Here is a 258,120-nt window from a genome sequence, read left to right as displayed (position 1 = left end):
CTTATAGCTCCACAGCCCGTTTGTGGGGCAAAGCACTTGCACATTCATTCAATCCTAAAATCCAAGGCAGGGAGGCAAGGCGTGATCGGAAAACTGAGGCTCACCAGGTCACACGGTTGTCAAAAGTAGCAGGATGAGCAACAAGAGCAGGATCCGAGGGGCAGCCCCAGGTGTCTGCAGTTCTGAGGGGCTCCTGGGCTCCTCTGCCAGCTCCTCCTTCCTGTCTTGGGGATCCCCACCCCTCCTTCTCCCCCTGCGAGGACCTGCTGTGGGTGAGGAAGGGTGAGGTGTGCCTTGCCCAAAAGATAACTCTCGAGAACCCTGCCAAGGAACCTAAACTTGGGGCAGGAAGAGCCCCAGGAATTGCAAGAGAGCCGCTGGCTGGCAAGGGAGCAGCCGAGAAGGTGCCTGGCCAACAGCCTTGCTCAACCCCACCCGCTCCTCCATCCCACTTCCTGTTCCCGCACCTCTGGGCCTACAGCAGCCCATAAACCACCCACATGCCTGCCCCGTCCTGGCTCACATCGTGGATGGGCCAGGCTCTGTAAACTCCGAGTTCCCTGCAAACGCCAGGCTGGGTTATTAATTTAGACCACACACCCCCAGGTCTCCTTCCACCCCCACCCCCAGGCAGCCCCAAGCCCCCAACCCCCATCAGCCTCAGGATCTGCATGCCCAGTCTATACCAGGGTGCTGGGATGGCTAGATCCTGGGACTTCGCTCTGGGCTGCAGGGCAAGCAGGGGCAGGGCAGGAATGTGGGGGACCCCCTCAGAAACCAAGAAGGGAATTTTCCCCCCTCAGACATGAATTCCAGGTCCTGCTGAATGGGTGGAGGGTCTCCCCGTGGGGATGCCTGTTGGCGTAGGAAGCTTGAAGGAGGTGGCTAGTGGCATGGGATGGGAGGGCCTGGGGAGCCTGCATGTCAGATGGATACCGAGTTTAGACTTAATACTGCTACTGATGGCAGCACTTGCCAAAAGGCAGGCACTGCTCTGGTGTGTTACACACACTGACTCATGTAATTCTCACAATAACCTCTGAGATAGATACTATTATTGCTCCCACTTTACATATGAGGAAACCAATGAACAGAGAGGTTAAGCAACCTGCCCAAGGACACACAGCTAGTAAGTGCTAGAGCAGGTTCTGAACCCAGGCAATCTGGCTTCAGTCTCTTAACCAAGGAGATGGGGCTGAGAACTCCAGCACCTGTGCTAGAGAGGAAGCCAAGTTGTCATGGCAACCATGCTGAGTGTGCCCGGTGGGGTCCAGACCAGGGGCACCCCTCAGCCCAAGTGGCTGGGGCACCTTCAAGGACCCCGGCACTGCTTAGCCCTCTCGGCGAGGGCTCCCAGAGCAGCAGGAACAGCGCTGCTCGGTGCCAGGCAGCCAGGCAGAGGCAGCCACACACTGTATCTCAGGTCTCCACCCAGGACCGTACCCCCATCACAGCCTCACCTCACCCCCAGACCGAGTTCTTGGAATAAAAATATGGGGGAGCAGGGACTCTGGGGACACAGCGACTCCTATACTAAAGAAGTTGGGGCCCAGGGCTCTCCCCAGGTTGATGCTGTCACAGCTGTCAGCGGGAGGCAGGAGGGGGGCTGCAGTGAGCTAAGACCCTCCCACCCGAGTCCTCAACCCATCTCCCCCCAAATCCTTCCTGCGGCCTCGCTCAGAGCAGTGGAGGCCCGGGGCATGGGGGCCCCTGGCAGCCAACTTTTCAAAGCAACTTTCCTGCCTCCCCCAATTCTGTCCGCCTCCCCCCACCCAGGCGTTGGCCCCCCTCCTCGGGTGATGTCAGCCCCGCCCCGCCCCCCGCAGGAGCACTGTGGCCAAATATGGCGAACACAGCAGCTCGGGAGCTGGGACAGACGGGGGTGGGGCGGCCCTGGCTGGGACCGCTGGCAGCTGGTGAGGGGGAGGGGGTGGCCGCAAGGACAGTCAAGGAGAGGAGAAGGACCCCCGTGGGTCCCTTCCGCAGGCCCCCTGGCACATGCCAGTCTCCTTTTCCAGGAACACTGGTGTGGCAGAGGCACCAACACGCGCACAGGTGACCCCCGCCACAGCCATGCACAGCAGCACGTGTGTCAGGTGTGCTGTGTGGAGCCACCCACACGAGAATATGTGTCCCCCAGGCTGAGCATGCTCATGGGCAGTGGTGGGCAGGCAGCTGCTCCGGGCTGGGCACTGAACTGGGTCTCTCCCATGGCACACCCAGGAGGGCCAGCCTGGAGTCTGGACGGCTGCTCTGGTCTTCCAGGTACTGCTGTGGGATGAGGCCAGAGGCCAGTGTGTGCTGCCCCGCTCTGCTTAGACCCCAGACACGGGACCCAGCGGGGGCTGAGGGAGGCTCTTGGCAGCTGCAGGGCTGGACGGAGGCAAATGTGGGGCTCAGTGTGTGTGTTGGGGGGGAGAGAGCAGGCCCCCTGGGTGGCAGCCCCAGCCCAGACTTGGGTCTCTTCTCCCTGGACAGGCAGGGTTGGGGGTGGCGGTTCCCCACCCCACCCCACGCCAGCCCAGCCCAGCCCCAGCTCCCTGTCCTTGCCCAGGTGGCTAGAACGGCTGCCTTGCTGGGCTTTGCCACCAAGAGGGGAGAGGAAGAAAGACCTAAGTGAGGGACAAGGTGGGTGGAGCTTGAGATGGACTGGAGGGGAAGGGAGTCTAGGGGAGTATGGAGGTGGGAACAGAGAGGAGGGGGATTAGAGGGTCCCGAAGGGGAAAGATCAATAAACTCAGATACAGGAGTGGGCAAGCTAGGAGACAGAGAACAGAGGAGAAGACAGGACAGGAGAAGAGAGGGGAGGAGGGGAGGGGAGGAGGACAGAGGAGAGGACAGGACAGGAGAGGAGAGGAGAGGAGAGGGGAGGAGAGGAGAGGGGAGAAGGGGAGGGGAGGGGGACAAGAGAGGGGAGGAGAGGGGAGGGGAGGGAAGGGAAGGGGAAGAGGACAGAGGAGAGGATAAGACAGGAGAGGAGAGGGGAGGAGAGGAGAGGGGAGGGGAAAGAAGGGGAGGAGGACAAAGGAGAGGAGGACAGAGGAGGGGAGGGGGTGGAGGGGAGGAGAGAGGAGGGGGGTGGAGGGGAGGGGTGAGGAGAGAAGAGGAGAGGAGGGGAGAGGAGGGGAGGGCGCGGAGTGAAGGGGAGAGGTGAGGAGAAAGAGAGGAGGGGAGGCGAGGAGAAAAGAAAGAAAAACAAATGACAGAAAGACCCAGAGGCCAGGGCAAACTTAGAAAGAAGGGAAGGCTGTACTGAGGGCTGGGGTCAGCCACAATGCCATGTCCAGGACATCCCCACTCCTGTCCCATCTGCTTCTCCCGCTTCCTCCCATCCTCACAGACGACCCCCTCAGCAAAGGCCCTCCTGCCCTCCCAGCAATAGGCCTCCTGTGGTCCCATCTACCTTTACCCTCAGTCTGACCAGCCGGGCCCTCAGGCTGCAGAGGTCAGAAGGTGCGCTGGGTGGTGCAGGGATGGGAGCTAGGAGGCTGGGTGAGCCGGCTCTGGGGCCCTGGGGAGATAAGGGGCACCTTGCGGCCCACTCCCTGTCCTGGGGCCAGGCCTGCTGGAATAACTGGCTGGACAGCTCCAGGGACGGAGGCCAGAGCTGGGGCTGCGGCAGAGGCGCCAGGCCCCCCCCCTATGGCCCCCTCAGCCTCCAGACCTAGGCTTGGGTTCCCCTCTGCCCTGGTGGACGTGGCAGGCAGACAAGGCAAGTCCAGGCAGGTGTCCCCCACATGTATTCCTCCCCTTGCACCAGCCCCACTGGGCGGACACACGGAGCCTGGTGGCCCTGCCGGGTCTGGCAGCTGGCAGCTGTCCACTCTTGCAGGGCCCAGCCCCTCAAAGTGTGGAAAGATGACTGAAATCAGCAGTTCCATCCTGAATCCCACCCCAAACCTGGGCTGGGCTGGCCGGCCAGGGGGTGAGGAAGGAGAGGCAGTGGATGAGAGCTAAGGGAGCCTCCCCAAGCTCCCCCTCCTCCCCACCCAGCCCACAGCGAGGCCAGCTGTTCTCCAGCTGCCAGAGCCTCCCACCCTCAAAGCTCTAGCTGGGACCCGAGAGTGGGGAGGGATGGGGTGATGGTGCCTCCCCAGCTCCGGTCCAAGGACCCCCAGGGACCCTGCCAAGTGGCCACACCCTCCAGGCTGGGGAGGAAGCACCCTCCCCCTGGAGTAGGGTCGGGTTTTTACAGGAGGAAGCAATTTGCAGAGTCAACTAGGAGGGGGATGGCGGCCTCCTCCCCTCTCCCCCGCTTATTAATGTGCTTCCAATTTGGGAATCAAGACTCTGCACCCCCCCACTACGCAGGGCACGGAGTCTCAGGGAGCAGAGGAACCCCAGGCTCCCTTCTCCAAAGCTGGCCCACAGTCAGCACCCTGCCCCCCACCCACAGTGTAGGAGGGTGGGAGGGTAGAGACCTCACCCTCCTGCAGAGAGAGGGGGCCAGTTCCCACTCCTCCCTTCACCCCCACCCTGAGATTCTGTCCTGTCTCCTCATCTTGTCCATCTCCAGCCAAGGCCTGTGTCTGAGTTTAGGGGGAACAGAGATACAGCTAATGGGTAACTTGGGAAACTGGGTCCCACAGTTCTCAATTCACATGTGGTGTCCCCCACTCAGGCTGCCTGCACCGCGGCCAAGTCACCCACTAGTTGCCAGCAGTCAATCAATCACTCCCTACCACGAGAGTCGCGATGTGATGTCTTCCAGAGACACGGGGCCTCTCTGGCCCGCTCCCACTTACACACACTGCCTGCACGTGCGCTGCCACCAGCATCGCTCTCCTGTTTTTCATTTTATTGTGATAAAAATATATAATATAAAATTTATTATTTTTAACACTTTTTTAAAATCTTCACCCGAGGATATGTTTTTATTGATTTGTTTTTGTTTTGTTAATCCTCACTGGAGGATACTTTTCCATTGCTTTTTAGAGAGAGCGGAAGGGAGAGGGAGAAACAGAGAGAGAAACATCGATGTGAGAGAGACACATTGACTGGTTGCCTCCCACACTCGCCCTGACCTGGGGACTGAGCCTATAACCGAGGTACTTGAATGGAACCCGGAACCCTTCAGTCTGAGGGCCAATGCTCTAACCACTGCGACACCCAGCCAGGGCCAATTTTAGTCATTTTTTAAAAACATACACTTTTATTGATTTCAGAGAGGAAGGAAGAGGGAGAGATAGAAACATCAATGATGAAAGAGAATCACTGACTGGCTGCTTCCAGCACACCCCACACTGGTGATCAAGCCCGTAACCAGAGTATATGGCCTGACTGGGAATCGAACTATGACCTCCTGGTTCATAGGTCGACACTCAACCACTGAGCCACAGCGGCCAGCCTTAGCCATTTTTAAGTGCACAGTTCAGTGGCATTAAGTGCGTTCCTTCTTGTTTTTAACAGGTATCTTTTTGATGGTCCCCCACACAGACACCACATGCATTGAGATCAGGCCCCCAAATTTGTCACACTGGCACAGCACTGAAGGATGTCGCCCACACTGTCCTACAGTCTCAAACAATCCCAGATAGTGACCACCCACAGAGGCGTCTCAGTCACACCCGGTTCCCTCACTCGCAGCGCCAAGCAGTTTCCTTGGTGCTGTTCCTGCACACCTTCCTTCACACGCAGCCTCACGGCACTGAGCAGCCCTCCAGGCCTGGTGTCTCTCACACACTCACACTCACTCGCACACACCCCATACCATCAGTTTTTCTCATACAGAGTGTCATATACACCTGGGTTCCTTCCCCAGATCTCCACCAAAAGCCCTACACAAAAACAAAACAAAGGTCACATACATCACACACACAGACCATGAGAGTTTCTATAAACTGAGACCATCTCATATGCTGTTCGCACACATACAGCATCATAAGTAGCCATGCCACAGCGCCCTAGGTCACACAGAATGTTACTCATTCTCCTTCTGACATGCACAGCATTACACAATCGCTGTGTCCCTCACACACGTAGAGCATCAAAATCCCACCTAGGGCCAGACACAGGCTCCCCGGATAGTCCGGAGCCAGAGTCTCTCATAAACACACCCGGTGAGGGCACTCAGTCACACTCAACATCATTCACACTGTTTCTCTCATGTACATGCAGTAGCCGTTACACAGACCTGTCACATACAGTCTCTCGTGCATCTGTCCAGCCTCGCACGCAGTCGCACAAACTGGTTGTACCTGGTTCTCTCATGCCCGCACCCACCCCAGAGACTCCCCCACAGTGTCCCCTGGGTTTCTCTCGCACGCCTCCAGCGGCACCCACAGTTGCACTCTCCTTTCCCTCTATCACTTCCTGTCCTCTCAGGCCTGGCAGGGAGCACAGGAAGCAATCAGCTCTCTAGGAAACCTCCAGGCTGGGGCTGCGGGAATCCCAGGGAGAGAGGATTCTCCCCGCCCACAGCCTCCTGAGGGACCCTCTCCCATCCCGTGTCCTTCCGAGGCACAACCCCTCTCCTGCAGGCAGCCCTAGGCTGGCACCACACCAGGAGGAAGGGAAGGTCAGGGCAAGGCCATGGGGACAGAGTGGAGGTCACATGCTGACCTCTGCTCCAGCTCTGACCGGGGAAGCTCCTGCCATGGCCCCAGGGCTGCCCCGAGGAGGTCCGAGGAGACCTGGGTCCTCAAGGCCACCCCTGGGACTTTCCAGCTTCTGCGGCCTCCATGTGGGAAGAAGAGGGGGTGACCTCCAAGCCACCTCCACAGAAAGCTGCAATATTTAGAGCCATCATGGACCCCAGCTCCCCGGCCTGGCGCTACCAGCACCCTTCCCCACCCTCCTCACTGAGCTGAAGCCTCTGTCCCCTCCTCCTCCCGAGCCAGAACTGATACTCTTAGGGCTAATACACTGAGCCCTAAGGGGTTGGGGGCCCACCACCCAAGTGGCCTCTGATGCCACTCATCCCATCCCACTTGCCAGACCCCATGGCCACTTTAGCGGGCAAGTTCCCCACTCCACCTGGTTTCTCTGTCCCTTGACCCCTGCTGCCTGCAACTATTGTGGCATGCTTACCTGGTTTAGCTTCTCCTCAGTCACCCCTGGTTTGTCCTCGCCTTCTTCCTAAGACCACTGGGTCACCCACTGACCTCTCCAGACCACAGAGGTTCAGATTCCATAATGGGAGGGGAAGGAAGTCTGGCTAGGAGACAGAGCTCCCGGGAGGGGCTCAGAGAAAAGGGACCTGGGAAGTCATTATTCCAAGCAGGGAAACTGAGGCCTGAGAGGCCCACCAAGATGACACTGCTGGCTCAAGTCCAGCTGGGACCAGATATCTAATTTCTAGACTTCCTCAGCTGAGATGTTTCATTCTAGTTTTAATATTTCCTCAACGGGTAGAATGTACCAGGTTCTGAGGGTGAGGGCAGGAACAGGGCCCAGGACACACACACACACAGCTCGGTCCTGCCAATCACTGACCATCCTACTCAGTGTTCCCCAGCCCAAATGCACTAATTAACATGAATGACTGTCCTGTCTCTAGGGGGCTAGGGGAAGGCCCCAGAGGTCAGACTCCCATTGGCTCCAGTCTCTCTCTGAGGGGGGCATCCCAGGCCCACCAAGTCACCCTCAACACAACCCTATTTCCTAGAAGATACATCTGCCTACTCCCTGCCCATTGAGTGCGCGGGGGGCCAGCGTTCCACAGAAACATGTCCTGGGTTGACACCCCTTGGAAAAGGAACTACAAATACCTGGAAGGGAGGAGGACATAATTCTCCCAAATCTCCAACTTTTGAGGACTTGGGTTTCCTTTCTTGCCCCAGGCTGCCCCCAACACTCTGGTCAAGGAGGCCTCACTCTGGGGTGGGTGCACCTCCATAGAACCAGGCCACAGAAGACAGGACACAGAGCGCCATGGGCTGCCCAGCCCCCAGCCCTATCCCCTGATCTCCCGGCTGCAAGTCCAGGCCTGATCTGCTTCTGCCTCTACCTGGAGAGGGAAGACACAGAGAAGCCTCCCCTAGGCCCCATTCGCACTTGTCGGGAAAGAATCTCCCAGCCCTGGGTCTGGGCCGCTCTCCTAGAAAGGAGAAGAGGGGGGTCTCCAGGACAGGGTCTGGCTGGGCTGGAGCCGGGTGCAGACCGGCAGTCCCGCCTTCCCTCCCCAGGCAGGAATAAAGGGCACGGCAGACGTTGTGATGGCAGGACAAGCCGCCTTCAACCCTAAAGCCTAGACCAGGGCTCTGAGGAAGTGTGGCGAAGAGAAGGCCCCAAATCCAGCCACCTTCGGAACGGGGCGCACAGTGCTCAGGGCAGGACTCGAACCTCCCCGGACACAGGCGCAGAGCATGAGGGAACGCAGGCCCCTGCGTCCCAGGGGCACAGCCGAGCGCAGTCTTGCCCCGACACCCCCTATACCCCAGCGCAGCCGCGGGCAGCGCGCGGGAGCCGGGCGCCGAGGCCGGCGGCCTGTGCGGCTGGGCCGGGCGGGCTCCGGGAGCGCGAGCCTGAGTCCAAAGGGCGGCGGGGCCCCGGGATGGGCGCCCTGGGTACGAGCGCCTCCGTGGCAGCCCCCACAACCGTGCCGTTCCCAGGCCTCTGTTCTGACACCCCAGAGACAGACGCTGGGACAGCTGATGGCAGCGGGACAATCTCCTGGCTTCCCTACCTCCCTGACCAACTAGTCCCGGTCGCGGCGGGGTGCTGGTGGGCGGGGCTTCCCGGAGAGCTCCCCCCCTTCCCTCTAAACTTCCCGGCACCCAAATCCGGGGCTCCGGCTCGGGATGGACAATAGTTCAGGGACCCAGCCTCCGTGAGTACCCACCATTCCCAAATCACAACCGACCAACCAACCCGCCACCTCTCCCCGCGGGGCCTCCTCGGTGCCCGCGGCTTACCTGGTCCGAGCTGGCGGGGGCGCTCCGCCTGGCGCTGCCGGGCCGCGGGCCGCGGGGCCGGAGGGGGTCACGGGGAGGGGGTCGCGGGGAGGGTTGCGGGGAGGGGGCCGGCCGGAATGTGCGGAATGAGCCGGACGCGAGCGGGAGGCGCCGGGCGCGGAGGAGGGAGCGAGCGGGACGGAAAGTTTGTGTTGAAGAGCCCGGCTGGGGGTGGGGGCTGCGGGAGGGGGCGGGGCGCGCGGGGCGGGGCGCGCGGGGGGCGGTGCCGGCGGGAGGGGCGTGGCCGCCCGCACCGGGGCTCCAGCCGTCGGTCCACCCGGGCTTCGCTGCCGCGACTCCAGCCAGCTGCCTGCGCCCGGGCCGCGGGTAGCGTTCCCAACCTCTCCCCCAGCCGGGCCTAAGCCAGCTCCACCGGCTTGTGGGGCGTCGGCCTGGGCGGGACCGAGGGCGGCGCTCCCGCTGGAGAACGAACTCCCGTCGGTGTCGGGGTCCTGTGCCGCGTCACGAGGCGCCCCGCGGAGCCCGGCGCTCAACCTCCGGGATCCCTACCCCCCACCCCGCGCGAGCCGAGGCGGGGCTCCCCTCCCGCCGGAGAGCCCGCCCCCCACTCCCGGCCAGCCCCGCCCGGCCCTGGCGGCTGCGCCCGCCCTGCCCGAACCCGGTTTGTCTGGTTCTCCCCGAGAGGCTTGTTTCTCGAATTTCTCCCTTTCCCCCTCTTCCCGGACCTCCGCGCCCTCCCTCTCGCCCGGCTCCCAGGGCCCGCGGGGGGCGTCTGGCCACGGCGGGCTCGCCGAGTTTCGGTAGGACCGGCGCCGGGCCGGGGAGGGACACGGGGGCGCCCGGGGCCTGGGCGGAGTGGAGCGGGGAGGGAGGCCTCCCGCCGCCCTCGGACCCTCCCACCACCCGTCCTCTGCGCCGCAGCACCACTGCTCCGCCGGCCGAGACGCAGCTTTATTGGGGATGTGCGTACCGGTCCTCGCCCCCATCACCCGCCGCCCCCGAACGCGCGGTCCCAGAGGGGTTAAAGCCACACTGGCTACCGATCCTGGACAGGAAGTGGCTGACGCGGGCGGGGGCGGGGTGTGTGTGTGTGTGTGTGTGTGTGTGTGTGTGGAGCGTGCAGGCTAGCCCTGCGACCAGATGTGCGGCTCCAGCTCCAGATGTTCTTCATCTGCTTCGGACCTGCCGTCTGAGCTCCTCCCCCCGCTCGGCCTGTGCCAGGCCCGGGAGTGGATGGAGGTCACCTGGAGACAGCAGGGGTCAGCTCCCGACAAAGGACTGGGGGCTTTGGTGAAGGGACCCTGGAGCCTCCACGGAGTCCTTTCCGACCCTGGCGGCTCTGGGACTTGGGGTACCGCTGCAGTCACTCGCAAGCTAGCTTCCCGTCGAAGCTGGAGAGGGCGATGGCGAAGGCCTGCAGGGCGCACAGCGGGTACCGGTAGTCTAGGGTGAAGGCGTCCTCGGCCACGCGGCCGAACTGCAGCACGATGTAGTCAGCTGTGGACAGGCAAGGGCGGGCGTCTCAGACCTGGTCCCTGCCAGGCAGTCAATGCCCCCCACAGCGGGGAAGTTCCCTCCCTTGCATCGGGACCTCAATACTCGGCCACCTTTCTGTTTTTCACCCTCTTATCTCACCCCACCTGCCCCACCTGCAGCTTTACATCCCTCGGGCTATAAGCCCCTGAGGACAGGGACCCTGCCTTATCTCCTGCCACCCGGGGCTATGCACGGAAAGGCCACTTAAGTATAGGAACCTGTCAAACTTCCCCAAACCTAGATTCCTCCCTTGCCAACTTTTCTGCTGTATTCTGACCCCATTTTCCTCCCCTTCTTCCTCCCCCCCAACCCACCCCAGTCCCATCGTAGAGCAGCAGGCTCAATCCTTGACTAACCCCCTGGTTCCCTCTTCATCCAGTGGCTTCACTCAGCCCCCAACACCTCCCCCAGCATCCATAGGGACAGGAAGTTGCTAAAAATACCCCCAACCTCATCAGACTAGGCTCCACCAGAAATGTGATCTGGAGAGCAGTTATCCAAGGCCTGGGGACAGGTGACACTGGGAGCGGAGCACATCTCTAGGATTGAGTGGGGGATGGGGACATTGCTCAGTGTGAGCTGCCCTGGGAACCTGAATCCCTGGGGAGACACCTTTCCATTCCCAACTTCCTTAACCTAGTGCAGATCTCTCCCCACGCTTGTAACGGGGCCACTCTTAATTATTTTGTGGATGCATCTTGTTGTCCTAAATCTTCAAGGGCAGGCCTTTCACCTCCTTTGAGAGAAGACAGTAGAGTAGGCGCTCAGAAATGCTTGATTAAGAGTTCCTACTCCTAAAGGTCTAAAGGGGTTCCAATTCCAGCGTGACCTCTTACTAGCTGTATGATCTTGGGCAAGTTACCGAACCTCTCTGTTCCTCAGTTTTCTCATCTGCCAAGTAGGGATAATAATACTGAGTACCTTTCTCACAGGGTTGTTGAAAAGATCTAAGGATTCCATCTCTGTAAAACCCTGAGAACAGTGCCTGCCACATAGAATAGACTGTGTACGTGTCTGTGAAGTAGAATCTGAGGAGCCTGGGTAAGGGCTGCCCGCTCTGGGCCCAGCACCCTCTATGACCTGGGTTGGGCTGTCAGTGGTTTTCAAACACCAGCAGCTTAACTCTCCCTTCGACACAGTCTTACCCAGAATATCCCAGTTTCTGCCCAGGACTCTGGTAAATGCTAGAACGAGAGCCTGGAAGAACGAGCCCAAGACACCTGCTTGGAATCCCTGAAGCTCCTGAGGGCACAGTGTCAATGCCCCTGGAAAAAACAGCCACCTTCCTAGATATTCTGGCTCCAGGGAGAGAAAGATGGTGGGCAGAGGCCTGAGCCAGGGCCGGTCCTGCAGGTGGTGGGTGCAGCCTGGTCTAGGCCCTCACACTCACGGTCATCAGCGTGCACAATCTGGAAGTTCTTCACTGAGGCCTGCGTGACTCTGCCTTGGAAGTTGAGGGTGTAGGAGCCAGTGGCTTCGTTCCAGAATGGTGGTTTGTTGTGCAGCTCAATGAGGCTCTCCAGAGTCTTGTTCTGCCAGCGCACCAGCAGCCCATCGCTGGCCTGGGGGGCCGGGAGGTATTGGGGGAGGATGGTTAGGGGGTGGGATATCTCAGGACTGACAGGGGAAGGGGCCTGGGGACCTACGTGTGCCCTTGCACAGCCTGGAAATCAGCATCCATTTGGGGTATCCTTGAGAACATGCTTGGCTTCTGGTGCCCTTGTGGGCAGGGTGTGCATCTGTGGGAATGGGGCTTTGCTGTGGGATGCCAAAGTGGAGGGTGGAGAATGGAAAGTAGCCCAGCTGGCATGGCTCAATGGTTGAGCATTGACCTATGAACCAGGGAGGGCCTGGGTTGCGGGCTCGATCCCCAGTGTGTGGCATGGCAGCCAATCAATGAATCTCTCTCATCATTGATGTTTCTATCTCTCCTCACTTCCTCTCTGAAATCAATAAAAAGATATTTTTAAAAAACATTTTAAAAAGAAAGAAAATGGAAAGTAGCATCTGGCACACAGTAGGTGCTCTGTGCCATCGGTATCCGAGGGTCCTTCCATGCTGGCACCTGATTACAAGGATGAACCAGACATTCTGGGACCTACACGGAGCGCACAGTTGCGCTTGGGGAGATATACAGGTAAACAGCGATTACAATAAAATGTCCTGGAAGAGAGTTTCAGGAAGGAAGGCGTGGCCTCTGTATGGGTGCTCTTGAGATATTTCTTTACTGAGTTTCCTTGGCACCTGTCACGTTCATGGCTTGAAGTGAGTCTGCTCAAGATGGTGTTCTCCTGGCCTGTGGGGCTTGGTTGGGCGTCGTCTCTGGCAGTGAGGGGCTGCCGGTCAGGGCACATGGCGGGGTCTCGAGCTCAGTCCCCAGTGAAGAGCATGCAGGAGGCAGCTGATTGACATACCACTCTCACATTAATGTGTCTCTGTCTCTCTTCCTCTGTCTCAAAATCAATTTAAAAAATTTTTTTAAATCGTATTCTCCAAGAAGCCTTCCTGACCCCATGTCTGATTTAGATGTTTTAGCTCTGAGCTTCCACGACACCTCGCTCTTTTCTCCCACTGCGTGTAATGGACAGAGACACTCTAAGGCAGGCACAGTATTTGAGTCATATCTCTGTGCCTCAGCTTCCCCCTGTTGTGAGGATTTAATAAGTTAACAGCGCATGAAGTGTTATTTAAATCAGCTCCTAGACCAGAGCAGACGTTCCGTGAAGATCAGAGACTGTTTTGACAGTAACTGTTGTGTTGACTTTGGATCTCGGTACCCGATTTTAACAAATGGTTGTGTAATGAATGACCTGAGATGTGAAGAGAGACCCATAGCAGCACTGGCTCGTTCTCACTGAGCCAGGTGTGCGGAGACACTGCCTCTGGAGGGTGTGTGTTTACTCCAGGCGTGGAGGGAGCACGCGTGGAACCCACAGGGTCCTCCAGACCAGGCCCTTCCGTGGCCGGTGCCCCCTGGGCCTGCTGGGCCTGATTATCTGTGACTTTCCAGCAGAAAAGGATGTGTGATCAGCCAACAGGGATATTATTTTTTCAGTGTAAATGACTCCAGTGGCACCACTGTGAGTATGGGGCATGCCAGTCATCCTGCATCGTTTTTTAAAAATATATTTTTATTGATTTCAGAGAGGAAGGGAGAGAGAGATAGAAACATCAATGATGAGAGAGAATCATTGATTGGCTGCTTCCTGCACACCTCCTACTGGGGATAGAGCCTGCAACCTGGGCATGTGCCCCTGGCTGGAATTGAACCAGGGACCCTTCATGCCGTAGGCTGATGCTCTATCCACTGAGGCAACCAGCTAGGGCTCATCCTGCGTCTTTAATCCCGGGCTCAACCGACCCACAGTGCTAAGGAGCAGGGCGAGAGAATGACTGAAGGAGGCCACCTTCCTGTAGGACAGTGGTTCTCAACCTTCCTAATGCCGCGACCCTTTAATACAGTTCCTCATGTTGTGGTGACCCCCAACCATAACTTTATTTTCGTTGCTACTTCATAAGTGTAATTTTGCTGCTGTTAATGAATCGTAATGTAAATATCTGTGCTTTCCGGTGGTCTTAGGTGACCCTGCTAGTGGTTCTCAACCTGCGACCCACAGGTTGAGAACCACTGCTGTAGAGCCTAAGACCACCGGAAAGCACAGATATTTACATTACGATTCATTAACAGCAGCAAAATTACACTTATGAAGTAGCAACGAAAATAATGTTATGGTTGGGGGTCACCACAACATGAGGAACTGTATTAAAGGGTCGCGGCATTAGAAAGGTTGAGAACCACTGCTGTAGGACATCTCTCCATCTTACCCTACACACACACCCTTTGCTTTTAAAATATAAGTCAAATCATGCCACTCCTTTGCTCAAAACCCTTCTCTGGCTTCCTGTTTCTCTCATATAAAAACCAGTTAGACAGGCCATATCTGCCCCTCACTCTCACCTCTTACCTTATCTCCCTCCAGCCACACCGGCCACCTGCTGCTCCTCAGGCCCACCAGGCACCGCCCTGCCTCCGGCCAGCACTGGCTCTTCCCTCTGCCTGGATGATCTTTCTTCAGATATCTGCAGGCCGCTCCCTCACCTCCTTCCAGACTTTGCTCAAATGTCACTTCTCACTGAGGCCCACTCTGACCACTGTATTTAATAGTGGACTCCCCCCCACACACACTTCTCACCTCTCTAATGCCATTCGACTCCCCCCCCCAGCCCTTACCATTTTCTAACATACTACATAATCTACTTATTTCTCACAGTTATTATCTACTGTCTTGCTCCCCTCGAATGCCAGCTTCATGAGGGCAGACCTGCGTTTTGTCCACTGATGTCTTCTCAGTGCCTAAATACCTGGCACTCAGTGTATGTGTATTGAATGAATATGTAAATGGTGATTTGGTATAAACTTAAAACACACACATAGCATTGTGTTTGTTTCAGTGAATTCAACGACAAAAAACCTCGAATTCATTCCCCAAGTTGCCAGAATAAACTTGCACCAGAGGGTGGAGTGTGCTCAAGAGGTGGGGTATTGGGCAAGCTGACTCCCAGCTACTGCCCCGCCCCAGCTCCCCCAGAGCGAGTCCCATTGCGAGTGGGACCTTCAGGGAGAGGGGTCAGGGAGGTGCAGGGCTCACATTTCGGGGCCGGATGGGGACCCTCTCGTTGTCCGAATTCATGCCCGGAATGATGACCGTCATGCGCCGGGGACCTCGGAAGCCCAGCACGTTGGTTTCCTGGGAGGGAGGTGCGCCTTAGGCCAGCCCTGCAAGGAGAGGGCCAGCCCTGCAAGGGGCGGGGCCTGCCGGGGGTGGGGCGGGGGGGGGGGAGAGACACAGGTGGAGACTCACATAAATCACAGCTGCCAGCTCCTGCCGGAGGCTCCCCACATCGGCGCCGCCCCCTCCGCGGTGCGGGTTCTGCCCATTGTCAAAGACAGTAAAGCGGTTCCCCAGGAGGTTGGACCTGCAAGCAGGGTGGAGCTGGGGCGGGGCTAAGGGGGTCCACGCCGCGACTCCAAGACCAACGTTGAGCGCTACTGGATCACCAAGGGTGAAGGTGTCTTAGGACCAGCAATTCATGTCCCCTGCCCCAGCCTTCCAGCATGAAGTCTTAAAAAGATGGATCTAGGGGACTGGGCAGCATTCAAATTTCAGTTTCATTTCTTACTAGCTGTGTGACCTTTGGCATGTTACTTAACTGATCTGAGCCTCAACTTCCCCATCTGCAAAATGGGTATAAGAATAGCAAAATGGGCCCTAACCGGTTTGGCTCAGTGGATAGAGCATCCGCCTGTGGACTGAGGGGTCCCAGGTGTGATTCTGGTCAAGGGCATGTACCTTGGTTGCAGGCACATCCCCAGTGTGTGTGGGGGGGGGGGGGGTGTAGGAGGCAGCTGATTGATGCTTCTCTCTCATCTCTCTCTCATTGATGTTTCTAACTCTCTGTCCCTCTCCCTTCCTCTCTGTAAAAAAACAATAAAATATATTTTTTAAAAAAGAATAGCAAAATGGTTGATAAGAGGATTCAATGGGTTCATATCCGGAAGTTACTTCCGTATATAAGTGTTTGTTAAATACATAAATAAAAGAAATAAGGCTTGACTCAGGGGTCCAGCCCCCACCTCTCAGATTTGTGGGGAGGATTAGGTGAGATATATGGGAGACATAGCACAGGGTAGGTGCCAACTATTTGTTCATTCATTCACTTAGTAAATATTTGCTGAGAAGCTATTCTGCCAGGTGCCGGGAACTCAACTTGAACACAACCCTGGACCCTGGAATCAGCCTCTACGCCTGTGAGGTCCCTGGACGAGCAGGTGGGCACCACCTGGGTGGCTGTTAGAACTACAGAGGCTCCCCCTCCCTCCCCCCACGGAACCATTTAACAAGAGCCCCAGGTGGTCTACGCAGGGCATGAGAGGCCCTGGGCCGGAGCAGCCGCTGTGGTGGGCACTGGGTGGGCTCAGGGGTCAGGGAAGACCGCATGGCCTCTTGCTGCCCTGAGCCTCCCGGCCCACCTCAGCTTCCCGACAAAGTTCTCCCCTCCTCGGGACAGATTGGTGGGGTCGCTGGACATGAGGTAGTTGGCTGTCTTGCTCCGTTTCCGCTTCCTGCCAGCCAAGAGGAACACCTGTGGGGACGGTGAGAGAGGGCAGAGGCGGTGGGTGAGGGGAGAAGCCTTTAGCCTGGCACCCCTCCCCACATCGTGGCCCAGACCCTCTCTCCACCCGGTCCTGGCACCTCCGCCTCCCTCTCCCTTCACCTCCTCCTGACCCACCTTTTTCTCCGAGTCCAGGTGCAGGAAGTAGGAGGGATACAGGCCCCGGTCCATGCCCCGCTTGTCCCGCGTCAGCCGGCAGCGCACTGTCCTGCCCTGCGGGGCCGGCCGCAGCACGAACTCCCGGGGCTCGCCCACTCCCACGGGTGGGGACGTGGCCCGCGCCTCCTTCTGGGGGCGCAGAGTGGGCATCAGCCCCAGACACCGGCTCCCCTGCCCTCAGCAGGGGCCCAGGCTGGGACTGGGGGGCAGCAGGCCACTCACCGCTTTCTGCGGGGAGAGGAGGGCGCAGCCAGGGGGCTCTGGGAGGCTGGCGCTCACCGCTATTCCCTGAGGCTGCGGCTAAGAGCCCAGACTCCGGAGCCAGAGGGCCTGGTGCAAATCCGGATCCCACCACTATGGTCAGGTGTGCTAAGCGCCCTAACTCCGCTTCTCCATCTAAGAAGTAGGCAGGCTGGAGTGAGCTCCTGTTTAACTTACACGTTTAGCAAACACTCATATAAACTCTGCCCACCTGTTGGGTATAGTTCTCAGCACTTCTCAAACCCGAACTCATTTAATCCCTTATCACTGTCCCCGGAGGTAACTGGCTGTTCTGTCAAGGAGGAGGCAGCCGAGGGCAAAGAGACTGAGGAGCTTGCCCGAGTTCAGGGAGTAGAGGTGGAGCTGGGATTTAACCTGCCCAGTTTCCTGTTAGGTCCAGAGCCTTTAGCAAGACCTTCCCTCATGCAAATTCGCTCTCAGGGGGTGAAGGGAGGTGAGGCTGAAGGTACCGGTTGCTGTGTTCTAAGCCAGTGATTTTCAACTGTCAGCCGCAGGAATTTTTAAAGCACACGATACCTGACTGTTTAGTCAGGGGCACTAACAAACAGTTAGATTGTCCGGTAAAAAAAATGACAACAGCCCTAGCCAGTTTGGTTCAATGGATAGAGCATCGGCTTGCGGACTGAAGGGTCCCAGGTTCGATTCCTGTCAAGGGCATATGCCTGGGTTGCAGGCTCGGTCCAATGTGCAGGAGGCAGCCAATCAATGATTCCCTCTCATCATTAATGTTTCTCTCTCTCTCTTCCTCTCCCTTCCTCTCTGAAATCAATAAAAATATATTTTAAAAAATGACAACAGCCAGCACAACAATAGGCGTCTGGTATGAATTCATCAAAATTATATCTAACTTTTTTTATCAGATCGGTAAAAAATACATTTTTTGGTGTGCCACAGAATTTTAGTAATTAGTTTTTGTGCCAGGAGATGAAAAGGGTTGAAAATTGCTGTTCTAACCACACAACACAGAGGAAGTGTCACTCACTGCTATTATCATGAGCACGTAGTAAATATTCAGTGTAGTGGCCAACCTCCAAGGTGGCCCCCAACGGTCCCTGCCCTGGCATTGACCCCTGGGGTAGTCCCCCCTCCCCCACTGTATTGGGTTCTGGGGAAGTTGCTGCCATGTCATAAGAACACCCCAGCAGCCCTGGGGGAGGCCTCCAGCCAACAGCCAGGACAGGGAGCCATTGCAGAAGTGAGTCTTGCATTTCCAGCCAAGCTTTCAGATGCCGCCCTGACAGCAACTCAGAGGCCCCTGAGCCAGAACTACCCGGCTAAGCTATTCCCAGACTCTGACTCCATGAAGAAATGAAGAAAAGGAGTGTTTGTTTCCTAAGACACTAATCTTTGGGGTGGTTGTTATACGGTGACACATGGTCAATACAATGAATAGAGAAGCTCATGGAAAAAGAACAGCTGGGTTGCACTGTCCCCTCTGTTCTCACAAACTTGGTGCCCTTTGCCCTCAGGTTCTATCCCTCACAAGCTGGGGAGCGGAGACCCTAAGCCTCTGGCGGAGGAGAGAAGGAACCAGCAGCGTGGGAGGGTGCACGGAAGAGCCAAGCGTCTGAGCTGACGTGCTGTGGTTGGGCATTTTTGCTGAGGGCAGGTTTGCAGTGTGTGAGGCCAGGCCTGTGGCCTGCGGGCAAGGAGCCTCTCCTCTGCACTCTAGGTTGCTCCAGAAGAAACTTGTGAAACACAAGAGTATGTTTGGAATGCGATCTGGAGAAAGCCAGAGCTGATTGAAACATTTCTATCGCTGCGAATTCCCAGGGCCTCCTGCGCTGCAGGCTGCGCTGCCTCCATTTCGGTTCCTCCCGAGACAGAATAAACTGCCTTCCAGTTTATACATCAGTATCTGGTGATCTGGGAAATGTGAATCAGCCCTCACCATCTGACCACACCTGGCCCTGCACCGAAGGGTCTTGGGTTTGATTCCCAGTCAAGGGCAGGTACCTTGGTTGCAGGTTTGATCCCCATCCAGGTTGGGGCAAGTGCAGGAGGCAACCAATCGATGTGTCTCTCTCACATTGATGTTTCTCTCCCCCTTCCAACCCCCCCTACTCTTCCTAAAAATATGAATGGAAAAAGTATCCTAGGGTGAGGATTAATAAACAAACAAAGATCTGACTATGCCTGAACAAATTAACAGACCACACAGCAAAGAGCCAGGCCCTGCTCGCATGGTGACCTCCACACCTGGAGACGAGTTTCTCAAAGACTCCCATCACTTTCTCTGTCCAGTTGGACCTTTCTGTCCTGCTCACTTGAGTTTGTGCATGCTGGTGCCTGAGTTTGTGAGAGAACATGCAAACCATTTAACGACCTGTCTGCCCTGGAGGATTCCCAGTCAGAATGGACACTGGGAGGCCTGGAGGAGGGTCCTGAAGGTCCCAGACACCGTTTAGTTGCTGGAAGGTTGGGAGGTCCTGCTTGGGGTAGCAGAAAGCACTTGGGGGGCCCAGAGGGGTCCGGTGGAAATATTTTAGCACCTTGCACAGCTGGCTATCAGGCCGTTGGTGTGCCCAAGGGTGTATACACGTGTGCCTGCCAGCCACTTCCCTGGGCCAGGAAATGTGTGTCTGCCTGTGGGGCAGCTCTGGCTGCGGGTGGGGGGGTGGTGGTGTTAGAGACCAGAGGACACAAGGCCTCTGGGTGCCCAGTCCCAACCTGGTGACCCCACAACTGCCTCTTCTGCTCTCACAAGTCTGGTGCCCTTTGTCCACATATCCCAGCACCAGAGGGGGAGCTGAGATTCTATTCCCCAGGGACGCCATGGCCCCAGCCCACAAAGACACACACTCTAATCCCCAAAGCCAGGCCCCTGCCACTGCTCCCTGTAGGGATCTGAGCCGCCTTCCCCTCTGGGACCCAACCTTTTTGCCTTTTCCTTTCGCTTTGCCCTTCTGATTGCTGTTCTTGGTCGCCACAGCTGCCACATCTTCCTCCTCCCCCTCTTCCTCCTTTTGCTCCTCCTCTGAGTCTTTGGGAGTACCTGGAACAGAGCAGCAACAAGCCTCTTAACCCTGGCGGAGCACTTTCAGTTTGCAAAGTGCTTCCAACAGCCATGTCTCATTCGGACCCTTCCCACAACCACAAGAGAGTAACCCCAGATTACTTCTAGGGGCCTGATGCACGAAAATTCATGCAAGAGTAGGCCTTCCTTCCCCCGGCTGCCAGCACTGGCTTCCCTCCGGCACCCGGGACCTGGGCTGCTTCCCTCCGGCCCGGCTTCGTCAGGAAGGACGTCCGGAATGACGTCCAGTCTAATTAGCATACTACCCTTTTATTATTATAGATTATCGAAGCCTCAGAAAGTCAGACACCTGCCTAAGGCCACACAGCTATTAAAATGGAGGTCAAGACGCCCCCCAAGTTTCTGACTCCAGGACCCACTGTGCCAGCTCCCACCGCCAGGCCTGCCTCTCCATGTCTTGGGACCAGAGCCACTGCCACCCACCTTTCTTCTTCAGAGCTTTCCCCGCTAGGCCATCGTCCCCAACCAGAAACAGGGCCTCCGGGGCCTTCTGCGCTCCCACCAAGCTCGCCCGGGGCTCCGGGCGGTCCTTGTCAGCTGCCCCAGACCCTGTGTGTGCACGTGAAGGGGTCACACCCCACCACAACCAGAGCCCCCCTCCTCCAGATGCCAGGCCCACCTTTCTTCTTTGTTTTTCCCATCTTGGTCCCTTCCCCCGCTGGCACCTTCTTCTTCACCCGAAGAGGCTTTGGTGGGGGGACAGGGCTTCCTGGGTCCCCTGGAAATGAAGGGTCGGGGTGAGACAGTCCGCAGGGAGGCACCGTGTCTGCCCTCTAACCCTGAGCACAAGGGGCACATTTAGACCAGGCGGCACCTGGAGGACATTCAGGCCCGGATCCACCACAGCATATTTCTGTTGATTGATTTTTACTGTAACCACTTTGATGCTTTTATAACAATCCTATCTAATAAAGAGGGAATATGCTAATTGACCTTCACTCTGTCACAAAGATGGCTGCACCCACAGCTGAAGCCAAGTTCCGGTAAGGAGCCTTAACGAGCAAGCAGCAGGGACCTGAGGCTATGCCCTCCCCCGCCCCTGTAGGGCTTGACAGGGGACCTCAGGCTGGGGGACCTCAGGCCACACACGCCGCTCTGGTGCCAGGCCAGGGGACCTGAGGCCAGGCCAGGGGACCTGAGGCCATGCCCCCCGCCCAGAGGGGCTTGATGGGGGACCTCAAGGTGCCTTCGTGTCCTGGTACTGGGCTAGGGGACCTCAGGCTGCTCCCCTCGCCCCAGCTTCAGGCTGGGGGACCTCAGACCGCACCCCCTACCAAGCGGGGCTTGACGGGGGACCTAAGGCTGCGCCCCCCCACCCAGCTCCGGGCCAGGGGACCTGAGGCTTCACCCCCCTGCCTAGCTGGGCTTGACAGGGGAACTCAGGCCGAGCCCCCTACCCAGCAGGGCTTGACAGGGGACCTCAAGGTGTATCCCCAGTGCTGGGTCGGGGGAACTCAGGCTGTACCCCACACCCAGCGGGGCTTGATGGGGGACCTGAGGCTGCACCCTCCTGCTGGTGGGGCTTGATGGGGGACCTCAAGCCGCACCCCCCGCCCTAGCACCGGGCCAGGGGACCTGAGGCTGTGCCCTTTGCCTGGCTGGGCTTGACATTGGACCTCAGACTGCACCTCCCACTTTGGCACCAGGCCAGGGGACCTCAGGCCACGACCCCTGCCCAGCGGGGCTTGATGGGGGACCTCAAGGTGCACTCCCCGTCCTGGTGCTGGGCTAGGGGGCCTCAGGCTTCTCCCCCCGCCCCAGCACCGGGCCAGGGGACCTGAGGCTGCATGCCCCCGCCTGGCGAGGCTTGACGGGGGACCTCAGGCCATGCCCCCCACTCAGCGGGGCTTGACAGGGGATCTCAGGCCATGTCCCCCACCAGGCAGGGCTTGACAGGGGATCTCAAGGCATGCCTCCACCCCGGTCTGGGGTGGGGGATCTCAGGCCATGCCCCCCGTCCTGGCGCCGGGCCAGGGGACCTGAGGTTACGTCCCCTGCCTGGCAGGGCTTGACAAGGGTAGGACTGGCCAGGTCTGGATCTAGCCCAATGGGGGCAGGGGCCGGCTGGGTCTGGGTCTCACGTGATTTTGAGATGCATGTGGGTGGGCGGGGACTTGACTCTGGGTCTCGTGGTGCACCCCAGACTCTGACAGGAGGAAGGTTTTCACATACATTTTACTAATTTTCTTTCATCTCTGACACTTCTATTATAGAGAAAGGGCAAATAGCAATATTAAGTTATTTCCTCTAATTAATCCCCTTTTAATGTGCACAAATTTCGTGCACTGGGCCACTAATTATAACAATAATTCATATTGGGTTTTAAAAAGAATTAAATAAAAGTCTCAAAGAAAAGCCCCTTCTCTGCCCTCCCCAGCTCAAGTGTCCTGGGCAGGGGTAGGGGTGTGGGGCTCTGTCCCTGAGGGCCTTCTTGGGAAGAGACCAGGGCAGGGACTCAGGTGGGGCCCTGGGTGACTGCAGGCCTCAGGCCTGTGCAGCGAGGGGACGCCCTGGGCAGGGCGGCTGCACCTGTGCTGGGCACCCACCAGGCGCCCCAGCCCTCCTCGCCCCCGGGTCTGCCGGAGCCTTCTCCTTAGGGGGCTTCCTGGGAGGCAGGGGGACTCGCTCTTTCTTCTTCTCCTCCTCCTCCTCCTCCTCTTCATCTTCATGGCCCTCCTCTTCCTCCTGCTCCTCCTCCTCTGTGGGTAGAAACTCCTTATAATGGGGTCCGGCCACCCCAGATTGTGGAAGGGGGGGGGCCTTCCCTCTGGAACAGGACCGGGAGAAAGGAGTTCCAGCACCTTCCTCAGAAAATCGGGTGACGCGGAGTCTCCGAGAGTGGGCTGCAGGTGGGGTGCTGGGTTTTCTGGGGTTTGCTGTCCTGTTCTGGGTCCTCCCTCCCTCTCCCTGGGGCCCTCACCTCCCCCGCCCCCTGCCCCATCTCAGCAGCCCCCACTGCACCTGCGCAGCTACTGGCCGGGCTACCCACTCGCTACCTCTGGCCCAGCTGAAGTCTAAGGCACAACGCTTCAGCTCTGTGCCTCAGTTTCCCCACCCCGAAAAGGGGGGAAGAACAAGAGAATAAAGTTTTTTTCCGGCTCTAAGGCCAACGCAGAGAAGTGGAGGCTGTTTTCCGAGTTTTCTGCTTCTCTGCCCGCAGTTCCCTCCAGCCCCTCCCGCTCCCACCCGCCCGCCCCGCCGCCTCTCACCCGCCCCGCCACGGGCTCGGGCCACCAGGAAGGTGTCTCGGGGGTCGCGCTTGGCCTCTGGGTCCCGGAGGAACTTGGTGTAGACGGGCTGGGGGGCGGGCGACTCCCGCGGCCTCCGCCTCCGCGCGGCTGAGCCGAGACGTGGGTCAGGCAGCCGGGACCCTCCTCTGAAGGCTCCCCCTCCTCCGACAGTGCCTCCTTCTCCGACAGCCCCCCTCCTCCGAGAGCACCCCACCCCTCCTCCCACGGGGTCCCCGCCTCTCTTCCGATGGCGCACTGGCTTGGGACATGCGGGGGGAGGGAGTTGTCCCCCTTCCCCCCGCCGCTCTGTTCCCACCGTCTTCACCCCTCCCCCGCTCTCATTCACCCTCCACACCCCGCCCCACCTCTGCCCCGCCCCGTCCCCCTCCCTCCCCGCCTCACCCTGGCGGGCGCCCCCGGACTCGGCCCCCCGCCCGCCTCCGGGTCTCCTGGGCACGGGTCCCGTGGGAGCGGGGGACTCAGGGGCCTCCGTCCTCTTCTTCAACTTTGGTCTCCGGGCGGGTCGCTGCGGAGGGGGTTCAAGAGGAAGAAGAGGGGAGGGGGAGCTGCCTGTCACCCTCTAATCCCTGAGCCGCCAGAAATAACCCGGATTATCGGGAGGGAACTACAGCCTTCTCCTGGGGTTGAGCAAGGATGGCCACCCCCAATGCTCCCAACCCCAACCCCCCCACCCCCCCACACACACCTCTGTCCCCAACACCTCTTTCCTCCAAATACACTCCAGGGGAGCGCCCCCGCCCCCCGGCTGCTGAGTGGTCTCCCCTCTCAGACCCCCTACCCCGCGTGGGCTGACAGCGGGGGCATCTGTCTGTCTCCTTGCAAGAGGGGTGACATACCTGCTTGGGGGGCCGCTGGCCCTCGGGGCTCCCGCTTTCCTCATGTCCGCTGAGGGTAGCGAAGGAATCAGTCCGTCTGCCTCCCTTTTCCTGCCCCTCCCAACCCCTCCATCTGGGCCCCCAGGGTTCGGATGCGCTGGGGACCCGCGCACCTGTCCGAGGCCCACACCTCCCGGAGGGCTTCGTCCTGCAGCGGCATCGCGCCTCCGCCTCCCGCACCCTCTGTGGCTCCTGCAGCTCTGAGCCTGGGCTGCCCAGCTAATCCGCTCACCTCCGCCCCGCCCTGGCGGCCGCTGAAAAAGGTGGGGGCTAAGCACTGTGAGGGTGCTCCGCAGAGACCCCTGCCCCCAGGGGGTCCAAGCTAATGGGAAGGAGGCTGAACTCCTAGTTCTTCTCAGAACCCCAACAGCCAGAGGATGGCATCACTGTGGAGTTACAGATTTGTAATTTGTCAGTGGTCAAAGGGGTGTGGGAAGAAAATATTAGATCAAATCCTGTATCTTTATTTTTCATAAAAAACTAAGAACTAGAATTTACTAGTATTTAATACATATGGAGTGACAGAAGTAGGTGTATGTATATACTTTATAGAGAAATATGCCTGACCTCACAGAAATACAAAGGATCGGGACAAAAATACTATGAACAACTTTATTCCAACAAACTGGACAGCCTGAACGAAATGGACTCATTCCTAGAAAAATACAACCTTCCAAAACTCAATCAGGAAGAATTAGAAAACCTGAATAGGCCGATAACCACTGATAATTACTGAAATGGAAGCAGTAATAAAAAGGCTTCCAGCAAACAAAGGTCCTGGTCCGGACGGCTTCACAGGGGAGTTTTACCAAATATTCAAAGAAGAACTAACTCCTGTCCTCCTCAGACTATTCCAAAAAATTCAAGAGGAAGGAACACTTCCAAGCTCTTTCTATGAGGCCAGCATTACCCTAATTCCAAAACCAGATAAAGACACTACAAAGAAAGAGAACTACAGGCCAATATCCCTGATGAACATAGATGCTAAAATCCTCAACAAAATATTAGCAAATCGGATCCAGCAACATATTAATAAGATTATACACCATGATCAAGTGGTATTTATTCCAGGGATGCAAGGCTGGTACAATATTCACAAATCAATTTACATCGCATAAACAGATTGCAAGACAAAAATCACATGATCATATTAATTGATGCAGGAAAAGCATTCAACAAAATCCAACCCCTTTTTAAAAAATATATCTTTATTGATTTCAGAGAGGAAGGGAGAGGGAGATAGAAAGAGAGAAATGTCAATGATGAGAGAGAATCATTGTACGGCTGCCTTTGTCTGATCGAGCCCGCAACCAGAATCAAACGTGACCTCCTGGATCATAGCCATTGCTCAACCACTGAGCCACCGAGGCCAGGCCAACACCCTTTTTTGATAAAACCTCTCAGCAAAATGGGAATAGAGGGAGCATACCTCAACATAATAAAAGCCATATATGACAAGCCTACAGCTAACATCATACACAATGGGTAAGAACTAAAACTATTTCCCCTAAGAACAGGAATAAGACAGGGATGCCCTCTTTCACCACCCTTGTTCAGCATAGTACCTGAAGTCCCAGCAATAGCAATCAGATAAGAAGAAGAAATAAAAGGCATCCAAATTGGAAAGGAGGAAGTAAAACTCTCACTATTTGCAGATTACATGATATTGTACATAAAAACTCCTCAAGACTCCATAAAAAACTACTAGATTTAATAAATGAACTCAGCAATGTAGCTGGATACCAAATTAACACCCAGAAATCTATGGCATTTTTATACACCAATAATGAACTCTCAGAAAGAAAAACTCAATTCCATTTACCATTGCAACAAAAAAATTAAGATACTTAGGAATAAACTTAACCAAGGAGGTAAAAGACCTGTACTAGGAAAACTACAGGACGTTGAAAAAAAGAGATAGAGGAAGATATAAACAAGTGGAAGAATATACTATGTTCATGGATTGGTAGAATCAATATCATTAAAATGTTCATACTACCTAAAGCAATCTATAGATTCAATGCAATCCCTATTAAAATACCAATGGCATATTTCATAGACCTAGAACAAACACTCCAAAAATTTTATATGGAACCAAAAAAGATCTCGAATAGCCACAGTAATCTTGAGAAAGAACAAAGTTGGAGGAATCACAATACCAGATATCAACTACTACAAAGCCATTGTACTCAAAACAGCCTGGTATTGGTACAAGAACAGGCATATAGATCAATGGAACAGAACAGAGACCCCAGGAATTAACCCAAGCCATTATGCTCAATTAATATTTGACAAAGGAGGCAAGAGCATACAATGGAGTCATGACAGTCTCTTAAATAAATGTTGTTAGACAGGTACATGCAAAAAAAAAAAAAAAAAAAAAAAGAAAGAAAGAAACTGGACCATCAACTTACATCATACACAAGAATAAACTCAAAATGGATAAAAAATTTGAAAGTAAGACATGAAACCATAAAAATCTTAGAAGAAATCATAGGCAGCAAAATCTCAGACATCTCTCTTGGCAATATGTTTACAGGTACATCTCCTAGGGCAGTGGTCAGCAAACTCATTAGTCAACAGAGCCAAATATCAACAGTACAACGACTGAAATTTCTTTTGAGGGCCGAAAACGGACTTCTGTGCATGGGCCACGAAGTTTCAATCGCACTGTACGTGCCTGCCCACACATGGTATTTTGTGGAAGAGCCACACTCAAGGGGCCAAAGAGCCGTATGTGGCTCACGAGCCGCAATTTGCCTACCACTGTCCTAGGGTGAAGGAAATTAAGGAGAAAATAAACAAATGGGACTACATAAAAATAAAAAGCTTCTGCACAGCAAAAGAAACCATCAACAAAACGAAAAGGGAGCCCACTGAATGGGAGAACATATTTGGCAATGATACATCTGATAAAGGGTTAATATCCAAAATATATAAGGAACTCATACAACTTAACAGAAGGAAGACAAACAATCCAATTAAAAAATGGGCCCAGCGGCGTGGCACAGTGGTTGAGCATCAACCTATGAACCAGGAGGTCAGGGTTCTAGTCCCGGTCAGGGCTTGGGTTGCAGGCTCCATCCCCAGTGTGGGGTGTGTAGGAGGCAGCTGATCAGGGATTCTCTCATCATTGATGTTTCTAGCTCTCTCTCCCTCTCCCTTCCTCTCTGAAATCAATAAAAATATATTTTAAAAAATGGGCAAAGGACCTAAATAGACACTTCTCCAAAGGGGACATACAGATGGCCATGAGACATATGGAAAAATGCTCAAAGTCACTGATCATCTGAGAGATGCAAATTAAAAGGACAATGAAGTATCACCTCACACCTGTCAGAATGGCTACCATCAACAAATCAACAAATGACAAGTGCTGGCGAGGATATGGAGAAAAGGGAACCCTCGTGCACTGCTGGTGGGAATGCAGACTGGTGCAGCCACTGTGGGAAACAGTATGGAGCTTCCTCAAAAAATTAAATATGGAACTGCCATTTGACCCAGTGATCCCACTTCTAGGAATATATCCTAAGAAACCTGAAACACCAATCAGAAAGGATATATGCACCCCTATGTTCAAAGCAGCACAATTTACAATAGCTAAGATCTGGAAACAGCCTAAGTGCCCATCAGCAGATGAGTGGATGAAAAATCCGTGCTACATTTACACAATAGCTGTAAAAAAAAAAAAAAAAAAAAAAAGAACTCTTATTATTTGCAACAGCATGGATGGACCTGGAGAGTATTATGCTAAGTGAAATAAGCCAGTCGGAGAAAGATAAACATCACATAATCTCACTTATATGTAGAATCTAATGAACAAAATAAACTGATGAACAAAAATAGATCCAATGACATAGAAGCATGAATAGACTTTCGAACCTCAGAGGAAAGGCAGGGGTGGGGAGTGGGAAGAGATCAACCAATGAACTCGTATGCATATATGCATAACCCCTGGACACAGACAATAGGGTGATGAAGGCCTGGGGGAAGGTGGGAGGGCCAATGGAGGGAAAAAGGGGACATTTGTAATATTTTCAACAATAAAGATGAAAAAAAAAGAAGTATGCCTGTATGGGAGCGTACACTTAAATGTACTTTACTGATAGGGGACATGCTTTTTAAAAAGTTTAGCAACTAGAGACCCAGTGTTGGTGTGACTACTGTCTGGGAGAGGTTTAGGTAAGTGCTGAGGTGCCCAGAGGTCTGCCCAGAGGCTCCCTGAGTCGCAGTTCCACAGGCCAGAAAACGGGCGGGGGGGTGGGGGGGTGGCGGGGTGCTACCTGGGGAAAGAACAGGGAGGTAAGGGCTCAGAGGTTGGAAATAGCCAGATGTATGCAAAGGTCTGTCATCTCTGGCACGGCCACCCTGGACTGCCACTTGGTGGCTGACCATCCCTGAGTGACAGCCTCGGTTTGTCGTTTATAAATGGGTTTGATGATGGCACCAACGTGGCAGGAGTGCTGTGCCGACTGAAGGAGGTGGCAGGTGGGAAACTGCACGCCGTGAGCACTCATGCTTGGTCTTCTGTGCTCCTTTTCAGAGTTGCCACTCAAGCTGCCTCCCGGCATTCCCAGCACAACTCGGCACAAGGTTGGGGTCATTTTTTGAGGGAATTAATGAGTGCGTCTTTATTTCAATTGTTTCTCACAAGCATCCAGTGAGATAGGGTCGAGGTTGCCTCCAGTTTACAGGTGGAGAAACCGAGGCTCGGGGAGGTGAGCTAACTTGCTCAGTGTCACCAGATCATAATGTTGCTTGAATCCAGATCTGTCTGGTGTCACAGCTTTGCCCCAACCGCTGTGTGTCTTATACTCACAGGATTAGAGATGGGGACTGAACAAAAGGCTCAGGCTTTTTGTCTCTCTTCACTTCTTTGGTCCACCTGACCCAGATTTGCCACAAGTAATCTTTCTAAAATGCTACTTCCTCAGTTGACACCTTTGCTCAGAAACATTCATGCCTCCATACTGCCCAAGGTTCAAGTTTAAATGTGCTGGGTTGACGTTCAAGGCTCTCCCTGTTCTGGCCTCCGTCAGCCGTTCTAACTACAGGGCTGTGTCAGACCCTGCTGTGAGTGTGTGTGGTCAAGGGGTAGATGCTGCAGGCGGGTCAGTGAGGGCATCTAGGCCAGCTCTGGAAGTCGGACTTTAGGAAGGCTGTGAAGTCCATGCGAGGCTTAGTAAGCAATTTAGCAGCTTCATTATGGTTAGAGTCGGGTTGGGTGAGGTTTGAGGCTGAAGTTTATGCCAGGGTTGGATTTCCCATCAAAAATAGGAAGAGTGCATGGCAGGCTTTGGTGTCCCTGGAGGGTCTGACTTAGGAAGGGACATTGAGGGTTCTCGGAGAAGCCTGGTGCTGGGATTGGTGCTTAACACAGGGCCTGACAGGCAGAGCACCTGCAAGTGTGGGGGGTGTTTGGAATTGTCACATGACTGGGGTTGCTGGCGGCATTCAGAGAGAGGAGCTCTGGCTCCAGGTGCCTGCAATGCAGCAAACAGACGCCATGGTCCTGCCCCACATGCCGCCACTCCTAGGAAACACTGAGGCAGAGTGTGTGTGTGAGGGGGGAGCTGGATAGCATTAGGCTTGAATTCCAGCTCTGTGGCTCTCTCCTCTGGGTAACCATAGCCCTCAGTTTCTCCATCTATAAAATGGGATGAAGATAGTGACCTTGCAGGGCTGTGAGAAAATTGATAACCAAGTTTGCAGATGGCCCAGCCCAGGACTGGCCCACGGGCTGCAGCTGGGAGAGGCGGGTACCCTCAGGCCTCTGGGCCAAGCCGAGGCAAATATGGGGAAAGCTGAGGTTCCGTCTGGCTAGTTTGGGGCCCTGGTGTCCAACCACGCTGGGCATTAGAATCGTTCTGTGGGGTGGGGGTGCGGTTTTAAAAAATGCTGATGCTAGTCTGACTTCCCAGCAATTCTGAGTTAATTAGTAGGAAGTGGGGTTGGGGCAGTAGGAGTTTTAAAGGCTCCTTGGATGACTGGAGCCTTCTCTGGGGCTTGAAACTCTTTAACCTGTTCCTCTCAGTAAGGCAGTGGTTCTCAAAGTGGGGTTCCGGGACCAGCAGCAGCAGCGTCACTTGGGAACATGTTAGAAGTGCAAATTCTCAGATCTCACCATTGACCTTTGAAGCTCTGGGTGGGCCCAGCAAGCAGCATTCCAGCACCTTCGGGGGCCTTTGTGCCCCTCAGCTCCGAGCTCCTGCAGCTCAGCACTGAACTGAAGCCTGCATGAAGAGATTGACGGTATTTCCCCGGAAGTGTGGGTAATTCTCCACACGTCTCAGAGTGATGGGGTGGCCACGTGGCTGTGGGTGCTGCCGATGGCAGCTCCACAAGGTCAGGACTTTTCCATCCTGCTCCCAGCTGTCTCTCCAGTGACTGGCCCAGGGTGTGTGCTGAACAAGTGAATGAGGAGAGAGACAGAGAAAACTATGTGACCTGGGAGAGGAGATGCACCTTTCGCTTACTGTCCTGGTCCCACAACATGTGAGGCTAGCGTTTCTAGTGCCTAAGATACAGATTTCAGGCAGCAAGGGGCCCTGACCGCCTGCCTCTTCACTGGCGCTTTCAACGTCTGGGCTCGTCTCCGATGTGGTGCGTGAATGTAGCACGGGTGCACCACCTGACAGGCCATCTACAAGACTGTTTTCTTTCCTCAGCTGAGGAAGTTTTTCCATTGATTTTTTTGAGAGCGTGGAAGGGAATAAGGGAGAGGGAGAAGGAGGGAGAGAGGGAGAGAGAAACATTGATGTGAAAAGAGACACATCGACTGGTTGCCTCCCACATGCACCCGGACTGGGACTGGGGATTGAACCTGAGTCCCTTCTGTGCGAGGGCCGATGAGTCACACCGACCAGGGCTACTTTTTGTTTTAAAACAATTCAAATTTACACATAAGCTGCAAGGATAGCATAATGAACTCTGGAATACCCTTGGCCAAAGGCCACTCATGTTTTGCTAATTGTCCCAATAATGGCTTTTCTGGGGCCACACTTTGCATTGGTTGTGTCTCCAGTCCTCTTTAATCGATGGGGGATTGTCAAGGGCAAGTTTCCTGTATGCGATGTTCACTTGTGGGCAATTAACATGACTAGAGAGTTGCCTTTAAGTCCCAACCTCCATGTAAAAAGCCATTCCCTGGGATGTCTCAGCTGAGTCTCCAGGGGCCCTGGGCGGCAGGGAGTATGAATCAACCGAAAGCCAGGCAGGACTCTCCATGGCAGGCGACAGAAGTCCAGTGTGAACTAGCATAAGCTCAAAAGCTGATGACCCCTTACCTGGGCCAGCTGGGAGCATTCTCACCTCAGGCGTGGCTGTGCCCAGGGCTCACTGTTTCCCCTGCGTTGGTGGGAAAGGTGACCACTGGCGCCTCCCTGACCACACCAATTCCCCCAAGGGCGGGAGGGGGAGGGGAGAGGAGAGACTGGCTCTACTGGAGTCACTTGCTAACCCCTGAATTAGTCGTAGGGCCCAAGAAGATGGAGGCACTCTGATTGGCCAACTCCAGTCATGTGCCCGCCTCTGGGCGGGGCTCTCTTGATGGATAGCCCTACCCTTTAGGAGTGGGGAATAAGGCCCGGGAAATCACTTGGTCTGGCTCTGCCAAGGCATTAGGGTGAGTTAATTAAATGTTGATTAAATATAGCAGGCTACCTTTAAAGTTGATAATTTTGTATGGCCCGCTAATGGTGTTATAAATATCCAATGGCCGTTGGCAGAAAAAAGGTTCCCCAGGGTTCTAAACAGGAAAAGGGTGTTCTGCTTCTCCCGATGACCTGGCGAGTCGTCCAGGTGGGGAGCTCTGGTCAGAGTCAGGAGTCATAATAGTGGCCGCGGGAGCAGTTGTAAGGTTCACTGAGAGCTTGCTGGGTTCCAGGCACCAGAATGGGTGCTTTATCTGTTTTACCTCGTTGAATGCAACCGTTTTATGCGCTAGATGCTTTCACACATGTTTCCCGTGCGAGGCAGTTTCACAGAGCAGTGCAGTCACCTGCCCAAAACCACACAGCCAGCCCTCGCAGACTGCGGCCACGGCGGCCGGCTCCGGAGCACGCCCTGCGCCCTCCTAAGTGCAGGAAAGCCAGGTCTCTCGCTGCAGGCGGAGGTGGAGGGGGTGCGGGCTGCCCCACGCCCTTCCTTGAGCGCACCTGTGGGCCGGGGGTGGGGGCGGGGGCGGGGGCGGACATCTGGGGCAGATCGCTTATCGGAAGTTGCTATTACTCCCAGAGCAAGGAGCAGAGCCTCGAGGTACAGAAAACAGAATGGGTGAGTTTAGAGCAGCCGCTAAAGTACTTATCTGAGCTTCACAAAGCCCCAGAGCTCAAGCCCCAGCCCAGGCCGCTGACCCCAGGCTGGTACCCTAACCCGCCCCAGGTGAGCTGAGTGTCCAGCCCACGTGGCGAACCACTAGTGTAGAGGCCTCGTGATTTACTGGAAACGGTCCTAGGTTAAGATCCACCTGGGTCTGAGACGTGACTCTGTCATTGCAAACTGTGCCTGTGCCAGCCACTTACTTCTCTGGCCTCCATTTCCTCATCTGTGGGAAGGCGTGATTAAGTCCCTGTACCGTGTGCAGGGTCGTGAGGGCCCAGGAGAGGATGTCTGTAAGGCCTTAGCATAGACCTGGCAACTGCAGCATTGCCGGGAGGGGCAAAACAGAAGCCTGGTCACCGGAAGGGTCAGGACTGCGCAGGACCACCCAGGCAGGCAGGGTCGCCAACGACTCAGCATCACTGGGCGGAGGCTGTGGAATGGACTTTCGCAACTGCCGAGACCCTCGGCCCCTGGACCTCCCACCTTGGGCATCTGAATGGAGTGAGCTTGGAATGGGACCCGGATAGGAGAGTGGTGGTGGGTGGGCGCTGGGGCTGAGTGGGGTGGGGGAAAGGGGAATGGCTGTGAGTGCACTGGCTTAGTCCCACCACCAGGTGGAGACAGGAACCCACCCACTGGGCGAGGCCACCAGCCAGGCTGAAGGACAACTGGGAATAACAAAGGTATTAGAGGACCTTTGTGTGTGTGTTTGTTTGAGTACTAGGTAGTATAGGCTAAAACTTTCTTTTCTCTCATTTCCATTTACTTCGTGCAACAGTCCTGTGGTAGGCGCCATTACTCTCCCTTAGGCTGTGAATAAGTTGGTGTTGATAACTGGCAACTAGAAACTGAAGCCAGTCAGTCTGACTCCAGATTAATCTCTTAACCCCTGAGGTCATGGACGATTAGAACTGCAAGGGACTTTGGAAATCCTCAGGTCCTGTGATTTCTAAACCTGTTCCATGACAAAAATCCCCTGAGGCTCTTTTAAAAAATACTCCAAATTCCTGGGCCCAGGCCACGCACTGAACTAGAATCTCTCAGGAAAAGGGGCCTAGGAACATGTGTCCTTAAGAAGAGTCCCTATTTGGAAATATGGATCTGATCTCAGAGTGGGAAAGTGACCTGCCCAAGGCCACACAGCTAATTCCCTCCAAGTTCCGAATACCCTCTAATCCAGAAGCCAGACCACCCTCCGCTCCGAACAGATGAGATAATATGCCATGTGATCCAGCAATTCCACTTCTGGGTATCTACCCAAAAGAATTGAAAGCAATGTCTTGAAGAGATGCTTGAACACCCATGTTCATAGCAGCATTATTAAAAAAAAAAAAAAAAGGCAGATGCAACCCACGTGTCCATCAAGGGATGCGTGGAACAGATGTAGTGCACGTACAATGGAATGTTATCCAGTCTTAAAAAGGAAGGGGATTTTGACATGGGCTGTAACATGGATGAACCTCAAGGACATTATGCTAATGCTCATCATAAAAAGACAAGTTCTCTATGACTCCATTTACCTGAGGGACCCACAGTAGTCAAATCATGGAGACGGGCGGTAGCTGGTGGCCTCCAGGTCTGAGAGGAACGGGAGGGGGGGAGTTGTGGTTAATTGCAGAGTTTCAGTTTTGCCAGATGAAGAGTCTGGAGGTGGATGGTGGTGATGACTGCACAATGATATGAACGTGCTTAATATCACAGCTCTGTGCTTAAAAAGCTCAAGAATCTTGTTTGTTTTTGTTAATCCTCACCCGAGGACATTTTTCCATTGATTTTTAGAGTGGAAGGGAGTGGGAGAGACACAGAGAGAGAAACATCGATGTGAGCGATTGATTGCCTCCCACATGCACCCCAATTGGGGCTGGAGATCAAGCCTGCAATCGAGGTACATGCCCTTGACCAGAATCGAACCCGAGACCCTTCAGTCTGTAGGCCAACGCTCTGTCTACTGAGCCAAACTGGCCAGGGCAAGACAGTTGGTTTTATATTATGTGTATTTACCACTATAAAAACCATTTTACCACTATAAAGGACAATATGTGCCCAGCCCTGGGAGCGAGGAGTGAGAATGTAAATGTGATTTTCTTCATCTTTTTTTTTTTTTAAATATATATTTTATTGATTTTTTTACAGAGAAGAAGGGAGAGGGATAGAGAGTTAGAAACATCAATGAGAGAGAAACATCGATCAGCTGCCTTCTGCACACTCCCTACTGGGTGTGTGCCTGCAACCAAGGTACATGCCCTTGACTGGAATCGAACCTGGGACCCTTGAGTCTCAGGCCGACGCTCTATCCACTGAGCCAAACCGGTTAGGGCTGATTTTCTTCATCTTTTAAGCGATTTTGTAAATAAGTATTATATGGAATTTGATGAGTATTGTCAAATCGCCTCTCGCTCGAAAAGGATTGTATTAATAACGTACTTTTCCCCTCCAATAATTTCACCAACTTTGGGTTTTCTTATTTCACTTTTTCTTTATTTAATGGGTGAGAGATGGAACTTCTTTATTATTTAAATGTGCATTAAAATTTATTAGATCTAAAGTGGAAGGTCCAGAATTTTATTAATGTCGTTAACAGTTTCAGACTAATATCCCCCTGAATGTTAATTCCCATTTGCTATACTAAATAAAACAAATCCACCGGCCGTTGTAACTCAGCGGTTGAGAGCATTGAGCCAGGAACCAAGAGGTCACCTGTTCGATTCCCGGTCAGAGCATATGCCTGGGTTGCGGGCTCCCTAGGGAGGGGGGCGGGTGCAGGAAGCAGCCGCTAGATGGCGCTTCTCATCGATGTTTCATCTCTCTCTCTCTCTCAAAAAATCAATCAAATATATTTAAAAACAAAACAAAAAAAACACAAATGTTTATTGTTACAGCAAATCAATAAAGCTACTAGGTCTGTGACTGAGGGCAGAAAGCGGCCCTGCAGCCTCTGCCTCGATGGCTCCGGCCTGTGCAGAATAGATTCTGGGTTCTCAGATAGAGGCGCTCAAGGCGGAGGTGGGGCGGGGCAGGCTGCTGCGCCCGCTGGCCTTCCCAGTGGCTGTGCACCTCTCAGGCCACCTCCAGGGACAGGGCAAAGCGACAGTGACAGGCTGGCCCACTTCGGTCCACCGAAAAGAGTCCTGTCACCTCCAGTCCAGTTTCTCCCCATCTCTCCTTCCTTCCTGAGCTGCACGGCTGCTTCCGCCGGGCAGTGGCTGAGCTGAGCTGGGAGTGGAGGAGGAGCGTTTTGGTTTGCTTCTGCTTTTGTTCAGTGGGCGATGCAGATTGAAATGAGCAGCACCACCGAGGAGGGAGGAGAGGGGCGGAGGGGATTGTAAGGAGTGTGGCTTTGAACTGAGTGTATGAGCCCTTTAAAGACCTTGGGGAGTGTGACAGAGAATGACCTTGCTTGTTAACTGCTTCAGGCTATTGGGTTGTATTTCTTGTGTTAGATACCCTTCGGAGACCGGAGACTGAGTACATGCCACTGCACTGTAGTAGGGTTCCACCTCGGTAAGGAATTGGGCACCAGCTCCCCAGCTTCCACCACCCACCACCCACCACCCACCACCAAGGCCGCACCCTGGACCCTGTCATCACCCGAAACTGCTCCACCTCGGCAATTACACGTCAGACGTCCCACTCCGCGATGATAGTCTCCTCCCCGTCCCCACTTTCTGGCACCACACCTCTCCCTTGACCCCATTGGGGACTTCCGGCCCATAGATCCCAGTTCTGATGCCCCAGCATCTTTTCCCCTTTCCCTTGGCATCCACTCTTTCCTTGAAGGAAAATGCACTGTTTCTTCCACGTGGATGATGTGATTCAGCAGGGGCTGCCTACCTCCCCCGCCCCATCCACTGCACATCTGGGCTCATATTTCAGACCCCAGCCACAGCCACGGTCAGCCAGCCCGCCCAGGCCTGTGCTGAGACTCCCGCCAGGGGGCGTGTCCGTGCTGTGCGGGAGGGTGGGGGGCGGGTGCCGCTGGTAGGGCGTCACCGTTAGGGCTTGCAATCAAATAAATAATCTCCAGGAGGGAGAGCTCCAGGGTGGTGAGCGAGGCTGGCAAAGACAGGCGGGGCTTCCAGGTGTGAGAGTCGCTCTCTGGGGTCCGTGCACGAGTCAGGGTGGGTTCTGTCACCTGAAACAGACCTGACTGTGACAGTGTCACTCAGCCAGCTCCAGGCCAGGGGTCCCTGCATGGGCGCATCAGGACCCCATGGGAAGATTTCCTTCATAAAACCTTTGTGTGAAGGATAACATAGATACAGAAAGCGCGCAGTATACAGGCACACGTTAATGCGTCACTTACAGCCCCTCCCTGTGACCTCAGCAAGGTCAAGAAATAGAACATTGTCACCTCCACTCCCAGTCACAGGGAGCCTCCGCCCTGCTTCCCCCGCAGCCTCGCCCTGCTTCCCCCCCCCCCCACCCCCCACCCCCGCCGTCTTCCCTGAGCCTGCTTCCCTGGGCACCAGGGCAGCTTTGCCTGTTCTAGAATGCCGTAGAAATGGAACTGTTATCCATCTTAAGGAGACAGGCTTGTCCCACGTTTCACTTAAGGTTGGTGCTTTTGTGTCATGAAAAGAAATCTGTCCCCACTCTGAGGTTTGCATCCTGAATCTTTCTTTTCACTTTCTGCCATCTTCCAGAGTCTTCATTGTCTGGCCCTGGCTGCCAGCCCTCTGGGATTTCTTTGCTTTGGGTGTGAGGTCAGGGTCCAGTGTCATTTCCCCTGCAAACACTTGCTGTTTCCTGAAAGGTTCATCCTCCCTGTGCTCTTTGGCGCCACGTGACTCAGGGCCCAGGTGTCCATCTCAATGCCAGCTTCTCTCCTCTCCTCTCTGTCTCCTTGCACAGGGCCTCCCTCTCCTCATCCCTGGACTTTACAAAAGGTCCTGATGGTCAGTAGAGCAACATCCCCATATGTTCCTTTTCAGGAAGCTCTTCTTGGCCCTTTCACTTCCTCATTTCCATAGGTATTTTAGAATCAACCTATCACATTCTCACCCCCCCCCCCCCAGAACATAGAGGATGGAGAACCTAAAGTAATTAATTTTTTTCCAGTTTTATCCTATCTAATAAAAGAGTAGTATGCAAATTAACCATCACTCCACTACACCTACAAGCCATGCCCAACAGCCAATCAGGAGCAAGTATGCAAATTAACCCAACCAAGATGGCTGCGGCCACGGAGAGAGCAGGAGGCTTGGGTTTCCCCGGCAATGGAGGAAGCCAAGCTTTCCACACACCCTGGCGGGCACAGGCCTCCACTCAAGGCTAGAAAGTTTCAATTATAGAAGATAAATAAATCCCAACAGAAATGGTGGCAGCCATGGAGCTGGAGAGAGCAGGAGGCTTGAGTTGCCCCCAGCAATGAAGGAAGCCAAGCTTCTGCAACCCTGGCCTGCCTTGGCCTCCTCCGCTGAAGGCTACAAAGTTTCTTTTATAAAAGATAAATAAATCCCAACAAAAATAGCGGCAGCCACGGAGCAAGCAGGAGGCTTGGCTCTGCTCAAGTCTACAAAGTTTCAATTGTAGAAGATAAATAAATCCCAGATACCAGGGCCTCCGCTTGGGTCGCCAGGGGGTGTGGCCGGCCTGCAAACCACCACAGGCCCCTCTCCCAGGCCGCCTCACGCCACAAGGGAACCCCCACGCTGATCTGGGACACCCTTCAGGGCAAACCAGCTGGCCCCCATCTGTGCACCAGGCCTCTATCCTATCTAATAAAAGAGTAATATGCAAATTGACCATCACTCCAACACACAAGATGGCTGCCCCCATGTGGACACAAGATGGCCACCACAAGATGGCCAGCAGGGGAGGGCAGTTGGGAGGGACCAGGCCTGCAAGGGAGGGCAGTTGTAGGCGATCAGGCCAGCAGGAGAGGGCAGTTGGGAGGGACCAGGGCTACAAGGGAGGGCAGTTGGGGTGATCAAGTTGCAGGGGATGGCAGTTAGGGGTGACCAGGCCGGCAGAGGAGGGAAGTTGGAGGCGACTGGGCCTGCAGGGAAGGGCAGTTGAGGGGGACCCAGGCCTACAGGGGAGAGCAGTTAAGGGTGACCAGGCCTGCAGGGGAGGGCAGTTAGGGTGACCAGGCCTGCAGGGTAGGGCAGTTAGGGGCAAACAGGCTGGCAGGGGAACAGTTAGGCATCAATCAGGCTGGCAGAAGAGTGGTTAGGGGGTGATCAGGCTGGCAGGCAGAGCGGTTAGGGGCAATCAGGAAGACAGGCAGGCTAGCAGTTGGGAGCCAGCAGTCCTGGATTGTGAGAGGGATGTCCGACTGCCTGTTTAGGCCCAATCCTACTGGGATCGGGCCTAAACGGGCAGTCGGACATCCCTTGAGGGGTCCCAGATTAGAGAAGGTGCAGGCTGGGCTGAGGGATACACCCCCCATGCACGAATTTCATGCACCGGGCCTCTAGTTATCATTATAAATGGCACTTATTATAAGCTTTTAACACCTACATCAGAGTGTCCTAAATTCATTTCACAAATAACACTCTCCCCTAGGGAAATATTGCGTTCAATAAAGTGTTTAATTAACTGAAATTAAACAGGACTTATCAGATTCTTTACTGCTAATATGCATTACACACATGCAGGAATGGGACATTGTAGCAGGCTTCTGAAGGTTCTTCCCAAGGTTACTTATCCCCAGAACTCTTTGGCCCTTTTAACATCTGAAACTCGTGTTTGGGAAATCCCCTGAAACACAGTCTGGGAGAAAGGGACACAGTGAAATTTAGATTGTGAGCTTGCACAGGACTCTTTTTTCTTTATTTTTACGGTTGACACTATTATGGGTTTCTCCTCTCCCTCCCCCCCGTCACCGCCCAGCCTCCCCTCCCCTTTTCCTGCCTCCTCCCAACCCCTGCCCCCTTCCCTCCTGCTTTTGAATTGAACCTATGTGGGGGCTCAGCATTAGGACCTGATCCCATTCATTACCCTGAGTGAATGAATACACTTTCTCTCTCGCTGTGCTCACCACATTTCTGTCCCTCAACCGCCTCACCTACATTCTTTCATGACGAACACTAAGGAAGTTTCCATGCCAGCCTAAAGCAGTTGTGTTTTGTTTTTTCAACTGAAGGACTTGTATGCATGCAAATAAGCACAACCAATGGACACAAGACACTGGGGGGTGGGATGAGGGCATGCGACAGCGGGTAGGGGAGGCTGGGGGGAAAAAAGGAGATATATGTACTACTGTATGTAATACTTTATTTATTTTTATTTTTATTTTATTTTTTTTAGGGGTGAAGTGTTCTTTTTTTTTAATTTTAATAAATCTTTATTGTTCAGATTATTACAATTGTTTCTCCTTTCCCCCCCCCCCCCATAGCTCCCCTCCACCCGGTTCCCACCCCACCCTCTGCCCTTACCTCCCCTGCACTGTCCTCATTCATAGGTGTACGATTTTTGTCCAGTCTCTTCCTGCACCCCCATAACCTTTCCCCCTGAGAATTATCAGTCCACTCCCTTTCTATGCCCCTAATTCTATTATATTCACCAGTTTATTTTGTTCCTCAGATTTTTAATTCACTTGATTTTTAGGTTCACTTGTTGATAGATATGTATTTGTTGTTCATAATTTTTCTCTTTACTTTTTTCTTCTTCCTCTTCTTAAAGAATACCTTTCAGCATTTCATATAATACTGGTTTGGCAGTGATGAACTCCTTTAGCTTTTTCTTATCTGTGAAGCTCTTTATCTGACCTTCCATTCTGAATGATAGCTTTACTGGGTAGAGTAATCTTGTTGTAGGTTCTTGCTTTTCATCACTTTGAATTTTCTTGCCACTCCCATCTGGCCTGCATAGTTTCTGTTGAGAAATCAGCTGACAATCGTATGGGTGCTCCCTCGTAGGTAACTAACTGTTTTTCTCTTGCTGCTTTTAATATTCTCTCTTTGTCTTTTGCCCTTGGCATTTTAATTATGATGTGTCTTGGTGTGGTCCTCTTTGGATTCCTCTTGTTTGGGGTTCTATGCGCTTCCTGGACTTGTAAGTCTATTTCTTTCACCAGGTAGGGGAAGTTTTCAGTCATTATTTCTTCAAATATGTTTTCAGTATCTTGCTCTCTGTCTTCTTCTGGCACCCCCATAATTCTGATGTTGGTATGCTTGAAGCTGTCCCAGAGGCTTCTTACACTATCTTCAACTTTTTTGGATTCTTTTTTCTTTTTGCTTTTCCGGTTGAGTGTTTTTTTGCTTCTTTGTTTTTCAAATCTTTGACTTGATTCTTGCATTCCTCTAGTCTGCTGTTGGTCTCTGTATAATATTTTTTATTTCAGTCAGTGTATGTTTAATTTCTAGTTGGTCCTTTTCATATCCTCGAGGGTCTCACTAAATTTATCGGCCTTTTCTAGGATATTCTTGAAAAGCCTTATAACTGTGGTTTTGAATTCTAAATCCAGTCCTCCATTTCTTTTGTTTGTGATCTGTTTCTTTGCCTCCACATTTTCGTTGCTTCACTGAGTTGGTAGGGTAGCTTTGTGTGCTAGGTTTCCTATATGGCCCAGTGGGTCGGCCTTCCCAGTTAACCTGAGGTGGACACTCTTGGTGCACCCCTTTGTGGACTGTGTGTACAGCCTTGTTGTAGTTAAGTCTTGATTGTTGTTGGTATCACTGGGAGGAATAGACCTCCAGGCCAGTTGGCTGTGAGGATCAGCTGTGTCTACGTTGGGAGAAGTTCAGTGCTGGAGACAGCCTTATAGGATTAGACTTGCAAAATTGCAAAAGCCTCTGTGCTCAGCTTGGATGGGGCGGAGTCTCAGGGCGGAGCAGACAGTCTTGGCTTCCCGTCAGCCCTGCCCTTGCGCGTGTGCCTCCAGACCTCTGCCTTCCGCGACTCCCCTGAGTTTCCGCCTGACAGTCCAGATTCCCCCTGTAAGAGCGTGGTCCCCAGCGGCTCGCCCGGAACTGGGGTTCAGTGCAGTCAGAACTAGGGTTCAGTGCAGTCAGGAGCTTCTGACTCCCTTCAGCTAGGGAATGCCTGCGGCAACCTCCGCATTCAACTTTCTCTGCGAGCACTCGCGTGCATACACGCGCCTCCAGACCTGCCACGGCTCCCCCGGGTCTCCGAGTCTCTGAGTTTCCGTGTGCCTTTCTCTCTACCTGACAGTCCAGACCCCCCTCTATGAGCCTGGGTCCACGAGGTTTTGCCTGGAACTGGGTTTCAGTGCAGTCGGAACTGGGGTTCAGTGCAGTCAGGGGCTTCCTTCCCCCTCCTGCCAGAGAAAGTCAGCCAGGCACTCAGTCGCCCTTCCCCTCTGTGCATGTCTCCATACCTCAGCCCTTTGCTGCTCCTCTATTCTCCGTGAGCTTTCCTCTTTCCTTCTAGTTGTAGAATTATCACTCAGCCTGCCTTCCTGTGGTTCTGGATGATGTCCGTTCTGTCTTTTAGTTGTAGTTTTGAAATTTTTGTGCGAGGCAGCAGTTTAGGTGCTTACCTATGCTGCCATCTTGGTTTCTCCCTATTTATTTATTTTTTAAAAATAGATTTTATTGATTTTTTACAGAGAGGAAGGGAGAGGGATAGAGAGTTAGAAACATTGATGAGAGAGAAACATCAATCAGCTGCCTCCTGCACACCCACTACTGGGGATGAGCTCGCAACCAAGGTACATGCCCTTGACCGGAATCGAACCTGGGACCCTTGAGTCTGCAGGCCAACGCTCTATTCACTGAGCCAAACCAGTTAGGGCAATATATGCAATACTTTAAACAATAAAAAAAAATAAAATGAAAAAGTACAGGAGCATGCTTTAAATATAATTTCATATAGAAAATGGTACAATCCTATATAATAAGAGGCTAATATGCAAATTGACCAAATGGCGGAACGACCAGTCGCTATGATGTGCACTGACCACCAGGGGGCAGATGCTCAATGCAGGGGGAACCACACTCAGCTAGAAGCCGGGCTCACGGATGGCCAGCACAGTGGTGGTAGCAGGAGCCTCTCCCACCTCCGCTGCAGGCAGGCTGTAAGGAGCGAGGGGTCCTGGACTGCAAGAGGGTGCAGGCCAGGCTGAGGGACCCCCCTAGTGCACGAATGTCGTGCACTGGGCCTCTAGTTGAGATATAATCGACACAACATTGTATAAGTTTAAGGTATAAAACTCCCTGGTTTGACACATGTATATATTGCAAAGTGATGACCACGACACATTAGCTAACACCTCCATCCTGTCGCAGAATCACTTTTCCTTCTTTTTTATTTTTTTTATTTTTATTTTTTTAAAAATATATTTTATTGATTTTTTACAGAGAGGAAGGGAGATGGATAGAGAGTTAGAAACATCGATGAGAGAGAAACATCTGTCAGCTGCCTCCTGCACACTCCCTACTGGGTATGTGCCCACAACCATGGTACATGCCCTTGACTAGAATCGAACCTGGGACCCTTGGGTCCCCAGGCTGACGCTCTATCCACTGAGCCAAACCGGTTAGGGCTTATTTTTAAATTCTTTATTGTTTTTTAAAAAATATATTTTTATTGACTTCTGAGAGGAAGGGAAAGGAAGAGCAAGAGAGAAACATCAATGCTGAGAGGGAATCATTGATCGGCTGCCTCCTGCACGCCCCATACTGGGGACCGAGCCCGCAACCCGGGCATGTGCCCTTGACCAGAATTGAACCCAGGACCCTTGAGTCCGCAGGCCAACGCTCTATTCACTGAGCCAAATGGGCCAAAGTATTACATATGTCTCCTCTCCCCGCGTCGTATGACCTCTCCCCGCCCGCTCCTGCCCCCCAGCAATGCCCTCACCACCCTGCTGTCTGTGTCCACTGATCACCTTCTCTTTTGTGTGTGAGAACATTTAAGGTCTCCTCTGTTAGCAACTTGAAGTATATGATTCAGTATTATTTGCTACCATCACCATGCTGCACATCACATCTCCAGAGCTTGTTGATCTTATACCTGGAAGTTTATCTCCAGTCCTTGAACACGGCATACTTGTGTGCATGTGTGTGTATACTCACACATATGCATTTAGTCAGTTAATTAAACATTCTTTTCTGTATGCTTTTTGCACATCTCTTATTAGATTTATTCCTAGACAATTGCTGTATATTTTAATGCTATGCAAGGAGCTTATTTGAAGTCAGATTTTTGGCTCAATCTTTGGAAAGTCTAAGTAGCTCCAGAGTGGGCCCAGAGGTGGATGTTGAGAAAGCCGTGGAGGATTCTGATGTGCAGCCAGGGTTTGGGGACACGGGCTTCTCTGGGGCTCCCTCTTATCTCTGTTAATCCTATTCAGCCCCTCCCCTCCCCCCTGGGCCAGTCCCATACGCCTAGGGACGTGCTTAAGTCTGTAGGGTAACTCCCAACCCCTCTAGTCCTGCATCGCCTTTTCCTCCCATTCACAGGCGCACTCTCAGAGGGATTGCCCCTGTGACTTCACCCTTTTATGCTGCACACTTCTTCAGGTAAGTGTGAAAACGCATGGCGCCCCTCGCTCGTGTAAACATTGGCTTCTAATTCAAACCATCCTTCCCACCGCCTGCTTCTGGCCCACCGAGTAGCTCTCCCCTCACGCTCTCTTCTGAGGCCTGTGTGCCACTACGTCAGCAGCGTTACTAAGCTGTGGGGACAGTTCCAGTCTTTGTCCCACCAGCCTTCTCTGCAGCTTGTGGGCCCTTGCCATTCCTTCCCCTTTTCTGGCCCCCACCTCTCTAAGGAGCAACTTCTGACTGTGATGAGTGATTGAAGGGAACAGGCCGGGAGAGAAGATGGAGGGCGCCTAGGAAGAGGGTTCCTGGGAGGAGGGTGCCTGGGAGGAGAGTCCCCAGGAGGAGGGTGCCTGAAATGCGGGGTGTCTGGGAGGAGGGTGCCTGAGATGGAGGGTGTCTGGGAGGAGGGTGCCTGAGATGGAGGGTGTCTAGGAGGAGGGTGCCTGAGATGGAGGGTGCCTGAGATGGAGGGTGTCTGGGAGGAGGGTGTCTGGGAGGAGGGTGCCTGAGATGGAGAGTGCCTGGGAGGAGGGTGCCTGAGATGCGGGGTGTCTGGGAGGAGGGTGCCTGAGATGTGGGCTGCCTGAGATGCGGGGTGTCTGGGAGGAGGGTGCCTGAGATAGAGGGTGTCTGGGAGGAGGGTGCCTGAGATGCAGGGTGCCTGAGTGTTCCTGGGCTCCACCCTCTTTCTCTCCCACGATGCCCATCCCAGACCTGCTAATCATCACCCCTAATCATCTTTTCCCAAGAAGGAAGAAATAATGTTGGTCCATGTAAGTATTTAAGTGCACCATAAAGAGAAAGAAAGTGCACTTGCCTGAACCCCCTACCCTGAGAGAACCCACCATTAGAATGTTGGCACTCGTCCCCTCCTTGCCTCTTTTTTTTTTTTTAAATTCCCTCTTGGAACTACTGGAGAAGTTCCTTTTTTTCTTTTTTTAAAAAAATATATTTTATTGATTTTTTACAGAGAGGAAGGGAGAGGGATAGAGAGTCAGAAACATTGATGAGAGAGAAACATCGATCAGCTGCCTCCTGCACACCCCCCACTAGGGATGTGCCCGCAACCAAGGTACATGCCCTTGACTGGAATCGAACCCGGGACCTTTCGATCTGCAGACCAACGCTCCATCCACTGAGCCAAACCGGTCAGGGCGCCTCCTTGCCTCTTTATGCATTTGTACAGGTCTGGAGGTGTTAGCTTCAAAGTTGGTAAAAATGGTTATTATCACAGATGCCCTTTTTCCTTTTAAAAATTTATTTATTTATTTATTTATTTATTTATTTATTTAGACTTTCTTTATCAGAAAAATAGTGTTAACACTTTGGTGTATGGCCTTCCAAACTTCCCACTTCTTGATAGAATAACACACAAAACCCTGGAACATATGTAGGGTTTTTTTTGTTACTGTTTTTATGTAAAAATGTGATCATGTTATATATACATCTATTCTTGCTCATTTAACTTAACCTTTCATAAGAATTAATGTAGCTCTGACTCATCCTTTTTAATGGCTGTATAATATTCCATGGCATTGATGTACCACCATTTATTCACTCGTTGCCCCATTAAGCATTTCAGTTTTGCCTTGTTTTCACCACTGTGACTAATGCTACAGTAAATATTCTTGTGCATGGTACACATCTATTCTTATACACTTCTGCTTTTATTTATTTATTTTTTAAATATATTTTATTGATATTTTACAGAGAGGAAGGGAGAGGGATAGAGAGCTAGAAACATCGATGAGAGAGAAACATCGATCAGCTGCCTCCTGCACACCTCCCACTGGGGATGTGCCCGCAACCAAGGTACATGCCCTTGACCGGAATCGAACCTGGGACCCTTCAGTCCGCAGGCTGACGCTCTATCCACTGAGCCAAACCAGTTTCGGCTCTGTTTTTATTTTTAAGGGGGTTGATTCCCAGGTGTGAATTGCTGGATAAAGAGTGAGTGTATTTCAATTTAAGTAAGTATTTCCATATTGTTTTTCAAAAAGGCTATCATGAAGCACATTTTCACCAGCAATGAATGAGAATAGAGAGGACCATATCTCTACAACCAAAAGTTACCACTTGTGTTTTTATTTTTTGTTGGTCTATGGCTATTAAGTGATAGCACACTATTACTTTATTTTTAAAAAATATGTTTTTATTGCCCGGCCAGTGTAGCTCAGTGGTTGAGCATCAACCTATGAACCAGGAGGTCACAGTTGAATCTCCATCAGAGCACATGCCTGGGTTGCGGGCTCCATCCCCAGTGTGGGCGTGCAGGAGGCAGCCGATCAGTGATTCTCTTATCATTGATGTTTTTATCTCTCTCTCCCTCTCCCTTCCTCTCTGAAATCAATAAAAAATATTTTTAAAATATTTTAAAGAAAGGGAGAGGGATGGAAACATCAATGAGAGAGAAAGATCCATAGATCTTTCTGCACGCCTCCTACTGGGGATTGAGCACGCAACCTGAGCATGTGCCCTGACTGGGACTCGATCTAGTGACCTCTTGGTCCATAGGTTGACGCTCAACCACTGAGCCACACCAGCCAGGCTAAACCATCTGAAATTTCTTTTTTATTTGTTTAAGATGAGAGCTAGGGTTCTATCTTATTTTCTTCCTGGTGAGATAGCCAGTTGAGTTAGCATCACTAATTAAATAAAGTACCATTCTTTTCTCATCCAATTTAAATTCCATTATTACATATTAAATTTACATATTACATATTGATGTAGAAACATCAATGAGAGAGAATCATTGATCAGCTGCCTCCTGCATGCCCCCCACTGGGGATTGAGCTCACAACCTGGGCATGTGCCCTGACTGAGAATGGAATCATGACCTCCTGGTTCATAGGTTGATGTTCAACCACTGAACCATTCTGGCTGGGCTCACTGATATTTTTATTTTTTAATGACATTTTATATTCAATATTATTTTGTATTAGTTTCAGGTGTACAGTATAGTGGTTAGACAATCATATACTTTACAAAATGATCCCCCCGATAGTTCAAGTACCCACCTGGCACCATGCATATTTGTTATAATACTAGTAGCCCTGCGCACGAATCCGTGCAGCTCTCTGCGGGGCCTGGCTGCTCCGCACCCGCTCCCCAGAGGATCTCCACGGCCCAGAGGCCCATCTGCGGCTGGGCGCAGAATGCTTGCCTCGTCCCCGCGGTGACGAAGCAAGCATTCCGCCAGGCTGCTCACGCTGCCCGCTCTCAGCAGCCGCCCCCCTGGGACTGGGAGACTCTGGTGGGGCTGAGAGGACTGGGTGCTGCCATCTTGTGGCTATGTACGCCGCCATCTTTGTGATGGAGTGATGGTTAATTTGCATATCACCCTTTTATTAGATAGGACTAGGGGCCCAGTGCATGAATTCGTGCACCTTGAAAGGAACTGTGGGCCGCGAGGCTGTGGGTCTTGGCCCATCCTCCGTGCTCCTTACCGGCCCATCCTGCTGCGGCCCCCAATCCCCTGTCTGCTGGCAGCCTCACTCCTGCCACCACCGCTCCCACATGCTGATGGCACCAGCCCCACTTGCACCCACTGACTGCGCAGAGCGATTGGGGCTGGCGCCAACAGCAGGTTCAAGCAGGGCTGGTGCCGGCAGTGGGTGTGAAAGGTGGCTGCCAGCCCCAATTGCCCCTCAGGAGCAGGGGAGGTGGAGAAACCCTGAGGGGCAATCAGGGCTGGCAGCCGCCATTTGCACCCGCTGATGGCGCCGAGCAATTGGGGCCAGCACTGGGTGCCAGCAGCAGGTGCGAGCAGTGGCTCTGGCACCAGCAGCAGGTTCGAGCAGGGCTGGCACTGGCAGCAGGTGCGAGTGCTGGGCAGGACCGTGGCACACGGGAACAAAGAATTATCAGTAACCACCTGAGGGTCGCCCCGGTGACAGCAACCGGTGCCCCACCTTGGTCTGGTGTCTCTGCTCACCTGCTCCACCATCCTGCTGTGGCTGACGCCTGCCATGTTCCGTGCTCTGCCACCTGCTGCCCATGCCCACCATATTCCGCACACGCCCCCTGGTGGTCAGTGCATGTCATAGCGACTGGTTGTTCAGTTGTTTGGTTGTTCGGTTTTTCGGTTGTTTCGCCGTTCGGTCTATTTGCTTATTAGCCTTTTGTTATATAGGATTATTGACTATATTCCCTATGTTGTACTTTATATCCCCACGTCTGTTTTGTAACTACCAAACTTGTACTTCTTAATCCCCTCACCTTTTTTATCCAGCCCCTCAAGCCCCATCCCCTCTGGCAACTATCAGTCTGTTCTCTGTAGCTATGAGCCTATTTTTCTTTATTTTTCTTTATTTTTATTGATTTCAGAGAGGTAGGGAGAGGGAGAGAGAGATAGAAACATCAATGATGAGAGAGAACCATTGATTGGCTGCCTCCTGCATGTCCCCTACTGGGGATTGAGCCTGCAACCCAGGCTTGTGCCCTTGACCAGATTTGAACCTGGGACCCTTCAGTCCACAGGCCAATGCTCTATCCACTGAGCCAAACCAGCTAGGGCAGTGGTCGGCAAACTCATTAGTCAACAGAGCCAAATATCAACAGTACAATGATTGAAATTTCTTTTGAGAGCCAAATTTTTTAAACTTAAACTTCTTCTAATGCCACTTCTTCAAAATAGACTCGCCCAGGCCATGGTATTTTGTGGAAGAGCCACACTCAAGGGGCCAAAGAGCCGCATGTGGCTCGCGAGCTGTGGTTTGCCGACCACTGGGCTAAGGGCAATGAGCCTGTTTTTATTTTGTTTGTTCATTTATTTTGCTCTTTAGATTCCATATATAATTGAAATCATACAGTATTTGTCTTTGTCTGACTTATTTTACTTAGCATAATGCCCTCTGGATCCATCCATGCTGTTACAAATAGTAAGATATCATTCCTTTTTATGACTGAGTAATATTCCACTGCATATATGCACTTTATCCACTTGTCTATCAAATGGCACTTGGGTTGCTTCCATAGCTAGCTTGGCTATTATAAATAACTAGAGGCCTGGTGCACGAAATTCATGCATGGGGGCGGGGGGGGCTCCTTAAGTCTGGCCTGCACCCTCTCCAATTGGGATCCCTCTCACAATCCAGGACCGCTGGCTCCTAACCGCTCAACTGCCTGCCTGCCTGATTACCCCTAACCCCTCTGCCTGCCTGCCTGATCGCCCCTAACCACCTCTGCCTGCCTGCTTGATGCCTCTAATTGCTCCCCTGCTGGCCTGATCACCCTAAACCACTCTCCCCTGCCAGCCTGATCACCCCAACTGCCTCTGCCTCAGCTCCCGCCACCGTGGCTTTGTCCGGAAGGATGTCTGGAAGGACATCCGGTCTATCTGGTCTAATTAGCATATTACCCTTTTATTAGTATAGATGCTGTAATGAACATAGGGTTGCATATATATATATATATATATTTTTTTTTTAAATATATTTTATTGATTTTTTACAGAGAGGAAGGAAGAGTGATAGATAGTCAGAAACATCGATGAGAGAGAAACATCGACCAGCTGCCTCCTGCACACCTCCCACTGGGGATGTGCCCGCAACCAAGTTACATGCCCTTGACCGGAATCGAACCTGGGACCTTTCAGTCTGCAGGCCGATGCTCTATCCACTGAGCCAAACCAGTTCTGGCTGCATATATTTTTTTAACTAGTGTTTTGGGTTTCTTCTGATATATACTGAGAAGTGGAATCACTGGGTCATAAGGCAGTTCCATTTAAAATTTTTTGAGGAACCTCCATATTGTTTTCCACAGTGGCTGCACCCCACCAACAGTGCATGAGGGTTCCCTTTTCTCCACATCCTCACCAGCACTTGTTGATTTATTGATGACTGGAGGCCTGTTGCACGATATTCGTGCAAGAATAGGCCTTCTTTCCCCCTGGCTTCACTCCCAGCCACCCGGGAGCCAGCAAGTCCCCGCTCCTGACCCACCCGGGAGCCAGCATGTCCCCGCTCCCTGGCCACCAGGGAGCCAGCATGTCCCCGTTCCCGGCCCTCCTAGAGCCGGCAAGTCCAGGGGAGCCAGCAAGTCCTCGCTTCTGTCCGGAGCACGGCTCCAGTAGTTCCCTCCGCGGCCCCCCTTCCCCTCATAGCAGGCGTCATGCCCCTCCCAGTGGCTCCGTGCCTGCATATGCAAATTAACCTCCATCTTTGTTGGGTTAATTTGCATACTCACTCTGATTGGCTGTGGGCATAGCTGAGTGATGGTTAATTTGCATGTTTCTCTTTTATTAAGTAAGATAGCCATTTTGATAGGTGTGAGGTGATGGCTCACTGTGGTTTTAATTTGCATTTCTCTGATGATTAATGATGTGTTTAGCATATTTTCATATGTCTATTGGCCTTCTATATGTCCTCTTTGAAGAAGTGTCTATTTAGGTCTTCTGCCCGTTTTGGTTTTTTTAAAATATGCTCTTATTGATTGTAGAGAGAAAGGAAGGGAGAGGGAAGAGTGATAGAAACACTGATCGGCTGCCTCCTGCACACCCCTACTGGGGATTGAGTCCAAAACCTGGCATGTGTCCTGACTGGGGATTGACCCAATGACCTCTTGGTTCATGGGTCGATACTCAACCACTGAGCCATGCCATCTGGGCCTCTGCGTGCCTTTTAATTAGATTTTTTTGGTGTTGAGTCACTGACTTTTAAAAAAACCTTGTTCTCACTCAGCCGGTGTGGCTCAGTGGTTGAGCGTCAACCTATGAACCAGGAGGTCCCGGTTTGATTCCCGGTCTGATTCCAAGTCAAGGCACATGCCCGAGTTGCAGGCTTGATCCCCAGTTAGGGGCTTGCAGGAGGCAGCCAATCAACGATTCTCTCTCATCATTGATATTTCTGTTTCTCTCTCTCCCTCTCTGAAATCAATAAAAAATATTTTTTAAAAATCATTCTTGGAAAGGTGTTGGCAGGAGTCAGAGTTCTGGAAAAGCCATTGTCCCATGTCCTTGGCCAGACGTAAAGGGTGAGCAGCCCTTTGATCATTGCTCTGACAAGACCCTTCCCCCATCGTCCCCCCCCCCCCCCCCCCCACACACACAGAGGACTGTTTCTGACTGTAAGTCTACACACTGCTCTGTGCCCGGCTTTTCTCCCGCCAGCTTTGCGGGCCACACAGCCCCACACTGCTCTGCGCAGATGCCAGGACTAAGGGCATTACTTCCTTATCCCTGCGCTCGCTCCTCAGGGCAGCCTTCTCCCTGCACCTAATCCCCTGGCCCTCCCCTCCCTCCCCTCCGCCCATCCCAGCTCATACCCGCCAGCTACTGAAGCTCTGCACCTTGAACTGAGGCGTGGGAAGGGCTCTAGGATCTGTCATGTAGGAGTTCACCCTCAGCTCTCCTGGGAAACTGCCTCTCCCTGAGCACCCCCCGCCCCCCCGCGTTCTCTCCCTCACCCTTCTTGACCCTTCCCTCTTCTCCCCAAACTCACTCCCAACTTTAACCCACGTGCTACTTAGCCACGCTGCCTGCTGCTGCAGACATCCTCCAAGCACTGGCCACTCCTCATTCCTGCAAGCGTTTAGCACCTGACTCCTGCCCTTCCTCCAACACCAGTCCAGCCATGATTTTTGACGTGGTCAGTGTCCACAGTCCCCTGCTTCTCTCCACCTGTGACCGCGCCCTTCACCTGACCTTGACAGTCTCCTCATGGTCACACCCCAGGCTTTGCTGTTACCAATGACAGGCTCTCACCTCGGGACCCCTCTTTGCTGGCTCTGCCTGAGGTCCGAGCTGCAGGCGGCTTCTCTCCTCTAAGCGCCCCACTGTTTCTTCATCTTCACTGCGCTGGGCACCCTCTTCGTCCCTGTTGCAGTTGGGTTTAGCTCTCTCCTGGACTCACCGATACAGGTCACTTCCCAGAGACTCTGGAGGGGACCTGTGCCCCGTTTCCTGCTGTAGAGCTCAGTGGCATAAAACAGCGAGTCCTGATTCTGTGGGTCAGCAACTTGGCTCGGCTCAGCTGCGCAGTTCTGCCTGTCTCCCCGGGATCGCTCCGGTGGCAGTCATCTGGCGCATCTGGCGGCGTGGCTGGGGCCGGATGAATGACCCAAGACAATTGGCCTGTTGGTGAATTTGGGACTGTCTGCACATGGCCTTCACCCTCCAGGAGGCCAGCCAGGCTTGGTTCCCTGACAGTCTCAGGGCCGCAAGGGAGGGAAGGGAAGCTGTGAGGCCTCTGGGGACCCGGCTCAGGACACCCACAGAATCACATCTGCCATGCTCTGCTGGTCCCAGCATGTCACAGGCCAACCTGGACAGAGGGAGTGGAGAAACAGACCCCGCGTCTGGATGGGAATTGCAGGAAAGTCACATCACAAAAGGGTGGAGGGGAGGCGCTTGAGAGCATTTTATTTGCATCCACCACAGCATGTTCGCTTGTGCGGTCTGGAGAGGAGGCAGTGGTGTGCTTGGCTGATTGACTAAAGCTTGGACCCAGGGTGGCCGCCACTGGTGAAGGTGAGGGGCTAGGTCTTCCCTGGAATTACGTAGAAGGAATCCAAAAGCACACGGTGGGAGAGCGTGAAGGGGTTTGTCACATGGGACCTGCACCTCCTGTCCTTATTGCATCCCCCGAGAAGTCCCAGAGGAAACAGCCAACACGAGGGCGGTAGGAATACGGCATCCAGGGGAGAACCGGGGTCCTCCACAAGCTCCGTGCTGGCCGGTTCCCATCCTCAGGAGGAGTGGGAAGACCCCCGGTGCTGGGCGCCCACATTTAGACAGGAAGGTGGAGTCCTGGAGCAGGCGAGGCCAAGTGACTGCATTTTGTCACCAGAGATACAATGGAGAGTGGTGATCAGGCTGCTCGACCTGCGCAGGCCTGGGGGCGGGTAACTGGCGGTGGTGCCTAGGAAAAAAGAGATGGGCAGCCTGCATGCAGGCCAGGGTCCTCTTGAGAGAGAGAGGGTCTTGCAAAATTCCAGAAGCGTGTGATCTAAATCTCCAAAGCTCCTCACAGACAGGCCAGCCTGGACACAAGGGAGTGGAGAAATGCACCTGTTACTAGCTCAGGGGTGGGCAAACTTTTTGACTCGAGGGCCACAATGGGTTCTTAAACTGGACCGGAGGGCCGGAACAGAAGCATGTATGGAGTGTTTGTGTGAACTAATATAAATTCAAAGTAAACATCATTACATAAAAGGGTACGGTCTTTTTTTTTTATTTCAATAGTTTTATTCATTTCAAACATTTTAACAAGAAGAATGTAAACACTAATTATTATAATTTGAAACTTCAAAAAATGGAGGAATCATAGCACAATAACATACCTTATATTGAAGATGGCAAAGGCAAAATAAAATTGCCTAACAAAGGAAAGGTACAAAAGCCTTTCAAATTGAACTTAAATATAATAAAATAATTTAAAACTAAAACAAATAGAAAAGAACAAAATGTGTAAACAGTAAATGTGGTTAGTGGCCACGGTAGCGTTACTGATACCACATCCGTATCAGCAAAAAAATGCAGCCGCAGCATGGTTAGTGTGACATGTCCTCTGTGTGTCTTTTTCCCTGCTGCGCGCGTCCACAGTGGGGAAAAAAAACTGCAGTGGATACAAGCCCTAAAAGCTAAAAGTCTTTGTTGTTTTATTAACAAGTCATTGTGATGTACAGAATGTGGGAACAGGAAAAAATTGTGTTTGAGTAGAGCTCTTTTTTTTTTTTTTTTTTTTTTTTTTTTAAAATATATTTTATTGATTTTTTACAGAGAGAAAGGAAGAGTGATAGATAGTCAGAAACATCGATGAGAGAGAAACATCGATCAGCTGCCTCTTGCACACCTCCTACTGGGGATGTGCCCGCAACCAAGTTACATGCCCTTGACCGGAATCGAACCTGGGACCCTTCAATCCGCAGGCTGACGCTCTATCCACTGAGCCAAACCGGTTTTGGCTTGAGTAGAGCTCTTAATCTTACCTCAGAAAGGCTCTGATACTGTGCTCTCCAGGGGCGTGTCTCCCTGTATCACCACGATAACGTGTCTACGCATTCCCAGGGTGATGTCCGGGGACGCGTCCGCGGGCATTACAAGGAGCCTCTGGAAGATTGAGAGGTTGTTCCTTCTACTGAATGGTATATAAATCCGCCCACTCAGAAGAAGGAGCTGTGGCCGTGTTTCCCGACGTTGCCATGTTAACACTGCTGCTGGTGAAGGAGCGGAGGGGAGAGCAAGAGAACCCTCCGCTCTTTCGGCTCCGAGGGCCGGATAGAACAGCTGAACGGGCCGGATCCGGCCCGCGGGCCGTAGTTTGCCCACAGCTGTCTAGGGTCACTGAGTCCTGAGGAAAGGGTATTCTAGAATGTTTGAAGGTTAGTAGGTTAGTGACAATTCAAGATTAGAAGGCAAAGGGAACACGGGATGGGGAAGGGAAGGAAGAGGTCTTGTAGTGAGTTGCACCTAGCTAGTACATTCTTGTTTGTGTATTTTCTCTCTTGCCTGTTACGTGTGCTTGTGTGCGCGCGCGCACACACACACACACACACACACACACACACACACAATTCGTTTGCTAGTAACGAAGGCACAGGATGGGTGGCTGAAGAAACGACAGAGATTTGTTCTCTCACAGTCTGGGAGGAGGGATCTGAAATCAGGACGTGGGGAGTATCATGCTCCTCCGAAGGCTCTGGGGAAAGGAAGGGTTTTTTGTTCCTTCAGCTTCTGGTGGTCCCTGCAGTCCTTGGTGCTGCTGGGCTTGCAAGACGTAGCACTCCAGTCCCGCTCCCCCAGAACGTGGCCTTCTCTCTGTGTCTGTGGCTTCGTGTGACATTTTTTTTCTTCTTATAAGAACACCAGTCAGATTAGGGCACATCCTAATGACCTCATCTTAATTTGATTTCATTTGCAAATACCCTATTTCTAAATGAGGTCTAAAGCACTGGGGGTTAGGACTTCAATCTATGCTTCTGGGAGATATAGGTATCCACAACACACACCCATATACATATATACATATAAAGAAATATATACAGTTGGCCCTTTGTATCCACAAGCTCTGTATCTACAGATTCAACCCACCACTGGTTGAAACTATAGTCACGCACTGTATAATGATGTTGTGGTCGATGATGGACTGCATATACAACGGTGGTCCCATAAGATAGTAACGGAGCTGGAAACTTCCTCTCACTAGTGATGTTGTTGCCACAGTAAAGTCATGAAGCAAGGCATTACACAGACAGACACGTACCACTGTGTTTCAATTGCCTACAGTGTTGAGTACAGTAACATGCTGTGCAGGTTGTAGCCTAGGAGCTGTAGGGGAACAGAATTTGTCACCCCAAAATATGTCTCTTTGTATGTGTAGGGTTATTTTAGGCTGGTTAATTTTAAGAAATAACAGGCAGGGGAGGGGCTCTGAAAACCAAGTAGAAGTTACCCTGTATAAAAGACACTGATGTTTGAAGAAAAAACACCTTATCCCTGGAAGCTCTCATCACGACAACTTGAAGCTGCTACACAGCAGCACTGGCGCGTCAGCCCAGGCAGGGCAGGTGGCTTCACCTCCAGCTTGCTATGGGAGTCTCAGCTCCAAGGGTATCCCCTGAGGATATTTCCCCCCCATTGACTTTTATACAGAGTGGAAGGGATGGTGAGAGACACACAGAGAGAAACATCAATGTGGGAGAGACACATCCGCTGGTTGCCTCCCACAGCCCCCTGACCAGGGCCAGGGCCAGGGATTGAGTTTGCAACTGAGATACATGCCCTTGACCAGAATCAAACCCAGAACCCTTCAGTCTACAGGCTGATGGTCCAACCACTGAGCAAAATTGGCTAGGGCTGGGGGATAAGTTTAAACCAGTATCTTAGGTTAGAAGGATAGGTTTAACCCACTGCTCTGAGGAGCCTTGGTTAGGGAATAGGTTAACCCACTGCTCTGAGGAGCCTTGGTTAGGGGATAGCCGCTGGAAGCCAAAGATTGCTGGCGGCCCCTGGCGGCTGGAGGAGGCATGGCACAGCTTCTCCCCTAGGGCCTCAGAATGTGAGCTAGCGCATGTCTGTTCTAGGCCATCAAGTTTCTGGTGATTTGTTACAGCAGCCACAGGAAACTAATACATAAATAATGGGTTGGATCAAATTGTTCTTTGGGATCAAAAAGCCACAGCCAAGGCTTTTAAAACAAGAAACAAGGAAGAGGATAAATAACAGAGCCACACAGCAGCACGAGACGGACCCTCCGAAGGTGTCACATCCCTGGGGCTTAACCAGACAGTGTCCTGTCTGTTTTGGTTCCATGGGGGCCCCTCATTTTCAACCCTCTGGTTTATCTCATAACCCACCTGCCACCTAAAGGATTTGAGGTGGTTTAGAGTGGAGACAGCTCTAGGTAAATGCAAAGGGGTGTAGGGGTTCAGAGCGAGTTGCCCCATGATATCATGTATGGTATGTGGGTTACTTTGAGCTAAAGGTAATGGAGGCCTTGCGGGCTCAAGAGAAACTTCTGTTTCCCTCTTAACTACCTAGAAGAATTTAAATTAGGGGCCCTGCTCATAAAATGGGTTGTTAGCAGAGATAACATTTGACACGTCTATATGGCAGGGCAAACATCTAATTACTGAACGTCTGCTCTTCTTACGGACCCACAAATGGCCCTCGTCCCTTCTGACGCCCCAGGAGCCTGACCTCATCCTTAGCGAGGATGTCACACATGCCTCATTTTATCTTTCTCTCCCTGGACTTCTCCTGCATTGACCTCTCGTGCACACAAATTATACTTTCTTCTGTTACTCCGTCTCCTGTCCATTTGATTATTTAACCAGCCTAAGAACCAGATAAGCGGAAGGGGAACACAGTGCAGAGGAAAGAACAAAGGAACATTATAGTGCTCATCGTCCGTTCATTTGTTTGTTCGTGTTCTACTCATTTTAAATATTCTACACACCAAATGGACATACGTGGCACAGTGCTTGATTTGCTAAAGATGACCTCACAATGCAGGGTCAAGATATTAAAAAATTATGAAACTAGTATGCCTGACCCCGTGGCTCAGTAGTTGAGCGTCGACCTATGAACCAGGAGGTCAAGGCAGCCTGTGATATGTGACTTTTATGAAATATGTATTTGATCTTCTTTCTGTTTCTGGCACAGAGATCCTAGAGTCCTTAGAATCCCCTAAGCTTGATAAGAGCAATGGGAGCATCTTTTGGTATAATATTTGTTTGGTCCTTTGTCCTTGGTTCCTGAAACAACTCCAGAGCCATAAAGGCAAAAGGAGTGTCTTGCACACCTGAAACTAATCCTATCTAATAAAAGAGTAATATGCAAATTGACCATCACTCCAACACACAATATGGTCGCCCCCACGTGGTCAAAGATGGTTGCCCCCATGTGGACACAAGATGGCCGCCACAAGATGGCCTGCAGGGGAGGGCAGTTAGGAGTGACCAGGCCAGCAGAAGAGGGAAGTTGGGGGCAACCAGACCTGCAGGGAAGGGCAGTTGGGGGGGACCCAGGCCTGCAGGGTAGAGCAGTTGGGAGGGACCAGGCCTGCAGGGGAGGGCAGTTAGGGGCAAACAGGCTGGCAGGGGAGTGGTTAGGGGGTGATCAGGCTGGCAGGCAGAAGCGGTTAGGGGCAATCAGGAAGGCAGGCAGGTGAGCAGTTGGGAGCCAGCAGTCCTGGATTGTGAGAGGGATGTCCAACTGCCCGTTTAGGCCCAATCCTACTGGGATAGGGCCTAAACGGGCAGTCGGACATCCCTAGAGGGGTCCCAGATTGGAGAGGGTGCAGGCTGGGCTGAGGGACACCCCCCACTGTGCACGAATTTCATGCACCGGGCCTCTAGTATAACATATACGTCAACTATCCTATATAATAAAGAGGTAATATGCAAATCGACCATCACTCCAACACACAAGACGGCTGCCCCATGTAGATACAAGATGGCCACCACAAGATGGCCTGCAGGGGAGGGCAGTTGCAGGGGACCAGGCCTGCAAGGGAGGGCAGTTAGGGGAGACCAGGTCTGCAGGGGAGGGCAATTAGGGGTGATCAGGCCTGCAGGGGAGGGCAGTTGGGGGGGACCAGGTCTGCAGGGGAGGGCAGTTAGGGGGGACCAGGTCTGCAGGAGAGGGCAGTTAGGGGGGACCAGGCCTGCAGGGGAGGGCAGTTGGGGGGGACCAGGCCTGCAGGGGAGGGCAGTTGGGGGCAGGGGAGCAGTTAGGCATCAATCAGGCTGGCAGGGGAGTGGTTAGGAGGTGATCAGGCTGCAGGTAGAAGCAGTTAGGGGCAATCAAGCAGGCAGGTGAGTGGTTGGGAGCCAGTAGTCCTGGATTATGAGAGGGATGTCCCAGATGGAGAGTGTGCAGACTGGGCTGAGGGACACACACACACACACACACACACACACACACACACACGTGCACGAATTTCGTGCACCGGGCCTCTAGTACTTTAAATAAAAAGAGCTTTAAAACTACATTCCAGAATGAAAAATATTATGTTTAAAAAAATATTTTTATTGATTTCAGAGAGGAAGGAAGAGGGAAAGAGAGATGGAAACATCAATGATGAGAGAGAATCATTGATCGGCTGCCTTCTGCACGCCCCACACCAGGGATTGAGCCTGCAACACAGGCATGTGCCTCAACTGGGAATAGAACCGTGACCTCTTGGTTCATAGGTCAATGTTCAACCACTGAGTCATGCTGGTTTGGCAGAATAAAAAATATTTTTAAAAAGGAGTATCTTGTTATTCATAACAACCCCCTTTCAATCACACCAGACTGTGTGAATGAGGTGACTTTTGAAAAGCTCCTAAGGGTGGGGGGCTGGGTGCCAGGGGCGCCAACCCTGATTAGAGGTGCAACTTGCAGTCCCTCTGTCTTCCAGAGAGAGGAGAGGGGCTGAAGTTTGAGTTTAATCACCAATGGCTAAAGGTGTAATCAATCATGCCTAGGTAATGTAACTGCTATACAAACCTCAACGGACTAAATTATGGTTTGCAGTTTTCAGTGTACAAGTCTTGCACTTTTTTGGGGGGTTGAATTTAATCCTAAGTATTTTATCCTATTTTGGTGCTTTTGTGAGTGGAATTGTTTTCTTAACTTTATCTTCATGTTTGGATTGCTCCTTGCTGAGTGTAGAGAAGTGCCACTGGCTTTTGTATATTGAGCTTGTGTCCTGCAACGTTGCCGCACTGGCTTGTTACTCTGCTAGTTGTTTGTAGATGTCTGGTTCTTGGTAGGCACGTGGCTGCTGATGGTGCAGAACACCTGTCGCCTCCCTTGCACCCTGTTCTGGCCCCCGAATGTGAGTGAAAGCGACAGGGTGGGCTGGCCCCTTCTTCCCAACTCCCTTTGGACTGGAATGCACCGGCATCTGGGCCTGTCTTGCAAAGCTCTGCCATCTGTTTTTATTTTTTATTTTTTTAATTCTTTATTGTTTAAAGAATTACAAATATTATTACATATGTCTCTTTTTCCCCCATTGACCTCTACCCGGCCACCCCCACCCTCCAGCACATGTCCTCACCCCCCTAGTGTCTGTGTCCATTGGTTATGCTCATATGCATATATACAAGTCCTTTGGTTGATCTCTTACACCCCACCCCCCGCCTTCCCACTAATGTTTGGCAGACTGTTCGATGCTTCTCTGTCTCTGTATCTATTTTTGTTCATCAGTTTATGTTGTTCATTATATTCCACAAATGAATTGTGTTCTGTTTTATTCCCTCTTATTTCTCTCTGCCATCTGTTTTTGTAGAGAGAGTTTTACTGGAACTTGGGCACACTCGTTTGCTTATGTATGGTCTACGGTGCTTTCAGGTGCTGAGAATTTGCTGCAGAGACCCTGTGGCCTGCACAGCCCAGAATGCTGACCCATCACAGAAAGGGGTGCTGGCCCTGGCTTCGAGAGCCTCTCGATCTTAGGGTTTTATGAGCCTGTATTTCCAGAACTGGTTTTATAGGCACTGGTGTTTAACACATCACTGTCTTCGGTTTTCCTTCTATTAATTTCTGTCGCAGGCCAGCCGCTGTCCTCTCTCCAGCGAGACCTCTTCCGGCTCAGCAGCAGCAGCAGCAGCAGCAGCACCAGAGCGAGCTCTCGTGGCTTCCTGCCCACCGAGTGACTTCGGGTTATTCCACGCTCTCCTTCCTGTAACTCCCCCTCCTCCTGGATTCCCTGCTTAGAGGATCTTTGCTTCCCTGCAGCTAAGAGTTTGCCCTCCTCCCGTTCTCTCTCTGTCTCTGTGCCTCTCTCTCCTGCACAGCTTCCTTCTCTGCTGATGCAGAGGTTAGGGGACTCTGCTCTTATACCTCGAGACTCAGTTTGGATTAGAAATGGTCTCTTTTTAAGTACAGCATTCTTTTAGAACAACTGAGTGTAACTTACAATAAAATACTCTCAGATTGTGTTCAGTTTGATGAATTTTGACAACCGGATATGCTCGGGTAACCACAACTCAAAACAAGGTAGAGAACATTCCACCTGTGGCTCTTTGCAGCTACGTCCTTCTCTACCCCGCAGGGCAACCACTATTCTCATTGCTGTCCCACAGGTTACTTCTGCCTGTTCTTGAACTTCACACAGTTAGAATCACATGGAATGTACTCTTTCCTGTCTGACTTTTTTGAGGCTTACCTTTGGTGCCTGTGTCAGATCATCTGTGTGTGGATGTGTTCCAGGTGGTGGGGTACTTGAGTTCCTCAAGGTAGAACCCGAAGGGAACCCCCAGGGAGATTCCAGCCCCGGGGAGGCAGCCCGGGGATAGGCCGGTCCTCCAGTGGGCCAGGCTGGCTGTGCAGGTGCTTTCATCAGCTGGGGACAAGGAAGGCGGCTTTTTAATTTTTTAAATTTTATTGGTTTGAGAGAAAGGGAGCAAGGGAGGGAGAGCGAGAGAGAAACATTGGTTTGTTGTCCCACTTATTAACGCATTCATTGGGTGACTCCTGCATGTGCCCTGACCAGGGATTGAACCCCCAACCTTGGTGCACACGGAAGATATTCCAACCCATGGAGCTCCCGGGCTAGGCCGCAGGCTGGCTCTTGGACGACGCGGGCTCACAGAATTTTCCATCTTAGGGCGGTGACTTCCTTTGGCAGCTGTAGTGCCTGGTGACTGTGTTTGGGCCTTCACCGTGGGGCAAGGTGGCCCACAGCTCGTTATCGCCCCCGGGAAGGTCCCCCCTGATCAGTGCATGTGGGGGTCGGCAGTTTAAGCAGGAGGTAGGGGGGGAAAATCAGCGACTCTGTGCCTCGGAGCAGGGAGTGGAGGGTGGTGACAGTATTGCATTCCTCTTGGCCACCGGGGCTTACTGTGGCTTTCTGGCCTCCCGTATCTTCCATTCCCGCAAGCCCAGGCTGCCTCACCTGGCTACACTGCATCCACCTCAGTGTGGTGTCCAGTCTGCTACTGACAGGCATTAGTGTTCTTCTGGGTCAAGTACAATTGTTAATTTTGTTCATGGCCTTTTCCAATTTTAAAATTGTGTCATCTGGTCACTGTCAGCTGCTTCATGCAATTATTCAAAACTTGAATTTCTTTCTTCTTTGGAAGTCAGAGCTTCTGGTTGTCTATCCTGGCTGCCCATTAGAATCACTTGGGGAGCTTCTAAAATCCAGCATTAGGCCACACCTGAGACCAAAAATGAGGCTTTCTGGAAGTGGGGCACAGCCTCAGTGGTTTCATAGCTCCCAGGTGACTGCAGTGTGGGGCCAGGTGACTGTAGTGTGCGGTCAGGTGACTGCAGTGTGGAGCCAGGTGACTGTAGTGTGTGGCCAGGTGATACAGTGGGTGGCCAGGTGATGCAGTGTGGCCAGGTGACTGCAGTGTGTGGCCAGGTGATGCAGTGTGGCCAGGTGACTGCAGTGTGTGGCCAGGTGATGCAGTGGGTGGCCAGGTGATGCAGTGTGGCCAGGTGACTGCAGTGTGTGGCCAGGTGATGCAGTGTGTGGCCAGGTAATGCAGTGTGGCCAGGTGACTGCAGTGTGTGGCCAGGTGATGCAGTGTGGCCAGGTGATACAGTGGGTGGCCAGGTGATGCAGTGTGGCCAGGTGACTGCAGTGTGTGGCCAGGTGATGCAGTGTGGCCAGGTGACTGCAGTGTGTGGCCAGGTGATGCAGTGTGGCCAGGTGATACAGTGGGTGGCCAGGTGATGCAGTGGGTGGCCAGGTGATGCAGTGTGTGGCCAGGTGATGCAGTGTGTGGCCAGGTGATGCAGTGTGGCCAGGTGATGCAGTGTGTGGCCAGGTGATGCAGTGTGTGGCCAGGTGATACAGTGGGTGGCCAGGTGATACAGTGGGTGGCCAGGTGATGCAGTGTGTGGCCAGGTGATGCAGTGTGGCCAGGTGATGCAGTGTGTGGCCAGGTGATGCAGTGTGTGGCCAGGTGATGCAGTGTGGCCAGGTGATACAGTGGGTGGCCAGGTGATGCAGTGTGTGGCCAGGTGATGCAGTGTGGCCAGGTGATGCAGTGTGTGGCCAGGTGATGCAGTGTGTGGCCAGGTGATGCAGTGTGTGGCCAGGTGACTGCAGTGTGTGGCCAGGTGATACAGTGGGTGGCCAGGTGATGCAGTGTGTGGCCAGGTAATGCAGTGTGGCCAGGTGATGCAGTGTGTGGCCAGGTGATACAGTGGGTGGCCAGGTGATGCAGTGTGTGGCCAGGTAATGCAGTGTGGCCAGGTGATGCAGTGGGTGGCCAGGTGATGCAGTGTGGCCAGGTGATGCAGTGTGTGGCCAGGTGATGCAGTGTGTGGCCAGGTGATGCAGTGTGGCCAGGTGACTACAGTGTGTGGCCAGGTGACTGCAGTGTGTGGCCAGGTGACTGCAGTGTGTGGCCAGGTGAGGCAGTGTGACCAGGTGACTGCAGTGTGGCTAGGCGGGAGAACAGTTTTCTGAAGATGTTGGGAGGCCAACTCTTGAGTCTTGCTTGCTCATCTTTGCTTCCTGCAGTAACTGCTCTATGCTTTTCTTAAGTCTGATATCTTTCCTTCTCTTGAATTCTTTTTTATTTTTAACTAGAGGCCCAGTGCATGAATTCATGCACGGGTGGGGTCTGGTTGGCCCACCCCCGATCGGGGTGGGAGGAGCCAATTGGGGGCGAGGCTGGTGGGGTAGAGGGGCTGCAGGCAGTTGGCTGGCCGGCCCTGGCCCCTGATCGAACTCTGGGTCGAACTCCCGGTCAAGGGGATAATTTGCATATTAGCCTTTTATTATATAGGATTCTCAACAAAATATATTTTTTCCATTGACTTTTATTGACTTTTATAGAGAATAGAAGGAAGGGAGGGATGCAGGGGGTAGAGGGGGGAGAGAGAGAGAAACATCAATGTGAGAGAGACATATCGATTGGTTGCCTCCCACATGTGCCATGAGCAGGGGCAGGGATTGAACCTTCAACCCAAATAGGTGCTCTTGATGGGGAATCAAACCCGAGACCCTTTGGTGGGCTGGCTGATACACTAACCACTGAGCAACCGGCCAGGACTCTTCTCTTGAATTCGATGACACTCAGACTTCATGTTTCTTTACTTGGTTTTGGTCATTAAGGGCTTTTCTCTTCCTTCCTCAAGTTTTACCAAATTCCTTGTTACAAGCTTTCCATGTGTCCTTTAAAGTCTTCCCTCCTCAGTACCCCCAGATTACAGACTTCCCTTGCATTAGATCCAGACTCTCAAGCCTTGAAAAGATTGCATTTGAAAGCCAGGCACCTCCGCAGGCAACTTCTCCTTTTTGTTCATTGGTTTCATCAAAATGCATCACAGCTGCTTTGCTCCTGTTCACATGTGGACAACTTTAAAGGATTTATTTTATTATTTAAAAGATGATTTCTGCAGAGCCTGTTGTTCAGCCACTTGCTATCTTCTCTTTATGGAAAAGAAAGTTCCCCAGAGGAAAATGGCAAATATACAATCTCCAGTCATTTCCAAGGCTCGTGGGGGGCCGTGAAAAGCAGGGGTCCGGGTGGCGGGCCAACTGGCTGTTCTGTGCTGTTTCTTGGCCCTATCCCTCGGCATCTTGTCCGCCAGCTTGCTGGCCATCACACGGTGGCCTCTTCTCATAGGTGGTGTCTCCTCAGGCTTATCCATCTGAGCTCTTGTCCCGTCTTCCCAGGCAATGTCCTGCCATTTCTCTGTGGGGCCAGGACCCTCACATCCTCATCCTCCTCTTGGCTCTAGCGCTTTTTGGGGTTTCATTTCTTCCTCCTGCGTGGATCAGGGGCATCCAGTGGGACACCTTTCTGCCCCGCAGGTGTCTGTGTGTACTTGACTCAGAAGTTATAACCTCCAAGCTGAGTGCTCTTCCACCTCACCTCTGCCTCGGGCTGTGGGTCTGGAGCAGGTGAGTCCCCAGCCAGGGGCTGGAAGAAGACTGGGGGACTCCAGGGCGGACTGGAGCGGGGCACTGGGCATAAGGGTGCATGGTCTGTGGAGATTCGTTGTACTTCCACATTGTGTTTTAGGGTGTCTAGCTTGAGTATATATGTTAGATTGTTGCCCTTATTCAATGACCTCCACTTTACCCTTCTGCCTGTGACTTAATTCTTAGATCATCACAAGGTTTCGAAATGTAAAATTGATGAGACAGATGTAGAGAATTTAAAAACAATAATAAAATCTATTAGCTTACCTGCTTTTCACTGTAAAACCTTGCACTGGCCATCTAAACAACGGCAGTGATAAAATGCTCCTCCTCCACCCCCACCCCCCAAATCTTACATTTACTTTGGTTGTTGTTGAATTTCAATTAAAAAAACAACTCTGTATGCTTCACACTAGCAATTTTATTATTTAGCCTTTGTTGTCTGTTTGGAAACTAATAGGGAGAACTCCCAATTTATACAGTAGGACCCCTGCCCCCGGCCATCACACATATACACTCAGCCACAGGGTTCATGGGAAAGTAGGTCCCTACTACAAAGGCCTGCCTTTAACTAGTAAATGTGAAATAAACAATGGCAAGTGCTTGTAAAAATGATGAAACAGACTGCAATCATTTCAATTCTGTCCGTCCAGAGCAGCGATTTTCAGCCGCTGTGCCGCGAGAAGTTTTACAATGCGCAGCACCTGACTATTTATTCAGCCAGGGGCACGGACCTCTTTTCCCTTAGATTGTCAAAGAAAAAAATGACAGCAGCCAACACAACAGTAGCTCTTGTCAAGCTTAGGGGTTTCTAAGGATTTTAGGATCTCTGTGCCAGAAACAGAAGGAAGATCAAATACATATTTCATAAAAGTCACATATTATAGTCCATTGATCATCTTGTTTGTCTTTATGCCAGTAATCTACTCTTGATTGTTGTAGCTTTGTAGTATACACTGAGTGGCGAGATTATTATGATCTCTGAACACATAATAATCTGGCCACTCAGTGTATATCCTATATAATAAAAGGCTAATATGCAAATTTTTCCCACGACCAGGAGTTTGACCAGCAGGCAGGCCGGCCAACTGCCCATGTCCCCTCCCCCTGGCCAGGCTGGCCGGACCCCACTCATGCACAAATTCATGCACCGGGCCTCTAATACACACACACACACACACACACACACACACACACATCTCCTATCTAATTAAAGAGTAATATGCAAATTGACCATACCGCTGCTACACCAACAAGCCACGCCCACCAGCCAATCAGGAGTGAGTATGCAAATTAACCCAACCAAGATGGCTGCAGCCACGGAGTGAGCAGGAGGCTTGGGTTTCCCTGGCAATGGAGGAAGCCAAGCTTCCTGCACACCCTGGCCGGCCCAGGCCTCTGCTCAAGGCTGCAAAGTTTCAATTATAGAAGATAAATAAATCCCAACAAAAATGGCTGTGGCCACTGAACAAGCAGGAGGCTTGGGTTTCCCCAGTGATGAAGGAAGCCAAGTTCCTGGCCTGCCCTAGCCTCCGCTGAAGGCTACAAAGTTCAATTATAAAAGATAAATAAATCCCAGATACCAGGGCCTCCGCTTGGGTCGCCGGCCTGAAAACCACCACAGGCCCCTCTCCCAGGCCACCCCACGCCCCAAGGGAACCCCCACTCTGATCCAGGACACCCTTCAGGGCAAACCAGTTGGCCCCCACCCATGTACCAGGCCTCTATCCTATCTAATAAAAGAGTAATATGCAAATTGACCATCACTCCAACACACAAGATGGCTGACCCCATATGGTCAAAGATGGCTGCCCCCATGTGGACACAAGATGGTCGCCACAAGATGGCCAGCAGGGGATGGCAGTTGGGAGGGACCAGGCCTGCAAGGGAGGGCAGTTGGGGTGATCAAGCCTGCAGGGGAGGGCAGTTAGGGGTGACCAGGCCGGCAGAGGAGGGAAGTTGGGGGTGACTGGGCCTGCAGGGGAGAGCAATTGGGGGGGGACCAGGCCTGCAGGGGAGGGCAGTTAGGGGTGACCAGGTCTGCAGGGGAGGGCAGTTAGGGGCAAACCGGCTGGCAGAGGAGCAATTAGGCATCAATCAAGCTGGCAGGGGAGTGGTTAGGGGTGAAGAGGCTGGCAGGCAGAAGCGGTTAGGGGCAATCAGGAAGGCAGGCAGGCGAGCAGTTGGGAGCCAGCAGTCCTGGATTGTGAGAGGGATGTCCGGCTGCCCGTTTAGGCCCGATCCTGGTAGGCATTGGGATATCCCTCAAGGGGCCCCAGATTGGGAAAGGTGCAGGCTGGGCTGAGGGACACACACCCCCGTGCATGAATTTTGTGCACTGGGCCTCTAGTATACACACACACACACACACACACACACACACACACACTGAGTGGCCAGATTATTATGCGTTCAGAGATCATAATAATCTGGCCACTCAGTGTAGTTGAAGTTAGGAGCATGATGCCTCCCACTTTGTTTTTTCTCAAAATTTCTTTTGTTATTTGGAGTCTTTTGAGTTCCATATAACTTTTTAGGTAGTTGTTGTAGTTCTGAGAAGAATGCCATTGGTATTTTTATAGGAATTACATTAAATCTGTATATTGCTTTAGGTAGTAAGGATGTTTAAATATTGTTAATCCTTTTAACCTACAAGCACAGTATATCCTTCCACTTATTTGTACCCTGTTCAATTTCTTTCTTCAATGTCTTATAGTTTTCAGAGTACAGGTCTTTCAACTGTTTGGTTAGATTTATTCCTAGGTATTTTATGCTTTTTGATACAATTATAAATTATAAATGTGGTTGTCTTCTTAATTTCTCCTTCTGATGGTTATTGGTGTATAGAACCACAACATATTTCTGTATGTTGATTTTGTGTTGTGCTAATAGTTTTTTGTGTGTAGAGTCTTTAGGGTTATCTATATATGGTGTGATGTCACCAGCAAATAGTGAAAGTTTTACTTCTTTTCCTATTTTGATGCCTTTTATTCCTTTTTCTTGCCTGATTTCTGTGGCTAGTACTATATTGAATAGAAGTGGTGATAGTGGACATCATTGTCTTTTTCCTGATCTTAGCAGAAAAGTTTTCAGCTTTTCATCATTGAGTATGATATTAACTGTAGGTTTGTCATATAGTCTTTATTTTGTTGAGCTATATTCCTTCTTGTTGAGAGTTATAAGAGAATATTGAATTTTGTCAAATGCTTTTTCTGCATTTATTGAGATGATCATATGATATTTCTCTTTCATTTTGTTAATGTGATGTATCATATTGACTGCTTTATAGATGCTGAACCATCTTGAATCCCTGGGATAAATTGGTCTAGGTGTATCATAGTTTTATATTATTGTTGAATGTGGTTTGCTAAGTTGAGAATTTTGTATCTATGCTCGTTAAAGATATTGGCCTGTAATTGTTTTTTTAAATACATTTTTATTGATTTCAGAGAGGAAGGAAGAGGGAGAGATAGAAACATCAATGATGAGAATCATTGATAGGCTGCCTCCTGCACACCCCTCACTGGGGATTGAGCCTGCAACCCGGGCATGTGCCCTTGACTGGAATCAAATCCAGGACCCTTCAGTCTGCAGGCTGACGCTCTATCCACTGAGCCAAACCAGCTAGGGCAGCCTGTAATTTTTTAAAATAATACTCACCTGAGGATGGATATATATGTATGTATATGGCCTGTAACCCAGGCATGTGCACTGACTGGGAATCAAACTGTGACCTGGTTCATAGGTTGACATTCAACCACTGAGCCCCACAGGCCAGACACCCGAGTATGTATGTATATATGTATATACATATACATATATATATATATATATATATATATATATATATATATATATTTTTAAATATATTTTTATTGATTTCAGGAACCCAGGACTTTCAGTCTGCACATGGACGCTTTATGCACTGAGTCAAACCTGCTAGGGCCATTTTTCTTTTTAATTTATGGATTTTAAGAGAAACATTGATTTGTTGTTCCACTTATTAATGCATTCAGTGGTTGCTTCTTGTATGTACCCTGACAGGAGATCAAACCTGCAACCTTAAGCATATCAAGATGACACTCTGAGTCAGGGCCTTCATTTTCCTTAATAAATTTGGCTAAAGGTTTATCAATTTTATCTTTTCAAAGAACCAGCTCAGGATGTCTGTCCTATTCTACTGTGTATTAACATTTTTCTATTTTGCTTATTTCCATTCTGAATTTAATTATTTCCTCTGTGTTTTCTTTGTTCATCTTTTTCTAGTTTATTTAAGTGTAAAGTTAGATTTTTATTTAAAAAATTTAAAAATATATTTTCGTTAGTTTGAGAATGATAGGAAGGGAGAGGGAGCGAGAGATAGAAACATTGGTTGGCTGCCTCTTGCATGGCCCTACTGGGGACTGAGCCCGCAACCTGGGCATGTGCCCTGACCAGGAATCAAACCAGCTACCTCTTGGTGCATAGGACTATGTGCCAACTGTGCCACACTGGCCAGGCTGTAAAGTTAGATTTTTTTATATCAACTTTTTAAAAAATACATTTTTATTGATTTCAGAGAGGGAGAGAAACATCGATGAGAGAGAATCATAGATTGGCTGCCTCCTGCATGCCCCAAAATGGATCAAGCCCACAACCTAGGCATGTGCCCTTGACTGGAATCGAACCTGGGACCCTTCAGTCCGCAGGCTGACACTCTATCCACTGAGCCAAACTGGCTAGGGCTATATCATTTTGTTTCTTGAGGTAGACCTATATAACTATGACCTTTCCTTTTAAAACTGCTTTTGTTGCATCCCATAAATTTTGAAGTTGTTTTTGTTTTCATTTGTCTCAAGGAAATTTATTTCCTGTTTTACTTCCTCTTTGATAGTTGTTCAGTCTCCACGTATTTGTATTTTTTTCCAGTTTTCTCCCTATAGTTGATTTCCAGTTTCGTGCCATTATAGTTAGTAAAGATTCTTGGTATGATCTCAATCTTCTTGAATTTATTGAGGCTTGTTTTGTGGCCTAATATGTAATTTATCCTGGAGAATGATCCATGTGTACTTGAAAATGTTTATTCTGCAGTTTTTTGATAAAGTGTTCTATCAATTTCTACTAAGTTGGTCTGACCTAATGTGACATTCAAGGCCATTATTTCCTTATTAATTTTGTTTGGATTATTTATCTATGGATGTAAATAGGGTATTTACTGTGATTTTCTCCCTTTATGTAATTACCTGCTACTATTTGGTTGTGTAAATATTTACCATTGTTATACTCGTATTCTTATTGGATTGATCCCTTTATAGTTATGTAATGTCTTTTTTTTGCATTCTTTATTTTAAAGTCTATTTTGTCCAATATGAGCATTGCTACACCAGCTTTCTTTTCTATTTGCATAGAATATTTTTTCCATCCTTTCAGTTTAGTCTGTCTTTCAATTTTATTTTTGTCTTTATTATTAAAAGTATTACAGATGTCACCTCCCTCCCCTCCCCCCCCATTGACTCCCTCCACCAGGCCCCTTTCCCCTCCCCCAAGCCTTCACCACACTATTGTCTGTGCCCAGAGATTATGCATATATACATACTAGAGGCCCAATGCACGAAATTCATGCAAGAGTAGGCCTTCCTTCCCCTGGCTGCCGGCACCGGCTTCCCTCTGGCACCTGGGACCCAGGCTTCCCTCGCAGCCCCGGCTTCGTCTGGAACATCGTCCAGAGGGATGTCTGTTCTAATTAGCATATTATGCCTTTATTATAGACCAGAGGCCCGGTGCATGAAATTCATGCACGGGGGGTAGGGGGAAGTCCCTCAGCCCAACCTGCACCCTCTCCAATCTGGGAGCCCTCAGGGGATGTTCTACTGACAGCTTAGGCCTGCAGGAGGCGACCAGGATGATCAGGGGAAGGTGCCGCCCCCATCACACCACTGCTGCTGCCACTGCTGGCCGCCAAGGTGTTTTCATCAACATGGAATCTAGTCACTGTGAAAAAATGACAACTTTCTTTAGGCATTTTCAAGATGACTCTATCATAGGATATGACCTTTCTTTCTTTTTTTATCCTCACCTGAGGATATGTTTCCATTGATTTTGAGTGTGGAAGAGAGAGGGAGAGACAGAAGAGAAACATCAGTGTGAGATGGACACTTCAATTGGTTGCCTCCTGCATGAGCCCTGACCTGGGCCCCGGCCAGGGAGGACCTCGCCTGCAACCTAGGTACATGACCTTGACCAGAATCGAATCTGGACCCTGTGGTCGGCAGGCCGAGGCTCTATCCACTGAGCCAAACCGGCTAGGGCAGGCTATGATATTTCTTAGCCCGTCCAGCAGCAGACCTTCGTTTTTTCCTCCAGAAGTGAGGTGGAAAAACCCTAGATCACCTTCTTGGATTCTTATAACCCAAGTTACCAAGAACACTGAATGGCATACGGGGAGTTTAACCAATGAGTGGTCAGAAAAGGTGTTTCCTCTGTAGCTCATGCTCAGAGGAGGGGCTGCCGGTGCATGCGGCGGTGGCTGGCAGGCCCTGTTCTCTCCAGGCCTGTGCCATCCATGGCTTGCCTCGCCACGCACACAGTCCCCTCCTGTCCACCTGCATGCACAGCCTCTTCCTGAGCAGTTGTGATGTTATGGTGTCCCGGCTTATTTGCATATTACCTTTTTATATATATAGATAAGTTCTTTGGTTAATCTCCCCCCCACACCCTGCCTTCCCTCTGGGATTCTGCACTCTGTTCCATGCTTCTATGTCTCTGGACCTATTTTGTTCATCAGTTCGTTCATTAGATTCCACATGAGTGAGATCATGTGATACTTTTCTCTGACTGGCTTATTTCGCTTAGCATAATACTCTCCAGGTCCACCCATGCTGTCTCAAAGGGTAAGAGAGCCTTCTTTTTTACTCCACAGTAGAATGTGAGGCCTATGGCTCTGTGCCATTTCAGTTCCATCAAATGCTTAGAAATTTTAAGGGACTACCAACATCTCATTCCATATGCCAAGAAACTCAGGATTCAGACTAGAAAACAACCTACTTTGGGATTGCTTAAGGGCATCAGGTGACCTGGATAACCATGGGATGGCCACTTTACCACAGGGTCTTCCCCCTTCCTGACCTCCAGTCCTCGGGGAAGCCTGCATTAGGGACTCTGCTCCGGCTGTCCATCTATGGATAGCAGTTAGCGCCAGCAGGATGTTTTTTGAGACGCTGCTAGCGGTTCTCAACCCGGGGGTCGCGACCCACAGGTTGAGAACCGCTGCTGTAGAGCCTAAGACCATCGGAAAACACAGATATTTACATTACGATTCATTAACAGTAGCAAAATTAGTTATGAAGTAGCAACGAAAATAATTTTATGGTTGGGAGTCACCACAACATGAGGAATTGTATTAAAGGGCCGCGGCATTAGGAAGGTTGAGAACCACTGTGACCTAAAGCTTTCAGAGTATGTAACCATGAGTATTATGCTCCTTAAGAAGAAATGTGTGCTTAACACAGAGCATCACCTGGCACAGGCTTGCTCTATTTCTCATATTTATTAAAGGGCAAATTAAATCTCTTCATTGCTCAAATTGAACCTAATTTACAATCACTTAAAATGGTGGAATCTCCCCTGGGGTAATGAGAAAACAAAACCCTCTTATTTTTCTGGTTATTTGGTTCATTTGAACGAAGATGCATCCCCACCGCCATTAGCCCAATGCTGGTTTCGAGCTGTGCATCACAGCAAGGAGCAGGTCAGCACTGCCCTGCCAGGGTTCTGTCTCATTTCAATGCGGGCCCCACTGTCGTTTTCCAGCCCAAGCAACCCTTCCTGAAGACTATTCAAGCAACACCAAGAACAATGTGAAATCACTTTTTGTATTTAAGGAACACACAAAATGTGCATCTGAATGGTTTTTAAAAATTTTGTTTTTAATTCATCCCCACTCCATATGCAGTCTAAAATACGGTTCAAAGACATCTGCCGATTTCTAGACCAACTGTTTGAGATTACTGGATTTGACACAAGAATCTGTGAAGTTTCTTTTTCTCAAGTGGTGATGGCCACCTTCTGCTTGTTTGCTCAGATCCACACTCTTGCATGTTTCCCCAGGGGCTCCTTCACACTTGGGACAGTCAGTGGGCTCATCTCATTTTGGACACTTTTATGTTGGCTAACTGCAAAAGCTAACTGGCCTTTTTAGGTCAAATCTCACTCATGGGCTCACTGGAGTCATGCTCTAGTCAACAGAGCTATAAATGCTAAATAGTTAAGAAGCAAATAAGCAAAATCAACTTTTGCTTTTCATATTTCCTAGATAAGATTTGGGGCTTTAAAAAGAAATATCTCATGGAAAAAGAAAAAAGTATAAATGAGAATTTAAAAGGATTTTTGTTAGCATCAACAGAGAAACACCATTTAATTCCATTTGTTCCATGGAGAAGAAAACAGGTATAAAAGGAAGTGACTTTTAACTGGGTCCTACCTAATAATAAAACTTCTGTTAAAACCACCATAAAAATTAAAACTAATCTAAAATATAATTGCAGTGTTCTTTAGGATTTGAGAGAGTGAGATGTTGTAGGTTGAAGTGAATGTTCCCTTGGGTTGCCAAATGCATTCCCAAGAGTGTTTCCTAGACTGTGGGAATAGAAGGCCAGTGTCAATATTGTTTATCCATAAGGACGAACCTTCGACTATATGTCCAGATTTAAGACTTGCCCTATCTCAATGCCCAAGTATTGGAAACTGTAAGCTAGATGTACCTGCATGGGAAGTTTTTTTCACAACTCACACCAGAATAAAGAAGCTCTCAGAAAAGGGGAAAAAAGCCACTGTATGTCAACCTGCAAGGAAAACCCTAATGTAGAAGAGCAACTACTTATTTTTTTCAACCGCAGAGTTTGTTTTTAAAAATTCAGCTACTGCCCTGGCCAGTGTGGCTCAGCTGGTTGAGCGTCATCCCCTGCACCGAAAGGTCGTGGGTTTGATCAATTCCTGGTCCATGCATGTTTGGGAGGCAACTGATCGATGTTTCTCTCAAAAAAAAAAAAAAAAAAAAATCAGTAAAGACATACCCTCAAGTGAGAATAAAAAAAAAAATTCAGCTACCTAATAGTAAAAAGTCAAGGTTTTTGTTTGTTTTACATGAGAAAGGAGTGTAAATAAGTTCATAAACCAGTATACAAATGTTTATGAACCAGTAATTTAAAAAAGACAACAACAACAAAAAAGCTGCATGGATCCTAAAAGGATATGTGATACATCCACTCCAGTCAGAGGTATTGTAAGAACAGTCTGACGTCCTCAGAGTGGGCAGCATGGAATCAGGTGCTGCACCAGCGGCGATGCCGGCAGGCAGCACTGCGCTCAATTATTCCTTAGAAGGAATAGAGGAAGGAAAACAAGCAGTTCTGATTGCTCTTTTCACATTTCAGCCTCTCAGAACTCCATCCCAAACAGAGAAAGACCGTGAAGAAGCCCTCTGCCACGATCCCTGCGGGAGAGTTTTGGGAGTGGCAGGGTTCCTGCTGAGGGCGGGCTGGGCGTGGGAGAAACCCACTGTTGCAGGCGGCTGCTCACAGGGGCTGGGCTACATCAGCAAGCAAGCGGCCCTGAGGTCCTGGCTTTCCAGTCTGTGTCGAGGCTATGGGCCTGTGGGGCACCGACCCCTCTACTGTGGGTTCTGTTGGTTAAAAATACAACAGTTGCATTTGCAGCACTTCAGTTATTTAAAAACAACAACTTCATCCTCCTTTCCCTCATCCAACTGTAAGAAAGGAGAAATTCATTAAGCATTTATTTTTAGGTTTCTGAATTGCTATTAAAACCTAATAGACAGCCCCAAATTGTTAGGATTATATCAAGGGACCCTGAATTGGGCAGTGAAAGTTGACATCAACTGAAATGAGTTGGACTTGCGCAGTTGGCCGTCTCCACGCCAACAGCCATCTGTTGTCCCCCGGAGTGGTCCCACGCCACCCCTCAATGAGAGCGCTGGGCAGCAGCAGGGTGTGGTTTGGGGGAAGCTACTGGGTTTGCCATTTGCTTCCAGAATCACAGACTATGATGAACTTGACATTGAACACTGCTGAGTCCTGAGTTGGGGAAAGCCCGTGGAGGAGGGCCGAGTTCAGAGGCTCTTCCCTCCTTTGCCTGGTGTCATACATGGCCTCTGGCTCTCTCTTCTTCCACTGCTTGACTTCCTGTTTCTCTTTCATTGGCAAGCCCTCCTAAAGTCTTCCGGCCCATTGCTTTACTGGCCTCTTCCTGAGGAAGAAGGAGTGGAATGCTCAGTTAGCTCCTAGCCCGCAGACCATCTGCCGCTCTAACGGGAGAGGGCGGCACAAGGACTGCTTAGGCTTCCCGGCTGGGTAAGCCAGGGCTGTGCTGCCCATAGAGTGGGAGCGGTTACTTTTCTTCAGTTAAAATGACCAGCTTGCCACTGTTTGATAACCAGGTCCACGTGGCAAGCTGGAGGGGAGGGTGAGCTCAGGAGCAGAACGCAGTCTGCGGCCGGGGGACAGGCCTCTCTCGCCCCGTGCCAGGTTGGCTCCCGAGCCTCCAAGTAGAGGGCATGGCGGTGGGCATCCCTACCACAGCCCATTTCCTGGGAAAATAGAGGTGTTACCTGGAAAAAACCTAATGTGCTTGATTTTTAAAAAAAGAATAGAAGCTTTAGGACATGTCTAGGCAATCGCTTGGCCTCAGCTCCTGCATGGACAGGCCAGTGCCTCTACTACAGGCCTTGGTGAGCAAAGCAGCCCCATGCTCCCTCTGGACCAGACCAGCCTCTCAGCTCGGAACCTGTTTCCCTGGGCTGTGCTCTGGGTGTGGAGCTGTCCCCTCTGAGACTATACATCAAAGGGCGAGGTCCGTTCCAACCTACCACCCGACGGCCAGTGCGCGTCCCACACACACCTTGGCATCCTGCTCCGCAAATTTGGTGAACATGTTGGCGTAGATTCTGCGGTCTCGCTCGTTGTGCTCCTTGGCCTTTTTCTGGCACATGGAGATCTGCAGCCGCGCAGCCTTGTTCTGGGGGTTGACTGCCAGCACCTTCTCGAAGTCGCCCTTGGCTGACTCGAACTCGTTCATGAGCAGCTGGGCTTCACCCCTCCGGTACAAGCCCTTCTCATTGGCACTGTCTAGTCCAAGGGCCTAGAACACAAGGTGTATGTTTCAGAAAGAATGAATGTAACTTATGGGACTTTTGAAAGAAACTCAGTATTTAAATAACTTAACTAAAGCTCTCTAGCCAGGGAATTAGAAAAAGTGTATTGAAAAGATGGGCTCAAGGTTATTACAAAGTACTGATCAAAACACAACTAATTACCCAAACTAATTTCTGTGTTTAACACAATTTCTCTAAAGACCCCCAAGGATTTGGAAGGGGATCTTGAGAAGTTCATTTTAAAGTTCAATTGAAAGGAGTAAATGACTAAGAATAGCTGAGAAAATTTTGGAAAAACAAAAATAATAAGAGGAGAATTGCCTTACCTGAGAAAAAGATATACTACCAACTACTGACATTAAAACAGTTTGGTTACTAGTCCATGAACACACAGGTCAGTGGAGCAGAACAAAGCAAGACAGACTATGTAATCAGTAGGGAAAGGGTTAACTTCACAAAAAATGGGGTCAAGACAGTAGCTATCCATGTAGAAAATAAGACTTAATTCTTACCTCACATCATAAACACAAAAATAAGTTCTAAATCAAGTATTTTTACATGCATTGCCCAATAAAAATAATAGATTTTTAAAATTACTTTAAAAAAAAAAAAGTAAACCTAGTTGGAGCAGGTTTTGCTAGTACTGAATGGGGTTATTTTTATACTTTTAGGGTGGGGAAGACTTTTAACCAGAAAGGAAAAGACAGATTTGACTCCGTCAACATTGAAACTTTCTTTATGGAAAAAGATGCCATCCCAAGTTAAAAGACAAATAAGAATGGGGTCCTAGTGACCCTCAGAGTTCAGAGTCATAATGTATAGATTATCTCAATCAACTGAAAACAGACCAATAATGCAGTTGAAGAATGTGAACAGGCAATCACAGAAGTACAAAGAGCAAACAATGAAAATATGTGCAATAAGAAGTGAAAAAAATTTGTCTATTGAGGAAAAAAAACCACTGATAATATTCAATGATAATATATATTTAAATTTAAAATGTTACTGTATTAAAATTATTGTCTTTTGACCCAGTATTTCTACTTCTAGGAATTTATCTTATAGAAACAATCCCACAAGTATGCAAAGAGAGACACCACATAATCTGTAACATTACAACCTGGACATCTACCAAAAGGGATTGGTGAGATAAACCATAGATGGCGTGCAATTGATACTCAACAGATATTTAAAAGAATAAAGAAGCCCTAGCCAGTTTGGCTCAGTGGATAGAGCATCGGCCTGCGGACTCAAGGGTCCCAGGTTCGATTCCGGTCAAGGGCATGTACCCTGGTTGCAGGCACATCCCCAGTAGGGGGTGTGCAAGAGGCAGCTGATCGATGTTTCTCTCTCATCGATGTTTCTAGCTCTCTGTCCCTCTCCCTTCCTCTCTGTAAAAAAAAAAAAAAAAAAAAAAAGAATAAAAGAAGAGTTATATGACAGATTGATAAGATGCAGAAAAATGTCGTTTTATAAAATTATGTCTAAATCTATATATTCTAATTTTTAAAAGAACATATACATATATGTTACTCTATGTGTGGAAAAAACGGAAGGAATATGTGTGAGATCAATGAGTGAGGCGGCCTGGGCAAGGGCCCTGTGGTGGTTTGCAGGCTGGCCACGCCCCCTGGCGACCCAAGCGGAGGCCCTGGTATCTGGGGTTTATTTATCTTCTACAATTGAAACTTTGTAGCCTGGAGTGGAGCCAAGCCTCCTGTTTGCTCAGTGGCGGCAGCCTTTTCTGTTGGGATTTATGTATCTTCTACAATTGAAACTTTGTAGCCTTAAGCGGAGGCCTGGGCCAGCCAGGGCTGCAGAAGATTGGCTTCCTCCATTGCCGCGGGCAACCCTAGCCTCCTGCTCTTTCCAGCTCCAAGGCTGCTGCCATTTCTGTTTGGATTTATGTATCTTCTATCATTGAAACTTTGTGGCCTTGAGTGGAGGCCTAGGCTGGCAAGGGCAGGCGGAAAGCTTGGCTTCCTCCATTGCCAGGGAAACCCAAGCCTCCCTCCTGCTCTCTGTGGCCGTAGCCATTTTGGTTGGGTTTATTTGCATATTCACTCCTGATTGGCTGGAGGGCGTGGCTTGTGGGTGCAGCGGAGATACGGTCAATTTGCATATTACTCTTTTATTAGGACTAGAGGCCCTGTGCATGAATTTGTGCACAGGTGGGGTCCCTCGGCCTAGCTGGTGATGGGGCCGATTGGGGCCATGGGAGATTGGCTAGTGGTGGGGGAAGAGGAGTCGAGGGAGGCTGGCTGACTGGGCGGAGGGACCGCAGGAGGTTGGCCAGCTGCCTGATTGGGGTCGATTTGGGCCGGCCGGCCTGGGGGAGGGACTGCACCAATCAGGGCCATCAGGGGGAAGGACCATGGGAGGTTGGCCGTGGGAGCGCACTGATCACCAGGGGGCAGCTCCTGCATTGAACATCTGCCCCCTGGTGGTCAGTGCGTGTCATAGCGACTGGTAGACCGGTCGCTTAGGCTTTTATATATATAGATAGTCTAGGCCTCAGAAAAGTCTTGAATCAAAACCTTTCTGAATTTCCCAGTTCATACTGAGAAACAACTCTAAACAAACAAACAAAATACATAAAGCCAAATGAAAAACCCTCAACCCTTGGCGAGCAGCAGCGAAGGTGGACCAGGGATGAAGCTGGAGAGATGCGCGGCCTCTGCAGCCCGGCCTCGCAGACGCTACCTTATCGCAGCACTCCACGGCTTTGGTGTATTCTCGGAGCTTCAGGTAGCACATGGCCAGGTTCAGAAAGGCAGCGAGCAGGAACGACTCGGAAGCTTTCGATTCCTTTTCGGACAGACCGTATTCCATCTCGAGCCAGGACACTATCTTCCCGTACTGAATGACTGCCTGCAGGTACTTGCCTCCCTAGGAGAGAAGAGCTGGGCATTACTCTCTACACAGGCTCTAGAGAGGCACACGAGAAGTGTAAACCCAGGCCTCCCTGGGAATACCAAACCCTCAAAATGGAAACCCCCTCATATAAATCCTGGAATTTCATCATTTTTTAAAAAAATATATATTTTATTGATTTTTTTTTTTTTTACAGAGAGGAAGGGAGAGGGATAGAGAGTTAGAAACATCGATGAGAGAGAAACATCGATCAGCTGCCTCCTGCACGTCCCCTACTGGGGATGTGCCCGCAACCAAGGTACATGCCCTTGACCGGGAATTGAACCCGGGACCCTTCAGTCTGCAGGCCGACGCTCTATCCACTGAGCCAAACCCGTCAGGGCCATCATTTGTGTGTTTTTTTTCCTCAGGGGTGGCTAGCCAGGTACTTTTCCATTCTCTCTGAAGTCCCAATGACCAGTGAAGCTGGTCAGGACAGAGACTGCCCCGCACTTACCCTCGTCCTGTTCCAAGGGGGCAGTGCTCTCAGCGAGAGGGCAGCAAGGCATTGGGGTAGCATTCTGTGGTGCTGATATCTATCTATCTGTCTGTCCGTCCGTCCGTCCATCCATCCATCCATTCTTCCGCTTTCCAAAAGGCTGGTGCGTAGTTCCAGACCCTGTCACTAGGTTACTGAAGGGGGAAGTGCCTTCTCCCGGACTCCTGACCGTCAGCACTGTGCAGGAGACACATCCTGGCAAATCCAGTGACCTACACCAGGGCCAGCAAACCTTCTGCGTGCACTCCACCCTCACTCACTGAGAGACTTCACAGAAGTCTACAAGAATATCCCTGCCTCAAGGGACCTCAAGGAGTTGGCCTAAGAAATGAGCTCACCTGGAAGGAAGCCCTGATGTCGATTTTGGGTGAGGATGGAGTAGACCAGTGCCAAGTGAAGTATGGGTCTGAATGAGACCAAAGCTGCACCCCACTGAGCACCCCTCTTCAGAGGGAGCTTAGGAAAGGGACGACAGAGAGAGCTCCTGTTCCACTTGAGAAAGGCAGTGCTGAAGGACTGAGGTTTCTGAAGAAGGCTACTAAATTCAGTCTGTTTCTTCTCCACCTCAGAAATTTGTGATATAGGTGGTTAAGAATATGAAACCAGGCCCTTTAAGAGTAAATGCTGAAATTCTTGAGGAAATCATATTGTACTTGCTATGGGCTGAATTGAACCCCTCTCCCCAATTCATACACTGAAGCACTGACCCCAATGTACTGTTTTTGGAGATGGGACCTTTAGGAGGCAATCAGGTTAGGAGAGCCCACCAGAGAGAATTAGTTCCCTGCTTCCTCTCTCCCCACCCACAGCAGCTAGGGAAAGTCACATGAGGACACAGCAAGAAGGATGCAATCTGTGACCCAAGACCCTGCTGGCACCCTGGCCTTGGACTGCTATCTTCAGACCTGAGGAAGGAATTCCTGTTGTTCAGTCTCGGGCGTTTCGCTGTGGCAGCTGAGGTAACTAAGACACAATTAGTTAGGTGCGCCTTTTGGGCACCACGTGAAGCAGCCCTCCCCCAGTGTCAGGGTCGGCATTTTCTCTCTGTCATCCCCTCCTGCTGAACTGGGAGCTCTTCGAGGACAGGAAGCATGTTCCAACCCTTTTGGAGTATCAAGGGTTTAGCACAAACAGGCCCTTAATGAAGGTTTGCTGACTAATATTAAGGTCAAGGAATATAATTATGGAATTCAAAGATCTTCTATCATTGGGGGCAATGTGGAGGTGGGTAGTAATGAAGGGTGTCATTTCATTTAGATCAGGTAAGGGCATTTTCCCTTATGCCTAGTTTCTTCTTCCTCTTTCCTCCTTCACTTAACGTACCTATTACCTTTCCAATTACCTCCTCATATATTGTTATAGGGAAAGAAAAGGAGAGCCAGGGAGGACAAAGACTGAACCTCACAACTTTGGTAGGGTTTGAATAACAGAATGGTAGAAGGGTACAGTTTCTAAAAAGAAAAACAAGTAATAGACTTCATAGTAGTTCCTTTACATTGAAAGAGCGTTTTAATTTCTTGAAAGCTCTTTCATATATATCATAATCATACATAATTTTATTTAGGTCACTTCCAATGAGCACAGTACAGGTATTTGCTTTGTGGTACTTCTGCTTCTGATGTGCTAACAGTTCTCCACTGGGGTGGACTGTGCCTCCGGGACATTTGGCAATGTTTGGAGATGTTTTTTAGTCGTCATGTACTAGTGGCATCTAGTGGGTAGAGGCAAGGAATGCTGCTAAATATCCTACAATGCCCACGACACAGAATCATCCGGCCCCAAACGTCAACAGTGCCGAGGCTGAGAAGTCCTGCACTATAAGAATGCAGGAGCCCTGGCCGGTGTGGCTCGGTTGTTGGAGCATCGTCCCTTGCACCAAAAGGTGGCAGGTTCAATTCCCAGGCAGGGCACATACCCAGGTTGCGGGTTTGATTTCTGGTTGGGGCGCCTCTGGGAGGCAACTGATCTATGTTTCTCTCTCTCACATCGATGTTTGTTAGTCTCTCTCTCCCCCACTAAAATCAATTTTTAAAAAATGTAGAAGGAGAAAAAAGGCAGGGTTGACTCATAAATGGCTTGTTTTTAAATCATAGCACTGGTTTCTTGGTTCAGCAAAAGCGGTCAAAACATAGTAAAGCCTGTTTGTCTGAAAAGGGTTCCGTGGTTGAAAGATGATCCTCAACTAGCTTGCTTTGGAAATGCCTTTTCCCCATAGAGCACAAGGGGGCGCCAGAGCCCCATGTCACTACTGGGTCCTCAGCCTTGTCGCCACCAAGTGGTCAGAAGAGAGAAACACTAAGCAGGTGTGATAGTGAAGGCCTTGTCCTGCAGATTGCTGCCAGCTAGGGGGAGGAAATGAAAACCATGTTTGTTTCCCTGACCTGTACAGCACCTGGCATGATGTCACGTTGTTATCTAGGCTTAATTATGTTTAGCGCCACGTTAAAAGAGTCCTCTCCTACCTTTCTTCCCTTCGGTGTTCAGAGGCTGATAGGAGGAATGTACAATCTACACAGCAAAATCGCTCCTATTTAGCTGACCAAAATTCAACCCTCTTAAGGAGAGAGATTTATGCACTAAAGTGTAAACCAAATCACAGATCAATGGAAATGGAGCTCCCATGTCCTGATGGCATGAAATGCACATTTTTATGTCACCATCTCTGCTGTCACCCACAGTCTGGATGACTCTGCCTGCATGTACACAACGCTCCAAGTCAGCCCCCAGAAAGACGAGGCCCAGGAGGGCAGGGTGGAGGGCTGAAACTCTGAAAAGGGAACGTGGACAGGAAACGACCCACCGACCAGTTTGAGGCCTTAGAGCTAAAACTAGGCTCACTGCTGGAACCTTTTACCTATAATTCGGAAGGTGCCTCTGGGAAAGTGTTCAGAAGTACAAAATGTTCAGAGACATTCTGGGAGAAAAGGCTTAGGTCAGTGGTTTTGAACCTTTCATTAATTTTCCCCCAATGGCCTAGTGTTTTAAAAGATTTCGTCTGTCAAATTGCATGTTAAAAATAATATGTTCCATATGTGTGACTGCTGATCCAGATTTTATTCAAAGATCAGTAATTTTAAGAGGGTTCATAATATTATGAAAGACACAAATCACTACTGCAGCTGTGGTGCTAAGAAGCAACCAAGTCCAGTAACTGTATAGACACCTAAGCAATGTTTTTTGCTATTGATCACAAATTCTGGCATCTCTCTGTATATATATTCAGGACACAGCCATATGGCATGTGACTTTGCAGCATTACTTCATTATCAGTAATGTTCCCCAAAGTTATGAGCCATCAGCAACCAATAGTTTCTGGTGAATCGTTGAGCTGTTTTGCTACACTGAGTTGATACGATTCTAGCTAAATGCCAAGAGCATCAACCCCCTGCCCGAACTGTTAATGTTCTATTTAGAAGTTTGGGAAATATAAGAAAATACATTTAAAGACTTTAATGGACTCCAGGTATATAGGTAACACCATTCAGGACCTGAGGTCTAAAGGGATTTTTACAGAAAATTTTCTTTTTTATTCTAGTGTACTGTGTATTTGGGTTTATAAAAAGCACACTTGGAATCTTACTTGAATAGTTTAGAAGTATCCAGTATACATAATTGAATTAAAAAATCAAACTTGCTCTTGAGAGTTTGAAAACTTATAGGATTTTAGGGCTGGAAGAAACTTGGGGATCCTCTAATCTAACTCCCTCAACTGAAAAAGTAACCACTTTAGACTTTAAATGACTTTAAATCATTTGGAATCATAAAGCCCAGAGTCTAATTTAGAGCTCATTTCATCACTGTTTTCTGGTGATCCATACAGTATATATAATAAGTAGTTAAAAGTAAATATAAATAATTATATATTATATAAGCCAACAGGTTTCAACTTTATTTAACCAAAACCCATGGTAAAAAATATCTTAAAAAATGTTTTAAATTATGATCCACTACCCATTCATACACAAGTGAACAAAAGACTTATGAAACATTTATCCTTAGTACATAATGTAATATACATTTCCACTATACCAATTTCATGATCTAGTAATGGATTTCCTCTCAAAGTTTGAAAAACAAGAGCCATGCACGCTGCTCCTGGGCTGCGTTCACTCTGCTTACGCAGTCCTACATAATTCTCCAGGCGTTTCATGTCAGCGCACATCGCCGCCACTCCCTCCAGACAAGGCTGTCAACCAACAGCGTGTCTTAGAACTGTGCTCCACAAGGACTTGCCGAAGCACAGTTGTGCATCGCTGCTGTAGACTGTTGAAAACAGCATCTCATTTTTATTCTTGGATTGCAGTGGCAAGAAAAAAAGAAAGAAGGAAGCCTAACAACACTGCCCTTCTTCTCTAACTCTTGTTCTCTAAGCCCTTCGTGGATACGGAGCAGGTACATCTTGGGGCGGGAAGCACTGAGGTGCACTCTGATTAGAACTGAACAGAGTGCTGTTTCTTTTTTGTCTTCAGTCTGGGGGTTTAAGATCTAACTGAGGAAATCTCATCTTCCTAGGTGTTACAAGAAAGGGTTTTCGAGAAGCAATCAATGACAAAGATCATTCACAAAAGTAGGTGTGGCAGGGATCTTTGTGGCCATCAGAAGAAATGAATCTTCTTCTATCAGCCTTCCTTCCTTCCTTCCTTCCTTCCTTCCTTCCTTCCTTCCTTCCTTCCTTCCTTCCTTCCTTCCTTCCTTTCCTTCCTTCCTTCTTCTTTCTTTCCCTCTCTCTCCCCCCTTCCTTCTTCCCTCCATCCCTTCCTTTTCTTTCTTTTTAAAATATTTTTACTGATTTCAGTGAGGAAGGGAAAGGGAGAGATAAAAACATTGATGAGAGAATCATGGTTTGATTGGCTGCTTCCTGTACGCCCCTTACTGGGGATCGACCCCGCAACCGGGCATGTGCCCTTGACCCTTCAGTCTGCAGGCTGGCACTCTATCCACTCAGCCAAACTGGCTAGGGCTCTATCAGTTTCTTTTGAAATCTGTGCCTGTTCTCTTTCCTTCTGTCACATGCCTTAGTGACTTCACTAAGACAGTGGAAAGGAAAATGATGTGAAACTTACCCCTATGAATTCTATTACAGCTAACAATTATTTTATTCTTTCTTTGTTTCATCCCAAACACTGAGTGCCAACTATGAACCAAAGCAAGATGCTTCAGGCCTGCAGTGAGTGATCCAGTAGTGGTGGCGGGGCAAGCCACCCTGGTCTTTCTTCAGAGAAGGTTACAATCCAGAGTAGACAATGCAAAAGGGGTATCTGTGCTCTGGCCACATGGCTCAGTTGGTAGGAGCATCATCCTGTACACCAAAAGGTTGTGGGTTCAATTCCCAGTCAAGACACATACCTAGGTTGTGGGTTCAGTCCCTGGTTGGGGTGCAAACAAGAGGCAACCGATTGATGTTTCTCTCTCACATTGGTGTTTTCTCTCTCTAAAAATTAATAAGCATATCCTTGGTGAGGATTTAAGAAAAGAAAAAAAAGAGGCATTTGTATTCTTTTGTCACATTAATTCATTCTTTCTCACTATTTCTTATACTGTAAATGACAGACCTATAAAAATTCAGGGTTACTCTTATCTAGAAGGGTGTTGATAAAATTCAGAGTAGGGAATACCAGCACAATTCATTAACACCTGAGCAAGTTCTCTGAGCTAGACACTCACATACCTTGAAGTACACAGTTCCCTTCTCCTTGACGATGGCAGCCTGCTCCAATTTTTCTTTGGTATCCATCTCCCAGGATTCTTTGGCCTGTTATGTAAATTTGTGACAATGGTTAGGTGAACAGAGAAGGCAAAAGCATCAGCTGATGCCCATAGAACAAGCAGTAGCTCCTTGTAGAGGCCACTCACACATCAAACACACTGGCTTTTAAAACTGTGCCACCGCCAAAGTGAGTTCTAGTCACTGCCAGGCTAGAACTGGCTTTCCAATGACAGCTGCACGGGACCCCGCTGCTCAGGAGGAAGGAGCAGAGCACATCTGGAGAGGTGTGCAGTGAAGCCACACAGCTGAAGCTAAGTCCCTATTTCCCTCCCATAAACGGCACCACTCAGTTGCCATTATGACTTCGAGCTGTTTCTCTCAGGCCTTGGTTTTCAACTCTAAAATGGGAACACTACTGCAGGCAAGTCACAGATGTATGTTGATGAGAATTTTTAAAATCCAGGTCATGTAGTTGTCTCTTCCACTCTAACGCAACCAGATATATAAAGCTTCCACACTGTATCCATCTGCAGATGTATCCTCGAGGAATTTCAAGCAAAACATAATTGGGAGGGTAAAGCTGATGCAAAAACATAATTTCAAAGCCATAAACATTTTAATGATCATCTGCTCATTTGTATTATGTGTGTCATTATTGTCCCAAATTAAAGGTATGAATCCAGAAACAACTGCACTTCCATTATGAACAACTGGGTTTAGGAGGATCAGAGTCCAAAGAACAATATGGGGTCCTTTAGGGAAAACAACAAGGCTATGTCAGAGCCACTTGCTGTGTAGGAATTATAAGCTTAAGTGGGTACCTCTAAAATTCTCTCTTCAACACACTTGGTGGTGTATTCCTGGTATTCCACTCCCACTCCCCGAAAAGTGAATAATGGGAGTTACTAGTCTTTCTGGCATCCCCATGTTGCTTCCTAACAACTTAGCTCTATCATTTAAAAATCTAGTAACCAGGGTCCTTTGTGTTTTTATATTAGGTTCAGTCTTTATGGAGTATTAAATATCCTTAATACGAGGCAGAGAATTAAATAGTGTTGCCCGAATAGCACACCTCCTTCACATGGTTTCAATTAAGCAAGCGGGGTTCATGGATACACTTGGGCAATGACAGATCCAGCTCACTGTGGGCAAAGGAATGCCAGGAAGCAATGTCCACCGGGCTCCGGTGAGAAGGGGCAGGGAGCTACTTTATTGAAGCGGGAATAGGAAAGTCAAAGGTCCACATAACCATATGCAAGGGATGTTCTCTCTCTAATGATGTGGAGGCAGAGCTGCAGGATCAGTGCTGAGCTAGCAGGCTGTCCAAAGAGGTTCTGTGACAAGAAGCAACGGTCAATGACGAGAGCACGTCTGCTTTGAGGAACATGAGTGTGAGGTTTGATCAGCAGCATCACTACTAGGGGAGAATCCCAAAGCAGGCCTCCTTGCCTTTCTTAGCACAAAGCTCCAGGTCTACTGGACTGACAGTGGTCTCCTTTCGGAATCTGGTGAAAGATCAAGTCTTATGTCCAGTCCAAAGCTTAATGCACAGAAGCTGGAGGGAGCCCTGGGGCGTAAGAAAAGCACACCAAATGCAGGGCTCTAGGGAGAGGTGGGCTCTGGTGACTGATGCACAGGGACTCAGCTGGACTCCACAGAATGCCTAGCTTGGGCACACGCTCTGTGCTTGTCCGGCGAGGCTGCTGCTGGGAGCTTCCAGGGGCGGGCCTGAGATGGAAATATACTCAAGAGGCATGCCGTTTTTGTCCTCAAGGCCGCTGACAAATTCTTTTTTTCTACTTGGACAGGTATGAAAAGAAAAGGCCTGGGGTTAGCAGGTTGTCCTTGTGTTTCTTGTCACAGAGCCTGGTGGCCTACGAAGCCTTGCATTTTTGGACAGTAACTTGGAGCCACGCTGAGGGCCTCTTCACCACTCCTGAGAAGGGTACAATCCGTTAAGCACTGGAAAACGGCGCCCCTCCCCCAAGGAGCCAAGAAGCAGCTTGGCAGAACGTGAACCTTTTTGTCTTCAACCCAGGAAAAAAAGTACAAAAAGAACAAGTCTAGGAACAAATAGGGAACAAGTGTTGGATTCTACCCAAAAAAGTTAAAAAAAAAAAAAAAAAAAAAAAAAAGGGCTGACACATAGGAACAAACTCTGAACACTGCGCTCCGTAGCTGTGGGTCAGCCATGCTGGCTCAGGGGTCCCAGAGACAACATGCAAATAAGACCACTAACCTACTCCACCCAGAAATACATTCTATAGTTCATAGGAAGTGGGCAGAGAAGAAATATACCATGATTTCAGAGAAGTTGGTATTTTCTCACCTTTTCGAAGCTCTTAAGTGTAACTTCATATATAAGCTCAGCATTAGGTTCAATGCCAAATTTAGGCTTCCCTGCCTCTCCAAAACCATATCTGAAATGGAGAGTAGAAAAATAAAACTTTACAAGAATTGGTGTATTTCCAGGCACTTCCTTTGGTACTTTGTGGCATCACATGAGCGCAGAGCTAACGTCTGCAAACTACACAGACCGGAGACCCTGAGGACAAGCCAGATGCTGATCAGAAGACCCTGCCAGGTGCCCCTGAGGCTTCAGAAACCAGGCCAGACTGAGCCTCCTTCCTTCTTCACATCCCTGCACAATTGCGACACCTGTTCTCCTCGGGACAGCTTGCTTAATGTGGCCTTAATGTCACTGCCCTTTTCTCTGCTTGATTTTCTATCGAGTTCTTTTGATAAAACAGCCTTCATTTGGCTATTAGGACCCTCCCCGGGGCCTCATCAGCAGGAGGGTGAGAAGACAGGCACTGTTGTCACAGTGCTGTGCCCACAGCGCTGTGCATTAGAGGCTTAAGAAGCTTTCAACTCTGAAGTGCTGTCTCCGTCAAACAGCACCACTTCCAGTCAGATGAATGGGAGGAAAGGCTCACACAGCAGGGGAAAAAATGCATTTTCACAGTATTTCTTCAATAGTTTTAAAGAGCACACTAAAAAATACAAGTGATATAACAAATATATAACCAAAAAGAACAGCCTTAGCAAGTTCTAACCCTCATAAAAGACATACTTTCCCCCTGGCTGGTGTGGCTCAGTTGGTTCAACGTTGTCTTGTACACTGAGGGGTTGCAGGTTCGATTCCCAATAAGGGCACACATCCTACATTGCGGGTTTGATTCCCAGTCAGGGTGCATGCAGCAGGCAAACAATTGATGTTTCTCTCTCTCTCTCTCTCTCTCTCTCTCTCTCTCTCTAAAAATCAATGAAAACGTATTTGAAAAAAAAGGAAAAGAGAGAAAGCAATATTCTTACAGCTCTGTGGCTCATACACTAAATGCTACAACTTTTAGCCAAAATCTTACTGGACAAAATCACTGCAGACATATAAATTTGATTTTCAGATCATGTAGGATCTTAATAAATACAAGGCGTTCAGGGAGGACACGTCTACCAGAATGAAGTGCTGATGGAGCTTCGTCTGTCTGGTTCAATGGTTTCCCAGCGTTTTGAACAACACCCAGCGTATTAAGAAAGCATGCACTGGAATATATTCTGTTCTCATCTACCAGTATTTCAAGCCAGACTACTCTTTAATATATGGAAGGACATTGCGAAAACCTTAGTAAACCCAAACTTTCAGGCTATGGGTTGAAAGATGCCAAACCAGGTGGATGCCAATGAATTTTCTTTGGGGCAAAAGAACCAGAGTGGGAATATACAAATCCTGCTGCTTGCACTACTCTCTTTACCCCTTGCCTGAATTTTCCCAGAAGAAAATGATTACTCACTCACCTCCACTGTTACACAAGTAAATGGAAGCTGGAGCCAGAGCAAGGCCATGAGAGCTGGTAGGAATGGGGTGTGGTGGTCATAATAGCAGGGCAAAGGGTATCTTCAGCAAAGAAATAAGAGGACGTAATTGCTAGTGGCCAATTATAGGAGGTGGTGACCACTTCTCTACCTGAGCTCCTAGACCTATGTATCTGCTATTTTGTTCCTGCCATCTGGTAAATAAAGAACATTCCGTAACTGCTGGGAACGGGCTGGGGGGGAGAGTCCTTGCTGAGCGTGTTTACCGACAGCATGTTGTATTTGGAGCCCTGTGCTAAACAGGTACAAATCCAACAGATGACCTGGCACGTGCCTCAAACCATTGGCTCTCAATAGGGGTGGATTTAATCCTCCCACCCCAGGGATATTTGGCAATATCTGAAGATGGATTTATCACACAGAGGAAGAGGCTGTTGGCACTAGTGGGTATAGGCCAGGGAAACTGCTGAACATCCTACTACTATGCACATGTCAGCCCCCACAACCAAGAAACTTCCAGCCCAAGATGTCAGTAGTGCTGAGGATGAGAAAAGCTGCCTTAGTGGAACTCACAGAGGTCTCATGGCCGGGGGTGGGCAGGGTGGGGGTAGGGTAAAGGGAGACACCAAATTGTCCTGGTTTTTATCAGTGGGATTAAGGAAGACTGGGGAAGGGCATTATTCCTATAACCTCTCCTGGATTCAGATGAAGAGATTCTGTGGCGATGTGTGTGGAGCACAGTGTCCTGGGAGGAGCATCTAGCTGGACTGCCATGTTACACAGAAAGATGTATGACGCTACACCAGCCTGGCAGGCTAGGACCCCAGGCACAGAAACACTTCTCACTGAAGACAGACACCGCAAGTGGGATTCTGGGACTTAACCAAGAGACAAGCTGGGCTACAGTAACAGAAGGAATGTTATTAATGGGTTTGTTCTTTTTTCTTTTCTTCTTTTTCTTTTATTGTATCTATATGAGAAGATGGATATTAGTGGAACATATTTCACAATATATGTAATTCAAACCATCATACTGTATGCCTTAAATTTGCCGTATGCCAATTATTTTTCAATAGAACTGGAAAAAATATACTTCTATTTGGTGAATTGGAAAGACCACAAAGCAAACTTTAATAAATCCCAAATAAATAAAAATAAATAACAAATATAATATTCTTGGATCACAATTCAATAAAAATACATTTTTTAAAAGTCAGAGGGATGGCTAGAGATGTTAAAATCTTAATCTTAAGAAAACTGTTGATGCAGGGGTACTTCAAATAAATATAAAATTTGTAGAAAAGAATGACAAAGGAAACAGTCTATGTCAGAATCTCTGAGATACACATAAAATGGTACCCAGGGGAGCATTTATAATATATATTTTTAAATATCCAAATTCTAATTTTACTCCTTTTGTATATTATTCATGTAACAATTTGTAGTACTTCTTGATATACCTTTATATGTATTTGCTCCCACATGCATTTACAAGTACATAAATCTATATATATAAAAGCCTAAGCGACCGTCGCAACCGAAACAACTGAACAGTTGACCGAACAGGCTGCGTGGGGCAACCAAGCCAGCAGGGGGGGCAGTTGGGGGCAACTAGGCCAGCAAGGGTTTGAGCAATGAGGGGCGACCAGGCCGGCAGGGGGGCGGGGGGGCAGTTGGGGGCGACCAGGCCAGCAGGGGTGGGAGCAATGAGGGGCGACCAGGTTGGCGGCAGGGGGGCAGTTGGGGGCAACTAGGCAGTCAGGCACGTGAGCAGTTAGGAGCCAGTGGTCCCAGATTGTGAGAGGGGTGTACGATTGCCGGTTTAGGCTTGATCCTGGGGATCGGGCCTAAACCGGCAGTCAGACATCCCCTGAGGTGTCCCGGATTGAAGAGGGTTGCAGGCTGGGCTAAGGGGACACCCGCACTCCTCCCCCCGCCCCCCCCCCCCCCTGTGCACAAATTTAGTGCACCGGGCCGCTAGTATACAAATAAACAGGTATTAATTTGCAGTATTTAACTATAGTTTTAAAATATAATTAAGTTAGTAATAAAGTAAAACAATGTTGATGACATTAATGTTCTTGAATAGTTGCCTACAGACAGCAGAGATACAAATAATGACTATTAATGACCATTAGCCTTTCTGTGCATAAAAGCACTTATGCTATAAGTTCTTACCAATTGCTGCCTTTTTATAGATGAAAAAACTGAGGCTCAGAGAGAAGTGCTTCCTGAGAGTCACACAAAGAGGAGTGTAGAGCCAGGATTTAAATTCAGACTCTGTGTGCTCCCAGAAAATGGTTTAGTTTTTGACCCAGACTGCCTTGTTTCTGTTTGGGGTTGGTGCAGGACAGAAATATAAGGAAAACATCAAAACTAGCCACCCTTAAACTAAAATGAAAAAGGTGAACAGTCACAGTATTTAAAACAATATACAAGATACTGTCCTGATGAGAAGAGAGAAAGTAGGTTCTTTGGAAGTGTTTTATAAACTTCTTATGAAAACATCCCATCAAATAGTCCACCAGAATGCAGGAGAAGGTATGCCCTGGAAATCTTTAGAGAAGGCACTATAGGTGACAGGAAGTAACACAGAGCATGTGTTTGCACAGCCACATTTACAACGCTCAGGTGCAGTGCTGCACAGGCCTTTCTACACACAAGGATGATGCCACACAGTGCTCATGTGGACAGTCTCCTTTTGCACAGCAGGCCTTTACGTAACTCAACATACTAACTGACATCTTGAAGAGAAAAAGAACATATTCCTTTTGAGGGGTTTATATGTGTCAGGCACTTGGCTAAGTTCTTTACATGCATTATCTTATTTAGTTCTCCATAATTTTATGAGATTCCATCTCCCCCACTTGATAGAAGGAGAAACTAAGGCTGAGGAGAAGTGACTTGCAGAAATACACAGAGCTTACTAATGATACAACAAACAATTTAAACTTGCAAGAAACTATTTGCATTAATAAACATAAGGATAATTTGTTTCTCTCTGCCATTAAACTTGAGACATCTGCCTCTACAAGTGCCTTGTCAGCCAGGTTAAAATATAACAAACGGATTCAAAGGATATCATATGCTCACAGTGTATAAAGAACTTATCCTCAAGGAACTGAAACCTGCAAAGATACATGGGACATAAATACCACTCTCTTTATAGAAACCTAGAATTACTGTAATTTTGGAATGCCAGATTAAAAACCATTAGATATTATTTAGATATGGAGGAGAAAGCCTTTTCTATGCATTGCTTGATTGAAAAAAATTCATTATAGAAAGAGAAATAGGTTCACCTGAGGGTGAACTGCAAATATGAAGTAAATATAAATAAGGACACTGAAGTGGGAATCCATTAGTGGAGAAAGGAATATGACAGAGAAAAAGAAGGTATTAAATAAAAGGTGCCCCCAGTGAAGGCTGTAACAAGGTTCAAGGTTCAAGGTGGTGAGCATTTTGGAAGGGTTTTCAAGTGAGTAGTGGCATGGTTAAAACATCACTTGAGAAATAGGATCATGGCCCAAGTGTTAGGGCAAAGGTAAATATGCCACTGATTACTACTGAGGCTGCACAAAGGCAAGTGATTATACAACAGGCGCAATATTACCTATGGGTAAGTCCATTTCATCGAGATTCTTAATTTCTCAAAATCCTACTGACTGAAACCCCAAGAGCCAGAGAGGGAGTAGACATGAGATAAGCAGATGCACTTACAGGCAAACAGAATCAAAATACCCTGGTTTCTCTCAAGGGCCCATTTCTCAAGATAGAAGGGTTGGGTCCATGGTATAATTTTAGATCTAAAAATAATACCAAACATGTTTTCACAAGAGAGACTGTTAGTGTCTGATAGTTCTAAGCTTGGAAGTGCTAATGGGTATCTTTATTATGGGAAAAATTTAGGCAAAAATGAGTCATCTCCGCTGCCTTTAGGTCCAGGAAGAGCACTTGTTTTTTTTCAGGGACTCTGTATAAGAACAGGGGGCACAAATTCAAGTGGTAATAAGTCATCCAAATGCTTCTTCTACTTCCAACCCACCATGTTTTACTGCCTCATTTGGAGAAAAGGGAACAGGAGGCAAGAGGATCACATGAGAAGTCCCAATAGCTTCCTGTCTTGGCAATATGGCAGGCAAAACAAATACACAAAAAAGCAAAATTTGTCTGTCAGTCCTATTCACACACATCAATCAAGTAAACAGGTCCATAAACCCTTGTTATGTAAGGCCCAGTAATTCACTCCATCGCTAACTATAACTTGATTTAATTGTTTCTGTTAGCATTAACTTCACCGAAAATATCAAATGTTGACTGAGCAAGCAAGCATACCCCTGTTCTTTATACAATGTCACTGTGTACTGAAGTGGTATGCTGCTTACCGTGGTCCAAGACATAAAATACATTGTTCTTCCCGCTGCATTTTCTCCAGGGCTTTGTCAATTCCAATTGGAATGTCATGGTCTTCTCCTTCGCCAACAATGAAAACCACATCTCTGCAATCAAACATCCTTTCACCACAGCGGCCTTCCAGGTGGACTGAGGGAAAGGAGACAAGCAGTCAACCAAGCTGCTCCTCAGGACTGGCAAACTTAGGGAAGTGATAAATGAGTGTTTCCCCTTCTCACTTCATCTAGAGACATAATGGTATGTGTTGTGGAAGCTTAGTCTACCCGGTCTGAAATATAAGAGCAATCATGTTTCTTCCTGTTTTAAGCTTAAACTTTGAATTACTGATAACTATATCAATATGATAGCTTAGTGAATAATAAAAGTGTGGAAAATAGGTTTAATTGAAACCTACTAAATGGCAGAGGTTTCCTGAGAGCAGTGGTTCTCAACCTTCCTAATGCCGCGACCCTTTAATACAGTTCCTCACGTTGTGGTGACCCCCAACCATAAAATTATTTTCGTTGCTACTTCATAACTGTAATTTTGCTGCTGTTATGAATCGTAATGTAAATATCTGTGTTTTCCGATGGTCTTAGGCGACCCTGCTAGCGGTTCTCATTGGAAAACACAGATTTTTACATTACGATTCATAACAGCAGCAAAATTACAGTTATATGAAAGTAGCAACGAAAGTAATTTTATGGTTGGGGGTCACCACAACGTGAGGAACTGTATTAAAGGGTCGCGGCATTAGGAAGGTTGAGAACCACTGCCTTAGAGGATCAAGAAATACTATATTAATGAATAGATAATTATCAAAATGCCACCAATTTAATATCAAATATGTAATGGCTTAAACATTTAGAACTGTACTTTGGCTTTGGATGCTAGGATGAAAAACAACTGAATGACCATTTCCCATTGACATACAAAGGTTAACTGAATACAGAAGCTCTTCTTTTCCTTTAAGGGTTTTAATCTCATTCACAAATATCTATATTGTGAAGGTGCACGAAATTCGTGCATGGGGGTGGGGGGGCGGGTGTCCCTCAGCCTGGCCTGCGCCCTCTTGCAATCCAGGACCCTTTAGGTAGGTAGGGTCCCTAGGCCTGGCTGGAGATCAGGGCCTATTGGAGCTTTCCTTCCCCCGGCTGCCAGCAGCTGGCCCCACCTCCGCTACTGCCACTGCTTTCCATCTGTGGGGTGTGATCACTTGGCTGACCTGGGCCTCCCTCTGCGGGGCAATCGCTGGCCAGCCCCACACACCCACCATGGTGTCGCTGGCCCGTGGCCTGGGCCTCCCTCTTTGGGGCAATCAATTGCAGGGCTCCGTTATCAATTGCCCAGCAGAAGGAGGCCCCGCCCACCCGGCCAGGGCTCTGTGATAGATCGCAGTGCAGAGGGTGACCTGGGCCTCCCTCTTTGGGGTGATGGCGAAGCCCCCCTACCCCCATTGATCAACCTGCTGGCCATTAGTCTGGGCCTCCCTCTTTGGGGCAATCAATTGTGGAGCCCCCCCATTGATCGCCCTGCAGTGGGTGGCCTGGGCCTCCTTCTGCAGAGTGATAGCGGGGCACCCTGACCAATCGCATTGTACCCGCCTTAGCATGGCTGTCCGGAAGGTCATCCAGACAGTTGTTCTGCTGTTTGGTCGATTTGCATATTACACTTTTATTATTATAGATCTATTTATATATATACTAGAGGCCCGGTGCACGAAATTCGTGCACGGGGGTGTGTGTGTCCCTCAGCCCAGCCTGCACCCTCTCCAATCTGGGACCTCTCGAGGGATGTCCGACTGCCCGTTTAGGCCAGATCCCACTGGGCCTCACAATCCAGGACTGCTGGCTCCCAACTGCTTGCCTGCATACCTTCCTGATTGCTCCTAACCGCTTCTGCCTGCCAGCCTGGTCACCCCCTAACCACTCCCCTGCCAGCCTGATTGATGCCTAACTGCTCCCCTGCCAGCCTGGTCACCCCTAACTGCCCTCCCCTGCAGGCCTGGTCACCCCTAACTGCTCTCCCCTGCAGGCCTGGGTCCCTCCTAACTGCCTTTCCCTGCAGGCCTGGTTGCCCCCAACTGCTCTCCCCTGCCGGCTTGGTCACCCCTAACTGCCCTCCCCTGCAGGCCTGGTCCCTCTCCTGCTGGCCTGATCGCCCACAACTGCCCTCCCTTTAAGGCCTGGTCCCTCCCAACTGCCCTCCCCTGCTGGCCATCTTGTGGTGGCCATCTTGTGTCCACATGGGGGAAGGATCTTTGACCACATGGGGGCAGCCATCTTGTGTGTTGGAGTGATGGTCAATCTGCATATTATTCTTTTATTAGCTAGGATAGAGGCCTGGTGTACGGGTGGGGGCCAGCTGGTTTGCCCTGAAGGATGTCTCGGATCAGGGTGGGGGTTCCCTTGGGGCATGGGGCAGCCTGGGCGAGGGGCCTGTGGTGGTTTGCAGGAGGGCCACGGCCCCTGGTGACCCAAGCGGAGGCCCTGGTATCTGGGGTATATTTATCTTCTACAATTGAAACTTTGTAGCCTGGAGCGGAGCCAAGCCTTCTGCTTGCTCCATGGCGGCAGCCTTTTTGGGGGGGAATTACGTATCTTCTATAATTGAAACTTTGTAGCCTTAAGTGGAGGCCTGGGCAGGCCAGAGTGTGCGGAAAGCTTGGCTTCCTCCATCACCGGTGGCAACCCTAGCCTCCTGCTCTTTCCAGCTCTGTGGCTGCCGCCATTTCTGTTTGGGTTTATGTATCTTCTATCATTGAAACTTTGTAGCCTTGAGTGGAGGCCTAGGATGGCAAGGGCAGGCAGAAAGCTTGGCTTCCTCCATTGCCAGGGAAACCCAAGCCTCCCTCCTGCTCTCTGTGGCCGTAGCCACCTTGGTTGGGTTTATTTGCATATTCACTGATTGGCTTGTGGGCGTAGCGGAGTGAGGGTTAATTTGCATATTACTCTTTTATTAGATAGGAAAAGCCTAAGCGACCATTCAATCGGTAGCTATGACGTACACTGACCACCAGGGGGAAGACGCTTTGACCAATAGGTTAGCTTGCTACTGGGGTCCGGCTGATAGGGACTGGGTGAGACGGGCTGGACACGCCCTGGAGCCCTCCAGCGGACCCTCCCTAGCTGGCCAACCTCCCAAAGTACCTCCCTGCCCCGATTGTGCACCAGTGAGGTCAATCTGGGACCCTTTGGGGGATGTCTGCAGGCCAGGCTGAGGGACCCCAGAGGTGCACGAATCCATGCACTGGGCCTCTAGTATTTGAATAAAAATGGAAAACCCAATGGCAACATCATTAACAACTAACATAGCCATATTCCTTGGTGTAGAAATAAATGTAAAGTGTGACAATCAATAATTACTCTACTATACCATCACAAACCAAATTACTTAACCATTCCCTCTAAAATGTTAAGTTGAAGAGGTCAATTTCTTGGTGTCCAATTCCACTCCACTCACTCACTCAGCTCGTTTTGAGGGTAATTTCATATTGGACAAGGGGCTTTTGCTTTTATGGTTTTTCAAAACGTAATAAGAAAAATGCATATTTTTTTCTTGATTAGACTCCCCCCCCCCCCAGGATAAGCAATTCTGTCAAACTTTCAACTACTTTTTTTTTTTTAACAGTAAGTGTTATTCATTCCTTACATTTAGATCTTAGACTCAGTAAGAAAAAATCGATTGCTTGTATCATTGCAAAACAATATATTTTGTCTTTCATAAGAAAATTCTTTATTCCTACTTCTGTAATCTAATGGCTTAGATTAAAATGTAACGATTTCCTAAAATGCTTACTTTTTTTTTTTTTACTGGTTGCTCTATTGTATATCAATAACTTGCTTTAGAGACTTAAAAAAATCACTCAGCCCTAGCTGATTTGGCTCAGTGGATAGAGCGTCAGCCTGTGGACTGAAGGGTCCCAGGTTTGATTCCGGCCAAGGGCACATGCCTGGGGTTGCCAGCTCGATCCCCAGTATGGGGCGTGCAGAAGGCAGCCAATCAATGATTCTCTCTCATCATTGAAGTTTCTATCTCTCTCTCCCCTCTCCCTTCCTCTCTGAAATAAATAAAAAAATATTTTTAAAAAATCACTCATTCTGTTATAGTCATTCCATGAGACAATTATTTTCCAAATAAAAATTTAACTCCAACTTACTCTACTTTTGAACTACATGATTTCCAAGGTCCTGTGAAGCTCTAAAATTCTATGATTCTGTGACCCAGTAATATAACTCTCAATATAGGCCACAAATCAGTTTCAAAGGTAATTCCCATAGTTAATCATTTGATCAGTTACTTTTAGCCTGGGCCTGAGAAATGAGAGAAACCCTGAAGATACCAGTTCCATAGACACGAGGAGCCACAATGTCTCATGGACATTTATGCCTTTCTAATTCACTAGGATTAATACCATCCTGATTTGTTCCCACTGCAGACTTAGGATGGAGTCGAAGCTTGACCAAACTAGAAAAGACCTGACTCTCAGGGTACAGTTGGCATATAAGAATTTTGCTCTTTGTCCCATACTCATAAATGCTGATGATTCTATTCCACTCATTTTTGGAATGCTCTAGATAAAACGTAATCAACTTGCAACACATTGAAAGTTCTTCTGAGTTGGAAAATAGCTGCAAAATAAATTCAACTTTATTATTTTCAAATACATACATATACTACAAGTTTAGATATTTTTACTAGAGTAAATGCTGATGTTTCTAAAGTTGAGGATTCTGAAAAGTTTGCATTAAATATTTTTAAATCTGCCCAAGAAATTGAATTTAGATTACTGCGACGACACTTTTCCTGACAGATTTGCTGAGTGAGCAAAGTGAGGTTCAGCCCACGGACTGTGGGATTGAGATTACCTTAGTAGCTCACAACTGAGCTGACAAATCTTTCTGTCTGAGGTTTATTGTTAGAAGTATCTTCCTCCCTAAAGGAGAGTACATTTGTGGGGGAGGAAACTATCAGTACATTCATTGTGGTTTTTGGTTGATCAAGTTTAAATGTGTTTTCAAAACAGGAAATGCAGAGACTGCAAGGACTCCTGCCTGTGTGTCACGTCCCAGGCCTGGTTTGGGGCTCGATGCATGTATTACATATTAAAATTACATAAATAACTCCAGAAGTTCTCCTTACATGTGAATCCCATGATATTAGGAAAAAAAGATTGGCTATTAATAAGTATGTTGGGAAAGGTAAGTGAAGCAAACAAGCAAAAAAAGACAAGTTCAAGTCAAATGATAATGAAGGCATAATTAAGCAAAACAAAAACAAAAAACCCCCCACAAACAACCCCACATTCATTGCAGCTGGCCTAAGACAAGCCTATATAATAAAAGGGCAATATGCAAATTAACCATCACTCTGTCACAAAGATGGTGGCGCCCAGTCCCCTCAGCCTTGCCAGAGTCCCCCAGTCCTGGGGGGGAAGGGGCTGCCACTGAGAGTGGGCAGCGTGAGCAGCCTGGCAGAATGCTTGCTTTGTCACTGTGGCAACTGAGGGCCTCTGGGCAGTGGGCACGGAGTGGCTGGGGCGGGATGCTTACTTCATTGCTGTGGCGACGCCTGGCCGCGGAAGGCCGCTGGGTGACAGGGGGGCTGGCCCCCAGCCTCCGTGGCCAAGCACAGGCCCAGAGAGGAGACGGCAGCCCGCCTCCCACGGAAGCAACGCGGCTCCCAGCAGGGCGCTGCGGTTCCTGCAGAAGCGGCAGGCAGCCTACTGCGTGCGATATCGCGCAAAGGCCTACTAGTAAATGATAGAACCAATGTTTGTTTCTGGTAAATCGCACTCTTCTAAGTTGGACCTGAGCAAGCACTACATACAATACCATAAAATCTGAAAGTGATCTGTGCATGAACCGTCCCCCCCGCCCCACCGCAGTTTGTATGTATATAAAACCATCACCTTTAATACTGATGCTATTGGAATGTTAGACAAGAGGAGGTATTATAGCCTCAGAGTATATAGCCCATTGATTCTTTACATCTACAAGTAGCAAAGGCTATAGTTCCTTAACTGGCTTCTAAACTTGGAACACGGGTGTGACAAGTTCTACAGGACTGCTGACACACACTCACATACCACCTCTGAGCCACAGCAGCCACACAAATGTGTACCTATGGCTACAGTAGGGGCCCCCTTTGTGGTGACAGAGGCAGGCATGCCTATCTCCTACAGAGCCAGTTACTATTTTTTAAATTGTCTCAACAGTTGCTACTAAGGACTACTCTGGCAGCTCTGGCTGTGGAGGACCTGTGGTTGCTTCTGACCTTGCATTTCTTAATGCAAATACTCACTTAATAAATATTTAATAATAACCACCATGACTCACTGGGAGCTTAGCCCCTGGGGCTCAGGAGGTCTGTTGCTAATTCCAACAGTATAATTTATGGGAAGTAAACGATCTATGACATGCCCAAAGAAAAGAAAAGTACATACAGGATGCTTCTACTTAGGGCTTTTTTGGTAGGGAAAGAAATACACAAGTAAAAAAGGGGCATTTTCTTTTGTCTTAAAGTTTATGCAACTTAAAGGGGAGTGGGTGGGGGGGAGGTCCTCCAAACCCCAAAAGTCAAACCAAATCAAATTACTCGAGTTTAGCTATGCAATCCGAGTTGTAACCACACCAAGTGAGCCCCGTCTGCTGCAAAACATCACTTAAGCTGGAGCTCTGACTTATTGTTCTCTGACTGCCCTGGAGCAATTTTGTTTTGAAGAGCACAGAACACCCTGTTCTGAATGTGGCTGGCACATGAACTCAATGTGCTGACAGCAATTTGTACTCGGATTAAACTCGTGTGTGTGTGTGTGTGTGTGTGTGTGTGTGTGTGTGTGTGTGTGTGTGTATACACTGTAGTAACAAAAACTGGAATGCAAAAACTGTATAATTTGTATTTTAGGAAGCAAAAGTGAGAAAGGCTCCACAATCTAAAAATAAAGTGCTGTAAACGCTCCAGCCTAAAGACATAGCTCTGGTGAGTGTCTGTTTTCCCTTTTCTAATTATAGTTGTTGGTGTCTGATAGCTTTGCACGCATTCCCAAAACAATTACTGGGTCATGGGGATCTAAATGGGAATGTTGTAATACCATTACTACTAGACAAGATCGGTCATTTGGCCAGAGAAAACCAGGTTGTGGCAGGTTACTCCCACTTGCCAAGGTTTTTTTCTCTGCTGCCTAATTCATGCCAAATGAGCTTCTCTCTGCCCATGTCTCCTGCCCAGTAGAGCAAGAGCATCCAAGAGACAAGGGGATCTTAACCTGTGAAAAGGTAAACGAGGAAGCAGAGAAGGGATTTCTAAAATCAGAAGCGTATATTTAATCACTGATTAGAAGAGAAACTTCCCACCAGGCATGGTGGTCAATTTGCGGGCAAACTATTCGAGATGAACAAATACCACTGTAAGATTGCTTATGAAACTGAGGGACAGATCTTAACTGACAGCAGGCTTGGAAGCTGGCTACTTGAATAGAATAACATTTATACAGATGACATATATCTTAGTCTAAATAGGAAGCATACTCATAGCAATAAATTCTACACCAACACAAATCCTCACTACTCTACCCGAGTTAGCACTTTAATCAGACCTGGGTTCCAGGCTCAGTTTGCCATTTAACAACTGTGGCTTTGGGCAAGTTATTTAAATTGTCTGACTCAGTTTCTTCATGCATAGCATGGGAGAAATGATATTAGCTAACTCATAATTGTTGTGAGGATTCAATTAAGTACTGAATAAAGCTTCTAGCCCAATACCTGGCATTCATTCATATGTTGGGGTATTTACTGTGTGAAAACACTGTTACATATGGATACACAAAGATGAGCTCAATTAATGTTAGCTGTAATTAGTGGTAAATCACACCAGATAAAACATAATTTAGAAGTTGGTAAAGGAAACTACTTAATGGCTCCACAGAGAGAGCTGTCAAATTGTGAATAAAACTTAAAAGTAGGCAAAGGCAATGTCTTATGCTTCTTTTGTACCTCACAGTGCCCAATACACAGTTCAGGGCCAGAAAGAAAATATTTATTTAATGATTAATCTGAAAACAGAACAGTGTGGAAAATGGTAGTAATTTTCACTCATTTATAGGAATTCTCCTTTTTGATATATTAGTCAGCACTCCTATTTTTAATAAATTCCAAAAGCTATTTAAATTCTTTACTTATATGGAGCTTTTGTCTTTCAATATTATTCTAAAATAAATGATCCATTGGCTGGATGTTTTAGTAACAAAAAAAGACTATTTTCTACTAAGATTTTACTCTACCTTAAAACTTAAAGATGCCTTTTTTAGAAGGAGCTATATAAATCAAAAATATTTGAAAGAATAAATACTGTCCATTTTAGACCAAGTGTCACAGTACATTATTTTGTGAAAACATAAAATAAAATGGTTTCAAGAATTTTCTCTCTTCTGGGCAAAATTTGGCAGGACATTGATACTTGAAAAGTATGTGAAAAACCAAACTAAAAAAGAACTCAGCTTCTTATGAGGTCTCAACATGGGCACATAAAACCATTCCTCTATTTTCAATTTTTGGTGCCATTTTTTTTTTGGTGTTTTATTAGCAAAGAGTACACAGCTAGGTCTTGTCATTTTAACCTTATGAGAATCCTATCCCTATTTTTTATAATCACTGGTGATTTGTTTTATTCCTAACATCTTATTTTAGGCTTTCTATATAAATTATTTTTGTTATTTTTCTTTTATTACTTTTGCTAGATTTATACAATTTTTCTTTTTTTTTTTTTTTTTTTTTTTAAATAAATCTTTATTCAGATTATTACAATTATTTCTCCTTTTTCCCCCCATAGCTCCCCTCCACCCCTTTCCCACCCCACCTTCTGCCCTTACCTCCCCCCCACTGTCCTCATCCATAGGTGTATGATTTTTGTCCATTCTCTTCATGAACCCCCCCATACCCCTTTCCCCCTGAGAATTATCAGCCCACTCCCTTTCTATGCCCCTGATTCTATTATATTCACCAGATTATTCTGCTCCTCAGGTTTTTAATTCACTTGATTTTTAGGTTGGCTTGTTGATAGATATGTATTTGTTGTTCATAATTTTTTCTCTTTACTTTTTTCTTCTTCCTCTTCTTTAAGAATACCTTTCAGCATTTCATATAGTACTGGTTTGGTGGTGATGAACTCCTTCAGCTTTTTCTTATCTGTGAAGCTCTTTATCTGCCCTTCAATTCTGAATGATAGCTTTGCTGGGTAGAGTAATCTTGGTTGTAGGTTCTTGTTATTCATCACATTGAAAATTTCTTGCCACTCCCGTCTGGCCTGCATAGTTTCTGTTGAGAAGTCAGCTGACAGTCGTATGGGTGCTCCCTTGTAGGTAATTAACTGTTTTTCTCTTGCTGCTTTTAATATTCTCTCTTTGTCTTTTGCTCTTGGCATTTTAATTATGATGTGTCTTGGTGTGGTCCTCTTTGGATTCCTTTTGTTTGGGGTTCTGTGGGCTTCCTGGACTTGTAAGTCTATTTCTTTCACCAGGTGGGGGAAGTTTTCGGTCATTATTTCTTCAAATAGGTTTTCAGTGTCTTGCTCTCTCTCTTCTTCTGGCACCCCCATAATTCTGATGTTGGTACGCTTGAAGTTGTCCCAGAGTCTTCTTACATTATCTTCAACTTTTTGGATTTTTTTTTTTGCTTTTTGCTTTTTCGGTTGAGTGTTTTTTGCTTCTTTGTATTTCAATTCTTTGACTTGATTTTTGTGTTCCTCTATTCTGTTTCTGGGTCTCTGTATAATATTTTTTATTTCAGTCAGTGTATGTTTAATTTCTAGTTGGTCCTTTTTCATATCTTCGAGGGTCTCGTTATATTTATCGGCCTTTTCTAGGATATTCTTAAAAAGTCTTATAACGGTGGTTTTGAATTCTATATCCAGTCGTTTGTTTTCCTCCATTTCTTTCGTTTGTGATCTGATTCTTTGACCCCGCATTTTCACTGAATCCCTGAGTTGGTAAGGTAGTTATTTGTGCTAGGTTTCCAATATGGCCCAGTGGGTCTGCTTCCCCAGTTAACCTGAGGTGGACACTCTTGGTGCACCCCTTTGTGGACTGTGTGTACAGCCTTGTTGTAATTAAGTCTTTATTGTTGTTGGTATCACTGGGAAGAATTGACCTCCGGGCCAGTTGGCTGTAAGGATCAGCTGTGTCTATGCTGGGAGAAGCCCGGTGCTGGAGACAGCCTTATAGGATTAGACTTGCCAAATTGCAGTAGCCTCTGTGCTCAGCTTGGATGGGGTGGAGTCTCAGTCTTGGCTTCCTGTCAGCCCCGCCCCTGCACGCATGTGCGCTTTCAGTCCTCCGCCTTCCCCAGCTCGAGTCTCCGCCTGAGAGTCCAGACTCCCCCCACAAGAGCGTGGGTCCCCAGGGGCTCGCCTGGAACTGGGGTTCACTGCAGTCAGAACTGGGGCTCGGTGCAGTCAGAATCCTCTGACTCCCATCCACTAGGGAAAGCCTGTGGCAACCCCCGCAGCCTTTGTGCGCACCGGCGCGGCGCGTGTGCACACTTTCAGTCCTCCGCCTTCCCAGGCTCCTGAGTCTCCGCCCGAGAGTCCAGACTCCCCCTACAAGAGCGTGGGTCCCCAGGGGCTCGCCTGGAACCGGGGTTCACTGCAGTCAGAACTGGGGCTCAGTCAGGATCCTCTGACTCCCTTTCACTAGGGAAAGCCTATGGCTACCTCCGCAGCCTTTGTGCGCACTGGCCCGTGTGCGCCTTCAGACTTCTGCCTTTCCCAGCTCGCGGTCCGAGGCTTCCTTCCCCCTTCCGCCAGAGGAAGTCAGCCAAGCTCTCAGCCGCCCTTCCTCTCTGCGCGCACAAAGCCCCTTTGCCGTACCTCCAATTCTCTGTGAGCTTTTCTCCTTCCTTCTAGTTGTAGAATTTTCACTCAGCCTGCTTTCCTGTGGTTCTGGATGGTGTCCGTTCTGTCTTTTAGTTGTAGTTTTGAAATTGTTGTGCGAGGCAGCAGTTTAGGTGTTTACCTATGCCGCCATCTTGGTTTTTTCTATACAATTTTTCTTGATCCTCTACTTCCCTACTCCCTACTGAGTGTATTTGTAACTTGTACATGCTATTCTTACTACTATCTATCATTAAATTTAAACAAATCATTTCAAGGTATATATAATTTTTATCAATGTTAACAATCAGAATAATATTTCCTGGAATAAGAAAATTGTTTGAGGCAATTTTGCCTCCCCTCTCCATTTCCCACCAGTGCCACATTTTGTTAAAATGACCTAGAACCTAGCTGTTAAACTATTACTATTTTTAACATTAAAGTTCTACCACTTCTGGAATCTTTCAAGATAAATGTATCCAACTTCACCTTTTTTGCTCACTAATGTTTCTTATGCCTGAATTTTCACTTCTTGACTTTGTTTTTGTAGACGTTTTAGTATATTCTATAGTACTAGAGGCCTGGTGCACGAAATTTGTGCATGGGAGGGGGGGGGTCCCTCAGCCCGGCCTGCACCCTCTCCAATCTGGGACCACTGGCTCCTAACCGCTCACCTGCTGGCCTGCCTGCCTGATCACCCCTAACCGCCTCTGCCTTGCCCTGCACACAGGACCCAGGATCCCCTCCCCCGGCTGGTTGCAGGCACCCGGGACCCAGGCTTCCCTCCCTCTGGCAGGCCACAGGCACCCAGGACCGCAGGACGGGCAGCTTGTCCCTCTCCCGGGTTGCAGGCATAGCCGCTAGTGCCTGGGACTGCGGGGACAGCCACTAGTGCCTGGGACTGCGGGGACTGTGGGGTGTGCAGCTTGTCCCTCTCCTGGGCTGCAGTCTGGCTGGTCCCCATTCCTCTCTCACGAGCTCATTTGTGCCTGGCTGGTCCCCAATCCTCTCTCCCCAGTGTTGAGTGTCTGAGCCATTAAGGTGTGACGGCGTGATGACAATTTGCATATTAGCTTTTTATTATATAGGATTTTTATTCTTCAAAGAAGGTATGAGTCTGCATATTCCAAAAGTTAATTATATTCTCAAACTTAAATGATCATTTGGCTGAGTATAGAATTCTCAGTTTGAAATACTCATAGTTAGACAAGTGTTCAAAGCATGGTCTTTTAGTATTTACTGTCACACACAACAAGTCTGATGTCCTTCTGATTCTCATTCCTTGAAAACAGCTTATTCCTCTTTTTTAAGCTATGGAATTAAGATATTTCACCAGGAAGGTATCCTGTATGCCACTATCAACTGAGACTTGCCATTTTGCTTTTCAACCCTTACTGAGTCCTAATGTTGATAATCATATATTTTTAAAAATTTTATTTATTGATGAGAGAGAGAGAGAGAGAGAGAGAGAGAGAGAGAGAGAGAGAGAGAGAGAGAGAGATTGACTTGTTGTTCCACTTATTTATGAACTCATTGGTTTCTTCTTATATGTGCCCAGACTGGGGACTGAATCCACCACCTTAGCCATGGGGATGATGCTCTAACCAAGTGAGCTACCCAGCCAGGGCAATAATCATATTCTTCATTTCCAGAAACTTGATCCTTCCTTTCCTTTTTCAAAGAAGCTGGTTGTTTGACTTATGCATTTAATAACCATTAAATATCTCTGAAGATAGTAATTAGTATTTTAAAAGTTCTGTTTTTTCTTAGCTCATCTTGGTTCTTCTTTTTCTTGGTACTTGATGATTTTTTATTGTCTGATCATAATACAGAAGCAGGATTAAGCAAGATGAAATGATTATAGTTAGGTACCTAGCACAGTATTTTTAAGGAGTACATTTCCACAGTAGGTCTTATTCCAAACAGAGTGGGCTAACTGTAGAGCTCTCTGGTAAGGATCCCACAGGTATTTCCTGGGCATTTACTCTGTGCTGAGCATGATGTGCACAGGAAGGTTGGGGACACTTTTCCATGGTGATGTATGAAAAAGTTTTACTTGAGGAGCAAAACACTCTAGCATGTTTACTGTTGTGTAGACCTACTATTTCACCCCCCTATACATGTTTTAAAAGTTTAAAAATACTTGATGTCCTCATCTATAGTCCAAGTCTTAACATGTGGGGTCTTCTGAGGCAGATCCCTATTTTATTTTAACCTGGCCTTACTGGTTTCAGCCTGAGAGCAAAAGCCACAGCCAGACCCTAGAGTAGGAATTCTCAATCCTTGACTGCAAACTAGAATCACTAGGGGAGTTAAAAAAAACAACACATAACAACCCCAAACAACACACACACACACACACACACACACACACACACACACACACACACACACACACTCTCTTGAGCCTGAGGAGTTCCATCCTTTGAGGTTTGAATCTTTGTTTAACTGGTCTGGGCTGAAGCTTGGGCATCATAATTTTAAAAGCTCCCCAGGTAATTCTAAATTCAGCCAAAGAACTACTCCACTAGAGGTTTACTGGCCCAGCTGTTCCATATTGTTTTATAACAACCCTGAGGATTGCCCCATAGCCTGCTTCGGCTCCCTCACACCAGCTGCCTGTGGGCTTGGAGTTCTGCCCAAGCTTGTTGAGAAGAACGGCATGTACCTCTACAGAGGTCTTCTCTACACCTGTTTTGGGTTGAGTTTCTCAACTCTAGTTTTCATCTAGTTAACATATTCCAGAATTTTTCATAATTTCTGATCCATTTCTTGTATTCTCCCTGGATTCCAGCACTAATGTGGATTTCTTTCTCTTTTTTTGCAGTAATTCCTCATCTCTCACTTCAGTGGGATTTGGAGAGGGAAAAGAGGTGAGCAAAAAGGGTACTCCAACAATCTGAATTCTGAAAACTACTCTTGAAATTTTCACATTTGAATATTACTGCCCATTGTCTGCCTTCTTTGCATGTGAATGTGGTTGAAAGCACTGTGAGGCAACAAGCAAGAGAGCCAGATCCAGCCAGCACCTCGATGTACTACAAGCACTGAATTTAACAAAGCAGAAGATGTGAGAGACCAGGAGTTGGGAGAAGAGGAGCTAGTGGCTATTTAGAGTCTTAGGTCAGTCAGACTGGATTTTCTATGAAAGCAAAGCTTAAAAGTCACAATGTAGCCACTACTGGCAATTAAACTAAAGTGCCATGACTAACAGTCATCATAACAACGTCAATTAGAATACTTTAGGACACAGTGACTGTTTTAAAATGGAAAAAGGACAGCACTGAATAAAAATTACAAGATGCTCATCTTAATTGAGGTAAGAAAACTCATGCTGGAACAGTGATTGTTAATATACTGAAAATGATTTTCTATCATTCCTATAACTTTTATAAACATTTAGAATTCTATCAAAGAATGTTTAGGGCTAGTGGGACCATAAGAACCAAGAGATCTACCTGCCAGCATCACTGTACAGGAAGAAGCTGAAGCTCAAGAGGCGAGGTCCGAGAGAGCCAGCTGAAGCCAGAATCCTATCTCCTGACCCCTGGTCTAGGTATTTCTCCAACATACATCTGAGCTCTTCTTCATTTATTCTAAATCTTATTGTGAATGATAACGATCTAAACACTTCAATTGCAGTAGTACAGTAATACTATTTGTAATATTTCCAATTTTAGGACAACTAATTTGAACTAATTTGCCAGACTCATAAAAATGAAATATGGGTCCAAAGTAATATATAAAAATCAACTATTCCAGTTTACAGTTTTAAATGAACTCTTTATTTTCAAATGGGCCTTTTATAATAGTTCATGTTGCCATCCTTGTTTGGTTATTTTTTTCCTTAATGGAAGCAGTCCTGTTTTCTCACACCTCTTTTTAATGTACTTCAGCTCAATAAATGGCATCTTTCCAACATTTATTCATGCAAAATGCATTTTCTGAGTAAGGCTCTGTTGGTGATGCTGGAAACAAAAGGATGAAGAAGCTTCTAGTCAAGCACTCACTGTGTACTGAGGAAATGGGCAAATGCTGATTGCAATGTTAACTGATAAGCAGTATACACAGTGGTGAACACAATGTGCTCTTGGAGGAAGAATGACCAGTCATCCAAGATCTCAGTAGTATCCTCACTCCCAACTTGGCAAATGAAAAAATAAAATAGCTTCAGGTCACTCAATAAATGGCAAAGCAGACCTTGAACCGAGGTCTCCTGACATAGAACAGAATGAACACTCTCATCTAATTCTGATCAAACTAAAATGATGAACTGTTTATCTTGATGACAGCCAGGGAGATGAGTTGGAGAGGCCTGAAGGGCATTATAATCTACTAGGGGCCCAGTGCACGAATTCGTGCACCTTGAAAGGAACTGTGGGCCACAGTGGGCACAGGGGTGAGTCTCGGCCCATCCTCCATACCCGCACCTGGCCTCTCCCAAAGTGGCCCAGGTTCCCTGTCTGCCAGTAGCCCCACTCCCACTGCCACCATTCTCATGTGCTGACGGTGCCCCCTGTCCCCCGCTTGCACCCACTGATGGCGCAGAGTGATTGGGGCTGGTGTCAGCAGAGGTTGCGAGTAGTGGCTGCTGCCCCAATTACCCCTCAGGAGCAGGGGGAGGTGGAGAAGCCCTCAGGGCAATTGGGGCCGACAGCCATCGCTCACACCCGCTGACAGCGCCAAATGATCGGGACCAGCGCCGGGCAGGACTGCAGCACACGGGAGCAAAGAATTTTCAGTAACCACCAGAAGCTCACCCTGATGACAGTGACTGATGCCCTGCCTTGGTCTGGCACCCCTGCTCAACTGCTCCACCATCCCATCATGGCTGATGCCCACCATGTTCCATGCACGCCCCCTGGTGGTCAGCGCACGTCATAGCAACTGGTTGTTCGGTTGTTCTACCGTTTGGACTATTTGCCTTTTATTATATAGGATTGCTCTGGTTAGTAACTCCGTACAGGCAATTTAGAAAACTTCTCATTTTTTTCTTCTTAGGATAATAAATCTTACAGTATAAGGTTATTGTGAGGAACATGTGAATAAACATATATGGCAACTAATACAGTTGTTAGCACACCAAGGAGTCCACAGAGTAAGAATTCCCTGATGGATAGGATATTTCTTTTGTTCATTTTGTGAGTTTGTAGAGTCTGGAATAGTACCTGGCACATACATGTTGAGTAAATATTTACTAAATGAGACCATTATTAAATAAATGTCAAATTTAAATTATTATTGATATATATTCACTATATTTATTTCTATAAACAGAGTTTTAAAAAGAAATCTCCATTTCACCCACATAGATGGAACCCAACTGTTCAGGACTATTTTGCTTTCACATCTGCTTACTTTCTACTGTGGCTCCCTCGTTTGGGTTTGAATAGCCTTCTCCTTTCTGTTTGATTCTTCGGATAATGCCTCCATCTTCAAATAAATCCTCTCCTTTGAAATCAAGGAGCTCGATCTAGAAAGGAAAAAGAGATTTGGCTGAGAAAAGATCAAACAAAGCCAATTTAATATACTTAAAGGCAAGGACAACCAATTCTCCTTTCATTTTACAAAATAAAACTGTTTTATATTTATCTATGCATCTTAGTTATTGGAAGAGTGGGAAAACAAGAACATTGTACTTTTCAATACCTGGAAAGAACCTTCATGTAATGATAATGTCTGGGACCACATCCTGTGGGGAGTAGAGTAAAGACAGACAGGAAATACTAGGAAAACTGCCTGATGGGCAAAAAGCCAGAACTACAAAGTGCTGGCTGAAAACCATTTTGTCTGACTTGAGACACCACCACTTTTCCATCCCAGATTCATGGAATCTTCTTCTTAAACTGTAAGAATAAATCTTATGAAATCAGGCCTGTAACCACTTAAGGGTGTATTTTACCTAGTTACACTGTTTCAGACATTTATTTCCCCCCCTCAATTTTAAAATCAAGTTTGGTCAAATGCGTGTAACTCAACACACAATCAATAACATGTTATCACCTCTACTGTGTCTAATGAGATCTGTTACATTTATAAACCTTTACAATATGAAAATACCTTAGAATTTGATTTAGTCCCTGGCTGGTGAGCTCAGTGATTAGAGCATCAGCTTGTGCCTTGAAGAGTCACAAGTTTGATTTCTGGATAAGGGCGCATGTGGGTGGCAACCAATCAATGTGTCTCTCTCTCTCTTCCCCCAACTTCCATCCCTCCTTTTCACTCTCTCTAAAAATCAATGGAAAAAAATGATTTTTAGAGAAAGTGAAATCCTTATCCTTGGGTAAGGTTTAAACTAAATAAATACAAAAACCAAAAACTTGATTTAGGCATATGTCAACATTTATTTCCCCATTTCCATCCTGTCTTCTGGTCAATTTTAGTATGTCATACTCACACTACTGACCAGAACCTTTATTGCTAAGCCTGGTCACTTGTTTATTTGGATATGATCTTTTTGTGCCAGAGACACATTTCTAAGAAAGCACTGGCACACACCCCTTGGATTTGTGGGAAACAATTCAAAAAATCAAGCTCCAAAAGAAATAAATTGGATCTCATTCTCAACAGCAAACTTAGCTCCTCGTTCTACTGCCTGTTGCTTTAGAACCAGCACTGTAGCAGAGCAGATGCTAACAAGGCAGCATCACACACATACTTGCCTCAAAAAAGAGAGTTGCATTCGAGGGAATTTTGGGGACACTGCCAGCCGAGCCATATGCATATTCTGGCTTGCACAGTAAATGACACATCTCTCCTTTCTTCATGGTAGCCACTCCAATGTCCCATGCCTTGATAACTTGGCCTAAGAGAAAGAAAAAAGTGAGAGGCTGAAACTGCAATTATGTTAGGTATTAAGTTGGTTTGCTGATGTGAGGCTTAGCACAAGAGACTCCATTTTGGACCAGTTGTCTCCTTTTTAACAAAAGCTATAGGCCATATTTTAAAAAGGTAACTGTCATTAACACAAAAGTTGAATCAAATTTCCAATTCTTTACACTATATACTCAGGTAGGAAGGGTTACAAAAGAACTCAGTAAAAGCTACACACTGAGAAATAAATTCATTTAAAAAAATTTTAGTTTTACTGACTTCAGAGAGGAAGGGGGGGGAAGGAGGGAGGGAGGGAGGGAGAGGGAGAGGGAGGGAGGGAGGGAGAGGGAGAGGGAGGGAGGGAGAGAGGGAGAGAGGGAGAGAGGGAGAGAGAGAGAGCGCGATATGATGAGAGAATCATTGATTGACTGCCTCCAGCATGTCCCACACTGGGGATGAAGCTCAAAACCCAGGGCATGTGCCCTGACCAGGAATTGAACTGTGATCTCCTGGTTCATGGATTGACGCTCAACCACTGAGCCAGGCTGGCCAGGTGTGATTTTTTTTTCAAGCTACCAGAAGATACCCCAATGAGGAGGACAAAAGTATCAATTTCCCAACTGCTCAAAGATTAAGTCTTTGAAAAGTAGCAGTAATATATTCTTTGAAATGTGTCAAGGTTGCAGTTGTTGCTTAATTTATCATTTCAACCATAATAATAAGTGAATATTTTCTATGTAGAAACAAAAATAGTACAGAAAATTGAATTTGCCTTGGCCGGCTATATCAGTTGGTTAAGAATATTGTCCTGATACACCAAAATTGCAGGTTCGATTCCGTCAGGGCACATATAAGACACAGACAATGAATGCATAAATAAGTGGAACAAAATGATGTTTCTCTCAAAATCAACCAATGAAATTTTTAAAAAGAAAGAAAATTGAATTTGTCCTAAGAAAGCTTATAATTTAGTCAGGTAGAGAAAAACAACACACAAAAATAACTGGAAAAGAATAAATTGCATAAAAGAGCCTATGGAACAGACTTTTTCTTCAAATTTATTATGAGGGGAAAAAACTGTTCTTCTTTTTTTTTTTAAAGAAAAACAAAATGGTATGTGTCCTTTTGTCAAATCACAAGAATTATAAGATTCTGATTTTTTTTGCATAATTCGAGGAAACTAAAAGATAATCTTACTGCTCAACTATAGAACTATAATAGGTTATAGAATCATATCTTAAAATACGCAATCTCAAATCCTTTAGGAAACAATAGAAAAATGTAGGTAATTTAAAGGAATAAAATACAAAATTAAGGTGCTGTATCAATAAAAACTTAAATATTTGAAGTGGGGTCAGGTAAACAATGAACCCCAGAGGAAGTGAATTCTGAAGAGAGCTGATATCTTGAACTGAGAGTGGTGGTAGGATATTAGAATAAGGGAAACCCTTTACTAAGGTATGTAAAAGGGAAGGGGATAAAGCATTCGAGACTCATGACGTAGCATTTAACTCTTCAAAATATCAGATACACTTATTTTAGTTAAAAATTTATATAATATATGCCTATTACTAAAACACATGTAAGAGATAAAAGGTCATCCACTTCCTCCTTGTAAGAAACACTGTTATGTTTATTTTGTATCCTTCCACTGTGTGCTGTGGCTTTTTTGAAAACTAAAAACACAAATGACAGCATACTATACTTTCAGTTTTGAACTGCTTTTTTATTTAATATATAATAGATGCTCATCGACTTACGATGGGGTTATGTATGGATAAACCCATTGTAAGCTGAAAATATGTCGAAATGCATGTAATGCACCTAACCTACAAAATATCACAGCCTAGACCAGCCCATTTCTGCTGATTGCGTAATGCCTCTCTACATTGTAAGAAATTGTAAGGCAAACCTGGGTAAGTCAAAGACCATCGTATCTTGATCTTTCTCTGTCAACAGAAAGGAGGATATGCATTTCAGAGGTCCAAGTGCAACCTGCTTGAGCCTCAGACTGCCTGGCTCTCAATACCAAGTCTGCCCCTTACTTGTGCAAGTTATTTAATTTCTGGGCCTCATTTTCCTCATCTGCAAAATAATAATAGATGCTAATACCTGCCATAATAATAGTAATACCTGCCATAAAGCTATTACAAGAATTATCAAATATGTCAAATGCATGGCAAAGTGCATATAATGTGCACTTAATAAAGGGTAACATCATTACCACTGTCGTGAATACAAACAGACCAACCTTGTTCTCAATGACTGCAGTGCTCCAGTCACTCTCCTATTGGGAAACACAGAACCAGCAGTACTCTGATAAGGACATTTGTCCATATGTGTTTGCCTACTTTGTGCAAGTTTATTTAGAGTAAATGCCTAGAAGTACAAAGGTTATGTGTATTTTCAATTTGACAAATATTGCTCAACTGCCCTTCTAAAATGGCTACCTCAATTTATACATGCACACATGGTTCTACTGTGAAAACAGCCCAAACCATCAAAAGTAATGTAAAGGCTGCTGTAACAGGCTGCTTTCCTGTCACTGATGCTTTTCAAAGACTTCTATGTCTTAGCGTGGGCCACTGAGAACACTTTTTTAAAACTATGAATTGGTATTTTAAGACAAATATCTTACAAGGTCCTTCAGAAAATCTTTATATTGTGGGGGTTCTACTGTACATTTGTTCAAGACATTTAGCCAATTACTGAGGAGCAAAGGTCTTTCTAGGCACTAATACAAAGGTGGCCATTCCCTCCTTCCTTCTAAGGAACATGCAATGTCGTGTGGCCAGTGGAGGAGAAAGACACTTGTACTGTTTTTTTCTTCTCCTTTCAAAAACAGAGTGTGGTAAACACTGAAACAGGTGTAAACAAGGGGCATTTGCCTTGGCGTGAGGGTTGTTGTACTCAGCAAAAGCTTAACTCATAGATGGTATGAATGCTAGGCCTTAAGGCTGGAAACAACCTGTCAATTTAACCCACAGGGGCCCCAAGCTAAATAAATCATGCCTGTGCCTTTCTTTCTCATCTGAGAACATTAAAACTTCTTGTACTGAATAAAACACACGGAGGAAAGAGTCAGAATGATATGGACACAGGTGTTTTTAAAATGACCAACACTGGGACTCTTTTCATAAAAAGCATTTCCCCGATATAAAAAAAAATAACACATACTCATTATACAACTCGTGGAAAGTATAAAAAAACATAAATACAATAAAAAAACCTCTGAAACCTCGGCATTTAGGGTAAACTGTCCATTTATTGGTTTATTTCCTTCAAATTGTACAGGGTGGGGCAAGAGTGGGTTTTCAGTTTTGAGCATGCAAAACAAAGCCTATTCTTATATTATTATTGCATTATTTTCCATACAAACAATTATAAACCTACTTTTGCCCCATCCTGTATTTGTAGACTTTGCATAGTAAATATTTTTTAAATGTCTTTATTGATTTGTGAGAGAGCAAGGGAGAGGGAGATAGAAACATCAATGATGAGAGAGAATCATTGATTGCCTCCTGCATGCCCCACACTGGGGATCAAGCTCACAACCCAGGCATGTGCCCTGACTGGGAATTGAACTGTGACCTCCTGGTCCATGGGTGAATGCTCAACCTCACAGAACCACACTGGCCAGGCAATACATTTTTACATTCTTAAAATCCTGGTCATAGTTTATTTCGTTTTGTATTTTGCTCCTTGTATTTCATACTAGAGGCCCGGTGCACAAAATTCATGCACTGGGCAGGGGTGGGGGGGAGTGTCCTTCAGCCCAGCCTGCACCCTCTCTAATCTGGGACCCCTCGGGGGATGTCCGAATGCCGGACATCCATCTCACAATCCAGGACTGCTGGCTCCCAACCGCACACCTGCCTGCCAGCCTGATCACCCCCTAACCACTCCCCTGCCAGCCTGATCGATGCCTAACTGCTCCCCTGCTGGCCTGATTGCCCCCAACTGCCCTCCCCTGCTGGCCTGGTTGCCACCAACTGCCCTCCCTTGTCAGCCCGATTGCCCCCAACTGCCCTCCCCTGCTGGCCCGGTCGCCCTTAACTGCCTTCCTCTGCCGGCCTGGTCGCCCCTAACTGCCCTCCCCTGCCAGCCCAGTCGCCCCCAACTGCTCTCCCCTGTGGTGGCCATCTTGTGCGAAGGCATGATGGTCAATTTGCATATTACCTCTTTATTATATAGGATTATATGAGCTGGTGTTGTTAAGTGGTTACAACGTTGGCCAGTGCACCAAAGGGACTCAGTTTCAATTCCCAGTCAAGGGCATATACCTGGGTTGCAGGTTAGATCCCCGGCCCCAGTCAGAGTGTGTGTATGAGGCAACCAATCGATGTGTCTCTCTCACATCAATTTCTCTCTCTTCCCATCCCTTCAACTTTCTCTAAAAAACAAAAAAAACAAAAAATCAATGGAAAAATATCCTCAGTTGAGGATTAACAAAAAATAAAAAATAAAAAAGATAGCATCAAAAAACACTTTTATTTTTTTTAAATTTTAGTTTTTTCCATCATCATTTTCTCCTTTGTTGCTCAATCCCACCATGTCCCCTGCCTTCCCACACCCTACTGCCCAGAGCTGTCAGCCTGTTCTTTATCTATGAGTATGTCTCTATTTTGATTGTTAGTTCATGAAAACATGATTTTTAATAACTATATACTATTTTACCTTTTGGATATACCATAATTTCATTATTCCCACTAATAAACATATAGGTTGTTTGTATTTATTTATTTTTTACTATTATGAAGTTTTAGTGAACAATTTTTGACCTAAATCTTCACATGACTTTTTTTGCATTGGTAAACATTCTTACCTGACATAATCAGGACTATGATGAGTAGGTTAATTAATTTTTAAAATAATCTTTTAATTTTTCAGTTACAGTTGACATAGGTTAGTCTCACGTGTACAACTTAGTGATTAGACATTTAAAATATATTTTTTAATTGATTTCAGAGAGGAAGAGAGAGGGCAAGAGAGATAGAAATATCAATGATGAGAATCATTGATTGGCTGCCTCCTGCATGCCCCCCACTGGGCCCAACATGGGCCCTGACAGAGAATTGAACCGTGACCTTCTGGTTCATAGGTTGATGCTCAACCATTGAGCTACGCCAGCTGGGCTGGTTAAACACTTATATAACTTAAAAAGTGATCCCCGATAAGTCTAGTACCTATCAGACACCAAACATAGTTATTATATTAACTATATTCCCTATGCTGTACTTTACATCCCTGAGACTGTTTTTATAGCTGGCAACGCTAATCCTAACTCTAAGCTTGCCCCCTTTTCACCCATCTCCCCAAACCTGTCTTCCATCTGGCAACCATCAAAATGTTCTCTGTATCTATGAGTTTGTTTCTCTTTTGTTTGTTCACTTGTTTTTAAAGTTCCACTTATATAAGTGAAATCATATGGCATTTGCCTTTCTCTGACTTTTAACATAATACTTTCTAGGTCCATTCATGTTACAGATGGCAAGATTTCATTCTTTTTATGGCTGAGTCATATTCTGTTTTATATATGTACCATCTCTTTATCCATTCATCTATTGATGGATATTTAGTTTGCTTCCATATCTTGGATATTTAAGTGATGTTGCAATGAACACAGGGATGCATATGTCTTTTCAAATTAGTGTTTTGGGAAATACCTAGAAGTGGAATTGCTGGGTCCTTCTTTGTCTCTTGATATATAGCCTTTGTTTGCTTTAAAGACTATTTTGTCTGGTATAAGTATTGCTACCCCACATTTTTTGTTTTGTTTCCATTTTCATAAAATATGTTTTTCCATCCCTTTAATTCCAGTCTAAGTGTGTCTTTTGATCTGAAGAAAGGCTCTTGTAGGCAACATGTTGATGGACCTTTTCTTTAAAAAAAAAAAAAAGTTTTTATTGCTTTTTAGAGAGAGAGGAAAAGAGAGGGATAGAGAGAAACATCGTTGATCGGCTGCCTCCTGCACGCCCCTTACTGGGGATTGAGCCCACAACTGGGCATGTGTCCTGACCAGGAATCGAACCGACCTTTCAGTGTACAGGATGACGTCCAACCAACTGAGCCATACAGGCCAGGTTGCTATCTCCTCTTTTATGTTTTCTGTCTCTTTGTTAAAGTTCTCACTGAGTTCAATGAGCATCCTTATAATCAATATTTTGAACTGCACATCTGGTAAATTGCTTGTCTCTCTCGTTCAGTTCTTTTTTTTTTTTTAAAATATATTTTATTGATATTTTACAGAGAGGAAGGGAGAGGGATAGAGAGCTAGAAACATCGATGAGAGAGAAACATCGATCAGCTGCCTCCTGCACACCTCCCACTGGGGATGTGCCCGCAACCAAGGTACATGCCCTTGACCGGAATCGAACCCAGGACCCTTCAGTCTGCAGGCCGACGCTCTATCCACTGAGCCAAACTCGTTTCGGCTCTCGTTCAGTTCTTTTTCTGGAGTTTTGTCCTGTTCTTTCATTTGGAACATGTTTGTCTCCTCATTTTGACAGCCTCCCTGTATTTGTTTCTCTTTTAGGTAAGCTGCTATATCTCCTGGTCTTAGTAGTAGGTGCCAAGTGCAGTCTCCTTAGTCATCTGAACTGGGTGCTCCAGGTGTACCCTCCTGTTGTAGTTGAGCCTTGATCACTGTTGGCACATCAAGGAAGAAGTGATCCTCAGGCTGATTGGCTGTGAGGACTGGCCTTGACTATAGCAGAGGAGCTGCTGTGCAGGGCCTAACGCAGCCTTGGGGGCAAACTACGGCCCGCGGGACGGATCCGGCTGTTCTATCCGGTTCTCTTGCTCTCCCCTCCGCTCCTTTACTTTGAATTTATATTAGTTCACACAAACACTCCATCCATGCTTTTGTTCCGGCCCTCCGGTCCAGTTTAAGAACCCATTGTGGCCCTCGAATCAAAAAGTTTGCCCACCCCTGGCCTAATGCCACAGAACATCATTCACTTTAGCAGGGCTTTGATGCTTGCTGAGTCAGCCTTTTGGTATGTCATTTGTGGAGGTGGTTGGGTTGTGCTCTGGTGTGGTATAAAGCTGGCCACTGGGCGTGCTGATTCTGGGACCCCTTGGGAAATAAAGGTCGTCAGCCACTGCCTATGTCCTGGGGCACTTGTATGAGCTACCAAGTTATCTGCAGATGGCTGCTACTTGTGTTGGGCTTGGAGGTACCTGAGAGAGGCTAATCTGTGAACTAAGGCCAGCTGCACTAGTGCCAGGCTTGGGTCTGCTTAGCAAAAAATATGGGGCACAGAAGCCAGATGCTGCTTGTATGCGGTTTGTGAACCTTTGACAGATTTTGGGAAAGCCTGACAGTATGGAAAAGCCACTGGAACCAACTTGGGTGGGCCTGAATGTTGAGTGGGGTGGGGTCTCAGAGAATCAATCACCAGGGCAGAGCAAATAGTATTAAGTATTTTGAGACTCAAGACAAGATATAGTGCCCCACTGTGCCCACAGGGGGACTTAGCAAAGGAATAATGACTTCTGCCAGTACTTCTGTGTGGGAGAAAGCTGCCCCCCAGCTCTAGCCCTTGCCTCAAGGCCAGACAATTCAATTCCTCCCTGTATGTCCCTGGCACCTTTCACATTGCTGCCTCAACTATGGAGCTCAGAGCAAGTGAGCCCAAGTAAGCCTGTGCACTGGGTCTCCAGCAGCTTTTTGTCTCCCTCAGTCACAATCCTCACTCGTTTCCACAGCCAGAAGTTACGGGGACTTCTCTTCCCAGCGCTGAAACCCAGGGCTGAGATTCCTTGCTCCTCAGAGGGGACGACCTCCCCAACTGAGATTTCCCTCCTGATTTTTAACCGCTACATGTGGGTGTGGGCCAAGCTTGTTCAGTGTCTCCACTTCTTCTTATCTCAATGTGATTTCCTTCTTTATATTAGTTGTAGGATTTCTATTCAGCTAGATATTAAGTGGTTCTCAATGATGGTTGCTCTGTAGTTTGGTTGTAATTTTGATGTGGTTGAAGGAGAAGGCGAGCATAGCGTTTACCTATGATGTCATCTTCACATCTGTATTATTATTTTTAAATATATTTTTATTGATTTCAGAGAGGAATGGAGAGGGAGATAGAAACATCAATGATGAGAGAGAATCACTGATCGGCCACCTCCTGCACACCCCCTACTGGGGATCAAGCCCACAACCAGGCATGTACCCTTGACTGGAATCGAACCCAGGACCCTTTGGTGCACAGGTCGAAGCTCTATCCACTAAGCCAAACTGACTAGGGCTGTATTATTATTAATTAAATAAGTTGTTAGTGTATCATGCCACAAACACTTCTGTTTCCACTTAGTTGCAGAAAAAGTCAGCAGAAAAAAGAAACACTAGCTAGCAGAGAAGGTTGGACCCACTCAACTCACAATCTCATTTTAGTGAGAGGTAAGGTGTGATGCTCAAAATCTGCTGGTAGTCCTGGATTCTATTTCTTCTGCAAAATATTCCCTACATAGGAGACACAGCACTCTTACTCCATGACTTCTAGGAAAGAAAATGCAAACTCACTGAGTCAGTATTAAAGCTTGTGTCTTGACATTCTTTGGGTACTGCCTGGTCTGCTTTTATTGTTCCACTTGATGCTTTTAAAGTGACAGTGAGCTTTTATACTCTCATGGATGATGTCAGGTATCTATCTAAAGATTTATAGCTTGACCAGAAGTCAAAGGGGTAGGTTAATTTAAGACGTTGTTTTAAATGAAGAATCATAAAAAAAGAACATACACATACCTCAAACATTTTTAACTTAAAACATATTAAAGTACATTAATGCACTAACCTTGTGTTAGAAGGCCAAGGCCTTGTCTCTGAGTGTGGCTCCAATGATAAGAGTTCCACATCCTCTTTACTAGATAAATTACACATGGTATTCCATTTGTAATTTACAATGTGGGTTTCTTTGAAGTAGAATAAGAACCAGAAGACACATCAGCAATCAGTATGCAGAATCCTTCTGATAAAAAACATATTCTCAATGGCCTCTATTTCACTTTTTACCCACCCCTAATTCAATAGCCATTTTAAAAAAAAATGCTGTTAGCAATTCACCTTACTAAGTCTTTCCAAAAATGTTCAACTTAGTTTTCATAGAATTCACCTTTTTTATACTAACTTCAATGTTTTACATGCTATCTAATAAAATTATATAATTACATAAAGTACAGTAGATATAAACAGGTTTCAACTGATTCTTTATCAACAATATGAGAAACAAAAAAACCAGCCCTGAATATCTGGAAACTGCTTGACACAGCTAGGCCTCAGTGATGTCTGAAGCTGGCTTGGGGCACACAACAAGGCCATGTTATTCTCCTGCTGGACATAAACAATCTCACAAAATATCAACATCAGACAAGGTCACTCTGAGACCATGAGAAAGTGAGACAAAACAAGAAACACTTCAAAATTTTGTCTGAATATGGACAAAAAACAAGGTCAGTGTGCAACCTACAGAATACCAAACATCCTCCTCTCATGGCTAACATGTGACTGCTACTCCCTGGCAGGTGTAACTTTCATTTCATGCTAGTCAGCCCTCCCAAATAAGATTTATTAAGATATGCAAAGAATAGCCCCACAGTCTAATAATATCCAATCCAAAGCAAAGCCCCGCTTCCTCAAACCCTTCCCCAAATTATCTAATACAAACCCAAATCATGTAAGTCCTTATGAATATTCTTACTGAGACACCCCATAGTGTGCACACTCCCTTCCTACAATGAATAATGAGCCCAGCTTGTTCAACTACAGCTGTGTTCCCAGTGGTCTGTTGCTGGAGGCACTGACCAGGCCGGTCAACTGGCTAAAGCAGAATGTGGGACCACAGAACAGAAAACCAACAGTATCACTTAGGATATTTACCAACAAATGAAGAGCATCAGTTAATCTGGAGCTGGTTAAGCAAGCTTCTACCACATTTCCTTAAGTTCATTTCCTAGAAGTAGAAATACTGGGTCAAAGCAGAACTTTTTAAGATTCTTGATCTTGGGGCTTCCAGTCAAGATGGTGGAATAGGAAAATGTATGCAGTACTCGCATCCACCTACAACCACATCAAAATTACAACTAAACTACAGAACCACCATCATTCAGAACCACCTGAAATCTAACTGAATAGAAGTCCTACAATTAAGGATATACAGAGGAAGTCACATCAAGACTGTTAGGAGGGGTGGAGACACTGAATGAGCTGATCCCACACCCACATGTGGCGGATAAAAATCAGAAGGGAAATCTTGTCCACAGAGGAGCAAGGAGTCCCAGCCCCACACCAGGCTCTCCAGCCCAAGGTTACAGTGCTGGGAAGAGAAGTCCCCATGACTCTGACTGTGAAAACCAGTGGAGATTGTGGCTGAAGTACAATTAGGCTCAGGCACTAGAGTCCCGATGAAGTGAATGCTGCTCTGTGGAGTTGCCCCTGCACCGTGGGGTGGCCCTTTCATGGTGATTGTGATGGCCAGTCCTTGAAGGGATCAGCCTGGGGGTAAATCCCTCTTATTGACATGCCAATAGCAATTAAGGCTCAACTATAACAGGAGGGTGCACACAGTCCACATGAAGGGGAGGCACACCTAGAACACCCAGCTCAGGTGACCAGTGAGGCTCTACAGGACACCTGCTACATAAGGCTAATCTACCAAGACCAAAAGACATAGCAGCTCTAGCTAATACACAGAAACAAACAGAGAGGCAGCCAAAATGAGGAGAAAAAGAAAGATGTCCCAAATGAAAGAGCAGAAAAAAACTCCAAATAAAGTGAAGATAAGCAATCTATCAGATGCAGAATTCAAAACATTGGTTATAAGGATGCTCAATGAACTCAGTGAAAACTTTAACAAAGAGGTAGGAAACATAAAAAAGGAGATAGATTTCAAAAAGGAGGAAGGACCATGTCTTTTTTTCACCTAGTTAATGTCCTCAAAGTTTATCAGTATTGTCACATGTGTCAGAATTTCCCTTTTTAAAGGATGAATAATATTCTATTGCATGTATAAGACATTTTGTTTATCCACTACCTGTAGGTAAACACTTGTATTGCTTCCACCTTTTGGTCAATAATGAATAATTCTGCTATGAACTCATGTTACATAAATACCTCTTGAGACACTTTCTGTTATTCTGGGTATATATCCAGAAGCAAAACTGCTGGTATATATGGTAGTTCTATTTTTAGTTTTTGAGGAACATTTTCCTTAGTGACTGCACCAGTTTACAGTGCACAAGGATTTCAATTTCTCCACAACTTTGTCAACGGTTTTTAAAACATATTTTTATTTATTTCAAAGAGGAAGGGAGAGTGGAAAGACAAACATTAATGATGAGAATCATTGATCAGCTGCCTTCTGCACACTCCCCACTGGGGATCAAGCCTGCAACCTGGGCATGTGCCCTTGACTGGAATCGAATCTCAGTCCGCAGGCTGACGCTTTATCCACTGAGCCAAACCAACTGGGCTGTTTTGTTTTTTTATAGTAGCCATCCCGATCGATGTGAGGAGATATCTCATTGAGGTTTTGATTTTCATTTCCCCAATGATTAGTGATGTTGAGCATATTTTCATATTCTTGTAGGTCATTTATATATCTTTGTTGGAGAAATGTCTAAGTCCATTCCCTTTTAAAATCAGATTATTTGGTGTGCTTTGGTTGTTGAATTATAGGTCCTTATGTACTGTGGATATTAACCCCCTATTTGCATGTATTTTCTCCCATCCTATACCTTGTCTTTTCACTCGGTTACTTACCCTTTGATGCACAGAAGTTTTAAATTTTCATGTAGTATAATGTATGTATTTTTTACTTTTGTTGCCTGTGCTGCTTCTGGTGTCACAGCCAGAAATCACGGCCAAATGCAGTATCATGAAACTTTTCCTCTATGGTTTCTTCTAAGAAAATACAGTTTTAGGTCTTACAATATTTAGATCTCTGATCAATTTTGAGTTAATTTTTGAATATGGTATAAATTTAGGGTCCAGCTTCATTTTTTGCATGTAAATATCTAGTTTGAGAAAACATCATTTGTTGAAAAAACTGTCCTTTTCCCATCAATGTTCTTTGTACCCTTGATTAAAATTATTGATTATATAACTTTTAAATGTATGTTTGCATTTGAAATATAAGCATACTTCATAACACTACAGGATGAAATCTGTACAGTATTATACAAAAAAAAAACTTTTTCATATGCGAGTAGAAAAGTTCAAGAAGCAAGAAAATATTTTAATTGTAAAAAGTTTTCATTTAAAATATAAAAGCTAATAAATATTTAAATATGAGATTAATCACTATTGAGTTTCAGATAATTAAAAATACATCTGATTCACGCTTGCTGTACTTTTCTGAAGGATTTCCAGGATGTATTACCAACTTCTGATCTGCAATATTTTGCAAGTATAGAGTGAAGGGCTAACGTAGGTTTACAGTTGTGAGCACACAAATACAAAGTTTATTCTTGTATTATTTATTAATTATCGTATTGTTTTCCATATGAATAACTGTAAACCTACTTTTGCCCCACCCTGTATTTTGCATGTTTTTATAAATAAGCTCTTACAATTCTATTTTAAATACTGAACTCACAATATAATTCTCAACTTAGCACAACTTTCCATCCAACCATTTACTTCTATTTATTTCCTTGGGAGAGTAAGTACAATATAAGGGATCAAGAGAGTTCAATATACAATATGTATGCTATAGTCCATTTATAGCATTTGTCTTCATTTTGATGAAGTAGCTACTGCTATAGCATCCTATCTAATAAAAGAGTAATATGCAAATTAACCATCCCTCCGCTACACCCACAAGCCAATCAGGAGCGAGTATGCAAATTAACCCAACCAAGATGGCTGCGGCCACGGAGCAAGCAGGAGGCTTGGGTTTCCCTGGCAATGGAGGAAGCCAAGCTTTCCGCACACCCTGGCCAGCCCAGGCCTCCACTCAAGGCTATAAAGTTTCAATTTTAGAAGATAAATAAATCCCAACAAAAATGGCTGCGGCCACAGAGCAAGCAGTAGGCTTGGCTCTGCTGAAGGCTACAAAGTTTCAATTATAGAAGATAAAGAAATCCCATATACCAGGGCCTCCGCTTGGGTTGCTGGAGGGCGTGGCTGGCCTGCAAACCACCACAGGCCCCTCGCCCAGGCTGCCCCATACCCCAAGGGAACCCCCACCCTGATCCAGGACAACCTTCAGGGCAAACGAATTGGCCCCCACCTGTGCACCAGGCCTCTATACTATCTAATAAAAGAGTAATATGCAAACTGACCATCACTCCAACACACAAGATGGCTGCCCCATGTGGACGCAAGATGGCCGCCACAAGATGGCCAGCAGGGGAGGGCAGTTGGGAGGGACCAGGCCTGCAAGGGAGGGCAGTTGGGGCGATCAAGCCTGCAGGGGAGGGCAGTTAGGGGTGACCAGGCCAGCAGAGGAGGGAAGTTGGGGGCGACCGGGCCTGCAGGGGAGAGCAATTGGGGGGAGCAGGCCTGCAGGGGAGGGCAGTTAGGGGCAAACAGGCTGGCAGGGGAGCAGTTAGGCATCAATCAGGCTGGCAGGGGAGTAGTTAGGAGGTGATCAGGCTGGCAGGCAGAAGTGGTTAGGGGCAATCAGGAAGGCAGGCAGGTGAGCGGTTGGGAGCCAGCAGTTCTGGATTGTGAGAGGGATGTCCGACTCCCTGTTTAGGCCCAATCCCAGTAGGATCAGGCCTAAACGGGCAGTCGGACATCTCTCGAGGGGTCCCAGATTGGAGAGGGTGCAGGCTGGGCTGAGGGACACCCCCCCCCCCCCGTGCACAAATTTCGTGCACCGGGCCTCTAGTATAAATATAACACTGTCTAACCAATGTTTCTTGTTTTACACAGGTAACTGAACATATTATGTTACAGAAGTTTTACCAAAAGTATATTGCTCTATTATATTTCTAATTATCATTTTAAAGGAGCTTCTAAAGGCTCTGTCATTGGGTTGGTTTTAGTCATTAACAGTTTTTATTCCTGTATTCTTTGCAGAAAGTACAAAAATGGAATTGTAGGCTCAGGATTAATCTTTTTTTTTTTTATAAAATATATTTTATTGATTTTTTACAGAGAGGAAGGGAGAGGGAGAGAGAGTTAGAAACATCGATGAGAGAGAAACATCAATCAGCTGCCTCCTGCACACCCCCTACTGGGGATGTGCCCGCAACCAAGATACATGCCCTTGACCGGAATCGAACCTGGGACCTTTCAGTCCGCAGGCCAACGCTCTATCCACTGCGCCAAACCGGTTAGGACGTCAGGATTAATCTTAAAGCTCTTCTACATTTTATAAGATCAGGAAAGAAGGTTAGGTGGCTTATTCATGTTAACATACCAGAATGAAGAGTGATGAGAGGAAGCCTGGCTGCCCAACACCCAGCTGGATACTCTCCCCATGAGAGACGCTGTCTCCAAATAGTTATGTTGCAGGTACCATGTCACTGAAAGTTATCTCTCTACTCTCTGCTCAAAATTATAGGAAACGTAAAAGACTTCTTCATCATAGAGTGTTCTACTGAGAATATCTGGATAGAGAAGATGGCAGTATAAATTTTCAGCAAGTCTTAAGTCTACTTGCAAAGATAACTGCCAAGAGAAGACTTATCTTAAATCTATCAACTTCTTCCAGACAGAAATTCAAAGGGTAGAGTAAAATTTGGGCAGTGGGAACAAAGAGGTCTGCCATGGCCATTTACTCTGAGTTCATCTAAATTAAATAATGTCATAGCCATACTGATGGCCCTTGAGCTTCACATCCCTAAATAAACAAAAATGGAAAAAATTCTAATTTAACTGCCATTATTATCTGCTACATTAAGAAAAATAATCTTAATTGCTATGTTTTTTTTTTTGAAAAGAAACATGTTATTGATTTTAGAGAGAGAGGAAGTGAAAAGGAGAGAAAAATTGATGTGAGAAAGAAACTATTATTAATTGGCTGCCTCCCAGGGACCAAACTGGTAACCTGGGCATATGCCCAAAATGGGAATCTAACCAGCGCCCTTTCAGTGCATGGAACAATGCTCAACCACTGAGCCACACCAGCCAGGGCTGATTGCTATCTTATTGAAACACAAGATTAATCTCACATGAGCCATTAAGTCATGAAGGACCCAAAGGAGAAGTGGGCAGTGGCACAGCCAGCACTAGGGCCTGGAAAGAGAACAGCTGGACAGAAAGCAGAAAGCACCATGACAAACTAACATCTATAAGTACCGGGAAGACAGAGTGGCAGAAAGCAGGAAGAGTTTAACTCCTTAGTTCCTCACTTGCTGCTTCCTTTCCCAGATCACTGCTTAGTTAACAATTCAACTAAGTTGTAGAGGCAGAAAAAGAAAGAAATTATAGTAAACACTGAGTTGGGGGAAACAGTGGTTATTAACCTTTTTTATTCTCAGGATCCCTTGACATTTTAAAAATTGAGGACCCCCAAAATTTACTTATATACCTATAGATAGCTACAATATTAAAGATAAAAATAATTACATACAATTCATTTAAAAATAAAAATAATCTCATTATATTAATATACTTATTTTTGTGAAAATATTATATTTTCCAAAAAAAAAAAAGTTAGTGAGGAGTGTGACACTGTTTTGTGATTTTACAAATGTAAAATATGTCTGACTTCAACCGGGCACAGCTGGTGTGGCTCAGTGATTGAGCATTGACCTATGAATGAACCAGGAAGTCACAGTTCAATTCCTGGTCAGGGAACATGCCTAGGTTGTAGGCTTGATCTCCAGTGTGGGGTGTGCAGGAGACAGCTGATAAATGATTCTCTCTCATCATTGATGTTTCTGTCTCTCTATCCCTCTCCCTTCCTCTCTGAAATCAATAAAAATATATATAAAAAAATAAAAAGACAACCAGATTCTCAAACCTATATTTATATTTGTCTGTTGCAATTTTGATTGATGTACATGGCAAAAATATCCAAACTCACAAAGATAGATAGTTGAAAATGGTAAGAGTATTCTAATAGCCTTTCCAGGCTATTATGAAATGTAATCATACATTACTACATCAAAACTAGACAAATGGTAGCTTCATAAACTTTAGTTGCAATGTAGAACCTGAAAACATATCAATGAACTTTTTACCTTATACTACAGTAAATCCATTGGTCTAGTATGCACACTGAATGAATCTTTTACTCATGTATAACTTTATAAAAGCTTGCATTGGTCATTGGGAAAATGCTTGTTCACTGAGTTACACAGATTTTCCAAATGCGAACAGATTTCATCAGATAATAGTTTTTAAAGCACACACATTAATACCCACTGACCTCATCAGAAATCTTTTAGGCTTTGGGAAGCTGTCAAACTCAAAGTGGCAGATACTAATGTCCAAACTGTAACCTTCACTTGAAAATTCAATGGTAACAAATACTGTCAGCTGTTCTCTTTGAAGTGACAGGTTACTTCACTCATTTTCAAGAAAATATCTGCCTACTACTGAATAATCAAGTCTGAATAATCATACTTTTTGCCCTTTCTAATAAAAATGATGTTTCATGGAAAGAAAAAAAAAGCAGCTAGTACAGCTCTCCACCAAAGCCAGTGCACAGGTGTGTTTCCTTGAGCCACGAACTTGGTGTAGAGTGTGCTTTATATGTGCTTCCCTTTATCACAAAACAGCAAGACAATATGAAACTTCAGGGATTAGGACTGAATAAAATTAGTATTTTATACACTATATCAAGGACATTCTTAAGTGAAACTGGCTTCCCTTTTTTTCTAACTTAAACAGTAAATGAGGACAGTAAAGGACACATGACTGCTGGTGTTCTTTGGCTCCACAGTAAAAAGATAAATAACATTATGAAAATAATTTTGACATTATGGACCTCCTAAAAGGATCTCAAGAACACCCAAGGATCCAGGGGCCGTAATCTGAGAACTACTTTAAAATATCTTTACTTTTGTGTACTGGCCAGGTGGCTTAGTTGGTTGAGCATCATCCTGTACACCAAAGGGTTTGGGTTCAACCCCCAGACGGGGAGGGTGCAGGAGACAACTGATCAATGTTTCTCTCTCACATTGATGTTTCACTCTTTCTCCCTCCCTCTCTCTCTAAAACCAATAAAAAAACATCTCTGGGCCCAGCTGGTGTGGCTCAGTGGTTGAGCATCGACCCACGAACCAGATCATGGTTCGATTCCTGGTCAGGGCACATGCCCGGGTTGCAGGATCAATACCCACGAGGGGAAGTGAAGGAGGCAGCCTATCAATGATTCTCTCTCATCATTGGTGTTTCTCTCTCTCCCTCTCCCTTCCTCTCTTTGAAATCAATAAGAACACATTTAAAAAAAAAAACATTCTTGGGTAAGGATTAAAAAAAATCTTTTAACTTCTGGCAAAGATGGGATCCACTAGCTCCTATATAATGTAAATAGCAAAAAATCTAAGCAAAACAAAACTCAAAAATACCCTCTTACCTTTGCCAAGATTAAAGACAAATGGTTCATTTCTATCATGACTGGAATCAAACTTCTTTCCATTTGACAATTTTCCATTGTAATGGACATAAACTTTATCTCCGATCATTGGTGTTTCCTCACTATTCCCCACTCTTTTGACAATCTAAAAAAGACAAACATCAAGAAAAAGGAGGTGGAACTTTTTAAACATCTAACCAGAGAATGAAAAGATTACAGACCATTTCATGTCACCCAGGCAGATTTGCAAATAATTACCTGTCTTTTCTAAATGCTCCCCTCCTACTTCTCTTAAAAACCTGCACTATTAGAAAATTGTCCTATTCTACTCTTAATCTTTAATACTACATTTAATCTTGTTAATAACATTACTCCCTCAAAATAACTTACCAACAGAACCTGCTTCCTTGGTTTAATGCTCCCCATGCTTTGAATTAAAATATCTCAAAACACAGAGCTAGTCCATATACAAACTGAATTAGATAAAAGATTAGTAGGCTTTCAAAAACATTCAAAAAGAAGTCTAAAGCAACATTCCAAAGGTGAGGTTTTATTTATTCCCTCCTTTGCTAAAAAGATTAGCTTCTGACTAGATTCTACTAGTTCGATTTAATTTCAAAAAGCCCAATTTCCTGGTGTAACAGGTTACCCTTCCTATTATTTGAATATTTAATGTATAAAAACACAAAGTGACTGCACAGTTTGATATAATACTGAATAATTTATTTTCTAGTAAAGGAAATGCCTAAAAAAAACCCTCCAAGCTGCAAAATATTTAGCTATTGTAAAATCCAGTTTACTTATTTTGTTCTTGGCAGAGCAAGCCACTAATGCAATTGGTCAGTCCTGGGAAAAGAAAATCAAATTCAGGCATGTTGTGGTGTAATTTATTATGTCAATCACCTATGCTAACGTAATCATTTTATTAGAGGATGATAGCTAATGTCTCAAGAACATCTTTTTTGGGGAAGGGTCTGAATTCAATTATTACCCTAGCCAGTTTGGGTCAGTGGATAGAGCATCAGCCTGCGGACTAAAGGGTTCTGGGTTTGATTCTGATCAAAGGGCACATACCTTGGTTGCAGGTTCCCCGCACTGATCAGGGTGCACGCAGGAGGCAACCAATTGATGTGTCTCTCTCATATCGATGTTTCTCTCTCCCCCTGCCTTTCCTTCCACTCTCTCTAAAAATCAATGGGGAAAGAAAAAAACATGAAGGTTCCTTAAAAAATTAAAAATAAAACTACCAGCAACCCCACTTTTGTATATAAACCCAAAGTAAACAAAATCACTATCTCGTAAAGTTATTTGCACTCCCATGTTCATTGTAGCATTATTCACAACAGCCAAGCCTTGAAGTGTCCATGGCTGAATAAATAAAGATGTGATACACACACACACACACACACACAGGAATATAGTGTGCACATACAGAGGAATATTATTCAGCCACGAGAGAGAAGGAAATCATACCATTTGTGACAATATGGATGTATTTTGAGGGCATTATGCTAACTGAAGTAAGCCAGACAAAGAAAAACACAGTCATAGCCCTTAAATGTTAAATTTAAAAAAAGTTGAACTCTCAGAAACAGCAAGTAAAATGGTGGTTGCCAAGGGCTAAAGGGTGGGGCATATGGTGAGATGTAAGTCAAAGCATATAAACTTTCAGATATAAGATGGGTAAATTCTGAGGATCTAATGTACAGCATGCTGACCATAATTAACAACACTGTATTATATACCTGAAAGTTGTTAAGGTATTAGAACTTAAATGTTCTCACTACAAAAAAGAAAAAAAAGGTAATTATATGAGGTGATGGAGGTTTAACTAACCCTACTGTGATAATCATTTTGAAACATATAAATGTATCAAATCACATTCTACACCATAAATTTACATAATGTTATAGGTTAATTATGTCAACAAAATTGGGGAAAATGATTATAATTTTAAAAATTAAGAGCTACTTAAAAAAATCATTACTGCCCTTCAAGGACTTCGTTTTGCTGTGGAAATCTGAAGTGATTCCACAAATTGCTTGCTGGTGTGCACAGCTATCTTAACTCCCTGGTAGCCATTCACCCATCTGCCCAATTACTTGTTCACGTCCTGGAAATGCAGATTCAAAACTGTTGCAGGGGAAAATGTTTCAAAAAAAAATTAACCTAAAAGAAATCACTTGATATTCTAGAAGTGCTCATGTTCATGAACTACATGCAGTATGTGGGAGGCTGAGCCCCACCCAGAGAGAATCTGCATTTCCAGGACTGTGAACCAGTAATTGGGCAGATGGGATGAATATGGTAGCTACCAGGAAGTCAGGTATTGTGGTATCACTTCAAGTTTCCACAGCAAGACAATCTTGTACCAAAATCTGGAGTTGCTCTAAAGCTATAATCTAGTCTCAATTCATTTAAAAAAAACCGTAAGGTCCACAATATCATTTCATGTTCTTTGGCCAGTTACTGACTTCAGAGCTGCCTTGGTCTTTCAAAAAAAATTTATATATATATATCTTAATAAGAGAGATTACCATGGGCGTGGCACCGTACTAAATGCTTTATGTAATCCTGATAACCCTATGAGCTAGGTAGTATTATTATTCCCCACAAATAGGTTAACTAAACTGCTCTAGGTCACACAGTTAGTAGACCTAATCAATCATAACAAAAGCCTGAGGCTCCATACAGTAATAAATGATATGATTTTAAAAAATTTACAATCTCAAAATGTTTCTTACTAGCCTTACAAAACTAAAAATATTAGTTTACTACAGGCCCAGTGCATGGATTTGGGCACTGGTGGGGTCCCTCGGCCTGGCCTGCGGGGATTGGGCTGAAACTGGCTCTCCGACATCCCTCGAGGAGTCCCGGATTGTGAGAGGGCGCAGGCCAGGCCAAGGGACCCCACTGGTCATGCACCGAGCCTCTAGTATGCATGTAAGATCTTTGGTTAATCTCTTCCCGCCCTCCCCCCTCCTCCCTTCCCTCTGAGATTAATCAGTCTGTTCCATGTTTCTATGCCTGTGGTTTCCGCTTCTGTGTTAAGCATTTGCCCCTTGGTGGTCAGTGCACATCATAGCTACTGGTTGAACAGTCATCCGGTCACTTAGGCTTTTCTATATATAGATAGATGCCCTAGAACAAAGCAGAAACTGAGGCAAGTTAGGGACTATGTTTTCTGATGAGTGCTCTGAAAATATGAAAGAGGAGGGAAATGCTGAGGACAGCCTACAGAATCACACTGTCTCAAACAATGTAGTGGAGTTTGGGATAAGTAATTTATATAGCCAGAAGGTTGAGAAGCCATCTGAAAGAAGGTATTATGATATAAACCAACAGCATAAAACCCTTATTATAATTCTATAGTTGCAAGTTTCCAAAACTTGGCTTGGCACACAGCAAGATAATAGTAAAACATGTATATTCAGAAGAGATTCAGAAAAAAGCATTCACAAAAGCAACATTAGACAAAACAAACTAAAAAAATTCTGATTTGTTACAGCGGACACAAGAAAATATCAAAACTTGAGCTTAGAGGTAATAGGATGTATAAGATAATCTTTTCAGCAAAAAAATTGAACAATTACACAAAATGTGTATATATAACAACAGTGTAGGAGAAATATCTTAATATGCTAAAGCCATTTAACTTCTCAGCTTCAGTGTATTCACTTATATGGAGTATAAATATCTATTTTCCATATACCAAGAGAAACTCTGATTTTCTTACAAGACCATTGTGAGATACAAAAAAAAAACAAATGCAAAAATGTTTAACTACAGAGTGAAAAATATATACTGTTTTTAAAGGAGGAAAGCTAATTCAAAAGTAAGATGAAACCTCAAAAAATATCTTTACTAGAATAAAAATGGTGACAAACAAGTACCTATCAATAACTTTATTTTTTTAAATAAATCTTTATTCATATTATTACAGGTGTTCCTCTTTTTTTTCCCCAATAGCTCCCCTCCACCTGATTCCCCACCCCACCCCATGCCCTTACCCCCCGCCACTGTCTTCATACATAGGTGTAAGATTTTTGTCCAATCTCTTCCTGAACCCCTCACATCCCCTTCCCCCTGAGAATTGTCAGTCCACTCCCTTTCTATGTCCCTGATTCTATTATATTCACCAGTCCATTCTGTTCTTCAGATTTTTTATTCACTTGATTTTTAGATTCACCTGTTGGTAGACATGTATTTGATGTCATTTTGTTGTTCATAATTTTTATCTTTACCTTTTTCTTCCTCCTCCTCTTCTTAAAGAATACCCTTCAGCATTTCATGTAATCCTGGTTTGGTGGTGATGAACTCCTTTAGCTTTTTCTTGTCTGTGAAGCTCTTTATCTGACCTTCAACTCTGAATGATTGCTTTGCTGGGTAGAGTAATCTTGGTTGTAGGTAATTGCTGTTCATCACTTTGAATATTTCTTGCCACTCCCTTCTGGCCTGCATAGTTTCTGCCGAGAAATCAGCTGACAGTCGTATGGGTGCTCCCTTGTAGGTAACTAACCGTTTTTCTCTTGCTGCTTTCAAGATTCTCTCTTTGTCTTTTGCCCTTGGCATTTTAATTATGATGTGTCTTGGTGTGGTCCTCTTTGGATTCCTCTTGTACGGGGTTCTGTGCGCTTCCTGAACTTGTAAGTCTATTTCTTTCACCAGGTAGGGAAAGTTTTCTGTCATTATTTCTTCTAATAGGTTTTAAATATTTTGCTGTCTTCTTCTGGCACCCCAAAAATTCGGATGTTGGTACGCTTAAAGTTGTCCCAGAGGCTCCTTACACTATCTTCATATTTTTGGATTCTTTTTTCTTTTTGTTTTTCTGGTTGGGTGTTTTTTGTTTTCTCATATTTCAGATCTTTGGTTTGATTCTTAGGGTACGTTGATCTATAGTTGAGTTTCTGTATATTCTTTATTTTAGACAGTGTATGCTTAATTTCTGACTGGTCCTTTTCCATTTTTTTGGCATTCTCATTAAGGTCCTTGAAGGTCTCATCAAGTTTCTCGGCGGTTTTTAGAAGATTCTTGAGTAACCTTATAAATGTGGTTCTGAACTCTATGTCATCCAGTAGTTTGCTTTCCTCCACTTCTTTCATTCGTGACATGTTTCTTTGTCTCGGCATTTTGCTGCTTCCCTGTGTTGATGGAGTGGCTTTGTGTGGTAGGTGACCTATAGGGGCCAGTAGCTCAGCCTCCCCAATCACCTGAGGTGGACACTCTTGGTACACCCCTTTGTGGGCTGAGTGCAAAGTCTTGGTGTAGTTAAGCCTTGATTGCAGTTGGTACACTGGGAGGAATTGACCTCCAGGCCAATTGGCTGTGAGGACCCGCTGTGTCTATAATGGAAGAACTGCTGCACCGGAGACACGCTTATGGTACAGGACTTGTTTCAGTGGGGCTTTGGTGCTCACTGAGTCTGCCTCTTGAATGTGTCACTTATGGATATGAGGAGTTGAAATCTGGTGTCTCACACTGACCACTAGGTACACTGGCTTCTGGATCTCCAATGGGGTGCAGGTCAGCTACTGTCTGAGGCCACCCAGCAGGAGCTACAGCGAGAACTACAGTTTTCTCCTCTTTGCTTGGGGTTTGGAGGTTTTGGAGCTGTCTGACCCGGGCTGCAAGTTTGCTAGGTTAAGCTGCAATAGGGCAGGCCATTCATATGCTAAAGCCACTGCTTGGAGCTTGGGTGGGTTTGTAGATTGTGCGGGGCGGGGTCTCAGGGCGTCACTAGGCTAGGGCGTGGCAAACAGCGATGGCAACCAGTAAGCCGGCTCTTCGTCTCCAACCGCGTCTCCGTGTCCTGCGCCCCAGCACAATAAACAATTATTCCTGCCCGCAGCCCTGCAAGCAAGCCTCCCTCACTTTCCGACCCGATGGCAGACAGTCCAGCTTCTCCCCATAGAAGTTTGGGTCCCCCGCGTCTCCCTAGAAACTGGAGTTCGGAGTAATCGGGAGCTTGTCTCCCTTCGGGTTGAAAAAAGTAGCGCTCCCAGTCGCCCGTTGCCAGCCCGATTCGCGTGCCTCTGTACCTCAGCTTTTCAGCGCTTGTGCACCTCTCAATGCTGTTTTCTCTTTCCTTCTAGTTGTAGAACTTCCACTCACCCAGCTTTCCCGTGGTTCTGGGTGATAGACGTTTTGTCTTTTAGTTGTAGTTTTGAAATTGTTGTGCGAGACAGCAGTTTAGGTGTTTACCTATGCTTCCATCTTGGATCCTCTCCTCAATAATAACTTTAAATGTAAATGGATTAAACGCCCCAATCAAAAGACAAAGGGTAACTGATTGGATAAGAAAACATGACCCATATATCTGCTGTCTACAGGAAACCCACCTCAGAAAAAAAGACGCACACAGACTGATGGTGAAGGGATAGAAAAAGGTTTTTCAGGCAAATGGAAATGAAAAAAAAAACCTGGGGTAGCAATACTTATATCTAACTAATTAGATCTCAAAGTGAAGGACATAACAAGAGATAAGGAAGGCCACTTCATAATACTAAAGGGCTAAATCCAACAAGAAGAAATAATTCTGGTAAACATATATGCACCCAATACAGGAGCAACCAAATACATAAAAAAAACTCCTGGAGGATATCAAGGGAGAGATTGAAAGCAATACAATCATAGTAGGGGACTTTAATGCCCCACTATCACCATTGGACAAATCCTCTAAACAAAAAATCAGCAAAGAAACATCAATCCTAAATGACTACTCACTAGACCAGATGGAATTAATTGACATCTTCAGAACATTTCACCCCAAAGCCATAGAATATACATTCTTCTCAAGAGCACATGGGTCATTTTCAAAGATAGACCATATATTCGGTCACAGGCAAAGTCTCTTCAAATTCAAGAAGAATGAAATCATATCAAGCATCTTCTCAGATCACAATGGCATAAAACTGGAAATCAACTACAATAAAAACAATCCAAAAAAAATCAAACACATGGAGACTAAACAGCATGCTATTAAACAATGACTGGGTTACCAGAGAGATCAAAGAAGAAATAAAAAACATCATGGCAACAAACAACAATGAAAACACAACAATCCAAAATCTATGAGACCCAGCGAAAGCAGTCTTGAGAGGGAAGTTCATAGCTCTACAAGCCTACTGCAAAAAACAAGAAACAATGGTAATAAATTACCTAACCCAACAACTCAAAGAGTTAGAAAAAGAGCAACAAGAAAAGCCCAGTGTAAGCAGAAGGAAGGAAATAATAAAGATCAGAGCGGAGATAAACGACAGACACCAAAAAAAACAATACAAAAGATCAACAAAATCAAGAGCTGGTTCTTTGAAAGGATAAACAAGATTGATGAACCTCTAGCCAGGCTCACCAAGAAGCAAAGAGAGAGGACCCAAATAAACAAAATCAGAAATGAAAGAGGAGAAATAACAACAGACCCCACTGAAATACAAAGGATTGTTAAAAAATACTACGAACAACTCTATTCCAACAAACTGGACAACCGGAAGGAAATGGACATATTCCTAGAAAAATATAACCTTCCAAAACTCAATAAGGAAAAATCTAAACATCTCAATAGGTCAATAACTATGGAAGAAATTGAAGCAGTCATCAAAAAGCTTCCAGCGAACAAAAGCCCGGGGCCAGACGGCTTCACAGGGGAGTTTTACCAAACATTCAAGGAAGAACTAAAACCTATTCTCCTCAGATTATTCCAAAAAATTCAAGAGGAAGGAACACTTCCAAGCTCCTTCTATGAAGCCAGCATCACCCTAATACCAAAACCAGATAAAGACAACACAATGAAAGAGAATTACAGGCCAATATCCCTCATGAACATAGATGCCAAAATCCTCAACAAAATACTAGCAAATCAGATCCAGCAGTACATCAGAAAGATCATACACCATGACCAAGTAGGATTTATCCCAGGGATGCAAGGATGGTACAATATCCGCAAATCAATAAACGGGATACATCACATAAACAAATTGAGAGATAAAAATCACATAGTCATATCAATTGATGCAGAAAAAGCATTTGACAAAATCCAACACCCTTTCTTAATAAAAACTCTCAATAAGGTGGGAATAGAAGGATCATACCTCAACATAATAAAAGCCATATATAATAAACCCACAGCCAACATCATATTCAATGGGCAAACACTAAAACCATTTCCCCTAAGAACAGGAATAAGACAGGGACGCCCACTCTCACCACTCCTGTTCACACAGTACTGGAAGTATTAGCCATTGCGAATAGACAAGAAGAAGAAATATAAGGCATCCAAATTGGAAAAGAGGAAGTAAAACTGTCTTTATTTGCAGATAACATGATATTGTACATAGAAAACCCTGGAGGCTCCATCAAAAAACTATTAGACCTAATAAATGAATTCGGCAATGTAGCAGGATACAAAATTAACACCAAGAAATCTATGGCATGTCTATACACCAATAGTGAGCTTACAGAAAGAGAGACTAAAAAAGCAATCCCATTTACCATTGCACCAAAAAAATTAAGATACCTAGGAATAAACTTAACTAAGGAGGTAAAAGACCTACATGCGCAAAACTACAGGACACTGAAAAAAGAGAGAGAGGAAGATGTAAACAGGTGGAAGAATATACCATGTTCATGGATTGGTAGAATCAACATCATTAAAATGTCCATACTACCCAAAGCAATCTATAGATTCAATGCACTCCCCATTAAAATACCAACAGCATATTTCACAGACCTAGAAAGAACTCTCCAAAAATTCATCTGGAATAAAAAAAGACCCCAAATAGCCACAGCAATCCTGAGAAAGAAGAACAAAGTAGGTGGGATCTCAATACCAGATTTCAAGCTGTATTACAAAGCCACTGTTCTCAAAACAGCCTGGTACTGGCACAAGAACAGACATATAGACCAATGGAATAGAATAGAGAACCCAGATATCGACCCAAACCACTATGCTCAATTAGTATTTGATAAAGGAGGCATGAATATACAATGGAGTCAAGACAGTCTCTTCAATAAATGGTGTTGGGAATATTGAACAGAAACATGCAAAAAAATGAAACTAGACCACCAACTTACACCATACACAAAAATAAACTCAAAATGTATAAAGGACTTAAACATAAGACAAGAAACCATATAAATACTAGAGGAATCCACAGGCAGAGAAATCTCAGACATACGCCGAAGCAATTTCTTCACCGATACCGCTCCTAGGGCAATGGAAGCTATAGAGAAAATAAACAAATGGGACTACATCAAAATAAAAAGCTTTGGCACAGAAAAAGAAACCATCAACAAAATAACAAGAAAGCCCACTGTATGGGAGAACATATTTGCAAATGTTATCACTGATAAAGGTTTAATCTCCAACATCTACAGGGAACTTACACAACTTAATAAAAGGAAGATAAATGATCCAATAAAAAAATGGGCAACGGACCTAAATAGAAACTTTTCGAAAGAAGACAGAAGGAAGGCCAAGAGACATATGAAAACATGCTCAAAGTCACTAATTATCCGAGAGATGCAAATCAAAACGACAATGTGTTACGACCTGTCTGAATGGCTATCATCAACAAATCAACAAACGACAAGTGCTGGTGAGGATGCAGAGAAAAAGGAACCCTCGTGCAATCTGGTGGGAATGCAGACTGGTGCAATCACTGTGGAGAACAGTATGGAGTTTCCTCCAAATATTAAAAAGGGAACTCCCATTTGACCAAGTAATCCCATTTCTAGGAATATATCCCAAGAAACTAGAAACACCAATCAGAAAGGATATATGCACCCCTATGTTCATAGCAGCACAATTCACCATAGCTAAGATTTGGAAACAGCCTAAATGCCCATCAGCAGATGAGTAGATTAGAAAACTATGGTACATCTACACAATGGAATACTATGCTGCAGTAAAAAAGAAGGAATTCTTACCATTTGCAACAGCATGGATGGAACTGGAGAGCATTATGCTAAGTTAAATAAGCCAGGCAATGAAAGAAAAATACCACATGATCTCACTCATTTATGGAAAATAAATAACACTATAACTTGATGAACAAAAAGATAGATACAGAAGCAGTAAAGCATCGAACAGACTGTCAAATTACAACGGGAAGGCTGGGGATTGTTGGGGAGGGGGTGGGAAGAAATCAACCTAAGGACTTGTATGCATTCATATAAGCACACCAATGGACACAAGACACTGGGGGGGTGGGATGAGGGCATGCGACAGGAGGTAGGGGAGGCTGGGGAAGGTCAATGGGAAAAAAAGAGATACATGTACTACTATATGTAATACTTTAAACAATTAAAAAAATAAAAATAAAAATCTACATGTAAAAAAAATATCTTTACTATACACTGGTACACTATTATAATAATAAAGAGCTAATATGCTAATGGTCCGGACACCGTAACATATAATGACCAATTGCAGGAGGCTGCCTGCGCATGCAAGGGGGGCGGGGCGTTGCTCCAGAGACAGGGCGGAAGCTGGGAGGTGCTCAGAGGAGGCGGGACCATCCCATGCTGGGGAGGGCCGGGGTGGGAGCCCATAGCGCCCCTATCACCAGTCCTTCGCCACCCACCGCTCGCACTCAGGGCGTCCTGCTGCCCACCTGCCAGGGGAAGGAACACAGCGCAGTAGGCAGAAGGCTTCCACGCTCTTCTCTGGTGCCATGACGGGGCAGAGCTGCCGCGTTGCTCTGGAGACAGGGCGGAAGCGGGGAGGTGCCTGGCGAAGGAGGGACCAGTCGGAGCAACTGGAGGGACTGAGGGTGGGGCTTGAAGCGGCCAGAGAAGGCCAGAGGGGTCGGGGGTTGGGCCAGGTGTGCTGGAGCTCTGTGTGGAGAGGTTTGGGTGTCAAGGCAGGGCAGCGCCGCGCAATTTCGCGCACTGGGCTCCTAGTTTGTATATAAAAACAAACCCTTGCCTGGCCAGGTGGCTCAGCTGATTGAAGTGTCTGTCGCCTATACACCAAAAGGGTGAGGGTTCAATCCTCAGTCAGGATGAGTGTGGGAGGCAATGGATTAGTATTTCTCTCTCTCTCAAATAAAAAAAATCAATAAACATATCCTCTGGTGACAACAACAAAACAACGAGTCCTTTTGAACTTTGCAAACTCTTTTTTTTCCTTTAAAAAAGTCTTTTAAATTGTTATTGGCTAGATTTAATATACTGAAACATTATATTAAAATAATACATTTGTATACACTTGGAAAACAGAAACCACCTTTTGGAGTGAGACATAACTTGGACCTGAACCCCAGATCTGCATTTACTTATACATATGATACTGGGCAAGTAATTTACCTAGCTGGGCCTCAGTTCACCATCTATAATCTGGGATTAAAAATAAACCTCAAACCCTGGCCCGTGTGCTCAATGGTTAGCGCTTTAACCCTCACACCAAAGAGTCATGGGTTCCATTCCCAGTCAAGGGCATGGGCCTGGATTTCAGGTTCGATCCCTGGCCCCAGTCAGGGTGAGTATGGGAGGCAACCCATTGATATGTCTCTCTGACATTAATGTTTCTTCTCTCTCTCTTTCTCTTTCCTTCTCCCTCCCTTCCTCTCTCTGAAAATCAATGGCAAAATATCCTCAAGTGAGGATTAATATATATATATATGTAATAAAATAAATAAATAAACTTCACGCTATGAAATAAAAATTTAGCGGTAATGTTTGGCTGGGCCTCAGTTTCACCATCAATAATCTGGGATTAAAAATAAACCTCAAGTTATGAATGAAATGAGAATTTAACCGTAATGTTTGGCACTTAGTAAGCCTCAGTAAACATTATCCTTCTCCAGACCACCCCCTCAACACACACACACACACACACACAAGATTTTCACAAATAGTAAATTTCCCTTCATATCATTCATCCTTGTGGCCTCACCTTTAATACTCCTCTATCTTTTTTAGAGGTAATATCCTCTCCTTGTTCAGCAAAAGCTGCTGCTGGGTTTTCTCCATTGTTTTTGGCACCTTCATCAGTAGTCATTGTCTTTTATAAGTTGAAAACCTGCTGAGAAGAAACATATTTTAGGAAAAATATCACTTCCTTATGCATCATAAAATGCTCCCAGGAACTGAGCATTTATGACCTGACCTAAGATTTACTTAGGGGCAGTAAGGTTAAACACTGAAAATAAAAACAAACAAAAACACAAAAACATTCACTATGAGCACATGTTGATGTCATAAGGCATATAAATAAAACATCATCCAACTCTTCAATTTCCCATCCAGATCTGGTCCCAAATTAGATAGCAGTATACAGTAGGTTTGGTAGTGATTATATTCCTTAACATAATTACATTTTGAGAACCAGTGCTTTCAGAACTTTGAAAACATCCTTTTCCTACAGCCACATTCTTGACAGAATTAAGAACTTATCAAGTGATCTGATAAGAGAAATTTCAATTTAATCATTATCAGAAATAATCAGGCTTTGGAAGCTGACAGATCCCAGTCTGAGTCCTAGCTCCAGCAATCTGTCTGATATTTGCAAACTTACTTAATGTCACACTGAGCTTCAGTTTCACATCTGTAAAATGGACATAATACATTGCTCATACAGTTACTGTGAGACATTAATAAAATAATGTATGTTAAGAGATTAGCACTGAATCAGAACTTAAAAATGTAAGCATTAATTATGATTACTATTAGGTCTTCTATAGGGTCACATTTTTCATTTCTTGCTCAAAAATACCTACAGAATGAGGCTCTTCCCTAGCGTGATATTCAAGGTCCTTCAAAAGCTGATCCTAATCTATCTTTTAGGTCCAGCTTCCACTACTTTCTTTTACTTTTTAAAATGCAGCTCATGCTCTAGCCCAGGGGTGGGCAAACTTTTTGACTCGAGGGCCACAATGGGTTCTTAAACTGGACCGGAGGGCTGGAACAAAAGTATGGATGGAGTGTTTGTGTGAACTAATATAAATTCAAAGTAAAGGAGCGGAGGGGAGAGCAAGAGAACCGGATAGAATAGCCGGATCCGGCGCGGGTGTAGTTTGCCCGAGGCTGCTCTAGCCAAACCCAGGCCAATTCCTCTTCCATAACAATCCCTGTGCTTTCCCATCTCCAAGCTTTTGTCATTCTTTTTCTTCCCCAAACATTCTCCCCCTTCAAATGCTCCCTCCATCAACCTTGACCTTATACTTGGAGGTGGTCTGCCCTTTTCTGTACTTACTTAGCTCTTCCCTTGATTTGCTGCCTAAAATATATTCATAAACAGATTTGTTGGATTTAAAAGATCCTTGAGAGTATGGGCTATACTTTTGTTTATATATAGACTAGAGGCCCAGTGCACAAAATTCGTGCACGTAGGGGGAGGGGGACCCTCAGCCCGGCCTGCACCTTTTCGCAATCCGCAATCTGGGACCCCTCAGGGGATGTTCGACTGCTGGTTTAGGCTGGATCCCACAGGGATCACGCCTAAACTGGCAGTAGGACATCCCTCTTTTTTTTTTTTTTTAATATATTTTATTGATTTTTTACAGAGAGCAAGGGAGAGGGATAGAGAGCTAGAAACATCAGTGAGAGAAACATTGATCAGCTGCCTCTTGCACGCCCCCCACTGGGGATGTGCCCGCAACCAAGGTACATGCCCTTGACCGGAATCGAACCCGGGACCCTTCAGTCCGCAGGCCGACGCTCTATCCACTGAGCCAAACCAGCTAGGGCAGGACATCCCTCTTGCAATCTGGGACTGCTGGCTCCTAATTGCTCGCCTGCCTGCCTGATCGCCCCTAACCACCTCTGCCTGTCTGCCTGATTGCTCCTAACCACCTCTGCCTGTCTGCCTGATTGCTCCTAACCACTCCGCCTGCCTGCCTGATCGCCCCCAACTTCTCTGCCTGCCTGCCTGATTGCCCCCTAAATGTTCACCTACCTGCCTGATCACCCCTAACCACCTCTGCCTCGGCCTCCAGTGCCGCGGCTTTGTCTGGGAGGTCGTCCGGAAGGTTGTTTGGCTGTCCAGTCTAATTAGCATATTGTGCTTTTATTATTATAGATTCCTTAGAATATCTCTACCTTTCAAATGAGTAAGACAGAAAGGACAAAGAATTTGGAGCTCCTTTCAAACTATTTGATGATGACTACTTTAACTTCTTATACTAATAAGCCTTTTCCCCCTACCTGTGTAAGTACTGGTAGAATAACCTTAATATCTACTTTCACAGAGGGATCTTCTGTATTAAATGGTATAATGTGTATTTTTAAAAAATGTATTTTTATTGATTTCAGAGAGGAAGGGAGAGGGAGAGAGATAGAAACATCAATGATGAGAGAGAATCATCAATAGGCTGCCTCCTGCATACTCCCTATTGGAGATTGAGTCCGCAACCCTGGAATGTGCCCTGACAGAGAATCAACTGTGACCTCCTCGTTCATGAGTTGACACTCAATCACTGAGCCACACCAGCCCAGCATAGTGTGTATTTTAAAAGTCTACTATCCCAATGTTAGCTCTTAGTATTATCAGTCACCTGAGTGATGGACATTTTTTTCATGCAAGGCAAATCAATGTTACCAAAGGCTAATTAATAGATGAAACAAAGCACACCTGACTAGTTACTGCCATGATTAATTCCATACTGCTCTCCTGGTTGAGCAGGGAAAGTCAAGAATTAGTCACCCCTATAGCTATTTCATAATAGGCTTAAAATGATGCACGGCTCCCTAAAGTCACCTGCTGGATCTTCTTGCCTACACAGTCAAAAAGAGCTATTTTACACTTGTGAAAATGTCTCAAGACAACTAAAACTATATTGTAGTATTTTAACTCATTTCCAATTGACCTAAATTTATTTCAGTGTCAACAAAGACACAAATCAAAGTTTGCTGTCCCCCAAAATCTCAGAGAGAACACAAAAAACCAGGGGCTAAACCCTTTTGCTTTATCTTCTAGTACAGTTTATGCCGAATACAAAAGATCCAAATGCTTGGCTCAGGGTAAGGGAAAGGCCAGAACAAAGCACTCTCAAACAAACAACAACAAAAATTAAGTATCTAGTTGCATGGGATGCTTGGCTAGATAATTAAGAAAAGTAGATGAACAGGGCTGAGTCCCAGCGTCTAGAAACCTTCCCCTTAGAACAGACTTCTGTGATGCACAGAAACTTGTAGAAGGCACCTCAAAAACAACGGGTAAAATCTTTTAACTATTTTGGAGGTCATGGATTATATCCCTGGAAAAATACATACACAAGGGGGTAGGTTGGGAGAGGGGGAGGAGCTGCTGCTTCACAGATCCATCAACAGAATCCCAAGGGAAACCCTGAATTAAATCAATAAGCAAATTAAAACCACCAGGTGAAAGGTTATTAGGGAACAGGACAGTCCCATGTCTCAAAGCATGAACCTACAGCTGACTTGTTATTAAAAAAAGGAAAAAGGGCTTTGCAATGAAGTGATCTAACAGATGTACCCTTAATACAAGTGATCTACATCACGACCAAGCTCTGCATCACCAATAATACCACAAACTGTTATCACTGTGCCTCCTGACATGAAAAGCATACATGTAGTAGTCCTACCAAAAATGCTTAACCTGAAACTAACCAAGAAAAAAAGACAAAATTAGGTTGTGAAACATTCTACAAGACAACTGGCGTAGACTCCTAATAATGTTAATGTCATAAAAGACCAAGAAACTAATAAACAAACAAAAGGGGGGGGGGGACTGCTCTAGTTTAAAGGAGACTAAAGAGACACAACAAACTCAATGTATGGTCCTTGGCTGGATCCCGGATTAGGGGACAAAAGTTATTAAAGTACATTTGGGGAAGAATTAGAAAAATTTGGAAAAACAGAGTGTATATTATGTTATTATTATTGTATAATGTTAGCTTTCTAGAATGTGATACAGTACTGTGGTCTTATGCAAAATGACATCCTCATTCTTCGGAGACATATGCTGAAGTATTTAGGGTGAGATGTCACAGGAAGTCTGCCATTTAATAGTACTTTCCAATCATTTAAGAAAAAGCATTGCGAGCACAAATATTGCAAAAAACAAAACCAAAGCACCGAGAAAGCATGTCTAGAATACATCCAAAGGCAATGCTTTTCTTTTCAATGTTCATCATTTGGATCAGCTCAATTTTTAAATGAAAATACTGTCAATCAAAAAACATTTTATTTTGGGTCCTAACCCTGCCCTTTGGAAATAATGGCTTTCTAAAGTTCAAATAAATAGAAAACTTGTATAAGTTGATTTGCTCTTCATTCTCGGCTCTAACACTTCAAGGGATACAAGTATTCTTCATAATCTCAGAGAACAGTTCTGAGTAAAACGGAATCCGTATGAAGAGGGGTAGCATGAGTAATTAAAATGCAAAGATAAAACAACTTTTTAAAGCATATAAATCTGGAAGAATAAAGAAATAAACTGAACTTTCCAGTATTTCTCTTTAATTCCAGTTATGCCATTTGGGGTATAAATTTTTTAAGCAAACAAAACAAATTATATTTTAAAAAACTTTTTCTTTGATCTAGTGTTATATGAAAAAAGGCAGGCCCTGAGTGGCCTAGTTAATTGGAGTGCTATCCTGTACACGAAAAGGCTGTGGGTTCGATTCCTGGTCAGGGCATGTGTGGGAGGCAGCCAGTCATGTTTCTCTCTCACACTGACGTTTCTCTCTCTCTCCTTTCCTCTAAAACTACCTTGAAAAAAGAAAGAAAAAAGACAGTAAAAACAAATGATTCCTAAAAACCTGTGAAACACACATACTTCTTTAGAAGTCCCCCCCCCCTTTTTTTTTCATAAGAGAGCCTTTTCTTTTTTCTAACCTAGGTTTATTCTGGATTTCAAATCACTATGTAGCTACGGATATTAATCTATAATAAAACTTGCTGTTCTGAACTGCCAAAGGGGAGAAATTGCAACCCAGTACAGCAGAGAGGAACGCGCAGTTCCTTCTGTTATGGACATGCCAGATAAGCACATACTCTCCAATGTGCCAGTCAGCAAACACCTGAGATGTAACAGAAAAATGAGAATACGCTTAAAATTTCATCAACAGTATACTGAAAGCATCAGTTAACATAATTAAATTGTCATATCCTCCCAAATGAAAAGTCACTTTAAAGCTTTATCCATTAATTTCCCGTGTATATTATTTACTATATTGCTCTCTTTGTTAAAATATCAGTCGGCATCTTGTACTATACTGTCCTCACAGGAGAGTTTTCACAAAAAAAAAGAATACAGGAACTGGCTACTTTGTTAGAAGCACAGAAAGTCACAGCACCATTCTAAGTACCACAGATGTCTGGGCCATAAAGCCTTTCAGCCTCCTACAACTAAAACACAAAAGAAAGAAAGAGAACACAAGAAGGAGGTATACCTAGTGCTTGGGAGTGAATGCAATACAAGTGCATCCTAATTTTGAAAATATCCATGTAAGGATGAACTGGAAGGCCCTCATTTACTTTTTTTTTTTTTTTAAATATATTTTATTGATATTTCACAGAGAGGAAGGGAGAGGGATAGAGAGCCAGAAACATCGATGAGAGAGAAACATCGATCAGCTGCCTCCTGCACACCTCCCACCGAGGATGTGCCCGCAACCAAGGTACATGCCCTTGACCGGAATCGAACCCGGGACCCCTCAGTCCGCAGGCCGACGCTCTATCCATTGAGCCAAACCGGTTTTGGCGGCCCTCATTTACTTTTAACACCAGACCTCTCTCAACCATTTAAGTCCAGTAACACAGTAGTGGCAGTCAGGAGTTATCTATTTGTAGACAAGACATATGTACACAAAAGAGATAAGTATGCACGCAGAGGTAACTAGATCAAATATAAAGACAGAGAATCCAACTATATAAAACTGCACACTATTTATATTTACCTACTTTCCTCCACATTGGGGTGGGAATGAGGAGACGAACAATCCTCCTATACATGCTCATCTTTTTTCTCCTTTAAAAAAGAAACCTTTGAGAAGATATACAAATAGCCAATAAGCACATGAAAAGACACTCAAAATCATTAGTTATAAGGAAAATGCACATCAAAATCACCATGAGATACCATACCCATTAGCATGGATATTGCCAAAGAAGGGAAAATGACAGGTGCTGGTGAGGATGTAGAGAAATTGGAAGCCTTATGCTGGTGAAAATATCAATGGCACAGCCTCCGTGGAAAAATTTGGTGGTCCCTCAAAATGTCAAACATAGAATTACCACATAATCCATCTATTGCACTCCTAGGTATATACCCAAAAGAAGTGAAAGCAGTCCTGGCTTGGTGGCTCAGTTGGTTGGAGCGTTGTCCTGTACACCAAAAAGGTTGTGGGTTTGGTCCCTGGCTGTGGCAGTTAAGATACGAGATGCAACCAATGGATGTCTGTCTGTCTCCCGCCCCGCTTCTTCTCTCTAAGAAGTCAATAGCATATCCTCAGGTGAAGATTAAAAAAAGAAGAAGAAGAAGAAAAAGAATCGGGTAGCCAACTCAGGGGGAAAGAACACTATAGGAAGGAGACATTAGAGTTGAAAGTTGAAAGATAAGGGGGCATTCACTTACTCATTCAGCAAATATCTACTGAGCATCAACTATGTGTCAGGTAGTATTCTAGGCAATGGAGATGCAGTGTAAACAACAAAACAATTTCTATTTCCATGGAACTTACTTAATTTTTTTAAGAGTGAAGACAGTAGGAGTGACTCTCTACTACTTGTTCATGTTTTTGATTAAAACAATTAATTTCTACCTGTGTCACAGGGGTATTAACTTGGGTTGATTCACTAGGGCCAAACAGTTTGATTCCAAGTCTGATGATGATTTCTAAGAACAAGCCAGCAAGGTAACATATGACAAAGGTCTGTAGACTGTATATACTCGCGAGCCACATGCGGCTCTTTGGCCCCTTGAGTGTGGCTCTTCCACAAAATACCACGTGCGGGCGCGCAGTGCAACTGAAACTTCGTGGCTCATGCGCAGAAGTCGGTTTTTGGCCTGGGCGAGTCTATTTTGAAGAAGTGGCGTTAGAAGAAGTGGGGGTGTCAGTCGCATGTGGCTCCGCGAGCCGCGGTTTGCCAACCACTGTACTAGGCGTACCAGTTAATAATGTGGATTTTTTTCAATAGATGGAGTTACACATATGTTGATATATATGCGATTTTGTTGTATTGACAGAAAGCTTCAAAACTTCATATGTCAAATTTGCTGAAGGTGTTAACATCATATTTTTACACTTAAAAATGTCAAATTTCGTGCCAAAAAAGAGCATTTGCAAGAAGTTATAATTCATTACTTTATTTCGAAGAAAAACGCTGCTGAATACTTTGGGAAGCTTATGGTGAACATGCTCCATCTCAAGATACTTGTGAATGCTGCTTTAAACACTTTAAAGGTGATGATTTTCATGTGAAAGACAAAGAACGCCAGGTCAACCGAAAAAGTTTGAAGACCAACAATTACAAGCATATTGGATGAAGATGTCAAGCTAAAAAACAACTTGCAGAAAGGTTAAACGTTGTTCAGCAAACAATTTCCAATCGTTTACAAGCAATGGGAAAGATTTTAAAGGAAGGAAAATGGGTGCCACATCAACTGAACAAAAGACAAATGGAAAACCAACAAGTCATCAGTAAAATGTTGCTTCAATGGCACAAAAGAAAGTTGGGTCTCTGAATGGTTTTTCCTCAAAACAAGAAAAGTTCTATTAGGACGGTATCCACAAATTACCTGAAAGATGGGGAAATGTGTAGCTAGCGATGAACATTACTTTGAATAAAGCACTTTTGATGTTTCTCTTGAAATTATCGTGTTTTCTCTGATTACAAAATCTGCATTATTAACTGGTACACCTGGTATAGGTAGAGAATGTATCCCATTCATTTTTGTACCCCCACAACCTAGTGTAAATGAATGACATACAACAGACACTCAATAAACAATGGAATGAATTGTGATTTTCAAAAGCAGTCAATATAAAGATGGCAAAATGCCAGGCACTATGAGCAATCAGTGCTACAATATCATATTACCAGTGGACTATATTCCTTCTCTAAATCTACTCTGAAAAATCTAATCTGGAGAATTACACAGTACCTGAATGTTCAACTATAAAAATAATATTGTTCTAATCAGGAGTGGTAACTAAGAAACCCTCGCACAGTTAATGTATCTCAGAAGTGCACTAAAAGTACATGTCTGTGCATACATACACATAGCAGATTTATCTTATTATTTCAGTTTGGCATTAACATGGGCAGTCAAGAACAGAGGACCACACCTAGCTATCAATCCCTGAACACAGCAGTCCCCCCTTAAACATAGTATTGCTTTCTATGGTATGCTACCCACGGTCAACTGTGATCTAAAAATAGTAAATGGAAAATTTCAGAAACAAATAATTCATAGGTTTTAAATTTCACACCGTTTTGAGTAATGTGATGAAATTTCCCATAATCCTGCTTCATCCAGCCTGGGAACTGAATCTTCCCTTTGTACAGCATGTCCACATTGTATATGCTTCCCATTTGTTACTTAGTAGCCATCTCTGTTATCAGATTGACTGCCTTGGTATCACAGTCCCTGTGTTCAAATACGCTTCTTTTACTTAATAATGGCCCCAAAGCACAATTCAGCAATGCTGGCAATTCGGATATGCCAAAGAGAAGTCGTAAAGTGCTTCCTTTAAGTGAAAAGGTTTGAGAGAGAGACCACATTCACATAGCTTTCTTTTTTTTTTTTACGTCAGATGGATAATGTGCCAAAGTTGTACATCTCACACAAAACACCCAATCATAATGCTTATGAACTACAAAAAGATCACATTCACATAACTTTTATCACAGTATATTGTTATAATTATTCTATTTTATTATTACTGTTGTTAATCTCTTATTGTGCCTAATTTACAAATTAAATGTTATCATAGGTATATATGAATAGGAAAAAACATAAGTCTACTAGTATGCAGGGTTTGGTACTATTTGTAGTTTCAGGCATTATACATTAACTAGCAACTGGAGGAAGAGATGGTTCAGAGAGCTGGAATGCAGAAGAAACTAACTTAGCATAAAGATTCCATATAACATTGCATCCTCTTATAATATTGTCTCATTAAAGCACTGTAATATAAATTAAGCAAATTTAAAATATGGCTTCACTATGTTTCCCAAGCTCCATTATGTCTAAGACAGTGGTCGGCAAACTCATTAGTCAACAGAGCCAAATATCAACAGTACAACGATTGAAATTTCTTTTAAGAGCCAAATTTTTAAAACTTAAACTATATAGGTAGGTTATTAACTTATTTAGGGTACTCCTAAGCTGGCCTTTGCTAAAAACTCAAGGGGCCAAAGAGCCGCATGTGGCTCCCGAGCCGCAGTTTGCCGACCACTGGTCTAAGAGAAAAACTGTACAAGAACATCATTTTGGGTCTGTAAACAAACCCTTAGCCACTTAAATCCCTATCATAGAAGTAAGTATAAAGGACAGAAGGAGGACTGGGACTGAGGAGAGAGGAAGAGAGTGCTGTTCTCATGCTTGGTGACCAGAGCCTCTGTCTGAGAAACAGTGGGTGTTCCATTATAGGAGAGACTTAGAATTTGGGGAGAAGTCTAGGGACAAGTGAAATCTATTCAGCTATAACAGATTCTAGGCAGGAAGAAATAAAGAAATTTATTTTATATGTTTCCTACCATCTCTCAAACTCCTCCAATTTCATTTGGTACCTTCCGCTGTATGAAAATCTAGTTAACTGACCAGTGAAGTTTGTTAACGTGACTGACTCCACCTATTTCAGGTCAGGCTCTTAGGGCCTGCAAAGGTGACAAGTTAATCTTATAAATTAATTCTATCAGCTAGAAAAAGATTCGTCTATCTCACTAAGTAAACACCCTCTTGAAGTGACTCATATATTCCACAGTTCCAGAACAAATTTCTAATTAAAGGGTGTATGTGGTAGAACACTAAAACATGCCTGAATATAAACTCAGATCTATTAGTAACTAGCTATGGAATCTTTGACCCTCGTTCAGTTTCTCCAACTGTATATTTCAGGGGGTAGGCTAGAATGATATTTAAGGTTTATTCCAATGCTAATATTTTCTATTTAGAATTACTTTTAAATTAGTAAATACATGTTTTACTTTATGGGAAAATGAGGTTTGAAATGTAGAAGGGAAAACAACTCTCAAGGAATGGAAAAAGTTATTTTGGTATTAAAGAGTTTACTTTCCATTGCAACCCTTTGGCAAACATTACTAATTCTGAGCTTTACCCCCCTTAGATATTATACTGGTTTTCTATAGCTGCCATAACAAATTACCACACACTTAATGGCCTTTATAATACAGATTTAATGTCTTACACGTCTGGAGGTCAGAAGTCAGAAATGGACCTCACTGGGCTAAGAGCAAGGTGAGGCCTTGAGAGAGAATCCATTTCCTTTCCTTTCCCAGATTCCAGAGGCCACCCAAATTCCTCATGGCCCTATTTCTCCATTTTCAAAGCCAGCAATATTGCACCTCACTGAACATTCTTCTATAGTCACATCTCCCTCTGAACACAGCTGGGAAAGTTTATCTAGTTTCTAAAGAATCTATGTGATGACAGCCCAGACTCCAAGATGGCGTCAGTCGTACCAGTGAAGAAGAAACTCACAGATGTCAAATTAGGGGAGCTACCAGGCTGATACTGATGTGGGATTTCACCCCTAACTACATTGCTGGAGAGTTTCAGGAGCTTTTTAAAGAGGTTACTACCAATATCACAACAAGTATGTCAATGTGAAGAAAGGAAGCAACTTCCATGTTTTTCAGCTACTGCCATTCTTACAAGGAAGGAACTCAAACACCAGGGAGACGCAAGTACCACTGAAGAGGGCCCAGTGTGGACTCCACAATGACCATACACTTTGCCAATGACCTCTTAATCCTTTCATATCCTAATTAACACCTAGTAAAAGATGACCTGCACTGGGGGGAAAAAAGAGTCTCTTTGTGATTATATCAGGCCCATCTGGATAATTCAGAATAATCTCATCTCAAAATCTTTAACCTTAATTACAACTGCAAAGCCCCCTCTTCTCTGTAACTAAACTATTAAAAAATTGCAGTGATTAGGATGTAGACATCTTTGAGGAGCCATTATTCTACCTACTGTAGATACCTAGTCATCCAATCAAGGTCATAAGAATTTCTCCCAAGCCTAGAATTCTGTTGACTTACTCCGTTTTATACTTAGGGCTCTACAACATTCTTTGCTTTCTCTCCCTTTATTTATTTACTAGGGGCCCGGTGCACAAAATTTGTGCACGGGGCGGGGGGGGGGGGGGGAGCAGGGGAGGGAGTGAGGGTTCCCTCAGCCCAGCCTGCCCCCTCTCACAGACTGGGAGCCCTCAGGGCCTGGGAGCCCTCTGCGGGAGGCAACCAGGCTGATCAGGGGAAGGCGCCAGCCCCATCACCCTGCTGCTGCAGCCACTGGCGGCCGCTGCAGCAGCTAATGTGTTTTCATCAACATGGACTCCGGTCTCTTAACCATGAAAAAATGACAACTTTCTTTAGGCATTTTCAAGATGTGTCTTTCATAGGATATGACATTTCTTTCTTTCTTTTTTATCCTCACCTGAGGATATGTTTCCATTGATTTTTAGAGAGTGTGGAAGAGAGAGGGAGAGACAGAGAGAAACATCAATGTGAGAGAGACACTTTAATTAGTTGACTCCTGCATGAGCCCTCACCTGGGCCCCAGCCAGGGAGGAGCCCTATAACCTAGGTACATGCCCTTGATCAGAATCGAACCCGGACCCTGTGGTCAGCAGGCCGAGGCTCTATCCACTAAGTCAAACCGGCTAGGGCAGGATATGACATTTCTTAGCCCCTCCAGCATCAGGCCTTCGTTTTTTCCTCCAGGAGTGTGGTGGAAAAACCCTAGATCACCTTCTTGGATTCTTATAACCCAAGTTACCAAGAACACTGCAAGTGGCAACAGACAGGGAGCTTAGCCAATGAGCGGTCAGAAAAGGTGTTTATGCTCGAACTGGTTTGGCTCAGTGGATAGAGCGTCGGACTGCAGATTGAAGGGTCCCAGGTTTGATTCCTGTTAAGGGCATGTACCTTGGTTGGGGACACATCCCCAGTGGGGAGTGTGCAAGAGGCAGCTGATCGATGTTTCTCTCTCATTGATGTTTCTGACTGTCTATCCCTCTCCCCTCCTCTCTGTAAAAAAATCAATAAAATATATACTTTTTTAAAAAGAAAAGAAGCCCTAACCAGTTTGGCTCAGTGGATAGAGCGTCGACCTGCAGACTCAAGGGTCCCGGGTTCGATTCTGGTCAGGGACATGTACCTTGGTTGCGGGCACATCCCCAGTGGGGGGTGTGCAGAAGGCAGCTGACTGATGTTTCTCTCTCATCGATGTTTCTGGCTCTCTCTCCCTCTCCCTTTCTCTCTGCAAAAAATCAATAAAATATATTAAAAAATAATTTAAAAAAAGAAAAGAAAAGGTGTTTCCTCTGTAGCTCATGCACAGAGGATCCCCTGTGCTGTGTCCACTGGGCTAGGGGCATGTCCCCGCCGCCCGGACAGGGCACACTCCCAAGACTGACAGCCAGCCCTGCATTGTGGGCGCCAGGCTTGGGGGCGTGTGGAGATCCCGGGCCATGCATGCAGCGGCTGCCGGGTCTCCACACGCCCCCCAGGGGGGGCTTGGCGCCTGCGCCCGTAGGCCCGGAGTGGCCGGGGGCATTCTGGTACAGGCTAAGAGCGACCTGGGTCTCGAGGATGTTCCCGGGACCCAGGCCGCCCAGCACCTGCATATGCAAATTAACCCTCCATCTTTGTCGGGTTAATCTGCATACTCACTCCTGGTTAGCTGGTGAGCATAGCGAAGGTACGGTCAATTTACATGTTTCTCTTTTATTATATAGAACTAGAGGCCCGATGCACGAAATTCATGCAAGAGTAGGCCTTCCTTCCCCCAGCTGCCGGCACTGGCTTCCCTCTGGCCCCCGGGACCCAGGCTTCCTTCCAGTTGCCAACAGGCACCCAGGACCTTGACTTCCCTTGCAGCCCCAGCTTCGTCTGGAAGGTCGTCCAGAAGGATGTCCAGTCTAATTAGCATATTATGCTTTTATTATTATAGATCATCCAGTTGGGTAACAGCATTCTAACCTACAGTAAAATTATATCTTACATTTGGTATTTATCATTCTGAAAATTCCCTCAAGACTTTCAGAAAGCCCACATTGGAACATTCATTTAGTTTCTCAATCCTATCTAATAAAGAGGGAATATGCAAATTGACCATCACAAAGATGGCGGCACCCACAGGGGAGGTGGGGTTTCCGTAACATAAGATGGCTACACCCACAGTGGAGGCTGAGTTCCCGTAATGAGCCTTAAGGAGCAATCAGCAGGGACCTGAGGCTGTGTAGCGCTGGGCCCGGGCAGGGGATCTGAGCCTGCGCCCCCCCACCCCGTGGGGCTTGACAGGAGACCTCAGGCCACACCCCCCAACCCGGTGTCACGCCAGGGCACCTCAGGTCACAACCCCAGCCCGGCAGGGCTTGACAGGGGACCTCAGGCCACGTCCCCCACCTCAGCGTCAGGCCGGGGTACCTGAGGCCGTGCCCCTGCCTCAGTGCCAGGCCGGGGAACCTGAGGCCACGCCCCCCGCCTCAGTGCCAGGCCGGGGTACCTGAGGCCGTGCCCTCCGCTTGGCGAGGCTTGACAGGGGACCTCAAGGTGCACTCTGTACCCCGGTGCTAGGCCGGGGTACCTGAGGGTGTGCTGGGGGACCTGAGGCTGTGCCCTCCCTGCAGCAGGGCTTGATGGGGGTGGACAGCCGGGTCTGGATCTTGCCCAATGGGAGTGGGGTTGGCTGGGTCTGGGTCTCGCGTGATTTTGAGGCACTACGGGTGGGCAGGGACTTGACTCTGGGTCCCATGGCGCGCCCCAGACTCTGACAGGAGGAAGATTTTCATATACATTTTACTAATTTTCTTTCATATCTGACACTTCTATTATAGAGAAAGGGCAAATTGCAATACTAAAATATTTCCTCTAATTAATCTCCTTTTAATGTGCACGAATTTCGTGCACCGGGCCACTAGTCTATAATAATAAAAGCATAATATGCTCATTAAACCAGATGTCCTTCTGGAAGAAGCCAGGGCTGCGAGGGAAGCCCAGGTCCTGGATGCCTGCTGGCGGTCACAGGGAAGCCCAGGTCCCAGGTGCCAGAGGGAAGCCGGTGCTGGCAGCCGGGCGAAGGAAGGCCTACTCTTGCACAAATTTCATGCATCAGGCCTCTAGTTTTGTAATAAGCTCAAATTTTAGATAAACTTGGTATACACAATACATGTTTTCCTACCTCATAAAATTTAATCACTGGAAAAGTATTTAAAAAATTATTCTGAGTCCCTTACATAATTCCAAAATTTGAACAGCATGTTATAAATGTTGAACACACATGAATATTTTTATAGATTTAGTCGCTTATCTTAATATATAAAAACCCTGGGTCATAACGACCAGTAACAACCAAGACTCGACCAACCAGAAGTCAGTCCTGCAGTCAGCACTGGTTTGCCATGGCAACCCAGTGCTGACTGCTTCCACTGCAGGTGTGGTGCCTCAGCACTGACTGCTGAGGGGGCTGTGAATTAGAGCCAGAGAAAGGCCTGAAGAGAGAACCAGGGACTTATCTGTTGCCACTGTGGCAGCTTTTGATTAGCACTTGCTTCTTTCTTTCTCTCCCAGTCTGGCCAGTAGCCGCACCTCCATTTCTCTCCAGGCCTCCACCCGGGCTGATCAGCCCCGCCTTTCTGATCAGGCCCCATTGATAGGCCCAGAGATGCTAACTGGCATAGGAACTAACCAATCAGAACCAAATGTGGGTGCTGTGAAGAACCAATGGCTGCCTAGGAAGCAGAGCTTTTGACACTGATTGGCATTGAAACCGACCAATCAGAACCAAATCTGGGTGCTGTGGGGAGCTAATGGCTGCCTAGAAGGCGGAGCTTTTGACGCTGACTGGCATAAAAACCAACCAATCAGAACCAAATTGGCCAGCAGAGGAGGGCAGTTGGAGGCGAGATCAGGCTGGCACGGGAGGGCCATTGGGGGCAACCAGGCTGGCAGGGGAGGGCAGTTAGGGGCGATCAGGCAGGCAGGCAGGTGAGCAGTTAGGAGCCAGCGGTCCCAGATTGCGAGAGGGATGTCCTCAATTGGAGAGGGTGTAGGCTGGGCTGAGGAAACCCCTCCTCCGTGCACGAATTTCATGCACCAGGCCTCTAGTACTTAACATAATCAACTATACATCAAGTATACAATTTGGTAAGTTTTGACACATGTATATATATATATCCATAAAGCCATCACTATTAAGAACATATTTGTTACCCACAAAAGTTTCCTATGTCCCTTTATAATTCATTCCTCACCAGCTCATATTTCCAAGCAATCACTGATCTGCTTTCTGAATAGCTGTATTTTACAGAATTTCATATAAAGGAATCACGTGTTTTTCCCTGTGACTCCTCTCTTATGGTAAATTATATTGAAAATCAAATACATTGTTGGGTGTTCATTCCTTTTTACTGTTGAGTACTGTTCCATTGCATGAAGATAGTGCCAAGTTTGCCTATTGATGCACATTTTGAATATTTACCTATTGATGCATTTGTTTTCAATTTCTGTCTATTACAAATAAAACTGCTGTGAATATTAAGATACAAATCTTTATGTGGTCCTATACATCTATTTATCTTGAATAAATGCCTAGGAGTGAAATGGCTAAGTCACAGGGTAGGTGTACATTTTGAGTCTTTAAGAAAGTACCAAACTGTTTTCCAAAGTGGTTGTACCATTGTGCATTCTCACTAGAAGTGTAGGAGTTTCCGTTGCTCCTCATCCTCACCAGCACTTGGTACTGTAAGCCTTTTGAACCAAAGACATTCTAACATGTATGTAGTGGTATCATTGTGGTTTTAAACTGCATTTCCCTAATGACAAATGATGTTGATCATCTTTTCATGTACTTATTTGCCATCCATATAGCTTCTTTGATGAAGGGTCTATTCAAATCTTTTGCTATTTTTTATTGGGCTTTTTTCTTTTTTCTTAAATATATCTTTATTGATTTTGGACAGGAAGGAAGAGGGAGATAGAGATAGAAACATCAATGATGAGAATCATTGATCGGCTGCCTCCTGCACACCCCACACAAGGGATCAAGCCCACAACTTGGGCATATGTCCAAACTAGGAATCAAACAGTGACCTCCTGGTTCATAGGTCAACGCTCAACCACTGAGCCATGCCAGCCGGGCACTAGGTGGTTTTTTTTATTACTGCTTTTTCAGATGTCCTTATATATCCTGAGTAGAAACATTTGAGAATATTTTCTCCCATTCTATGGCTTATCCTTTTAGTCTCTTAAAGGTGGCTTTCAAAGACATATTGCTAATATTGATATAGCCCAATTTAATTTTTTTCTTTTCCAAATCATGTTTTTGGTGTTATACTTTAAAAATTTTTACCAAACCCAAAGTCACAAATATTTTCTATAGAAATTTTATAGATTTGAGTTTTACATTTAGATCTATGATCAATTTTGAATTAACTTTTATATATGATGCCAAGGTATAGATTAAGGTATGAATTTATAGGGTTGTTTTTTTTTTTGTAATGAATATCAAATTGTTCTACCACTATTTGTTGAAAAGACTTTTTCCCACTTAATTGTCATGTCACCATACTCAAAATTAATTGACCATATTTATTTCTGGATTCTTCTGTTCCATGGATATATGTTTATCTTTATACCAATACCAATGTTTTGATTATCGTATATATAATAAGTTTTAGAAATCAGATACTGTTAAGTCCTCTCTGTTCTTAATCAAAACTGTTTTGGCTGTTCCAGGTTCTTTGCATTTCCATAGAGATTTTAAAACCAGCTTGCAGCTTTCTACAAATAGCCAGCTGGGATTTTGACTAGGATTGTATGGAATCTGTATCTTTAGAGCAGCGGTCGCCAACCTTTCGGACCTCGTGGACCACTGGTTGGCAACTGCTACTTTAGAGAAAATTGACAAAAATGAGTCTTCCAATCCTTGAACACATATCTCTTCATTCAGGTTTTTCTTAATTTCTCCAAGTAATATATATATTTTTTAATATATTTTATTGATATTTTACAGAGAGAGGAAGGGAGAGGGATAGAGAGCTAGAAACATCGATGAGAGAGAAACATCGATCAGCTGCCTCCTGCACACCTCCCACTGGGGATGTGCCCGCAACCAAGGTACATGCCCTTGACCAGAATCGAACCCAGGACCCTTCAGTCTGCAGGCCGACGCTCTATCCACTGAGCCAAACCGGTTTCGGCTCTCTAAGTAATATTTTATAGCTTCCTCTGTATAATTCTTACATGTTTTATGAATGTATCCTTAGGTATTGAATATTTTTATTTTGTTCATTTGATAGTATATAGAAATGTAGTAAGTACTTCCACTGCGGCAGCCATCGAGCAGCAACCAATGGCTCTGCGCTACCCCATGGCCATGGGCCTCAACAAGGGCCACTAGGTGACCAGTAACGTGAGCAAGCTGAGGCACAGTCACTGCCATGGGTGCCTCACCAAGCACACCAAGTTCATGCAGGACATGATCCGAGAGGTGTGCGGCTTTGCCTCCTATGAGCAGCAAACCACAGAACTGCTCAAGGTCTCTTAATGACAAGAGGGCCCTAAAATTCATCAAGCAAACGGTGGTGATACACATCTATGTCAAGGGAAAGAGAGAAGAGCTGAGCAATGTCCTTGCAATCATGAGGAAGACAGCAAGCAAGAAGAACTGAGCCCCATCCCCTGGTAATAAAATCTGTCCACAAAAGAAAAAGGAAATATAATTGACTCTTCTACATTGATATTGTATCCTGCAACTTTGCTAAGTGCACTTAATTGTTCTAGTAGCTTTTTAGAAGTAATTATAGGTAATCACATCATCTGTGAATAAAGAGTTTTACTTCTTCCCTTCCAATCAGGATGCCTTTTACTTATTTTTCTTATCTGACTGCACTGGCTAGAAACTCCAGTACAATACTGATTAGAAGTGGTGACAGGCAGACATCTTCCCTTGTTCCTGATCTTAGACAAAAGGTTTCAGTTTTTCAACATTAAATATGATTTCAGATATTGGATTTTCATAATATTCTTTATTGGGATGAAGAAGTTCCCTTCTACTTCTAATTTGTTGAAACTTTTCGTCAGCAAAGAAAGTTGGATTTTGTTAAATGCTTTTTCTGCACTTATTAAGTAGATTACTAGGTGTACCGGATAATGTGGATTTTTTTCAGTAGATGGAGTTACACATATGTTGATATATATGCGATCTGATATGTATGCTATTTTGTTGTAGTGACAGAAAGCTTCAAAACTTCGTATGTCAAATTTACTGAAGGTGTTAACATCACAGATATTTTTACACTTAAAAATGTCGAATTTCATGACAAAAAAGCATTTGTGGGAAGTTATAATTCATTACTTTATTTCGAAGAAAAGTACTGCTGAAAACTTCGGGAAGCTTATGGTGAACATGCTCCACCTCAAGATACTTGTGAACGCTGCTTTAATCGCTTTAAAAGTGATGATTTGGATGTGAAAGACAAAGAACGTCCAGGTCAACCGAAAAAGTTTGAAGACCAACAATTACAAGCATATTGGATGAAGATGTCAAACTAAAGACAACTTGCAGAAAGATTAAACGTTGCTCAGCAAACAATTTCCAATCATTTACAGACAATGGGAAAGATTTTAAAGGAAGGAAAATGGGTGCCACATCAACTGAACAAGACAAATGGAAAACCGAAAAGTTATCGGTAAAATGTTGCTTCAACGGCACAAAAGAAAGTCTTTTTTGCATCGAATTGTGACTGGCGATGAAAAGTGGATTTTGAGAATCCCAAATGCACAAAATCATGGGTTGATCCAGGTCAGGTCAACCATCAACAGCAACTGCCAGGCCAAATCGCTTCGGAAAGACGACAATGTTCTGCATTTGGTGGGATCAGGAAGGTGTGGTGTATTATGAGCTTCTAAAACCAGGTGAAACCGTTAATACTGATCGATACCGACAACAAATAATCAATTTGAACCACGCTTTCATTATGAAACAACCAGAATGTGCCAGAAGACATGGCAAAGTAATTTTGCTTCATGATGATGCACCATCACACACTTCAAAGCCAGTTAAAGACACGTTAAAAGATCCTGCCTGGGAAGTATTAACCTACGCGATGTATTCACCAGACCTTGCTCCTTCAGATTACCCCTTGTTCCGATCGATGGCATATGCACTTTCTGAGCAGCACTTCAAAACGTACGAAGAAGTGGAAAATTGGGTCTCTGAATGATTTTTCCTCAAAACAAGAAAAGTTCTATTAGGACGGTATCCACAAATTACCTGAAAGATGGGGAAATATGTAGCTAGCGATGAATATTACTTTGGATAAATCACTTTTGATGTTTCTCTTGAAATTATCATGTTTTCTTTGATTATAAAATCCACATTATTAACCCGTACACCTAGTAGGTTGTTTCTTCTCAAGTAAGCTTTGTTATTTTGTGTCTTTTAAGGAATTTGCCCATTTCATCTAAGTATCTAATGCATTGGCATAAATTAACTCATATAATTCTCTTAGCCTTTTAATAACTTGAATCTACAGTTTAACCAACTGCATTAATTCCTGATATTGGTAATTTGTGTCTTCCCTTTTTCCTAATCCAGCAGGCTATTTAGGCTTATCAGTTTTATTGGTCTTCTCAAAAAGCCAGCTTTTGATTTCATTGATTTTCTCTACTATTTCCTGTTTTCTATTTCAATGGTTTTGGCTTTTTAACTCATTTTTTTCTGCTTACTTTGGGCTAAATTGATTATTTTTTTTCTCGTTTCTTAAGGTGGAAGCTGAGGACACTAATTTGCAACCTTATTTCTCCAATTTAGTACTATAAATTTTTCTCTGAGCACTTATATTGATATATCCCACAAATTGCATGTTGTTTTCATTTTCAATAAGTACAATGTATGTTCTAAATTAATCTTTGATGTTTTTTTCTTTGATCCATGAGTTTCTTAAAAGTGTATTAGTGTCTAAATATTTAGGGGGTTTTCAGATATGTTTCTGCAATTTTTAATTTAATTTTCTTTTGGTCAGATGACATTCTTTTTATGATTTAAGTAATTTTAAATTTATTGACATTATTTTTTAGACCAGTGGTCGGCAAACTCATTAGTCAACAGAGCCAAATATCAACAGTACAACGATTGAAATTTCTTTTGAGAGCCAAATTTTTTAAACTTAAACTTCTTCTAACGCCACTTCTTCAAAATAGACTCGCCCAGGCCGTGGTATTTTGTGGAAGAGCCACACTCAAGGGGCCAAAGAGCCGCATGTGGCTCATGAGCCGCAGTTTGCCGACCACGGTTCTAGACCATAATGTGGTCCATATTAGTAAATGTTCTGTGTGCAAATGAACAGAATGTATATTCTGCTGTATTGGGTAGGATGTCATGTACATGTCAATTAGTTGACAGTGTTGCTTAAATCTAAATTACTGATTTTTTTTTTTTTTTGGTCTACTTGTTCTTTAAATTATTGAGAGGTAAGGTATTGAAATCTCCAATTATAATTGTGGATCTATTTCTCCTTTCAGTTCTATCAGTTTCTGATTCATGTATTTTGAAGCTCTGATATTAGGTACAAAAATACTTAGAGCTTTCAATTCCACTTGAATTGACCACTTTATCATTATGAAATGACTCTTTTTTTTTTTTTTAATATTTTTATTGGTTTCAGAGAGGAAGGGAGAGGGAGAGAGAGATAGAAACATCAGTGATGAAAGAGAATCATTGATTGGCTGCCTCCTGCACGTTCCCCACTGGGGATTGAGCCTGCAACCAGGGCATATGCCCTGACAGGGAATCGAACCGGTGACCTCTTGATTCCTGGGTCAACGCTCAACCGCTGAGCTACACCCGGCTGGGCATGAAATGACTCTTTATTCCTGGTAATAATCTTTGCTCTAAAACCTAATTTGCCTGAAATTAATATACTTATTCCAACTTTCTTAATTAGTACTAGGCATGGAATGTTCTTTTCCAACCTTTCACTTTTTGCCTATTTGTAACATCTTAAAAATAAGTTTATGTATGTATTTACAAATTTGTTTTTATTTCAGAGAGAGAGAAAGGAAGGGGGGGAGGGAAGGAGAGAGGGGGGAGAGAGAAAAACATTGATGGGTCACCTCCCACAATCACCCTGACCAGGGATCCATTCCGTAACCTGGGTATGTGTTCAGACTGGAAATTGAACTGGTGACCTTTCGGTGTATAGGATGACGCTCAACCCACTGAGCCACATTGGCCAGGGCAGCCTATTTGTATCTTAATATGTATAACAGGTTTCTTGTAGACAGCATACAGTTGAATCTTGCTTTTGAGTCTTGTTTTTTTTTTTACCCAATCTACTAAGCTCTGCCTTTTAACTGAGTTGCTTAGACTTTTTATAGTTAATGTGATTATTGATAGAGCATAAATCTAAAATCTTGCTATTTGTTTTCTATTTGTCACATCTGTTCTTTGTTTACTTTTTCATTTTTTTTTTTTTATCTCTGACCTTATAGTTTTTATAAAATTGGAAATTTGGGGCCATTGTGTCTTCGAAAGCTCCCCCCTTTTCAAACCTACAATTACATGTATACTAGAGGCCTGGTGCACGAAACTCGTGCACAGGGAAGGTCCCTAGACCTGACTGGTGATCAGGGCCAATTGGGGCCTTCCAGCTGCTGGCTGGGGCCTTCCTTCGTTCCATGCCACCTCCTGGTGGTCAGCGCACATCATAGAGAGCAATTGAACTCGGGATCTCCCATCGAACTCCCAAGGGGACACTTTGCATATTAGCCTTTTATATGTATAGATTAAGCCACCTGAAATTGTCTAACAGCTCATTAATACTCTATTCATTTAAAAAAAATATGTTTTTATTGATTTCAGAGAGAGGAAGGAAGAGGGAGGGATAGAAACATCAATGATGAGAATCACTGATCAGCTGCCCTCTACTGCGGATTGAGCCCGAAACCCAGGCATGTGCTCTGACTGGAAATTGAACCGTGACCTCTTGTTTCATGGGTTGATACTCAACCACTGAGTCACACCGGCCGGGCTCTATTCAGTTTTTCCTAGTCTTTATTTCCTGTCTGAGTTTATCTTGCATAGGTTGTATTGCTATGGCTTCAAGTTTACTGATCTTTTTTCCTGCACTAATTTGCTGTAAATCCCATGTAGTATATTTTTCATCTCACACATTGCAATTTTCATCTCTAGATGTTCACTTTGGGTCTTTTAACTGTATTTCATATCTATTTAACACTCTCAATCGTTCCTCTACTTTCTTGAACATATGGAAAATAGTCAAGCCTTGCCAGGATGGCTCAGTGGTTGCTATTTGTTTCCTATCGACCTTTGAACCAGATTACGGTTCAATTCCTGGTTAGGGCACATGCCTAGGGCTCGATTCCCAATGTGGGGCATGCAGGAGGCAGCCGATCAATGATTCTCTCTCATCATTGATATTTCTATCTATCTCTCTTCTCCCTCTTCCTTCCTCTCTAAAATCAATAAAAAATGTATTTTTAAAAAGAAAATAGTCAAAATTGTTTTAATGTTTTTGTTCACTAATTCTATCATCTGTGTCATGTCTGGGTCTTTTTCTATTTTTTCATTTTTTATTTTCCTCCTCATGGGTTGTATTTTTCCTGTGTCATTCCAAGTCTTATCTTTTGACCAGGGGCCAAATGTGAATTTTACCTTGGTGAGTGCTAAATATTTTCACATAAATCTAAATATTCTTTTATTCTAGGATGCAGTTAAGTTACTTGGAAACAATTTGATCCACTTTGAGGCCTGTTTTTAAGCTTTGTTAGAAGGAATCAGAGTAGTTTTTGATTTAGGGCTTCCATTTGCCCCCTTGCTGAGGCAATGCCCTTCTGAGGACTCTCCCCAATATCCTGTGACTTATGAGGTTTTTTCTCTTTGGCTGGTGGGAACATAAACTATTCTCAAACATGATAAGAATCAGGGTTTGTTCCCTCTAGTTCTTTTGGGTGGTTCTTTCTCGGCTTTGGATAGCTTCCACACAGCCCATGCACTTATGAGTCCTTATCTGAAGACTTACAGGGACTTGCTGCAGACCTGTGGAGTTCTCTCCTTGTACAGCTCACTTCTCCAAACTGTAGCCACCTTGGCCTCCCTGGACTCCAGCTCTGTCTTCTCAACTCAAGAAGACTGATGGACTCTGCCCGGATTCCCACCTCCTTACACTGCAGCCAGGAAACTCTCCAGGCATTGAGTGTGGATAATTGCAGGTTCATCAGTGTCTTTCTGCTTTCTTGGGGATCACTGACTGTCCTATGTTGCCTGTTGTTCAGTGTTTACAACTTCACTTTTTTTTTTTCTGGGGTTTTTGTTTGTTATATGATTACAGCCAAGAGAGTAAATCCAATCTGTTATTCCATCTTGACTGGGAGCACAAGTCCATGAGTAAATTTTTAAGCCAGAAAAAGGGAGACACTGTAAAAAGACACAACTATTATGGATGGAATTCCAAGTGGGGAAAAGCGTCTGACAAAATAAGCACTGTTTAGAAAAATTTTAACAGTCTAAAATATGAAGGGTAGAGTTTTCCCATGACATTACAAAAGTCAAAGCCTATAACTGATGACAATAAATCTCTCTCCCAAAATGGCAAATACTTTATTTTAAAAAGAGCAATCAAATTATGGTTTTATTCATATTGCTGGATTTATGGATAATGGCAGTATCTCCTCTTTCCTTTAACCTATATAAAAAGTATTATTTTAGCCCGGCTGATGTGGCTGAGTGGTTGAGCTATGAACCAGGAGGTCACGGTTCGATTCCTGGTCAGGGCATATGCCTAGTTTGTGGGCTCGAACCCCAGTGTGGGGCATGCAGGAGTCAGCCAATTAATGATTCTCTCTCATCACTGATGTTTCTATCCCTCTCTCCCTCTCCATTCCTTTCTGAAATAAATAAAAATACATTAAAAAAATGATTATTTTAAACCTTATAAAAAGTTAAAATTGGTATTTTACATTTCTAAAGGCCATTAATAAATATGCCATAAAATTTTAAAAATCTAAATTAAAAGCTCCCCCCCCCTTTTTTTATTAATTCAACTGAACAATATACGGTGAAAATCATCTTAGTAGTTTTTTTTTTAAACTGAGTTTTTTAAAATATATTTTTATTGATTTCAGAGAGGAAGGGAGAGGGAAAGAGAGAGAAACATCAATGATGAGAGAGTATCATTGATTGGCTGCCTCCTGCATGCACCCTACTGTGGACCGAGCCCGCAACCCAGGCATGTGCCCTTGACCAGAATCAAACCCGGGACCCTTCAGTCCACAGGCTGATGCTCTATCCACTGAGCCAAACCAGCCAGGGCCATCTTAGTAGTTCTTGAACTACTAAGTTGGCTTGTGGCAGACATGCTATAAAGTTGGCTTGTGATTGACAACTGGTATTAATAGTCTTTAGCAGGTCTATAATATTTGCTTTTGTTTTGGAACAAATCTCAAATGGACACCTATAATATGCAAATCCTATAAAGTACTTAAATATACTGAGATTGTAACACTGCTTAAACTAAAAAGAAAACTCCAAACTATTTAGAACACAGACACACTCTATAGTGGCACTTACAAAGAACATATGAGCTCTGGCCGCTATGGTTCACTGGTTAGAGCATCAGCCCATGTACCAAAGGGTCTCGGGTTCAATTCCCAGTCAAGGGCACATACCTCATTTGCAGGTTCACTCCCTGGCCCCCTATTGGGGTGCACGCAGGAAGCAACCAATCAATGCGTCTCACCTCTCTCTTTCTTTCCACTCTCTAAAAATCCATGGAAAAAATATCCTCGGGTGAAGATTAACAACAACATCAAAAAACATACGAATAGCAGTCTGTCACCAAGCCACGTGGGCTGGCTTCTCTGTGTGCCATTTAAACTTTTTTTTTTAAAAAAATGTATTTCTTTATTGATTTCAGAGAGGAAGGGAGGAGGACAGAGAGATAGAAACATCAATGATGAAAAAGAATCATTGATAGGCTGCCTCCTGCACACCCCCTACTGGAGATCAAGCCCGCAACCCAGGCATGTGCTCTTGGCTGGAATTGAACCTGGGACCCTTCAGTCCGCAGGCTGACGCTCTATCCACTGAGCCAAGCCGGCTAGGGCCCATTTAAACTTTTAACTAGCCCTAACACCACCACCTGCAGGTCTCTGACCTTAAATAAAATAGCACATGCTTCTTAAGAAAACAGCATATACAGATGCAAAGAAATTGACAGAACACAATGAGGTCAGAGAAGGCAGTAAAGAGCTCTGCTTGCATGACTTCCTTTTCCCCTTTGAAAATCACTTTCCACCTATGTGGCTTATGTGGCTCAGACTGCACTGTCTGGATCCTTGCTTTCAAGCTACTCAACCATTCATGCCATTTATAAATAGCAATTATACAAATTAGCCAAATTTTCACCTATGGAAATTTCTGAGAAAAGTCCCAAGCTAGGGTGTGAGGGAGGGCTTTTAATGTAGTGTGTGTGAGAAGGCAGGGAAGAAACTGAAGGAAACTCATTGGAGAGAGAAATAATTCAAAGAGCTGAGTGTTAAATCTGAGACTGGCTCATTCTAACAATGACATTATACCCCAGCTCCTCACCTTCATACACTCTTCCTGGAAAGTTAGGTAACTCTGGTTTTTAGCTATAGATCTAAGGGCTGCCTCTTGAATTAAAAAATTATTCTATTAGCCAAAACTTAAATTTTTAAAATAAGTACAATATATTACAGGATTTGGGGAGGTAAGGAAAAACATTCACCATAATCCAAATATTATAATTTAGGGGTACTTTTTAAAAAATAGGCTTTATTTTTTACAACAACTTTGGGTTCACAGCAAAATTGAATAAAATAACCAAAAGAGCCTTGAAAAGAACAAAGCTGGGAGGACTCACACTTCAGGGTTCCAAAACTTGCTACAGAGCTACAGTAATCAAGTCAGTGTGGTACTAGGATAAGGGTAAACACATAGACCAATGTAAAAGAATTGAAAACTGAGAAATAAATTCTTAGATTTATGGTCAACTAATATTCAAAAAGGGTGCCAAGACAATTCAATGGGGGGAAAAAAGAGTTTTCAATAAATGATGCTGGGACAAATGGATTTCCACATGCCAAAGCTTACAAAATTGGACAACTTTCCTCACACCATATATAAAAAGTATTTCAAAATGGATCAAAGACCTCAAAAAAATCAAATCCCTACAAGAAAACAGAGTAAATTTCATTAACCTTTAATCAGGCAATAGTTTCTTGTGTGAAACTGAAAAACACAAGCAACAGAGAAAAAGATAGGTAAATTAGACATCATGAAAATTTAAAACTTTTGTGATTCAAAGGACACCATCAAGAAAGTTAAGAAAGCCCTAACCGGTTTGGCTCAGTGGATAGAGCGTCGGCCTGCGGACTCAAGGGTCCCAGGTTCGATTCCGATCAAGGGCATGTACCTTGGTTGCGGGCACATCCCCAGTAGGAGGTGTGCAGGAGGCAGCTGATCGATGTTTCTAACTCTCTATCCCTCTCCTTTCCTCTCTGTAAAAAATCAATAAAATATATTTTAAAAAAATAATAAAAAAAATAAAAAGAAAGTTAAGAAACAACACACAAGATGGAAAAAAATTTTTGCAAATCATATATCTGAAAACAGATTGTATCTAGAACATATTAAGAACTCCTACAACTCAATAAAAAGACACCCCAATTTAAAAATGAGCAAAGGCTTCAAGCAGACATTTCTCCAAAGAAGTTACACAAATGACCACACATGAAAAGATGCTCAACATCATCAGTCATTAGGGAAATGGAGATCAAAGCCACAGTGAGATAACACTCCATACCCAAAAAGACATAATAACGAGTACTAACAAAGATGTGGAGAAAGTGGAACCTTCACACATTGCTAGGAGGAATATAAAATGGTGCAGCTGCTTTGGAAAACTTAGTCTGGCAGTTCTTCTTAAAACAGTTACTATTTAACCAACAATTCCAAGAAAAACAAATGTTCACACAAAAATTTGTACATGAGTATTCATAAAAGCATTATTTATAACCAGAGGCCCAGTGCACGAATTCATGCACGGGTGGGGTCCGTCTGGCTGGCCTACCCTGATCAGGACTGATCAATCAGGGCCGGGCCAGGGGTGGGGGTGGGGGAGGAGGTGGGGGCATCGCAGGAGGTTGGCTGGCCGGCCCCATCCCCATCGGGTCGGTTGGCCGGCACACGCATGTCAGAGCAACTGGTAGTTCCAGTCGCTTGTCTTTTATATATATAGATAGCCAAGGAGTAGAAATAACCCAAATGTCTACTAATGAATGAATAAATAAAATGTAGTAAGTCCAAACAATGAAATGTTACTCAGCAATGAAAAGCAATGAAGTAAATATTATGCTAAATGAAAGCCAGACACAAAATGACATTTACTGTATGATTCCACTATATGAAATATCCAGAATAAGCAAATCCATAAAGACAGAAAGTAGAGTGGTGGTTGCCTAGGGTAATGGGGGAACCGGTAGTGACTGCTAATGGGTATGAGTTCTTTTTTTTGTTGATAAAATATTCTGAAGTATGATATTGGTAACAGTTGTAAAACTCTGTGACTATACTGGAAACCGCAGACTTATAAACTTTACAGAAGTGAATATTGTTATAAAAATTATTCTACTGAATAGATGGAGCATAAAATTCATGATATATATCACTTTCAATTTATTTATTCTACGTAACACTACTGTGAACATTTTTGTACCCAGGCTTTTATCATATCATATAATTAAGAAGTATGGATTCTTCAAACAATCTGCTTCAGTGGGAATCTTGATTTGACAACACAGCAGGTGTGTAATCTTGGGTAAGTCACTTAATTTCCCCATCTATAACATGAGGTTAACAGTATTTACACCTCTTGGGAGTCTGAAGATTAAATTAAATAATGGATGTAAAGAACTTTGCATGGTGCTGTCACATAGTAAACTTTCAACATTAGCAACATTTATAACTGTCATTATAGTTTGTATTATTTTCTTATGATTTTCAGTAGTGTCACTGTGTCAAAAACCATGAATATTTATGTATCTGAATACATTTTGCCAAACTACATTTTGAAATGTGGTACCAACAGTAAATATGAGAACCAGAGTAACCATGCCATCATCAACATTAGTAAATTTGTTAAATTAACAGATGTTCCACTTTGTCCACTTTTGCTGCTTTTGGCCCAGATTTCACATTCAGTAGATGTTCGTGGTGTGCAGGGTTCATAGAATAATTAGAAAACCATTGGTTTTCAAGCTTCTGGGAGCTACAATGAAAACTGAAATGAGTAAGACTAAGGATTTGGCATGAAGTAGGCAAAGAAAAATTTTAATTTAAGATCACTATGATTAAGTATATGAGAGCTATGGAGTATAAGGGTAGAAAAAAGATGGCAGTGTTTGAGCTAGTTCTTGAAGGATGGGCATAATTTCAACTGGCAAGGGTGTGGCAAGAGTAAAATCAAAGCTGGTTAAAAGAACGCAACATGTTCCAAAACTCCATGGCTTGAGTACAAAGTGGCCAGGGAAGGGAATGGTGAGAGAACAAGGCACAGGGCACTCTAAGAGCACAAAGAGGACCCTCTAAAACAGAGCCAATGATCCTGTGAGCTGAGGGGGAGGGTTTCCTCACAGGACAAACAATATGCAGAAAGACACGAAAACACGAATCATCATGACCTATCCAGGGAACTGCACATAATCCGATTTGGCTAAAGTGAAGGGTCCATGCAGGAAGGAGACCGATGATGCTAAATAAATAGGCCGAGGCCTGACTATGAAGACTGTGTGTGCCAAAATAAACCATTTGAACTTTATTTTAAAGGAAATAGAGAACTGAAGCATTTTTAAGAAAAGAAGTGACAACCAGACTGCCTTAAAAAAATTTGCTCTGGCAACACTCCAACAACTTCCCATCTTCCACAGAATAAAATCCAAAGTCCTTCTTATGTTTAAAACCCTATATGCTGGTCAGTGGCCATCTCTAAAATCATTTCCCATTGCTCCTCTCACTCACCCTGCTTTTGCTTCCCTGGCCTTCTTGCTACACCCTGCAATATGCCCCTCCACAGGGCTTTTACATTTGCTGTTCCTTCTGCCTGGAACTCTCCCCTCAGATAGCCCCACAGTTTGCTCCCTCGACCTCTTTCAGGTCTCTGTTCAAATACATCCTCCTCAGAGAGTCCTCCCCTATTACATGATATAAAAAGAGCAAGAAATGAGAGCAATCAGCCCTACCATTTTTTCCCTTCACTTACCAACTGGCACATATATTTGTCTACTGCCTGCACCTCCTTACCATAATGTAAGTTTCATGATAGATTCTTTCAATAATCATGATGTAGGAACTATTATTGCTATTTCCAGATGGCAAAATTAAGGAACATAACATTCCAGTGAGCAGTGGAACCAAGTAGACTGTCTCCTAGGCCTGCACTCTAACCACTTCACCTGCTGACTCTCTGGCAGTGTTGCAAGTTCCTGACTTTGACTCTAGATTGATCCTGTGAATACGCGCCATTCTAAAAAGCACTAAGATAGTAAAAACTCTAAATTCACACTATGTCCTTCTAAGAAGATATGGATTCTTTTTTTTTTTAATATATTTTATTGATATTTTACAGAGAGGAAGGGAGAGGGACAGAGAGCCAGAAATATCGATGAGAGAGAAACATCGATCAGCTGCCTCCAGTACCCCCCCCCCCCCCCCCGCACTGGGGATGTGCCAGCAACCAAGGTACATGCCCTTGACCGGAATCGAACCTGGGACCCTTCAGTCCGCAGGCCGACGCTCTATCCACTGAGCCAAACCGATTTCGGCAAGATATGGATTCTTATCATTTGTTATTAGCCAAGTTTCAAAAGCCAGGACACATTTTTTAAATGATCAATTAAAATACAAAAGGTATCTGAACTTTTATCTATCAAACAATGAGCTGTAACTTTTCTTTTAATTTTTATTTACTGATTTGAGAGAGAGAGGAAGGGAGGGAGAAAGAGAGAGAAACATCAATTTGTTGTTCTACTTATTTATGCATTCATTGGTTGATTCTTGTATGTGCCTTGACCAGTGATCAAACCTGCAACCTTGGCATATTGGGACAATGCTCTAACCAACTGAGCTACCTGGCCAGGGCCAACTTTTTCTTGTTTAAGAACCATAGAACTAAAACAAGCTGAAAAGATTTTATGAAGTCAGAAGGAACATAGCATATAACACCAAAACCATTCTTCTAAGACGCTTTTTCAAGTAAATATTCAACCTCAGGAATAAAATTAACTCCATTTTAAAAATAACCCATCAAAATTTTCTGAGGTATCACTACCAAAGGAAGAACATGTTTTCCAGTAGAAACCATTTAACCCAATAAATACAGTATCATATGTAGAGTAAAAGAATGAAAGTGAGGTCTCAGTAAGTCTCTCCCGATTCTTTTCCTACTCCTCAGATTATTAATTTCTTAATAATCGGTGCTCGGGTCGACACTCGAATCACTGAGCAACACCAGTCAGGCAACATCCCTAGATTTTTAAAAGAAAATCAGTTTTTTTCAAAATTGGCCCCTTCTATATCTACTTCATTATTGTATTATCTGACTATTCTCCTAAGTTTACAACTTTAATCTAATTTTCTCCATTTAATCAACAGGACCTGCCAACTGTTCATTGTGTTTCTATTATCTTGCTTTCCAATTCCACAGTTCTAATCATATTCTGAGTTTTCTTCATCTCCTTCCTGAACTCTCACAGTTCTCCACTGACATGCCTACTCCAGCCTATTCACTCACTTCCATTCATTCCATACATACTGCCAGTAGACCTCTCATGCAGTACACTCCCCACCTGAAGGACTTTAAATGGTTCCCCAGCACAACAAATCCGGACTTCTCAAAGCAGCACTCAGGGTCTTCTACCACTTCAGACTGTCACTAGTTATGTTAAACATTCTAGGAAACAAACCCCTAGAAAACCAGTATCTTCCATATCTGAATCAGTGCAACACACACCACAGGTCTATAGGGAATATAGTCCACCATCTTCCACTAGATTTCAACTAATTACATCAGACAATGGGAATATATATGACTGAACCTGCTGTCTTCTGAACATCTCAATTACCATGAGAAAGATCCATTTTCAAAAGCTGAACCCTTCCAAAATGAAAGTCTGTACAGTTACCAGAAAATAACACCCCATATCCTTAGTGAACATTAGAGAGTACAAAGTGGTAAAATATTTTTAAGGTGAATTTGCCAATATCTATCAAAAGGCTAAGTACAAACTTCCTTTAGCTGGCAATACCACTTCCAGGAAATTACCATAGATATTCTCATAGAAGTGTGAGAATAAACAAGTAATCTTTTCTGTCAAAGAAGGGAGTTTAGGCAGCTGCCATTTTGGCTCCATGACTTGCAGCCCCCCTTGAGCCGACATTTTGAATCGGCAAAGGTCAACTACTCCCTTTAAATTAGCCAATTGCGCAGGATTGTGTGAGCCTAAGCCAGCCGTGGGCAAACTACGGCCCACAGGCCGGATCCGGCCCGTTTGGCTGCTCTATCTGGCCCACGGAGCCGAAAGAGCAGAGGGTTCTCTTGCTCTCCCCTCCGCTCCTTCACCAGCAGCAGTGTTAACATGGCAACGTCGGGAAACACGGCCGCAGCTCCTTCTTCTGAGTGGGCGGATTTATATTCGCCCATTCAGTAGAAGGAACAACCTCTCAATCTTCCAGAGGCTCCTTGTAATGCCCGCGGCCGCGTCCCCCGACATCACCCTGGGAATGCGTAGACACGTTATCGTGGTGATGTAGGGAGACACGCCCCTGGAGAGCACAGTATCAGAGCATTAGCTAAAAAGGAGACCAACAACACTGTTCCCACTGAAGTTGATGTTTTAAAGACCAAAAACCTTTCAACCCAGTCTACATTGCCATCTACATCTACGTCCCGGGCATAATTTGGAAGTTGCACTAAAGAAAATGTTTAATTTACTGTTTACACATTTTGTTCTTTTCTATTTGTTTTAGTTTTAAATTATTTTATTATATTTGTTTAATTTGAAAGGCTTTTGTACCTTTCCTTTGTTAGGCAATTTTATTTTGCCTTTGCCATCTTCAATATAAGGTATGTTATTGTGCTATGATTCCTCCATTTTTTGAAGTTTCAAATTATAATAATTAGTGTTTACATTCTTCTTGTTAAAATGTTTGAAATAAAAAAAAAAGACCGTACCCTTTTATGTAATGATGTTTACTTTGAATTTATATTAGTTCACACAAACACTCCATCCATGCTTTTGTTCCGGCCCTCCGGTCCAGTTTAAGAACCCATTGTGGCCCTCGAGTCAAAAAGTTTGCCCACCCCTGGCCTAAGCTCTTCCAATCAAGAGTAAGGGACAGATCATCGTGCATGCACACCCTTCTACAGAAGTAAAGATATTTGCCTTGGGCAAAGGACCTAAATAGACACTTTAGAAGAGGATATACAGATGGCCAACAGACGTATGAAAACATTCTCAAAATCACTAATCATCCAAGAGATGCAAATCAAAATGACAATGAGGTACCATCTCACACCTGTCAGAATGGCTATCAACAAATCAACAAATGACAAGTGCTGGCAAGGATGTGGAGAAAAAGGAACCCTCATGCACTGCTGGTGGAAATGCAGACTGGTGCAGTCACTGTGGAAGACAGTATGGAGCTTCCTCAAAAAATTAAAAAGGGAACTCCAATTTGACCCAATAATCCCACTTTTAGGAATATATCCCAAGAAACCAGAAACAGCAATCAGAAAGGATATATGTACCCCTATGTTCATAGCAGCACAATTTACAATAGCTAAGATTTGGAAACAGCCTAAGTACCCATCAGCAGATGAGTGGATTAAAAAACTGTGGTACAGCCCTAGCTGGTTTGGCTCAGTGGATACAGCATCAGCCTGTGGACTGAAGGGTCCCAGGTTCGATTACAGTCCAGGGCACATGTCCTGGTGGCGGGCTCGATCCTCAGTAGGGGACGTGAAAGAGGCACCCAATCAATGATTCTTTCTCATCATTGATGTTTCTATCTCTCTATCTCCCTCTCCTTTCCTCTCTGCAATCAATACAAATATATTAAAAAAAACAAAACTGTGGTACATCTACACAATGGAATACTATGATGCTATAAAAAAGAAGGAACTTTTACCATTTACAACAGCATGGATGCACCTGGAGAGCATCATGCTGAGCAAATAAGCCAGATGGAGAAAGATAAATATCACATGATCTCACTCATTTGTGATATATAACGAACAACATAAACTGATGAACAAAAATAGAGCCAGAGTCATAGAAGCATCGAACAGATCATCCAACCTATGAGGGAAGGCAGGGGAGGAGGGGAGGTTAAGAGATCAACCAAAGGACTTGTATGCAAGCATATGAGCATAACCAATGGACACAGACAGTAGGGGGGTAAGGGCATGTGCTGGGGGGTGGGAGTGGCCTGGGAGAGGTCAATGGGGCAAAAAGGAGACTTATGTAATACTTTAAACAATATAGAATTTTTTTTTTTTAAAAAAAGGTATTTATTTACCTTGCTTCTGGCTCCCGAGTATGCTTTGTGTTTTACTAGGACCCCTGATTTTGGGGGCTTGCCTTATTTCTAACAGAAGCAAACAAAATTTATGCAGAAGAATATTCAACACAACATTGTTGTAAGAGTTCTTAAAAATAGGACACAATTGAAATTTCTTTACAGGGCTATTATATATCCCCATAAGGGAATATTATGCAAAAATTAAAAATAAAGAAGCAGCTGTATATGAATTGAGATGGAAAGATGTTTAAGAATGGCATAAAGGGGAGAGCAGCTTATAGAACAGAATGTACATTATTCTGTGTCAAGAAATTCATTTAGCCCTAGCCGGTTTGGCTCAGTGGATACAGCATTGGCCCAAGGACTGACGGTGTCCCAGGTTTGATTCCTGTCAAGGGCACATGCCCAAATTGCAGGCTCCATCCCCAGTAGGAGGTGTGCAGGAGGCAGCTTGATCAATGATTCTCTCTCATTATTGATGTTTCTATCTCTCTCTCCCTCTTCCTTCCTCTCTGAAATCAATAAAAATATATTTTTTAAAAAAGCACTGTCTTAAAAAGAAAAGGAAAATGCATTTACATTTGTAAATGCAAGAAGATGTCTAGAAAAAAATATACCAAACCATTAATCGTAGCTAAACTAGAGAATGGGATTCAGGGGAAGAAACAAGGGATTTTCATTTTACGTATATGTGTATGTACATATCTTTAAAAAAAAGATAATCAGTTTATTAAATTTTCATTTATAAAAAGAAAAGGCTAAGCACAGCAAAAGCTCTTTATTTATTTTTTAAATAATCCTTTATTGCTGAAAGTATTACATGACCCTTTTTTTTCACCCATTGACCCCCTCCAGCCCGCCGCCGGCCCTCACCACCCCATTGTCTGAGTCCATGGGCCATGCATATATACATACAAGGTCTTTGGTTAATTACCTCCCACCCATTGACCTTCCCCGCCTTCCTTGAGATTCCGCACTGTTACATGCTTCCATGTCTCTGGATCCACTCTGTTCACCTGTATATTTTGTTACTTAGATTCCACATATGAGTGAGATCATGTGATACTTGTCTTTCTCTGACTTATTTCACTTAGCACAATATTCTCCAGGTCCCTCCATGCTGTCTCAAAGGGTAAGAGATTCTTCTTTTTTACTGCTGCATAGTATTCCATGGTATAAATGTACGACAGCTTTTTTATCCACTCATTTACTGATAGGCATTTGGGCTGTTTCCAGATCTTAGATACTGTAAATTGTGCAGCTATGAACATAGGGATGCATACATTCTGATTGGTATTTAGGGTTTCTTAGGATATTTATATATATAAAAGGCTAATATGCTAAGTGTCCCTCCCACCATCGGACCAATCGCTATGACGTGCACTGACCACCAGGGGGAAGATGCTCAATACAGGAGTTGCCAAACTGCAGTGATTTGGCAGGGGTGGTTCTTGGGTGACGCACCCTGAAACCAGAGAGGAGGGAGCCCAATTCCTCACGGAGCTGCACATTTCCACCTTCGTCCATGGGTTATGTTGTTGCTGGGGCACTGTTGGCCCCGAATCTGGTTTACAGCACACTTGTGTTTGTGTTCCACACCCTGTACGACAGCAACTTTGCAGAGTGCCCTCTCGCAGTCTGGGATCCCTGAGGGGATGTCGGAGAGTCAGTTTCAGCCCGATCCCCGCAGGCCAGGCCAAAGGACCCCACCTGCCAGAGGGACCCCGCTAACTCTGCAGACGCCCTTTGAGCCACAGCGCCACCCCAGGTGCAACCAGCAGGGGAGGGAACACAGGAGGTTGGCTCCAGGGCATGCCTGGCCCATTTTGCCCAGTCTCACCTCACCCCGCCGGCCTTCTTCTAATTAATTTCCTTTCAATGTGCACCGGGTCACCAGTATTCCTACAAGTGGGATCACTGGGTCAAATGACAGTTCCATATTTAATTTTCTGAGAAAACTGTTTTCCACAGTGGCTGCACCAGTCTGCATTCCCACCAGCAGTGTACTAGAGTTTCCTTTCCTTTACATCGCTGCCAGCACTTGTCATTTGTTAATGGTAGCCATTCTGACAGATGTGAGGTTATAACTCATTGTCATTTTAATTTGCATTTCTCTGATGATCAGTTACTTTGAGTATTTTTTTCATTTCTGTTGGTCATCTGTATGTCCACTTTGGAGAAGTGTCTATTTAGTTCCTTTGCCCATTTTTTAATTGGATTGTTTGTCTTCCTTCTATAAAGTTGTCTGAGTTCCTTATATATTTTGGATATTAACCCTTTATCAGATGTATCATTGCCAAATATGTTCTCCCATTTAGTGGGCTCCCTTTTCGTTTTGTTGATCGTTTCTTTCGCTGTGCAGAAGCTTTTTATTTTTATGTAGTCAATCCCATTTATTTCCTCCTTAGTTTCCTTTGCCCTGACAGTGGTTCTCAACCTTTATAATGCCGTGATCCTTTAATACAGTTCCTCATATTGTGGTGACCCCCAACCATAAAATTATTTTCGTTGCTACTTCATAACTGTAATTTTGCTACTGTTAATGAATCGTAATGTAAATATCTGTGTTTTCCAATGTCACGACCCACAGGTTGAGAACCGCTAGCAGAGTCGCCTAAGACCATCAGAAAACACAGATATTTACATTACGATTCATAACAGTAGCAAAATTACAGTTATGAAGTAGCAACGAAAATAATTTTATGGTTGGGGGTCACCACAACATGAGGAACTGTATTAAAGGGTCGTGGCATTAGAAAGGTTAAGAACCACTGCCCTAGGAGATGTATCCATAAACATATTGCCACGAGAGATGTCTGAGATTTTGCTGCCTATTGTTTCTTCTAGGATTTTTATCGTTTCATGACTTATATTTAAGTCTTTTATCCATTTTAAGTTTATTCTTGTGTATGGTGTAAGTTGGTGGTCTAGTTTCATTTTTTTGCATGTATCTGTCCTATTTTCCCAACACCATTTATTGAAGAGATTCTCTTGACTCCATTGTATGCTCTTGCCTCCTTTGTCAAATATTAATTGAGCATAATGGCTTGGGTCGATTTCTGGGATCTCTGTTCTGTTCCATTGATCTATATGCCTGTGCTTGTGCCAGTACCAGGCTGTTTTGATTACGGTGGCTTTGTAGTATAAGTTGAAATCTGGTATTGTGATTCCTCTAACTTTGTTCTTCTTAAGGCTCTTAACTTTAGATGAGTATAATTTATCTTGATTGTCCACAGTACAGGAAATATGAGCTATCAAAATGCTTAATGAGAACCTCCTCCATTCACTCAACAACTATTTATGGAACACTTTATACTATATGTCAGGCATTGCGCCTAATGATAACGACATAATGGTAAACAAGTAGGACCTCTTCCCGCCTGCCAAAGAGCTCACACAGGGCTTTGGTCTTCAGTTTTCCTGTTTCCCCTGTAAAACCCACTCTGACTCCCCAGGGCGGTGCTCTCATTATGACTATTATAACTATGGTTTCCTAGAAAATAGATATAATTAACAGGATAATTACATCAAACAAAGGCTTTAACATTATTAACTCGTATTTCCTCCATAATTAATTTAAAAAATTATTAGGAGCAAAATTTGTAGAAAGAATAGTTCAACAAGCACCCCTTCAAATAACTAAGTAAGCTAGATATTAAATGCAGTTTAAGGGAATTAACTAAGAACATTCAAAAGCAAACAAAAAAAAAGGTTACAGGAAAGTTTTATTTTCTTCACTGATTATATGTGTTTACTAAGTTTTCATAAAATAAACATGTACTACTTAGTAAGAACAAAGTAAAAATTGTCCTTCAAAGAACTAGCTATTGCAACAATAGACAGCTGCTGGGTAAAGTTAGGCTCCTTAACCCACTATATGATACCAATTATGGTCTGGCCTTGAGACTCCTTGTTGTTATCAGCTCAAAGCCCATTCCCCCTTCTGCTGAAAACATTCTGGGACTTTCCATTGGGGAACCACGATCCTCACCTCTTGGGGTGGACCCCAAACCCCAATCTCTGCCAGTCAGCACTTCCCACTCCCTTGGCCACAATAGTTTAGAGGTGAACACATGACCCTAACAGATCCAAACCCAAATCAATCTGAAAAGAGACTAACTTTAATGAGGCTCTAATACAATTATAATTACTGGTGTAAAACTGCTGCTCAAAATCCGGTAAAAAAAAAACACCTTATAATAAATAGAATGTTCATTTAATACAACACTGAAAAGTTCCAAAGTTACTTCTTTTATTGATATAGATCAATAGAACAGCAACAAAAATACACTATCAGCCAAAACCGGTTTGGCTCAGTGGATAGAGCGTCGGCCTGCGGACTCAAGGGTCCCGGGTTCGATTCCGGTCAAGGGCATGTACCTGGGTTGCGGGCACATCCCCAGTAGGGGGCGTGCAGGAGGCAGCTGATCGATGTCTCTCTCTCATCGATGTTTCTAACTCTCTATCCCTCTCTCTTTCTCTCTGTAAAATATCAATAAAATATATTTAAAAAAAAAAATACACTATCAGAAACTCCCATTTTAAAGAAGCTATTAATATATGCATAGCCCATGGACACAGCCAATAAGGTGCTGAAGTCCTTGGGGGCAGGATGGTAGTGGTGGAGGCGGGCTGGAGGGGGTTAATGGGGAAAAAAGGGAGCATATGTAATACCTTCAACAATAAAGAATTATTAAAAATAAATAAATAAATAAATAAATAAATAAAAATAAAGAAGCTATTAAAACTTCAGCTTGTCTTAAAGAATAAGAATGTTTAATCCAATTAAACCACACCCTGCTTTTTTAAAAAATTGAAGTATAAGAACAGTAAGAAAAATACAGGTTACCAGGCATATACATACATCACAACTCCTCTGACAGAAAAAGTTTTAGTAACTTATAAAGATGCCTATGAGTAGTATTTTCTGAGGCACCTAAAATACCATAATATCAATGTCCTACCTCAATAAAAAATTAATAAAATAAAAGAAATAAATTAATTTCTTTTCAATGCTAAGAAACCTATAGATGTACTAATAAATTATAGGGAAACAATGTTCAACTCAATATGAGAATAAAATTTAACCATGAGACTTGTAAGAGTAAAATGGGCCATCTTGTAAAAGAGGGACCTCCCCTTCCCTGGAACTAAACTAAAATCAAAACTGTAATTCTCTGGAAATAAGACATCCTTGAAGAATTCAACTGATGTGCCAGCTGTTTTATTTCTTGAAAGCGTATAGCTGAACACATATAATTGTTGCAATTTTTTCTAGCATTGCACAATTTTCCTTACTACAATGCACATACTGTATCTATTATCATATTTAAGCATCTGACAGCATTGTTATAAGAATCTATAATATTCATCCCTAACTAAACGCATATATAAATTTTAATCTTCAAATGGCCATGGATTTCAGTAGTTAAATATCATATATATTTTTTCCACAAAGTCTAAATACATTTTCTGAACTTTCAGTTTCCTCTTCGTCAATGGCTACAACTCTAGAGGCAATACATAAACATACCCCAGACATGCTATTTCTACTTCTGACAAGAGTAGACATAAACTTAATATGACCAAATATAACTACAGTCCTTATAATTGGTACATGACAACACAACAACAGCAGAAACTTAAAATTTTATAAAAATAGAAAACATAAATTATATTCCTTATATAAGTAGTCACATAACATATTCCTTTTATAACATAGCATTCAGAAAAAGTTTCTCTCTCCTGAAAAACTGATAGGCTCTCTTTATCAGACAATAACTATGAAACCCATCCTGTTTCCTTTTTTCTCTTGCTTGCCAGGAAGCTCATAGCTAAATTTAATGTTCAAGTACAGAAACTATCTTGCCTCAGATTACTGATGTAAAGATTTCTTTGCACTCCTTCTTAAAACTGCTCATTATTTCTCAAGTGATTTATGCTTGTTTTCTGACTTTGTTTTTAAAGGTCCTAGCCTTTTTAATTACAGACTATCAAACCCTTGCAATGAATAAAATACAAATTATAAAGAAATTTAACAATTTAAAAAATTTTATCTTCATATCACTGCATAATCTGTTACATCACTGTTAAACAAAATCTGTTAACTTATATTTATGTAATATGTAGATTCTAATATGTATCTTAATTCTTTTCTTTTAAAGTTTATTATTTAACATGGTTCATGATGTACTTTTAGAAAGGCCACTGGCAAGTTTCTAAAACAAAAGAATGATAAAATGACACAGGATAAAAACCAAGTACTAAATTTGGGACACTAGATTAGGAGATTTATAATTTTTAAATGCTTTTAATTTACTAACAAAATTGGTCTGGCAAAAAGCTAGGTAACCATCATAAAACAACTCACATAAAATGAATTAAAAATCTTATTGCTGTTTTCAACATTCTTAGATGCAAAGCAGACCATAGGTATAAAAAAAACACTTAAATAGTTTAGAAATCTGCCCTAACCAGTTTGGCTCAGTGGATAGAGCGTCGGCCTGCGGACTCAAGGGTCCCACGTTCGATTCCGGTCAAGGGCATGTACCTTGGTTGTGGGCACATACCCGGTGGGGAGTGTGCAGGAGGCAGCTGATTGATGTTTCTCTCTCATCAATGTTTCTAACTCTCTATCCCTCTCCCTTCCTTTCTGTAAAAAATCAATAAAATATATTAAAAATAAATAAATAAATAAATAAATAGTTTAGAAATCTTTAAAAAAGAAAGATACTAAGTCATACTTCTTTAGAAATTATAGACACACACACATATACATGAAAACGTTCATATATGGTAATACTAAATGTTTGTTAAATGGAAATAAAAGGAGATATTAATAAAATGCACAAAAACAATATGAAGATGGGGGAAAAATAACCCAAATGGACAAATCTAGATAAAAACTAAGCAAAAATATACCATGAATTAAAGAAAATCTAGAACGTAATCATATTAAAGATAGAAATGAGGCCCTAGCCAGATTTGCTCAGTGGATAGAGCATTGGCCTACAGACTAAAGGGTCCCAGGTTCAATTCCAGTCAAGGACACATGCCTGGGTTGCGGGCTTAGTCCCCAGTGGGGGGCGTGCCAGAGACTGCCAATCAATGATTGTCATCATTGATGTTTCTATCTCTCTCTCCCTCTCCCTTCCTCTCTGAAATCCACATATCTATATATACATATAGATAGATAGATAGATAGATAGATAGATAGAAATGAGAAATAAACACTTTTTTTTTTTTTTAACAAGAACTACAGTCTATAAGAATACATAACAATAAAACACTCTAATGCCAGGAGCTAAAAACAAAAACCAGAAAATGGTAATAAATAGAAGCAGCAAGGTGGCCAAATTTATATAATGAAAGTGACACAAAGCAATTGTCCCTTTCTTTCTCAACATATGAGAATTGCAGGACTTATACCTAAGAAAGTTAAATTACAAAAAACTTAATATTCTAACAATAAAGTTAACAGCAAAATTTAGCCTCCTATATAATAAAGAGGTAATATGTAGATTGACCATCATGCGCTCACACAAGATAGCCACCCCCATGTGGTCACAAGATGGCCACCACAAGATGGACGGCAGGGGATGGCAGTTGTGGGCGATCAGGCCAGCAGGGGAGGGCAGTTGGGGGGGACCAGGCCTGCAGGGGAGAGCAGTTAGGGGCGACCAGGCTTACAGGGGAGGGAAGTTAGGGGTGCGACCAGGATGGCAGGGGAGGGCAGTTAGGGGCGACTGGGCCTACAGGGGAGGGCCGTTGGGGCAACCAGGCCGGCAGGGGAGGGCAGTTGGGGGCAATAGGGTTGGCAGGCGAGCAGTTAGGCATCAATCAGGCTGGCAGGGGAGTGGTTAGGAGGTGATCAGGCTGGCAGGCAGAAGCGGTTAGGGGAAATCAGGCAGGCAGGCAGGTGAGCAGTTGGGAGACAGCAGTCCACAGGGATCAGACCTAAACCAGCAGTCGGACTTCCCTCGAGGGGTCCCAGATTGGAAAGGGTGCAGGCTGAGCTGAGGGACACCCCCCCCCCCCGCAGTGCATGAATTTCATGCACCAGGCCTCTAGTTATTTTATAAATTTAGAAGGAAAAGCTAACAACCATTCATAAATAACAGATTTCTTTCAAACAACAATAAAACAATTCTGCATAAAGAAACATTTAAAACCCAACCAGAGTGGTTCAGTTTGGTTGAGCATCGCCCTGTGCACCAAAAGGTTGCAGGTTCGATTCCCAGGTCAGGGCAACATGCCCAGGTTTTGGGTTCAGTCCCTGGTTGGGTTGCAAACAATTGATGTTTCTTGCTCTCTCTCTTCCTCTCCCTTCCTCTCTCTCCAAAATCAATAAAAATATTTTTTAAAAGTCTGTTATAAAGAGTAATCATTCAAATATGAAAGTAACAGATCATAAGAGAGAGAAAAATCCCCTTCTCCCTTCAGAAAAAGGAACAGAGCCATGGGAAATATAAATAAGTCATCTGCTACAAAGCACTAAGGACGTGGAATTTTTATTTTTTTGTATAGACATTTGTGGACTATACAATTCAACTTCACAGTGTTTAAAAATCATTTTAAAATTACTATTTCAGTAAAAATAAACCTAGTATTGAGGCCTGTTTTTCTTTAAGAAGTATGGCAGGATGAGCAGAGGTCAGGAGCATCTTTATGTAATCCATGCCACTTTTCCTTCTTTAATCACAGGAAAGAATATAGAACGTGATTACCAGTTGCAAAATTATTTCACAATAAAATTCTTAATTTGTCTAAAAACACTTGTACAACACACAAATTTTCAAAATGTAGGAAGGGCATCTTGCCAGGATTAAAACAATACATTTCAAAGGAATAAAAATGTTGTTATAGTAATTTGGTGATTAGGAACTGACATTATCTATATATGAGAAAAAATTACCTGCTCTGTAAAAAGGGAATATTTACTCAGCAAACAGAGTAACAGACCCTAAGCTTAGAGCTTCTAAGATATTCTATCACACTGCATCTAGGTAGGAAAACAATGTAGACGGCAATGAGGCTTAAATAAGTTTCTCACCATTATGTGTGGCATATATTTAAGTGTAAGAGACTGAATAAAGAAGATGAAAACTTAGAAATTACTGTAATAGAAGTACAGGGTTAGGGATTGTGAGGTGGAAGTACAATCATTCCCAATTAAAAAAAAAATTTTTGTTTTACTTTAGAGAGAGGAAGGGGGGGGAGAGAGAGAGAGAGAGAGAGAGAGAGAGAGAGAGAGAGAGAAACATCAATGTGCCTCTTGCACATACTCCAACCAGGGATTGAACCCGAAAACTGGCTTTGTGCCCTGTGACTCAAACCCGCCATCTTCTGGTCCATGGGAAGATGATCCAACCAACTGAGCCACACCAGCCAGGGCTCATTCCCTAATTTTTTTTTTTTTTCATTCCCTAATTTTTAATGCTAATCTTACTGTCCTGTAAATCACTTTGTAAAAGAGCCATAATAGAAACAAAATGCCCACTTTGAGAATGCTGTTTATGTATGACACTACGACTGTACATTTATAATTTACAGCTCTAAAAATGAAAGAAATAAACCCTTTCTTCTTAAAGCAGATTTTGGAGTCTTGGTTTTAAATGTTACTTTTACAACAGTAATGCTCGTCAAAAAAATGTAATCATGGGTTTCTCATTAAGAAGAGTGAGTTGTTATCACATTATTAATGGTGGTAAAATTACTTTTTATCTTGGTGTTTAGTAACATTAGTAGAAAAATTATTGGTAGTACTACTATAATTCAGATGGTTGAGAATCACACTAAGATGACATTAAAAAACAGCCTTTATTTAGCTCAGGAAGATACAGGCCTGCTTACTAATTAGCTGTGGATCTTGACCACCTGACTTTCCTTCCTCTGGACCTCAAGATCCTCATCTATAAACAAGAGGGCTGCACTAGAAGGTATTTCCCAACCTTCCTCTACCTGGCCCTTCCCACTTTATGGCTTTGGTGATTTAAGATTCAGACTGGGGTTTTCAAGGACAGAAAGGAAAACAGTAGTAGAAACAACCCACTAAACTGGAGGGAAAAAAATGGACACGTTTACAGAAAGAAATGGACAAATTAGCCCTACTCAGTTTGTCTCATGGATAGAGCCTCGGCCTAGGGACTCCATAGTTTGATTCTGCAGAAGGGCAGTACTTCCATTGCAGGCTCCTCCCCTGAACAGTCCTGGTCGGCCCACGCAGGAGGCAATCAATTGATGTGTTTCTCTCTGTCTCTCCCTCTCTCTTGAACTCTAAAAATCAACTGGAAAATACCCTCGGGTGAGGATTTAAAAAGTAAGCAAACAAACAAAAACATTAAAAAAAAAAAAAGAAATTGTCAAATTAAAAAGGCATAACAGTTTAGGAAAGATCATGAGCTTCATTGTCAAAATTCGTTTGAACAGAAATTTCAGTTATATTGAAGTTAGGTGAGATAGTGAGAAATGCTAGAGTTGCAGACTTAGAAATGTTATCTGTAACACAAGAATACTTCACAAATCATCCAAGAAATCCTCCCAAGATCCCTCAGTACATAGGGAAAGATGTCATACTTCCTGGCTTAATCATCCATAATTCTGCCCTGATACCATTACCTACTATTTTCCAACAGATTATTCCCTCCAGCCAATTTTGCTTCATCATTTCAACAAATCAAGGATTATCTCCCCTTCATTATCACTCAATGTTCTATTTGAAACGCATTTTCCCTTCTCTCACCTTATAATAATAGTTTATCATACTCTAACCATGTTTGAGGCACATTCTAAGTGCTTGACAGGTAATCACTTATTTAATTACCTCAACAATCCTAGGAAGGAGAGTAAATATATTGTTTATGATTACACGGTAGCAGAGTAGGATTCCAACACCGGTAGTCTGGCTCCAAGGAGCCTATTGTCTTAATTTGCCAACTAGTCCTTCTAAGCTCAGGGTAATCAAGTTCTGACACTTTCTTGAAGTTCTCATCTGCTTAGCAATTATTCCTGCCTCTTGAATCTTTAAGTAAACCACTAATTTGCCATTTACCATGGGACCTAGCCTGTTATTTATCTTTTGTGCATATGTTCTATCTTTTCTAAAAACAGGATCTTGTCTTATTTATTATGTAACACTATTCAGAGCATAAAAGAACTTACCATCTGGGCACTGAAGTGCTTATTAATAAAACTATGATAGCATTTAATACTTATGGCTCGAAGATATATACCAGGCTCCAGGTTAAGTACTTTATATGTATTATCTCATTTAATCCTCACAATAACCCTGTGGTAGGAATTAACATTGCCCCCTCTCCAGTATTATAGAGGAGGAAACTGAGGCTTAGAAAAGCTAATTAGCTTGCCCAAATATCAGAAAGTGGTAGTGACAGTCTTACTAAGAATCTATGCCATACTCTTAATCTCCAGCCAACCACAAAACACTTTGAAGAATCAGTCCTAACTTACTCTTACTCTGCAGCACTATACTGAACATTAAGGATTCAGAATTAGAGTTATAGCTGTTACCCTCAAGAAACTCACAACCCATTAAGACTTCTAGACCAAACTTTGATATCACTGGTAGAGTCACCATTATCAAAACTTACATATTTTAACTTTTAAGTGAAAAAGAAATCCAAAAATTCTTGGAAACTCTTTTGCACACTATTCTTCTCTCTTCAGCTCTCCCACTTCATTTACCCTAGGATTCATCTCTCCAGTTTCTGTATTAGAGCAGAAGGGTTCCGTTAATCCTAACAACCATTTCAATGTCTAAATTTAATTTAGTGATAGATCAGACTCAAGGGTCTAAAGAATGAATTCCATGCCCATATGAAATACGGACAATGAAAGCCAGCTAGAAAAAAAAAAAAAAAAAAGAAAAAAAAATGATAAGGAGAAGCAATGAAAAGAGGGATATGAAAGTTCCTCTGTAAAGCAAAGACAATAAAAAAGTGAGAAAGGCAGGAAATGGACACAAATAGGTGAAAGTAAGAGTTCAGAATAAATTCAGTGCAGACACATAAATGAAAACTCTAAAATCGAATCAATTTTTTGAATGCTGACTCCTTTAATTATTTCTTTTCCTAAACTGTAGTGGAAACAACCAAAAAAAATATGTACATAAAACAGCCACTGAAAAACCATTAATTATAAACACTAGAGGAGGGTTTTTTTCCCCCTGAGAAAACACTCATTTTAGAATTTCAGAGCTACAAAAAGACCTTAAAATACTATCTGATCCAACCCACTCATTTTACAATTAAAACAAGTCTCAGAAAGGTTAAATAACTTTAACTTGCCCAAGATCAGATAGGAACTTAGTAGCAACACTCCTGAATCTCTTCCCAGTGTCCATTCCTACCACACTAGGCTTCCGAGAAATAGTGTATCTTTCTCTTCCCTTTTCCACTCTTAACCATTAAAATAATTTCTGCATAAGCATCTCAGAATCCCCTTATTATCCTAGTTCCTATTGGAGAAAATAATAAGATATTCTGGTCTAACTGAAACAATAAGATAATTATATTATTCCCAAAATCAGTAATCTTAAATTGGGTCTTAATTCCTACCAGTTAAGAAATGCAAACATTTCCCAGAAGAGCAGAAAGATGAAAGATCACCATAAACTGACCAAAAGTAAGCCAAGTACATACTAGTAAACTATAATCCCTCTGGAAAGGAATCAGGCCCCAAAGCCCTGGAGGCTAGATGACTGCTAATGGAAGTACAATGGGTATTACGTATTTTCCCTTTTCTATTTTATATCCTCCCAAATAACCTGTCTCCTATCTTTCTGACATACTAGAGGCCCGGTGCACAAAATTCATGTGCAGGTATGGTCCCTAGGCCTGGCCAGCGATCAAAGCACAAGCATCTGGCACGGAAGGGCATGTCCCAGCTGACTTCTGGGCCCTGGGCAGCACCTGGGCCCCGGGACACCCCCTTCCGCCTGAGTCATCGGGCCCCACCTGGCTCCCTCAGCGCCTAGGAGACGGGCAGCAGCCCCACCCCCCTGCCGCTGGTCACCGTCTGCGAGTGATTGGCTGGGTGATCGGGCCCCACTCGCATCCGCCTTGGCCTGGCACCGCCCGCTCACCTGCTCCACCATCCCGCCATGGTCCCGCTCTTGTCGGGGCCAGCAGCGCCTCCACTGCCGCTGCTGCCAGTGCTGCATCGCTGATGCCCGCCATGTTCCACACCGCCCCCTGGTGGTCAGCGCATGTCATAGCGAGCAGTCGAACTCTGGGTCGAGGGGACAATTTGCATATTAGGCTTTTATTATATAGGATGTTGATTCCAGGAGCCTGTAAAGAAAGGGGAAAGCCCTGGCCAGTGCAGCTTAGAAGGATCATGGGTTCGATTCTCGGTCAAGGGCATGTATCTTGGCTGCCGTTTCCCTCCCTACTCCAGATTGGGGCTTGTGTGGGAGGCAAGCAATCTGTGTGTCTCTCTCACATCTATGTTTCTTTCTTTCTCTCCCTTCTCCCTTCCTTCCACTCTCTCTCTCTGGAAAGCAACAGAAAAGAAACCCTTGGATGAGGATTAACAAAACAAATAAAAGGGCCAGGCCTGTGTGGCGCAATTGGTTGAGCATGGGCCCATACACCAGGAGGTCACCAGTTCAATTACCAGTGAGAGCACATGCCGGGGTTCTGGCTTGATCACCAATAGGGGGGATGCAGGAGGCATATGATGGATGTTTCTCATCAATGTTTCTCTCTCCCTCCCTATCCCTTCTTCTCTCTGAAATCAGTAAAAACAAATTAAAAAAAAAAACATATTTAAGAAGGGGGAGAGTAATAAAATAGAGTATCATGTCACTTTCAGCAAAGGTGGCTTTTTGATGGGAACTATCTTGGCCAGGAAATAATGGGACAAGGGATAGGAGAAGAGTTTTAAGGTAAACCTGCACACCTGTTCTTTTAGCCATGAAAACACTAGGAAGTCCTACAAATGTGTTATATATTCTCAGTATTTCCCGCTACTGCCAAGTACTTGCAGATATTCTGGGCCAGAAGGAACTCATCCTGGGTCATTTCTGTGGTCTATGAAAAGTCTGCTGCTTATATTCCTTGATAAATTGCCAGTCACCATTCACCAGATTATTTGAGCTGAGTGACTTGGAAATTAGCTACAATAGTACCCCTTTATCCACTGTCTCACTTTCTGCGGTTTCAGTTACCCCAGTAAATGGAAAGTTCCAGAAACAAACAATTCATAGGTTTTAAACTGCACACCATCCGCTCCATCCCACCCAGGACATGAATCATCCCTTCCTCAAGCTTATCCACACTGTGTATGCTATCCACATGTTGGTAGCTGGCTAGGTATAGCAGTTGTGGTTGTGTGTGTGTGGGGGGGGGGGGGGGGGCTGTTGAGTCTCTCTCATCATTGATGTTTCTATCTGTCACTCCCTCTCTCTGAAATCAATTTTAAAAATAATTAAATAAATAAAATAAAAAACTAAAAGATACAAAGAGACATTTTAAAGTTGGGTGGGGGAGGAGTGAATTAGTGACTCACTGAGCTTAAGAAGTAAAGAAAGAGTAACAAACGACCAATAAGAACAATGGAGTCATTAACAGCTAAAGAGGAAAAGTCAGGAAGGGAAGGGGGGGATTTCACTGGGGGGAGGGGTATTGGGTGTGCAGCTGCTAGAGATGGTATTTAAGCATATTTAGTTTCAAGACATAGGTGAAAATCTGGGCCTCAAATTTGGAAGGCCTGAAGTTTAGACAGAAGGTATAGATTTGAGACCTAACAAAGCATGGCAATGACTGAGTTTTTAGAGAAAGAGAAGATAACAGAAAAACATTTAGATAACAGCATTCCTCAGAAACTGTACTTTGAAAACAACCTAACTTTCCAAATGACTAGTACTTTATTCTACAGATATAGAATATTTGGACTAATTTATTCTAAATGAAAGCTAAAAAATCAATCTTTCTTTCCTAGGCTATGAATTGACAGAAAGTCATTAGTGGGTAAGAAAGGGCAAAAAGGCCCTGTCTGTCATTTCAGAGGAACATGAATATATGAATATATTCATTTAACTGAAAAAAGTTAGTCCTTTTATCCATGTTGGCTGATGTGGACATTTGACATTTTTCTCTTCAATTAACATATTTTTGTTGATAAAAATATATATAAGCCACATAAATGTATAATTTTGGTTAGTCAAAATAGATGTTTATCCCCAGCATCAATGATTAACTTGTTGAACCCTAATCAGTGTGGCTCAGTTCCTTAAGTGCTGTCCAGTACACCAAAAGGTTGTGGGTTGCATCCCTGGTCGGGGAGCATGCAGGGGGCAACCAACTGATGTTCTCTCTCACTTCAATGTTTCTCTCTCTCTCTCTCTCTCTCTCCTCTCTCTCTCTCTCTCTCTCTCTCCATTCCCCTCTCTCTAAAATCAATGAAAATATGTCCTCAGGTGAGGATTTTTTAAAATGTTAATTAATTAAAAACCATTATCAAACATCTTCCGGCATCTGGAGCGGCTTTGGTCGCTGCCCGGAAGCCTCCGGGAGGAGGTGGCGGTGAAGGTGGAGGTGAAGGTGAAGGTGAAGGTGAGTGAGAGGAGGGGCAGATGCAGATTTTGGGGGAGAACGTGCTGGGCCTCGGGAGTCAGTTGTGCAAAGAGCCTGAGGCTCCCAACAATCCTTTGGTGACACAGGAGCGGCTGCCGCTGGGCTGGGAACCGGGAGGGAGGAAGCCCTGGATCCGATGGGGTCACGGGGACAGTAACCACTGGACCACTGACCCAGAACAGAAGCCACTGGACCACTGACCCAGGACAGAAGCCACTGGACCACTGACCCAGGACAGAAGCCACTAGACCACTGACCCAGGACAGAAGCCACTGGACCACTGACCCAGGACAGTAGCCACTAGACCACTGACCCAGGACAGTAGCCACTAGACCACTGACCCAGGACAGAAGCCAAGCAGAGGACCAGGAGGCTGAGGAGGGCGGCCCCAGAGCCCTACCCAGAGGTGTCCAAAGACAAGAAAAATCTAGAGAAGGAACCGCCAGTCATGACAAATGCTGCTGAGAAGCCAAGGAACAGAGGGTGTAGCCAACGGCTCTAGCTGGGGGCTCAGTGGGTAGAGCATCGGCCGGTGGACCAAAGGGGCCCTGGTTCGATTCCCATCAAAAGCACACGTACCTCTAAAAATCAATGGAAAAAAATACCTTCGGGTGAGGATTGAAAAGTAAGAAAAATAGAAGTGACCAGCGGACTTAGAAACCTAAAGGTCACGTGTGACTGACTGGCTGCGTTGAGAAACGAGGGGAAGAAGTGGTGGAAATAATGACGACGGAGTAGTTCCCAAAGGTTTGCTATGGAGAGGAACAGAGTGTGGACTCAAAGGGGAGATTTTTTTATTTTCTTATTTTGTTTTTATTTTTGTTTCTTTTAAAGACAGAAGATATCACAGCAGCGCCTTTTAAAGCTTTTCCAAGAAAGCCACAGAAAGGACTGCCTTTACATTGTCACTTGTCACATACACACTTAAAAGGATGGAAACTAAAATTTCACAAAACAATACTCTTGTTATGTGTGAAGCATTCTCATTTTTTTTTCATTAAAACCCCCTAAAAAGTTAAAAAAAAAATCTTCCAATTTAGTAAGTAACAAAATAACTTTCTTATATAGATGAAAAAAGGGAAGAATTTAAATAAGTGAACCAAACCACTGACCTGATTTCTATCACCATATGTAAGTCTTGCCTCTTCTTGTATTTTTTATAAATGGCATCATTTGGTACATTTGTATGCCTGGCTTCCCTTGCTCTGAATACTATTACTGAGATTCATACATACTGTTGTGTTCATTCCTATTATGAAAAAAGCTGCTATGAACATTTTGGATCAGTTTTTTGTGGACATGTACTTTATTCCTCTTGGTACAGGATTTCATTTAAGAAGGGGGGCCTGGCCATTGTGGTTCAGTGGTTGAGTGTTGACCTATGAACCAGGAGATCACGGTTTGATTCCCAGTCAGGGCACATGCCCGTGTTGTGAGCTTGATCCCCGTGTGGATCATGCAGGAGGCAGCCAATCAGTGATTCTCTATCACTGATGTTTCTCTCTCTTTCTTTCTCTCTCTCCCTCTCCATTCCTCTCTGAAATCAATAAAAAATGTATTTTTTTTTTAAATGGGGAGGTTGCCCTGGCCCATTTTGGCTCAGTGGTTAAGAGTAGCAGCCCACAGACGGACAAAAGGGATGCAGGTTCAATTCCCAGTAAAGGGCACATACCTCGGTGGTAGTTTGATCACAGCCCAGTTGGGGCATCAGCAGGAGGCAACCAATCAATGTAACTCTCTCACATCGATGTCTCTCTCTCTCTCTCTCTCTCTCTCTCCCCCACCTCTCCTCCCTCCCTCCCTTCCACTCTGTCTAAAATTCAATGAAAAAAATATCCTGGGGTGAGAACTTAAAAAGGGAGGGAGGTTTCACATATAAATTATCCTGCGAAGTCATATAGTATAGATCAGTGGTCGGCAAACTCATTAGTCAACAGAGCCAAATATCAACAGTACAATGATTGAAATTTCTTTTGAGAGCCAAATTTTTTAAACTTAAACTTCTTCTAATGCCACTTCTACAAAATAGACTCGCCCAGGCCGTGGTATTTTGTGGAAGAGCCACACTCAAGGGGCCAAAGAGCCGCATGTGGCTCGCGAGCCGCAGTTTGCCGACCACGGGTACAGATAAGTGGATTGATTTATATATAGTAGTAAATATAGTTACATATATAAAATGCAAAAAAATAGAAAATTTACCTATCTGTGTATCTATCTACCTGTATGTGTGTATGTACAGATGACCCCTGAACAACACCGGTGTGAACTATGCTGGTCCACTGACACATGGATTTTTTTTTCAATAAATAGAGTAAATGTGTTTACTCTTCCTCCTGATTTTCTCTAGCTTACTCTATTACAGAACACAGTATATAATACAAACCATAGAAAACATTAATAAACTGTTTATGTTATCAATAAGTCAAAGGCAAGCTGAGTACAGTTGGCTCTCCATAAAGCAGATTACTCACCACAGATTGAAAATACCTTTTGGCCCAGCCGGTGTGGCTCAATGGTTGAGCATCGACCTATGAACCAGGTGGTCACGGTTTGTGGGGCACATGCCTGGGTTGCAGACTCGATCCCCAGTGGGCGACATGCAGGAGGCAGCTGATGAATGACTCTCTCTCATAAGTGATGTTTCTATTTCTCTCTCCCCCTCTCCTTTCCTCTCTGAAATCAATAAAAGTTTGTGTGTGTTTTTTTAAGAAAATATCTTTTTGGGTCGCAATTGGTTAAATCCATGGATATGAAGGGCCAACTATAGTTAAGTTTTGGAGGAGTCAGAAGATATACTTGGATTTTCAGCTTGGGGAGCAGGTGGGCAACACCCCTATCATGCCTTGCTCAAGGGTCAACTGCACACACACCCATAAACATATGTATGTAAATGAGTAGATTCTAAGAAGTCCATCCAGGACCAACAAAGATTCATTAAAATAATTTATAAAGTGAAAATCTAAGATGGGAAAGATGACCATCTCAATTTTTCTTAATAAGTATTATGTATTGACTTAAGAGTAATTCAAAACAAATCTCTCCATGTAAATTACCCTGTTTTGCTTCAATGAAATAATCTTCTCATAACAAATCTCCTTCCCAAACTAGAATTTCAAAACATTAAGTGTTATCATCCATCATGTAATAATTTTTAAGGTAGAGGCAAAACCTAAAATGTGTTATGATTACAAGATTTTATTTTGTCTTGCCTTTTTAAAAAGTTAAACATGGAAATAATTCCATCGGTTAATATTTAACATGAGTAAAGACTATTTTATCTTCATTCAAAATATATTTTCTCCATTCCTAAAAGTAATTCACTGTAGTCTTAAGTCTGTGATAGAGACATTTGACTTTCAAATTTCACTGTGTAATTTTCATATGACAGAAAAGGAGGTACTTTAATTTCCAGAGGCAGGAAAGAAACATATGCACAAATCTTATTTCTGAAGAGATCAAACTGAAATTTCCAACTCTGCTTCTGACAATCAAATGGTCATTTTCAAGACACTAGGAGTGGCTCCTCATTTAACATCATCTATAAATGCCAAGATGGAGGCAGAATATTACAAATGGTTCTAGAATTAACCACTGCCTGCTCCCCCCCACCACAACTACAAAAGGGAAAAGAACCCTCTTCTAGTCTTTGATCTTTCTTCATCTTTATTCCTCCTTCCAAAACATGAGCAATTTCAAGAACAAACAATTTAAATGTACTACATTTTTTATCTTAAAAAAACATTTTTAGTATTTGGATGTCCCATTATTTTACTCTGAAAATACATCATTTTCATTTTCCTAATAATTGTACCTCTTTCTAAAGAAAACAACCTTGATTAACTATTACATAAATGACAGCAGCTCCAAACAGCTACAATTCCCAACTTACTTTCAATATCTTTTGTCTGATTGTTTGAGAACTAAAATAAAATTTTATTCTTATTTTTAAAGTGTTTTTCTTCCAGACCAAGGGTAGAACACAGGTATAACAAATGTGTAGACCCTATATTCCTTCTGATGATTCTTTTCTCTCATTAACCAGATGTTTTCCAGAAGACTAGAATTAAATACTAAATGAAGCATAAAATGAACTTGCCCCTTTTGAGGACTATGGTCTTACATGTTTAAGTTTCAGCAGAGTGTAGGTCAATTCTCATCATAACAAACTGTAAGTAACAAATTATTTTCAGTACTTGAATTTCAGTGTTTCAAATACTGCTAAAATATCCTTAGTAACCTGTGAGCTACAGAGATTAAGGAGACAAGGCTACATAAGGTCCTATTATAAAGTATCCTAACCTGTCTCATTGGCAGAAGTCTCTTTTATACAATAAATGAATATCTTCTTTGCAAATTAAATCACACTTAAGTGGCTATTGTTTTTAAGTCAATAGTTATGTGATTTATTTACCAATGTCCACCCAGTTTCTGATGAGTGTAGATTTAATTTTCTTTACACTTTGGGAGATTAATGTCAGAAATTAAAAATGCACTATAGAAAATTCAGAAATGTAAAATAATGAAAAAACAAAATCTAATTATTAATCAGCTAGGTTAGAAAGCTCAAATAGTTTAAAAATTATAGCATTAAATAATTATAGAATTTAGTATGCCAAAATATGTATAATACTGATTCTTCTTTAGGAATTGTGATGATTATACAGGGTGGGGCAAAAGTAGCTTTACAGTTGTTCGTATGGAAATAATACAATAATTAATAAATACTACAAGAATCAACTGTTTTGGGTACTCACAAGTGTAAACCTACTTTTGCCCCACCTTATATTAAAGGCCTATAGTGGCTATTCCTAATGCCAGGTATATTATGCATGTTACTGTTAAATAAAGCAGTATTAATGTCTAACAGTGTCATCTGAGTTAGCCTTGAATTTAGCTGTTTTAACATGTCCTTATTTTTTTGTCATTTTATTCATTTAAAATTATTTGCCCACCCCCAAACTCAAAAGAAGCCACACCTGAAGGTAAATGACTTACAAACATTCCCAATATTTACTGTGTAGATGTGAGAATTCAACTCATGCTTAATTTTGTAACTGAAATGTGGTTGATAATTTTATGATACGGTCTACCACAAGTTAAAATGGACAAAAGTCAGTAATTAAAATATCTAAAAACTGAAAATGAGCTTTTAATTATAAAAGACACTTTAATGAAGTTCCTAAAGTATGATTTTGTGTAAATAAAACTATAATTTTAATCTATATGTGGCATATACACCATCATAGAATATTGTAAAATTTCTAATTACCCAGTGTAGTTAAACTATTCCCTAATCTCATGTGATTCCTTACTACTTTATATTGAAAATAAAACACTACCTGAAGACGAACCACTGTTCAATCAAAAAGACAACCCAGCTTTCAATAATAATAACTTATACAGCTATAGAAAAGGAGGTTCTTCTGTAGTCTGATTCCTCTTAAGCTAAGAAACGTTTAGGAAACTAAAAATAACCCAAGATATGTATTCTTTTCCAATCCAAGAATAAGCAGAAATTTTAAGATTTAATTAGTCATCTAATCCAATATTTTTTAAGTTCTTCGTGTTGAACTGGTTAACATTATGTTTTACAAAAGACATTCACCCCAAATTTCCCCAAAGAAAAAAATTATTCAGAAACATGCTTGTTTTGTAAAATGTTGGAAAGACAAAAGACCTCATAACATGTAAGCCTGTTCTAGAAAAATAAAACATTTCACGAAGACCATTTTTTATTATTTTTTTTAAATCCCAAATAGTGACAACTAGTCTGTTGGTTAGAGTTCAGCTTTAAAGAGTGTTACTAATTAGCTAAGTAAAATTACCATTCAATGAGACACTAATAAGATAACATAATTAAATAAAAATTATAACTTTGTTCTTAAGAAGTTAAACTTACATCTCAAGTATAAATCATATCCAAGAGAGACATAAAACAAGGCACATTAGAAACAAATGAGTAAACTAAATCATGTTTCTCACAAATGAATGTTATTAATAATTCTCATTTAAAATGTGTATTTTAAAAATAATTATTATTCATTATTTTTAAATGTATTTTTTCTGTAGATGTCCTAAATTGGGTAGGGCCATAATTGTAGCTTGTTAAATGGAGGTCAGTTGGAAAGAGACAAACAGAAAGTGCTAAGTGAAGGTATGCAAAATAAAAATTTCCCGTAAGAATAATTTTTAAGTCTATCTTGACTTTTTATTTAAACAGCAAAAGAAAAAGCTACCATAATTCTCTAAAGTAAAAACCCTTGGCGGAGGGGGGGGGAGGGTAGGTAGCAGAGCTCCATAGAATATTAAAAACACTAAACCAAAATACTGCTTTAACTTTTCCCTTGTACACAATGTAACAAAATGAGAAGACAATAAAAATAAACACTCCTGTCTACCCTCAGAGAGGCAAAGAAAGCTCCCATTCAATACTAAGCCTTATTCCACTGGAAAACATACTCCTGAAAAGTAAATCCAAAACCACTAGCTCAGCTTCATGCAGAATTTACTGAATGGCGGCCAAACGTAGTACACGCTGTCCTGAACACACCGAAGTGTATCTGCAGTTCTGCGTTCTCCACTTCCACTTGTACCTTGCTATGCTTCCGCCACCTGTGCAGAAACTGATTTTTTTAAATGAGACTAAAACGTTCCTCCAGGCTCATCAATCGAAAGAGGTCAATCTACACGCCGACGCCTCTATTTTTATTTTTAATAATCCACACAGGGTTTGACTCCTACACTATCGCCAGCACAAGCTTTTTAAACATCAGTAAGGGGGAAGGCGTTATAATGTCCCAGGAGCAAAATGAACAGGGAGCCCTAAAACAACTTTGAACTGGCTTTCAGGTGGCACTGGAATAATCACCTGTTGGGACGGGCGCCGCACTGGCACCTCCAGGAGCGCCTGAGAGCGGGAAGGTCATTCGTCCCAGGGCGGCAGGTGAGGCGGGGAGCGCGCATCCACACCCACCGCCCGGGAGCGCAAACCTAAAGCGAGGAGCGCAGAGCCGGCCGCTCCGTCATCCTCGCCCTCCACGGGCCCCGCCGGACCAGCGAGGCTCCATCGCGCCCTCGGCGTCCCGGCGCACGGCTCTCCCCGGTGGACTTCTCCCGCCGCCCGGGCCCCGTAAGGCGAAGTTTCTCTCTCGCCCGCGGCGGCTGCTGCTCACGCGCCGCCCGCCTCTGCGCGGGTCCCGCCGCCTGCTCCGGGCGGCCGCGGTCACGAGCGCCGGGCCTCGGGCGAGTCGGGACCGCCGACGGGAGCCGGAGCCGGGACCTGTCAACCCGGGCGGGAAACAAAAGCCGGTAAGAACGAGCGGGCGCGACCGGCCTCGCCTCCGCGAGAGGGAGCACGGCGGGACGGGGAGCGGCTCCCGCGGCCGCCCGGCTCCACGCCTCCGGGAGGGAGCACTGGCCCCGCGGCCGGGCGGGCGCAGAGGGGCCCCGCAATGGGGCTGGGGCCTCCGCCGCGCTGGCCTCGAGGCTCCCCGGGCCCCGCTCGCTCGGACGCACCGCCCCCCGCTTGGGGAGCCGCGTGAGGCGTGAGGGGGCGGGGAGGTGGCGCGGCAGCGACTGGACCGCGAAGGAGGAGATTCGGCTCCCAGGGCGCCACGGCCGCCCGCCCGATCCCTGCGGCCGTGGAACCGATACCTGTCGCTGCGGTAGTTCGTCGGCTCCGTCTCTTTCCGCCTCACCCGCGCGCCGTTTGCCCTCAGCCCGCCCAGCAGGCTGCCCGCGCGCCGGACGCCGCCGCCCAAGACTGGCAGCGCCCGCGAACCGGCCCGAATCCCCCGGGCAGCGCCCGGCGCCGTCCCGCCCCTGCCGTTCGCAGGACCCGCCTTCCATTGGGCCCCGGAGCTGTCAGTCCGCCCCCAAAAGGCGCGCGGGCTCTTGTTCTGCTTGTCTGGATTGGTAGCTGCGAGCCGTTCATGCAAATGAGACCCCGCCCCCGTCCATTTGCACCTCCGCCTTAGTGTAACCTCCGCCTCTTCACGCCAGCCCACGTGTCTGACCCTAGCCCTTTGTGGGGCTGGAGGGAAGGGATGGAGGAAACTGACTGACCGCCCACCACCACCCTACACGCGCGCATATACACACCACACACACACACACAAACACACAACACACCACACTCACAGAACTACACACCACACACACACACACACACCTACCCTTACTTCCAGAGAAAGTAATGCCTGAACCAGCTAGTTGACTTTACGAACCTCTCAAACATTAGATTCCATGTGATTGAGATAGCAAAGTACCGTAAAAAAATGTTTGTGTTCTCTACCAGCACTCCTCCCCCAAAGGGTAGGTCCGCTGAGCAAACTCAGCTGCAAGAGGGAGCCAGGCTCCTCCAAGTAGATGGCCAACTCTGAGTTGCTCCCATGGAGATTCCTGGGCCTTGGGGAATAACTAGATCAGTCCCCTCGTTTTTTGAAAAACAGAAACCTTAAGTCCCATATGGGACTTCATAGTTACCTATGGAAACCTAATGTCTCACAGCTAGATTAGAAGCCGAATTTCATAACTCCAAATCTGCTCTCTCCACTCTATCACCTTGGTCTCTTAGGTTTTTATGAGGAGCCAATCTGACAAATCATTCCTGCCTTCAAGAGGTGGGGCCTGCAGAAAAGACAGCCAACACTGAAACCTCCTCCAGGGCAAGGGCCCTGTCTCTGTGCCTAGAAGCTTCCCTTTTGACCAGATGCCAGGAAAAGTCCTGAAACAATTTACACATGCATTAATTCAGCAAAACAATGGTGATTAAAACTACTCTGCATACCAACACCAATTGATTAAGCATTTGCTATGCTTACTAATAGCAGGTAGTAAGCACTGTGTGTGCTTTGTGCAGGTATACAGACGTGAGAAGACATTTTTTTGCAGCCCTTGACAGCTTCAGCCTTGGAGACAGTGATATGCACATTACATGGCAGTACTCCTCCTATTACAGGTACTGTGACAGATATCTGCATAGAGCTCAGCGGAAGGTTCCAAGGAGTGAGGAATCAGCTCTTCCTGAGAGAGGCAGGGAAGGCCTCATTGAAGAGGTGATCCTAGAGCTGAGTCTTAAAAGATTGTGTTTGGCCCTAACTGGTTTGGCTCAGTGGATAGAGCGTCGGCCTGCGGACTCAAGGGTCCCAGGTTCGATTTTGGTCAAGGGCATGTACCTTGGTTGCGAGCACATCCCCAGTGGGGGGTGTGCAGGAGGCAGCTGATCGATGTTTCTCTCTCATCGATGTTTCTACCTCTCTATCCCTCTCCCTTCCTCTCTGTAAAAAATCAATAAAATATATTTAAAAAAAAAAAAAGATTGTGTTTGCCAGGTGGAGGGATTTGGAAGAGGAAGGAAAGGGACTCCCAGGCAGTGGGAGGATACATGAGCAAAAAGAATACCGGGAGCCGGGCTGGTGTGGCTCCATGGTTGAGTGTTGACCTATGAACCAGGAGGTCATGGTTTGATTCCTGGTCGGGTTTGTGGGCTTGATCCCCAGTGTGGGGTGGGGTATGCAGGAGGCAGCCAGTCAATGATTCTCTCTCATCATTGATGTTTCTGTCTCTCTCTCTCCCTTCCTCTCTGAAATCAACAAAAATATACATATTTTCAAAATACAGACTTGGAAAAACCTAGTAATTGAGGGAACAGCAAGGAGCAGTGTGGGCAAATCTGCAGGGCTGTGTGGCCAGGTCACATGCTCTGGGCCCAGGCTCTTCCAGGAGGAAGACAGAGAGGCCCCGAGGCTGCCAGGCTGTGTTGTAACACACCTCAGCAAACAACAGGCCCTGTACATACTGCTGCAGGCTTTTCTTCCTAGGCCAGAATCTGTGGGGAACAGTCAGTTCCATAGCTCCAATGGCAGCCTCACTGGCCCCACCCACTCTCAGAAGACCATGCCCATCACTACACTTGCCCTACTCAGCATTTGGAGACATATAAGCTTGCAATCTCCCTAAATATTGCTGCCCTTTTTTTTTTAAATATATTTTATTGATTTTTCTAACAGAGAAGAAGGAAGAGGGATAGAGAGTTAGAAACATCAATGAGAGAGAAACATCGATCAGCTGCCTCCTGCACACCCCCTACTGGGGATGTGCCCACAACCAAGGTACATGCCCTTGACCGGAATCGAACCTGGGACCTTTCAGTCCACAGGCCAACGCTCTATCCACTGAGCCAAACCGGTTAGGGCTATTGCTGCCCTTTATAATTCAAAGATAATGTGGGCTATGGCTACGGACACCTGGGTCTGGGCCTCATGCACAGAGCAGTTCTATGCCAGGCTTGTCACCACGGCTCATTTTGTGGACATGTGATCTGTGCTTGGCTTAATGCTCTGCTGTCACCATCTTGAAATTCTTAATCATTTTTCAACAAGGCACCCTGCATTTTCATTTTGTGCCAGGACCTGCAAATTAAGTAGCCGTTCCTACCTGTCACTGTTAGTGCCCTGGGAATGTTTGTGTTACTGCTCAAACCACATCTCACCCTTAAAGCATTTGGCATTCACTAGGTTTGTTCACATGTATTCTGTCACTTGATTCTCACAATAGCAATGTGGAGTAGGCCAGTGCCGCTAGTCCCATTTATTAGTTGAGAAAACTGAACTTTAACAGCCTTCTCCAAGCGGCACAGCTAGGAAGCTGCAGAGCTTGTACTTGAACTCAGCCTGCCAAAGCCCTAGTCCAACCACCACGGAGCTACCTCTATATTGGTTTCAGAATTCTTTCAAAGGCAGATTTGTGCAGGAAGGATGTACTGTTTTAAGAGTCAGAACATGTGGTGGAGTGGATATCTGTCATTTCATGGCTACCTATCAACTTTTGAATAGTTAAAAAAAAATAAATGTTGAAATATTCTCAGTCATTCAAATACTGTTTCTGTACTTTTTCCTCTTTGCTTCTGAGGCCCCAATTAAAACATGTTAGACCTTCTCAATACATCCCTTTCTTCTGTATTTTCTATCTTTGGTCCTTCCATGCTTTATTCTAAAATTTTCTTCTCACTATTTTTCAGTTCACTAATTCTCTCTTCAGCTTAAAAAAAAAAATCTCTTAGCCCTAGCGGGTTTGGCTCAGTGGATAGAGCGTTGGCCTGTGGACTGAAGGGTCCCAGGTTTGATTCTGGTCAAGGGCACATGCCCAGACTGCGGGCTCAATCCCCAGTAGGGGGTGTGCAAGAGGCAGCGATCAATAATTCTCTCTCATCATTGATGTTTCTATCTCTCTCTCCCTCTCCCTTCCTCTCTAAAGTCAATGAAAAATATATATTTTTAAAAATCTCTTAAATCCACCATTAAACTCTTAAATTAGGTTATTCTATTTTTTTTTTTTTTTTTTTTTTTTTTTTTTTAGTTCTAGAATTTCTGTGTTGTTCTTTTTCAGAACTGCTATGTCACTTCCTATATCTAGCTCTTAGTTCTCTGCTGTAATTTTCAAGCTTGGCTTTTCTCTCCTTAAGCGTAGTAAGTAGAGCTGTTTTAAGGTCTGTGTCTGTTAATTCCAACCTGGAGTCCCTATGGATCATCTTCCATTGCCATTTTTTACTACTGGTTCTTCCCCATACTTTTTTGCCTTCTCATGTACCTGGTTATATTTTGGGCATTGCATTTTTTTCTTAACCATTTCACCCAGGCCTGTGTGGTTCAGTGGTTAGAGTGCCAGCCTGTGGACAGAATGGTTGCGAGTTTGACCCCTGGTCCCAGTCCAAATGTGTGTGGGAGGAAGCAACCAATTGATGTATCTCTCTCACATCAATGTTTTTTTTCTCTCTCTCCCTCCCTCTCTTCTTCCTCCCACTCCCTTCCTGCCTTCCTTTCATTCTCTCTGGATATCAATGGAAGAAATATCCTTGGATGAAGATTAACAACAAAAACAAACAAACATTAAAAGAATAAATATGGGGGTGGGAACGGCCGAGGGAAGATTAATGGGGGAAAAAGAAGACATATGTAATATTTCAAACAATAAAGAATTTTTTTAAAAAAGAATAAATAAAAAATCATTTGGGGCAAAAATGATACTATTCCTCTGTGAAGAATTTTCATTTGTTTCTACAGATATCTGGGGACACTAGCAAGCTAGGCTCACTGTAACCCAGTTTCAGAACTTGTGATTTCTGAGTCTCCCAGATGACTTAAATCTGGACTGTAGTCTGTGCGAGAGTTTGCTTATTTATGGTTCCCCCTTACTCAATGCTGCAGTTCTTTGAGGTCCCAAAGATGGGGAGTTATTTTAGTTACATATAGCTCCCTAGCAAACTATCCCAAAACTTAGTGGTTTAAAAACAGATGTCAATGGACTTTGCCTTAAAGGGCCAGATGGTAAATATTTTAGGCTTATAGGCCATACACAGCTATTCAACTCTGTTGTTATGATACAAAGTAGCCATAGACAATACATAAAATGAATGACATGGCTAGGTTCCAATTAAACTTTATTTGCAAAAACAGACAGCCATCCTCAAGCTGATAAAGGGTATATATGAAAACCCACAACTAATATCATACTTGAAAAACTGGATACTTTCCCCAGGAAACCAGATAAGGAACAAGGCATGGAGGCTCACTCTTGCCACTTCTATTTAATATTGTACTGAAGGTTCTATCCAGGGCAATTAGACAAGAAATAAAAATTAAAAGGCATCCTGCCCTAGCCGGTTTGGCTCAGTGGATAGATTGTCAGCCTGCGGACTGAAGGGTCCCAGGTTCAATTCCAGTCAAGGGCACATACCCAGGTTGTGGGCTTGATTCCCAAGAGGGGGCATGCAGAAGGCAGCTGATCAATGATTCTCTTTCATCATGGATGTTTCTATCTCTCTCCCCCTTCCTCTCCGAAATCAATAAAAATATATATTAAAAAAATCATCGCATTTTTTTAAAAAAAGGCACCCAGATTAGAAAGGAGAAATTAAAACTATCTCTACTCACAGATATCATAATCTTGTGTATAGAAAATCCTAAGAAATCCCCTAAAAAAACCATTAAACTAATAAAGGAATTTAGCAAGGTTTCAGGATACAAGATGAATAACAAAAATCAATTGTATTTCTCTTTACACTTTCAATGAAAAATCCAAAAATGAAATTAAGAAAAAATTTCATTTATAAAATTGTTTAAAAGAATAAAATACTTAGGAATAAATTTATAAAAGAAATACCAAACTTATACTATGAAAACTTCAAAACATTATTGAAAGAAAACTTAAAAGACCCAAATAATTGGAAAAACATCCTCTGTCCATACATTAAAGAACTTAATATTCCTATGATGGCAATACTCCCCAAATTGATTTACAAATTTAATGCAATTCCATCAGGATCCCAGCTGACTTCTCTATAGAAATTGACAAACTGATTCTAAAATTCATGTGGAATTGAAAGGAACCCAGAATAGCCAAAACAGTATTTTTTAAAAAGTAGAAGAAATCACATTTCCTGATTTCAGAACTTACTACAAAGAAATCAACCCTTGGTACTGGCACACAGATTGACAATGATGAAGTAGAATTGAGAATCCAGAAGTAAACCCACATATTTATGGTCACCTGATTTTTATTTTTTATTTTTAAAATTTCATTTTATTTATTTATTTATTTATTTATTTATTTGAGAGAGAAACATCAATTTGTTGTTCCCTTTATTTATACATTCATTGGTTGATTCTTGTATGTGCCCTGACTAGGGATCAAACCCAAAACCCTGGTGTATTGGGACAATGCTCTAACCAACTCAGGTATCCAGCCAGGCCCTGTGGTTAACTGATTTTTGATAAGGCTGCTAAGTATTGGTGAGTATGTAGAGAAATTAGAGCCCTTGTGCACTACTGGTGGGAATGTAAAATAGTACAGCCTCTGTGAAAAAATGTCATTTCCTAAAATGTTAAACATAGAATTACCATATGACCCAGCAATTGCAATCTAGGCATATACCCAAAAGAATTGAAAACAGGGATTCAAACAGACACTTCTACACCAATGTGTATATAATTATTCATAATAGCTAAAAGGTGAAAATAATATAAATGTCTATCAACTGATGGATGAACAAATATGGTATATCCATACAATGGAACATTATTTGCCATAAAAAAAGGATGAAGTACAGATAGATGCTACAACAGTGAAGAACCTTGGAAACATTATGCTCAGTAAAACAAGCCAGTCACAAAAGACCATATAGTATATGATTCCATTCATATGAAATCTTTCTTGAGAAAATACAGAAGACAGGGAGTAGAGTAGTGATTGCTTAGAACTTGGAGTATGGGGGAAGGAAGGGTAGGAAGATGCCAGGTAAAGAGTTTCTTTTTGAGGTGAGAAACGAGTTCTAGCCTGACCAGTGTGGCTCAGTGGTTGAGCATCAACCTATGAGCCAGAAGGTCAGGGTTCAATTCCCTGTCAGTGCACATGCCCAGGTTGCAGGCTCCATCCCCAGTAGGGGGCATGCAGGAGGCAGCTGAGCAATGATTATCTCTCACTGATGTTTCTCTCTCTCTCTCCCTCTCCCTTCCTTTGTAAAATAAATAAAATATACTTTTTTTTAAAATAAAAAGGAAGTTCTAAAGTTAACTATGGTGATGATTACAAATATCTGTGAATATACTAAAAACCACTGAGTTGGATACTTATTTATTTTTGTTAATCCTCACTAGAGGATATCTTTTTCCATTGATTCTTTCTCTTTTTTTAAATTTTATTTTATTGTTTAAAGTATTACAAATAGTAGTACATATGTCTCCTTTTTTTCCCCATTGACCTTCCCCCGCCCCCCCCCTCCCCACTCCCCCACTCCATACATGCCCACACCCCTGCCCCCTTCCATTCATTTTTAGAGAGTGGAAGGACGGGAGGGAGGAGGAGGAACAGAGTGAGTAAGAGAGAAACATCAATGTGAGAAAGTAAGAGCAATGCTTGCCTCCTACACGTGCCCCGACCAGGCCGGGGTTTGAACCTGCAACCCAGGTATGTGCCCTTGACCAGGAATCAAACCCCTGACCCTTTGGTGCATGGGCCGACATTCTAACCACTGAGCAACATCAGCCAGGGCCTGAGTTGGATACTTTAAATGAGTTAATTGTATGAAATGTGAATGAGTTATATTTCTTTTTTCTTCTTCTTTTTTAAAAAAAATTTCTTTTTATTCATTTTGAATGAGTTATGTCTCAATAAATCTGTTAAAAAAACAAACAGGCAGGCCCGGCTGGTGTGGCTCAGTATTGAGCATCAACCTGTGAACCAGGAGATCACGGTTCAATTCCCCATCAGGGCACATGCCTGGGTTGTGTGCTTGATCCCCAGTGGGGGTGTGCAGGGGCAGCCAATCAATGATTCTCTCTTATCATTGATGTTTCTATCTTTCTCTCCCTCTCCCTTCCTCTCTGAAATCAATAAAAATATATATGTATTTAAAAACCAGGCCATCCACTGGCCCTAGTTTGCTCACTCCTGGATTAAAACAACAGCTACTGTATATATTTGCTCATGATTCAGCAATTTAAACAGAATTCAGCAGAGACAACTGGTCTCTATGTGGCATCAGTTGGGGCAGCTTGAGCAAGCCTGAATGATTTACTTCTAAGATGGCCTTACTCACATAGAAGGCCAATGGGAGCTCCGTGGGATGTTGGCCAGGATCCTTGGTTCTTCTACACATGGTCTCTCCATGAGGCTCGGTTGCGCTTCTCACAGTGTGGTGGTCTCAGAGTAGTTGGACTTCTAAACATGGTAGTTGGCTTCTTTCAAAGAGCAAATGTGGAAGCTGCCAGGCCTTCTTAACGTTTAGTCCTGAAATTTACACTGTCTTTTCCACTGTAGTCCATCAGTTAGAGCAGATCACAGGGCAGTCCAGATTCAAGGGGAGGAAACTAATAATGGTGTGAATACTTAAATACATGGTTCACTGGGGGCTACTAAAGTAACCATTTATCTCTGTCCCTTAATGATTCACTTCCCTCCACATACAAAATATAGTTGCCACCCTTAGGACCCCAAAGTCTCACTGCATTATTGTAATAGGATTGAGCTTTAAGTCTATAATGGCATCATCTAAATCAGATCCAGGTATGGATGAAGTTTCTCAAGTGATGCTCCTCTGGATCTGATGACTTTGAATTAAGACAACTTATCTGCTCCCCACAGGAAATGATGAGGCAGAGAAAGGAAAATCTCAATATATAGTCCTATTCAAAAAGGGTGAAATGGCAGGCACATAGTAGCCACAGGTCCATAGAAATTCTGAAATCCATCTGGACACGTGTCACCAATTCCTTGGTTAGGTCCCTGTTCTTAGGGTAGTTGAACTTCTTACATGACAACTGGCTACCCCCAGAGACAAAATATGGAAGGAAGTTGCCTCCTTAAGTCTTGAACTAGACCTGATACAACATCACTTCCATCACATTCTATTAGGTGAAGTGGATCACAGAGCCCAGAGTACATAGGGCATAAATAGCCATGGTTCATTGGGGGTCAAAGTATAGTCTACCACAGGGGTGCTTTATCAGAATCTCTAACTTTGGTAGGCCCTGAACTCCAATTTTGGACCCATAGTCCTAAGAAGCTTTCAGAAGCATAGCTCAGCCTCTCCAGTGACTCAGATTGGCAAAAGCAGCTTGAGTGCTGGACTCACTTCTCTGGTAGGGTTGCCAGGTTGAACAAATAAAAAATACAGGACACCCAGTTAAGTTTGAGTTTCAAATAAACAACAAATTATTTTTGGTATCAGTATGTTCCAAGTATTGCATGGATATACTTATACTAAAAAGTAATGTTATTTATCTGAAATTAAATTTAATTGGGAATCCTGTATTTTATCTGGTGACTCTAATCTCTCTGGACTCCTATCTTTTCATGTATCATAGTCCAGTAATTCCTCACTATTTTGCTAGAGTTTTTGATGCTTTTAAGATTTAAAAACATTTGTCTAGCATATATATAGTTGTCTTTGACAGGAGGATTGGTCCAAATTCTAAATGGCCTTTCTTTATTTGGGAAAATTCCCTTATTATGAGTTTTACCCCTCAATCTAGAAGTCAGAAGTCAAATCCCCAGTCTCCCTTGCAGCTAGGACATAGACATGTGACCTAGCTCTACCAATCACACAACCAAGAGAGACTTCAATTTGGGAGTGCAGGACATGAGGCTTGGTGAGAGGCTCCCACTTTTCATTGGACAAGTGGCTATAAACAATTCCATAGGCAAATCTGTCCTATTCGGTTTAGCTTGGTGGATAAAGTGTTAGCCTGCGGACTGAAGGGTCACGGGTTCAATTCTGGTCTAGGGCACATTCCTGAGTTGTGGCCTTGATCCCCAGTAGAGGGCATGCAGGAGGCAGCTGATCAATGATTGCCCTCTTATCATTGATGTTTCTATCTCTCTCTCCCTCTCCCTTCCCCTCTGAAATTAATAAAATATATTTTTAAAAACCCTGTTAAAATGAGGCAAATCTATGTATACTGTAACAGGATTGCTATTCATCTCCGAATATCCATTCTCCTCTTCTACTCTGATTTTTTAACTGAGTGCATAGTTACCTGAAATAAAAAAAGATGTTTTCCAGCCTGCCTTGCAGCTGGGTATGTTCTGGCCAATAGGAGCTGAGCAGAAATGTCATAGGAAGTGTCCTTAGAAAGGACACTTTCCTTTCCTCTTTCTGCTGGCTAGATGCAGATGTAATGGCTGGAGCCCAGGCAGCCATATTACACCATGAGGTAGAAGCCCCATGTTGAGGACAGCATAGTAAAAGATAGAAGGAATCTGGGTTCCCAATAACGTAGAATCCTAGTTTTGCCTGGCTACTTACCTCTGGACTTCATTCATGAGAGAGAAATCAATGTCTAATTTTGCAAGGCACTGATATTTTGAATTGTCCGTCACTCACAGCTGAACCTAATCTTAATTGATACACATAATGATGTGGAATGATTTCTAAGATAAATTGTTAAATTTTTAAAAAGCAAGAAACAGCAATGCATACCATACGGTAGTATTTGGGGGGAAATGCGAATAGGTATATCTATGTTTGTATCTGAGTAGCCTTTTCTGGAAGGATATAATGTTTGATTTTTTCCATGTAAAGTATTATTTATTCAAAATCAAACTTTAAAAATAATTTAAAAAATTAAATTAGTGAATAACTAAAAACGATTTATACTTTTAAACCACAAGAATTTTGTGGAACTATGGCTGATTTTCCTCTTTCTACATTTCTATATTTTTAGGTTCCTAAGTATATTTACATGCAAAATCAAATCACCCAGACAATAAAAATAATTTATGATTTAAATTATTTAAATATTTAAATATTTCTGTGTTGTTGATATGCATATACTTTAACCCCCAGGACCTCAAAGACCAATATATTGAGCATATGCTTTGGACTGCAAATTTATTCAACAATATATATATATATATATATATATATATATATATATGTATATACTAGTGGCCCAGTGCACGAAATTAGTGCACATTAAAAGGGGGACCCAGAGTCAAGTCCCCGCCCACCCACATGCACCTCAAAATTGCATGAGACCCAGACCCGGCCGCCTCCCCTCCATTGGGCTAGGATCCAGACCTGGCCAGTCCCACCCTTGTCAAGCCCCGCCGGGCAGGGGGCATAGCCTCAGGTCCCCTGGCCCGGTGCCAGGTCAGGGGCGTGGCCTGAGGTCCCCCAGATGGGGTGGGGGGGCGTGCCTTGAGGTCCCCTGTCAAGCCCCGCCAAGTGGGGGACACGGCCTGAGACCCCCTGTCAAGCCCCGCTGGGTGGGGGGCATGGCCTGAGGTCCTCCATCAAGCCCCACTGGCAGGGGGGCGCAGCCTCAGGTCCCCCATCAAGTCCAGCTGGGCTGGGGGTGCAGCCTGAGTTCCCCCGACCCAGCACTGGGGGTGCACCTTGAGGTCCCCCATCAAGCCCCGCTGGGTGGGGAGCATGGCCTGAGGTCCCCTGTCAATCCCCGTCAGGCAGGGGGTCGCAGCCTCAGTTCCCCTGGCCTGGTGCTGGGGCGGGGGGTGTGACCTGAGGTCCCCCAGCCTGCTGCCAGGGTGGGGGATGCGGCCTGAAGTACCCTGTCAAGCCCCACCTGGTGGGGGGCGTGGCCTCAGGTCCCCTGGCTTGGCGCTGGGGCAGGGGTTGTGGCCTGAGGTCTGGTGCCAAGGCAGGAGGTGTGGCCTGAGGTCCCCCAGCCTGACACCAGGGCGGGGGGCATGGCCTAAGGTCCCCTGTCTAGCCCTGCCAGGTGGGGGGCGTGGCCTGAGGTCCCCTGTCAAGCCCCACGGGGGCGGGGGAAGGAGTAGCCTCAGGTCCCTGCTGATTGCTTGTTAAGGCTCCTTAAGAGAACTTGGCCTCAGCTGTGGGTGCAGCCATCTTTGTGATGGAGTGATGGTCAATTAGCATATTCCCTCTTTATTAGATAGGACTAGAGACCCGGTGCATGAAATAGGGCCAATTGGGGCCTTCCAGCTGCCAGCCAGGGCCTTCCTTCGTTCCGTGCTGCCCCCTGGTGGTCAGTGCATGTCATAGTGAGCGATCAAACTCCCAGTCTCCTGGTCGAACTCCTGAGGGGACACTTTGCATATTTGCCTTTTTTATATATATAGATTGAGCACCTACTATTTCTCTGGAACTTTTCTAGGTAAAACAGATAAGATGTCTTGGTTCATGGAGCTAATATTCTCATGGGGCAGGCAGTCAACAAGTAGACAAATAAGCTTCTTTCTATAGGGCTCACTACACCAAAGAAAAAGGCAGGCTAACGTGATAAAAAGTGTTGAGGATGATGAGGAAAGACCTCTAAGAAGGTAACACGTACTGCCGGGCCAGCGTGGCTCAGAGGTTGAGCATCGACCTATGAACCAGAAGGTCACAGTTCGATTCCTGGTCAGGGCACATGTCCAGGTTGCGGGCTCAATCCCTATTGTTAGGCATGCAGGAGGCAGCCAATCAATTATTCTCTCTCATCATTGATGTTTCTATTTCTCTCTCCCTCTCCCTTCCTCTCTGAAATAAATAAAAATATATTTTTTAAAAAAAGAAGGTAATATGTGCTGAGATCTGAATGATGAGAAAGAGCCAGTTATGGAAATTTTGAGAGGATGAAAATTCCAGGAAAGGAGCTCTGAGCATGGGAGAAAGAGAGAGGTCAGAGAAGATGGGGAGGAGAAATGTGGGGGCGGGAGGAGTGGTCCCAGAAGAGGTTGGAGGGGTGGGTATTTACGTGCTTCAGTGAGAGACCACTCATGCCTAACCAGATTGCTAAAATCAAACTGACCAACAATACCAAGAACTGGCAAGGTGCGACTAATGGAACGCTCAGACTTTGCTGGCGGGAACATACAGCTACTTGGAATAGCTTGGCAGTGTCTTTGGAGGTTAAACATATACTTACCATATAACTCAGCAATTCTGCTTCCATGAGAAATAAAAAGCATATGTTCACAAAGAGAGGTGTACAAAAATGTTCATAGCAACTTTTTCATAATGGCCTCAAACTACAAACGGCAATAATCTCCATCAATAGGAGTAGGTAAACAAATTGTGGTATATCCTTACAATGGTATACAATACAGCAATAGAAAGGAACAAACTAATGTAAAATCATAGACAAATCTCAAAAACATTACGTTGAGCAAAAGAAACCAGATGCAAAAGAATACATCTGTGTGATTCCATGTACCTGAAGTTCTAGAAAATACCAAATAGAATTGAAAGTGACAGAAAGCAGATTGGGGGCAGCTCAGGCCAGGTGGGGATCGATTGCAAAAATGGAGCAAGAAAACTTTTAGAGTGAAGGAAATGATCTATACTGTGATAGAGGTTACACAAGCAAATACCTTTGTCAAAACTCATCAGACTGTACACTTAAATGAGTGCATTGCATCATGTGTAAATTACACCTCCGTAAAGCTGACCTAGCATGCACACAATTCATGTGCTTATTCACTGGTGTGTGCATTGTCAGCTGCTCTCTGTATGTTCTAGGAAGGAGCTTGTAAATCGCTTCTTAACTGTTCACTTGTTTTCCCCCTTCTACCCCAACCCCAAAGTGAGTTACACCTGTCACCCAGAATTTCCAGCTTTTGAAGCTGATCCCATCACACCAACCCTCGACATAGAAATATTTATCTCCATTTTTACAGAGGACAGAGGTCCAACATGGTTACGCCAGCAGGAGTGCTTTCCCTGGAGGCCTCAAGAGTGGATCTGGGGGAGCTCCTCAAAGCCCCGCTGCTGACCGATGCAGAGCTGGGAAGGGAGATGGCACCAAGCTTGCTGACTTAATGAATGAACAAGAACTCATCACAGCTGAGGGCTCCATTCCACAAATAGGCCCTGTGGGGCCTGCGGGCACAGAGCTGAGTGACACCCAGGCCCTGCCATGGAAGCATTCACAGTCGCAGCGGAGGGGGTCTTGGTTCAGTGGGCCCAAGACCCAGCCTGGAACTTGTTCGAAGCACAGACTCCTATTTGGGTAGATTGTTGTTAACAAGCTCCCAGGCATCTCCTTTAAGCAGCAGTGGTTGCAACAGAAGGGATACGGAAGCCATTTAGGATCAATAATGGCTGACATTGTTCCACATTTGCCGAATGGACCCCACAAAGGATAGACACAAGGGAAATCTCACCATGGCACATCACAATCAATTTGTTTAAAAATAGTGATAAAAAGACACTCTGATTTGGGGGGGTCTAAGAGAAAGCTTTTAGGGTGTTAGAAGAAAGATCTGAAGTGGATAAGGAATTAGGGAAGGAGGGAGGGTGAACCTGATAGTTCAGAGTGCAACCTCAAGGCCCTGGGGTTTGCTCAGGAGCAGCCAGTTGGGCCTGCCACCGGGCCAGGGCCCAGCCTCTGTTTTGTAAGCTAATCCCTCTCTACCTGCCCCTTCACTGCGAGGAGCCAGACTTGTATGCCATCCCAGCCTGGTTCTCAGAGATCTTTGGGCTCTCTTCGCATAGCCGGATGGTGCTGTCGCCCTGTTGTGCAAACCAACAGGTACAGTATTTCCCAAGCCTGGCTGTGTGCAGGGCTGTGAGCCCTCTGCCCCCCGAGGAGCCCAGAGCCGCCAGCACCTACTCTCTGGGGACTAGCTCTGGTGTCAGGAACCTGGCCGACCCTCGAGAACTAAAGTTGGCTGTGTGCCCCGTGCACTCCCAGAAAGTGTCTACTCAGGTTTCACTGCAGCTCTGCTTTCCTGTGCAGGCCCTACGGGCCAAAGCAGAATTACCCTTATCCCAAGAAACCGGGGCATCAGCCTACATACCGTAAGGGGCAGAGGCAAACAGGTGGGGAAGACTGACTCAGGACATTTGGCAGCCGGGGAGGATATTGCTCAGGTCAACAGGAGCCACATTTGTGAGGAGAACCCTGGGACTTGAGAGAGGTGGCAGCAAAGTCCCAATCTTGTGGCCTGGAAGAGAGAGAGCCCAGTGAAATTCCGTATCATTTCAAAGACCTTTGACGAGACCAGCTAACTTCTTCAGGGCACCTGTTGGCAGCTGGCCCATGTCCCAGATGCTTTAAGTGCCTTAACTGATTTAATCTTCAACAACCCCAGCAAACTGTGCCAATGAGCCGCCAACCCAGCAAGTGGCATAGCCATGGCTGGTCCCTAGGCTGCACCTGTTTCAGAAGCGAGCATAGGAAGACTGAAGCTGTTGGCTGGTTGGGTGGCAGCCAAGGGTGTTAGATTGGAGGATAAGCAAACTCTCCTACCTGGGGATCCTTGTTTGAGCTTCTCCCCAGACTGAAATGATCAATTTGCATATAGGATAGCAGAAAATGAAAAAAATCAGCCACCTGTCCAAAAATGTACTGTCACCAACTCTCCCATGCGGTTGCTGGGTCTCGCCACCCGTCACATCCTCTCTTTCTTTCCTGCCTTCCTGTCCTTTCTACCACCAAACCTGGGGAGCCAAACATTCTCTTGACTTCCCTGACCTTTCCCATCTCTCCAATTATCAAAATCTTTCAAGACTTATCTCAAATCTCACCTCTTCCAGAAAGCCCCCACAGACACCCCTGTTTGGAACAACTCTGTCCCTGGCCCGTGTGCTGAGATGGGGTGTTCTTTCAGCATCAGCCACAATGCACCTTGTTTTAGGTCACTTCTCAGTGGGTCTGTCTGCCTGGCGGCATAACCACAGGGAGGGCTCAGTATGTAGCTGACACCTGCCCATGTCATGGGGTGCGGTCCTGGTAAGCAGGTCATTAGAGCCTGCGGACATTTCTCTTCGTTGACTTGAAAAACTTAGGCTTGGAGAGCCATCTAAAATCCATGTAAAAAGCAAGAAGATAAGATGAAAACATGATCTATGGCAGTGGTCGGCAAACTCATTAGTCAACAGAGCCAAATATCAACAGTACAACGATTGAAATTTCTTTTGAGAGCCAAATTTTTTAAACTTAAACTTCTTCTAACGCCACTTCTTCAAAATAGACTCGCCCAGGCCGTGGTATTTTGTGGAAGAGCCACACTCAAGGGGCCAAAGAGCCGCATGTGGCTTGCGAGCCGCAGTTTGCTGACCACGGGTCTATGGGATTTTACTCTCAAATCTGTTTTCTTTAAAATTTTCTGTTCCATAAAAATAAAATAGTGTTAGCATGGGAGACATCTTTCCGAAATGAAGATGAGCCCCACCTCTTCATTCCATTAAATTGTAATGAGTTCGTTTATTTATCAGACATTAACTGACTCGGAATTGCTCAAAAGCTATGTAAGTTGGCAAATACTTAGAACAGCGAGTGAGGGCGTGCAATGCAGGGGTTAACTGCACAAACTCTTCAGCTGAACTGGCTATGTGTAAACTCCCCTCCATCACCTATTAGGCATGTCACCTTAGGAAAATACGTCACTTAGACTTTCTGTGTATCAATTTCCCATCTCTAGAATGGAGATGATAAATAGTAGCAAGGTTGATATGAGGATTGAACAAGCATATATAGCATAGTGACCCAGGGGTCCTCAAACTTTTTAAACAGGGGGCCAGTTCACTGTCCCTCAGACGTTGGAGGGCCGGACTATAGTTTAAAAAAACAACTATGAACAAATTCCTATGTGCACTGCGGGCCCGGGACTAGTCGGCTGCTAAGCAAGACAGGCAGCGGCACCCGGCGGGCCGGATAAATGTCCTCAGTGGGCCGCATGTGTTCCGCAGGCCGTAGTTTGAGGACCCCTGGAACAGTCAGAATGGTGCCTGGTATGTGCAAGTCAAAATGTTGACTTTAAATCATTATTGTCAACACTATTTTTTTGTTGTTGTTTGTTTTTATTGATTTTTTTTTTTTTTAGAGAGGAGGGGGGAGAGAGCGTGCAATAGAAACATCGATGAGAGAGAAATATCAATCAGCTGCTTCCTGCAGAAGCCCACAACCCGAGCATGTGCCCTGACCAGGAATCGAACCGGTGACCTCTTGGTGCATGGGTGGATGCTCAACCACTGAGCTACACTGGCTGGGCTGTCAGCACTATTATACAATGTCTTCTAATAGAATATGGAAAGATGAGGAGGTCCTTCCTAGGACAAGGAGAGGGTTGACATGCCAGGCAATAAGAACAGCACCTATGAAGCTCAGAGGTGCACACCAACATGGCCACCTGGGGGTCCGGGAGGCTGGGACGTGGTCCGGGAGGCTGGGACGTGGTCCAGGAGGCTGGGACGTCATGCGAGTTAGGGGCAGGCTGCGAGTGGAGGAGCTCTGCATGCCGTGCACGGAGGGATGGCTGTGCCATGTTAGGCATTTGGCCCTTCATCCAGATGGTGGTGGGGGTCCAGCCGGGTTCTAAGTTACAGATCAGCTGTGTGTTTGAGGCACACTGTTCTGGCAGTGGTGTGGAGGGTGGAATAAGCCTGGAGGTGGGACCCCTCAGCTGTGTGTTTGAGGCACACTGTTCTGGCAGTGGTGTGGAGGGTGGAATAAGCCTGGAGGTGGGACCCCCCACTTAGGAGCTCTGGGAGGGAGGTGGTGAGAGATGTCAAGGCAGTGGCAGTGGGCCCCCAAAGAAGAGAGTGGATGGGAGGGATGGGACAAGAATAACCCATGGGTCCTAACCAGTTTGGCTCAGTGGATAGAGCATCGGCCTGCAGACTGAAGGGTCCCAGGTTTGATTCCGGTCAAGGGCATGTACCTTGGTTGCAGGCACATCCCCAATGGGGGGTATGCAGGAGGCAGCTGATCAATGTTTCTCTCTCATTGATGTTTCTAACTCTCTCTCCATCTCTTTTCCTCTCTGTGAAAAATCAATAAAATATATATAAAAAAAAGAATAACCCACGGGATGGGGGGCTATTTGGATGGGGTAGGAGAGGGCAGATCTGGAGTGGCACCCACGTGTTTGCCCTGGGCCACCATGCGACGTTAGTAACCAGCATAGGAAAGGCAGCTGGGGGACCAGAGCGGCGGTGGTGTTTGTGATCCTCTGGGGAGGGGTGGGCAGAGCTGACAGCTTCCGTGTGGAGCATGTTGTGTTTGAGTTCCACTCTCAGGGGTTGGGGGTTGTTCCCCGGGCATATCCATATGAGTGCGTACACCCACCTGACACACACACACACACACACACACACACACACACACACATGCACACACACACACACACTCTTAGAAGACAGTTACTGTGGCTTCCTCCTTTCTGCATGCACCCCCTCACCCTCCCAGCCCCAGCACCACGTCAGGCACAGGCTCTGTGCTTGGCGCAGCTGCATTGGGTGGAAGGGAACCCAAGCTTGCTCTCTGCCCAACCCTGTAGACCAGGTAACGTGTCACAAACACAGCCACTCCTCCAACCCACCTCCGATTTCTGTCCTGCTACCCTGGAGGGTTCAGGAGAAGCCCCTCCACGTGAGGCCATCCTGCCTGACCCCCACAACCTGGGACAAGGCCCAGAGTTGGAGAGGGAGGGCTGAGGCCTCTGCAGCCGTGGAGATGGAGGCAGTGGCATAGCGAGTGTGGCAGTGAACGCAGAGCAGCCTCACACTTACTGGTCCCACAAAACGCAGGCTCCTTGAGACGTTTGTTCAGGGAAGTAACGGAATCCTTACCCTACCCCATTCCTGTCAGGCCCAAGCGAGGTGCTGCCAGAGTGAACTCACAGCCCTTGGGGCTTTGTCTGCTTCCCATTGGGCCACAGTAAGGAAAGTTAATACAAAAGACTCCAGCAAGCCCTGGCCAGGTAGCAAAATTAGTTAGAGTGTTATCTTGACAGACCAAGGTTGTGGGATCGAAGGGGGGCACATACAACAATCAACTGATGAATGCATAAGTAAGTGGAACAACAAATCGATGTTTCTCTCTCTCTCTCTCTCTCTCTCTCTCTCTCTCTCTCTCTCTCTGTCTCTTCCCCCCTTCCTTCCTCTCTCTCTAAAATCTATTTTAAAAAGATCCCAGTTTGAAGTAAATCCAGAGACAGCCAGACCCCACAGCAGGGCACTGTCCTGGCCGTGTCCCGTAGAGCTGGAGCTCCTCGGTTCACCTGAGAACTGAGGAGGTGTGTATACACATACGTGTGCCCACGTGTGTATGCATATGAGTGTGTACACCCAAGCACATGTGGGCACGACTGTGTGCCCATGTGTGCATGTGCGATGCATGTGTACGTGTGTGCAATGCCTACAGGGGGAGGGGCGGGGAGCTGAGGCGGCAGTAGGGTACATTTTTGTAAACTTGCTAGTCCATTCGTGGGCATGTAGGTAGGAGTGGGTTTGGGTGTGGTCGTGGGAGCAAGAGCCCTATGTTTGCTGTGAGAGAGGGTTTCTGCCCAGGTGTTTGTGAATGAGGATGAGACAGGTGAGGGGGGCAGCCATCCTTCCGGCTGAGGCCCTGCCTTTTCATCTCACCCTTCCTGGGGTCACTTCTCCAGTGGCCACCTTTGCCCAAAGTGCCCTAGTTTGATACCTGGGTGCTTGGGCTGCCCAGCAGGAAGGCACTCTCTCTTAAGGGCCCTAAGGAAGAAAGAGCTCAGGCTCTGAAAGTTGGAAGGGGCGAGTGCAAGGTGGGAGCAAGAACTCCCTTCAACTCCTCTAGAGGTGGCTGGCAAAACAGGTATCTCCCCCTTGGCAGGCCCTGACCCAGGTCACAAAACCAGGGAGGCTCTGTCCGTTCTGGTGGAGGAGACTTAGGTGACCACTCAGTGGATCCCCACACTGTGGGGCCTCCATGGGCAGCATTTGAATTAAGTTGGAAGTGACTGGGAAAATGTCAGAGGAAGGAAGTGGGAGGGAAAGGGCAGGGCATTCCAGGCGCAGAAATAACCAGAGCAGAGGCACTGAGGCAGGAAAATGTGGGGACAGTGGAGAGGCCAGAGGGAAAGGGACTCCGGAGGGGCCTTCCCTCCGTACAAAGGAGAGCACCAAGGCCCAGAGAGAGGAAGTGCTTCTAAGGCCCAGAAGCAGAGCGAGGCTCCCTGACTCCCAGGTCAGTGCTCTCCCCGCTTCTCCAGAAAGCCTGCGAGGAGCCAAGTCGGGCTGTTGATTTTGCTTTCTTCACTTTCTTATCTAGGGAGGCCTGGGTCAAGGGTCTCCATTCTTTGCCTCCCTCTGCAGCAGCCGGCTGTGTGATACTGAACAAGTCACTTGACCTCTCTGAGCCCCTCATCTCCAGTGTGAAGGGGTAAAAGGTCTTGCCTCACCTGAGAATGCTATCGTCGCCTCCCTAGCGAGCTAAAACTACTTACTCATCCTCCTGTCCGCAGCCCCTGCAGAAGCTACAGCTCTAATGTGTTGTTAAATGAAGGACAGCGGAATGGTGAGCTCGTGACCAACTCTTCTTCCTTCCACTCCCTACTTTGAGAGCCTCAGCCTCTCCCCTCCCCAGACAGGACTAGGGGTGCAGGACCCCCAGAATCGTGGAGACCTTTAAAGGGAAGGTCGGAAACATAAATAACGGAGCCGTGCAGAGGCCCTGGCTTCTCCCTGTCTGGATGCCCTAAAGAGCGCCCTTCCTTGCAGCCTTGGCCTTGCTGAAAACTGCTGGGGTGAGGGGTTGGAGAAGGGGCGCAGATCTAGGACCTCTAGCAGAACATGGGTATGGCTGGGTCCAGGAGAAGCCCAGCAGGCCTCTCCCTTACTCCTGCTCCCCGACTCACTGCCTCTCTGCTCCAAGGAGTGTCCCCAGCCCTCCAGCCTCAGTCCTGAGGGTCAGGTGGGTTCTGGACCCTCCTGTTTCCTATGCCAATGACTCCTTAGCGTTTTTGCATTTGAATAACCCTCCTTTTCTGGGGGCCCCTTTTCATGGGAAAAATGTTATTGCCCACTTCCCTCTTCCACTACGGCAGCTGTTTCTTTTAACCTTACACACACACACACACACACACACACACACACACACACACACATCTAATCTATGGTGACAGAAAGCAGATTGTGGCCACCTCTGGGGCAAGGCCTGCCTGGGAGGGGACACAGGAGATTTAGGGGTGCTGAAAAGTGTTCACAATCTTGACCTAGATGACGGTTACGTGGTTATATACACGTGTGAAGATTTGTACATTTTACAGTATATGTGTAGATTCCCTCAATGAAGTACTGCTAGCACCTAAAGGGCATACATACAGAGAAACATAGAAGAGACCTGCCCAGCCTGTGTAAACAACCCACAATGCCTGGCGCCCCATGTGGTCCTGGGTGTGGGCTGTAACCAAGCAATTCCCTTGGACCCCACCACCCACAGACGGGGCACCTCCACTCTGGACACCGTGTTCCTCTTGCTCCCTAGGTTTATGGGACAGCCCGGGGATGGAGTGGAGACCCTAGACTGTCCCAGCAGTGCTTGACTGGAACTCCTGTTCTGGGAGTTGAAGGAACAGAAAACGCACACGTTTCCCGTTTCTGGGAGGGGGTTTCCGTGCAGGTCTCTCTAGGCTGGTCTTGGCTGGGGGAGGGGGCTGTCCCCAGTAAAAGTCCGGGAGAAATGTGCCTTCCCTGCATCCCTGCTAAAAATAGCCCCAGGCCGAGCTGCTGCGGGAGCCGGGAGCCGCAGGAAGGACAGAGTGGTGTTTGCTTTAAACCCAGAAGCTGCTCAGCAGTTGGGGGCGAGGAAGGGGTGGGAGAGGGAGGCCAGGGGTCTGAGAAGCCGTCGGGCGTACTCTCCTTCCCCCACCCTGCTGCAGCGGGCCTCCCGGGTTCCTGGGAGGGTAAGGGAGGGTGTGCGGTGGCAGTGGCGGGCGGCAGCAGGAAGCCGGGAAGGTTGGGATGGGTGGGGAGGGGTCTCTGTCCTGCTAACTGGAGCGCAGAGGCTGTGGGAGCGGGAGTCACGTACCCCACGGGCCCCCACCTCCTCTGAGAAGTGCTCTGTCCCAGCAGTCCACGCCAGGCTCCCTCTGTGGTTGGCCCTCCTGCAGCGTGGCCGCCGGCCCTTGGGGGCTCCTGGCACACACAGGGCTGAGGATTGTCACTTCATAGACACCCTGCTCTGTCTGTCTTCTGCTTTACCTGAAGAGATGGGGAGCGGGTGTGGCCCAGCAACGAGGAATTTCGCTGGAAATGCGGAGTACAAGATGTGTCAGGGTGGGATCCAGCGGGGAGTGGGTGGCTGAGTGAAGGGAAGGGCCCTCCTAGCCGGCCTCCCTTGCTCTCTCTCCTCCCACAGCTCCCCCCTGTCGCAGGCATCAGAGGCCTCACAGGGGGAGAACTTACAGCAGCTGCCCTCAGCTCTCCAAGATGACAATAAAGAACTACCATGAACTGAACGTGTGCCATGTGCCAGGCACTCCTCTGACCCTTATGTGGACAATCTCATTTAACCTCTCAGCAAGCCTGTGGTATTGGAAGTATCACTCTCCCCATTCACAGATGGCAAGACTGAGGCTCATGGTAATGAAGTGCTCATCCTAGGACCCCTCTGGTATTACATGACAGAGACAGGGTTTAAAGTCATGATTTGGGACAAAGAATGTCTGTCCAGAGAACAATGAGACAGAATTTTGGAAATTGGAACTTACTAAATAACTTAGAACACATGATTGCTATACTTGGTACTTTGGTAGAAAACACAGCAGTGGCTTTAGAGCCAAAATTTATACTATCAGTTGTGATTTTGGCCAAGGACCTTAACCATTCTGAGTCTCAGTTTCCATCTCTATAAAATGGGTACAATAATCATTGCATAGAATTGCTGGGGAGTAATGAATTTGAACCCAGCATTTTTTTTTTTTCTAAACCTAGAAAACCTCAAGCTGCTTCCTGCCTCAGGGCCTTTGCATATGCTGGAACTGAAAGCACCTGATCTTCACATACTGGTTTGTTCTTGCCATCTAGGATTCAGCTCAAACATAACTTTCTGAGAGAAGCCTTACCTGACTACCCAGCCCACCCCAGTAATCTCAACTGCATCACTCCGTTTTCTTTGCATTTAGCACAATCTGAAAATACCATGCTAATTTATTTGTTTTGTTTCTTTGTTTATGGCCTATCCTCCCTTCCCAACTACCAAGGCTGTAAGTTTCTTGAGAGCTGGGACCTCTATGGGGTTCAATGGCCCATTCCCCGAGCTCAGAGTCGCACTTGGCAAAATCAGAGCTTGCTAAACATTTATGAATGAATAAATAAATGTGCCTTGGAAACAGCATTACATTTAAGTGTCTGACTCTCCCACAGGCCTCGCTGCGCCAAAGATCAGTCAATATGGTTTAATAGGAGCTCCAGAGAAAGCTGTGGGCCTGGCTCCAGAGGCTACTTGGGCTTCTGGGTGCTCCAGGATAAAGGGCAACCCTTTTGCTGGAACATGAGGTTCTGCACCATCCTGGCCTGCCTGCTTCTGGCCTCATCTCCCTGGGCTCCCCAACCTGCACTCCATGTTCAGGTCAGATCAAACTCAAAGTGCCTGCCAGAGAACACGGGGCCGCTTCACGCCTGTGTGCCTTTATACACACTGTCCCTTCTACCTGGAACACCTGCACCCTTGCTCTGCCTGGCTAGCTCCTCAGTCAGACTTGAAGACTGGAATCCTCTGGCCATGCCCAGCCCCCAACTTCCCAGGACATTATAATGATGTTGTTGTGCATATTCCCAAGTAGCCCAGAGATCTCCTGAGGGCAGTAACCAGCTTTTGTGCCACCAGGTTGAAGCACAATGCCTAATGCACAGTTAGGGGCTTAACAGATGCTCCAGCACAGCTTTTGGACTTTGGGTTCCCAGGCATTAACACAATTCTCAGAGCACACAGTAGGTGCTCATTAAGAGCCCACTGAATGCATGAACCTGAGCAATTTGACACTGGCAGAAGCTCAGGAGGGGGGGGGAGCACGGGGTGGAGTAGAAATGGGAGATGCTTCTAGTGAAACAAGACAGCCTCAGAGGGAAGGCAGAGGGGACCTGGGAAAATGTCCCAGGAGAATGGACACACAAAAAGCAAAAATAAAAAGCAAACTCAGGTGGATGGAGGCATATACACAGGGCTCTCACTGAGCAAGAAGGGAGAATGAGAGTAGGAAGGATAAAAGAGGAAGGAAGGATGACTGGGTTCAGAGGGGACAAAATGTGCCCTTGAGAGCCACAGAGGACAGGAAGCCAGGGTATGGGCCAGGCCAACTACCTACCGAATATCTGGTGCCTGCTTCAGCCCCTGGGGGTAGATAAAGGTAGCATGGGCAGCGCAGTGGCGCTGTGGGCCCTTCCCAGGGTAAGAGGGCTGGGGGAAAGGCCACATGTCAGCAGGCTTGGGAACATCTTGGGAAACTCTTTTTTTCTTAGCTCAGGAAAGGCCCTGTGGCACCTCAGATATCAATCATAGTCACAAACCTAGTTTCTTGCTTTTGGGTGAGCAACTCAGCTGCTCTTGCCTCAATTTTCCCATCAGGAAAGTGGGTAGTATTCTCCTTACTTAGTTTAGAGAAACATTAAAATCAGACTGAGTTGGGACATGTAAGTGAAATGGGCACAAATGTCAGGAATTGACATATGGTGGTGATTCCCCCCAAAGCCCTGCTGGGAATGGGTCACAGGGTGTTGCCGACAGGTCTGCGTGCAGAGCCCCGGAAGCCAGGCTCAGGCCCTGGTGTTTAGACCCCAGTGCCAGATCAACACACTCAGGCCGAGTTTGTTCCCAGGTGAGGGGTGAGGGCAGCACGCATGCCAGTGGCTAGGAGACAACTGAAGCTGCCCACAGCCGCAGAGCAGGACGGACCATCCAACCTCACTGGTGTCCTCTGAGGCCTCCACATGAAAAGGGCTAAAAACACTTTTCTGGCTAATCACATGTCAGGGGGTGCCAGGGCTCAAGGAGGCAGAGTTCTGGAATCATCTGAAGAGAGAAGGGAATGAGGCTCTGAGGCTGGAGACATGGAGGGTCTATGAATGTGGGGAAAGACCATTTGGAGTGCTGGCTTTGACGTCAGACACACCTAAATGTGAACTTAGTTCTGTCACTTCTCTGAGCCTCTGAGTGTCACTTCTCTGAGTAGCGAATCAACCTCTTAGGCCCACCAGAGAACCTTCATACCCGACGTGAGGAGTGCATGGCCTTGGAGGCAGACTCAGGGCTGGGTGATGAGAGAGAAAGGGGACTAGGGGCTTCACTCTTCTAGAGTTCAACTTCTCTCCTCCAGGTGTACCCCACCCTGCCTCTTACAAGAATTTACAACCCAAGCAGGACCCATGGTGGGGTGGGGGTGGCGGTCAGGTGGGAAGTGGGCAGATGAGAGCAGGGGTGATTGACAGCAGGAAGCCAGGGCTGAAGAAGGAAGTATAAATATAAAGCGGCTAGTGTAGGACTGGACAGAGGCCATATGAAACACACGGTACATTCCTGCCCCAGCGTAACAAACTGTACCAGCCTTTTTGAGAGCTGGAAGCTCTGAGGAGGAGAGGGAAGAGAGCAGAGGTTCCTTCCAGGTTGGCCCTGCTTCCTCCTCCCCCACTTCTCCCACAGCTTGCACTGTGGGGAAAGTCCCGATGTTACTTTTGCAACCACAGGAAACCTCCTATCCCTGTTCACACTCTGTACCCAGTGTTCTCAGCAGTCCCAGAATGGGAGGGAGCAAGGAGTGGGGGAGGGGGACCGGTGGTGGCGCAGGCAGCCACAGTAGCCCAGTAACCTCGGGGGAGGAGGTAGCAGGTATGGCTGGGACTCAGAGTCACAGCCTACTGTAAGCGCTGCAATGGAGGTACAGATGGCAGTGAGGTTAGGGAAGGAAGCGCCTTGCCCAAGGTCACACAATTAGTTGTTCAGCAGGGTGGGACCAGAGTGCATCCAGAGTTGGGCAGTGCTGGGCAGCCCTCTTGGGTGTAGTGTAGGAGTGGCAGGCCAGGGAACAGGCAGTGCCTGGGGACTGAGGGTGGGGAGCTTTACCTCAAAGCTCTGGGCAGGTCTGGCTTGGACACCGTCCACTCCTCCTCTCTCCTCCTCCACAGACACAGGTCAAGGCCTAGAACCTCCTGGGATCTCTCCCATATCACCACTTCCTTCCAAAGAGGCTGTATAGCTCTTACAAACATTTGGTACTCACCACCTGCTGGCTGGGTTATTATTTAACCTCACATACTGTGTGTTTGTCTCTTCGACTGGCCTACAAGTCGCCCAAGGGCAGGAAATCATTTCAATACACCCAACATTTATTTATTTATTTATTTTTAAAAATATATTTTATTGATTTTTTACAGAGAGGAAAGGAGAGGGACAGAGAGCCAGAAACATCGATGAGAGAAACATCGACCAGCTGCCTCCTGCACACCTCCCACTGGGGACGTGCCCGCAACCAAGGCACGTGCCCCTGACCGGAATCGAACCCGGGACCCTTCAGTCCGCAGGCTGACGCTCTATCCACTGAGCCAAACCGGCTCTGGCCACCCAACATTTATTGAACATCCAGGGCCAAACTTGGCCAGTGGGGTATGAGCTGAGCGATGGGGGAGGCCTCAAAGAAGCCGACTTTGTTTCTGCCTCAAGGACTTTCTAATCTGGTTAGAAGAACAGGATTAGTAAACAGATTGTTAGAATGTGAGACAGGCCACACGCTGTGCCTGAGCTGGTGAGAAAGGTACAAACCCAGTGTGCTGGGCTATCAGAGGGGAGCGGAATCAGATTTGGCTGGTGTGTTCCAAGCAGGCTTTATGAGTTGGAGCTTGAGAGATGGGTAGACATGGAGGATGGGCTCTCCTGGCATGACAAATGGCATGCCAACTGTGAGGAGGGAAAGAGGGGGAAGAAAGGACTTTAGGAATTGTGCCTTAACCTTTAAAATTTAATTGAAAGACCCAGCAGCGCTTGCATACAGCAGGTGCTGGGTAAGTCAGTCCTTGGTTTGGAGAGGAAGAACCTTCAGGCCCAGCACCCAGCGATCTCTCTAAGAGATGGGTAATGAGAACACGGGGCTCGCAATACATCTGGCTTTGGGGGCTGGACAAAGAGGTCCTCTTCTTCCACCCTACCGGGGCTCCCACGCGGTAGGTTTTGGGCTCTTCCTACTCCTGGTGTCCTGCCAGAGGGGTCCCAAGCTATCCAAAAGGGCTGAGCTTGCTTTGCCAGCCCCTGGGAGTCCCTGGAGTCTCCAGGCTGGTGTGAAGAATGGATCAGGAAAGAAGCCTAGGAGCGGGGCTCCTTGGGGATTGCTTGAATTGGCCCCTCTGCCCGGCTTCCGTTGTCACGTGACCCCAACCCTAGGCCTCAGGTCTGGGGCTGTCGCGCCCCCAGCTGTGCGCCAACAGAATCCAGGTCCGAGCGCTGGTGGTGCCAGGGTGGCTCCTTCTCACTCGTGGGCTGCACCACCTGTCCGTCCCCCCACTCCCCACCTGCGCTCCTCCAGGCCCCACACGCCTGGGGTTCCATACCAGGGCTCAGGTCGGAATGGGCAGGTCTGGGCGCTCTAAGGCTGCTGACCGCGCAGGGCTGCGGGGGCCCCCCGGCTGGGGCGCGCGTCACCGGGGTTGCACGGCCGCCCCCGCCGTCCCTGGGGCCCGCGTCTGGCCCCGGCCCCGGGCGCTCGCCAGCGGCGGCGGGAAGGCTGCGCGCCGAGCGCAAGCCGCGAGCACAAACAGGGCGAGGAGGCTGGTGCGAGCGCCTGGGCCCGGTGCCAGCGCCGGGGCTGGAACACAATGTCCCGGGCGGGCGGGCGGGCGCGAGCGAGAACAGCCTGACTCAGCAGCCGGGTAGTGGGTGTGCTCGCTCACCAGATAAACCGCTCTCGCAGCCTGCGGTCGGCGACGACCGATCTCGGGGGAGGGGCGAGCTCGAGGCTGGCTCGGGTTCCGCCTCCCGCCCTGCCTGCCGCTCGCTCGGGACCTCCACGTGGCCGGTTGGCGCATCCCTCCGGCTTCCCGCCCCTCCATTACAGAGGCGCACCAGCCTCAGCCCGAGCGGAGCCGGCGCTGCCTCCCTGGGAGGGGCACTCTCCTCCCCCACCAGCAGGTGTGGCCGGGCCCACAGCCGCTGGATACAGGTCCAGTTTCCTCCAAACCCCACTATTCTGGGAGACCACTGGTCGATGTAATTCTTGCAGATGGAGCAGAAATTTTTTCTAGGATGGTGGGGAACTGAGGAAGAAGATGCTGGTAGAAATGGGACGTGGGGCAAAAAGATCTTCCTCATCTCTGTTCTCAGCTGACCCAGAGTTCAGAGTCTCTTCCTGTCCCCAGGCCTCAAAACCACTAGGCCCCTGAAGATTTCCTCAGAGGGAGGGAGGAGCAGGTGGGAGGTGCTTTGAAGCCTGAGACCCTGCTTTCAGCCTTACCCACCCTCCTACCCAAAGCCACAGCAAAGACCACGAATCCTGCCACCCATCCTGAGGTCTGGTGGTGCCTTTATGTGAATGACAGCCCGGGGCCAGGAGCTCAGATGGCAGCCCAAGCAGGACTCTTCCTGGTGGGGCAAGGACCTATCCCAGGCCCCAGCCAACTGGGATGTCTGCAAGGTACCCCAGAGGACATGCTGTGCCTGGAGTGTGCCAGGGCAGGCAGGGAGGGGCTCCATCCTCTGCCGAATTCCAGGAAAGGCCCTGGCAGTCAGCACAGGCCTGGGCTCCAGGGCCTTGGAGGGTGGGGCAGGGGGAGGGACCCTAGGCTGTGAAGTGCCTCACCTGGGCCTCATTATCCCCCCACACACACTCCCTCTTGGGGCCCATCTGATGGCATCTCTGGCACTCTCTGTAGCCAAGGGTAAGGAGATGCATGCCAACGCAGGTCTGGGCCATGGACCACCTTCCCACACATACAGGCATACTTCCCACACATCTGCTTACCCATCCAACCCTCACAGAATCTCCCAGGCAGGAGGCACCCTCAGTGTCATTGACTTAAACTTCTACTGATTTATGGAATCTGTCCATGATATCCCAGGTCAGTGACTGTTCTGAAGCTGTTGGCACACCTATAATGACAGGGACACTCTCACAATGCAGCCCCCTTCCCTTCTGGACTTCCCTGTCCCAAGCCCAGTCACATACAGGACACCTGCCTTCACATAGCCTAGAAGTGACTGAACTTACCGTGTTCCTCGCACCAGCTCCTCCCCTTTGTCCACCGTGGCCCTCCCATCCCCCTAGATCACCATGATGGTGGACTAATTTTTAACTATTTTCTCTCCTTTACCATCCTATATCTGATCTATTACCAAATTATTCCCACTGTTGCTTTTATTACAAGACACACTGTTATTTTTTTGTCACCTCTTCTTCTCCAGCCCTATAGATTACCTTTGGCCCAAATTCCCACAGCAGCTGCCACACTGTCCTTTCTAGCCCAGGTTTTTCCTTCTTCCTACACACCCTGCTGGAATAATCTTTCTCAAACACTGTTTATTGTGTATGTTATCAACTTTGGACTCCTCATTAAGCACATAGGGTACACCAGCTTCTAACCTGCGTGTTCCATATGAAGGGCCCGGATTTGTTCATGGTGTGTCCAGATCACAGAGTCCAGCCCAGGCTGGCATGGAACAGGAGAGCAGCAAAGTGACCCATCTGTTTGGTTGCTCCTTTCTCATCGTAACAGTTCACCCTCCAGACGTGGCCTCCCCAGCCTCATCAAGCCTGTTGGCTTCCTGATGCTCACTCAGGTCCTTTGGTTTTGAAGAGCCACTATTTTTCATTTCCCAAAACCTTCAGAGAGGGGTTGGGAAGGGAGAAGCCAACATCCAGGTTGGAGACAACTACCAACTGCAAAGACCTTGGGGTGCAGGATGGAATGTGTGCAGCTGCCCGCCGGGTCTCTGCTGTGGTAAGAAACAGAAGCACTGAGGAGGGTGGAAGGAGAAAGGGAGTGTGGGCAACCAGTGGCTTTGGGTTTACAGAGGGATCTTGCCATGGATATTCCAGCCTGCCTAGTTCTGGGCCCCTGGTCCGATGCCCTTAGATTGTTCTCTTTCTTGACAGCACATCACACACACAGACACGCACACACACAGACACGCACCCACACACACGAAGCCAACCACCACCTCAAAACCCCACTCAAGCCCACCTCCTTCGGAAAGGCTCTGACAACCTCCACCTCACTTTGATCATTTTGTTTCCAACTTCCCTCAGAGCGTTATGAGCTGTCTTCAATCTTGTCTATAGTTTATTGTTTAGTTATTACCTGTAGTACTTTCAGCCCCATAGATCATAAACTCCTTTATGGAAGAGACAGTTTCTTTATTTATTTAACATCACTTATTTATTTTGAGAAGGAAGCAGAGGTGAGACAAGGCAATCAGACTTTGGAGGCCACATAAACTTGAGTCTGGAGCCTGGTTCCAAACACTTAGCTGTTTGGCCTTGGGCAAGTCTCTTAACCTCTCTGACCCAGTTTCTTCATCTGTAAAAGGCACTAGTGATACTTGCAGAATGAGGGGAAAAGACGGCAGAGAATGCCAGGCCTGGGCCATGGACCACCTTCCCACACATCTGCTTACAACAGGCACTCGTGCAGAGTGAGAAGATAATAGCTTGCCTTCCTTTCCTGCACAGTTGGAGCCTTCCACGAATTCCAAGTCAAGGTTCCTTAACTACCCTCCTCCCCCACTTTTAAGCTCGAAGAGGGACATTATTAATAATTACACCGATAATCCCAGGACGTATGACCACCCGACCCTAACTCAACAACCGGTGAGGTCAGGGTTCCGTTCGAGCGCCGCGGACACCCAGTGCCTAGGCCTGGCACCAAGCCTAGTGCAAGCTTAATAATGAAAGTTTGTTGAATGAACCAGCGAATAGAACCAGTCCTTCCACCAGCGAGTGAATAAGAAAAGATTGAAAAGCCCGCCCCCGCCTCCTTCCACCCCCATCCGAGTCCCGAAGCCTCTGGCAGCCTCCAGCAGCCTCCTTTCTCGAAGGTCTTGTCTCCAGTTCTCCCGCCCGCTTCCCCCGCCCCGGTTGCCTTGACAACAGTGACGTATCCGTGAGGGGCGTCACTTCTCCATCCTCTGCGGGAGCCTGGGGCCCCTTCTCATCCCAAGCAGGGGAGAGGGTGAAGCTGGGGTCCTCGACCTTCCGGCTCCCCCGGGCCGGGGGGCTAACTGCGCCCTCCTAGCCGCCTACTTGGGCGCGGAGCCCCCGGAGTGCGGATCCCACCCCCAGCCCACTCCGCAGCAATGAACTGGAGGGGCCCGGAGGGTGCCGGCTTCGGTCCCGGGGACCCCATTCCACCCCTTCACTCCCGACCAGTCAGTGGATCCCGAGAACCCGAGCCCAGCGCTCAGCCCAGGCCCTCCGTTTCCCGGGCAGCCCTTGGGCTCCTGGGGGTACGCGGGAGGGTGGGACCCAGGGCGGCCGGGCGCCGCGGTGCGCGGGAGAGAAGGAGTTAAACAAGGTGCTGGCGGCAGGGGTGGGGGAGGGGAGAGAAGGGAAAGTGAGAGCGGGGGCGCGCGGGGGGGTTGTGTGTGTGTGGGGAACCAGCGCGAAAGAACATCCTGTGCCCGCCGCCGGATGCACGCGGGAGGGGGAGGGGGGAGGTAGACCCGGAGGGAGGGCTAGAGGGAGGCCCGGGCTGGGAGAGGCGCGGCCTCCACCCCACCCGCTCCTCCTCCTCCGGGGGCGAGGCCCCCTGCGCTCCCGGGGCCTTCGCCGCGTTTCTCCCGGTCCCTACGCTTTAGCGGGAGTAACGACTCACCGAGAGGCCCCCGAATCTGATTCCTGGGCCGGGGTAAGCGCAGGGAGGGTACGGGCTCGGCGCCCCATCCTTCCATCTCTCCGTCCTGGCCTTGTGCACGGGAAGCTCGCGGGTGTAGAGCGTCTGTGCCCCGGGTCATAGCAGTCATCCCTGCCCGCGCTTCCCGGTAGTGGTAGATATTAATAGACCCGCGTTCCGGAGGAGGAAATTGAGACTCAGACTGTGGAATTTGCCCAAACTCAAGCCGGTCGGACTCCAAAGGCTTTTCAGTAAAGTCATCTCATCGCCCTTAGCTTCTGCGCGCACAAGCCTTGGGCCCTGCACAGTCACCCTCCTTAATGACCTAGAACTTGGTCTTGCATAGTAGCGCCCCCCACTCCCCACATCTTATGAGGTTTCTCAAATTTCTCTAATCCGAAATTGTTCAAGGCGGTTAAATGGGTTTCAGGAGTTGAGCGTGATTAGTCTGAACATGACGGGGGTGGGAGGGGTAGAGGGTGAGTGGAAGGGACTGAATGATGTGCCTTTCAGGCCTCTTTGAGGCCCACCATCGCATGCTCACAGCCTTCCCGCCCAATGTTCTTGACGGCCGAAACCTGATGATCATAGTAGTTAAATACTTTACTTAATCCCACAAACACCCTCCCCAGGTAGGTGTTATTTCCATTTTGCAGGTGGGGAAGATGCAGCAAAAGGAAATCGCAAAGCTGCCCTGGCAGGTGTGACTCAGTTGGTTGGACATCCTCCTCTGCACCAAGGGGTCCTGGTTTCATTCTGGCGGGTGGCGTTTTGTGCAGGAGGCAACCAATCCACGTTTCCCTCTCTCCAAAAATCAAAATTTTTAAAAAGGAAACACAAAGCTAAGTCAGTGACTGAGCTCGTTTTGAGCCCGGAAGTCTGGTTAGAGCCCACACTTCTTACTAAGCTAAACTGCACCTAACCTGGGGGAACATCAGCCCGGGGGTAGAAGGCTGGTGCGGAGGCCCGAGGCATGCGCTAGGGCAGCCCACACCCTTTGCTTTGTAAGAAACTTGGGGCTGCGTGTATGTGGAATCTCAGACTTCTCTCTTGCCGGTGGTTCCAGATTTCTGGATTTGACAGAAAAGCCAAAACAAGGAAACAAAAGCCAAGTTCCCACAAAGAGTTGCAGCTTTCATTTATACTCCCTAAGAACACTCAAAACACAACTATCATCTATTACCATATTTCATAAAAGCAAGTATATTTGAGTTCTCCTCTCACTAAGAAACATCATCTGAATCAAAAGCAGCCATTCCCAAGAAAGAACAGTCACTGACTTGACACCAGCAAACAGGCATTCCTCTTTCTTTATTATTTCCTTGTGCTGTGGACCCATGGAAATGTCACCCTGGGGGGTGCCCTGCCGCTAACCCCTTTGAGTCATTTGAGGGCAAAACCAATAGAAAGGGGCTTTAGGTGTAGCAGGAAGGAGCTAGGTTAGAGCCAAGAAAGAGTTCGCCTTTGGAGGCCTCTACAACATGTGAGCACTGTGTTTGCTTAGCATGTGAAGGTTGCAGAGTCAAATCCATGGGCGGGAGAGGCCAGTAGCTCTGAGTCACACCCCAGAGAAGGGCAGGGACCTTGTTCTGAAGGCTCTATCCCCAGGCCCACCAGCGTCACCTTGGAACCTAAAGCAGTCCTCAGCAGGCATGCGTTTCCTTCCTGGAGTTCATGGGTGGTGACTGTTGGTCCCATGGCAGGGAGGAGGCCTCCTTGCAGGGAGTCTGTGTAGTCACCCATAGGCTACCTAGCTGGGTGTCTGTGGGGTTGAGGCAGAGGGAAGAAGAGAATGGCCATGTAAGAGTGTTGCCTGCAGCTGGGTGTGGTGGGCGAAGGCTCTGAATGGACAAGCCTGGATGGCTGCAGCATCCTTGGGGAGGCTGTTTTCCTGTTTCCCCACCTCCTTCAAGCCCAAGCGCAGCCCAGGACCCAGAGCCTTCCAACAGGAGCTCGCAGCCAGGCAGGGAAGTCCTGTTCTGGTACAACCATGCTCGGCGCTGGCTCTGGGTCTGTCACCTCCTGGTTCTACACCAGAGGTGAGGCCTGCAGGTGTGGGGCCATGGGGTGAAGAGAAGGATGGAAGGGTCTGGCCACCTGCCCCATCCTAGTAGTGAAGATCAAGGCCTCCAAAGTTGGGCTCTCCCAGAAGAGGCCTCAAGCCTCATCCCGCCTGGGGGTGGGGTGGGGTGGGGGTGGTACTTGTAGATTTAAGCCCCCATAGTTTAAAGGCACAGACCTACCCAAATTTTAAACCTGGAGTTTTAGAATGGTAAACCTGGGTCTCAGGGTAGAAATCCACAAACTGAGACCAAGGCAAGGGCAGTCCCTTCCTCTAGGCCACACTGGTTAAATTGGCCTGGAGCCTGTATTTAGATTCTGTGCCTGCTCTGCCCTCAAGTCCTCAAAGAATGACAGAAGTCATGACTTGAGCACCTAGTAAGTGCAAGTCTGTGCTGCATGTTGGAGATGCAGACAACTACCCTCCAGAGCTTCTGGTCCAACAGGTTGTACACTGGAGGAGCACATGCAGGTGCTGGGAGATGGTGGATTTGCCTCAAGACTCTGCAGAACTTCTTAAACTGCATCCCTGCGTTGGATGGTGGGGGAAGGGGCTGCCTGCAGCAGCTCCTGAGGCCCAGCAGTGGATCTGTGGTGAAGAGATGGAAGATAGGAGGGCCAGGGAAGTGAGGGAACTGGGGCTGCCAGTGGGCACACCCCAAACACCCCTCCCAGAAGGTTTCAAAGGCCCAGCCCAGAAATTGGGCCTCTGCTGCCCTCTAATGGAGGAGAGGCAGCCTCCGGAGCCCCCTGCTGGCACCCCACCAGCCTGGCTGCCCTAAGGAATAGGGGAGGTGAAGATCCTGCCTGCACAGACTTTTTATTCCAGTAGAGTCTTGAGCTTCATTTCCCACAGCCTCTAAGCTAAACATTCTCCCCTTCCAAGCAGCTCTGGCTTCCCTGCTTCCCGAGAACCCTCCATCCCACCATTTCTTCAGTTTCCTTTGTTGCCTGGGTTCCGATTCTGGTACCCTGGTTCCTGGCTCTGCCAGGGTTCTGGTTCCGGAAGGCCCTTACCAGGCGCCTCGGGCTTAGCTCCCACCTGGGCCCAAGGCGGCGCTGAGGACATGGGCAAGAACGTCTCCCCACTGGGGCAACTGGACATCCGCAAAAGTGTAGTGGGCTTGACCATAGGCGCCGGGGCCGTCTACCTGCTCTACAAGGCCATCAGGGCTGGCATGAAATGCCAACCGCCCCTCTCCACCTCCTCGCCCACCTGCATCGCCCGTGAGTGTCTGGGCCCTGGGGGCAGGACTCGGCCCTAGGAGGACCTGCTCCCCGAGGCCTCCAGTGTGGGAGGGACCAAAGGTGACTCCAAGTTTCTCCACTCTCTTTCTCTTCTCCATCTTCCTTAAATTCACCCCAGCACGGGGCCTGGGACTCAGGGGGGTCCTCAGGACTCATCTGGCAGGTCTTTACACTCTCCATTCACTCTGGCTTCCGGACACCACTGCGTGAGGATCAGGCATCAGAATTCTACCCCCCTCCCCCAAGGGAAAATTGGGGGACCTACGTGCCCAGAGCCTGTACTAGTTCATATGACAACTTCGGGCAAAGTAGAAAAGGGCACCCCTTCTGCAAGACGTTTTGTTACCATCTGCTGGAATATCATCGCCATATGCTAATTATGATGGAAAACTGTGTGTTACTGCATATGCCAGGATATTGTAGAGTGAATATTTAAAACGATGATGTTTATGATGTGACTGACACAGCATTAGATAAGGTGCGCTGTGCACTCCACACCCTGTTCAGCTGTACGCGGTGGTCCTGCATGTAGCGAGAAAGCTTTTCAGAAGAGGCAAGGCAGCTTTGTCCCAGGTCCTTCTCCCCCTCTTTCCAACCCCATTCTGTCTTCACTCTGAGTCCACAGCCTGAACTGGCTGGGTTGGCTGTCTAGGCTTGGCCATCGAGCGAGAGCGACACGGGGGGGACTCAGGTGAGCTCCGGAGGCTTCTCAACTCTTTGGAGAACAGACACGATGAGTACGCCAAGGGCATGATCCTGCACAATATCACGCGCTGTGTGTACTTGCTGGAGGCTGAGGTGAGGGGCGGGAAGCAGGAGGTCCCTCCTAGCCAGTCTGGCCCCTGGCGGCTACAGCTCACCCCTGCCCCCTTGACTGGCTAGACAGTGTCCTGGGACCTGTCTCTCTGGCTGATGATGGTGGGAGGGGTTGTGGGAGAGGTCTTGGTGACATGGGGTGGGGGGCACTGGGCCTAGGAATGCACTGCTCCTGCCTCCTCCATCTCTCCCGGTACACCTAGGCCTCTGCTTGTACTCCTGATGACATCATGCTCGTGGGCTCCATGCTGGATGACAAGGACAACTGTGTCAAAATCCAAGCTCTGAACACCCTTAAGGCTTTCTCTGGCATCAGAAAATTCAGGCTCAAAATTCAGGTGAGCCCAGGGGCATGAGGTGGGGCCGAGTACACAGGATGCCCGCAGCCCATGGGTCCTTTAACAGGCGTAGGATAAGTGGTCACGTTCCAGAAGTTTGTTTGGGTCTGAGTTTGTAAACCAGAAATAGGTTTTCCCCTGGAAATAAGTGGGAAAATGGTGGTCAGATTCCCAGCAGGGTCATTCAAAGCCTTTAACTCTCAGGATGAAACTGGACTGGGCTCTAGGGCTAGGAGTATCTCAGAACCCCAAATAGCAGAAAGCTCCCTGAGGTTCTTTCTGACACCAACTGGGTGTTCCACAATTTAATCCAATGGCAACACCACCTGGAGTTGGCACAGGCTCCACAGGTTAAGGGCTTAGTCCCAGCAGGCTGCCCCACCTCAGATGCTAGTCACAAGTCCCAGCACTTCTGCCTGACCGGCTATAAATTTGGAGGTTCCTGCGACCCCCTTTTTTCAGGTTTGATAATTCATTAGAACGACTCTCAGAATGCAAGAAAATACTGCTTATTCTTACTGGTTTATTGTAAAAGATATAACTGAGGAGCAGCCCAATGGAAGAGATGCGAAGTTGGAGGAAGACTCAGAGGTTCCATGCCTTCTCTTGGCTAGCCTCCCTCCTAGCGCCTCGATGTGTTCAATCCAGAAGTTCTCCGCACCCTGTCATTTGGGGATATTTATGGAGGTCTCATTATGTAGGCATGATTGATTAGTCAATGGCCATTGGAGGATGAACTCACTCTTTAATCCCTCACTGGTCCCCAGAGGTCAGGGATGGGGCTAAAAGTCTCAATCCTCTCATCGAGGCATGGTCTTTCTGGCCACCAGCCCCATCCAGAAGCTGTCGAGGCATGCCACAAGTCACCTCATTAGCATAAATGTTGGGGTGGTGGAAAGGGGGTGACTGTGAATGACAAAAGAGCTTCCAGTCAGGGAATTGCCAGGATTTTAGGAGCTCTGTGCCTGGAACCAGCCAGGCGTCCTCAAACTACAGCCCGCGGGCCACATGCGGCCCACCGAGGACATTTATCCGGCCTGCCGGGTGCCGCTGCCTGTCCTGCTTAGCAGCCGACTCGTCCCGGGCCCGCAGTGCGCATAGGAATTTGTTCATAGTTGTTTTTTTAAACTATAGTCCGGCCCTCCAACGGTCTGAGGGACAGTGAACTGGCCCCCTGTTTAAAAAGTTTGAGGATCCCTGAGGTATACTGTCATACCACACCCCCCACGCTGTGCTGGTCTGAGGCTGGGGGCTGGGCCCACCCCATGTCAGCTCCCCCAGCTTCCTGCTACCAGGCCCAGCCTTGCCTGCTCCCACACCCATCCTGCTGGTGCCATGGAAACACGGCTTGCTTCCCATCTGCGGTCAGTGTTCGTTTGTCTTGGTCGCATCCCCTCCTTAAGGGCCTCTCTCCTGGTCGGCTCTCTGTCTCTTGCGGTTGCTCCAGCTCCTTGCCATTGCATTCAGCATGCTCTAGTTCAGGGGTGGGCAAACTTTTTGACTCGAGGGCCACAATGGGTTCCTAAACTGGACCGGAGGGCCGGAACAAAAGCATGGATGGAGTGTTTGTGTGAACTAATATAAATTCAAGATAAAGGAGCGGAGGGGAGAGCAAGAGAACCCTCCGCTCTTTCGGCTCCGCGGGCCGGATAGAACAGCCGAACGGACCGGATCCGGCCCGCGGGCCGTAGTTTGCCCACGGCTGGTCTTGTCTCTCCCAAATTGAAAGTAAGTAAAGTACTTAAAACTTACACACATTTTATATGTGTACAGTAGAAATAATAACAATAAAACAAAACGTGCATTAACTAGAACCAGGCTAAGAACTAAACTGTGACCCTCCACAATGCCAGCCTCCTCCCCGACCAGAGGCAATCGGTTCCCTGCATTGTTAATCAATTCCTTGATTTCTCTGTAGTTTTTTTTTTTTTTTTTTTTTTTTTAATATATTTTATTGATATTTCACAGAGAGGAAGGGAGAGGGATAGAGAGCTAGAAACATCGATGAGAGAGAAACATCGATCAGCTGCCTCCTGCACACCTCCCACTGGGGATGTGCTCGCAACCAAGGTACATGCCCTTGACCGGAATCGAACCCGGGACCCTTCAGTCCGCAGGCCGACGCTCTATCCACTGAGCCAAACCGGTTTCGGCTCTCTGTAGTTTTACCATGTCTACATGGGTCAACTTATATGGCAGCAGGGCAAGGCAGACAATAAATGAATAGGTAAAATATAGCCTGGAATGTTTTTAAGCATCATGTACCTGGAAGTTTGCCATTTGTACAGTGTGGTTTGCCTTTCCCCTCGACATTGATGTGGTTAGCTCTGTTCCCTTCTTTCCCAATGTAACCAGTTATCCATTTGCCCACAGGTAGACATCTGAATTGTTTGTGTTACTGGAGGATTGGGTGGGTGCGATTCCTCCAGCACTAATGCGAGTGGGGTTCTTGCGATATCCTCAGAAAAGGGATTTTCTAGGAGTCGCACGGGAGAATTACTGATTTTATTTGCATGGAAAATATGCAGCTGGGGCTTCCGCAGAACCAGAAGCAAAGCCAGTGTCCAGAGTTTCCACCCATGGTGGAGTTGAGTCCGGCACAGCATCAGGCTAGATCCAGCCCTTCAGCCCATTGTGTGGGTCCCACATGGCCATGAGCCACCTGGGTGAATGCAGATTGTGAGAGCCCCACAAACCGGGAGTCAGAAGTGAGCAGCAAGAGCCCTAGCTGGTTTAGCTCAGTGGATAGAGCGTCGGCCAGTGGACTGAAGGGTCCCGGGTTCAATTCTGGTCAAGGGCACATGCCTGGGTTGTGGGCTCGATCCCCAGTGGGGGGCGTGCAGGAGGCAGCCAATCAATGATTCTCTCTCATCATTGATGTTTCTCTCTCCCTCTCTGAAATCAATAAAAATATATTTTTTAAAAAAAGAAGGGAGAGGGAGGGAGAGAGAAAAACATCGATGTGAGAGAGACACATTGATTGGTTGCCCCCGTACACGACCCAACCAGGGGTGGGGATCTGCAACCGAGGTATGTGCCCTTGACCAGAATCAAATCCAAGACCCTTCAGTCTGAGGCTGATGTTCTAACCACTGAGAAAAATGGGCCAGGGCTGGTGTAGCAGTTTTCAAGAAGGAGGTGGTTGGGGACGCCTCACTGAGGTGACATTCAAGTCCTGAAGGAGGTAGGAGTGAGCCATGAATATCAGGAATGAGAGTAGAGTGAACAGCCTATGCAAATACCCCAAAATAGGTGTGTACCTGGCATGGTCCAGGAATAGCTAAGAGGCCATTGTAATGGGAACATGGAAGCAAAGGAGAGAATAGGAGATGAGGCCAAAGAAATAACGAGGGGAGAGGCAGATCGTATTGGATTGTAAGCCACTGTAAGGACTCTAGCTTATACCCTCAATGAACTAGTGACTCTTGAGCAGATGACTGACACAAGTGACACATCAATTGTTCTGAAAACAGATACAGCGCTGGGGGTGGGGGTGGTGGGAGCAGGGCGACTGGAGGCTATTGCAGAAATCAGATGAGAGAACAGTGGCTTGGAACAGAATGGTAGAAGGAGGATGGTGAGAAGTGGCTTGATTGTTGATCGATTTTGAAGGTAGAGCTAACAGGATTTTCTGAAGGTTTGGAAAAAGGGTGTGAGAAAGAAAGTGGTCAAGGAGGGCCAGCTTTTTGGCCCGAGTGATGGAAGGAAGGCATAAAGAACAGCTGAGACAGGGAGGGTAGGAGGAGCAGGTTGGGCTGGGGTCTGAGCTCTATTAGACATTCTAGGAAAGAGGTGGAATTGGCATCCGCATATATGGCGAGGTGAGGAGAGGCCTGAAACAGCATATGGATAGCACTTCACACTCAGTCTGGATGGTATCACTAAGGAGTGGTGAAGACAGAGAAAGGGGCTTGGGCACATGAACCAGGAAAGAAGACTGAAAGGGAAGCCAAGTGAGGAAGGAACCTCAAGAACATGGGCATGGTCAACTAGGTCAAATGATGTTGAGAGTTTGTCAGATGGAATTTTCTATTGGGTTCGGCTCAGGCGTCCTGGTGGGGCAGGGAAGAGTGAAGGCAGAGGCTGGGGTAGTGTGAGATCGTATAAAAGCAGACCCTTCTCCCCTGCCTCCCTCCCCCACCCCAGGAACACTTCATCAAGGTCCTGGAGCTGATATCCACTATCTGGGACTCGGAGCTGCACATCGCTGGCCTCAGGCTCCTCAACAACCTCCCACTGCCTGACTTTGTGCACCCACAGCTGCGACGGGTGATGCCTGCCTTGATGGAGATTCTTCAGTCAGACTATAACCTGGCACAGGTGCTTCAAGACCATGGCCCAGGCCCTGCCCTCCTGACCAGCCCTGGCACAGCATCTAGAGGGGGGAGGAGAGACCTGTGTCTTCTCTGCTCAGGCCCACACTCACCTTCCTTCTCATGTTTTACTATTTCCCTTATTTAGGTGCAAGCCATACGACTGCTGAGCCACCTGGCACAGAAGAATGACCTGCTCTATGATATTCTCAACTGCCAGGTGAGGAAGGAAGTGCTGAGGGGCTGATGGATGCCAACTCGGATACTGGGGAAGAAGTCTCCAGACAGACTTAGCCCTGACAAGACTGTGGTGTTCCTCTTCCTGCCTGTGCACTAGACACACTGAAAGGCACTCCCTCATCTGTCCTCCCAAAAGAATCAGAATCAATTTTGTTGGGAGGAGGCTCTCCTTTGGGGGGCTTTCTAAACTCTGAGAGTGAGGAACACAGGTGACAAAACAAAAGTTGATGTAGTTACTTTAATATTAGGGAAAAGTTACTTATAACAAAAACCATTATTAGGAATAGATAAGGTCACCACCATAATAATTAATGGTTCAGGGGGATAAAGCAACTCTAAATTTAGATGAACCTAATAACATAATCTCAAAATATTGATGGCAAAACTTGATAGAATTACAAGGAAACAAATGTTCTCTTTTTTTTCCGGTTTTGTTGAGGTATAATTGACAAATAAACTTGTAGGGTAGTTCAAGTGTACAGTGTGGTGATTAACATGTATGCATTGTGAAGGATTCCTACCCATCACCTCACATATACTTTTGGCAGGCGGGAGTGTTGAGAACATTTAAGTTCTAATCTCTTAGCAAATTTCAATTATCTAATACAGTGTTATCCACTATAGTCAACATGTTTTACATAAAGCCTCAGACCTTATTTGTTTTATGGTTTAAAGTTTGTGCTCTTTTACCAACCGCTCCCTACTTCCCTCTCCTCCAACCCCTGACAACCATTTGTCTCTGTTTCTGTGATATTGACTTTTCTTTATTAAAAAATCTTTATTGTTGAGAGTATTACAGATGTCCCCCTCTTTTCCCCATCACCCCACTCCACCTGGTTCCTGCCCCACCCCAGGCCTTCACCACCCTACTGTCTATGTTCTTAGGTAAGAACTTTGGTTAATCTTTCCCCCCCAACCCCCTTCCCTCTGAGATTCGTCAGTCTGTTCCATGCTTCCATGCCTGATTCTGTTTATTCACCAGTTTCTTTTGTTCATTAGATTTTTTGTTTGTTTTTTATTTTTAGATTTGATTGTTGATAGATATGTATTTGTTGCCATTTTATTGTTCATATCTTTTATCTCCTCCCCCCCTTCTTTCTCCTCTTTCTCCTTCTTCTTCAATAACACCCTTCAACCTTTCATGTAATACTGGTTTGGTGGTGATTAATTCCTTTAGCTTTTTCTTGTCTGTGAAGCTCTTTATCTGACCTTCAATTCTGAATGATAGCTTTGCTGGGTAGAGTAATCTTGGGTGTAGGTCCTTGCTATTCATCACTTTGAATATTTCTTGCCACTCCCATCTGGTCTGCATAGTTTCTGTTGAGAAATCAGCTGACAGTTGTATGGGAGCTCCCTTGCTGCTTTTCTCTGGCTGCTTTTAAGATTCTCTCTTTGTCTTTAACCCTTGGCATTTTAATTATGATGTGTCTTGGGGTGAGCCTCTTTGGGTTCCTGTTGTTTGGAACTCTGCACTTGCTGGACTTGTAAGTCGGTTTCTTTCACAGGGATGGGAAGTTTTCTGTCATTATTTCTTCAGATAGGTTTTCAATACCTCGCTTTCTCTCATTTCCTTTTGGCACCCCCATGATGTGAATGTTGGTATGCTTGAAGTTGTCCCAGAGGCTACTTACACTTTCTTCATATTTTTGGATTCTTTTTTCTTTTTGTTCTTCTGGTTGGGTGTTTGTTGCTTCCTCATATTCCAAATCATTGATTTGGTTCTCAGAATCCTCAACTCTACTGTTGAATCCTGTTAATTATTCTTTATTTGAGTTAGTGTATGCTTAATTTCTGACTGGTTCTTTTCCATGTCTTTGATATTCTCACTAAGATCCTTGAAAGTCTCATGAAGATCCTTGAGTAACCTTATAACCGTGGTTTTGAACTCTGTATCCAGTAGTTTGCTTGCTTCTGTTTCTTTCATTTGTGACATGTTTCTTTGTCTCCCCATTTTGGGTGCTTCCCTGTGTTTGTTTCTATGTATTAGGTAGAGAGAGCTAGTATGTCTCCTGGAATTGGTAGAGTGGCCTTGTGTAGTAGGTGTGCTGTAGGGCCCAGTGGCTCAGCCTCCCCAGTCGCCTGACCTGGGGACTCTAGGTACACCTCTGTGTGGGCTGTGTGCACAGTCTTGTAGTTGAGCCTTGATTGCTGTTGGTGTCTCTGGGAGGAGTTGACTGCCAGGCCAATTGACTGTGAGGACCAGCTGTGACTACAGTGGGAGCATTGCTGTGCAGGAGACGAGGCCCAGCTGTGAAGAAGGCAGGCTGGTGCTAGAGCCCAATCTTGAGCCTTTATTGATAGGTTTGGGGCATGCTGTCACCAGCTGCAGCTTGTTTGAGAGATTTTAGTAAAGTCTGAAGCCTGAGCCAGGACAGGCCATTCATATGGAAAAGCTGCTGCAAACAGTTTGGGTGGGGCTGCAAATTGGATGGGGTGGGGTCTCAGGGAATCCCTAGGGCAGAGAAAACAGTGTGAAGCAGGCTGATGGAAACTCAAATATGGCTGCCAGTCAGCCCTGTGACAAGGAAGGTTCTAGCACAGGAACAATGACCCTTGTGAGCACCCCTGTCTGGGAGAAAGCCACCCTCGAGTTCCTGCCCCGATGCCAGACCATCCAGTTCCTCCCCATATGTGTCTGGATCCCCTGGCGTTGGAACTCAGAAGAAGTGGGACAGTTTAAGTTTGTGTGCAGGCCCTTTAAGAGGACTACCTGGGACTCCAGCATCTTACATGTCACTCAGCCACAAGCCCCACTGGTTTTTACAGCCCAAAGTTACAGGGACTTCTCTTCTCAGCTCTGGAACTCTGGGCTAGAGGTCTGGCGTGGGGCTGGGACCCCCTGCTTCTCATGGGCAGTCTCTGCAGAGACGATCTTCCTCCTGACTGGAAAAATAGCACTGTGGGTGCGGGACTAGTCCATTCAGTGCCCCCACCCTTTCTACAAGTCTTGATATGCTTTCTTCTTCTCTAGTTGTAGGACTTCCATTCAGCCAGCTTTCAGGCAGTTCTGAACAATGGCAGTTTTGTATTTTAGTTGAAATTTTGATGTGGTTGTAGGAGGCGGTGAGTACAGGCAGTTACCTATGCTGCCATCTTGGTTCCTCTTTCTGACTTATTTTTTTTAAAGATTCCACATAAAAATAAAAGTGATACCACGTATTGTTTGTCTTTCTCTGGTTTATTCCACTTAGTATAATGTCCTCAAGGTCCATCCATGATGTCACAAATTATCAGGATTTCCTTTTTTCTCACAGCTGAATAATTATTATAAAGAAAAATTGCAAATCTACTGCCACAGTGGAAGACTTGAATTATCTTTCAGCAATTAATAGATAAAATTCTGAAACTCATTAAGGGTATATTTGCTGGGAATAACCCAAACCAGCTTGAGACATCCTCAGAATGCTCTGTAATTAGTAAATGCACATTCCTCTCAAACACACAAAACATTTATAAAAATTAACTACACATTAAACCTTAAAGTTTGTCTTGACATATTTCCCAGAATCAATGTTATTACCAAATAACTCATGTTTTATGACCACAAGGTAATTATGTTAGAGAACTAGAGGCCCAGTGCACGAATTCGTGCATGGGTGGGGTCCCTCAGCCTGGCCTGCATCCTCTCACAATCTGGGACCCCTGGGGGATGTAGCAGTGCCGAAGTGGGAGGCTCATTCTGGCTCCACCACCACCTGGTTTTTGGCTGAGTGGCACTCCCGCTGTGGGAGTGCACTGACCACCACGGGGCAGCTCCTGTGTTGAGTGTCTGCCCTCTGGTGGTCAGTGCGTGTCATAGTGACTGGTTGTTCCGGTTGTTTGGTCGTTACAGTCGCTTAGGCTTTTATATATATAGATGATAATGAAAAGAAAATTAAAATGCTCCCATACAGTTGACTCTAAAATTAGGTATATTAGGGAGTTGAGGCAATAGGAAGATGGAAGAACTTTAGGATTTGTCTTGGATTTCATTGCCACCCTCTCTTCATCCCCATCACAGGTGCACGCCAACTTTCTGAACCTGTTCCAGGCCAAACAACCAGGGAGTCTGTTGTTCGAGGTACTGGTGTTTGCTGAGCGGCTAAGTGAGGGCCGGAATACGCCACACTACCGTGCTGTGAAATGGCATTACAACGAACAGTCTCTGCATGAAGCTCTTTTTGGGGAAAAGTCACGACTGGCAGACCGGCTGCTCGCCCTGGTCATCCACCCGGAGGAGGAGGTTCAGATCCAGGCCTGCAAGGTCATAGTCAGCCTGCAGTGCCCCCAGGACGTAAGAGGGCAGTGCTCTTCCTGCCATACCGGTCATGCCTGCTTTAGTAACGGGGAGTGAACATAAGGAGGGCCAATAAATGAGTATGGAGAGAAGCTGGAGGGGCAGTGTCTGTCCAGGGCCTCCAGGGTTGGTGGAGGTTTCATCCAGCAGAGCCCATGCCCCAGAGCATGACAAAGGCTGGCACACCTCCCAGAACACATCCCCACTTCCCCATCTTGGGGACAGACTCCCTTTCCTCTTGCTGCTTTTCAAGTTGCAGTGTGGAGCCAGTGCTCCCAGGAAGCTTCCGGGAGAAGGCAGGTTTGGGGACTGAAGCCAAAGGTAATCAACAACAGATAGTATAACATTGGGTTACTCAGGATGGGCGAGGCTATGCTGCAGTAACAAACGACCTCCAAATTTTAGCAGCTTAAAAATGATCAAGGTTACTTCTTATTCACACTCTGTGTCCATGGGTTGGGGGTAGGGGGTGCGTGGAAGGGCAGGCGAAAGTTTTAAACCATCTTCTCTCAGGGGCAGGCTGAGGGAGGCTCTTCATTGTGTTTCTGCAACTCCTAGAGAAGGCAAAGGAAGTGTGGCAGTGATCACTGGCTCTTAAAAGTTCAACCACACCCCACTGCTGTGGCTGAGTGGTTAAGCATCATCCTAAGAACCAGGAGGTCACAGTTCGATTCCTGGTCAGGGCACATGCACAGGTTGTGGGCTTGATTCCCAGTGCGGGGCGTGCAGGAGGCAGCCGATCAATGATTCTCTCTCATCATTGATGTTTCTGTCTCTCTCTCCCCCTCCTTTCCCCTCTGAAATCAATAAAAAAGAAAAACTAAAAAAAAAAAAAAAAAGAATATAGTAATAGTACTTATCTTGTGAAGCTGATGGGAAGATTCTATGGGGATTATCTGAGTTAATGAATATCAGGCACAGTGTTGTGCCTGAAGAGGTGTTCATCAAAGATGGGCTCTGAGGAGCTAGGAAATGCTCGCTGAGAAAATGAAAGATGAGCCGTGAAAAGGCCCTTGGAGAGCGCTGAGTCCGATGTCTCTCCAGTCTCTTTGGGTAACAGGCACTGGGAGTTCCAGAGTCCTCTGCGAAGCGCCCTGAAATGCCGCAGGAAGCAGAGTGCATGTGTAACATAAACCCACACCGTGAAGTCTCCATCACAGGGAGACTGCCCAACCGCTCTGGCCACCCACTCAAGTTTGCCCACGCACTGCGTTTCCCACTCTTCATTCCCTGTGTTATCTGTGATCCCTTTCTGGCAAACCAACAGTGCCAGTGCTGGTTGCTAATGGCTTAGGACAACATTATGGGAGAAAACCCTACAATTGGAGCTAGTCGCAGTCTGCTGCTACTTGCTTTAGAAGGTAGATCCTGTTGACCAGCTATGGAACCCCACTGTTCTTCAGAGGCAGGATTGAAAGCCATCATCTAGTCCAAGGCCAAGCCTGGTGTTTTGCGGAAGGGAAAACAAGCCCAAATAGGGAAAGTAACTTGCTCAAGGTCACATGACTGGTCTGGGGCACAAAGAGGATTAGAGCCATTTAGTTTTGTTTTTTGTTTTGTTTGTTTTTTAACATATTTTATTGATTTTTGACAGATAGGAAGGAAGAGGGATAGAGAGTTAGATACATCGATGAGAGAGAAACATTGATCAGCTGCCTCCTGCACACCCCCTACTGGGGATGTGCCCGCAACCAAGGTACATGCCCTTGACCGGAATCGAACCTGGGACCCTTCAGTCCGCAGGCCGACACTCTATCCACTGAGCCAAACCAGTTAGGGCTGTTTTTTGTTTGTTTGTTTGTTTTTGTTAATCCTCACCTGAGGATATTGTTCCATTGATTTTTAGGGAGAGTGGAAGAGAGAGGGAAAGACAGACAGAAACATCAATGTGAGAGAAACACATCGATTGGTTTGCCTCCTGCAGGAGCCCTGACCAGGGCCGCTGTCAGCCAGCTCCCTGTGTTCCCATGTCACCAGCTGGGTACTGGATCTCACCTTCCACTGCTCCTCCCCACCACATCCAAGCAGCCATTCTGAACATCTCACATCTGCCCAGGTCTCCAGTGTCCACTGCTGCTACCCTGATCCTGACATCAGGACTTTTGGGCAGTCGTGTTCCGACTTCTGGTCTCCATCACTCCAGGATACTCTTAGAACCCACATCGCATCATCCTCAAAAACCTCCGGGGGCTCCCCACTGCCACAGTGAACCTTTTCTCAGCCCCAAAGCTAAGCCATATGACCCGGCAAGTATAAATGTACTTACAGCCAAAGCAGGTGGAGTTTTGTTCTCGGAGATATGGTCATTGGGCCCCATTTATCATGGTAGTCGCAAAGGAATTAGCTTTGCATGTAAGACCCTTCACCATCTGGTCATCTTGCCTGCCACTAGCCTCCCATGTCAAGTCTCATCTCCAGCCACACCACAGTGAGCCAGTCTTGCCTGAACTATTGATCCAGCTTCTCCCTGCCTACAACGCCCTTCTCTCTCCTTTGCACTGCACTGGCTAAGTCTTCTACTGCAGCCTGGAGCTTTCTTCAGCCTTTGCTGCTTCCTGCGGCCCCTTTCATGTGAATCTCTCATTGGGCATTTGGCAAATTAAAGCTTGAATCTTACTGAATTTGTTCTTTCAGCAGTGGGCCTTGTAGTGGGCCTGCTCTGGGTAGGCACCTGATAACAATTGGCTGATGGTAATGACAGGAGAGTCGGCAGTGGGCAATGAGATGGGGAGGGTGTGGGTGGTTCTTTGTTGCTGTGCAACAAATTATGACAAAACTTAGCATATCAAGCCCAGACAAGAAAAAGCGAAGAAGTTCATCACCACCAAACCAGTATTACAAGAAATGTTAAAGGGACTTCTTAAGAAGAACAAAAAATAAAAATAAAAAATCTGCATAACAAAAAGTTGCAAAAAATATTCTCATCGATAAAGGCAAACATAATAAAAGCAGTGGATCAGCCAACACTAACACTAGTACAAAGGTTAATGGGCAAAAGTAGGAAGATTATGTGTAATTACAACAGCAAATTAAGGGGTACACACTGACACACACAAAGTAAGTAAAAAATAATGACAAAAACATAAACATGGAGGGAATGAGTAAAAATAGTAGTGATTTTATTTTTTAAAAAATATGTCTTTATTGATTTCAGAGAGATGAAGGAAAAGGGAGAGGTAGAAACATCGATGAGAGAGAAGCATCAAAGGGCTGAATCCTTCACGCCCCTCAGTGGGGATCAAGCCAACAATATCTATTGGCTGTCTGAATGCCAGCATAAAATATATCTTTTGTAATTTAAAATAAAAAGTGGTTGAATACTACTGGTCTATGGAACATAGCTTAAGGCTTTTTTGGGGGTGGGAGGCAGTGGACACAGGTTTCTGAGGACCCTTCCTTTGCCCTTGGCTAAAGGAACATGTCTGTATCAGGGGTCCTCAAACTACGGCCTGCGGGCCACATGCGGCCCACCGAGGACATTTATCCGGCCCGCCGGGTGCTGCTGCCTGTCCTGCTTAGCAGCCGACTCGTCCCGGGCCCGCAGTGCGCGTAAGAATTTGTTCATAGTTTTTTTTTTTAAACTATAGTCCGGCCCTCCAACGGTCTGAGGGACAGTGAACTGGCCCCCTGTTTAAAAAGTTTGAGGACCCCTGAACTCATCCAGAGCAATCCTCAGTGTGTTGCAACTCGGGATATTCTAGACACCTGTGTTTCTGCCTGCCGGCATCCATTCCCATGAGGAGCCACATCTCCCCTGCTTTTGGGAACCTGCTCTGCCCAGGTTCCATGAGGTTCTGCTCATACCAGTCCCTACTCCCCTATTACCCACCCCCCACAAGCTCCCCAGGCCCAGCCACATGATTGGCCTAACTTGGGCCAAAGTTTTCTAGGGTTTATGTATGGGTGTTGAAGGGAAATGCTAGGGGCTTTGTACAGCTTTGCTCTCCCCTCCCCCTGTCCAGAGAGGCAGAGAATGAGGGTGAGTGTGAAGGCTGAAGCCAAGGAGAAAGACATCTGATGTCAGCAATGTGTGTCTCTGGTACCCTGAAGCCAGCCTCACATAGCTGCTGACCCAGTATTGTTTCTTTTGGTTTTTATTTTTTAAACTAGAGGCCCAGTGCATGAAATTCATGCATGGGTAGTGTCCCTAGGCCTGACCGGCGATCAGGACAGATCAGGACCTTCTGGCTGCCAGCTGGGCCTTCCTTCCCAGGCTGCTGGCTGGGGCCTGCCTTCATTCTGTGCCGCCCCCTGGTGGTCAGCGCAAGTCACAGTAAGTGATTGAACTCCCAGTTGAACTCCCGAGGGGACACTTTGTATATTAGCCTTTTATATATTTGGATAAGTTAGTTTGTGCCCTGGCTGGTTTGGCTTAGTGGATAGAGCAGTGGCCTGTGGACTGAAGAGTCCTGGGTTCAATTCTGGTCAAGGGCACATGCCTGGGTTGCAGGCTTGATCCCTAGTAGGGGATGTGCAGGAGGCAGCCAGTCAATGATCCTCTCTCATCATTGATGTTTCTAACTCTCTCTCCCTCTCCCTTCCTCTCTGAAATCAATAAAAAACATATTTTTTTAAAAATAAAAAAGTTAGCTTCTTTCACTTGCAGCTAAAGGAATCATGATTACCTCATGGCTCCCTGAGGTGGGCAAGGGGCTGAGGACTAACATGGCCCAGAAACTCACTGAGTGGAAGGAGAGTCAGGCCATCTGGTGTCGGTGAGTCTATGCATGCGCCCTACACTCAGGCAGTGTGGGCAGGCACCAGGTTGGGGCTCCCCTCTGCTGTGCCCCAAGCTGTGTGGAGCCCACTGTGGACTGAACATGGAGGTGGTAGGGATTCCTACCTTGCCCTCTGAGGAGCTCAATCCATTTCCATGGGTGGGGGCAGTGCCCGCCAGGTATGGCTGCCCACCTCTGTCCTCCAGGCAGAAGCCCCAGGGCCCGAGGGCCTGGCTAGGTCTGCAAGAGGCTGCTGGTCAGTTAGCTCTGTCCTCTCCTTCCAGGTCTTTCTCCTTCACTAAGCCGACAGCCTCTTCCCTTCTCAGCCCGTCCTGGAAAGAAATAAAATGTGCTCTGAGCCCTGACCCTTATAGTGTGTGTGTGTGTGTGTGTGTGTGTGTGTGTGTGTGTGTGTGTGAGAGAGAGAGAGAGAGAGAGAGAGAGAGAGAGAGAGAGAGAGAGGCCTGAGGTTGGGCATGTGCAGACCTCCGTTGGTCATGCTGGGCCTCTGCCTCTCTCAGGAGCCTCCTCCCATCCTCGTCCTCCAGACAGAGCTGGGCAGCCTCCTTCCCTTCACACCCAGGCTGGGGCTGGGTCCCCTGCCCTGACTCCGGCCCTGCCAGCCCCAGCCCCCTGTCCACTGAAGAGCCGTCTCAACGGGGGTTCCTCTCATGCCCCCACCTCCCTAGAGCACAGCTGGCCCCATTGTGCCCCCGAGCAGACACCTGTCCTCGCTGTGTTCTCCTGCACTTGCCCTCTCACCTCCAAGCCCTGCTCGCTCTGGCGCCTGCTTGGGAGGCCTGTTCTCTCAGCTTGCCCACCCCAGGCCCCCTTCAAGCAAGAGAGCCTCCCACGCGGGCATCAGGGCTGCGGGCATTCTACCTGATGCCTCCACCTGGTCACCTGGAACATTCCCCCTGAGGTTCTCTTCTCCAAGAGCCTGTGCGGTCTCCACACCTCACACTCCCCTGGGCCCCAGGCGGCACTCCCCCAGGTCGCCGTCAGGAATGCACTGGGTGACAGCTGGTCTCCGTTCTCAGGATTTTATCATGGATTTCGCAGACCAAGGAAACTTTCCAAAATTATGGGGACTCTCTCTCGCTATATATATATATTTAACAACACATATAACAACCAAGTAATGACATGGAAAACCGAACAAAATGACCATTGTGCTATTGCCATTGTTTCATAAAAACATACTGAATCCTCGAGAAGTAGGGAGGATGTAATTTCAGAATAAAAGATCATTATTTAAATTCAATACATTTATTTTTAACCAAAAAATTACCCTTATTTTTTTTTTTTTTCATTTTGCTGTAGACTAGTAAGAACATTGTCATGGAAACCACCAGAAAGAAGCAGGAAAGAAAAAGAGACCCCGGAGAATGTCAGAAGAGGGAAGGGGAAAGGACAGGGAATGAGGACGGGGTAACAGAGGTCTCCCAGTGAGGGGCTCCCCTTACCTGAACTGCCCCCATTTTCCTCATACAAGACTGGGGTGGCCAGGCTTGAGCCCTGACCAACCGGCAAAGCTGTGGCCACATTCACAGGTCAAGTGGCTCAGTGACCACCCCATTGGCCCCAGACCCTGTGATCTGCTCCCACCCGCCTCACTGCGCAGAGGTGTCCTGGGCTCATGCTTGCACCCAGCACCAGCCGGGTTTGGACAGGCCGCTGGTACGGGAGAAAGAGTGCAGGACTTGGAGCCGGGAGCCGGAGTGGAGGCCTGGCTGTGCTGAGTCATTTGGGGAAGGCCCTTCCTTCTCTGGGCCTCGGTCTCCTCACCTTAAAATCAAGATTCTGAACTGATGTCAAGGAAAACTGCAGTCCTCTGTCAAAAATAATTTGTTAAAGCCATGCACAAAATGTTTTGCCTAGAATTTCAAAGACACCCCCCTCTGGGCCTTCATTAAACTTCCCAGGGGCCCCTGGACCCCAGATCAAGGACCCCAACCTGCCAATTAGGACACAGCTGCTGGCATCTGCCTCCATATCCTCCCCTTTACTGAGCAGTCAACAATATTTTCCAGTTACCTCCCACGCATAGCGGCAGGACCAAATACCGCAGGGGCGGTGTAACTCTATGCAGAGATTTATTAGCCCCCAGGGCTCCTGGCCAGTTCGCAGTGGAGGTGGAAGACACAACGAACTTCATGGAAAGCTAAACAGCTGACCGAAGCTGCAGGCCCTGGGTCTGAAGAGTTTCACACTGTGACTACTAGAGGGACACAGTGATGACAGCACTGGGGACATGGCCTTCTGGTCGCCCAAGGTGGTAGAGGGGCGTGGGAAGAGCTTAGGCTCAGTAGCTAGCACGCCTGGGGGTTATATCTGACTCTGTAATGTAATGTGCTATTAGGGCCTGTTATTCAACCTTGACCCTTCAAGTTCCTCATCTGTAGGTGGGCATACGAGTTATGCAGCAGAAATGATAGAATACACCAAATGTTTCCAGATTCCCGTAACTTCCCAGCCTCCCTTGCAGAAGGGTGAGGTCATGTGACTAGTTCTGGCTGGTGGTCTGTGGAAGAGTCTTGTGTCACACCTGGCCGAGCATTCAAGGGTCCCTGTGTCCCTCCCTCTGTCTCTTCCATCCTCCACAATGACCGCAGAGGCAGTCTCCCAGATGGCATGGTTGCAGGTGGGAGAAAGGTCTCCCGTCCCATCTCACATTCCACATGTGTGGTAAAGAAGGCATTTCTGTGCCTTCAGGAGTTCTCAGTTGTGACCACTAGCGTTGATTACCCTAATGCAGGGAGGACGGATTGAGGTAATGGACACAAAACCCTCTCAGTACAGTGGGGCTATTATTCTTTTTTTTTTTTTTTTAATATCATGCTTCGCCCTGACCGGTTTGGCTCAGTGGATAGAGCGTCGGCCTGCGGACTGAAGGGGCCCAGGTTCGATTCCGGTCAAGGGCATGGACCTTGGTTGCGGGCACATCCCCAGTAGGAGGTGTGCAGGAGGCAGCTGATCGATGTTTCTCTCTCACTGATGTTTCTAACTCTCTATTCCTCTCCCTCCTCTCTGTAGAAAATCAATAAAATATATTTTAAAAAAATATCATTCTTTTTAAAAAAATATTTTTATTAATTTCAGAGAGGAGGAAGAGAGACAGAAACATCAATGATGAGAGAAAATCATTGATCAGCTGCCTCTTGCACACCCCTACTGAGGACTAAGCTTGCAACCTGGGCATGTGGGGAATTGAACCGTGACCTCCTGGTTCATCGGTCAACGCTCAACCACTGAGCCATACCAGCCGGGCAGGCTGCTATTCCTAAAGAAAAGACCAAAAGCCCCTATAATAGACAGCTCAGCTGCCATAGCAAAATACCACAGACTGGATGGCTTAAATGAGAGACATTTCTTCCTCCCAGGTCTGAAAGCTGGAAGCCCGAGATCAGGGTGTCGGCATGGCGGGTTTGGGTAAGAGCTCTTTTCGACTGGCAGACAGCTCCCTTCTCTGTGTCCTCACAGGGCAGGGAGAGAGACAACACCTCCCCAAAGCCCATCTCCAAATATCATAACGCTGAGGGGTGGGCTTCCACATGGACTTGGGGGACACACAATTCAGTCGATAGCACCCCTCATCAAGACAGAGCTCCTCAAAGCCCCCCTTCCACTAGGTGTTCGACTACCAGGCGCAGGCCTGGGACCCTGGGGCTCTGGACACAGTCCTGGCTGGGGGGGCTTCTCTGCAGGGTGGGGTGGCTGGCTCAGCTGCTGATTCCCCCGCTTCTGCCTGTCCGTCTGTCTGCCACCATCCACCCTCCCAGGCTCTGGTTGCCATTTGGCCTCATTAATTAGACAGGCAGACCCTGGGCCTCTTAGAAGTACTGGGTGGGCCAGGCCTCGGGGAGTGGGAGAGGAGCCCCCAGTGCCAGGAGAGAGTCAACATCCCGAGGAGATGTCTTGATAAACTGCTCCCTGAGCAACACGAGGCTCAAGCTCAGCTCAGGTTGGGGCCCAAGAAGAGATGGCTGAGTTACAAGGGAAGAAGGACCGGAGGCATGGAGCTTGGACCTGTGGGCTGCAGGAAGGGCATGGAGACCAGTTTGACTGGCGCAGCTTGTGGGTGAAGGTGGGGCACAGACTGGCAGGCAGGGGCAACATGCCAGGCAGGTTAGGGTCTCATCAGGGGACTTGGAGCAAGTGGGAGGGGAGAAACAGGGCCGGGGCGAGGAGGTGGAGGCCTCGGTGGCAGCTGGTCCCTGAGGCATCCTCTGACCCCCTTGGCCTCACGCCCAGCGCTGCCTTCTTTCCGGAATCACCAGAGATGCTAATAATAGTAGAGCCATTGTTTTGAGACTTTTGTTCGTCAGGCTCTGTGCCAAGCACTCTACCCAATTAACTCATTTAACCCTCTCAGCAACCTTCCCCTTTTACAGATGGGAAAGCTGAGGCTGAGAGGTCAGCATCTTCCCTAGTCATTCAGCTAAGTGGATTCTGGGACCATCCAAATTTCCTGAGTGGTTAACCTAACCATTGGAATTCCTTGCCTCCTGGAGATTCTAATAGAGGTTGCAGGAAGCCCAGGGCCCTTTCTCCTAATGACTGATGGTGGTGTGTGTGGTGTCCCCTGGCTTGTTTCCTATAACCCAGTGGCCTGTCCCTGCTGGTACCAGCTTGGGGCCTGGAAAATAACTTCCATTTAGCTGACTTGACAAGTACTCAGAGGGCCCAGGGCTATGGGGCCTGCCCTCAGGGGGCTGAATTCCAGGCTCCGAGGGACTGCCAAGGACATGCTTCACCCCCACGGTGTCCAAGGCAGCCTCAGTGGCCTGAGCATTTCACGCATTCAACAGTTGACTTAGGGAGCACCCATGAGGTGCTAGGCACTGAGGCAAGTTAGGGGCCTCTGTCCTCACAGTACTCAGGGCTAGTGGGCATTTTTGCTGGTAGGCAGGGAGGGGGCTGGCACCATCCTGAAGTCCAGAAAAGTGGGCCTAGCTTTTGCCCTCCAACACCGCAACTTTTTAAAAAATATATATTTTTATTGATTTCAGAGAGGAAGAGAGAGGGAGAGATAGAAACATCAATGATGAGAATCATTGATCAGTTGCCTCCTGCAAGCTCCCCACTAGGGATCCAACCAGTGCCTTGATCTGGAATCAACAGACCTGTTTCATAGGTCAACGCTCAACCAACGAGCCATGCTGGCCGTGCCCAACTCTTATCTGTGTGTGGCCACTGGCCACATGAGCTGTGGCCTCCAGTGAGGGACCCACTGCACAGGTGTTTTTTTTTTGGGGGGGGGGTGCAGATCTTGAAAAACAAGCTACAGGGGGGAAAAGAGCTCCTCAGATCTTTCTCACGAGCACTTTTTCTTTTTTTTTTTTTGTTTTGTTAATCCTCACCATGTTAGAGAGTGGGAATTTTTGAGCACTACTGAGGCCGTGGACTATGCCCCAGATAGAGTTGTCAGTGCTGACACCAGGCCAGGCCTTGAGATATGGTCTCATGGTCCCTTCCCAGCATGTAGGCCTTCTTTCATAGAACACTGTCAGCTTTCTGAAGAACAGGATGACCCTGTGAATAACATGGTCCTCAATGGCATGACTCTGACGTTGCTTAGGAAAAACTGTTTTGTCTTAAATCGCCTGCTCTGCAAAAACAGGATGTGGTTAATGTGCTTAAAAGTGGTCCTGCACAAAGGGTCGGGGCTGCTCTCTGGACTCCCTGCGTGGAGAAAGGCAGAGCAGTCACAGCCGGCTAATAAAGGCTCCCCAAATTTTAATTTGGTCTGGACTCCAGTGGTCGTTCACTCGCGCTCACTCCACAACATTTGGAGGCCCCAGCGAGATAACCAGCTGTGACTAGTCCTGTGACCGGAGTCCACCGAGGTCCCTGGACTCTCTGACTCAGGGGGAGATCTCTGAGAGATGTTCCTCAACCCCTGGACTGGTAGAGGTTGGAGACCCCGCCTGCTAAATTTCCTGATTCACTCTGATCGGAGCCGCCTGGATCTGGTTCTTACCAGTAAGAAACTTATTTCTGGTTCTGTGGGCACCCTTCTAGGGTCTCTGGAAGGCTGGACGCAGTGCTACTTCCGAGAGCAGATCTTGGTGCACGACGGTGCCCGGCATCCTCAGTTGGTTGTTATTGTTATTGTTGTCTTTGTTATTCTGTGTTATTGTGGTCTAATTGTCTCTATCATTAGAATGGGTCAGTCTGCTTCATGTTCTGTCTGTACTCCCCTGCAATGTTTTTTGAAAAATTTTCAGGAATTCAAGTGGCGAGCGGATGATTATGGAGCCTCCATTAACGCTTTTGATTTACAGAAATTTTGTGAGCAGAACAGGAAAGGGGACGTGCTGGTGCAGGAGCGCCGCCACGTAAGTCAAAAACTCAGACTGTCTGATGTATAAATGTAAGTGTGAGAGTCTGTGTGAAGTAAAAGCTACTTTGTGCCATCTGGCTGTACACATGAGAGTATTTGTTATCTCTTTCTGTTGTTTAATTTGCTTAAAGACAGTGCACCTCCCTGCTTTAGAGGGAAGACAGTAGAGAACTTTTAATTGCTTTTCCTTGATTTATAATTTTGCTGTGTTAGTTTAAAATTTTGGAATTCTAGGGTTAATTTAAAGGTTGCCAATCCAGAGAAGTTTAAACAAAGGCTTGTTGGGTTAAGATTAGTCATAATTAACTGCTTTGTAGGCTGCCTTTTCAGCCCTCCTAGCAAACAGAATCATGTGGTCCCGAGAATTGCGACCTGCCTGCCCTTCCTGATAGATTTACAGTGGGTCTCTCTCTGGGGGAGGAGGAAAAGAGCCGAAAACTGCTCCAGAGAAGGTGTGAGAAAGGGTAGAGGTGGTAGAATTCACTCTCAGCCTGCTGAGATAGAGAAGCCCTAGGCTGGGAGACAGGGGGGTGGTTGGAGATATCAGAAGTGGTGAAGGTTGAGATCTTTTAGGGTCTTGGAGTAAAGAAGGAATATCTGGGATGGAGAGCAGCTGTTCCTTAAGTGTAAAAAGCCTGGTTATACAGGATCTCAGACCGCTTGCCTTATTTCCCCTACTAAGGACAGAGTAAATGGTTAATGCAGAAAAGGGGGGGCATCGGCGGGGAGAGCAGGACGAGATAGGTTTTTGTTGATTTTGCTGGGTACAACCCGCTCTGCTGGCGTCCTTGGTTTCTTACTTATCTGAACTTTGCTGGCAGAACACAGTGGATCTTCTTTTTAACCCTTCCAATACACATAAAGAAAATCTCATTGTCCGAGCCTGGCAGGGCGGGGTTACTGGGTACTTCTTGGGCGGTGGTGGAATATTCAGCAAAGGAACTTTAAGATATGATATCTTTAATGTTACAACTAGTTTAAGTTTTAAAAATCTCTGTCAAAAAGAAATATTTTTGAACTAAATTAGACCAATACAATATGTAGATATATTTTCTTGAAAAAGTACATTTAAAGTGTGTTCATAAATGTTAATCTAAGAAATTCTGGCTGTTTAAAGGACTGAGGTTTCAAAGAATAAGGAATACTGAGTAGAAGGTCTGAGGCATGGTTATGCATTTTTAAAGGACATAGAAAGGAGGTTTGAAGGCTAATTTAGAAGTGTAAAATTAATAAAGGTTGTGTATGTAATAAGAAGGAGAAGAGAAATATTGAAAAGGAAATCAAATAATACAGGCCAGTAAGCCAGGAAGAGTAAATAATTTGCATTTTGCCTCCCTAAACAGAGGGTAAATAGCTTATGCCAAAGTACTTAGGGAGGGACTGATAAAAGAAATCTAACAGTTACTGTTTGTTCAGAAAATATTACTTTGGAAAGTCCATAAAAAGGAGTGGCAAGGAAAATCCTATCTTAAAGCAGGTCAGTATATTTTTCTCCTTATACAATTCCTCCAAAATTTGGCAATACTTAATAGGTAAATCATGGCAATACATTTCTTTGCATAAATTCAATAAGACCGGTTTCCAATAGTAGTTTTATTAACCAGAAACTTTGACTGGAGTATCATGTTTTAAAGAGCCCTGCCTGAACTCTGAAGACTTGAAGCCAGTAAGAGTGCCATGGAGAAAGCCTGGTATCCTGCTTGGTAGCCCTGAAAATAGCTGGTGCTGGAGCATCAGGCCCATACCCTACCATCCCTGGCAGTTGGTCAGAGTACAGGGGAGCAATAAGGGCACCTCTGCGTCCCTGCGGGACCCCCACGCACTCAGAGCCGTGACGAGTAGGAGGGCTGAGATGGGCCTTGAAGCCTAGGGAATGGGCCCGGGTAGAGCCACTACAGGTGAGGACTTCACCTAACTCAGCAGATACTACAGGCAGGCCTGACGGCAGCTGGATGGCTTGGCTTCCTGGCCCTACGGGGCACATTAAGATTCAATCATGAAATTCCGGCAAAGGTAGTCAGTTACCATTCTTGTTATGTTTATGCAAACAATCGGGCCAAATTAAATACAATAGATAAATTAGTCTTGATTTGGCTCTTTTGATAAACATGGGGGTAATTTTGAGGAGAAAAATTCTATTTCAATAGAAGTTATTAAAACTGAAAGGTTTTCTTTCCCTTCCACCAGACCATTTGTTACAGTTTGTCTCCGCCAGGTCACAAGCCCACCTCCTTCTGTGCCCAGGCCTCATTGTCCTTCTGACAGACAGCAAGGATCTCTTGGCTCTGAGAGAAACTTCTGACCCGCCTCAGCAGGAAGTGGCTAGAAGAGCCCACCGACGTCCATTTTCCCTAAAAGAATTCAGAGCCAGGATCCTTGAGGTAATATATTATTAAGCAGTTAGACAGATATGAGCAGAGCAAGGAAGATGGGCCAACTAGCATTACCAGATGTAATTAAGTCTTTCCATCTCTACCTAAGTGAGACAAGGGGACTCCCCAGAAGCAAGAGGGAACGAGGCTGCAGATAAAGCAGCCCGGGAGGCTGCCCTAAAACCAGTGGGGCCTCTACAGATTCTAGTGACCTGACCTACCCCCCTCACCAGCTTACATGGAAACCCAATCTAGAAAAGCTGAAATCCATAACCAATCTTTACTCAAGTTCTTACAGGCTTTACAGTCTACCCAGAAAGCAGTCCAGAAGCATGTCCAAGGTACTCTTCTGATCCGGTCCATCCTTCCACCCTGGTGACTGTTTGGATAAAGGAATTTGCCACACAAGGACTGAGTCCTACCTGGAAAGGACCACCCCCACAGCAGCCAAGGTCGACGGGATCTCGACGTGGCTTCATCACACCTGGCTCAAGACAGCCCAGGCAAAATAGAGAGTCCAGGACTCTTCAGACCCTCTAAAGATTAGTCCTGGCCCTCATTCCGGGCCCTTATCTTGTAAACAGGCCCACTGACTTTATTCAGCAGAGAATTAATTCTATCAAGCTTATAGTCCTCATGGGTCAATATAACTCCCTCGCCAACAATGACCCAAAAGAGTCAATGATTTGACTCATGTATATAAAACCAGTGGGAAATGTTAGAGAGTGGGAATTTTTGAGCACTACTGAGGCCGTGGACTATGCCCCAGATAGAGTTGTCAGTGCTGACACCAGGCCAGGCCTTGAGATATGGTCTCATGGCCCCTTCCTAGCACGTAGGCCTTCTTTCATAGAACACTGTCAGCTTTCTGAAGAACAGGATGACCCTGTGAATAACATGGTCCTCAATGGCATGACTCTGACGTTGCTTAGGAAAAACTGTTTTGTCTTAAATCGCCTGCTCTGCAAAAACAGGATGTGGTTAATGTGCTTAAAAGTGGTCCTGCACAAAGGATCAGGGCTGCTCTCTGGACTCCCTGCGTGGAGAAAGGCAGAGCAGTCACAGCCGGCTAATAAAGGCTCCCCAAATTTTAATTTGGTCTGGACTCCAGCAGTCGTTCACTCGCGCTCGCTCCACAACAACCAGAGGACATCTTCCCATTGATTTTCAGGGAGAGTGGAAGGGAGAGGGAGAGACACACAGAGAGAAACATCCATGTGAGAGAGACACACCAATTGGTTGCCTCCAAATGCACTTCTGCCCAGGGCCCAGGATGGAGCCTGCCACGGAGGCATGAGGGTTGTGCCCTTGACTGGAGTCAAGCCGGGACCCTTCAGTTCACCGGCAGAGGCTGTATATCCACTGAGCCAAACCCGCCAGGGCAAGAGCACATTTTCAAATGCAGAAGCAGGCAGGCTGGAGGAGGTGGGAGCTTAGTCCAGGGAAAGGTGAGGAAGGCCTGCTGCCCAGTTCCAGTGATTGCCTGGCACTCTCCCTTGACCCTCCTCCTCCCCCTGTGATTTCCTCTCTCCTCCCCCCCACTTGCCCCCACACCTCACAGGTAAATCCTTAGACAAGTGATGACGCAGCTGGCAAGGCTGGGCCTGGGGAGGGTCTGAGCCGGGTGGCTTACCCCAAAGGTGAGGGGTGGGGCAGTTTAGTGCGCCCCGCAGACAGAGGGGCAGAATATCAAGAAGGAAGCGGTTTTCATTTCGGTTTATACGTTTTGCAAAATTTTTCAAAAACAAGTTTCCTGTTACAGCTTTAAGTTTTTATTTGGAAGTGATATATATAGAGAGAGGCCCTGGGCCCCCGAATCTATATAATCAGGCCCGTCCAAGGCTGAATCGGGGCTCCGTCCTTCACGCCTTCCCGGGGCTGGAAAGGGCTCCGCACTGCTCGCCTCCGCGCTGGGCAGCTTGTGACCATTCACTCCCTCACCCCGACCTCTAGCGGCCGGTGACCCTGGGCTTCGGCACCCCCACCTCCAGCCGGGTCACCGGGCGTCGGGTCACGTGTCCGGGAAGGAGGTTCATCCCCGCGGCCGGAGCCCCAGGACCGCCGCGCCCACGGCCATGGCCACAGCGCTCGCACTCCTGGCTGGGGTCCTGCTCCCCTGCGGGGGCGCCCTCTCGCCGTTCAATAGGCGGCTCTCATTGAAGGTGAGCGCTCCCTTCCGCTGGGCCGCGGGCGGGGCGGGGCGCCGGCTGGTTGGAGGGAGAAGTGGCGGCTGGGAGGGAACCACCGCAGACGCAGACGGGGCTTTGTGGCCAGGCTGGAGGCTGGATGTGTGCCCAGCGGACACAGCCCCGCTTCACCTCCCTGGTGGCGCCGGGGACGAAAGGACGTGCTTGTGGCCAGCGCCCCCCTCCCTCCCCAGCGCCCACTCGGGACGTCTCAGCGCTGGGTTCCTGACACGCCTCACCTACCTGCTCTAGTGTCTCCCTCTGTCCCCCCCTTCCCCCGCAGCGCCCACTCGGGACGTCTCAGCGCTGGGTCCCAGACACGCCTCACCTACCTGCTCTAGTGTCTCCCCTGCCCCCCCACTTCTGGGCGCAATGACGCTTTCTTCCCTTTCCCAGCTTTCTCTCTCCCCTACCGTCTGCCCACACTCCTACTGGAGTGTGATCTGGGAGTACCTGCTCCCCAGCTCAGGACACCCTTTGGGACCCACAGCAATGAGGCCCCGGGGAAAGGAGAGGGAGGCGAGGGAAAACGCTAGACCCCCTCTGAGTGCTGGGGGAGGGGCACGCTGTGGGGTGGCCCCTGGGAGTGACATCTTAGGGCTTCTCTTCTTCCACCCTGGGCCTTGGCAAGAGCCTTCCCCCGCCCTCCCCCGCCCTCCCCCGCCCTCCCCCACCGCCGGAGAGCTGGTGACACAGGGGCTGTCCCCACAGGTGGATGGAGCTCGGTGCTCCCACCACTCGGAGTGCTCCAGTGACTGCTGCCTCATGGACTTTGACAGTGGAGGCGACTTCTGTGCCCCCAGGGGTAGAAAAGCCATGGTGTGCTTGCCCCAGGTGAGGCTCTGGGGTGGAGACGGGTAAAAGCCCACGTGGCTACACCTGCTTCTTCACCCCTGCTTGGTGTGCCCTTCCTGCTCCT

General features: G+C 46.2%; 4 protein-coding genes, 1 long non-coding RNA gene and 1 pseudogene across 19 annotated transcripts in view; 4 read left to right on the top strand and 2 right to left on the bottom strand.

Moving 5' to 3' along the window:
* Window positions 1-10,218: 10,218 nt before the first annotated feature.
* Window positions 10,219-24,329, bottom strand: TULP1 (TUB like protein 1; the record flags this gene model as incomplete). The annotated part of the gene is given in 14 exon segments (XM_080665126.1): window positions 10,219-10,352; window positions 11,782-11,953; window positions 15,041-15,139; window positions 15,254-15,368; window positions 16,423-16,535; window positions 16,683-16,853; window positions 19,883-20,001; window positions 20,663-20,761; window positions 22,590-22,722; window positions 23,230-23,371; window positions 23,676-23,703; window positions 23,706-23,799; window positions 24,131-24,179; window positions 24,283-24,329. Coding segments are annotated over 14 exon segments (1,515 nt in total).
* A 49,437-nt stretch (window positions 24,330-73,766) lies between these two features.
* FKBP5 (FKBP prolyl isomerase 5) lies at window positions 73,767-228,458 on the bottom strand. Of its 14 annotated transcripts, none has more exons than XM_080664973.1 (14): window positions 196,913-197,135; window positions 196,128-196,538; window positions 139,776-139,904; window positions 127,883-128,027; window positions 120,286-120,358; window positions 119,204-119,377; window positions 110,258-110,400; window positions 108,954-109,068; window positions 92,723-92,879; window positions 86,854-86,944; window positions 84,486-84,569; window positions 78,109-78,294; window positions 75,153-75,392; window positions 73,767-74,501 (listed from the first exon to the last, which is right to left on the bottom strand). In XM_080664973.1, exons 6-14 carry the CDS (start codon window positions 119,262-119,264, stop codon window positions 74,394-74,396), a joined length of 1,185 nt encoding a protein of 394 aa, XP_080521099.1. In that variant the 5' UTR covers window positions 119,265-119,377; window positions 120,286-120,358; window positions 127,883-128,027; window positions 139,776-139,904; window positions 196,128-196,538; window positions 196,913-197,135; the 3' UTR covers window positions 73,767-74,393. The 14 variants fall into 14 exon arrangements, with proteins under 14 accessions (XP_080521099.1, XP_080521100.1, XP_080521097.1 ...); XM_080664974.1 differs by having other exon boundaries at window positions 119,204-119,321; XM_080664971.1 differs by having other exon boundaries at window positions 139,776-139,901.
* On the top strand, window positions 157,395-157,733 carry LOC308246573 (large ribosomal subunit protein eL36-like; annotated as a pseudogene). The gene has a single exon. The product of its transcript is annotated as a large ribosomal subunit protein eL36-like (transcript).
* Window positions 216,511-219,815, top strand: LOC308246468. Its single transcript, XR_013960415.1, has 4 exons — window positions 216,511-216,666; window positions 216,795-216,996; window positions 218,839-219,062; window positions 219,414-219,815. It is a non-coding gene; the product is annotated as an uncharacterized lncRNA (long non-coding RNA).
* Window positions 228,459-231,324: 2,866 nt separating the features above from the next.
* ARMC12 (armadillo repeat containing 12) lies at window positions 231,325-242,381 on the top strand. Its single transcript, XM_080664985.1, has 6 exons — window positions 231,325-231,575; window positions 232,249-232,394; window positions 232,616-232,750; window positions 236,897-237,070; window positions 237,212-237,283; window positions 241,304-242,381. Exons 1-6 carry the CDS (start codon window positions 231,416-231,418, stop codon window positions 241,634-241,636), a joined length of 1,020 nt encoding a protein of 339 aa, XP_080521111.1. The 5' UTR covers window positions 231,325-231,415; the 3' UTR covers window positions 241,637-242,381.
* A 14,560-nt stretch (window positions 242,382-256,941) lies between these two features.
* The window catches only part of CLPSL2 (colipase like 2), a 2,413-nt gene continuing 1,234 nt past the window's right edge, over window positions 256,942-258,120 (top strand). The window contains exons 1-2 of the mRNA XM_080665029.1: window positions 256,942-257,177; window positions 257,913-258,035. Of these exons, the coding sequence (XP_080521155.1) occupies window positions 257,091-257,177; window positions 257,913-258,035 (210 nt within the window). The 5' untranslated portion in view covers window positions 256,942-257,090. The remainder of the gene's footprint in view (window positions 257,178-257,912; window positions 258,036-258,120) is intronic.

This window comes from Plecotus auritus, assembly GCF_963455305.1.
Source record: "Plecotus auritus genome assembly, chromosome: 4".
Lineage (NCBI taxonomy): Eukaryota > Metazoa > Chordata > Mammalia > Chiroptera > Vespertilionidae > Plecotus > Plecotus auritus.
Note: the sequence above shows the minus strand (reverse complement) of the source record. Positions and strands in the feature narration are given on the sequence as shown.

Coding starts and splice junctions, on each gene's coding strand:
- FKBP5 (XM_080664979.1), bottom strand. CDS start 139,880: ATGACTACTGATGAAGGTGCCAAAAACAATGGAGAAAACCCAGCAGCA. Junction 128,028..139,775: donor AAGATAGAGGAGTATTAAAG/GTGAGGCCACAA, acceptor TGTCTTTTTTAG/ATTGTCAAAAGAGTGGGGAA. Junction 84,570..86,853: donor CACTTAAGAGCTTCGAAAAG/GTGAGAAAATAC, acceptor TTTACATAACAG/GCCAAAGAATCCTGGGAGAT.
- ARMC12 (XM_080664985.1), top strand. CDS start 231,416: ATGGGCAAGAACGTCTCCCCACTGGGGCAACTGGACATCCGCAAAAGT. Junction 231,576..232,248: donor CTCGCCCACCTGCATCGCCC/GTGAGTGTCTGG, acceptor TTGGCTGTCTAG/GCTTGGCCATCGAGCGAGAG. Junction 237,284..241,303: donor ATGATATTCTCAACTGCCAG/GTGAGGAAGGAA, acceptor TCCCCATCACAG/GTGCACGCCAACTTTCTGAA.